General features: G+C 41.5%; 2 protein-coding genes and 1 long non-coding RNA gene across 7 annotated transcripts; 1 reads left to right on the forward strand and 2 right to left on the reverse strand.

Annotated features, from left to right (window-relative positions):
* Positions 1 to 42,430: 42,430 nt before the first annotated feature.
* Positions 42,431 to 53,415, reverse strand: MMGT1 (membrane magnesium transporter 1). Its single transcript, XM_017349949.4, has 4 exons — positions 52,997 to 53,415; positions 50,645 to 50,697; positions 47,382 to 47,485; positions 42,431 to 45,496 (listed from the first exon to the last, which is right to left on the reverse strand). The coding sequence occupies exons 1-4, from the start codon at positions 53,073 to 53,075 to the stop codon at positions 45,337 to 45,339; spliced, it is 396 nt and encodes a 131-aa protein (XP_017205438.1). The 5' UTR covers positions 53,076 to 53,415; the 3' UTR covers positions 42,431 to 45,336.
* Positions 53,416 to 62,436: 9,021 nt separating this feature from the next.
* On the forward strand, positions 62,437 to 121,968 carry SLC9A6 (solute carrier family 9 member A6). Of its 2 annotated transcripts, XM_089324166.1 has the most exons (17): positions 62,437 to 62,786; positions 73,204 to 73,403; positions 75,465 to 75,542; positions 76,128 to 76,204; positions 76,768 to 76,880; positions 79,798 to 79,903; positions 87,006 to 87,147; positions 88,967 to 89,072; positions 89,364 to 89,452; positions 91,824 to 91,937; positions 96,660 to 96,771; positions 97,759 to 97,912; positions 103,019 to 103,108; positions 104,935 to 104,965; positions 107,582 to 107,661; positions 115,534 to 115,639; positions 119,291 to 121,968. In XM_089324166.1, exons 1-17 carry the CDS (start codon positions 62,462 to 62,464, stop codon positions 119,561 to 119,563), a joined length of 2,196 nt encoding a protein of 731 aa, XP_089180292.1. In that variant the 5' UTR covers positions 62,437 to 62,461; the 3' UTR covers positions 119,564 to 121,968. The 2 variants fall into 2 exon arrangements, with proteins under 2 accessions (XP_089180292.1, XP_089180293.1); XM_089324167.1 differs by lacking the exon at positions 103,019 to 103,108.
* Positions 121,969 to 127,041: 5,073 nt separating this feature from the next.
* LOC138847632 (uncharacterized) lies at positions 127,042 to 187,107 on the reverse strand. 4 transcript variants are annotated; one of them, XR_016227916.1, is made up of 5 exons: positions 186,999 to 187,107; positions 186,711 to 186,788; positions 138,208 to 138,441; positions 128,448 to 128,528; positions 127,042 to 127,161 (listed from the first exon to the last, which is right to left on the reverse strand). It is a non-coding gene; the product is annotated as an uncharacterized LOC138847632 (long non-coding RNA). The 4 variants fall into 4 exon arrangements; XR_016227915.1 differs by lacking the exon at positions 186,999 to 187,107 and having other exon boundaries at positions 186,711 to 186,985; XR_016227914.1 differs by lacking the exons at positions 127,042 to 127,161; positions 128,448 to 128,528; positions 138,208 to 138,441 and adding an exon at positions 179,112 to 179,406.
* Positions 187,108 to 203,792: the final 16,685 nt, after the last annotated feature.

Here is a 203,792-nt window from a genome sequence, read left to right on the forward strand (position 1 = left end):
TTGGGCATTCCAGAAGAAAACATCAGAAGCAAGCTGCAAGCCACCAACATAACTGGACCCCCCACAAAGACTTAGTAAAATTTATACACTTTCCTTTTGCTTGATCCCAGGCACGCAGGTATTGTGCAGAAGCTAGAGCATTCTAGAGTAGAAAATCATAAGGCTTCACTCCTTTCTCAGGTTAGCTGTCTCCTCCTCAGAGAGGCCTTCTCTGGCTACCAAATTTAAAGGTCCACCGCTTATCTCCCATCTCTTCACCTGACTCCAGCTCTTTGTAGAAGGCTTATTATCTGATGGATGCTCTGCATGTTGAGTGTCTTTCTCTCTCAACTGTGCTAACACAACTCTCACTTTATGGAGAGGGTGTGGAAGCACAGATAGATTTGGTTGCTGGCCCCAGCATGGAAGCAGCATCTAAACATCTGATCTGTCTTGAACCCAAAGTATTTTCAACTGCTCCAATGCAGCTACACCAGACTGTCGATTCAGGCTCCCCTGGCCCATCCTCCCTATTGTTCCTATATGTCAGGGACCCTGGATCCAGAGCATTTGAACTGCTTCATTGATTCTTGCAGGGGAGAGAGGGCCCATGTTCGTGTGCTTCTGCTTACACAGCTGCCTCAACCTATCAGCCCTGAGGACTCCTGTGGAGCTGTTTCCCATCACACAGGGCCCAATTCCTCTCACTCAGTCAATCTTTTCTCTTTGTTGCCCAAAGAGATCACTGAATATCAACCAGTGACTTACCTTGGGCTTCCCTCTGCCCCAGAGTGGAAGCCTCTGCTAGGTCCTTGGCCACAATTCTTCCCCATGGTCATCGCCATCCTAGGGAGATCATCCCCTGAGCACTTACATATGCCACACATCAGTTGTGCCCTATTCCCTTCACGCTCACCCTCTACCTCCTCACAACGCTAACGCAGGAACTGAGATTGCACTGAACCCCAGAGGAAGCTCAGCCTTGCAGGGAGATGAGGTCATCTGCACCAGGTCAGACAACCAGCAGCTGAACCCAAATGTAAACTCTGGTGTCCTGCTCTCCATTGCCTGGGCTCTAACAACTCCCCAGCAGGGTGGCTGCACTAAAGGGAGATAAGAATCCGTACTAACCTGACAGCTAAAAATGAAAATGTGAGGATCTTTCTTGGCCAAATGAGTACATCCTTGGTAAGAACCATTCTCATCTGCAAGAGCAATGAAACCCTCTAGGAGGGTATTCCAATAAGTTGGCAAACAGAATTAAAAGATATGTTTATTTTGGTGCATAAAACCCAAAATGTATTCATAATTTTTTTCATAATCTGTAATTTCCATGAACTTTGGAAAGGTGCCTCTATATATGCAATTAAGATAAATTAGCAGCCGGCGCCACGGCTCACTAGGCTAATCCTCTGCTTGCGGTGCCGGTACTCTGGGTTCTAGTCCTGGTTGGGGCGCCGGTTCTGTCTCGGTTGCTCCTCTTCCAGTCCAGCTCTCTGCTGTGGCCCAGGAAGGCAGTGGAGGATGGCCCAGGTCCTTGGGCCCTGCACCCGCATGGGAGACCAGGAGGAAGCACCTGGCTCCTGGCTTCGGATCGGCGCAGCGCGCCGGCTCTAACAGTCATTTGGGGGGTGAACCAATGGAAGGAAGGCCTTTGTCTCTCTCTCTCACTGTCTAACTCTGCCTGTCAATAAATGAATAAATAAGCAAGCAAGGGAAAATGAGTTTAAACGTGAATGGCAGAAATTTTATAGTGTGGTTGAAGAACTGTGCATTATGCCACGTTACACAAGGGGACGTCAAAATCTTCATGGGAAATTGAATTAAAAGATAAGTTTATTTTGGTACAAAATAATGTGAACTCTGGATATATTTTTTGATAATGTGCATTTTCTATGACCTTCTAGAAGATCCCTCTAACTAGGTGAAGAGAACCACCAGTGAAGGCTAAGTGTCCCATGGCAGGTTCTTGCCATTTCTGCATCTTGGGCCTAGTCAAGAAGAAAGGAAATCCTCACTTCTGCAAACAGGCACCTGGAAGGACAGTCTCACCTCGGTGGGAGACACTGTGGAATGCAAGCACACTGGGCAGGGGAGATGCTGCCTCAAGCTAGACCCCAACATCTCACATCCAGGCTGTCACCCTGCCTGCAGAGCCCATGCTGGCCTTGTGCAACTGTGACCTGTGGCACAGCTTTGCACCTTGTGTGTTTCTCCCTGTGCATTTAGGGTCATCAGCACCTGCCTGCCCCTCCATGACACACAGCACTGAGGAGCTCAGGGCATCACTCATCTTCCCTCTCATCATTAAGCCACACGTTTTCTGAGCACCAACCATTGTGGGAGGCAGTCAGCAAAAAGTGTGTAGAAAATGCATAATAAGAAACAAGTGTGGGGCCAACGCTTTGGCATAGCAGGTTAAGCTGCCGCCTGCAGTGCCGGCATCCTGTATGAGCACCAGTTCTGGTCCCGGCGTCTCTACTTCCAATCCAGCTCCCTGCTAAGGCCTGGGAAAGCAGTAGAAGATGGCCCAAGTCCTTGGGCCCCTACACCCACGTAGGAGACCTGGAAGAAGCTCCTGGCTCCTGACTTCGGATCAGCTCAGCTGTGGCCATCACAGTCACTGGGGAGTGAATCAGAGGATGGAAGACCTCTCTCTCTCTCTCTCTCTCTCTCTCTCTGTCTCTCTCTGTCTCTCCTCTATGTGTGTAACTCTGACTTTTAAATAAATAAATAAATCTATCTTTTTTTTTCATTTTCGTTTCTCTTTATATACAGAAGATCAGTTTAGCATACATTAAGTAAAGATTTCAACAGTTTGCTCCCACACAGAAACATAAAGTGAAAAATACTGTTTGAGTACTAGTTATAGCATTAAATCTCAATGTACAGCACACTAAGGACAAAGATCCTACATGAGGAGTAAGTGCACAGTGACTCCTGTTGTTTACTTAACAAATTGACACTCTTGTTTATGGCCTCAGTAATCACCCTAGGCTCTTGTCATGAGCTGCCAAGGCTATGGAAGCCCCCTGAGTTCACTGACTCTGATCATATTTAGACAAGGCCATGGTCAAAGTGGAAGTTCTCTCCTCCCTTCAGAGAAAGGTACCTCCTTCTTTGATGACCCATTCTTTCCACTGGGATCTCACTCGCAGAGATCCTTCATTTAGTTGTTTTTTTTTTTTCCCCAGAGTGTCTTGGCTTTCCATGTCTGAAATACTCTCATGGGCATTTCAGCTGGATCCGCATGCCTTAAGGGCTGATTATGAGGCCAGAGTGCTGTTAGGACATTTGCCATTCTATGTGTCTGCTGTGTATCTCACTTCCCATGTTGGATCATTCTCTCCCTTTTTGATTCTATCAGCTAGTATTTGCAGACACTATTCTTGTTTATGTGCTCCCTTGGACTAAGATAGTCCTACCATTATGATGAATTGTGAACAGAAATTGATCACTGGGACTAGTGAGATGGCATTGGTACATGCCACCTCCATGGGATTGAATTCAAATCCCCTGGTATGTTTCTAACTCTACCGTTTGAGGTAAGTCAGCTTGAGCATGTCCCAAATTGCACATCTCTTCCCTCTCTTATTCCCACTCTTACATTTAACAGTGATCACTTTTCAGTTAAGTTCCAGCACTTAAGATGAATTGTGTATTGATTACAGTATTCAACCAAAAGTATTAAGTAGAACAAACAAAAAAATACTAAGAGGGATAACATATTAAGCTTAAATAAATAAATAAATAAATCTTGAGGGATAACATATTAAGCTTAAATAAATAAATAAATAAATCTTTCAAAAAAAGTGTGCATCGATTTTGAAAATTTCTTGTATTATAATAAACTTACTGTTTTTTTATTTCATTTACTTTCACTTTATTTGCAAGGTGGAGTGACAGAGACAGAGAGAGATCAGAGACAGACCTCCAGCCACTGATTCACTCCTCACATGCCCAAACTCTCAGGGCTGGGCCAGCACAAATCCAGGAGCACAGAGCTCAATGCAAGTCGCCCATGTGGGGCAGAGACGCAACCACTTCAGCCTTGGTTTGCTGCCTCTAGGGTGTGCGATCTCAGGAAGCTGGATCAGAATTGGAGACGGAACACCAACCCAGCCACTCCTATATGAGATGCTGGCATCCCTAGTGCTGTCTTAACCTCTACACAAACAGCTCTTCCCTAAACTGATCTCTTAATTCCTTGTTTCATGACATTTGTGCCATCCCTCCATGTGTCTCTGCACTGTACAGACACTTGGAGTGTCTAACTTCCTGAATTCCAACTGAGGATGGAGTGATATAGAGATTATAAACCCCTCTTTCCTGGTGAGAAAATCCAGACCAAGGGACATGAAGTGATGACAAGAGTCCCACTGTCAGTAAAGTGGCAAAGCCCATACTTAAAGGTTGGGGACACACAACCATACAGGGCCCCTGGAGGCAGCTAATATTTTAGGAGCTTTGATGAGGGGAATGAAATTAACCTGTGGCCTAAGCTCTCCTGCCCAGCTTTCATGCCAAACCTAACCCAGCCTGATGATTTTCAAAAGGGTTTGAATTCAAATGCACACCTTGCCCCCAAATCAGAACCCAGAGTTCCCGCGTCACTTTTCCCGCAGACGTGTGGCTGGTCTCTGCCCTGCCCTGGTGCTCTGCAAAAGCTTTCACAGTTGAGTTATGCAGTGTATATAAATGTGTTATTCCCAGAGCTGACTTAAGGAGTTTCTGAACAAGCAGCTACAGAACATGAAAGTGGAGATACAGGCTGGAGAGCGTCTCAGGTGCTGTGCCGGCTTTGTGAGACAAATCAGTGCAAGGGACTCCCAAAGAAACATACAAAGGGAAATAGGCATCCTCGCCTTCTACCAGTATCTACTCCATAGTGAACAGTGGGTTGCAGACATCTATGACTTGAACTTCTTCAAGCATCCCCTTTCCCCCAGCCCCTGAAGATCACCATTCTACTTTCTGTCTCTGAATTTCCTACACTAGACATAACTCAGGTAGCTGTTTCTGACTGGTTTATGTCACTTTTATAATGTCCTGAAAGTTTTTCTATGTGGAACATGTGTCAGAAATGTCTTCCTGTTTCTGTAAAGATTGATTCATTTGAAAGGCAAAATGATGGTGGGGCAGGTATGAGAGGGTGAGATAGAGATAGAGATAGGGACAGAAAGAGAGAGAGTGATATCTCCATCCACTGGTTCACTCCCCAAATGTCTACAACAGCCAGCGCTGGGTAAGCCCAAAGCCAGGAACCACTAAGTATATATGGATCTCCCACACGTGGGTGCAGGGGCCCAAGCACTTGGGCCTTCTTCTTCTGCCTTCTCAGGCACATTAGCAGGGAACAGAATTGGAAGCAGAGCAGCTGTGACTCCAACCAGTGCTCTGATGGCTGACACTTGTGTGGCAAATGGCACCTTAACCCACTATGCCTATTGAGCCACGGTGCCAGCTATTTTTAAAGATTTATTTATTTATTTGAAAGGCAGAGTTACTGAGAGGCAGAGGCAGAGAGAGAGAGAGAGAGAGAGAGAGAGAGGTCTTCCATCTGCTGGTTCACTCCCTATTTGGGCACAATGGCCGGAGCTGTGAGGATCTGAAGCCAAGAGCCAGGAGCTTCTTCTAGGTCTCCCATGTGGGTGCAGGGACCCAAGGACTTGGGCCATTTTCTACTGCTTTCCCAGGCCATAGCAGAGAGCTGGATTGGAAGTGGAGCAGGGCCGGTGCCGTGGCTCACTAGGCTAATCCTCCGCCTTGCGGCGCCGGCACACTGGGTTCTAGTCCCAGTCGGGGCGCCGGATTCTGTCCCGGTTGCCCCTCTTCCAGGCCAGCTCTCTGCTGTGGCCAGGGAGTGCAGTGGAGGATGGCCCAAGTGCTTGGGCCCTGCACCCCATGGGAGACCAGGAGAAGCACCTGGCTCCTGCCTTCGGATCGGCGCGGTGCACCGGCCGCAGCGCACCGGCTGTGGCGGCCATTGGAGGGTGAACCAACGACAAAGGAAGACCTTTCTCTCTGTCTCTCTCTCTCACTGTCCACTCTGCTTGTCAAAAAAAATAAATAAAAAATAAAAAAAAAAGGAAGTGGAGCAGCCAGGACTCGAACTGGCACCCATATAGGATGCTGACACTGCAGGCGTGGCTTTACCCACTACACCACAGTGCTGGATCCTTAAAAATTTTTTTGAAAAACATTTATTTATTTGAAAGGCAGAGTTACACCTCCCTCCCACCCACCCCCCACACACAGAAGGAGAGAGAGAGAGAGAGAGAGAGAGAGAGAGAGAGAATCTTCTATTCTTTGATTCATTCCCCAAATGACCACAACAGCCAGGGCTGAGCCATCTGGAAACCAGGAGCCTGAAACCCCATCCGGGTCTCCTCCATGGGTGGCAAGGGCCCAAGCACTTGGGCCACCACGTGCTGTTTTCCCAGGCACAATTGCAGGGAAGTGGATCAGAAGCAGAGCAACCAGGACTCAAACCAGTGCTCATATAGGATGATGCCCTGATGAAGAGAGATTGAAAACTTCAAAAGTAGTTTTGCAAAAACTTACAGCATTATTTTATTTATTTTACATATACCCCAACCAAAATTGATTATTATTGTACTTTATGGCATTAATGGATGCAAACTTGTCATATTTTCTAAATATACTTCTTCATCTATTTCATTTCATTTAGGAGAATTGCTATGTGTGGCAATTTTTCTTGACCTAGTTATGATCCGAAACGGATTTTTAAAATGTTTTCATCTTTTACTTGAAAAGCAGAGGGACAGACACAGAGAGAGATTCCATCTGCTGGTTCACTCCTCAAATGCTTGTAACAGCTGGCACTGAACCAGGACAAAACCAGGAGATCAGAACTCAATCTGGGTCTCTCAAGTGGGTAGCTGGGACCAAAGTTCTTGGGCTGTCGCCTGCCACCTCCCAAGGTGAGCACTAACAGGAAGCCAGGTGGGTGGTAGAGTTGCCCAGACTCGAAACAGGCACTTTGCTGTTTTTATTAAATGAACACTCTTCAGACTGTTATAAGACTTTCATTAATTTCAAGGGTTCAGAAAACATTTATTTTGGTTTATTTTATTTTATTTTTATTTATTTGAAAGTCAGAGTTACACAGAGAGAGATGAAAAGAGAGAGAGAGAGAGAGAGTGTGTCTTCCATCCGCTGGTTTACTTCCAAATAGCCACAACAACCGGAGCTGGGCCAATCTGGAACCAGGAACTTCTTCTGGGTCTCCCACATGTGTGCAGAGGCCCAAGGACTCGGGCCATCTTTTACTGCTTTCCCAGGCCATAGCAGAGAGATGGATCGGAAGTGGAGCAGACAGGTCTTGAACCGACACCCATATGGGATGCTGACGCTTCAGGCCAGGGCATTAACCTGCTGCGCCACAGCATCAGCCCCATGCAAAAATATTTTTTAAAGATCTATTTATTTATTTATCCCATATGGGATGCTGGCACTGCAGGCAGTGGCTTTACCCCTATGCCATAGCGCTGGCTCCCCACCCATTTCTTATTTATTATCTCACAGTTCTGTTTCCTGCTTAAGGACATCAAAGGTCAAAATCCAAATTTGGAACAAGCTGTTTCTCATCTAGAAAGTGTGGGGTGAAATGCACTTCCAAATTCATTCATATTCTTGGTAGAATCCAATTGCTTGCCAGGTGGGGTTGAAGTTGTTGATTTGTTGCTGGCTGTGAGCTGGAGCTCACGCTCAGCTCGTGGAGGCTGATACCTGGTTTTTCATGTGATTTCCTTTCCATTTTCAAGCCAGCAACTACAAATTGAGTTATTTTCATGCTGCATAGTTACTTTATCTTCCCATGCCATTAGCTGGGGAAAATACTCCCCTTTTATTTTTAATTAACTAATTAGAGGGGAGGAGAAATAGAAAGAGCTCCCATCCACTGGTTCACTCCCCAAATACCCACATTGCTTGAGTCTGGGCCATACTGGAGCCAGGGACTTAATTCAGGTCTCTCGTGTGGGTGATAGGAATCCAACTACTTGGGCAATCAGTGCTGCCTCCCAGGGTCTGCGTTAGCAGGTGCCGGAGTCAGGAGCTGGAGCTGGGTATTAAACCCAGGCACTCCAATGGGAGACATCGGCATCTTAACCAGTGGCTTCACCACTAGGCTAACGGCCCCATCAAACACTCTTTATTTAAAATTGCTCATATAGGGAGGTTAGGCCCACTTAGAAAATCCTCCTATATTTAATTTAAGAGACAAGTATCTTAATTATATCCCCAAATTGCTTCTGTCATATTATGTCATAATTAGGGAATAAATTTCACGGACACCATTTAGAATTCTGATAAGCATAGACAAGAGAGTGATGTGGTAGAAGATGGGTCCATGAACACTGTGACCACTTCTTCATGGACCTTACTTTTGACTTCAGCACTTGCTTTAGTCTCATCTTGTACATATCACTTTGGTCTGAAAATGGAGTACTTCTGTGAATGCACATTGCCATGAATTAATGGGTCAAAAAGCATACAGGTTAGAACAGGCAGCTTGGCTGGCATGGTAACATGGTATCCATGGCCAAATATAGAATATCAAAAAGGTAGGAGTACAAATCAAATGGTTTTTTTTTCTTTTTTTTTTTTCTTTTTGACAGGCAGAGTTAGACAGTAAGAGAGAGAGTCAGAGAGAAAGGTCTTCCTTCTTCCATTGGTTCACCCCGCAAAGGGCTGCTACGGCCGGCCGAAGCCAGGAGCCAGGTGCTTCCTCCTGGTCTCCCATGCGGGTATAGGGCCCAAAGACCTGGGCCATCTTCCACTGCACTCCTGGGCCACAGCAGAGAGCTGGACTGGAAGATGAGCAAACGGGACATTATCCGGCACCCCGACCAGGACTAGAACCTGGGATGCCAGTGCTGCAGGCAGAGGATTAGCCTACTGAGCCGGGGCGCCGGCCAAATCAAATGTTTTTCAAAAGGACCAAACTGAAATTTTGTCAACCAGGAAATTAGCGTCAGTTCGGAGCTGGGGTCCTGTAATCATTGAGTTATCTGATTGTTTCTCTTCCCTCCGGCACCTTCACCTTGAAAAAGGGCTATAGGCTTTCTTTCAGTAAGAATGGGACAGGGGCTGGCGCCGTGGCATAGCAGGTGAAGCCACCGCCTGCAGTGCCAGCATCCCATATATGGGCAACGATATGAGTCCTGGCTTCTCCACTTCTATCCAGCTCTCTGCTATGGCCTGGGATAGCAGTAGAAGATGGCCCAAGTTCTTGGGCCCCTGCACCCGCATGGGAGACCTGGAAGAAGCTCCTGGCTTCGGATCGGCACAGCTCTGGCCACTGAGGCCAATTGGGGAGTGAAACAGCAGATGGAAGACCCCTCTCTCTCGGCCTCTCCTCTCTCGGTGTAACTCTAACTTTCAAATAAATAAGTAAATCTCTTATAAAAAAATGGGACAAAACATAACAGTGTAAAAATTTTTCAGTGTAGCAAGGTTACTCTTCAAGTGACCTCCCCTTCATTCATGAAGTTTTATGTGCTTTTAAGTACTTTACTAGTTAAGTCCAAGGTTTGATTGAATTTAATGAGGAATATATCCGAGATACAGATCCTGTAGATTGCCTCTTAATACTCCCACAACTAGTGATTAAAGTCAATGGAAACTACAACAACTTAGTCCATTCAGTACAATAGCTGTGAACCTCAGGAATAAAGATTTGGGTCAGCCCACCAGGAAAAGAACCTTAACCAGGGAAGGTGCTTGCTGAGGACAAAAGCAGCAAGGAAAGGAATGTAGAGTGGAAGAAGTGACCACAGGCAGAAATGAAAATTAACTTTATTTTCAGTGTTTAAGATGCAAGATAGTAAAGGCTGGGCGTGAATACTAGGTAGAATTAAGGTATAAGAAAAATATAGGACTTTAGCGCCCTCTTTTGGAGAAAAGTTAGTATTGTCTCTGTGGGCAAATTGTATCACGTAGGGCATAAGTATAACTTTGTTATAGTCTGCATTTAGAATTTTTTTTTTTAATTCACAGGCTTTTATTGGGGTTCCACTCCCGGGCGAGGTTCCCCGGTCCCAACAGAGCAACAGAGCGGGGGCCGGGGAAGTCGCGCGTCAGAGATTTGGAGAGCTCCTTTTATAGATTCAGGGCATGGGGGTTAAAGGTTGAGGCGGGTCTGATCCTCATTGGTTGACCTTTAGGCACCCGCAGGGACCTTGACAAGGACTTTCTTCTCCGGAAGTAGGCCTCTCCATTTCCGGAAGTGTAGGCCTTCCCTCCTTGCTGCATTTAGAAATTAAGAATAATATAAAATGTGTGTGGATACCAAAGTGTTAAGAGTATCCCTTGTAATGTGTCATCTTGGCTAGGCCAAATTAGATTACCCACAGTTCTCTTTCTGGACCGTATCCAGTGTGCCACAGTGAGCTTCCTTGAAGGTTGTGGGTGGTGATTACAGGGAAGCCACATCCTGTAGCTCACATGCACATTGATGATCTCCTGATTTACTTTATTCACACGAGGCAGCAGTTGGACCTGCAATTTCTCTACTCTCCCTCTATATCATCCTTCAACTTCTCTATCTTGTGAGCCAGGTCTGATTGTTATACTCCGTGACAAATGGCTGCTACAGGATATCCTATGCTAACAAAGGCAGCAGTAAGAGGGACGGACGTGTACCTCAATCTGCCCTTAGAATGTTCAGATCCTGTTTGTGAGTTTCAGCCTGTTCAATACCTCCCTGTAGTTAGTTGATCTAACAACAAACTTAGAGACTGACTGCTTTATAGCCTTCCATAATCACATAGGGCCAATTCCTTTTTTTTTTTTTTTTTTTGGACAGGCAGAGTGGACAGTGAGAGAGAGACAAGCTATCTATCCTCTTTTACTAAGCTACATTGGATCACTTGCTTAGAGAGCTTATATAGTTCCCCCCTCCGTGCTGATAGCTTCTATATTCTGTCTTGAAATCTCTTTTAAGATTTTCTTGCTGTTAAGTTCCATATTTCCAAATCAAGCTTAAACAAATACCATTGTTGACAGTGAGTGACGTTTTGAAATCTAAATCATTATGTTCTTGCCTTAGTTTTCTTAAAGAAAATGGTACAATTTATGTTTATATGAAAGAACAAAAAAGTCACCAGAAAGGCAACTGAAACTTTCTCCAGCATTATGGCCAGCGCCACGGCTCACTAGGCTAATCCTCCACCTTGCGGCGCCGGCACACTGGGTTCTAGTCCCGGTTGGGGCTCTGGATTCTGTCCCGGTTGCCCCTCTTCCAGGCCAGCTCTCTGCTGTGGCCAGGGAGTGCAGTGGAGGATGGCCCAGGTGCTTGGGCCCTGCACCCCATGGGAGACCAGGATAAGAACCTGGCTCCTGCCATTGGATCAGCGCGGTGCGCTGGCCGCAGTGCGCCAGCCGTGGTGGCCATTGGAGGGTGAACCAAAGGCAAAGGAAGACCTTTCTCTCTGTCTCTCTCTCTCTCACTGTCCACTCTGCCTGTCAAAACAAACAAACTTTCTCCAGCATTACAGAATTCTTTTGCACACAAATATTTGTAAATTAATAAAAACATCACATAAATTCTGTGCAAATATTAAGGGAAAACTACACAAAATTTTGTTTTTATTTCAATGCTTTAAAAACACAGAATGTACAAATCATACCTGGAGACAAAAGGTATAACCAGGGTACTTCAAAAGGTTTGTGGAAAATGGAAACAAAAGATGTTTCTTTTGGTGCAAGAAGTTTTTTAGTGGTGGGCATCTGGCATAGTAGTGAAAATACTGCTTGGGACTTCTGTATCCATATTGGAGTGGGTTCAAGTCCTGACTCTGCTCTCAATTTCAGCTCCCTGCTAATGTGCACCCAGGGAGGCAGCCAATGACAGATCAAGTAGTTGTGTTCCTGTCATTTGTGAATAAGACTTGAATTGATTTTCCAGTTTCCAGGTTTGGCCTGGCCTAGACCTGGCTGTTGCAGGCATTTGGGGAGTGAGCCAGTGGATGGGAGACCTCTGTCTGTCTATTTCTTTCTCTCTCTGTCTCTCTGTGTTTCAAATAAATAAAATAAGTATAAAAATTTAAATTTATGCATTTTTCATAATACATGTTTTCCACCAACTTTTTGGAGGCCCCCCTCTTGTGCATAGATTTTATTTTTTGTATCAAAAGAAACTTATCTTTTAATTCAATTTTCCATGAACATTCTGAAGTACTCACATATATACTACTTCAGCAGCTCCAAATGATTGTACCAGACCAGGTCCATGCAACAACCACCATTATCTATCTATCTATCTATCTATCTTACATGCCCATACACACACACACACACACACACACACACACTTTCCTATTACCTCTGCTTCTCTGGCTGAAAGCTGACTGAAACAGATTCCAGTTTTGATTGATTACAAAGGAACACAAGGTTAATGACGCTCACCTTGAATTCATTCTGGGTTTTCTGGAATACATCCTTAACCTGAGTAGATTCAGAGGTTTAGTGATCCTATTTATAGTGGTGAAATGGGCACTGGTAGTCTATAGTAGGAAGTGTTAAAAGTCAAATTGCCACCTTTATACACTGTAATCAAGTACCTACAAAAGACAAGTTTCTGGATGACCCGAATCTATGATGCCTTAAAACATTCAGGCAGAACAAGGACTATTTGTTGTCCCTACATATGCTGCAAAACTTGAGAACTGGGGGCCGGCGCTGTGGCATAGCTGTTAAAGCCCTGGCTTGCAGCGTCAGCATCCCATATGGGCACCGGTTCTAGTCCAGGCTGCTCCACTTTTGATCCAGCTCTCTGCTATGGCCTGGAAAAGTAGTAGAAGATGGCCCAAGGGCTTGGTCTCCTGCACCTGCACAGGAGACCCAGAAGAAGCTCCTGGATCCTGCCTTCAGGCTAGCCCTGTCCCAGCTGAGTAGTGAATCACTGGATAGAAGATCTCTCTTGGCCGGCGCCACGGCTCACTAGGCTAAACCTCCACTTTGCGGCGCCAGCACACCGGGTTCTAGTCCCAGTCGGGGTGCCGGATTCTGTCCCGGTGGCCCCTCTTCCAGGCCAGCTCTCTGCTGTGGCCCGGGAAGGCAGTGGAAGATGGCCCAGGTCCTTGGGCCCTGCACCCCATGGGAGACCAGGATAAGTACCTGGCTCCTGCCATCGGATCAGCGCGGTGTGCAGGCCGCAGCACGCCGGCCACGGTGGCCATTGGAGGGTGAACCAACGGCAAAACAGGAAGACCTTTCTCTCTGTCTCTCTCTCTCACTGTCCACTCTGCCTGTCCAAAAAAAAAAAAAATGAGATCTCTCTTTCTCTTTCCGTCTCTCTGTCAAATAAATAATAATAATTATTATTTTAAAATTTTTATTTATAAAAAGGGAACAAATTTCACATCTTTCGTATATGCAGGTTTTTTTAAAGGTGGTTCTTTTTGCTTTAAAGGTTTATTTATTTGAAAGACGAAGTTTTTTTTTTAACTTTTATTCAGTAAATATAAATTTCCAAAGTACAGTTTATGGATTACAATGGCTTACCCCCCCATAACTTCCCTCCCACTCGCACCCCTCCCATCTCCCACTCCCTCTCTCATTCCATTCACATCAAGATTCATTTTCAATTATCTTTATATACAGAAGATCGATTTAGTATATATTAAGTAAAGATTTCATCAGTTTGCACCCACACAGAACATAAAGTGTAAAATACTGTTTCAGTACTAGTTATAGCATTACTTCACATTGGACAACAATTAGCAAATGACAATCCTGAGGAGCAGCTGTGATACTTAGCAAAAGAGCTGCACTATTTTCCCGATACACACACAGTAATCTGAGTTCAATGTGTGAGAACATTTCTTAAGGCTGCAGAAAGAGGGCAGAAGTGATATAATGTTGGATCTAGCTACAAATGTTTGTGTACAAATCTTTGAGTAGACATACACCATTATTTCTGTGGGCCATGTACCTAGAAGTGGAATTGCTGGGCCATTTGGGAATTTTATGAATATTTGATGAAAAGCTAGACTGTTTCCCAAGGATGGCACACCATTGATATTCCCCACCAGTAATGTTTGAGGGCTTCAAGCTCTTTTTTAAGGATTTATTTTATTTATTTGAAAGACAGAGTTACAGAGAAATTGGGGAGAAAGAGAGAGAGAGAGAGAGAGAGAGAGAGAGAGAGAGAGAGAGATCTTCCATCTGCTAATTCACTACCCAAATGGCCACAATGGCCAGGACGGGGCCAGGCTGAAGCCAGGAGGCGGCAGCTTCAACCAGGTCTCCTACGTGGGTGCAGGAGCACAAGCACTTGAACCATCCTCCAGAGCTTTACCAGGCACATTAGCAGGGAGCTGGATGGGAAGTGGAACAGCCAGGACTTGAACTGGTGACCATATGCGATGCCAGTATCATAGGCTGCAGCTTAACCTGCTATGCCACAATGCCAGCCCCACTGCACTCCCGGGCTACAGCAGAGAGCTGGACTGGAAGAGGAGCAACCAGGACAGAATCCAGCGCCCCGACCAGGACTAGAACCCGGTATGCCAGCGCCACAGGCGGAGGATTAGCCTAGTGAGCCGTGGCACTGGCCGAGGGTTCCAATTTCTTTACACCTTCAACATGTGTTAAACACAGCCATCCCAGTGATGCGAAGGACTATCTCAGTGTGATTTTGATTCCCATTTCCCTAATGGCTTGATGATGCTGAACATCTATTCACGTGTCTGTTGTAGAAATGAGGTCCTCAATTCCTGCTGGGTGTCTCCAAGGGGGCATTGTCAGCACCTAAGACTTTCTGCATTGCTTCTCATGTAGACCCTGCATATTCAAATTGTGCCAAATCCTTCTGGTCCTTTGAATATCTCAGTTCCTTTTCTGCTCTATAATAGAGAGAGCTGCCTGCCTGTAAAGGATTCACTTGAGTGCATCAGATCCATCCACAGGGATATCCTAGGGACAAGTGAAATAGAGAGATTATGTAGTCTACAAAAGAAAGAGCATCTCAGCTGGCAGTTGCCAGAGTGGGTGGAGGCTGTGTGGCTGAATCTGGGAGGATAAGAGTACAGGGGAGGCAGGACCACCAGAAACACAGGTAACCAACTGGGTGTGTGCAGTGGTGGCCAGTTGGGGCTCCTTCCAGGACTGTGGTGCAGAATGAAGGAGATTCAAGTGACACCGAATTGAGCTGTGGCTCATAGCCGTAGGGGAAGCTGTCCATACAGCAGCTGCCAGACAAGGATGTGATTGGGCGGCACAGGGCAGTTGAGAGCCTTGGGTTGCAGCACCACAGGGGACTCAGGACAAGTTAAAGTGAGGCCATCACTGTTTGCTAATGAAGTCAGCTCTGACTAAAGCAAGTGCAGGCAAGGGCTGGTGCTGGCGAGCGTGCTTTCAGCACTCAGTCCTATCCCAATAACTTCCCAAGCAGTGAGTCTAGACATGGCCTCAGAGACCTGGGAAAGACTGCAGCTTTGAAGATGGGGTGCATTAGAGCAGGCCAATCAAACAACATTTCTCATGAGAAAGAGTCAAAATACTTCTGGAGTAAGCCAGACTTAGATTTCTACTGGAGTAGCATCACTACTTAGCCCAGACTTTGACCATACCTTCCAAAAGGTGTGGCTGTCAGGGCAGCAAGAGTTCCCTGAGTCTGAAGTTCTCTCTCTAAAGACCTATACTGCGATCAGAGATTCAACCAGGAAGTGTGTAGAAACTCCATATATGCATGATCAGAAAAGATCCTCACCATGGCAGATTATAGTCAAACTTTCACATATAAAGCATGAGGAGAGTATCCTAAAATTTGCAAGAGAGAAACACCAGATCACCTTTAAAAGACCTCCAATCAGATTAACAGTAAATTCCTTAACCCCACAGGCTAGGAGAGAATTGAGAGACATAGTCCAAGTTCTAAAAGAAAAAGAAAAACTGCCAAACCAGAATCCTTTACCCAGTAAAGCTCCCATTCATAAATGGAGGTCAAATACAGACCTTCCAAGACAAGGAAAAATTGAAAAGAATTTATCACCATGTGGCCACCCTTACAAGGGATACTTAAGGATATACTACACACCAAAACAGAGAAAGACAATTAGCATCAAGAAATAATGTGAAGAGAAAAAACATTCTAGTAAAAGAATAAAGGAGATTTGAAACAAGCAACATGAATATCTATGAAAAAATGGCAAGACCAAGTCATTACTTATGAATAATAACCTTGAATATAAATTGACTAACTTTTCTAATTAAAAGATACAGACTGGCTGAATGGATTAAAACACAAGCCACATCTACATATGGCCTACAAGAAATACACTTCAGTAAAGATACACACAGACTAAAAGTGAAAGGAAGGGGGCTGGCGTTGCAGCGTAGCTGTGAAAGCTGCTGCCTGCAATGCTGGCATCCCATATGGGTGCCTGTCTGTGTCCCTTTATGCTCCAGCTTCCTGATAACGGCCTGGGAAAAGCAGCAGAAGATAACCCAAGTGATTGCTCCCTGCCACAACATGGGAGACCCAGATGAAGCTTCTGGTTCCTGGCCCAGCACTGGCCAATGCAGGCATTTTGGAAGTAAACCAGTGGATAGGGGGTCTCTCGGATAGATAGATAGACAGACAAATAGATAGATAGATAGATATAGAGATATATAAAATATTCCTCTCTTTCTCTGTAACTCTGAATTTCAAAGTCTTTTTAAAAAGAAAATGAAAGGATGGAAAAAAATATTTCATGCAAGTGGAAATCAAAGACAAGCAGGAGTAGCTATTATACTCATGTCAGACAAAAGGGACTTTAAAACAAAAAAACTCTTAAAAGAAACAAAATTTAAAAAGAAAGAAATCAGAAAAAACAAAAGCCAAAAGAAATAAATGCCTGTATATATAAATATTGCCGCAAATACAGTTTTGTCAAACTTTGTTTTTTGTCTTTGTAAAGCCAATGGTTAATAATAATATACAACTATAGTTTCAATGATCTGAGATTATTTTAAAATGAACTGTATATGGGTGAGATGGTAAAAAAAATTTAAAAAGAGACAAAGAAAGTCATTATCTAATGAGTAAGTTATCAATTCAACAAGAAGACATGAATACAGTAAGTGCATATGCACTAAATACTAGGATACCAGTTTTATAAAAAATGTTAATAGATCTACAGTGAGACATGTGCCCCAATACAATAATAATGGGTGATCTCAACCCCCAACTTTCACCAATGGAGAGATCAACCAGACCAAATAGAAATCCACAAAGAAAGAGCAGAGCTAATTGACACTATATACCAAATGGATCTAAGAGATATCTACAGAACATTTCATACAACAACTGCAGAATATACATCCTTTGAATCAGTACGTGGAACGTTTTCTAGGGTTTTCTAGGGTAGATCATCTACTAAACCATAAAAGAGTCCCAACGATTTTTTTTAATTGAAATCATAGAGGCCGGCGCTGTGGCGTAGCAGGCAAAGCTTTGACCTGATCCATCGGGGGCTTGGAAAAGTGATTTAGACTCAGATAATAACAACCAAAATACCTGTGAGGACAGCTTTAAATATGAATGCCAGGGCTTGAGAAACAAGGCAGGGCTTGTACCTACCAGATTGATGCTGCAGGGGGCAGCAATGCTTTTAAAAATTGCTTTTACACCTATCGTGCTGTTTCTGTTGATAGTAAATTCAGCATTTTTTAAACTTTTGTTGATCCTTGCACTTCTTCAAGAATATATATGTATTATTTCATCCACTGAAAATATTTTTACAACATGACTGTTTTTAAAATATGAGGGGGGATAGAGCTCAATGTTAGTGTACCCACCTCTGCAGTGATCATTGCTAGTGGGCCAGAGTTAGCATTTCAAACTCGTAAGTCAGACACTTGCACACAAAGGTTATGAAAATTAATAAAAGGAAAAATACATATTGGGTTTGTAAAGTCAAAGTAAAGAGAAGCCATCTAAATTATGGAAAATCCCAATTCTTTCACAGTGTATCTCAGAGTTTCTCTTGAGATATATATATATATATATATATATATATATATATATATGTTTCTCTTGATATATATACCTGATATATATATATATATGCTTGATAGTATACATATATACGTATATATGTATATATAAAGAAACTCTTTCAGAATAGGGACATGCTAATTTGTCTCTGTATAGTAACCGTTTTGCTACTTATATGTATACCACAACAGGATGTTACATATCTTAAACACACAATAATATTTTTAAAGATTCACTTATTTATTTGCCAGGCAATGCAACAGAGAGGAAGAGAGCTCCCATCCTCTGGCCTACTCTCCAAATGCCCACAACAGCCATTGCTAGGCCAGGTTGAAGCCAGCAGGCAGGAACTCCAACCAGGTCTCCCCCATGGGTGTCAGGGGCCCAAGTACTTGACCCATCATCTGTTGCCCTCCCAGGCGCATTAGCAAGGAGCTGGATCAGAAGTGGAGCAGCCAGGACTTGAACCATAGCTCCAATAATGGTTCAATCCACTGTGTCACAAAGCCAGCCCCAGCATTTATGGGATTTTTTTGTTTTGTTTTCTGTGGTTTTGTTTTAAGAATGTATCTCTAGTCCAGCATTGTGGTACAGTGGGTTAAGCCACCACTTGAGATGCTGAGCGGCAGCTCAAGTCTCTGTTGTTCTACTTCTGATCCTGCTAATGTGCCTGGGAAAGCAGCAAAGGATAACTAAAGTACTTGGGTCCCTGCCACCCACATGGGAGACCTGGATGGAGTTCCTGGCTCCTGGTTTTGGCCTGGGCTAGCCCTGGCTATTGAGCAATTTGAGGAGTGAACCAGTGAATGCAAGATATCTGTATCTCTCCCTCTCCCTTTCCCTCTGTCACTCCGCCTTTCAAATAAATAAATAAATATTTAATAAAACATTCAATTAAAAAGGTAGCTTGTATCTATTCTAAAATGGAGACTTCCCATACTGTTATTGATAGACATTCTTTCACTACTTAATCTAAAATTGTCATTTTCTTCATTAATCGATAGGTAGTGTCAGGACTGATATCCTCTGAACTTACTAGAATGTGTTTGTCATGGTCCCCAAAATGAACATTTCTGTGACTTTTGGGCCATCTGCAGAGAAATCCCTGGTAACAGTTGTGCTTCCAGTGCATTACCAGCAGGCATGTGCATCACCGCCTCTTTGCTAGGACAAGTGAGGTCATCCAATAGAGAACGCAGTGGGCCAGGTAGAAAACCATCTCCCACCACTCATCAGCGCTGGCAGAGCAGATCTTGAGAATGAGCCTGCAGTAGGGGTTCGACCATTTTCCATCTTCTCCTTTTGGACATCATGAGTAACAGCAGCATCCGGAAAACAAAAGAGGTTGAGATGTGAGGTGGGTGTCCCTCATCACCCTCGCAAGGACTTCACTGTTTCCAAGGAATTATTATTTTGCATAGCAAAAGGATGAACCAAACGGAATCCTCAGACCTGAGAAATTGAGCCCAGGAAAGATAACAAAGCCACCTCTTGAGTCCCAGGCACCACCAATACATGCAGAAACCAAGTAAGACTACACAACTACCAAGCATTTGTAGATCCCTGGAACTCCTCAATTAAAGTCGCTGTTTGCCTTTTTGCCTTTTACAAGTTGGTGGGTTGACAGTATCACTTGAAGTCATGACTTCTGACCTTTGCATGTCATCTACCATACTCTTCTGAGCTGGTAACCAGACAACATGAGTGCACCTCAACCACATACCTCTGAACCTCGAAATTTCTGACAAAGTACAGGTGGTCTGCTGTTAGATCTAAATACTCTTATCTTTATTCCATCACCCCCAATCCTTCTGTATAAGATCCTCATCGCCTTCCCTTGGGTACCAAAGAAGTGGGTTTCTTTTTTTCTTCAACTCAAATGTGTCTGTTTCCTTAGTTCCTCCTCTGTGCCACTCTCAAGTCCATCTGGGGATCAGCAGTGAAGAAGGACACATTCTTTCTTCACTCACATTCTCCTGGGGAGGTCAGATGGGAGGTGCTGAGTGAGCCATCCAAATAGCCACGGCCAGAGGAAGCAGGGATGTGAGGGAGAGCTGCAGAGCAGTCTCCAGGGCTGGCCAGATAGGGGAGACAGTTCCTGGGGAGGACTCAGCCTCTGACCTGAGCCTGAAGTAGGGTCACAGAAACCCGTGCAATGTAGAACAAGAGAGAGACAGTTTTGGGTTCTGGAGAAGGCCATGGTCCCAGGCGGGACTTGATGTGGCTGGGAGTAAGGGGAAGAGGCAGGGAGAGCCAGGAGGAGACTGACAGGACCTGTAGGAGCATGGGATGGCAGGGTCTGGCAGTTCAGAGCCTTGCAGATCAGTCAGGAGTTGAAGCTTTGTCATGAACACATGGCACTGCTCAGGACAGGGTTTGGGGGTGCACAGGCATGATACCCCTTATGTGCCAAACTGGTCTCTCTGCATAGTTTGAGAGTGAGGTTGAGAGAAGGCAAGAATGGGAAACGCAGAGATCAGAAAGGAAACCACTCCAGTAGCTTGGTGAGAAGAGGTTGCGTCAAAACGCAAGCAAGGCATCGGGAGAAATGTGCATTCAAGACACATATTGCACATGGAGTTGCCAGAGTTGCTAAGAGACTGGATGGGAGAGAGTAAGAGAGAAATCACAGTGATTGTAAGGTTTTGGCTTGAGCCACTGGGTAAATAGTAATATCAGGGTCTGTAGGAGCCAGCGCAACACTAGTAAAAGCAGCTTGTGTCCAATTCATTCTGAATTAGTGTCAGTAACTGTGTGTTGATAGCTTGAAATCAGCCAAGTCAGGTGTATTTCTACATTTTCACCACCTTCTCACTCCACACAACCTACTGACGGCTGGTTGCTACATACTTACCAGCACATCACTGGGTGCTTTCATGAACTGAGTTGGCACATGTTGGAGGAGGAGATTTGTTGGGGGAGGGAGTTCAAGAGCTCAGTGTAAATACCAGGAAAAGGTTGCATTTTCAATGTCTCACAAACATTGAGATACCATAAATATATTTCAATTTGAGTCTGGGAAAATGAAATTAGACCCTTGCCTCTCACCATATACAAAAATTAGCTCAAAATGAACTGAAGACTTAAACATAAGGCCTGAAACTACAGAATTTTTGAAGGAATCATAGAGAAAAATCCTTGCAATATTAATCTGGGCAATGACTTTTTGCATATGATCTCAAAAGCTTAGGCAACAAAAGCAAGTAGTTCTGATAACTAAAAACACTAACAAAACCAACTACCAACCAACCAACTAACCAACAAAACAAATAAAGCAGGGAAGTCATATAAAATACTTGATAAAGTTCATGGAAAGTTGAATTAAAAGATTGTTTATTGAGGCCGGCACTGTGGTGCAGCGGGTTAAAGCCCTGGCCCACAGTGCTGGCATCCCTTATGGGAGCCAGTTCAAGTCCCAGCTGCTCCACTTATGATCCAGCTCCCTGCTAATGTGCCTGGGAAAGCAGCGGAAGATGGCCCAAGTGCTTGGGCCCCTTCACCCATGTGGGAGACCCAAAAGAAGCTCCTGGCTCCTGGCTTCAGATTGACTCAGCTCTGGCAGTTGTGGCCATTTGGGGAGTGAACCAGTGGATGGAAGACCTCTCTCTCTCTCTGTACCACTCTCCTTCAAATAAATAATAAAATAAATCTTTTTATAAAGATTGCTTATTTTGTGACAAAAATTTTGAAATTCATGCATAGTTTTTCATAATATTAATTTTCATGCATTTTAAAAAGTTATTTATCATTTGTTTTTATTTGAAAGAGAAAGAGAGAGAAATATTCAATTACTAGTTCACTCTGCAAATGGCCACAACAGTCTGGAGTGGGACAGGCTGAAGCCAGGAGCCTGGAACTCCATCTGGGTCATCCACATGGCTGGTGGAGGCTCAAGCACTTGGACCATCTTCTGCTGCTTTCCCAGGCTCATTAGCAAGAAGCTGAATCTGAAGCAGAGCCATTGAGTCCTAAACTGGTACTCTGATATGGTATGTGGGCCAATGCAAGTGGCAGGTTAACCCACCGCACCACAATGCCTACCCCAGAATTTCCATGAACTTTTGAAAGACCCCCTCATACAATCACCCTTATCATGCAGAAACACATGTGAAATGCAACAGCTATATGCAAGGACAAAATGAAAAGCACTTGTTAAAAGCAAATCTACCAGAATTAACAGTGTACATTATTCCTAGTGGTTACAAATTAGAATTATTCTTTGTAAGATCAAGAACAATACAAGGATTCCCATTAACAACTTTTTATTTAACACTTCATTATAAGAATTCCTAGCTTCCACTCATATATTATATATATATATATACATACATACATACATGGAGTTTGTGTGTATATGTATATAATGAATTAACTAAATATTCACAAAACTGTATGCAGATAATTATAAAATTTTATGGAAATTCATCATAGAAGACTTAAAGAGAGAGCTGTACTTTGATGAGGAAGATCAATGTCTATTCTTCTCCAATTTAGTGTATAAGTTAAGGAAAATTACAATAAAACCCCCTACAGGCTTTTTTATGGAACTTGACAAGCTGATTCTCAAATATATATGGAAAGACAAATTCCCAAGAGTAGTCAAGACAAACATGAATAAGAAAAAATTAGGGGGATTTGACGTACTATTTTCAAGACATTTTTAAAAAAGAATTTATTTACTTGAAAGAGAGGAGGAGGTGCGGGAGAGAGAGAGAGAGAGAGACAGAGACAGAGACAGAGAGACAGAGAGAAAGAGAGAGAGAATCTTCTATTTGCTGGTTGGTTCACTTCCCCAGATGGCTGCAAAATCTAGGGCTGGGCCAGGCTAAAGCTGGAAGCCAGGAACACCAACCAGGGCTCCCACATAGGTGTCAGGGGCCCAAGAACTTGGGCCTTCTTCTACTGCTTTCCTAGGCGCCCTAGCAGGAATCAGAGTAGCCAGGACTGGAACTGGTCCTCTAATATGGAATGCTAGTGTCCCAAGCTGCAGCTTAATCCACTGCATCACAACACTAGCCCCAAGACTTGTTGTTAACCTTTAGTAATAAAGACAGTGTGACAATAATGCAGAAGTACAAAAATTGAATAACTAGATAAAATAGCAGAACCCAAGAAAGAGCCCCAAGCATATATGAAAAGTTGATGCATTTCAGAAGCTTCATTGCAGATCACTGGGGAAAGAGTGTGTTGTAAAATATTTGGCTCCGGGACAACTGAAAATCTATGTTAAAAAATGCAATTAGATTACTTCCTCCACCATATTTTATTTATTTTATTTTATTTTATTTAAGATTTATTTATTTGAAAGGGTTACAGAGAGAAAGAAGGAGAGGCAGACAGCCAGGAGCCAGGAGCTTCTTCCAGGTCTCCCACACAGGTGCAGGGGCCCAAGGACCTGGGTCATCTTCTACTGCTTTCCCAGGTCATAGCAGAGAGCTGGATCGGAAGTGGAGCAGCCGGGTCTTGAACTGGTGCCCATATGGGATGCCAGCACTGCAGGCAGCTGCTTTACCTACTACGCCACAGTGCTGCACACCCCCACACCATATTTTTAAAAAGCAACAAACTTAAGATGGTTTAAGAACTTGAATGTGAAATGGAACTTTAGAAGATATTATAGGAGAACTTCCTTAAGACTTCAAGATAGCGCTTTTCTGGTTGCCCACCCTTGTTGCTCCCTTGTTGCACTGCGCCTGCCTCTGGGCTGGAGGCCTTATGGCCTCTGCCCTGCCTCTGCTTTCCTGACTGCATGCTCGCTCCACATGGCACCCAGCCTGCTCTCTGCCTGCTCCTACAAAGAAACTGTAAAGCTGTATAGTTCTGGATACATCCCTATGGACTTACTTCTAAGGATACAATTTGAAAACTCGCCATGGGATCCCAAATCCCCTTGAGTTAGATGGTAAAAAATAACATCTTAAGTGTTAAAGTGATCATATAGACAGGATTAATTGTTAAAGTGATCATATGAATAGGATTAAGTGTCTGATAATAATAATGGAAAGGATTAAAGTGGAGTGAATGCTCCAACATGGAAAACAGTCCATACAGCAGACTCAGGATGGCAATTGCTATAAGTAATGCTCACTGACCTCAGAGTCAGCCCTGAAGGCATTCTGGCCTGGCTGAAAAGTCCATGAGAGCATTTCAGGCGTGGAAAGCCAGGACACTCATGCAAAAAGTGTCCCTACACAGAGAACCTCCTTGGGTGAGACCCCAGTGGAAAGAAGTGGTCATCAAATAAGGATGTACTTTTCTCTGAAGGAAGGAGAGAACTTCCACTTTCCTTATGGCCTTGTCTGAATACTGACAGAGTTTGTGGATCCAAAAGGCTTCCATAGCCAAGGCAGCTCATGTCAGGAGCCTCAGGTGGTCACTGACGTCATACATAAGAGTGTTAATTGTTAAATTAACAACAGGAGTCACTGTGCACTAACTTCTCATGCAGGACCTCTGTCCTCAAAGATTTACAGTATTAGAATTAATGATAAAACTTGTTCCCTAAGACTTACTTTGTTCTAGTGTGTTATATTCTTATGTATCATAAGTTCTAGTTATGTCTAAATGTCAAACTCCATTGCGTGTATTCTTAGGTGTTTCTTTAAAGTTAACTAAGTGTCTCAAACACACACTCTTGGATCCATATCTCCCTGTGTTATTCCTGTTTCGTATGTTTTAACACAAGGTCAAGTGGAGAGTACAGAATGGTTAAAGCCCTCAGGGCTACTAATGAGACAGTTGTTTCAATCCCTCTTATTATGTGCTAAGCCTTTGACTAAGGGATAATTTCTTCTGCATCCCACTAAACCTAGAATCTGGGAAAGCGAGGATAAAGAACTTCCCAACAAAGCTCAGGTTTCTAAATGAGAGGTGGATTACCTAGGATATGTTCTAACCCCAAGAGGAAGCTATTTTATATATATTTGTTTTATAATTATTTATTATATAAATATATATAATATATATATTTAAAGCAGCTAAGGAGATTTCTGGGAATGTCAGGATTCTGTGCAATACGGATTCCAGGATTTGGATTGCAAGCTTTTGTATAAAGTTTTAAAAGGCCCTGACAGCCGCCTGCACGCCCTTTGCCCTTGCTTCACTGCTCATGCTAAGCTGCTTGTGGCTCATAATCAAATGCTCACTGTATGTGGCTCTCAGCCTGCTCTCTGCTCGGTATGGACCTCAACTTAATTTTTTTTTTTTTTTTGACAGGCAGAGTGGACAGTGAGAGAGAGAGAGACAGAGAGAAAGGCCTTCCTTTTGCCGTTGGTTCACCCTCCAATGGCCGCCGTGGCCAGTGCGCTGCGGCCGGCACATTGCGCTGATCCGAAGCCAGGAGCCAGGTGCTTCTCCTGGTCTGCCATGGGGTGCAGGGCCCAAGGACCTGGGCCATCCTCCACTGCACTCCCTGGCCACAGCAGAGAGCTGGCCTGGAAGAGGGGCAACCGGGACAGAATCCGGCGCCCCAACCAGGACTAGAACCCGGTGTGCCAGTGCCGCAAGGCGGAGGATTAGCCTATTGAGCCACGGCGCCAGCGGACCCAACTTAATTTACGGACTTTTTCCTTCTCCCTTAAAGCCCCCCACTCTCCTATGCATTTCTCTCACTAAATAAAAAGCTTAAAAACTTTTTTAAAAAAAATTTTTAAAAGGCCCTAACAGACACACTGTGCTGGACAGGGGAGCTACAAAAGGTGTTCCAAAGAATTAAGGGGCTTTAACAGAAGCTCCAACATTGGGAATCCCTGATGGCAGGATTCTATGGAATATGGATTCCAGGATTCAGATTCCAAGCCTTTGTATGAGGCTTTAAAATGCCCTGACACAGACACACTGTGCTGGAGGACATGGGAGCTACAAAAGGTGTTCTAAAGAATTAAAGAGCTTTTAACCAAAGTTCTAACATAGGAATTCCTGAGCAAGTTATTCAGAGAAAGATCCTCTTTAGATCAGTTGCAACTTAAATGGATGGGATCTTACCAGGTGCTCCTGAACATGACTACTTCAGTAAAATTAGGATTAAACTTCTACCCCTTACGTCTTCCCAGGTGAACTCAAAAGACACGCCTGATTATTCCTGTAAGCCAATTGAAGACCTTAGATACCTGTTCAAAAAAAAAAAAAAAAAGATAAGTAAAGCTTTTGCTTTTGTCACATCAAGACTGCTGCACCTTAAGGCAGCCGTGCTGTACCTGCCTCCTCTTTTGATTCTCTCTGGGAACTGTTATTGACAATAAAACTGCTAATAGGTTCTTCTATTATAACCCTCTATGTTCAAGCTAAATGGGTTTATAATTTACATAAGAGTAGCCTATCACCATCCACTATCTGGAAGTCTCTAAGATACGTTCTTCCCATCTTAAGGTGCAGACCACTTTCAATTGGTTTTGCTCCAGTTTTGGTTATGCGAATTAGCAAAACTCAATGACTTCTGAGAGTAATAACTGGCCATGCAGGGGACAGAGCCATTGGTGGTGACTGAAAATTCTCCAGCTCATAAAACTAATTCATTAGATGAGATGGGCGGAGACTTCCAGACCCAGGACAGGCAGTGCCTGTGCCACACCCCTAAGAAGCAGGAAGCAGCTAAAGAAGATATGATGATTCTATGCCCTTCAGCATCCCTTAGGATTAAGGGAATGGAGTCCCTGAGCAGGGAATGATGCAGGCAGCCAGATAGGATAGAATCGATTAGATTTGTAAGCTGGAGACCATGCCTCCTGTGTGATCTCATGCCCCTACCTGGTCTCACCTGGACGCCCACCTGCCAATCAGATTACATAACCACTCCCCTTTGGGAGTAGATAAAAGGCCTGGAGCACGTGGGCCCCTCCTTTTTTTGGTTGTGCACCCTTGTTGCACCACACCTCCAGATGTGAGGCCTTATGGCCTCTGCCCTGCCTCTGCTTTCCTGCCTGCATGCTTGCTCCACATGGCACCCAACCTGCTCTCTGCCTGGTATGGACTCAATTTAGGTTCTAGGCTTCTTTCTCCCCTCATTTTCCTCTGCAATTCTCTAACTGAATAAAGTCCTTAAAGAACTTAAAAAAAAAACTTCAATATAGAAAAAATACTTTATTTAAAAAAATTGAACAGCTAAAAATTGTGTGTATTTATTGAGTACTATGCAATGATTTCTTAGATGTATACATGTGGAATATCCAGTTGGGGTAAATATGTTTATCCTTTCATACATTTAATATTTCTTTATAGTGAAAGCATCCAAAATCTTATCTTTAAGGTTTTTTTTAACAGATAAATATACAGTATATCAACATTATTTATAGTCACCCTACTGTGCAATAGAACTCCAGAAATTTTTACTACTATATAATTATAATCCAGTACACATTAACCAACCTTTTCCTACCCCTCCCACTCTTCCGTCCTCAGTCTCTGGTAACCACCACTGTTTTTAACTTCTATGAAATCACTTAATTTTTAGAGTTCACATATGAATGAGATTATGGAATATTTGTCTTTCCGTGCTTGGATTTATTCCATTTAATATAATGACCTCTAATTCCATCCGTTGAAAAATGACAACATTCTATCTTTTTTCAGGCCAAGTAGCATTCAATTGTGTGTATGCATCACAATTTGTTTATCTAGTCATCGGTTGGTGGACACCTAGATTGTTTTCATTTCTTGGAGACTTTGAATAGTGCAGCAATAAACATAAGATTGCACATGTCTCTATGACAGATGGATTTTACAACCCTTGGATATATACCCAGAAGCTGGATTTCAGGATCATATGGTAGTTCTATTTTTAGTTTTATTGTGGACCCTCCATACTGTTTTCCACAATGGCTGTACTAATTTACAATCCCACCAACAATGTGCAAATGTTCCCTTTTCTCCACATTGTCACCAACATTTAATATCTTTTGTCTTTTTGATAATAGCCAATCTTACTGAAGAGAAGTGATATCTCCCTGTGGTTTTGATTTACATTTACCTGATAATTCGTGATACTGAGCATCTCTTCATGTATATTTTCCTTATTTGTATGTTTTCCTTTGAGAAATGTCTGTTTAGGTCTACTGCCTGAGTTTTAATCGGATTATTTAGTTTTCTTGCTCTAGAGTTGTCTGAGTTTCTTTTATTGTGGATAGTAGCACGTTGTCAGATATATAGCTTACAAATATTTTCTCCCATTCTTCACTCCATTGATTTTTTCCTTTGCTGTGCAAAAGCTCTTTAGTTGGATGAAATCACATTTGCATATTTTTGCTTTTATTTCTTGGGCTTTTTGAAGTCTGATCTAAAAATCCTTGTCTATTCCACTGTCCTGATGTTTTTTACCCTATGCTTTTGTCTAATAGTTTCAGAGCTTCAGGTTTCACATATAGGTCCTTAATCCATTTTGAGTTGATTTTTGTATATGGTGAGAGATAGAGGTCTAGTTTCATATGTTTGCATGTGGCTATTAAATTTTCCCAGCATCATTTATTAAAAAGACTATCATTTTTCCAATGCATGTTCTTAGCACTTCTGTCAAAAATCAGTTGGCTCTAGGGGTCAGGGCTGTGGTGTAGCGGGTAAAGTTGATATCACAAATGGGCAACTGTTCAAGACCTAGCTACTCCACTTTCAATCCATCTCCCTGCTGATGCTCCTGGGAAAGCAGGAGAGGATGGCCCGAGTACTTGGGCCCCTGCACCCACATTGGAGACCCGGAAGAAGCTCCTGGCTCCTGGCTTCTGATAGGCCCAGCTCCAGCCATTGTGTCCATTTGGGGAATGAACCAGTGTGTGGAAGATCTCTCTCTGTCTCTCCCTTCCCCCATCCCTCTCTCTCTAACTCTGCCTTTCAAATAAATAAGTAAATTTTTTTTAAAGAAAATCAGTTGGCTCTAGATGTATGGGTTTACTTCTAGAGTTTCTATTCTGTTCCATTGGTCTATGGATATATTTTTATGCCAATACCATACTGTTTTAATTATGATAGCTTTGTAATATATTTTAAAGTCAGGTAGTACAATGCCTCCTTCTTTGGTTAATATATTTTGTCAGTCCATAGAAATTTTAGTAGTGTGTTTTCTAGTTTGGTAAAGTGTCATTGATAGAAGTTACAATAAATCTGTAAATCACTTTTGGTAGTATGCATATTTTAACAACATTGATTCTCCTAATCCATGAACACGGGATGCCTTTATATTTCTATGTGTACACTTCAATTTCTGTCATCAACGATTTTTAGTTTTCATTGTAGAGATCTTTCACGTCTTTGGTTAAACTTATTCCCAGGTATCTAATTTTTTTTTCTTCTTCAGAAGATTCACTATTTGTGTATAACAATGTTACTGATTTTTGTACATTACCTTTGTATCCTGCAATTTTTTTTTGACAGGCAGAGTGGACAGTGAGAGAGAGACAGAGAGAAAGGTCTTCCTTTTGCCATTGGTTCACCCTCCAATGGCCGCCACGGCCAGCGTGCTGCGGCCGGCGCACTGCACTGATCCGATGGTATCCTGCAATTTTGCTGAATTTGTTTACTAGTTCTAACGGATTTTGTGAGTCTTTTGAGTTTTCCCATATATATGATCATGTTATCTACAAACAGTGACAGTTTGACTTCATCTTTTCCAATTTGGCTGCCCTTTGTTTCCTTTTTTTAAGATTTATCTATTTATTTGAAAGGCAGGGTTACAGAGAGGCAGAGGCTGAGGGGAGTGGTCTTCCATCCGCTTGTTCACTCCCCTAAATGGCCACAACGGCCGGGGCTGCACTGATCTGAAGCCAGGAGCCAGGAGTTTCTTCCCGGTCTCCCATGCGGGTGCAGGGCCCAAGGACTTGGGCCATCCTCCACTGCCTTCCCAAGCCATGGCAGAGAGCTGGATTGGTAGTGGAGCAGCCAGCACTGGAACCGGCGCCCATACGGGATGCCGCAACTGCAGGCGGCGGCTTTACCCACTACACCACAGCGCCGGCCCCTGTCCTTTGTTTCTTTTTCCCAATTGCTCTAGCTAAGACTTCCAGTGACATGTTGAATAAAAGTATTTAAAAGTGGGCATCCTTGTCTTATTCCAGATCTTGGATGGAAAGCCTACAGCTTTTCCCCCTTCAACATGAGGCTAGGTGTTCGCTTGCTGTATGTGGTGTTTATCATGTTGAGGTATGTTTTTTCTATGACTAATTCAGCCAGAGTGTCTGTCAGGAAAGAAGGTTGGATTTTACCAAATGCTTTTTCTGCATCTATTGGGATTATCATCCAATTTAAAAAATTTATTCATTTGAAAGGCAGAGTGACATGGAGAAGAGAGAGAGAAGGTAGCAGGGGCTGAGTGGATTCTGTCTCCTGGTTCACTTCCTGTGTGGCTGCAACAGCCTGGGCTGGGCCACTCCAAAGGCAGGAGCCAGGAACTCCATCTTGGTCTCCCATGTTGGTGGCTGGGACTCTAGTACTCTAGTCATCATTCACTGCTTCCCAGGTACCTTAGCAGGAAGCTGGATCAGAAGCAGAGTGGCTGGGATGCAAACCAACACTCCAATATAGGTGTCCCAAGCAGTGGTTTAACCTGCTGTGCCACAGTGTCCACCCCAATCATAGGATTTTTGTCCTTCATTCTGTTGATGTAGTGTATCATGTTTATTGACTTGTATGTGTTGAACCTTGCATCCTTAAGATGAATACCACTTGATCATGGTGAATGATTTTATTAATGTATTATTATTTGATTTGATTTTCTATTTTTTTGTTTTTGTTGAAGATTTTTGCATCTATGTTCATCAAGGTTATTGGCCTGTACTTTCCTTTTTTTGTTGTGTCCTTTTCTGGTTTTGGGATCAAAGTAATGCTGTCCTCATAGAAGGGATTTGGAAGAATTCCCTCCTCTTTCATTTTTTTGAAATCATTTAAGAAGGATAGATCTTAGTTTTTCTTTAAAAGTTTTGTACAATTCAGCAGTGGATGTTTGCTTTACATACTTGGGTGCTCCAATGTTGGGTGAATATACATTTACAAGTGTAATTTCTTCTGGCTGGGTTGAGCCCTATATCATTATATAATGACCTTCTTGGACTCTTTTTACTTATTTTGATTTAAAATATATTTTATCTGATAGAAGTATGGTTACACCCACTTTCTTTTCAGTTCCATAAGCATGGAATATCTTTTATTTAAAAAGATTTATTTGGAAGGAAGAATGATAGAGAGGCAGAGAGAGGAAAGAAGAAACTTTCAGCTGCTCTCTTGCTCCCCAAATGGCTATAATAGCTAGAGCTGAAGCAGGCTGAAGTCCGCAGCCAGGCTCCATTTGGGTCTCCCATGTGGGTGGCAGGAACTCAGACACTTAAGCCATCATCTGCTGCCTCTCAGGATCCATCATTAGGGAGCTGGTTCAGAAGTGGAGGAACTGGGACTTGAACTAGCACTCTGATATGAGGTGTAGGCATCCCAAGTGGCTCAATGCCCACCCCTGCATAGGATATCTTGTTTCAGACTTTCATTTTCAGTCTGGTTGTGTCCTTAGAGGTGAAGTGAATTTCTTGTAGGCAGTTGGGTCCTGTTTTTCATGCATTCAGTGACTCTATGTCTTTCAACTGGAGAATTTCATCCATTGACAATTAAGATAATTATTGATAGGTAAGGTCTTATTACTGCCATTTTAATATTTATTTTGTACTTTTATCGTAGTCTCTCTCTCTCTCTTACACACACACACACATAGAAGCTTCATTTGTGAATGAGTGATTTTTCTCTAGTGGTTTACTTTGATTCCTTGCTAATTATTTTTGGTAAGTCAGTTATAGGTTCTTGCCTTTTGATTACCATGAGGCTTATAAAATCTTCTTTTAGCTATAACAAGTTATTATGAAATGGTATCAACTTAACATTGATTATCAAGATAGGGAGGCAAACCAAAAACAAAGAGATAATAAAACACTCTACATTTTTGCTCCATTCCTCCCCACATTTTGAATTTTTGATGTTATATTTGATCTCTTTCAATATTGCCTCTCAACATTTTGATGTAGTGATTATACTTTTTTAGTCTTCATAGTAAAGATATAAATGGTTTACACACCATGTTTTTATTAGAGTATTCTGAATTTGTATGTATAGTTACTCTTACCAGTGAGTTTTCTACTTTATAGTTCCTTCTCGTTAGCAACTCTTACTTTCAGTTTGAAGCACTTTGTTTAGCATTCCTTCTAAGACCGGTCTGGTGGTGATAAATTCTCTCAGCTTTAATGTTTTTGGTCTGGGAATATCTTTATCTCTCCTTCGTACCTGAAGGATAACTTTGATGATATAGTGTTCCTTTTGATTGGCAATTTTTTTCCTTCAATATTGTCTCTTCTCACTCCCTCCTGGCATGTACAATTTCTGTTGAAAAGTTTGCAGTCAGATGAATTGGGGCCCCTTGATGTATTATTTGCTCCTTGTTCTGGCAATTTTGATATTTCTCCATCTTTAGCTTTAGTAAGCTTCACTATAATATGTCTTGGGGGAGACTTTTTTGGGTTGAACCTGATTGGTACCCTTAGATCGTCCTTTACCTGGATAGTTGTATATTCCTCTGGGTTTTGGAAGTTTTATGTCATTATATATATTTTTAGAGATTTTATTTATTTGAGAGGTAGAGTTCCAGACAGTGAGAGGGAGAGACAGAGAGAAAGGTCTTCCTTCCGTTAGTTCACTCCCCAATTAGGTGCAATTGCTGGAGCTGCACTGATCCGAAGCCAGGAGTTTCTTCCTGGTCTTTCACGTGGGTACAGGGGCCAAAGGACTTGGACCATCTTCTACTGCTTTCCCAGTCCATAGCAGAGAGCTGGATTGGAAGTGGAGCAGCTGGGACTAGAACTGGTGCCCATATGAGATGCTGGCGCCGCAGGCAGAGGATTAAGCTGCTGCGCTATGGCACCGGCCCCTGTCATTATATTTTTGAACATTCTTTCCACCGCTATAGCATCTTCAGGTTCCTCTTGAATCACAACGATTCGACTATTTGCTCATTTCATACTATCTCATAAGCTTTTTTTAAATCCTTTTGATTCTTTTTCCTCCTCCATCTATTTTCAAGTAGCCTATCTTTGAACTCATTGATTCTTTATTCTGTTTGATCTATTTTTCTATTGATGTTTTCTATTATGTTTTAATATATTAGTGTACTTTTCAGCTGAAGGATTTCTGCTTGCTGTTATTTAACTACTTCAACCTATCAAATCTTGTAGAATATGGAATAGGTTTTCTGGGCTATTTGATTTCATTGAGTTTCCTTGAAACAGTTATTTCAAAATTTTCATCCAAGCATTTGGAAATTTCAATTCCTAGATGGTTGGCCTCTGATACCTTATGTTAAGCTTAGGTGAGGTCACTGTTTTCAGGAAGTTCTTGACACTGTTGGTGTACGATATCATCTGGACATTGAAGAATTGGTTGTGATAATCTGGCTTCTTTTGTGATTGTCCTAGAAATTCTAATCAGTCTACTTTCTCTGAGGCTATAGATATTTTTGTTATTTTAGCACTAGAGAGCACTCTAAGTTGCAGCATACCCCAGGTCTTCTATGTGATATAGTTTTGCTGATTCAGTCTTACAATACTCCCCAAACTTAAATTTGTCCCAAATTTGCAGTTGATGTGTTGTTCAGTATGGACAAGGGAAGTGCCTAAAAAGAGATACTCTATCCCTGTAAGCCTTTTCCTGCGTGTGTAGTAACCTCAGACTCCTTGTCCTATATCCATACATGCCAAGCCACTAGATCACATCCCAAGATGACCAGGACCAATGCCGCCCGGGCGTGTGACCAAAGCTCACCCTACTATGATCTGTCTCCTGCTGAGTTGTAGTCACTGCCTTATTCCATACCTATCAGCCACTGATGATGCTGGCTGGAGTGTAAGACTGCTCAACAGGAACCATGGATCTTTGCTGGGCACTGAGGCAGGTCCAGAGGCTGCCATTTAACAGCAGCCTAGGGACAGGGACCACTAATGTAGGGTTTTATCAGCCTAATCTGAGTTCCAAAACATATCTGTGATTACTTGCTGTCTGCCCAAGGTTGTATACGGGGTGATAAAAGCAGCCCCTCAGCAGGCCCTATGTGTGTCACATTTGGGCTCCACAGTCACCAGGCCCTGTGCAATCTTGGGGGTGCACATCAGGCCTGAAAGACCGGTGGTGATACATATCAAAACAGATCTGTCTCACCAGGGTGCAGGTCTCCACCTGATAGTCGGACAAGCTCAGAGACTGATCACAGGTCTCTGCCTTGGGACAGAAACCATTAGGATCTGCCCAGCACCGAGCTTTAGCAAACCAACTCTGAGTCCCAAGACACAGTGCCATGGACCCTTGCTATCTACTCAAGGTCAGAGGAGAGTGATAAAGGCGGTCCTCTGGCCACTCATACTGCTCCAGGCTGGTCACACCTGGGCCCCTGGGTTACAGGCCCTACCGAGTCCTGGAATGTCTACCAAGACACCAGAGGCTGGCAGAGATACCCACCAAAATGAGTCCAACCCCCACGAATGCAGATCTGAGGCCACACAAGTCTAGATGCTCTGTCTGTGAGCACTAGGTTGTAGAAGCCTTTGGGATTTATCAGATGATGGATCTCAGCATAGTAGGCCTGGTTCTGGGCTCCAAGGCATGAAGCTCCCTTTCCTGGGCTGTGTGAATAGCTGGCATTTGGCTTTCTGCCAGCAGTTGGAGAAAGGCTGCTTGGCTGAGGAGGTTCCAAAGAGTCACCACACAGGTATGGGCCTGGGGGCTCTGGGAGGGGGGTGTGGGTGCTCACCTTGACTGAATTTTTTTTTTTTGCACTGGGCTTGACATTGAGATTCAGTGCACTCTCCTTCTCCCAAGAGACTGAACTTTTTTTTTTTTTTTCTGATAGGCAGAGTGGACAGTGAGAGAGAGAGAGAGAGAGAAAGGTCTTCCTGTTTTGCCGTTGGTTCACTCTCCAATGGCCGCCGTGGCCGGCGCACCACGCTGATCCGAAGCCAGGTGCTTATCCTGGTCTCCCATGGGGTGCAGGGTCCAAGCACCTGGGCCATCTTCCACTGCACTCCCGGGCCACAGCAGAGAGTTGCCTGGAAGAGGGGCAACCGGGACAGAATGTGGCGCCCGGACCAGGACTAGAACCTGATGTGCTGGCGCCGCAGGCGGAGGATTAGCCTATTGAGCCGCGGTGCCGGCCCAAATGCAATTGTTCTTATAACAAGACAAGGCACTGTGGTCTCTCACCTGGCTTTCCATAGCTGGTGTGTATAGTATAGCTGTTCACATTGGGGTCTCTGTAAGGAGGTGGTCACCAGAAATTTTGCTCAGCTACCATCTTGGGCCATCCCATAGAAACACTTTTTAAAGAGGACACCAAAAGGGCTAATCATTACAGCATACTGTAATAGTATATGTATATACATCCCACATACTTTTAGATAGTAACCAAATATTATAACACATTTGACCATAAAAAGAAGGGCATATAAAATATGACAAAAATCCATATCTTTAATAACCATGGAAGGAATAATCCCAACCCTTAGAAGACTTCTACTCTTATTAGTGAACCTGTGGTTGAACAAAATTATAAAATCAGAACTAACATTAAAAGAAAATTTAAAACTCAAACATTATACCAAGCTGCTATTTTTAATGAGTACTTGCTTCATCTAGTGAATGCATAGATGATTCAACATTTGAAAATCCATTCTTATAATTCACCATTTTAATACATAAAAAGGAAAAAATATTATTCTCATTAGATACCAAAAGTGCATTTGACAAAATTCAAAATCCATTTCTGAATTTAAAAAAAATGACAAGAAATAATATATAAGGTTGGTATACAAAAGTTGATTTTCCTAAAATATCAACAATTGGAATTTGAATTTAAAAATAATATCACTCACAATAGCACCAAAATAATGAAATATATGTATATAATCAAACAAAATATGCACAGGATCTAAATGTGGAAAACTATGTGTACAAATGAAGAGATAGTACAAGTCCACAAATTGAAAGTTTAATATTAGGATGTTAGTCCTTCTCAGAATGATCTATAGATTCAGAGCAATCTCAATCACAAAATCAACAAGTTATTTTATAACTCTTGAAAACACTGATTATAAAGTTTATGGGGAAATATGAAAGTCCCTGAATAGACAATACTGAAAAATAAGAACAAAGTGGGAGGGCTCACATTATCCAATTTCAAGACATAACATAAAGCTTCAGTAATTAAGATGGTATGGTATTGGAAGAGCAGACACACTGATTACTGGAACAGAGTAGACCCAATAGACCCAAACACATATAGGGAATTGGATTTTGACAAAGTAGCAAAAGAAATTCAATGGAGAAAGCACAGTCTTTTCAATAAATGGTGTTGGAAAAACTAGATATCTATTTTTTTAAAGATTCAATTTATTTATTTGAAAGATAGAGTTACAGAGAGAGATAGAGACAGAGAGAGAGGTCTTCCATCCACTGGTTCACTCCCCATATGGCCGTAACGGCCAGAGCTGTGCTGATCTGAAGCAAGGAGCTTCTTCCGGGTCTCCCACGTGGGTGCAGGGGCCCAAGCACTTGGGCCATCTTCTACTGCTTTCTCAGGCCATAGCAGAGAGCTGGATCAGAAGAGGAGAAGCCGTGACTAGAACTGGCGTCCATATGGGATGCTGGCGCTTCAGGTGAGGGCTTTAACTCCCTGTGCCACAGCGCTGGCCCCTCCATATATTTTTTTTAAAGATCCTAGACAGAGATCTTATACCATGCACAAAACTTAACTCAAAATTTATTACAGTCTTAAATGTAAAATGAGACTATAAAACTATAAGGAAGCATAGGAGAAAATCTAGATGAACTCAAGTTTGGAAATGAGCTTTTAAAAGCATGCTCCATGAAAAAAAAAAAAAACTTGGTAAGTTGGACTTCACTAAAATTAAAAACTTCTTTGTGACAGATACCATTACAAAATGAAAATGAAAAGATAGGTACTGAAATGGGGCACTGCCGCTTGGGATGCCTGCATCCCTTTATCAGAGTGTCTGGGATCAAGTACTAACTCTGCTGATTCACGTTCCTACCAATGCACCTGGGAGGCAACGGATGATGGTCCAAGTACTTGGGTCCCTGCCACCCACATGGGAGACCCAGATGGAGTTTTCAGTTCCTGGCTTTGGCCTGGCCCAAATCTGGCTCTTGTGGCCATTTGAGGAGTGAGCTAGAGGATGGAAGATCTCTTTCTCAGTGTGTCTCTCCCTCTCTCTGTGTCACTTTGTATTTCAGATAAATAAAATCTTTTTTACAAAGTAAAAGATAGGGGGCCAGCGTTGTGGTGTAGCGAGTGAACCCAGCGCCTGCCACACTGGCATTTCATGTGGGGCTGGTTTTTGTCCAGGCTGCTCCACTTCCGATCCAGCTCTCTGCTATGGTCTGGGAAAGCAGCAGAAGATGGACCAAGCGCTTGGGCCCCTGCACCTATGTGGGAGACCCAGAAGAAGCTCCTAGCTCCTGGCTTCTGCCTGGCCCAGCTCTGGCCATTGTGATCTCTTGGGGAGTGAACCAGTGCATAAAAGATCTCTCTTTCTCCATCTCTCCCTCTCTTTGTATAACTCTGACTTTCAAATTAACAAACACATTTTACAAAAAGTAAAAGATAAACCACTGAGTAGGAGAAAATATTTGCAAAGTATACATCTGTAAGGCACTTAAATTCAAAATACACAAAGTCTTACAACTCAACAATAAGAAAACAAACAACCCACTTTGAAAATGGGTAAGAGACCTGAACAGATACTTCATCAAAAGAGAAATACAAATGGCACATAATCACATTAAAAGGGTTCAACATCACTTATCATTAGGGAATGAGAACTTAAAACAGAAAGATATCATTACACACCTATTAGAATAGCTAAAATTTAAAAACCTGACAATTTCTGGCAAGGATACAGAGTAACAGGAACTGGTAGGAATTCAAAATGGTACAACAACTTTCTTTCTTTCTTTTTTTTTTTTTAACAGGCAGAGTGGACAGTGAGAGAGAGAGACAGAGAGAAAGAGAAAGGTCTTCCTTTGCCGTTGGTTTACTCTCCAATGGCCGCCGCACCGCGCTGATCTGATGGCAGGAGCCAGGTACTTATCCTGGTCTCCCATGGGGTGCAGGGCCCAAACACTTGGGCCACCCTCCACTGCACTCCCTGGCCACAGCAGAGAGCTGGCCTGGAAGAGGGGCAACCGGGACAGAATCCGGCACCCCGACCGGGACTAGAACCCAGTGTGCCGGCGCCGCAAGGTGGAGGGTTAGCCTAGTGAGCCGCGGCGCCGGCCAGTACAACCACCTTTCAAAGACAGTTGGCAATGTCTTATAAAGTTGAACATAATCTTACCATATGATCTAGCAATTACCCAACTAATTAAAAAATTATGCCTGCACAAAATTCTGCATGTAAATGCTTGTAGCAGCTTCATAACCAGCAAAACTGAAAGCAACCAAGATGTTCTTTGATAGTTGAATGTATAAACAAACTTTGAGAACATCCATATGAAATATTATTATTCAGAAGTAAAAAGAAATGAGTTATCAAGCCACATATAGACACATGGAGGAACCCTGAATACATGTTACTATGTGAAAGAAGCCAGTCTCTAAAGGCTATATATGGTCTGAGTCCAACTATATGACATTCTGTGAAAGGCAAAACTACAGACAATAAAAGGATCAGAGGTTATCAGGGGCTCAGGGGAAGGAGATGGAGGGATGAAAAGACAAAACACTAAAGATTTTTAGGGCTATGAAACTATTCTATATGGGTAATGCAATTGTTGATACATAATATTATGGATTTGTCAAAACTCACTTCAGAGCAGAAAAAGTGAACTTTCTACAAATTCTTTAAGAATCATTTAGGAAGTCAGAGAGCTATCGAAATGGAATGCAGAATGTGACTAAACAATCTGTATTACAGATGGATGGCACAAACATAGTGACAATGGAGTGGGGGAGTGCTGACCTAAGTTCACTTTGGAAATGAGGGGAAGTCTGTAAAACTAATGGCAAATGAACAAACAGAAAAACTTACATAATCACTGCGGCCTAGTTGATAATGTTGTTCCCATGAGAGAACAGGTTAGCAATTCTGAAACCACTTTACATGGATACTGGAGTTAAACAAATCAAGTAAGTGGGTAACAGATGGTGGGAGTCAGGTTTCTCAGTTGGAGTGGCAGTTTAGAGATAAGCGAGGGGAAGGGAATAGAATGATCTATGTGGTACTGGATTAAACATTACCATGAATTTACATTTCACTCAATAAATAGATACATTTACACTTACATGATAGGAGTATGTAAAAGGGGCACGGGAGTCCACTAAAAGTTCTACCAATGACCAAAACTGGAAAAATTTTAACAACAAAATAAAGTAGTATCACATGGTAATTCAAAGCATAAAATAAATACCATGAGTCCCAACCTATATAACTAAATTAATAGATTAATAAGTGGGAAACAAAATATGTTTTATGCAGTGGAATTCCAAATAAGTTATGTAGATGCTCTATCCTCAAAGAGGTGGAGCAAAACTCCTTACTTGCTACGTGTGGGCTGTATATGACTTCCTTCCACAAAGCACAGTATAGAGGAGAAACCTGACAAACTCTACCTCAACCAGGTGATCAATATCCATAGTGACAATAAATATGTGCCCTTCATATGTTGTGATGAGAAAGGCACTTTACCTTGCTGGCCTCCCTCCCCCAAAACACACACAACCTCAGTCTCCTACCTGGGAAAACATCTGAGGAGTCCAGTAAAGGACTATTCTACAAAACACCTAACCAGTACCCCTCCAAACTGTCAAGCTCACAAATAAAAGGAAAGTCTAAGAAACTGTTCCAGCCAAGAAAAGCCAAGACCTGATGACTAAATGCAATGTGGTACCTTCAATGGGATCCTAGGGCACAACGACATCAGGTAAAACCTAAGGAAATCTGAATAAAGCATGGGCTTTGGTTAATAAAAATGTATTAACATTGGTTCATTGTATCAAATGCATCACACCACCCTGTTCACAATAAGGGAAATTTGGGGGTATATAGGAACGCTTAACTATCTTCCTATTTTTCTATAAATATAAAATAGCTTTGAAAAATAAAATTATTTTAGAAAATACCACTTCAGGAGCAGGGGTTTGGCACAGTGGTTGACTCTGCTTGGAACACCTACATCCCATATCTGAGTTTTGGGGTGGGAGGGGGAGGTCAAGTCCCAGCTCCACTTCCAATTCCAGTTTTTTGCTAATGTGCACCATGGGAGGCAGCAGGCGATGGCTCAAGTACTTGGGTCCCTGCCACCACATGGGAGACTGGGGTTGAGTTCCAGGCTCCTGGTTTTAGCATGACTAAGCCCTATCTGTTGCAAGCATTTTGGGAATGAACCAGCAGATCGAAGATCTCTGTCTCTTGAATAAAATGAAAATAACAATTTAAAACATAAGATGCCATTTTAATAAAGAGGTAGAGAGATTGTTGAAGATTGGAGAGATACACTAATGTAATTTGTGAATCTTGGAGGAACAGCCTGCAACTTACCTCAAATAATTCAGGAGGGGAAAAAGCCATTTGAAGAGAGCAAAAGAAACAGGGAAAGATGTTAGGAAGGGTGAGTCTAAGTGAAGGTTGTTCACCATTATTATTCTTTCACATCTTCTATAGGTTTGCAATTTTTCAAAATAAAATTTTAGGAAAAATATCAATATGATTCCAGGTTTGGACAAAATGATACTAAAGTATCTGGAAAACAAACACACAAGAACAACTAGAAAAAAAATCCCAGTAAAGAATAATTTATGGACTAGCAATGCCATATATGAAAATATATAACTGGAAATAATGAAAAGAGTGGTATTTTTTTTTGCAATGGACTGCAGAGCCAAGAAATGTGTGTGTATGTGTGTGAGAGAGAGATGGTTTTTCCAAACAGTATGGAAACAAGTCAATAAATGGAGTTGGGATACCCAGTTATTTGGAAGAGAAAAATATTTAATCCTTAGTTCATTGCTACTACCTAAATAAATTCCAAAGTAATCATAGATTTCAATGTTAAAAAAAAAAACTTAAAAGTACTGGAAAAATACATTTATTCATAAATGTAAAGTCCTTTCTAAGGAAAGAAGGCATAAAGACTGATAAGTGTAACTACATAAATCAATAATATACAGGAAAATGTTATTAAACATGTGACAATGGATCAATTTCCTTAGCTTACAAAAAGCTCATACAAATCAATAAACAAATCATCTAATAGGAAACAGAACATAATCATACAGTTCACAGAAAATATCAGTAATCAATAAACATGAAAATGTGTTCCATCTCCTCATTAAGATGCAAGATATCATTCATTTACTTTCACATGATCAAACATAAAAAGTAGTACCCACTATCAGCACCGGTATCATAAACAATCATTCTCACACTGTATGTAGAAGCACACTGGGCCAAGGTTTCCAGAGGACAATTTGGCAGTAGACCACTGCACTGAAAATGAAAACTACTCTTTGATCTAGCAATTCTATTGCTATAAATTAACTCTACTGATACAATCTCATTATATGTACAAGTATGTTCACTGCAATATAATTTAATAAAATATTGGAAACCTAAAAGCTCATTATTGTATACTGGGACACCATAGTTATTAAAAATCATTATTTCTGTACGGATAAAGATTTCATAAAACACAGCATAAGCAAGCAAGGTACAGAATATTATATAGTCTGATTCCTTAATACAAAATTTTTAAAATATATGTTCACAGGCAAATAAAAGGTTTTATTCCTATAAGAACAACAAGACTGTTGATGCTGGCTACCTTCGGGTGAAATAGTAGGGTAGGAAGGAAGAGAACAAAAGATTTATGCCTTTCTGTACTGTCTGATCCTTTTGTCATGTGTGCCTTTTTTTCTCCTTTTAAAATAACATTTGTTTAGCAGTTTATTTTGAGGTAGTCCTATGTAGGCTTGAATATTGGTGGTGTTTTCAAAATACTTTAGGTAAATGCCAAGTTTTACAAAGTAGAACTTTTTCCCCTTGCATTTTCTCATTCTCTTACGCTTTAAACACGATTTCCTGTTAGGTACAAAGTGACATTTTGTATGGGCTGTTTGCTTATAAGAAATTTGTGATGGAATGATTATAGACACTCTGCTCAAGGACTAATTCCTATACTTCAAAGAGCACTTACTGATTCATAAATATGAGCTTATACATTCTATTAAAGCTTAAAACTGCAATAGAATTTACATGTACAATTAAATAGAAAGTATCTATTGAATTTAGTAAAACAAAATCACACTGGAAAATATAGTCATAAAATTAGCTCTTACATTTTTCTGGGGACAGAGAAGCAGAAGAAATGAGATTAAAAATCAAAAACGCAAAACAAAATGAAACAAAAAAAAACCACTACCAAAAACAGGGTGAGACAATCATTTATTTATTGGACAGGGTAAGGTCATTTAAAGAGAGAGAACATATCCAAAAAATGTGTTTAGCTTGGTGTTACAGGCACTGATGCTCACAACAAACACTCAATACATCATGGAAACAGGCCACATACAACCAGGAAGATGCTGTTGTGCCACTCAAAGCTAAGCCACAGTGCTTAGGAAACCATCAGTAGGAAGTTAGAGAGCACAAGAGTTTCCAACGCAGAAGTCTGCACTTTTTGCCACTGGGCCATTTGGCTGGTTCCCTGGTTATTAAGAAGTGAGTCTTCCAGTATTCTTGAGAACTTTGATTGATACACACTTCTGAATGTCACTGAAATCACAGTCAACTGCAAACTGAGCTAGCTCACATATTTTTAAACTACCTTAGGCAGTAACAGACTGTCTCATAGTACTGTAAATCAAGTTCCATACTTAATACATTTAGCAGGGTTACAATGTACCCAAATCACCTTTAGTCCTATGGTACATACTTGGAAAAGTCAGCAGAAATTGACTGGAGTCAATTAAAAAAGAAATTTGGGGAGCTCAGCTAGCCCGAGGTATACAAGCTGCTAGCAAAGATGTACACACTGAAAATTACTATGTCAATTATTTGCCAAATTATTTGGCATCATTTTTAGCAGGTCTTTCCTAACTGGGCAGGCAAAGAGTTCAATATCCATTCTAGAAACTAGCCAAAATATAATAAGTAATACATTATGAATGCCTAAAAAAATCTATTACATCTGATCAACTGAGAAACCTGTTAAGTATCTGATCTTCTCTCCTTAAATATATTCAATTGGCGAATCATGTCCTTTCACAGCAATAATTAATCACAAGATAAGAACAACTTCTCACTCCATATAACAATCCTTTGGGAGAAGTCACTCATGGAAGACCAGATACTCTATGAATCCATTTATATTAAATGTCCAGAGAAGGTATATCTATACAGATAGAAAGTAGATTAGTAGTTCCCTAGGGTTGACAGGGGTTGGGGGGGTGGCATTGGGAGAAAATGAGGCAACCTTTAAAGTGCAGGGAGATTCTTTTTGGGACTGCAAAATGTTCTAAAAGTGATTGTGGTCGATATTTCACAATTTTGTGAATTCACTAAAAGTCACAGAATTGTACCCTCTGAATGGGTCAACTATAAGGCAGGCAAACTACATCTCAACAATGTTACAGAAACATATTAGGAAAGGAATTCAGCCCCAAAAGAGAAGAAAACAAGAAACTCTCCTAAATCAAGTTATACCTGAGGAAAGGTAGACAAGACTGATATAAGGAGCTTGCTTTTCACACACTATTTTGATTTAATTATCATCACTTTAACTCCCGACTCCACACTTTTAACATATTCCTAAATTATTTTAGGCTATCGGCAGATTCTAACTTTGTTCTCATTAGAGAGCAGAGTCAGTATTCCACAGACAGACTGGATTGGCAAAACAAAACAGAACAAAACAACACTAATAAAAATCCAATGACAAATTCATCTCATGCCATGGGGCTGTGCGTTACCAGGCAGAATAAAAGAAATGAGGTTCGTTTCTAATGGAAAAACGCCATCAAGAATAAGGGCATCTTATGACTCTTGCCTAAAGCATATTTCCTTTTCAAACCTGCATACAGTTATTCCCTTTACACCCATACAATTCAACAAAAGCAATGTGTTTACACCTGTACAATTAAAAAATGCATTATTCTTTATACCAAAATGGTGAGATTCCTGCAGCTTTCTAGATCAAAGAGCTAGCCAAATTTTTCCTAGAGTAAAATCACTGTTTCTAAAACAATTCAATTCTGTATCCTCATCCTCAAACTTCACCAACAGAGTGAAGATAGAAAACTCTAAACCTTCTATAAATCAAAACTACAAGACAATTTCTTAAGTGGCCTTGAAGTTTCTAAAAAAATATATTCATTCCAAATATTTAGAACATATTTGGCCCAATTCCTTTAAGTCTGCCTTTAGATTAATGGGAAGTTTCCTTTATTTTCATTTAGTTCACTAGTTTAGCATGGAATAAACTAACAGAGACTCTGAATAAGTTAAACTAATGACAAGTAATCCATTTTCCTCAACAATTATCATTCCTTTATATAGGCAGGATAATGAAATCACAAATGGTCATTTTTGGTCTATCTTCAACTATTCCTATACTACATAATCACTTCGAGCACATTTCTACACATAAATGAAGAGAACAAAAACAGTTTTACAACAAGTTGAACCTGTTAAATACTTCTGCTATGACAAGGAATTTCTAACACAAAAATTTCTCACTACACAGAATCTCAGAGAAGTAATTAAACAAGACAAGTCAATGCTAGAAAGTATACGGGAGTGGGATGGAGTAAGAAGTCATGGATAAATTAAAAACTGGCAAATATCTGCTGAAGCAGAGCCACTTTTTAGGGGATAAAAGAAGAGTGGAAAAGTCACCATTTTGGTCTCATTAGGGAAGTTCATTTATTAAGAACTGAAGACCATTTTACTATAACTCATGCTGCAAAATGCAGTAGTCACACAGTATTTCCAAAAGGATCCTAAAAACTGTAGTGCAAAAGAAAAGAAATTTAAGAAAATAAATAATCACAGAAACCATCAACATTTTTCAATGTGTTCAAAACAGTGACTTTACAAAATATGTTAATTTGTCTTAAATGAAAAAAATTCCTTATATGAAATTCAATCAAAGACTCATTTCATAGATAACCAATACTGCATTAAGGACTTGACTAACAGTGTACAAACAAGGGCCATAGATTTTTTTTTAAATTGGTCTGAGAGATCAATATAAATACTAATGCGGGGAGTGTTTTATGCCCCAAACTCCAATATTGAGCTCTGTGTCCTGTCCTATTATAATTTGTAAAAATATTAACGGCGCAGCGACTCAAGTTTTCGTAACTTCAATGATGTGTTAGAGGACAATGCGTCTTGATTTGAAGAATTTGTTGTATCTGAAGGCCGGAACAGTACTCGACCACGGTGGTTAAAGACATAAAAGGATGGGTGATTCCTTAATGTATCAAATGTCCTTAAAAGAAAAAGAAGGCATCAATTTTAGATAATCTTCACAAAAGCCTATCTGAAAATAGCAGGATTCTAGTGAATTATGCATTTCCTATTGCTTACATTTTTAACTAACTATAAGCTCATGAAATCAGTCTATAAATGATAACCATACTGTATCTCACTTTTCCTGCTCAAAGAGAATAACAAACCTGGAATGGCAGCATTAAACTGTTACCTTACTTATTTTTTCTTTTATTTGAGAGGCAGAGACACGAAGAGACAGAGAGTTCCCATCTGCTGGTTTGTTCCCCAGATGCCTGCAATGGCTGAAGTTGGACCAGAGCCAGAAGCCAGGACTGCAAACTAGGGCTGCCACACAGGTGGCAGAAACCCAATTACCTGAGTCATCACCATTGCCTCCTAGGGTCTGCCTTGGCAGGAAGCTGGAGGCAGGAGCCAGAGACAGGAATCAAACCCAGAAACTCCAATATAAGATGCAGGCATCTTAACTGCTAAGCTAAATGCTTGCTCCCAAGCCCTCAATTTTTTTTACTCAGCCATTCCGCTAAGAAGAACAATGTAAGTACTAGCTCAACTTTAATCACCCCTGTAAATCTAACAGTAACCCGTGCTAAATGGTCTTTTACAAAACCAGTACATAAATTACTCCTTGATTATTCTCATTTGGTGCTCACAATTCAAGCCATGATTACTTCACAGATTTGTTTTCCAAGAATCTTTTGGCCCTCTGTACCTGCTATTGTCCAAGCTCATATATTTTTGCTACCACCTACTTAACGCCATTCTGTTTCACTTCTTTCTTTCCTGGCTCCTTGCCTGTGATTCTTCATAGACTTTTTCTAAGTGTAGTGGTGGGAGTGGAGTTTCCTTTTTTTTTTCCCCAGTGAGATATATATGGTCTAAATGAGTTCACAAACACCTCAGTGTATGGCCTTTATTGTGTTTGTTTTTAATATTATTTTCCTGGAAAGAACAAGAGAATCCTTCCTTTGATTAAAAACTCAAATCTCAAAGTTACCCCACCTAAATATGCAAGTATCATCCTTTACAAAACAGGAGGCCTAATATGTAAGTATTTAAAATGTAAATAACAGTAAATGTAAATGGGAAGATGATTTCATTTCCTCTAACATATAATTATTTACTGTGAAGCCTTCCAAAAAATATTATAAAGGGTTTATCATTTCCAGATCAAAAAGGTGAGTAAAGTCCAAAGATGGAATTCAACAAAACCAGAGGATGTTAGGAAAGTAAAAATATGGAAAAGGAAAGCAAGCAAAGAAACAATAGCTTAGAAAATAGCTTAGAAGAAGTACAGAAGAGAAAAGCAAGTAGAATAACAAACATTCTTTAATCCAGGGATAGAAAAGGGCCTGAGAGCAGAGTTTATGTTAACATAAACTCAAGTGAGAGGAAACAGAAAACCCCTTACTCTTCCAAAGACTAATGTAGGACCAGAGGATGAAAAGAGGAAGAAAAGAGTAGAGGAAGAGTAGGAGGGAGAAAGGAAAGAGGGAATGAAAGGGGAAAGAAGGAAGGGAATAAGGGGGAAGGGTAGAAGGAGGAAGCTTGGTTAAAATTTCTGTGGGATTACTGTTCCATCTATCTATTGCCAACCAGCCAATCACTGATAATATTAAGCAACCAGTAAAACAACTTTGTATCTTATTCTAATGCCAAAAATCTGCCATTCAGCTTCCATTTGCCCTATCATTTCAAATACTGCCTCAATATATTTACCTCATTACTCACACAAATTGCATAATCAAAATGTAAAAACAAAATTAACTTTCACGTACCAGAAAACATAAATTTTAGCTTACAAGTAAAGCAAACCCTTATGCAATGAAAATGAACTTCAAGCCTATGAAAATGAAAAGACTTACTTATTCTTTAGTTCTGAAGTAGCATCCATGTCTTTAAACTCCCCTGCAATATGAACTATACCATAACAGGTAACTGCAAAGGCCAGAAGTGTCTGAAGCACTATCTGTGAGTATAAAGATTGAAATTACTACAAGAGCACACAAATATTATTAGAAGCATCTGCAATCTTCTCTCAGCCTCTAACAGGTAGTTCTCTCAATATCACTCATTAAGGAGTCAATTCTCACTTGAAATGATTTTGACTCAGGATAAAATCTTCTACAAATTCTGTGGCTCAGTGGGAAAAATACATCTGACGCCTTGATAAATTAACTTAGTGACATGCCCAAAGAAGCAAAATCACTGAGTACTGCCATGCTAGTGAGCCACTCAGAACTCAATTATCAAATATTACCTACTTTCAAGAGCAGCTAAGAATTTTTTACTGTATTATTCTTCAACATCACACAGATCATATAAAGCCTATGTGTACAGTGCAAAGAAAAGCAATAATATGCACCCACCACACAGATTAAGAAACAGAACATCACCATTATCTTTCAAGTCTCACATATCCCTGTCCAATTACATCCCAGACTCTCTCTCAACATTAACTATTGTAACTAGCTGTGTTTTAACCAATTCCTTGCTTTTCTTAAAAAAAAAAAACAACTTTACTTCTTTATTTGAAAGGCAGAATGAGACAAAGGGGAAGAGAGGGCTTCTATCTGCTGGTTCACTCCCCCAAATAGCAGTAATGGCCAGGGCTGGGCCAGACCAAAGCCAGGAACTCCATCCTGGTCTACATGGGTGGCAGCAACCCAAGCACTTGAGACATCTTCCACTTCGTTCCCAGATGCATTAGTAGGGAACTGGATTAGAAGTGGAGTAGCCAGGACTAAAACAAGGGCTCAAACATGATGCTGGTATTCCAGGTGATGACTTAACGTGCTGTACCACAACACCAGCCCCTCCTTGCTCTTCTTGATAATTTTACCAGCCATGTACATATTTCTAAAACATATATTGCTTACTTTTGCCCATTCTGAATTTTTAAAAATGTACTCTTTTTGGTCTAGTCCTTCTCGCTCAACATTGATAGTGAAATTTATCCCTGCTATACTAATGTAGCTGTAGTCTACTTTCACTGTGTTTTGTATTTCATTATATGAAGATAGCACAATTTGCCCATTACATGTTGCTAGATTGTTTCTTGTTTGTAACTTTTACAAAGCAATATGAATAATCTTGTATATATCTCCTGGAACACAGAAGTGGAAACACTGTTTAAAGTACTCTCACATAATATCAACTTGCTTTCAAAGAGGTTGTCCAAGCAAAAACCTTCAATTAGAAACTAACCAACATGGGATTATAGGCATATTTTCTTTATTTATTAATTTGAAAGGCAGAGAGACAGAGAGATAGAGAGATAGACAGAGATTTTCATCTGCTGGTTCACTTCCCAAATGGCTGCAACAGCCAGGGCTGGGCCAAGCTGAAGCGAGGAGCCAGGAACTCCATCCCGGTCACCCACATGTGTGGTGCAGGGGGCTATCACCTGCTGCCTTCCCAGGCACATTACCAGGAAGTTGGACTGGACATGTTGGCAGCCAGGGCTCAAACTGGCTCACCAATATTGGATGCAGTTGTTACAAGCTGTGGCTTAATCCGCTGCACAGTATATTTTCTGGTATATTTTCTTTATTTCAAACTTTCCAATTTGTAAACAGAACAAAGTTATTTTAAATATTCACAAATTAACCTCTGTGTGTGTGTGTGTGTGTGTGCAAGTGTATCCACCAAAAAGCAAAAGTGATAAGAGAATAACTTAATAGCCACATCTAAAATATCCTTAATTACAGATGACTACAGTCAAAATTAGCCACAAGGTATTATTCTGAGTTAAAATCTGATGTCATGTAATGTCAGTTTACATTCCCACCACCACTGTACCAAGAACACTTACTCTACACAATGCAAACAATGGCACTGTTAACAAGAATATTGTCAACCTGAGTTATCATGAAAATGTTTCAGATAAATTGTTGATAAAAAAGGCTAATTGTAAAACTATATATATATGCACATGTAACCATTTTTCTTTTAAAGAAAAAGACTTTGTTTTTGATTTGGCAAAACTACACATACACAAATAAAGACACTATTGTTTATGCATAGGAAGAAGTCTGAACTACTGACATACTCCAAACTGTTCAGAGAATTGCTGAGGAATGAGGTCTGTTTGTTGTTGTTTCAATTGTGTGGGGTCGGTTTTCAGTTTTACAGGTATTGATTCTGTTACAAAGAACTTACTACTCTTATAATTTCAAACACAGTAAACAGAAAAATTGTGAGTGAGGCATGAATATGTCATTTGAGCTTACAAATACTTATTTTTCAGTTTGACCACCTATATATATCCCTAAACAACATACTGTTTTACTTGCTTTAAAACTTTATATAAATAGGAACTTTTCTAAAAAGTAAAGCCAAGGGCCCAGCATTGGGGGCACAGTGACTTAAGCCATTGCTTGGAATACCAGCATCCCATATCCAAGCATTGGGTTGCAGTCTTGGCTGCTCTGCTCCCAACACAGCTCTCTTCCTGGGAAGGCAGTGAAAGATGGCCCAAGTACCTGGGTCCCTGCCACCCACATGGGAGACCCAGATGGAGTTCCTGGCTTCTCCTACCTGGCTGTTGCAGCCACTTGGGGAATGAACCAGCAGATGGAAGATCTCTCTCACTCACTCACTCACTCACTCTCATGCTCTGTCTTTCAAATAAATAAATAAATCTTTAAAAAAAAAATCCATCTCATACCATGAACAGAGAAACTTCTAGAAAGACTATTTCATCTATAATTTTAGAAACAAAATCTTTGCATTTTATAAAGAGTAGAGAACAGATGTTATTTCATGTCTGGAAATTGTTAAGAGAATAAAAATCAGTAAAAAACTATAACCTATGTGGTTAACTTTTTTTATTCTTTTTATTATTTAATAAATGTGAATTTACAAAGTGCAACTTTTGTATTGTTGTGGCTCCCCCCCCCAACCTCCTTCCCTCCTGCGGCCCTCCCCTCTCCCACTCCCTCTCCCATCCCACCCTTCATCGAGTTTCATTTTCAATTACCTTCATATACAGAAGATCAACTTAGTATACACTAAGCAAGGATTTCAACAGGCTGCACTCACACAACCACTCAAGGTATAGGGTATTGTTTGACTAGTGGTTAACTTTTTAAAATATATTTTAACAGAATATAAATGACCAACTTACATCTATTGGCAGTGATTCATCTTCCTTTTCTGTTAATCGCATATAAGAACGATCTATAAACCAGAAGCATACCATTAAGGAAAGTATAAATCATATTTCTTTTTTAAAATACAATCAAATCAATATACCAAATAAGCGGTGGACTTATATGCTATATAAAGTAATGCTAATACTAATTCTTCAAAAACTTCTATCTTCTAGGGTAGTCAGCCTTATCTTGAACTATTTTATTCTCATCATGACCTGCTTTGTCACCTTATAAAACAGGGTAAAAAATTATAGGTGAGCAAGTATCAGGCAGAAATACCTAAGCATAATTTTTCTTTCCATTACCACAAAAAGTAGAAGCCTCTGAAACTACTTATTGCATAAACTAGTCAAAGAAATTACAATAATAAAAAAATAGTAAATCTATAGAAAATCTCAACTCTGAAACAGCACCAACATCACATAGTATGGACAAAGTAACACTACTATGGAAACGTTTCTCCTAAGAGAGCACACTGGGGCAGTGGAAGAGGAATTTCAGGACATCAGTTTCTGCTTTTACTGCTATTTAATTATAATTGTGCAGCTGCTTTCACCTCAGAAGGCAGCAAGGGACAAAAGAATCAGATGTGGAAGTTGATAAACCTGGAGTAGAGTAATAGCTCTTCAATTAACTGTATCTCATTCAATTTAAGACACACTCAATGATTGTAACACATGTTTCAATTTCAGAGCCTTAAAATGTGGGAGCGGGAACGTTTCTTAGTATCAAAGGATCGCATTATCTTTTCATTGCCCAAGTTTCCCTAACAGCAAAATGGAAATAACATGGAGATTAAAAGAAATGTAGTATATGATCAGTGTGTTGCTATAATAGAGTTCATTATGGTAAAGATGAGCATGATGCAACACCATAGTGTACTATCTCCTGCTACAATCTAACATGACACAATCTCAAAGGTAAATATTAGCATCTTCCCAACATGAGCATTGTAAGGTCTCACTGCAGTGAAAAATCCACAAGGCATTCTCATAAACTGAAACACAAAATACAGAATCTTGATTCTAGATGAACCTAGAATAATCCCTATTTAATAATGTACTTTGAACTAAAATATTCAAATTGCTTTGAGTAAGCATGTATTGACTCTTTTTTAAAAAAAGCAATATACTTAGAGACATTTCTTAAGTTTCAATTTACTAGGTTTATCATAAGGACAGGTGTACAAGAAAAATCAAACCAATACCAAAAATAGATTTTGACTAACCTCCTACAGTCTGCTCAATTCCCAGCTAGCTTTTCTGTTTGCATGAAGCGTAATCTGAGTCTAACACTACCTTAGCCAGGCATTTCCTCATCTGTAAAACGAAGGGATTAGACTTCAGTAATCTCCCAGGGCCCTCCTTGTGCTATGGTTATACAATTTTACAGCTGAAGCTTGTTGTAGAAAATGACAGTACACCAGTGTAGCCTAATCTCCTCCAGGACAGTACTTCTCAAACCAATGTGCATACAAATCATCTGGGATCTTATTAAAACGCAGATTCTGTTTCAACAGATCTGGGGTGGAGCCTGGGTGTCTCTAACGAGCTCTTGGTGCTGGTCAATTGAGCACACTTTGTGCAGCAAGGCTCGAAGATACTTAATTCCCCAGCTCCACGCGTTCTTATATGCTTTAAGCACAGCATATATATCACTTTGTTGTGATCATTTCTCAATCCACTTGCTTTTCCACTAGATTTTGAACTCCCTCCGGGCATCACTGTACCCCTAGCACCTAAGCACAATGCAGTTTCAACCAATGACCAAAGACTGAATTTTACAACGCAGTGAAGCACATATCCTTTGCACAAGGTCACATACACTTATAGCAGTAAAGCAAATTTTTAACTAGTCCTTCAGACTTCCAGTCTAATGGTCTTTCCCCCGGGTCTCCCTAAGGCCATGCACGGGTCACTTTACTTCTCCGTCTGTATCTGGACAGCCCAGGAGTACCCAAAATGTTGTCCACCTGGCTGTCACGAGACCGAGAGCATCTGGACTCCTCTATTCCACATTGCCTGACCTGCCCCGTGCTGGATTTGACATCACTTGTCCTGGATTCTGGAATAGACTCCCGCTCTGAATCCTCTCCTAGACATTCCCTTCTAACCTTCCCGCAATATCTGATGCCTTATTCGCCTCGAACTCAAACTCCAAAGCTTCCACCCTGGACCCCGGCACTGCTCGTCTTAGTCACCCCAAACTGTAACGTCTCCAATGACCGTTCTTTGGACACTCGGTCTGACAGTCCCGCAGGGATGCACCTACACACCGCCCCCAGGGTCCCACATGGGAGCAGTCTCTGTCCCCCATGCACTTACGCTGAGCAGCGGAAAAGGCGGCGTGGGCTAGAGCAAAAAGGCCGATGCCTACCAGCCCCTTCCACAGCGATGGCGCCATGATAACTGAAGGAGCAGTAGCCCAACAAAGAGGCGAAGGGCGGCGGAGCTGTTCCCTTTTCCACCGGCGGGTGTCAGTGCGGCGCTGAGAGATGACGTCACTGAAGCCCGGAGCGCGAAGTGCCTCGGTGGTGGTGAAAAACCGATAGTAGTGTGAAAGCGGAAACAGGAATGCCGGGAAGAAGGGGTAAGGGACACGGAAAAAGGTCCAGGAGAGCAACGAGCCTGCGCTTTGTGACTTGTAGGACAGGGGCGGGGCTGAGCGAAGAGCGTAGAAGAAGAGGGGAAAGCAGGATCAATGAGGACGCGAAGTGAAAGGCGCCGGCAAATGAGCGCGAGCCGCGGGAGAAGGGGCGGGGGCTGTGGAGGTTCCGGGTGGGGCTGAGGGGCGGGAGTTGTAGGTGCCGGTAGGCGCTGGTGAAAGTCGGTTAAGGGCTAGGCTCAGGCTCCCGACGGTAGTTTTTAATTTTTTTTGGTTTTCCTTCAAGTTGTGTCCTTTGTTTTCTGGAGACCTTTCCTGCGCTTCCGCCTTCTAGGCCAAGCACTGCTGAAGGAGGCAAAGGTGTTAAACCGAGGAAGCAGCTGGAGTGTCAAGGGCAGCAGTCTGGGCTCTGGAGCCCTAAACAATTGGCCTGCGGGGGATGCTCAGTAAATGTTAGTTCCCTTCTTACCTTCCAAAGGGCTTGACGAAAGATTGCCACAAAAGAAGTGTAGCTTGGCGCCAAGTGTCTTGTGATGAGGACAGCTAACTTTAGGGAAGAAATGAAAGAGGGGAAATGAAAGGATGCAATCCTAGCGAGCGTGCTCGCTCTCTCGCGCTCTCTCTCTAAACCCAAGGACAAAATGTACTGTTCTTCCATTTTTCTTTGTATGCAATCCCTAAAATGGGCCTGTTTTTACTCTGCTCTCCCCTGATGCTCTCACCTGCGTAGATATGATCCTGATTCCAAATCAACGTTTCTGTTTCAAATAACTCATCATAACCCCAGATTCCCACTGTTGACTACCAGCTGGACGTTTGTTTCCATGTGAGTGGCCCATCCAGAATTCATCCTTTTTTCCAAACTCTGCATCAGTTCCTCCAGTATCCACTGGCTGAGTGGCACAGTTTTGGAAACTATATATTACAACGTAAATGCAAAATGTAATCACCATTTGTTCCCCTAACCTTAACAGAATTCTACCTTTTAGCTGCATCAATTTGCTCATCCTCGCTAGCTTAGAGGCCTATCTTGACCACCCTTTTTAAATTTAAATTTTAAATTCCCATTCTTCATCCTCTTAGCCTTCTGTATTTTTCATATCACCTTCTAGCATACTGTACAACTTACCTGTTTATTGTGTTGGTTATTATCGTTTGCTTTCTCTCCTCCAGCACAGAAACGTAAGCTCCAAGAGGACAGAGATTTCCCTGTGTCTAGAACACTGACTGTCACATCGTAGGCTTTCAATAAGTGTTTGTTGAATGAAGGATATGGGAAAGTATGATGGATGTATTTCTGTTTTAAAGACTCTTTACAGAGAGTCCTTCTATTTTGAATTGAGGTCACACCCTTGTGGACTTGCAGGCACTCTTAAATTTTGATAACTTTTTGATTATAAAAAGCTGAAAAAAGAAACTAGAAAATAAAAGATGTCCAGGATTCTTCATATTTCCTCAACTTTGCCTATATATTTTTGGTGCTGGATCTCGTTTTCCAAACCTTTAGTCACAGTCATTATTTTTCTCCAGCTTCTTCACCTCTTTGCCAAAATTTTTCACAGTATTTGATCAATATCAAATGCAGTATAATGTATTTATAAGTCTCACCATCAGGAATAATCAGGAGGTAATCTGGGTACTTGGCAAGAAAGTACTTGCTTCTCTACCCCCTGGGAGGTGGCAAGATGGAAAAGATAGTTAAAAAAAAAAAACTCCTAGAACTTTGTTTTAACTCAGACAATGGTCAAATTGAAATTAGGCTTTTCAAGTGCACTGCTGTTTTAACTCTTCTAATACCAGTGTATCTGACACAGAAAGTGATCAGGAATGTTCTGAAGGGATCTGAGATTTGTTTCCTTTCTTTTCAAAAGATGAAGTTATGGGGGAAAAAAAGAGGCCAGTACGGAATCTGCTATTTGTATAAGCTATCATTGCATTATCCTGTTCTTCAGGGAATTGACCTCGTCAGACATTGAGATTTTTTTTGTTTCCCCTTAAAATGCATTCCTCACTCTCTTCAACCTGTTACTCATATACTGAGTACAAAATAAGCTAGCCTAGTTTCACATTTTCCAATAATAAATGGTTAAATCGTGTGTTTGGAGTGGGATTTTAATTGTCTTATGTGTAGACTGCACCCTGAAGGGAAGCCAGAGTATTCATAGTCACAGTTACCAAGGACTGTATCCTTTGGAGAAATACCTTGAATCCCTTCAGACAGGGTTCTCTAGATTAGAGTTAATCTCCAAGGTGCAAGGTACAGCTAATGGCAGCACTGTTTTCATGAGATTTTAGAACAAAAGGCAAACCTCATGGGAAAGAATATTCAAATTCCCAAATGACCCTGGAAGTGCCTTAATTTTTCCTAAATGAAACAGCTGTTCTTCGTATGTCCTGTGTACAAATTATGTAAATGTTACAGAAGGTAAGAATAATGTCTAAAGAATTTCCTCCTGGGATGTTATTTGCAAAGACTTCATGTTTCCCAGGATAGTCCCTTGAATAGAGAAAGCACTGCTATCACAGAATTGTCTTCAAGTTCATTAACTGTTCTGTGCCACCCAACTACACAGATGTCTTCATATGCTACTCATCCATGTCTCCACTTCCCATGCAGATTCTCCCTGTCTACTACACGTTGTCTTTTCCTACCTAGATTTAAAAAAAAAAAAACCACTTTCCTTAGGAAATATGTTCCTGACTATTATAGGTATCTATAAGAAATATATATCTATTGCACATACTAAATTTTCTTCAAGTTTTTTGTATTTAGTACAACCTCTCTAGGTAACAAATTTTGGAAATTTAGTACCTGCTGAGTAAACTAGTATTTTCAATATCAAAATGGCATCCTCTTTACTTTTTTTCTTACAAAAGTGATGTACACTCATTGTAAGGAATTCAAGCAAAAAGTTGTATTTTCCTTAAAGCATTAAGTGATGCATTAGAAATTGCATTTTGAATCTCAGTAAACGAGACTGTGGTTACATGATTCTTATCTTAAAGATTTATTTGTTTACTAGGTAATTTATGCTACAGTGGTTAAAAACATAGGCCCTAGAGTGACATTGGGTTTGAATTCCGACATTTCATTTTCTACTGCTGGGATTTTGGAGAAGTTACTGAACTTCACTGTGCCTCAGTTTGCTTGTCTGTAAAATGAACACGATTGTGATGTTTTATCTGATAAGGCTGTCTTCAGCATTGAGACATATAAAGTGTTATAATAGTCTCACAGTTACTGACTCTCACAACTATTTTTCCAAGCTGAGGAAATTCTGTATCTCTTTACTCTTTCTGAAAATGTCAGATACTTCTCCCTTTTGATTATTTTAATTGTTCTTAACTGGGCCGTTTCCAGATCTATTAATATTTCTCTTAGAGTTCCTTTACCACATTTTAGGTTACTTGTATGAGGTTAATATGACTATTCATTCCAAATGTCCTTCCTAATGGCACTGAAAATCTTACTTGCTTTTTGTAGCACATTGGGTTGGTTTGTTCAGAAAGTAAACTGTGAAAATTCCAGCATTCTTACGCTGCATTCTGATGGCTGTGACCTTTTCTTTATTCTACTAGAACATAGGCTACTATTGCCCTGAGACTGAGGTCTCTTTTCACCTTCTCTTCTTTGGAGAATGCAATAGTTCCTACAGCTTCAACATTGCATATATGGCTGCCAAGTCGACTGCTGGTTCCGATCTCACCCCTGAACTGCAGGGTCAACTTTCTAAGTGCCTATTTTGATATTTGCACTAGGATGCCACACAAGTTCCTTCATTCCTTCATTCAGATAAGACCTTTTGACTCACATAACAATGCTACTCATAGACCTATGTTTTCCAGTTATCCAGGTTCCAAACCTTGGAATCATCTTTCAATTCCTCCTCAAGCACTTCCCACCCATGCACCTAATCATTGTGAAGACAGGTAATCCTACCTCTGCATTGTCTCCTGAATTCCTTATCCCATTTCCATTCCTACCATACCTGCTAAATTGAGGCCTCACTACTTTTCAACAAGACTGCTTTTCTAATCTCCTAACTGGCCTCCTGTTGTTCATCTCTCTGCACTTCATTTACCATCTTTCTGCTGCCAAATTGACATTGGGGAAGTTTTTGATCAGGGAAATGATTAAGTTAGAATTTGCATAGTATGGAGACCTTCCACAGTATGAATTCAGCCTAGCTTTCCAGCCTTTCCCTCAAGAAGTGAATTAGTTAATTCAGTGTTTAGCAAGCACCTCCAATGAATCAAGGACCGTGTAGACTAAACTTATCCACTTTACTCAGTTATCAGCTATTTACTTGGGCACTTACTATGTACCAAGTACTGCAAAGCCCTCTTTCAGTTTATCCTTGATTGAACCTGTATACATAGGGGGATTTAGTATTGTCTACAACCTGGAGATTTTCTCGGCACTGAATTATATTTAAGAAACATTTGCTGATGCACAGATATGAGGCTAGTTCAAACAGCTCATGAAAGTGGAATTAAAAGATTAGCTTATTTAGATGCAAAATATTTTAAAGATTTATTTATTTATTTGAAAGTAAGAGTTACAGAGAGGTGGAGCCAGAGAGAGAGAGATGAGAGAGAGCTTCCATCTGCTGGTTCATGCCCCAAAATAGCTGAAATGGCCGGAGTTGGGCCGCTCTGAAGCTAGGAGGCAGGAGCTTCTTCCGGGACTCTGACATGGGTGCAGGGGTCCAAGTGTTACTGATTTGTTTATTAATATATTAATATTAATAAGCCATGTGGGCTCTTGCCACACATTCAGAGAAGAATCCTGAATACTGGCACAAATAAACCAGGCAGCATGTTAAGTTTTAAGCTATTTATTCAGTGAGAAAAATGCATAGGAGAGTGAGGACTCTATCTAAAAGAGAAAGGGAAATCTGGATTCCTACGGAGCAGAGAGTAGGCTAAAAGCCAGCCCTGTGGAGGAGCATGCAGGCCAGGAAGCATGGAGCTGGTGGCCCAAAGGCCACACACCCTGAAGGCGTGGGGGCAGCAAGGGGATCAAGAACAGGGAAAGAAAAAGAAGGGCAAAGTGAAAAAATGGGAAAAGGGCCAGGCCCATCGTGTTTCAGGTCTTTACTTCCAAACGGGAGTGGTTAATAAGTCTGATCCACAGGTGGGTGCACAAGTGGGGTCAAATAGGGGCATGAGATCACACAGGGGGCATGATGAAAGCGTGGTCTTCCAGCTCACAAGCCTAATCAATTTTATGCTGTATGCTTGCCTACATCACAAGGACTTGGGCCATCTTCTACTGCTTTCCCAGGCCATAGGAGAGAGCTGGATTGGAAGTGGAGCAGCCGGGACTCGAATCAGCACCCATATGGGATGCCCACACTGCAAACGGCAGCTTTACATGCTATACCATAGTGCTGGCCCCAAAAAAGTATTTTTAAATCCCTGCATATGAAAAATCTTCAGAAAGCTCATGAAAAATATATATTGTGAAAAAAAGCCATGTGTGAATTTCAATTTTTGCACCCCAATAAGCTTATCCTTTAATTCCATTTTCCATAAACTTTTTGAAGTTCCTGTGTATGTTACACTGAGTACCTCTTTTGGTTAGGCCTTGTGCTAGGTGCTGTCAGTACAGAAATAAGTGACACCTAGTCTTTGCCCTCAAGGTGCTCATGACCTGAAATAACAAACTTAAAAATCTAACATGAAAATACACCCTGGAGGGTGGGCTAGAGACCTGCTCAGGGGGCTCATGGAGCCCTATTGGCTCCTAACTTAGCCTGACGGTATCCTGGAAAGTTTTGTGAGGCACATCCTGGAAGGCAGCAGGAAGCTAGAGGGGTGTCGGGTGTTTAAGTAGATTGCAAGGTAGCATTTTCCTAATGAAAAAGCTTCAAGTAGGATTTCCCCAGAATGCCTTGTGATTTTCCTAATGAAAAAGCTGCAGGGTAGGATTTTCCTGGTGAAAAAGGAGGCAAAACTGGAATTTGCTGGTGAGTTCTGTATATTAACATTGCATTTGCTCAGGATGATCTGATTGCAGGGCTGGGAGGGAGGGGGTAGTCTGGGAATCAGATGCATAAATAATCTGTGAATGTGTGGGCCACACTAGGAAATCAGTAAATGACAACAGCAAGGAGGGGAGAGAAGCTGTTAGGTCCTTAATGAAGGGGGGAGAAGTAATGGATTAGAACAATGGGGAGGGGCCAGTGCTATGGCTTAGTGGGTAAAGCCTTTGCCTGCAGTGGTGGCATCCCCTATAGGTGCCGGTTGGAGTCCCAGCTACTCCACTTCTGATCCAGCTCTCTGCTATGGCCTGGGAAAGCAGTAGAAGATGGCCCAAGTCCCTGGGCCCCTGCACCCACGTGGGAGACCCGGAAGGAGCCCCTGGCTGCTGGCTTTGGATCAGAACAGTTCCGGCTGTTACAGCCATCTGGAGGGTGAACCAGCAGATGGAAGACCTGTCTCTCTCTCTCTCTCTCTCTCTCTCTCTCTCTCTGCCTCTGCTTTTCAAATAAATAAAGAAATCTTTTTAAAAATGGGGAGTGAGCAAAGTGCCAACTCCTTCAGGCCATATGATACTGGGTGTGAATTGCACGTCTGTGTGTGTGGGAGTGAGGTTGGGATGAAATGAACAGCCTCCACATGAAACAGCTTCAGAAGATGTGAATCCTGGGAGACATTCAGGTTCCAGTAAAAGAAGGAGGTGGAGGGGCCATCAATTCCGGCAGCTGAGACTTGGGTGGTTTGCTTACAAAAGAGGGCATTCCAGGGGACATGTGCTCAAGAAGGGCATGGGTGAGAGGAGAAACAGGGAGGTGGGAGTCAGAAGTGTCCACAGAGAAGTACATTCTAGAAGGAGCTGAAAGCTTGCAGGATTGGCTGCCTGGTAGAGTGATTGCCATCTCAACATTCTTCCTGGAACTTTGATATAAAGAGATGGTTACCAGCGCAGACTAAGTTGCTGGGGCCACATTCTTGGCTTAAAGGTGCTCCTTTAACTGTGGTCAGAGAAGCAATCTAACAGTTTTGTTTCAAGTTCCATAGGCTGTGGGAGTGGAAAGTAGTTCTGTGTTGCTGAAACAGCCTTGGAATGAGTGATTACACTGCAAGAAAGGATTAAACTCATTAGGTAGGTCTTTTGGGGTGACCACAATATTCCGGGGAGAAGGGGACAGCAGGAAACCGGCAAAGGATGCTTAACTGGGTTTCTTGCCTTTAGAATGCCTACCCCTGTGTGAACAGGAAAAGTGTGGTTAGGCTAGGGTCAGGGTGTAGAGGGCAGGCATCCATGGATATTCTTGGAAAGACATGGATCCAGGTAGTAATAGGAGAGAATGAGCACACAGTGACAGTCCGTGGTCTAGGGCAGTTACTCACATGACAGGGACAGGACTGGGAGTTAAACACCATTTTAGAGCTTTTTTTTTTTTTTAATCCTACCACTGTTACAGAGTCTAAAGAGCTGGTTAGTTGGGAGGGGTATGAATCCATACTGCAGCAGCTTGAAGTGGCCTGGGCATTCTTGTTGTAAAAGGGAGCTTATATGACTATGAGATGAAAACATTTGAGAATCTTGAGTTCTAATCAGAATGACAGAAATGGGATTAGTAGTAGTACCTCTGATAGTACAAAGATTGAGAAAGTATATATAGAGAGAGAGAGAGAAAGAGAGAGAGAGAGAAAGTATATATATATATTTTAAGGGTGAAAGAAATTATATATTTAAGATTTATTTATTTATTATTTGAAAGGCAGAATTACAGAGAGGCAGAGAGGGAGAGGTCTTTCATCCGCTGGTTCACTCCTCAAATGGCTGTAATGGCCAGAGCTGAGCTGCTCCGTAGTCAGGAGCCAGGAGGTTCTTCTGGGTCTCCCACGCGAGTGCAGGGGCCCAAGGACTTGGACCATCCTCTACTGCTTCTCCAGGCCATAGCAGAGAGCTGGAATGGAAGTGGAGCAGCCAGGACCCGAACTGGCACCCATATGGGATGCTGGCACTGCAGGGAGCAGCTTAACCCACTATGCCACAGTGCAAGCCCCAGAAAGAATATGTGTGTGTGTGTGTATATATATATATATATATATACATATATATATATATAAAGTGTGAAAGAGCTATTTCAAAACATTTTTAGTTTTAGTAGGTGTCTGGGCAAGATACGATCAGTATCCAACAGGTAGAGACCTGCTGGGAGAGTGGCAGGCTAGGAGTTGACATTTGTAACTCATTCATGGAGAAATAAAGTCTAGAGAAAGCAAAGAGAGCCCACGCATACAAGGAGTGATTTTTAAAAGCATGGAAAAAAGAGGAATCCACTGTTCTCAAAGACAAAGCTAGAGTAAGGAGGTGAGAACTGTGAAAATTCTCATTGAGAAACAGATTGAGAACAAGAAAATATTCCTTGAGAAAGAGAGGGGTTAAGTGTGAAGTCTCCGCTGGGAACTTCTAAAGAGGAGTAGAAAGAATTTAGAGGGAAGTGAGAAACCCACCACACCACCAAAGACTGCTTCTTTGGGAGAGAGGGTGGAGTGTTTCTGAACTTCGGTAAACCTGGGCACAAAGCGATCGAATTTTTTTGCGAGGTTAATGAATTTATCTGTGTAGGTTCCTAGCTTGAGAGATTATTTATATCAACTTTTTGCATGTAAAGAAAACCGAATACACACACAGACACACACACTTTGAGTCAATTATTTTATGAGCTACCGTGTTGTTTTTTTTTCCAAGGAGAACAGAACAAGCAGAATACGATTTAAACTCCAGAGATGGAGATTGAAGCCATTCCCAAGGGGACAACTTCTTAACCTGTTAAGTGACACTGGGGGACAATATTCAGATGGGTTATAAAAGATCGATTCCCTCGAGAGCTCTAAGACTACGGTCAAAGTAGAACTCAGCCTGCCTCTGCTTGGTTACACTGAACCAATGTTTCCTTGGCCGAAAGGAGTGGGCTACAATTTGACAGCCTTCCAATTGCCGGCAGCACCGAGCGTGCTCGTCCGCAGGCAGAAGGGCAAAGGAATTGGAAACAGGGAGCTGGGGTGCCGCGGCGCCTTTAAGGGCGGCGGCCGCGGTAGCGGCGGTGGCGGCGCGCGCTCCGACGGCTTTCCCTCGGGCCCCGCCCCTTTCCCGTGAGCCCTCGGGGAGTGGTCCGACCGCGGGCGGTTGCCGGTGAGGAGTGGGGCGGGGGGCGGGGGGAGAGATGGCTGGACGCGGCTGGCGGCGGGCGCCCCTCCGTCGCGGCGTTGGCGGCGGTCTCAGGACTCGCCGGCTCATGCGGCCCCTCTGGTTGCTCCTCGCAGTGGGCGTCTTTGGCTGGGCCGGGGCTTCAGACGGCTCTGGCCGAGCGGCGAGAGCCATGGACGAGGAGATAGTGTCCGAGAAACAAGCTGAAGAGAGCCACCGGCAGGACAGCGCCAACCTACTCATCTTCATCCTGCTGCTCACCCTCACCATTCTCACAATCTGGCTCTTCAAGCACCGCCGGGCCCGCTTCCTGCACGAAACTGGCCTGGCTATGATTTATGGCAAGTGCCTTAACTCCTGTCCTTTCCCCCACCGTCCCCCCCACCCCGCCCCCCGACTGCCTCGCTTGTCTCCTCTCCTGGCCCTGCTCGGCCTGTATTCACCTTCCCTTATAATTCCTTCCATTTTCTGCCTCGACATCCCGCCCTCCCATCCATTTCTCTACCTCACTCCCTTTTTTCTGCTACGCCCCCCGTTTCTCTGCCTCACCCCCTTTCCTCTTAAGCCTCATTCACCATTTTCTCTGCCTCTCCACACCTTTTTCTCCTCCGACCCCACCCCCTTTCTCCTTAGCACCCTCCCCCCCTTTTCTCTGGCTACCGAGCTGGGGATACTGGCTGAGGATGGGAAGGGAGTGGGTGCGGTGTCTCTGGTTGGGCTGGGGGCTGGGGGAGGGGAAGGCATCGTTGGCATCTATTTCTCCCGGGTGGCAGTTTGTGGAAGGTTCAGGGAAGCTGCGGCGGTGTCTCTGCTGCCCAGGATCTGGCCTGGCCTTCTGTTGGAGCCAGAGTCGACCTTTCCTCATCACTTAGCTCTTGCTACGCCCTGTCCTTTCGAGGTTACAAACGAAAACCTTTCCGTTGTGGAGCCCAAGTGACAATCTGAGCGTGAAATAGGCTCTAGAAGGCTTAGGGCTTTATTTATAATGTCCTGGTTTCTCGTACTATGCCTGTAATATCTGTCACAGGGAGAATGGTTGACCCTTCCAATTCAGGCGTACAGAAGTGAGGGTGGGGAAGAGTTAAGGTTCTTCCAGCAGAGTGGTGTACTACATGATGATCAGGACAGTTCACCGAAGCAGCAATTACAAACACTACATACATGCAGTGTGGGTGACTTGTTGTTGACATGAGGTTATTGACCGATTGCCAAATAAATGGCTTTGGTTCTTATGTCTCAGTGTGCCTTCTTTTTGAGGTACGTATTTATTTTTGTTTTTTTTTGGCAACAAGGGGAGATGAGAAGAGGAAATCAAACGATTGGCTTGGAGGCGTTTTGAGTGCTGCTAGGGCGTCAAGGGAAAAAGAAGCTATATACTGCTGACCATTTGAATCTGGCTGTGAGGCTGCAACTGAAGAGATGACAGCAGACAATCCTGTCTGTGCAGTCCCAGGTGTTAAGATTATCTTTATTCAGAACAGTCTTAAACTGATGAGTGTGTTGAGATTTGGCCCTCAGATCTGCAGATAGGTACAGGAAGCTTGGCACAAAAGACATTGCTCCATGCAACACCCTCCCCTCCAACACTTTTCCAGTAAATCCAGACTTCTAGAGTATTCATCCCAAGGATAACACAGAAAGGTGGTTGTGTACCTCAGGAAAATGCACATACTTGGCCTTATTTCTTTGATTTCATTACTTTAATAGAATTCTAAGCCTGTATGTGAAATATTTGCTCACTGGGATTCTTTGTTTTTAAATATGTTAGGTGGTTTTTGTATTTCAGTTATTTTGCATTTCATTTGCAGGGCCCCTAATGGCAAACAGATAAGCATTTCTCTATATAACAGTATGTGATTTATTTGCTATCCTTAACAATTAGCCTAATGCACCAAAACTATAAAGAGGTATAAGACCCTTGCCTTCAATGAACTTGAAGAAATGTGTGTGTGTGTTTGTGTGTATACACATACAGAAAATAATGGCTTCTTATATTTAGATGAGTGTCAAGTGAGTATTTCAGTGTTAAACAAGGAACTGATCACTGATACCTCTTTCCAAATAGAGATATGACATGGTAGTTAAAGGTACGAAGCTTTAGACCACAAGTTGGTAATTTTTTTTTTGTAAACAGCTAGATAGTAAAGATTGTTGACTCTTCAGGTCACATAGATCTCTGTGTCTCTGTTGCATTTTCTTTTAACCTTTAGCATAATGAAATCCATTCTTAGCTCTTGGGCCATACAAAAACAGACCAAGGGGTATAGTTTGCAGAACCTTGCTTTAAATCAAGCTTGAATTCCTGTCCCACTGTGATTTTAAGTAATGTCCTTCCCCCTTTTAACCTCATCTGTATTCGTATATTGGGGATAATGATAGTAGGATTATGGTGAGAAAGCAATGTTTTTAGCCTAGTGCTTAATTCCAAAGTTCAATAAATGCTAGCTGTGTTGTTAATATTATTGCTATTGCTTTGTCTTGGTTTAATCTCAGGACAGTTCTTTTAATTGTTCAGTTTTATAAAGTAAAAGGCAAACGTGTTTTTAAAGACATTCATGTATTTGAAAGGCAGAGTGACAGAGACGGAGAGATAGAGGTCTTGGTTCACTCGCTCATTCCCCCAAATGCCTGCAGCAGCCAGGGCTAGCTAGGCTGAAGCCAGGAACTCCATGCAGTCTCCCACATGGGTGGCTGGAAACCAAGCCCTTGGGCTATCATCCTTTGCCTCCCAGGTGCATTAGTAGGAAGCTGGATTGGAAGCACAGAGTAGCTGGACTCTAACCAAACACTGATATGGGATGCTGTTGTCCCAAGCAGTTACTTAACTCCTTGTACAACACCTGCCCCAAGATAGTGTTATTTTAAAATATCAGATAGGTACTTTGAATTGCTCTGAAAATATTTGCTCTTGGGTAGCTGATACTGTTAACCTCATCTAAGTCTTGGGCTAAAGTGGAAAAGTAGGCTTACTGATTGTATTTCTGGAAGTTTCTAAGTTGATAAAAGTGATAGAGTGCCTTAGTATTAATATTTTCTGAAGGCAAAGCAAAAGTATCCAATATGGAATATATATAGTACAAGAGTGTTAATCTGAGAGTCAAATCTGGGATTAAGTTGACATTATTTAGCCTTCCCATTTTCTCTGTCTGGGCAATGTGGGTTAAACAGCCCCTTAAGTAACTCCCAAATGCAGTTCTAGGAGACTAAATAGGATTGGGCCGAAGTATTTTAAATACTAAAGAAGTTGAAGCTTTCTAACCCTAATTACTCTCATTTACCTTTTCTAATGACTCTTGCACCATCATAGCTATTGTGTTACTACATTTCTTAGATTTATTTATTTATTTGAAATGCAGAGTTACAGAGAGAGAGGGAGAGACAGAGAGATCTTCCATCTGCTGGTTTACTCCCCAAATTACTGCAACAACCAGGGCTGGTAGAAGCTAGGAGCCAGAGACTTCTTCCGGGTCCCCCACGTGGGTGCAGGGGCCCAAGGACTTGGGCTATTTTCCGCTGCTTTCCCAAAGCACATCAACAGGGAGCTGGATCATTAGTGGAGCAGCCAGGACACAAACTGGCGCCCATAGGGGATGCCAGCATCACAAAAAGTGGCTTTACTCGCTGTGCCACAACGCCAGCCCCCACTATATTATTTTAAGATCTTTATTTTTCAGCTTGGCTTCTAGGTGTAAAGGGAATGCCTCCACCTCCAGCATTCAGCCCACAGGTGATCTTATTCCTGTGGTGTAGGCTTAGCTACTTAAATCCAAGGAAAATGCTATTTGAAACAAGCCTTTGCTTTATCATTTTGAGAAACAAGGGTAGGGGAAAAAAAAAACAGTTTAAATTGCCAGTGTGGTCAGTTTCTAGATTGTAATGTGGACTAATTGCTCTGGTTGCAAACACACAATCTCAAGGCGCCCACGTATTTTGTTCCTTGGTCTAGCTTTCTTAAGAAGCTTAAAAGTGAGTCACTGTTAGTAAAAATTGTCGAGGTAGTTAATTAAGCCTGAAAAGTGATCACTCACTGCAGTGTGATTACAGATAGTATAAAAGACGGAATATTTTTTTTGCCTTACACTTAAGGCATTCAAGGTCCTAGGCTTAACTCATGTGATTCATCAATAAACATTTATTTTGTGTAAGATCTGATGGAAAATACAGGTGTGAGCCATAGTCTTTGCTCACAAAGCATATATAATCTAGTGACTAGTGACTTAATATGTATTGAGCATTGTAATCTGTTAGACAAGGTGTTAGGCACACAGCCAATATCATTTCACTTAAACCTCTAAACAACCTTGGGAAGACAGGGACTATTATCTTTCTCATTTTACATATGAGGAAATTGAGGCTCACAGAGAATAAGTGACCTGCCTAAAGTCACTTATAAGTATTGAGCCAGGATTCAAACACAGTCATTCTGGCTCAAAAGGCCTGTTTTTTTTTTTTTTTTTTTTTTTTTTTTTTTTAGCCCCTTCAAGTACATTGCTTCCTGTTGAAGAGATAAAGCTTAACTATAAAGACAAAGTGAATTAATATTATCATCACTGCATATGAGGAAGCTGAAGTTCAGTGAGAGGTTAACTGCCCTAAGAGCACAAACTTGAACTTGGTGTAGGCAGAATTCATGCGTTTGTCTAACAACTTGTGCTTTTTCCCTCTGATACTGCGCTACACTCAACCTTGTAGTATCACATATATGAGGTAATAGTTATATCTTTGGGGGCGGGATTTAAAGGTGGCTTGGAAGGCTGTGAGAGAGTGGTGACCTAAGCCATGGTGGTTCTCCAGAGAACCACTGGAGAATGGTGAGGTGACAGTAAGGAGGTGATTAGAAATTTGTAGAGGTTTAGGAATTGGAAGATTTAAATTACAATTCTGGCTTTGTCACTTGATGAAAAATAGTGTGAGGCAAGTCCGTTATCCCCATTTTACAGATGAGGATGCAGGGACTGTGACAAGGATAAATATGTCAAGAGGTGATAAGGATCGAATAATCTATACAAACCAATCAGGATGGTAATTGGCTATGGTCCTGGTGAAGGGGTTCCTTTGGAAAGGAGGTTTCTCTTTCCTGAGAGGGAGGCTGAAGATAAAAGTTTGTATTGACATAGGCTTGGAGTGGACGTAGCTAATGTCAGTGGCTCTTCGCATCTCATAGAAGTAGGAAGTGGGACTGGGGACCTGAGAAGGAGAATAAAGGTTGGAAGAGCCACTGTTGAGAATGCGCTAAGATACAAAGAGATGCATAATTGCATGTAAAACTATCAGAGGTCAGCAAAAGCCTTGAGTTTCTTGGCTGTCTTAAGTTATGTTACCCACCCCCCCCCCCCGTTTTTTTAAGCAGAGTTACAGAGAGAGATATCTTCCATCTGCTAGTATACTCCCCAATGTTACTGCTTATTACTCCTGCAACTGCCAGAGCTGGGCCAGGCCAAAACCAGGAGCCAGGAGCTTCTTCCAGGTCTCCCACATGGGTGCAGGGGCCCAAGGACTAGGGCCACCTTCAACTGCTTTCCCAGACATATTAGCAGCGAACTGGATCGGAAGTGGAGCAGCCAGGACTCAAACCAGCAGCCGTATGGGATGCAGGCACCGCAGGTGGCAGCTTTATTTGCTGTGCCACAACACCTGCCCCTACATTAGGTTTTAACACAAAATCTATGGCACCTTTTTTCTTAGCAAGTAGTAAATATGTTTATACACACTCTTTTAATCTGTAGAATTCTTTTTTTTTTTTTTTTTTTTTTTTTTTACCAGTTTTGGCCATACTTGATTCGGCAGTGATTTCTTTTGACTGTCAGAGGTGTCAGGTGCTCTGGGCTTGAAGAATGGGCTAGAATCCATAAGAATACCAATTTCTCCTAACAGAGTCTTGCAATGGTGGGGCCTTGGGTGATTCTGAGTTTCATTCACTGGGAGGGTTTCCAGTACAAGTGGGTCAGGAATGTGTAGGAGGAGTAGGGCTTCTCTGTTTGAGTGAAAGATATCTCTTTGTGGTTGTGTTTCTTGTTGCCTGTTAGTGGTAATTTTAAATTTTATAATGTCAGTATTTTTTGTGCCTCTGTCTAGAAGTTTCTGCCTTATCTTAACAAAGACTTTTAACACACACTTTTTTGTGTGTGCTTTCTCTGTACTGAGAATCACTTTAACTCCATGATTAGAATTTGACCTTTTTTTTAAATGTATTTTTTAACTATCTTCTGAACAGCAGCTTTTTTCTTTCTTTTTGATTTATTTGTTTAATTGAAAGGCAGAGTTGGAGCAGGGGGAAGGGAGGTAGGGAGGAAGGGAGAGAGAGAGAGGTCTTCCATCCATTAGTTCATTCCCCAAATGGCCACAAAGGCTGGAGCTGGGCCTCTCTGAAGCCAGGAGCCTGGAGCTTCTTCTGGGTCTTCCACATGGGTGTAGGGGCTCAAGGACTTGGGGCGTCTTCCGCTGCTTTCCCAGACCATAGCAGAGAGCTGGATTGGAAGTGGAACAGTCAGGACTCGAAATGGTGCCCATATGGGATGCTAGCACTGTAGGCAGTGGCATTGCCCTCTATGCCACAGCACCATCCCCAGAATTTGACCTTTAAGGAACCCATATTAACTTGATCTGTCAACTTTTTTCAAACAAATTTAAATTTTTCACATGCCTATGGCCATCATAAAAGGATCTTGATTTTTTTTCCCCAGCCTCAGTAATTATCGCCCATACTGTTCTGTCTGCCAAAGGGTATGTTTCAAAGCTGACCAAGTGCTGATCCTCCTCAGGGCACCTGGTGATATTTTAGCATACGGTTGAGCATGCAGTAGAACCAGTGGATACGGTTCCTTGCACAGTTGTGCTTGGAGACATGAGAAGAATTTATGGCCGGGCACTGTGGCACAGAGATGCCAGAATCCCATATGAGCTCTGGTTTGGATCCTGGTTGATCAGCTTCCTAGCCAGCTCCCTGCTAACATGCCTAGGAAAGCAGTGCAAGATGGCCCAAGTGTTTGGGACCCTGCTACCCATGTGGGATACCTGGATAGAGTTCCACACTCTTGACTTTGGCCTGGCCCAGCCCTGGCTTTTGTGGCCATTTGGGGAGTGAACCAATAGATTGAAGCTCTTTCTCTCACTGTCTCTCCCTCGCTCTCTGTAACTCTGACTTTCAAATAAATAATCCTTCGAAAAATATGCTGCTGATGTTAGTATCTGTTGTAGCTTATCTGTGATATTTACATGCAAATATAAGGGGACAACTTCTGAGCTTCTTTAAAAAAAAAGATTATTTATTTGAAACAAATAAATAAACAAGGGTGAGAGAGAGATCAATCTTCTATCCACTGGCTAACTACCCAAATGACCACTACAGCCAAGTCTGGACCAGACCTGAAGCCAGGAGCTAAGAACTCCATCTGGGTCTCCCACATGAGTGGTGGAGTCCAAGTACTTGGGCCATCATCTGCTGGCTTCTTAGTTGCATTAGCAGTAGTAGCAGGAGCTGGATCAGAGGCAGAACAGTGGAGACTTGAACTGGTTCTCAGATATGGGATGACTGTGTTGCAAGTGGTGGCTTAACCTACTGCACCACAGTGTAGGCCCCATACTAAGCCGTATATGTGACTATGAGTTAACTAAAAGAACCCCTCATCCCTTCCTGCTCCCTCTTCCACTCCTGGCCAACTACTGCTCTTATACCCTGTGGTCTGGCTTCTATCCTTACTACTCCAATAAAACTGCCATTATCAAGGTCACTCATCACCTCCTTGTTTCCAAACCTGATGGATACTTCTAATATGTGCTTCACTTGACTTTGCTACAGTGTTTGATAGTTTTCATCATTTGCTCTTCATCAAAAGAAAATTTTCCCTTTATTCCTGAATTCTTTGCCACCAACTGGCTTCTCTTTTCTTCCTACTCCAGCAGCTTTCCCTTCTTGGTCTCCATTAGTCCCTCCCCCTCTAGCAGCCCCTTAATGTTGGCTATTAATGAATAAAATCCCAGGTCTGTATCTATAGTCGTCTTTCCATTTTCTTTGCTCCACAGGGGATCTCATCTGCACCTGACTTGCACTGTCTTATTACTGTAAAGTATATATCTCCAAAAGTATATATCTCTTCCAGCTTCAGATGTCACATACTCCAACTGTGCATGCATCACAGATACATTGAACTGAGCATGTCCAAAACTCAACTGAGCCTTTCCGCCTGTGAATCTGTTACTCTGCCTGTATCCCTTACTTCAATAAATGGTCCTGCTGTCCACCTAGGTGTTCAGGCCAACTTCTCCACTTGATTACCAAGTTGATTAAGACTCTGTCTTTGATCTCCCTAACCCCTATTCTATTCTGTGTCGTCAAATATTTCTGAAATTTAGTATCTTCTAAAAGTCCTTTTCTGTATTCTCTTTATGTCACTTTTGTTGTAGATTAAATCCTAAACTCTTATTTCTTGAACTCCTGTGCTGGCCATCTAGCTGGCCTCTTAGACTGTCTCTAGTCTAGACTACTTTTTTGAAAATAGAAATCTGATGTAAAGCTGCTGCTTAGAACACTTTAATGATTCCCTTTTGCTTTTGGGATAAAGTTAAAACTCCCTTCCACAACATGTAAAGTCTTTTTATGATTCAGCTCTTGCCTATCTTCCTAACATCAACTTTTGCGGTTTAGAAGCCTGCCATACTAAACTACTTTTGACTCCCTGGATGGGCTGTGTGCTCTCCTGCTTCGTTAACTGGATATGTGCTGCTATTCCCCTAACTGAAATAGAACCTTTCTTCTCTTTTGCTTACCTGTTCAGTTGACACCTCTGGAAAAATTCCCCTTTGGCCTCACTACCTCAGGCTTGGTTAGGTATTTCTTCTCTGTTTTTCTAATGCCTTCTATACAAATATGCTGTAATATGATTTTTTATGTGGTCTATTTTTGCTGACTGGATTGGAAACTCCTTGCAGGAGAGACCTTGTTTTTGTCCTGAACCCTGGGGGCCTACCTAGCATAGTTCTCTAGTCACATATTAAAAGAATGGCTGGCTAGTCAGAATGAAAGGCAATAGGAAGATAAAATGTTGCTAGTAATATGATGTGCATCTTGGAGTTAAGGAAAGTTCCAGAAATTTGGCTTCAATTTGCTGTTGAGATGTATCCATACGAAGGCATATTATTTGCCCATAAAAATGAGATTCTGATATATACAACAACATGGATCAACCTTGGAAACATTGTACTAAGTGCAAGGAGTCAGACACAAAAGGCAGCATATTACGGGATTCCATTTATATATAATGTCCAGAATAGGAAAATCCATAGAGAAAGAAAGCAGACTGGTTGTTGCTGGGGGTACAGGACTGAGAGGTTGGAGAATGGACTGTTAGGTTTGCACCTTCTTTTTGTAGCAATTAAAATATCCTGAAATTAAGATAGTAATGATTGATATACAACTTTGGGAACATACCGAAGACCGTGGTGTTGTACAATTTAAAAAAGGTGAAGTTTATGATATGTGAATTTTCTCAAGCTGTTATTAAAAAATTGTGATTGATCAATACAGCTTTATTGTGCATTGAACATTGTGCATATTTGAATATCAATAGGATGATCCAGGTAAAATCCTAGGTATATAGTGATCTCATAGCCCCAGATTCAGGACTGCTATTCTGTGTTTTGATTTTGAAGCCGATATTTTAAAAGCAATATCTGGCCTTTCAGTAATGGAAGAACTCAGTCAATCTACAAATATTGACTTTCCAATTGTCAAGTGTGTGTTATTTGGCCAGCCATGTTGTTTGGGAATAAGCTTGGGCAGTGTATGTGTTTAAGTTTTGTGAATTGATGGATTTAGGTAGAAAAACACAATTCTAACATGGCTGAACTGTCAGGTTGAGACACCTTAGAGCAGGGGTGGTGGTGGGGAAACTTTTTTCTGCCAAAGGCCATTTGGATATTATAACATCATTTGCAGGCTATATAATATTATCAACTTAAAAATTACCCTGCTATAAATTCATTGGATTTCAAGTGCCACCTGTGGATGCCATGGCAGGACTAGACCAAATGATTTTGTGAGCCTTATATGACATGAGCCAGATGCTCCCCACCCCTGCCTTAGAGCATATTCTTTGTACAGATAATTTGAAGATATTTGTTCTTTTTAAAAAAAGATTGATTTATTCATTTGAAAGGCAGAGTTAGAGAGAGAGATGGATATATATATATATATATATATTGATTTTCCATTCACTGGTTTACTTCTCAAATGGCCACAATGGCTGGGGCTGGGCTGGGCCAAAGCAGAGAGCCAGGAGCTTCTTTGGGTCTTCCATGTGGGTGGCAGGGCCCTAAATACTTGGGCTATCTCCTGCTGCTTTCCCAGGTGCATTAGCTGGAAGCTGGATTAGAAGTGAAGCAGCTGGGACTTGAACTGGCACCCATATGGGATGCTGGCATCACAGGTAACAGCCTAACCCTCTGTGCCACGATGTCAGCCCCAAAGGCATTTTGTCACTTCCCTTATCATTTGTATTGATCTAGAGATGCAGTGATCTGTGTCGTTACCCTAAGGAATGTTTTTTTCTTCCTATTGTACTTGATTATATGAAGTGGGCTCTTGTATATGTGAATTTAGTAATACTTTAAACTGTAACTGTGTTTGGTTTAAAAATTGATTTGAGGCCACAGGAGACTACCATCAGAGATTTTCTGTTATGAATCCAGAGGGGTGATGGGGGATACAAAAGAAGTGATCTCTGTTCCCAAGAAGAGCTTATGTTGTTTTTTTATTTCCAGGTCTTTTGGTGGGCCTTGTGCTTCGGTACGGCATTCATGTTCCAAGCGATGTAAATAATGTTACCCTGAGCTGTGAAGTGCAGTCAAGTCCAACTACCTTGTTGGTAAACGTTAGTGGAAAATTTTATGAGTATACACTGAAAGGAGAGATTAGTTCCCATGAACTTAATAATGTTCAAGATAATGAGATGCTTAGAAAGGTAAGTTTTATATATTAAAGGGAATCTTTGGATTTTTTTTCAAGTATGTTAACTGGTAGCAAGTGATTCAAAAGAACAACAAATAAATGATATTTTAAATAATTAGTCTTTTTAAATGGAGTTAAACCTCGGTTAACAAATGTAATAATGTAAGGAAATGTGTATGTCTGGACATTTCATTTTCTCCTTGAGGATAAGTGCTGTAACCCTTTTGGTTTCACTCTGTATCACTTACATTTGTAATAAATGGTGACCAGAATTGAGTTAAGCAGAATTTATATACATTTGAATGTGCAGATGGTCCTTATAGTACTTTAGCACATTTAGTTTATTTGGTAATATCTGAAACATTCCATACATTTTTTATTTCTTTGAGTTCTTTCTTGCCTTAATTATATTCATTTTTAAGATTCATTTATTTATTTGAAAGCTAGAGTTAGAGAGAGGTAGAGACAGAGAGAAAGATATCTTCCATCCACTTGTTGACTCTCCAAATGACTGCAGTGGCCAGAACTGGGCCGATCCAAAGCCAGGAGCCAGGAGCTTCTTCCAGGTCTCCCATTTGGGTACAGGGGATCAAGCACTTGAATATCTTCCACTGCTTTTCCAGGCACATTAGCAGGGAGCTGGATTAGAAGTGGAGCAACCAGGACTCATAAACTGGTGCCCATATGGGATACCAGCTCCATAGGCCGAGACTTAACCTGCTAAGCCACAGTGCTGGCCCCTATATTCATTTTTTTTAAAGTTTTATTTATTTGAAAGGCAGAGTTACAGAGAGGGAGAGGCAGAGGCAGAGGCAGAAAAAGAGCTTTCATTCATTGGTTCATGGCCAAGGCTGGGCCATGCTGAAGCTAGGAGCCAGGACCTTCATTCAGGTCTCCAAGGGCCCAAGTACCTAGGGCATCTTCTACTGATTTCCCAGGTCCATTATCTAGGAGCTGGATTGGAAGTGGAGCAGCTGGGACTTGAACTAGTGCCCTTATGGGATGCTGGCACTGTAGGCGGCCGCTTAACCCGCTATGCCACAATGCTGGCCCCAGGACTTGACTTTTATAGTTACTAAATTGTGTTGCTGACCATCTTTAATGCTTTTAAAATATCATATGACCTTAACATTTACTTGCAAGAGCTCTCTCCACTTGTGGAAAATTCCAGTTTCTTAAAAATGCTAAATAACTACATGTTAGCATGTGTAATTGTGGCATCTTTGTGTTTATGTAAAATCCTACTGCAGCCTTATGAGCAGAAGGGGGCATCTGCATTATTATAGCAAATAAGTCTTAAAATGAGTTGGGCTTTCAGGATTAGAAATCTGGTTTTATAGAATTTTTTTAACTCCATATTATACAGGTTGAGTATCCTTTATCTGAAATTCTTGGGACCAGAAGCATTTTGGATTTTGGAATATTTATATAGACATTATAAGGTATCCTGGAACTCAAGTCTAAACATAAAATTCATGTATGTTTCATGTATACCTTATACACAAAGCCTGGTGCTCATTTTATATCATATTTTAAATAATTTTATGCGTGAAACAAAGTTTCCTGGGGTGGAATTTTCTACCTGTGCCATCATGTTGGCACTCAAAAAGTATTGAATTTTGGAACATTTCAGATTTGGGAATTTCAAATTAGAGATGTTCAACACTTTAGAGATATCACTGATATAACAAATCTATTTCCTCTTGCCAATGATAATGCCATGCTTCTAAATTTTAGAATCACCAGTTTTGGCTCTCTTTTGTTTAAAGCAAAGATATGTTCATGGTTTCTCCTATTTTATAGATTTTTATTAAATATTTTAATGTACTTTCCACAGATATGACTTAATTGATTGTTCCAATACTATCTCTGTTATGTGGTTGAAAAGTATTTCATAATTTATTGTTATTGAGATTATCAGAACAACAGTTATCCTATATGAAACATTGTTACCATACTAATATTCTTGCCTTTGACCAGTGTAACATTTCATCTTTTTTCTTTATTATAATTTGATAATGTAATATGAGGCCTTCTAAGGGGATTCATCTAAAATAACTCTTTGTTTTAACAGGTTACTTTTGATCCGGAAGTATTTTTCAACATACTACTTCCTCCTATCATATTTTATGCAGGTTATAGTCTCAAAAGGGTAAGTGCTTTTGTATTTCATTTCCTTTGAACTCATGGAGTTTTATTTATTTATTTGAAAGTGAGAGTTAGAGCGAGATGGATCTTGCATCCACTGGTTCACTCCCCAGATGGCTGCAATGGCTAGGAGTGGGCCATGCTGAAGTTGGAATCTAGAAGCTTCTTCCATGTCTCCCACGTTGGGTGGCAGGGTCCCAAACACTTGTACCATCTTCCATTTATTTTTCCAGGCCATTAGCAGGAAGCTGGATTGGAAGTGGAATAGCTGGGACTTGAATTGGCACCCATATGGAACGCTGGAGTTGCAGGTGACAGCTTTACCAGCTACACCAAAACACCAGCCCCAAACTCATGGGTTTTAAGGAATATTAAACATTTCAGAAAAAGGCCGTTGTTTCCAGAGTCTCCTCGCTTACCCTCTCCTTATCCTTTTTAGATGCTGAAATTTATGCCTGTGTAAGAATTCTCTTGTTTCTTCTAGTGAATAATACATATAGTATTAGCATGACACACTAAAATGGAAAACCTTTTACAAGAAATTGGTGAATATTCTAACATAGGGTAACTTTTTTTTTGTTTTTGTCAGAGACATTTCTTTCGAAACCTTGGATCTATTCTGGCATATGCCTTTCTTGGAACAGCAATTTCTTGTTTTGTTATTGGGTAAGTATTTGAAGCTCAAAATACATTTTAAACTTCAAAATGTAATTTTGAAATAATGCATTTTTGATCTATTAAATGTCATATTTCTGAATGTGTCTAAGGGTTTTTGCAGTAAATTTTCCTTAAGGCCAGGGTGTTACCACATTTATTTATTTGTTTTTTAATTGCCTTTTTTGGTGATACCATACTTAAATGACATGAATTAAATTTGAGATTAGTCAGAAAGTATATACTACAGTAGACCTATCTTTTTATTCTTCTTGTAAAAATTATTTTTTATTTTTTATTTGAAATGCAGAGAAAAAGAGACAGAAAGAGGGTGTTTCTGTCCATGGTTCACTCCCTGCATGGCCACAGCATCCAGGGAGGGTATGACAGGAACCTAATTATTTGGGTTATCCCTATTGCCTCCCAGCCAGGAATCTGATTTAGGCACTCCTCTGTGAGACATGGGCATTTTAACTACTTAGCTAAGCACCCTCCTTGCATCTTCTTAATTCTTATTCTAACTTCTTTAACCCAGTTAATTTTTTTCTAAAGTCAAGAGTATGTTTATTGAACAGGTCAATAATGTATGGCTGTGTGACACTGATGAAAGTGACTGGACAACTTGCAGGAGATTTTTACTTTACAGATTGCCTACTCTTTGGTGCAATCGTATCGGCGACTGATCCAGGTATGTTTTCCATGAATGGAGCTTTAGCACTTCAGATACAGTGTTTTCCAGTCAAAGCACATGTGGGTATTTATTTTGTTGGGGTGTAGAATTCATGATTGGTACTATACTTTCCAATTGCAGAGGAAGAAACAAAATTCATGATTCTTTTTGACTTATGCACAGATTTTTGTATTTTTTTAACTTTTTATTTACATTTGCCTATTACCAGTCCACAAATTGTTTATTTAAGGGCTATAAGATTTTCTTTTCAGAAATTCAGGTTGGTTTCTTTTCTTTTTAAAGATTTATTTATTTGAAAGGCAGTGTTAAAGAGACCTCATTCATTGGTTTACTTTCCATGTGATTGCAAGAGCCAGGGTTGAGCCAGGCTGAAGCCAGGAGCCAGGAACTTCATCAGGGTCTCCCACATGCATGGCAAGGATGCAAGCACTTCTGCTGTCTTCCCAAATGCATCAGCAGGGAGCTGGATGGGAAGCGGAGTAGTCAGGACTTGAACTGGCACTCTGGTATGGTTGCAGACTTCCCAGGCATCAGTTTAATCCACTGCACCAGAACACCCACCACATAGACTGGTTTCTGTCCCTAGTGATTGCGTATAGGAGCAGATGAACTTGATTATAAATTAGTTTAAATGGGTAATAATTATATACGTCCTTCCAAATGTGTTGAAAACCAGTTCCCTAAAAATCTTCCATTTATACTCAGCTATCTGCATTTAACAGTAAGAAAACAAAGTTTTAAAATGATTGTTAGGCAACTGTGCTAACACGGCTATGATTTTGGGTCCTTTGTCACCTTTAATAAATACTGAGGAATTGTTTTTATAATATTGGCCTCATGGTTATAAAATTATTTTTATATTAACACAGCTTGTTCCCCTGTCCTTTTAGTGTCAGATCTTCTGGAAAGTTGTGTTATAGAATGAATTTACTTGTACTGAATTAGGTTTTAATTTTCCTAATAGTTCTGGTAAAGTTAACAACCACATTCAAATTAGAATGTGAGGAAAATGTAGGATGAAAATACTGAGATAGGAACATAGACTGAAGTTTCTGAACTAAGGATGGAAGTTTTCTTTTATTATACCTTGAGGCATTGGTAGAAGTTTGTTCTGTTTTACCTTTGACCTTGTAAGTTAATCATCTTCTTTAGTTATCATTCCAGCACAATTAAAGGAAGGATCATAAGGTTATCTCTGAATTCCTGTGTTAATGCTGATAACACATGACATTATGAGGAAGGAGAAAAATGTGTTCTATACTCATAAGAGAGGATTTTTTTAGAGATTTATTTTATTTATTTGAAAGACAGTTATAGCGGTTAGAAGCAGAGAGAGAGAAGTCTTCCATCTGCTGGTTCACTCCCCAAATGAGCCGATCTGAAGTCAGGAGCTTCTTCCGTGTTTCCCATGTGGGTACAGGGGCCCAAGGACTTGGGCCATCTTCTGCTGTTTGCCCAGGCATGTTAGCAGGGAGCTGGATTGGAAGTGGAACAGCCGGGACACGAACCAGCACCCAAATGGGATGCCGACATTGCAGGCGGGGACTTTAACCTATTGCGCCACAGTGTCAACTCCATAAGAGAGGATTTTAAAGATTAGTCAGAGGACTGTTTTAGAGATATTTGTGTAGTTTGGCATTTTTAAAGATAGAAATCAAAATGCTTCCTTAAAGATAACCAAGGTTGTCACCTTTTGGTTTGTACTACTCCCTTTATCGGTATGCAGGTAGGAATTTTTTTTTTTTTTTTTTTTGCAAAGAGCCGGTTGTCTCCAGTTTCTGTGTCCACATGCTAGCAGCAACCTCTTCTACTTTTCAAGAGCCTATGAAAAACTTAAGTTGGTTGACTTCTTATATTAATATATAGTATTGCCCAAATGATTAAAGCAAAAATATTTTGCATATATAAAGTTGAACAGTTATTTTTTTCTGAAGTATGTAGGTACTTGTCCCAATTCTGTTATTTTGCAATTGTCATCTTGCTAGAAGGGTGAGTGATAGGTTCTCTTTACAAAAGAGCAACACTGCTTCACCCTTCCTCTCTCTTTCTCTTGGAAAGATTTGGTATCAGTATATCCCACTTGCAATGCCTTGCAGTAGAAATTATATCTTTAAAATGCAGGTTTCCTGTTTTTATAGCTGACATTGGAAAAGGCTCCCTATCTTTACTTATATTAATGTTTCATGACTACTTGGGTTTATTTATTGAGTGAGCTGTATGTGACTCAGCAGTTACAGTTATAATGCAACTTTTCAATCTCATCTGATTTTCTAAGAATTCTCATGTAATTGCTTTCCTAAGAGAAAGATTTGTTGTTTTCGTTTTTTTCCTTCAGAGGCGGTAATATCCTGATAGTTGGCTTCTTTTTAAATCAAATATAGCAGCTATAATTCTGGTCATAAATTCCATCCCAACTAAAAACTAAACTTGTGTTTTCATTTCCTACTGTCTTTGCCAAACTGGTGTACTTTCAGTTTGCCAGTCAAATAGAAGTGAGCTGTAAAGATGCAAGGCAAAAATAATGTTTGTAGCAGGAGATGCTTTTCATAATATTCTTCTTAATTAAAAATTCATGATCACCTGGTCTATAAGAAATTTTGAATTTATTCTTTATGGAAAGGAAATGCACAAATGGGAATATTAACATTTGCATGAAAAATGTAGGCCAATTCAGCCCTGCTAGGTTATTTTCAGCTGTTTTTAAGAGAGAGAAAGGAGATGTTCCATGTATACACTTAGGGAAGAGCAAAATATTGACATGAAATCACTGAATCTTTAATATGGTGTAAGAGAATGTTTTGGGGGATTGAATTCAAAGATGAAGAAATGCATTTGTAAATAACTCTTATAATCGTCTGGTGAGGGGAATATGTGTTATTTGTAATGTCTGAATATTTCTATTTCTACTTGCTAGTGACTGTTCTTGCCATATTCCATGAGCTTCAAGTAGATGTTGAACTCTATGCACTTCTGTTTGGTGAAAGTGTCCTCAATGATGCTGTGGCCATAGTGCTGTCCTCGTAAGTGTTTCTTTTCTTATTATTTTTTAAATGTTCAAAGTGTGTTTACTAGGAATGGGAAGGCTCTTATTGAATAAAGTGCATTATGAATGGAAACATTTGCATCAATGAGGCATTTTTTGTCTCTTGAAGAAAGACATACTTTATAGATAACTTGGAAAATGAAGGGAAGGAAAAGGAAGAGAAAATGTTATATATTACTCTTGTGCATGATCTTTTTACAAGATTATGATTGTACTCTCTATATAATTTTGTATTTTAATATTTTTGTGTATATTGTTTTAAACATTTTTATTGTAAGGAGAACAGATTTTATGTATTTCATAGGCACAATTCCAAGAAGACAACCACCATTTTATTTTTTAATTGGATTTAATTTTTTGAGCAGATAATATATTCACATGTTCACAAGTCAATTTTACTTCTGTACCTCTCCACTTGTTCGCAGACCCTTAAGATAACCATTTCATTAGTTTCTTGTGTATCCTAATATTTTTTATTCAAATTTAAGCAGAAATATACATAACTGTACTTACTTGCCTCTCATTTCTTATTTTTAAAGTAGCCTACTATATATGTTCTCTCACATAAGTATATTCTGAGGATCTTTCATATTAAAAACGAGTTTTATTTTTTGTGTGCAGCTACATAGAATTTTACGTGTGAACTGTACTATAGTTTATTTGCTCAGTCTCTCCTTGCTGCATATTTGAAGGATTTTCAACTCTATGCTGACCCAATTAACACTGCAGTGATTAATCTTGAACTTTTTTCATTTTGTACATGCATAAGTATGAGGGTAGGATAAACTCCCAGAAGTGAGATTGGTGGGTTGAGGGATAAATATATTTGGAATTTTATTAAACATTGCTAAATTGCCTATAAAATAATAATACCACTTTGCACTTTACCCACTGAATTAAGGGAGTGTCTGTTTCCTTATAGCTTCACCAGAGAGTTTGTTAAGTTTTTATATTTTTGCCAACTTGATAATTGAGAAGTATCTCATTGTACCTTAATTTGTGTTTCTTTTATTTAAAATAATCATTTCAGAAAGATTTTTAATCTTTGGAAGTGTTGATATATTTTTATTGAAGACATTTATTGAATGAGTAGTATCTTTTGTCTAATTATAGAAATTACTGTACAAGTTATTACAAGGTGTTTGCACGTGGAAGAACAGGTTTGAAGCTCTGAGAAACTCAGTCCTGCCTACCCACTCTTACTAAGCAAATATTACCCACTATAGATAGTTGTCTTCCCTTCATACCAGAAATTTCTGTGAGAAGAGCCCTTCACATCGTCTCTTTATATGTTTCTCCTTCATTTTTTAAATATTTATTTTTTATTTATTTGAAAGGCAGAGTTAGAGAAAAAGAGAGAGAGAGATCTTCCATCCACTGTTTCACTTCCCAAATGGCTGCTAGAGCTGGACTAGGCCAAAGCTAGGAACCTGGAGTTCTTCCAGGTCTTCCACATGGGTGCAGGGGCCCAAGCATTTGGGACATCTTCTGCTGCTTTCCCAGGTCCATTAACAAGGAGCAGGATTGCAAATGGAGCAGACGGTTCTCAAACTGGCTTGCAGGAGGTGACTTACCTGCTACACCACAACACTGGCCCCTCTCCTTAATTTCTACCTTGTTAATAGCTAAAAGAGAATAGTAAGTCACTCTGCTTTGCATAGCCTGGTTGCCTTCATTGCCTGACTGCTAAGTGGGGAATTACCGTTTCTGAGATGTTACACTAATCCTTTAAATGATATGTATGAAATATATAAAACAGATACAGTCTTTTTTTGGGAATGCAACTTATATAAATGTCACACCGTCCCTGCCATATTTATTGCTGGATTGTTTTGCAACTGTCTGCAACTACTGTAAGTTTATTTTAAGAAATAAAATCTAAAGGCTGTAGCTCCTATTGATACTGAACATAAGCACTGAGTGATGGATGATATGTACAAAATGAAAATTGTATATTATTTGAAGGGAGGAAGAAATGGATACTGTAGTTGTAAATTAAGTGTTATAAAAATGAAGCTATAAAGATGGTTAATCTTCTAGTACTTAGATACATGTGAGGTTATCAGTGCTGCTGAATGAAAACAATATGGTATAGGAAGTTACTTTTAGCATCAGTTCTCCTGCTTAATCATCTTATTAAGGAAATGTTCCTTTCTCATTGTCCTGATGGATTAAGAGTCAGCCAATCTCTGCTCTGGTCCTGTCTTGAAGTGATGTGCCCTGTGCCTTGGTTTTTGGTTTCTTATTTCCTGCAACTCTAGGAGTGGTTGAATATTGTTGGGGGAAGCAAGAAAACCTTATTGAAAGATTTTGAGCTTGGAGCAGGAGAGAGGGGGATCCATTGTTCTGTGTGAATCATACATAAAGAGAAGCCCTTTCCATATAGCACTTAGCATAAAGGGTTGTGCTGGTCCTTCAGTTGCAGCCTTTTGCAAATGGTGTTCTGTGAGAGAATGAAGCCGAATGGAAAACCATTTGTGTGATTCTTTCTCAGTTCTCCTAAGGATGGCACGTAGCTAGTACCATTCTAGGTTGATGAGATAAGTTAACTCATTACATTCTATGCTGGAACTCTCATGAAAGAGGACTCTGTCTAGATAGTGTCAGAGCAGGAACATTGTCAGTTGTGTGAGTATCTTAATGAGTTCTTGTCCAAGAGCTGAAGGGAAAATAGTTGTGTTGCTGACTCTGGGAGGTTACTGGCTGGAGTGCTTGGAAATGTGTTGATTATCATCTTTTATCTGCCTTTGATGTGATTTAAAATACATAAGATGCAAATATTCCACTCTGTGGTGTATGGTCTTAGTTTGATGATAATCTGCCATGTATGAAGGGGCTTCAAAAATGGGATTAAAAGATAATAGGTTTCCTCCTCATATATTTTAAATAGCTTTGCATCAAAGGGGAGGGAGCCTCTTTCTGAAAGAGTTCTGTTTGCCAATTAACATGTTAATCAACCCTTCTTGAAATTTATATTTGAAGTTGTTTTTTAATTAATTATTTATATTTGAAAGAAAATGAGAGAGAGAGAGCGATCATATATCTAATAGTTCACTCTCCAAGTGCCTGCAACAGCCAGCAATGGACTAAGCTGAAGCCAGGAGTCACCAGCTTCATCTGGGTCTCCCACATGGCTCCTGAAACAAAATGAGAGAGACCAGACTTTTTTCATTAGGATATTTATATACATTTATATACAAATACATTAATAATTTTAAACATAGGCCTGGTACTATATCTAATTTTATGTAACTTGAATTTTTCACTTGCACATGGTACTGTATTAACACCTCTATTATCCTATTATATGGATGCACTACAAATTAACCTTTCCAATCCCCTATTGATTAATATTTGATGTTTTCTAATATTACGTTACCATGACTAGCTTTGCAATAAGGATATTTATGTGTAAATTTTTGCGAGTTATTGAGAATGTTTCTGTTGGATCATTTTTATTTTTTTTAAATTTATTCAAAAGGCAGAATAAACAGAGAGAGGAGAGACAGAGAGAGCTCTTACATCTGCTGGTTCACTCTCAAAATGGCAGAACAACCAAGGCTGTGCCAGACCCAACCCAGGGGCCAAGGAATCCATCTCTCTCTCCCACATGGGTGGCAGGGGCCCAAGGACTTGGGTCATCTTCCGTTGCTTTCCCAGGTGCAGCAGCAGGGAGCTGGATTGGAAATTGAGCAGCTGGGATTCAAACCAGCTCTACAATGAGATGCTAGTTTTGTTAAGCCATAGTTTAGCCTACTGTGCCACATTGCTGGACCAGAGAACTTTTTAAAAAAATGATTTTTTATTTGAAAAGCAGAGTTAGAGAGAGAGGGAGAGATCTCTCATCTTCTGGTTCATTCCTCAGATGGCTACAATGGCCAGGGGTGGGCCAGGCCCAAGCCAAGAGCCAGGAGCTTCATCCAGGTCTCCCATGTGGGCGGCAGGAGCCCAAGGACTTGAGCCATCTTCTACTGTTTTCCCAGGCACATTAGCAGGAAGCTGGGTTGAAAGTGCAGCAGCTGGGACTTGACTTAACCTGCCGCATCATGACACTACTCCCACCTGCCCCCCACCCCTACACTAAGAACATTTTGAAAGTAGTTGAGCAACATGTGAAACTAGCCATAAGTAAGATGGTAGTCCATGTTTAGAAATGTAGTGCAAGTGGGCCGGCGCTGCGGTATAGTGGTTAAAGCCACTGCCCGCAGCACCGGAATCCCATATGGGTGCCAGTTCGAGTTCCCACTGCTCCACTTCCGATCCAGCTCTCGTTATGGCTTGGAAAGCAGTAGAAGATGCCCGAGTCCTTGGGCCCCTACACCCACATGGGAGTCCTGGTGGAAGCTCCAGCCATTGCAGCCAACTAGGGAGTGAACCAGCAGATGGAAGATCTCTCTCCCTCCCTCTCTCTCTTTCTCTCTCTTTCTCCCTCTTTCTCCCTCTCTCCCCCTCTCCTCTCCTCTCTCTCCCCCTCTCCTTCTCTCTCTATGTAACTCTGATTTTCAAATAAATAAATCTTTAAAAAAAAAAGAAATGTAGTACAAGGAAATAGTTCAAAATATGTAAAAAAGCACAAAGATGTTAATCCACATTGTCATTTATAGTAGCAGAAATATTAGAATCAGCCTTTAAATGTCTAACCCTGGGGAAATGGTTTAATGATGCTTTATCCAGTTGGATTACTTTGAAATGTTAACATGTTTATAGAGACTGTAATAAGAAGTAGAATTTGAAGCTGTGAGTTCATTAGGACTACAATTGAGGATGAAACAGAATGCATGTAACAAAAAAGAGAGGGAGGAAACCCAGAAAGAAAATAAGGTCTGTAGGGGTAGTGAAATGATAGAGTGGTATTTTCCCTCTAAAGAGTACGTTGTGTTACTTTCAGGATTTGTAAATCATAAAAATATTGCTGCCTAAAGATAAAATGTCCGCTGTGGAAAAAATTAGTTCAGATTTCAATGCAGAGGCAAGCATTGGCCTAAAATAGAAGAAAACAAACCTCTCTCATCTCTTCTTAGCCCAAATTATTTTTAATGTTTCATACATACTTTAGTGATTAAAGAATAAATAATGATTAGTGTGAATCTTGAATTTACATGAACTGATCCAGGGGAATCAACCTCAGGAGGCATGGCATAGATATTTTTTTCACTCAGCATTTTGAAAAATGTTGCCAGGGAGAAGGAAGGTTGTTTTAACAACAAAAAGCATAGTATTAAAAGCTTCTTCCTATTTATCAAAACAGTATCAAATGGCTGGTCCAAAAAAGGATTTAGTTATTTTGAACATTTAAACACAAATATTTAAAACTTTCAATTCAGATGGAGTCTCAGAAATTTCTAGGTGTCATTACCAGGTATTAATGTCAGTGTTATACTTCAATTAAATAGATACACATTAGGAAATTTTAGTTTGCTTTTAGATTTTTTTAATTTAATCTTGGAGGCATGAAAAAAACTTGTACATGATATAGCAAGCAGATTTTTTTCAGTCCCTGAACTAGAGAAACATTGTAGAAACCACAGGGAGAATTAATTATTTTTTTTTAAAGATTTACTTATTTATTTGACAGAGTTACAGACAGAGAGAGGGAGAGACAGAGAGAGAGGTCTTCCATCTGCTGATTCACTCCCCAAATGACTGCAATGGCTGGAACTGTGCTGATCTGAAGTCAGGAACTTCTTCTGGGTTTCCAATGTGGGTTCAAGAACCCAAGCACTTGGGCCATTTTCTGTTGCTTTCCCAGGCCATCAGCAGGGAGCTGGATGGAAAGTGGAGCAGCTGGGATTGAACTGGTGCCCATATGGGATGCTGGCACCACAGGCGGAGGCCTCACCTACTATGCCACAACGTCAACCCCCATTATATTTTTTAAGAATATGTTTTTCCTCTTCCTTTTCTTTGACTCAACTTGTATGATGTCTTGGAGTCTGGACTTTTTATAATGTTGGTATCTCAGTTAACTGAGATGAGAACTGATTTCATAATGATAAGCACTGTTGGCAGAGACCTGCTGGCAGCAGTGATTTTCTCAGCTATTTCTATTTCCTAGGCTGACCATTATAAAGAAGCTTTTTCAGACCACGTTTGGACTGTGAGTTCAAGATGGAGAGTGTCTTCTATAATTGCCTTTCATAGCCTGGTTCAGAGTGACTTACTGTCCCAAGTTTGGGGTAGAGGATCCATCTGTGTTCAAAGTACTGTTAAGGAGATTCTAATTCTTTGTATGGCCTTTTGAATCCTTTCTCCTGAAAAATTCCATTTGAGGGGCCATCGTTGTGGCATAGCACTAGCATCCCATATGGGTGCCTGTTTGAGTCCTGGCTGCTCCACTTCCAATCAGGCTCCCTGCTAATGGCCTGGGAAGGCAGTTGATTATGGCCCAAGTCCTTGGGCCCCTGCACCCTTGCGGGAGACCCGGAGGAAGATCCTGGCTTCTGGCTTTGGATTGACCCAGCTTTGGCCATTGTGTCCATTTGGGGGAGTGAACCAGCGAATGGTGGATCTGTCTCTGCCTCTCTGTCTGTAACTCTGCCTCTCAAATAAATAAATCTTTAAAAAAAGAAAAGTCCATTTGAGTGAGTGAATAGATATTAGCACATGGCTCATTCTGATATTCTGAAAGTTGGAAAGAAAGGGTCTTTCAGTAATCTTTTTTCCCATATAGGAAAACCAAAAGGTGATCAAGTTGAGTATTGAACAATCAATAATCTTTGTATCTGTACCTCTGCTGGAAACAAGTAGAATTTTTAATTAGTTCTTTCCCATTAGTATGTTAGGGTGTTCAGGCACTCAACACTAACATTTATTAAACAGAATCACAAAAGAATAGTGTGGTACAGTATATTGAGGTTGGAGGGAAAATCTTGGTTCTGCTTACAAGGAGAGGAATTTAAAAGGTTCACCTCCTAAAATGTCATTTAATGAAAAACCACCTTTTGACAATGTTTTGGCAATTGAAACCCATAGATTTTGGAGATTTTTTTCTTCCTCTGATTTCTTCTTTTAATCTCTATACTGCTAATGTTTTAAAGTAAAAGTTCCTTCTAGAAGTAAGAATGTTCTCTCTTTTGTAGCTCAATAGTGGCATACCAGCCAGCTGGAGACAACAGTCACACTTTTGATGTCACAGCCATGTTCAAGTCTATTGGGATTTTCCTTGGGATCTTCAGTGGATCTTTCGCCATGGGTGCTGCTACTGGAGTGGTGACAGCTTTAATATCCTGCTATTATGTTAATCTTTTCTTTAATTGAGTAGTTGAATGCTGTATTCTGTGGTTTCTCCCAGTTCCCTGATGGATATTGCATTGTAATTATTAACCTTATAACCAAGTGCTTGGTTTGAAAATATTAAGCAATAATGTTTACCAGTAAATAAATTAGAGGACTTCATTGCTTTGCATAGAGCTCAGTGCCCTAAAGCATTCAATATGAGTTGGTAAGATTAGTGTAAACTTTTTGTAGTGTTGAGAAGTTGCAGTGTACTCCTTTAAATGTGTTCAAATATTATGTTAATCTAAAACTTAAATTTAAAAAATAATCTAATTAGACATAGTATCCCCTTGAGGGTGAATTTTAAGGCTGTAAATTAAATCGATGTAGCAGCAGATATATTCCAAAAAGCCTTTGGGTGTTGTGTGCTGCTGGTCAGCCTGGCCATCTTCTGTTCTTTTTTTTTAATAGGACAAGTATGAAATGTACAACCATGCCACCAAATGAACAACATGTGGTTCCAGGTTAGGATATATCAGAGGACATCTCAGCTTTCCCAGTGTTAACCTTTATGCTCTAAAGCTTCAGGTTGGGAACGCCAAGAATCTGGGCTATAGTCCTGGTACTGCCACTAATGACCTATGAGAAATATTGGGCAAGCAATTCTTGTATTCATTCAGAAGGCATTTATTCATTGCCTGTTACATGCTAGATACTGTACTGTGGACTGTGGTTATCAAAGATAAGCAAGACAAATGTGGCTTCTGCTTCCCTGGAGCTTCTGTTATAGGGACAGATGCAAACATGATAGAAACTGACACTTCACCTCTTTGGCTCTCAAGTATAGGAAAGTGGAGGGCAGGGATGACAGAAAGATGAGTGTCACTAGATAGTATCTAGTTTCCAGCTCTAAAACTTGTAAAGATACATTTTTGTAAAACAAATAACATGTTATTTGTTTTTTTAAAACAAATTTTTTTTGTTTTTTATTTGTTTTCTTATACAACAAATATGTTTTAATATAAAAATACCTTTTTTAATATTTCTGTTTTCTCTTTGGTTAGTATACTGCTTCTTTGTGCTGGAAGAGACTTTTTTATGACCTTTTCATGATGAACTGAGACATAAAGGGGAAGTGAAAGAGTTATGAAGAAGGAGACAGAACAGATAATATCTCTTCCTTATTGCAGATTCCTTGAGGATAGGAACTACAGGTATATCTTATTTATCATTTTGTTGCAACATGTAGTTGTCGAGGTGGTTCTAGATTCTGGTCTGAGATTTGTCACTCTTTGGCATAGGCCCCTTCCACTGTTGTCTATAGATACTTTTTAGAGTAGTGTAAGTGAATGAAGTGCCTTAGTTTCTTCTTCATCATGGAATGAGTGCTCTACATCACAGGAGGTGATAGAAGATCAAATAAATGTCAAATCTCATGCAAATTACATGTTTTAATAAATTTAAATTGCTAAAATTGCAGAAGTCTTCGTTTGAGTCATAAATTAATAGAATTGGCATGTTGTGGGCCTGATTGTTCCTGGCTCTCTGTCCTTGCTGCATGGTTTCTGGCAAGGTCTCTGACAGTGACACCCTTAAAGCAATAGGCGTGGCTAAACTGTAGGACTTCCTCACTAAAGGGAAGGCTGAAAACTGCAGGAAGATGTTCACTTTAGAAATTTTTTATACTTTGGTGCCTCCTTGTTCTCTGACTTTTGTGTTAGGCCAGAGAACCTTTCTTTTGCCTCTATGATTGCCTCATTTAGACTATTTTGTCTGCTCACACTGTCATATTACAAGATCTTGTTACCAACCTTAACAGTCTTACGTAACAAAGTTTACCAAATTACGGGAGTTCCAGTTATTGGAGACAGGCTTGTTCTTCTTGATGTCCTGGAGTACCTTCCTCTTGGCTGAAGCATGGGGCTTCACAGGTAGGTTACTTTCTCCTTCTGATCATAAACCCTAATGAGGAGTGACTTTGCAAGTCACTTCTTCTACAAATGGATCAACTTCTTTAGTATTTTGAACATATTATGCTTGGGATATAGGCTACCACTTTAGAATGTAAAAAATATTTTCAATGAAATGTGCTTCTTCTCAACAGGAAGTCACAAATGAAACTTTTGATCCTAAGCATATAATTTGTGTCTGTAAAATAAAGCCTCAGTGTAAAAGTTGGGAATCATCCTTTTACATAAACTTGGAACTCATTATATTTATAGGTGTGGTTGCAGTATTGTTTTGTGGCATCACACAAGCACATTATACCTACAATAACTTGTCTACGGAGTCTCAGCACAGAACTAAACAGGTGAGAAAATTGTAGTTGACAATAAACTTCCTTCTTTCAAAACAGAGAGGCTTTCTTTTTTACTCAGAATTAATCATTGATCTATTTAAGACTCTTCTTTTGACTCTAGAAATAAATGGAACTGATAGATTGAAGGTTGACAACTTTTAGAATGGACATAGGTCAGCAGAATATGTAGTACCTATTATTATTGTGGCTCCAATAACCAGTCAGATAACTTCCTTTTCGCATACTGTTTTCCTAATCTAATAACTTCTAAGAGGAATGTTTTGGAAGTTCACTTTAGTTTTGGTTAGAACGATTGTATGTTGTACAGATTGATTAACTTCTGGTGTGACTCAGTTTTCTGCTGAGTGATACAGAGATGATTAACTTTCTTCAGTCTCCATTCAAGCAATGCAAAGCTGTTTTGGTTCTGGAACATCAGGAGACTACAACAGTGGTTGGGCTTTAGATGGTGCTGAGTGATTCGATGTGTAGGGTACTTGGAGGGAATTGTAAAGGAAATAGCCTTCAAGGAATAAAAGCAGATAAATACCTGCTTATGGTTAGAGTGAGAACTGTGAAGCTTTAAGTTTTGCCAGATAATTAGAACATAGTGAAATTAGCGTAGAGAGGACCAATGCTAAAGCAGGAACAATGGTACCTTTGCTTTATTTATTTCTTCTTGAGCCACAAACATAGTGAATGACCTTTGCTTTCCCAACACCTCAAAAGAAAGTAGGCTTTTCCCCCCTTAAGCACATAATTTGGGTTACAAATCCTTCTTACCAGTAAATTCAGTGCATTATGTGTAGAGAAGAAAACCAGCTGAATGATTCATTATTTTCCTACGTAGTATGGGTGGGGAATAAAAACCAACAGAATAAAAGTTTCCAATCTTGTTAGTGGTAGAAAACTTGTAGATACAAGATGCCTACAACTCATAAGAACTTAAGATGGTGTGCTTCAGATTGTATGCCATAGAAGACATCAGAAAAGTTGAGGACCTGTCGTAGAGAAGGTGGTGTGCCTAGACGGTTGAGAAGGACTTGGAAAGGTCTAGGGCGAATTAATACACTTAGATGGCTGTAGGAAGTGGAGCAGGGCTTGGGAAATTTGAACCTCCTGGGCCAAATCCAGCCCTCACCATTCTGAGAACTGAGAATGGTTTTTATGTTTTAAACCGTTGGGAAAATATCAAAAAATATTTTGTGACCTATGAAAGTTAAAGGAAATTCACATTCCAGTGTCTACTGATAAGGTTTCCTTGGCACACAGCCACACTGATTTTTAAAAAATATATGGTCTATAGCTGCTTTTGTGCTATACTAGCAGAATTGTAACAGAGACCTTGTGGCCTGCAGAACCCCAAATATTTTGCTCTCTGGTCCCTCACAGGAAAAATTTGCCAACCCCTGTGGTGTTAATTAAACCTGGGACTCTGAAGTAAATATATTATTTCAAATCTTGACTCTACCCATTGCTGGGTGTGTAACCAGAAGCAAGTTATATAACTGTGTTTCAGTTATACCACTTTAAAATTAAGAGTTGTCATGAAGCTCTCTATGCCAGGATAATAGAAATTGAATTAGATTTATAGCTAGTAAAGAGGGAGGTACCTGGCCAGTGCCGCGGATCACTTGGCTAATCTCCACCTGTGGCACCAGCAACCCGGGTTCTAGTCCCAGATTGGGCGCCGGTTTTGTCCCGGTTGCCCCTCTTCCAGTCCAGCTCTCTGCTGTGGCCCTGAAAGGCAGTGGAGGATGGCCCAAGTGCTTGGGCCCTGCACCCGCATGGGAGACCAGGAGAAACACCTGGCTCCTGGCTTCGGATTGGCACAGCGCGCCGGCTGTAGCGGCCATTTGGGGGGTGAACCAACGGAAGGAAGACCTTTCTCTCTGTCTCTCTCTCACTGTCTAACTCTGCCTGTCAAAAAAAAAAAAAAAAAGAGGGAGGTACCTTAAACTGCTATTTTTAGGGATGCATTGGATGGGCAGGGTGGAAGATGGTGGGTGGCAGGATACCAGTTAGGGTTGTTTGGCAGCATTCTAGGGGAAGTGATGAAGGCTAGACTAGGCCAGTGGCAGGGACACAAGGAACATTCCAATAGAAAAGTCGTCAGGGTTTGGAGGAGGAAGAGAAGAAGGACTGAAGATGGGAGTTTGGAGAAGAGAAGCTGATTGGGGCAGGGGGTGATAACATTCCAGGCTTTTTCTATGGGACTGGAAATGCCATCTATATTTGCTTCCTTCCGAATTACATATTTTTTGGTGTATGCATGAACATCTTGTATTTGAAATGTGTGTTTCATTATCTTAATAATACTCATGCTTTAAAATTGTATGATGGAATTTATTTACTGGACTAATCTTTTAAAATTTCATTTCAGTTGTTTGAGCTTCTCAATTTCTTGGCAGAGAATTTCATCTTCTCCTACATGGGACTGACACTGTTCACCTTCCAGAACCATGTCTTTAACCCAACATTTGTAGTAGGAGCATTTGTATCCTTTATCATGTGTTCTATTTTCAAACTATTTTTAATTGAGATATTCATGTAGTCTGGGGTGGGTATTGTTGATAAGAACACACTGAAATGTATAAAATTTCCTTTGAGAAAGGCAGATAAGGATTGCAACCTTTTTTTAAAAGATTTATTTATTTGAAAGAGTTACACAGATAAAGGAGAGGCAGAGAGAGAGAGAGAGGGAGAGGGAGAGAGGGAGAGGTCCTCCATCCACTGGTTCACTCTCCAGTTGGCCACAACAGCCAGAGCTGTGCCGATCCGAAGCCAGGAGCCAGAAGCTTCTTCCAGAACTCCCACACAGGTGTAGGGGCCCTAGGACTTGGGCCATCTTGTACTGCATTCCCAGGCCATAACAGAGAGCTGGATCAGAAGTGGAGCAGCGAGGACTCGAACTGGCGCCCATATGGGATACCGGCACTGCATGCAGCCGCGGCCTTAACTGCTACGCCACAGCTTTGGCCCTAAGATTGCAACTTTTTTTTAAAAAAAAAAAAGATTTATTTATTTATTTGAAAGTCAGAATTAGAGGGAGGGAGGCGGAGAGAGAGAGACAGAAATTTTCTGTCTGTTGGTTCACCTACCCAGATGGCCACTATGGCCAGGGCTGGGTCAGGCTGGAGTCAGGAACCAGGAACTTCTTTTGGATCTCTCACATGGGTAGCAGGGGGCCAAGCACTTGCAGGATATTCTGCTGCATTTTCCAGGTGCATTTTCAGGGAGCTGGATCAGAAGTGGGGCAACTGGGACATGAACCGGTGCCCGTAAGGGATGCTGGCATCACAGGCAGTAGCTTTACCTGCTGTGCCACAACACTGGCCCCACAACTTTTTTTCTGTTCTATATTTATTTATTTTTTATTTTTATTTTTTATGGGATGTTTTTTAAAAAATTATTTATTTATTTGAAGGTCAGAGTTACACAGAGAGAGAAGGAGAGGCAGAGAGAGAGAGAGGTCTTCCATCCACTGGTTAACTCCCCAATTGGCTGCAACAGCTGGAGCTGAGCCAATCCGAAGCCAGGAGCCAAGAGCCAGGAGCTTCTTCCAGGTCTCCCACATGGGTGCAGAGGCCCAAGGACTTGGGCCATCTCTGCTTTCCCAGGCCACAGCAGAGAGCTGGATAGGAAGCGGAGCAGCCGGGACTTGAAATGGTGCCCAAATGGGATGCCGGCACTGCAGGCAGCGGTTTAACCTGTTAAGCCACAGTGCTGGCCCCATCTATATTTATTTTTTAAGAAGATTTATTTTATTTATTTGAAAGTTACAGGGAGAGCAAGAGCGAGAGTGAGAGCGAGGGAGGGAGGGAGGGAGGGTGGGAGGGAGAAAGAGGAGGGAGAGAGAGGTCTTCCATCCACCGGTTCACTCTCCAAATGACTGCAATAGCTAGAGCTGACCTGATCCAAAGTCAGGAGTCAGGAGTTTCTTCTGGATCTCCCTTGTGGGTGCTTGGGTCATCCTCTGCTGATTTCCCCAGGCACATTAGCAGTGAGTTGGATTGGAAGTGGAGCAGCTGGAACTTGAACCAGTGCCCATATGGGATGCTGGCACTAAAGGCCAGGCTCTAACCTCCTGTGCCAGAGCACCAGCCCCTATTTTTATTTTTGTTTATTGCACAAGTATTGTTGACAGATTGAAATATCATAAAAGTCAAGAGACTCTGCCAAGTCCAAAAGATACAATTGTCCTGTTCTACTAAAGAGAAGGAAATGATAGATTCTGGGGAACAGTTAGCAGATCATGCCACAGGAAAGTAGGTACAAGATGAGAAAAGGTTGAATTAAGATGTGTGCTTGGGGGCCGGCGCTGTGGCGTAGCAGCTAAGGCCACGGCTGCCTGCAGTGCCGGCATCTCATTTGGGTGCCAGTTTGAGTCCCCGCTACTCCACTTCCAATCCAGCTCTTTGCTATGGCCTGGGAAAGCAGTAGAAGATGGCCCAAGTTCTTGGGTCCCTACACCTGTGTGGGAGTTCTGGAAGAAGCTCCTGGCTCCTGGCTTCAGATCAGTGCAGCTCCAGCTGTTGCAGCTAACTGGGGAGTGAACCAGTGGATGGAAGACCTCTCTTTTTCTCTGTCTCTCCTTTCCTCTGTAACTCTGACTTCAAAATAAATAAATAAATAAATATTTTTTTTAAAAAAGAAAAAGATGTATGCTTGTGCTTGCTCTCTCATTCCCTCCTTCTTTCCCTTCACTAACTCATATGAGCAAATTGAGTCTTTAAAACCAATTTAAAGAAAGAAGCTGCGTATGTGTAAGTGAGAAGTCAGTAGCATAAGCTTCAAGAGAAGGCAGGAGATACAGCCCAAAGTATATGGAGAGGAGTTGCCCTTCACTAAGAGGAGGGCTGGCTCTTTCACTGTGACAAGAGAGAATAGGTTATGTAGAGATGCCAGGCATGTATTAGATGGAGCTCCTACTGGAGGGGGCCTATTTTATCTGTGAAGTAGTAGGTGAGATCATCTGCTGAGAGTGACATAAGGAAGTGTATCATTTATTTTGTAACAAATTACCCTAAAACTTAGCTGCTTAAGACATCAAAGGTGCATTATCTCACACAGTTTCTAAGGGTCAGGAATCCTGAAGCAGCCTCTCTGGGTGATTCTGTCTCTAGGATCTATCTCTACAAGGTTGCAGTTAAACTGTTGGCAGCGGCTTCTCTTCAGCCTTGACTGGGGCTGAATCAACTCACTGGCTTAGCTGATGGATGGAGGCTCCCACGTGGGCCTTTCCATGGAGCAGCTCATAGCATGGCTTCTGCCAGAATGAATGAGCTGAGAGTGTACCAAGGTGGAAGCCAAAGTGCCCTCTTGGCAGACAGAGCAAGGAAATACATATGTATATACTAACTAAATCTGTATGGATGTACTAACTCATAGATGTGCATACATCTATCAGTGTTTTCTGTGTAACCATCTGTATCACTATTAAGCTAAACATGAGTTCATATCACTGTCTACACAGCCTCTTCCCTTGATTGATCTGTAAACTCCCATTTCAACAGCAAGAAACCTGGCTCCTGCCATTTGCCATACCTTTACTTAGTTGTTCAGTTCCAATAGACTTGGATAACAGTATCAGAATTGTGAACCAGCACTCCCACAGGAAGCAACTTTATGGACGAGCATACAATGCTTTGTGGCAGTTCCTGTCACCTTTCAGCTTACAGACCCTACCCTTTTCCCAAATTCCTTAGGCCAGCACTATTTCCTCAACCTTGTTTTGTTTTTAATGACATTTTCCTTTATGTTCCTTTCAGGAAATGGGGTGGAAACTGTGTTATGAACCCTAAAATTAAAGATGTAGTTGTAAAACAAGATTATCTATAGCTAGCAACTGGAGGAAAGGTTTCTAGTTAAAACCAATCTGAGTGCACATTAAACCTTTCCTTTGGAGCAGGTTGGAAGTGTAGACTTACTGGGACATATTAGGGCTAGCAGGAATTTCAGTGTTATGATGTGGTCAATGTGCTCCTTTTCTTTGTTCTGAGGGAGGAAGGGGAAGTTTAGCTAGTCTTTTTCCTCATTCTGTCAACACTGACAATGACCTTGAATTAACCTATTATAGTCAATCTTCAAAACATGGTAAAGATAGGTCAGCGTTGTGGCTCAGCAGGTTAAGCTGCCCCTTGTGACACCAACATCTCATATATATCAGAATGCCAGTTGCAGTCCCGGCTACTCTACTTCTACTCCAGCTTCCTACTAATGCTCCTGAATAGGCAGTGGAATACTGCCCAGGTCCTTGGGCTCATGCCACCCATGTGGGAGACCAGGATGGAGTTCCTGGCTTTGGCCTGGCCCAGATCTGGCTTTTGTGGCCATTCAGTGAGTGAACCAGTATATGGACGAGGTCACTGTTTCTTTCTGTCTCCATCTCTCTCTGTTGCTCTGTCTTTCAAATGAGTGTATGAATGAATGAGTCTTTTAAAAATATGGTAAAGAAGCTCTGCTTAAACATGTTTCTCTTCCTCTAATGAATTTTCCATGTTAGAACTGTGTTGTCTAAGTTGGTAGCAACTAGCCACATATGATTATTTGCTATAAATTAATTACAATGAAAAGATATTAAAATTGCTGGCGCCGCGGCTCACTAGGCTAATCCTCCGCCTAGCGGCGCCGGCACACCGGGTTCTAGTCCCGGTCGGGGCGCCGGATTCTGTCCTGGTTGCCCCTCTTCCAGGCCAGCTCTCTGCTGTGGCCGGGAGTGCAGTGGAGGATGGCCCAGGTGCTTGGGCCCTGCACCCCATGGGAGACCAGGAAAAGCACCTGGCTCCTGGCTCCTGCCATCGGATCAGCGCGGTGCGCTGGCCGCAGTGTGCCGGCCGTGGCGGCCATTGGAGGGTGAACCAACGGCAAAGGAAGACCTTTCTCTCTGTCTCTCTCTCTCACTGTCCACTCTGCCTGTCAAAAAATAAATAAATAAATAAATAAAATCTTTAAAAAAAAAAAAAAGAAAAGATATTAAAACTTCAGTTCCTCCTTCACACTGGCTACATTTCAGGTGCTCGCCATATTGGACAGTGCAGATATAGAAAATTTCTACTGTAGAAGGTTCTGTGGGACAGTCCTCTGTTAGACAATGGAACCAAGCAACTGTTTGGTAAAAACTGGGCTCCCTAAAATAGTCTTTTACCATCTTGAATTTAGAGTCTGAGAGATATTAATGGTAAAAAAAACATGATCCTTAACCTATTAATAATTTTAGATTGCTATTTTCTTGGGAAGAGCTGCCAATATTTACCCCTTGTCCCTCTTACTTAATTTGGGTAGAAGAAGTAAGATTGGATCAAATTTTCAGCATATGATGATGTTTGCTGGTAAGTTATAATTTTTGTCTCTTCCCCACCCCAAGAAGCCCTTCACAATTCATATGCGAGCTTGATTTCAAGCTGAAATGTTATGCTGGTAGCATAAGAGTCCTTAAAGCATTGAAATTGCATCCTGAAATAGAAAGTTCTTTTTATAGTGTCTCATTCCTATGGGAATTTTTTCATATGCTGGATCTATATCTTTGGTTTAGAAATATGTCACATAAAGTGAGGAAAATAAAGATGAATGTTTTTTCACACAAAACCTTGTAAGTCAATGTTTATAGCAATTCTGTTCATAATTGCCAAAACCTGGATACAACTCACTTGACCATGCCATGGAATACCATTCATTCTGAGAACAAACTATTGATACACACAACATAGCTGAGTCTCAGAGGTACTGTGCTGAGTGAAAGATGCCAGTGCCCAAAGGTTACATAATATATGATTCCTTTTTTATGACAGTCTCAAAGAGACAAAATCATAGCAGTAGAGAACAGATCTGTGATCTGTGATCTGCCAGAGCTTTGAGAGGGGAGGTGATGAAGCTGTTGAACTCAAAATGGATAGCACAGAGGAATTTGGCGTGGGGGTCTTGATAATGATCAGGGTCACACATCTCAATGCATTTGTCAAAACTCATAGAGATGTAATAAAAAGCAAATTTATGTTAATTTAAAAATAAAATTTAAAGATTTGTTAAAATGATGCCACTATCATATATTAAATCCTTTGTATATGCATTCAAGCATGTTAATACAAGAGGTCTTCAAAAAGTTCATAAAAGATTCATATTATGAAAAAACTATGTGTGGATTTTAAAGATAAGATGATATAGTTCCATTTCCATAAAGTTTTTGAAGTACTCTGTTATTTATTATGTATTTGTTCTCATGCTTCTAAGATTTTAGAATGTAATTTATTACTCTGAATTTATAAAGCCTGCATTGGTAATGAGTTACTAGAAAAAAAACTTCTTCCATTCCATTGTAGGCCTCCGTGGGGCAATGGCATTTGCTCTGGCCATTCGTGATACTGCCACTTATGCTCGCCAAATGATGTTCAGCACCACACTTCTGATAGTGTTTTTTACTGTGTGGGTATTTGGTGGCGGCACTACTGCAATGCTGTCGTGCTTGCATATCAGGTAAGTGGTAACTGTGGACCTCACTGTAGTATTAACTTTGCATTTGGTTTATTTTTCTTTTAGTCATGAGGAGCTTTTTCAGCTTTGGCTTTCTGAAGCTTTGGAATCTGCAAATTATTTTTTCTTTTAAAAAGTGTGTGACATGTAGTTCAAAAAATGAAAAATTCAAAAGAAAAATAAAAACCGTTGTTAACAGTTTGAGGGGTATCTTTCCAGACCACTTGCTATGCATTGTATTATTTTTCACAAAAATGGGCAGCACTAAAGGTTCTGTTGTGGACTGATTTTTAAATGTGATATATGATGGACATTTTCATTAGTAAATATTTTTACATCTTTTTCTTGATTTAGTTAAACAGATCCCTGTTGTTGAACTTTCATATTGTTTCTAGGATTTTGCTATTACCAGTATCATCTGAGGACTTTGCTGCTGCCGCTACCATTAGCAATGTGAACATTCTTAAATGTACATACTACTGTGTCCTTGTTTGATTGTTTCCCTAAGGAGCATTCCTAGAAGTGCAATTACTTGGTCTGAAGGATATATCTATATTTAAGGCTTTTGATCCATATCATCAGGTTGGATGAAAATTTTTTTCCTCTATCTATAGCATATAAGGCAATCCAATTTTCTCCAACCTTAATCAACATTAGATGCTATCACATTCTTTCTCATTTTTATGATCAGCACTGTTTCTAACCTAAAAATACAAGGCCATGATCCTGAGGTCTTAGTCTTAGATGTGTACTAGTTAATGTATTCAATTTGAAAGCTCTGTTGTATCTCAAGAGTTCTGCATTTGTTTCCATGGATACAGCAGCCGATGTTGCTAAAGCCTTTGTAGCTTTTAGTTCTGTGTTTGGCTGAAACTTTGTAGATGTGAAAAGCTACCCAGCTTCCAGAATACATCAGGTTCATTAGAGAAAACAGATTACACATTTTGTAGAATCTGTCCTCCATTTTTTCCCATTCTATTATGCCTTTCTTTTAATGTTCTAAAGCCCAGCTAGCTCCAAATCATACTTTGGATGTTGTTGTTACTATCTTTCTCTTTCTTTACTAATGAAATCCCTTTCTTATAACTTATGTGCTGTTGTTGTATAATAGAAAAACCTGATCAAAAATTATGTTCTGATAACCCTAATATTACTTCAAGAAGGACCTGGCATTTGTTGAACACCTATTATGTGCTGGGCATTGTGCTAAGTGCTTTTTACTTATTTATCTAATCACAGTAAACTCCATTTTGCAAGTGAAAAAATAGACTTAGAAAGATTCTTAGTTGTTCAAGTTATATAAATAATTACTTGGTGGACAAAGGGACCTCCACTTTTCACTGGATTTCTTCTACACTGAGTTGCATCAAGAAATAAGTGTGGTCAGTTTTAGAAGGACTGAGCCCTTTTCTTTTCCCAACAGTCTAGAAATGAAGATTCTTCCTTACTTTACTAAGGAGAACAAAATTAAAGATAATTAAGGAAAAGTAATAGTCTTCAATGGAGTCTTCTGTGTTTAAGTAGAAGCATTTCTCTTCCCAAACTGCCCTCCACAAATACCAAACAAAATACCCATATTCACCCTGACCCTCCTCCAAAAGAACAACACAAGATAAGGCTCTAATTACTCACATACATAATCTGTATCAGAAGCTTTGAAAGCTCTTTGGCCTGTCTTGCCTGTCCTATAACATTGTTGGCGCTTAATTATATACATTGCTTTACAGTCTTAGATAACTTCTTGAGTTTTAGTGTTTTATTGGAGTTCAGGGGCCCTTTGCAAACAGAGGCTGTGTTTTAAGATTCCCTTCTCTCCCCTAAAGTTTGTCTAGTACAATTTTGAGGATTATGATAAGGCCTGAAGGCTTATGATTCATGTAGACAGATTTTGCTTTGAGTTCTTACTCCTTCACTTGCTGTGACCTTTAACCTTTTAAAGCCTCAGTTTCCCCATCTGTAATATGTGTTTCTTAGCACCTACTTCCTATAGTTGTTGTAAGGATTCAGTGAACTAATGTCTGTAAAGTACAGCATCTCGACTGTACTTTGTATTTGTTCATTTGACAACAATTTATACCAGCCATGTACTGGATACTGTTCTAGGTTCCAACTCAGATTAGGATAGTTGTTTTCCCCGCAGGGGACATTGGTAGTTGTCTGGAGACATTTTTCATTGTCATAACTGGGAGCAGGGCCTGCTACTGGTATCTAGTGGTTAGAGGCCCAGGCCATGGATGCTATTAAACATTCTGTAGTACACAGGACATTCCCCACCTGCCCATAAAGAATTATCGGGCCCAAATGTCAGTAATGCTAAGGTTAAGAAACTGAGCTCTAGAAAAAGGCAGTGGTAGTAGTAAGAGAAAAGGTTCCTGTTCTCCTAGACTGTACTTTAGTGGAAAATGACAGTAAGCCAGTAAACAAATGAAAGAACATGACAGCTTTTGATAAAATGAATAGATAATATTGATTGCTGTGATGGCAGTCAGATAAGGAACTTTAATAGTGACTGGCAATAGTGGTGTATTTTACATGAGGAGGCAAGGAAAGTGTCTCTGAGAGGTTACATTTGAGCTCAGTCTGTGCAAGTGACACAGTATTGCCAGGTAAACGATGAGAAAGAACAGTATTCCAGGCATAGGGAAAGTAAGTGCAGAGGCCCTAAGGCAAGAACAAACTTGGCCCCTTTAATACACATAGTTCACATGGCTGGAGTAATACAGTGATTGAAAGATAGGTAGAAAATGAGGTGGGGAAGACCACAGGGTCTACAAACTTTTCCTGTAAAGGGATTGATAGTGAATCTTTCAGGCATTGCAGGCCATAGACTCTCTGTCTTAACTACTCAGCTCTAGTATGAAAGCAACCATAGGCAGTACATAAACCAGCTAATGTGACTGTGTCCCAACAAAACCCTATTTTACCAAAACAGGAGGGGTACCAAATGTGCTCATGGGGTATCGTTTGTGGAACCCTTACCATAGGGTTCAGAAAGGTATGATAAGGAGTTTGGATTTGAAAATATAATTGGAAATCTTGGAAGATTTTAAAACAAGGGAGTGACAAGATTAAATTACAGTGTGAGAGGATCATTCTCATTGTTGTGTGGCCAGTGGCTCCTCAGTGGATTAGAACCAGCCACCTGTTCCTGCATCCTTTTTTTTCTTTAAGATTTATTTATTTATTTGAAAGTCAGAGTTACACAGAGAAGAGACAGAGAGAGCAAGAGGTCTTCCATCTGCTGGTTCACTCCCCAGTTGGCCCCAGTGGCCAGAGCTGTGCTGATCTGAAGCCAGGAGCTTCTGTCTCCACGTGGGTACAGGGGCCCAAGGACTTGGGCCATCTTCTACTGCATTCCCAGGCCATAGCAGAGAGCTGGATTGGAAGTGGAGCAGCCAGGACCCGAACTGGTGCCCATATGGGTTGCTGGCAGTGCAGGCAATGGCTTTACCCGCTACACCACAGCTCCGGCTCTCCTGCATCCTCTCACATAATTTGTGACAGTCACATTTGGCTTCCTGTCATTTAGCATGTAGTCTTTGCATTTATCTGTCTTCAAGCCTTTGTTCCTATTTTCCCGTGGCCTAGAAGATGCCATGGCTAAGTGCTGCCTCCTCTTCCTCCCCCTCCTCCTTTTTTTTTAAACATTGATTTACTTTGATTTTATTTGAAAGGCAGAAAGAGAGGGGGAGACAGACAGAGACAGATAGAGATCTTCTACCTACTGGTTCACTCCAAATGCCCACAGTAGCTTGATCTGGGCTAGACCAAAGTGAGGATCCTGGAATTCAATCCAAATCTCCCATGTGGGTGACAGAGACCCAACTGCTCTGACACATCACCTGCTGCCTCTGGGGGCTCACATTAGAAGGAAGCTAGAATTAGAAGCAGAGCCAGGATTCTAACCAGTGCACTCTTAGGGATGCAGATGTACCAAGCAACATCTTAACCACTGTGTTGCCCAATTATTTTCTTTCAGAACCGCTTTACTGTTTATGTGACATTGGGTCTATTATAGCACTGATCTCATTCAGCCTTGTAATAATAGTGTTTTAAGAGCTTCTACTTAGAGTTCATTAATAATGTATCAGACATCCTTAAAATTTTTTAAAAGATTATTTATTTGAAAGGTAGAGTTACAGAGAGGCAGAGGCAGAGGCAGAGAGAGAGGAGAGGTCTTCCATCTACTGGTTCACTCCCCAGATGACTGCAACAACTGGAGCTGGGCTGACCTGAAGCCAGGAACCAGGAGCTTCTTCTAGGTCCCCCATGTGGGAGCAGGGGCTCAAGGACTTGGGCCATCTTCTGCTTTCCCAGGCCATAGCAGAGAGCTGGATTGGAAGTGGAACAGCCGGGACTGGAACCAGCACCCATGTGGGATGCTGACATTGAAGGTGGCAGCTTTACCTGCTACACCACAACGCCGGCCCCCTACAATATTTTAATACCTTTTCTCATTTAGTCCTTGTAGCAACTCTGGTGGATATTAGCCCCGTTTTCTAGGTGATGGGATTGCAATTCATAGGGCTGCATAACTTGGCTGAGTTCTCACAGCCAAAGCCAGTTGAGTCCAGATTTGAACACAGTACTCTCTGATAGCGAGTCCTTAGGGATTATGCTGTAGTTCTGTCCGTTTCCCTCACTGGTCTCTGAGCTCCTGGAGTACAGGGGCCATGTTTAATTCATGTCTATGCCCTGTGCCTAGTACAGTGCCTGGCAAATAATAAGTGCTCTATAAATGTTATTCAATTGCACTGGCTTCTGATAATGTTCCATCTAAGTATTACAAGTGTGCTTTCTGCAAGACCACTAGATGTCACTTGAGATGCATAGATGATGTTAGCATTTGATGTGACTAAGAAGATATTAAACAGCTTCTTGGCCATTTTAACAAAGAAAAAAATGAGCCTTTCTTTGGATTATGAATCTGGTCATGGCCTTCTGTTTCCAAATACCTGACTGTGATTCCCTTGTCTTCCAGTTTTCCCCCTGTGGTGTTAATTGTATTCTGGGATGCTACTGGTACAGCTTCTCATGCTGCTGTTTTTTCTGTGTTGTCTGCAGTACTTAACTTAATAGATAAACTTTTGAGCACCTATTGTGTGTCAGGTACTGTGCTAGACTCTGGGGATACAGAGATGAATTGAGACATGGCCTTTACCCTCAAGGAGCTCACAGTCTTTTTGGGGAGACTGACAGGTAAATAACTCTACTATACTAAGCATTTTAAGAAAGAACTCTAGGAAGTGCTGTGAAAGCACAGAGGACAAAATGATTCTGCTTGGTGGGACATAGAAATATTGGAACTTGAAAAACAAGTAGGACAGAAAATTGAAGGCAAGCTCATGTCAGCTGAGGGAATAGCAGCCCAAAGGCATGGAAGCTCAGGGGAGGACAGGTCTGAGGAGAGGGGTGGATGAATATGACTAGTATAAGGAATGTAGAGAGAATTTGGGGAAGTGAGTGTACCAAGGTGTGTTGCAGTGAGGAGGCTCTCGTTTTATACAGAGTCTTGAGTGCCACATAAAGACCTACAGATTTGGCCCTGTGGGATGTAAGCCACCCTCAGAGTGTTGTCAAAGGAGGAACCCAGTGAGTTCTGTGCTTTAGAAGCTAGCTCTTTGGAAGCCGGGCAGCTAGGAGAACCTTATGCAGCTGACTTTGTGAGTCAGAATGAGTCCCTGCCCTGGAGTGCCTGGGATGGCCAGGAGAGAAAACACCTGAGAAACAGAGGAAGAAAGAACAGTTGATAATTCCTGTGTTTAAGGGCTACAAAGGTGTCTAAGAGAACTTTTAATTATCTTTTTAAACATTTATTTTGTTTATTTGAAAGAGTGACAGAGAGAGGAAAGACAAAGAGTTCTTCCATTCACTGTTTCACTCCCCAAATGGCCACAGTGGCTAGGACTGGGAACTCTCAGTTCCAGGCTGATGCCAGGAGCCAGGAACTCCATCTGGGTCTCCCATATATGGATGATAGGCGCCCAACGTAGGGCCATCTTCTGCTGCTTTCCCAGGCGCATCAGCAGAGAGCTGGATTGGAAGCAGTGCAGCTGGGACTGGAACCAGCACTCTGATAGGGATGCTGACGCTGTATGTGGTGACTTAACCTGATGTGCCACACTACCCCCTCCCTTTTAAAAAGAGATTTGTTTGTTATTTGAAAGGCAGAACAACAGAGAAAGAGAGAGACAGAGAGAAAGAAATCTTCCATCTGCTTGTTCACTCCATTAATGGCCACAACAACTGGGGCTGGGCCAAGTCAAAGCCAGGAGCCTGGAACTCCATCCAGGTCTCTCATGTGAATGGCAGGGGCCCAAGTATTTGTGCCATCTTCTGCTGATTTCCCAGGCACATTTGCAAGGAGCTAGAGTGGAATCAGAGTTGCTGGGATTCAAACCAACACTGTAATATGGGATGCTGGCTTGTAGGTGGCAGCTTAACCTGCTTCACCACAATCACAGATCCAAAGAGAATTTCTTAATGAAATTCTTTCCTGGGCTATGGAAAACATATATTTTTAAATTATGAAGAACCAAGACTAATGTCTGTCTATTCAATGGGAAAATTGTAATTGGACCCTCTCTTCAGTCGTCATAACAGAATGTTGCCATGAGAGTGCCAAGGTCCGAAAACATGCAGCACCCTCCCAGAATTCCATTGTGGCAGCCTTGATTTTAGATCTACGTAGTCATTCTTATTCAGCAGTAGAGGCAGTGTTCTCCCTGAGTCTGCTTAAAGTAGACTTAAATTCAGGGAAGAAAATGTTGTTTTTCTGAAACCAGTAGTGAGATTTCAGCAAGAGGATCATTAGTATACTCTGCTTGCCTTAGAATCCAAGCTGTTGCTAAGGAAAGTAGCAGGAGCCAAAAATCTACATCGACAACAGCAGAGAAGCAAGAAGCTATTAACTGTTCTACATAGCTTCTGTGTTGGGAATGGTAGTTGCTGGCCAAGTATACTTTTGTAGATAGACCTTTTCATGGTTTCAAAATCTCATTTGCTCTTTGTGTTTTTTCCTTTAGGGTTGGTGTTGATTCAGACCAAGAACATTTGGTAAATATGCATTTGTGTTGTCCCTGGCATTTCTGTTGAATGTGTGGTCATTTGGAAAGAAAACATTCTACGGTAGACTTCACACTACTGTTTAGATCCTAAGCTGTTTGCCTCAGCTTTTAACTTACATCATTCCTGGCATTTGTCACTGCGCTATACAGACAGAACCAAATTTTAGGTGGCATGTGGATATCAAAGGTGATACCTTTCCTATCTGTGCACCATCCTGGCCTTTGCCCCAGAGGAGAGTAGTCTGTTAAGTGCTTCTGGGTTTTCAAGTGACTGCTCTGGCACGAGGAGCCTTTTTCCACTTTGGTGTGCGCATGAAGCCTTGTCTCTGATGTAAGCCTCACTCCAGCTGCTCTTCCTGTATAACTTTCAGTTTGGATGACCAGCAGCTGCCCTTGAGAACTGCCTAGGAGCTTGACCCAGTCTTCCCTGCTTGTACTAGGGGAACACACTTTCTTACTCTGTGCCTCAGTGTTGGCCACATTTCCTTGCTTCCTTCCTTCCACGTCTCTGTTTCTCAGTGAACCTGAGCCTGTTGGACTGACTGCAGTGTAACTGGCTGCCTCTCTGAACTGACAACCCTTTTCTGGTATTTTCCATCCCCCTTTTTTACTGACTTCTGAGCCCCACTGAATATGTGACTGTACTAGATGTTAGATGAGAACTCACACAAAGTAGCTTTTTGAAAATGGAAAGTGTCTCAAAACACTTTCAAAACACAATTCTTTGTCTTAACTGAAGCTAGCCCCAGTATATGTGTCTTTAGGGTATGTTTCAAAAAAATGTTTATCGGGTTCATTTCCTAAGCGCTAATTTTGTCAGCTGTTGAGTGATGAGTAAATTTGTGTGTATGTGATATAGTAAGTACATGCCTCTTTTGTGGTCAGAACCTTAAAGTAGAATTTCATGGGCTTGAAAGCTTGCACAAACCAGGCTGGGTAAGTTCTCGTTATGCCATGCTGCAGGAATAGAGTCCCAGGGGAACTGGTTCCTCAGTGCCTCCACTCCTGTACCAAAACAAGAATCAAATCACCACAGAGGTCACAAGACAAATGCTTGACCACTGTCTGTATAAAACTACCACCTCTGTCACCTCTGTCACCACAGGGGAGAAATGGAGCGACAGAGAGAGCGCCAGGTATATGGGTACCAGTTGTAACATACAGAAAAACATCAATTTTTGCTTGCCTTAAAAACTGTTTAAATGTGTTGGTTATTCTGTTTACTCAATAATTTTGCATGTCCACTAGGAAGCACAGAGGAACATTATAGTAAGTATGGAATGGGGGGTATGGGTATCAGGTGTTCATGTGGTGAGGCCACTGTGAGAGCTATTGATAAATTGATTTTCCAGCAGTGGAGACACACAAACTACGTCTAACGATGTGAAAAAGTAATCGACAATTCAGGTGGTTTTGGGCTCTTGTAAGCCTATACAGTGTGCTCAGATGTTTTTATGTTGCCTGTGTGTGGATACATGTTGGGGGTAAAGAGTCTTTTATTTTGAGGACTAGGAGGGACATCTAAACTCTGTGCTATTTGTGGAGCTATTCATTGTTAGTGAATATTGGTGTTAGGAACAGCCTTGAGAAGTCTCTAAACCTTAGATTTTATACCTGAAGAAGTTTGGGTCCAGAGAGGGAAAAGGATGTATATAAACTAATGTTAATGAGCTGAAACTGGAACCAAAACACAGAACTGCATTACTGACTACATCCTATTACAAATAGGGACATAGATTTACTTTTGGAAGCTATTTTAAAAGATGCCTGCTTACTATGTTCATTTTCCCTCCTAACCAGTCAGCCTTACTAAATTTCCCTACTTGTTTTCATTTTGCTAGTGTTCTAAGAACATTGTAGCAACTTTGAAAAAACTGGCTACTTTTGATACTCATGACAACTCTCAAGGATGTTGATGTGATGTTTCTTATTTAAAGTGCCTGGAAGAATGAACTCTTTCAGATTTAGGAGGTGAATTACTACACACAGATTTTTAAAAATGACAGTACAGTCACAAATTATCAAGCCACCTGAGTAATAGAGGTATTCAGAATAATATTTCAGTTTCTTATTCCAAAGCTGAAAAATACATGCTATTACATTTCTTTTTTAAGATTGATTGATTTATTTAAAAGACAGAGTTACAGACACACACCCACACCCACAGAGAGAGGGAGGGAGGGAGGGAGAGAGAGAGAGAGAGAGAGAGAGATCTTCCATCCACTGGTTCACTCCCCAAATGGCCACAGCAGTTGGAGCTGGGCCGATCTGAAGCTAGGAGCCAGGAGCTTCTTCAGGGTCTCCTGTGTGGGTACAGGAGCTCAAGTACTTGGGTCATCCTCTGCTGCTTTCCCAGGAGCGCCAGCAGGGACCTGTACCAGAAGTGGAGCAGCTGGGATTCAAACCTGTGCCCATATGGGATGCAAGTGCTGCAGGTGGCAGCTTAACCCGCTACACCACAGAGCTGGCACCATGCTACTAGATTTCTAATATTATCCACATTGGAACGAATTCTTATTCTGTTTCTGATAGTTTTAAATAAATGTGGTTGTATCTTTGTGTATATACTGATTTATATACTGATTTATATATTACCTGTCTGCAGGGTGTTCCTGAAAATGAAAGGAGAACTACCAAAGCAGAGAGTGCTTGGCTTTTCCGGATATGGTACAACTTTGATCATAAGTATCCTTTTTTTTTAATTTTTTTGCCAGGCAGAGTTAGACAGTGAGAGAAAGAGTTATAGACAGTGAGAAAGAGACAGAGAGAAAGGTCTTCCTTCCGTTGGTTTACTCCCCTAATGGCTACTACGGCCGGCGCTGTGCTGATCCAAAGCCAGGAGCCAGGTACTTCCTCCCGGTCTCCCATGTGGTTGCAGAGACCCAAGCACTTGGGCCATCCTCCACTGCCCTCCCGGGCCACAGCAGAGAGCTGGACTGGAAGAGGAGCAACCGGGACTAGTACCCACTGCCCCAACTGGGACTAGAACCTGGGGTGCTGGTGCCGCAGGCGGAGGATTAGCCAAATGAGCTATGGCACCAGCTGATCATAAGATCATTGAGAAAAAAATTATAGTATGAACATGAGTAACTTCAGTTTAGTAGGCAACTGTTTTGACCATTGCTTTCTTGAAGAATACAAAACCTACCTTCAGTCTCCTGGTTCTCCAACAGTATAGTGGAAAAAGAAACCCATACAAATAAATGTCTGTGCAAAGCCAGAAGGCCAGTAGGGACTGGTTAGTACAAAAGCTGCCTATGTGGAGGGAATCCAGAACCTGCATGACATGCTTTATTTGCTATATGGGTTTATTTATTGAGCAAATTTTAATATTTATTGGCCTTTGGTTAATGTACTGACGCCTGAAAAAGGTACTTGTTGGTTCTTCGTAGTGTACTTGATGGGGTGAAAGAGAAAAGACTCCAAAAGGGAAAAAACTTGAGAGTGAGATAAGAAAGCAGCAGTGTCAGATACTGCAATCTTCAAGAATATGCCTTTTACCCTCTGACATTCCAAAAACTGAAAGTCCCCCTCTTCATTCAGAATGCTATTGGTAGCTAATGTTTTTTTTTTTTTTGGTCACAAAATTTCCTTCTTGTCCTGTTGTGAGTCTTCCTCATAGCTATATATACTTTGAGTATTGTTATAGTCTATAACCTGCTTAAATAATGCCTTTTAAAAAGCATTTCAGCACAATTAAAATTAATTTCTTAAAAATTAAAATAGAAAACGGAGTTCTTTCAGGCTAAGATTTATGAGTAAATACATCAAAATTTCATGTAGATTCCATTGAAGCAAATTTGAGAGTCATGTAAAGATTTTTTTTCCTTCCAACTTTATGATCAAAGCCTTGAATATTTAAGAAAAGTGCACTTGACACTTAGGATTAGAAACTACTAGTTACTGTATTCTGTTTACCAGATTTTTGCGTTCACTTTTTGCAAGTACTTCAAAATTAAATTACTATATGGAAACAAAAAGTACAGTCATATCTGTGGTATTAAAGCTCCCTTTGGGAGAGAGCACCTGTCTTTTAAAAATTGTTTAAAAATTATGTCATCATTTTTGGCTCCACTGTGAGCATTTGGATATAAGTTACTCCTTTGTCTCCTGGGACTTTTTCATCTCTAACAAAAACTTGCAGTATTTACATACATAAAATGTTTTGCATATTTTCTACACATTATACAAAGCAAATGAATAATCCTCATGTAGAGAAAGAATAGAATGATAGCTTATTTTTCTATATATTCTTATAGAAGTAAGCATCAAGATTTGTTTGGCTCAGTACAACCCTATTAAGTAGTACTCAACAAAAATCTGATCATTTTAATACCTAGTGACCAGATAGAACTAACTATTCATCATTCTAGGTGTTAATGCCTTTGTGTAGCCAGATTGTGATAATTAAAGTATAACTTTAATACAATAAAGTACATGAATCTTAAGTGTACAGTCTAATGAATATTGACCTATGTCTACACTGGGTACCTATCAGCCATATCAAAATATGTATAAACATTTCCAACACCCCAGAAGGTACCTTGTGATTCCTTGCAGTCAGTAATGCCTTCCCTGTCCCCCAGCATGGATTTGTTTTACCTGTTTTGGATCTTCATGAATATGGAATCATATATATTCATTTTAAAGAAGATTTAATTATTTATTTGAAAGGCAGAGTGACAGAGGGAGAGGCAGAGAGAGAGAGAGAGAGAGAGAGAAAGAAAGAAGTTCCATCTGTTGGTTTATTTCCCAAATGCCTGCAACAGCCAGAGCTGGACATGTCTGAAGCTAAGATCCTGGAACTCCATCTGGGTCTCTTATATGGATGGCAGGGATTCCAGGCACATTAGCAAGGAGTTGGATTGGAAGCAGAACAGTCAGGACTCAAACCAGCACTCCAGTGTAGTATGGGATGTGAATGCCCCAAGTGGTGACTTAACCTACTGTACAATGCCTGTCCCTTATGCACTCTTTTATGCTTCTCTCATTCAACATCTTTTGTGTAGTTTATCCATAATGTGTGCATGCACACATTCACAAATACACACATGTGTCTTTTGGTGGACACAAGCACTCATGTCTTTTGAGTATGTACCAAGGAATGGAATTTAAGACAAGTGTATGTTTAGCTTTAATAGATATTGCCAAGCAGATTTCCAGGGTGATTGTAACCAGCTTCACTGTTTGCAGCCAATTTGGTGCATTCATTATCACCTGCACCAGCAAGTTAAAGGAGTTCTGGCTGTTCCATGTCTCCACCAAAAGTTGGTATTGGTTAGCCTTTTGAATTTAAGTTCAAGCGCCCTTTCATATGTCTTTTGACTTTTTGGATATCCAATTGTGAAGTGTCTCTGTTCAAGTCTGTTGTCCGTTATTAAACCGAGTTGTCTTTTTCTTTTTCTTATTGAGTTATGGTTATTTTTATACACATATCCCTGAATTAGGTTTTTTGTCAATTACATATATTATATCTTCCCTCAATCTGTATCTTGCCTTTTCATCTTAATCTTTACTTTTGAGGAATACAACTTCATTGTAATGAAGTCCATTTTGTTCATCTTTTCTTTTATTTAGTTTTTTCTGTGTCTTAAGAAATCTTGTATATCCCAAGGTTCAGAAGATATTTTCGTGTTTTTTCTTCTAGAAGTTTGATTATTTAGCTATCACATTTGATATTTTTGATCTGTTACAAATTAATTTTTATTTATATGAAATATGAGTCAGGATCTATATTTTAACATGGATATCCAATTCACCTAGTACCATTTATTGAAAATGCCATCCGTATGCCAACTGGATTGCAGTGGAGTGTTTGTTGTAAATCACTTGACTGAATAAGTGGGGGTCAATTTTTAGACTCTAGTTCTATTTTTATATCAGTACCACACTCTCTTTATTACTATACTGTGTTAAAAGTCTTGTTATCCAATAGTAGGGTAAATCTCTTAAGTTTGCTCTCCAATATTGTGTTGGCAACTTTAGTTTTTTACATTAATAAATTTTAGAAACAGCTTTTCAATTTATGTGTACACATGCACACAGACTACCAACAATTTTCTTGGTGTTGCATTAAATCCATACTGAATTTGGAGAGAAATGATATCTTAATATTGAGACTTTAAATCAATAAACATTTATTTAGATTTTTTTTAAAGATTTATTTATTTATTTGAAAATCAGAGTTACAGAGAGAGAGGAGAGGCAGAGAGAGAGAGAGAGAGAGGTCGTCCATCTGATGGTTCACTCCCCAGTTGGCTGCAGCAGCTGGAGCTGCGGTGATCTGAAGCCAGGAGCCAGAAGCTTCTTCCAGGTCTCCCACGTGGGTGCAGGGACCCAAGGACTTGGGCCATCTTCTACTGCTATCCCAGGCCATAGCAGGGAGCTGGATTGGAAGAGGAGCAGCCAGGACTAGAACCAGCGCCCACATGGGGTGCCGGCGCTTCAGGCCAGGGCGTTAACCCGCTGCACCACAGCACCGGCCCCTATTTAGATCTTTTATAATGTCTCTCATTAATGTCTTGTCCTTTTCACTCTACATGTACTGTACATGTTTCTTTAGATTTATCCATAAGTATTTGATTTTTTAAAGATTTGCTTATTTATTTATTTCAAAGACAGAGTGACAGAGAGAGAGAGGAAGAGACAGAGAGCAAGATTTTTCATCCATTGGTTTACTCCCCAAATGCCCATAAATGCTGGGGCCGGGCCAGACCAAAGCCACGAGCCTGGAACTCCATCTAGGTCTCCAATGTGGGTGGCAGGAATCCAAGTACTTGGGCCTTCATTTGCTGCTTTCCCAGGCCACTAGCAAGAAGCTGGATCAGTAGTAGAATAGCTGGGACTCGAACCCACATTCTGATATGGAGTGCAGGTGTCCCAAGCAGCAGCATAACCCAGTGCACTACAATGCTTACCCCAGTAATTGATATTTTTGATGGTGTTGCAAATGACATTTAATTTTCTACTTGTTTATTGTTATTGTTTTTATTTATTTTTATTTATTTGAAAGGCAGATAGGGGCCAGTGCTGTGGCACAGTAGGTTAAACCTCCAGCTGTGGTGCTGGCATCCCATACAGGCTCCAGTGCAATTCCTGATTGCTCTACTTCTGATTTACCTCCCTGTTAATGGCCTGGGAAAGTAGTGGAAGAGGATCTAAGCGCTTGGGCCTCTGTGCCCATGTGGGAGACCTGCAAGAAGCTCCTGGCTGCTGGCTTTGGATCAGCCCAGCTCCAGCCATTGCAGCCATATGGCGAGTGAACCAGTGGATGGACGATCAATCAATCTCTCTCTCTTTCCCTCTCTGTAACTCTGCCTCTCAAATAAATAAATAAATCTTAAAAAGAAGAAGAAGAAAGGCAAAGAGAAAGAGACAGGCACAGAGAGAGATCTTCCATCTACTGTTTCATTCCCCAGTGCCCACAACAACTTCAGCTGAGTCAGGCTGAAGCCAGCAGCCCAGAACTGAATCTGAGTCTCCTACATTGGTGACACGGATACAATTTCTTGCTGCCTGCTACCTGCCAGGGTATATATTATCAGGAAGCTGGCATCAGAAGCAGAGCCAGGACTTGAGCCCAGGCATTCTGATATGGAATGTAGGCGTCCCAAGTGGTGTCTTAACTACTACACCAAATATCCACCCCGTTTTGTTGTTAACATATAGATATGCAGTCAGTTTTTACAGTTTCAGCTTGTGTCCAATAATCTTACTAAGTTTGCTTGCTAGTTCTTTTTTTAAGGATTTATGTATTTTGTTTATTTATTTGAAAGCCAGAGTTCCAGAGGAAGAGACAGAGACAGAGATAGGGAGAGAGAGATCTTTATCACTGGTTCATTCCCCAAGTGGCCTCAACTGCAGAGCTGGGCCAGGCCAAAGATAGGAACCTGAAACTCTATCTGGGTCTCCCACATGTGTGGCAGAGGCCTAAGTACTTGGGCCATCTTCTGCTGTTTGCCTGGGTGTATTATCTGGGAGCTGGATTAGAAGTGGGGCAGCCTGGATTTGAACTGGTATTCATGTGGGATGCTGGTATTACAGGTGGCTTAACTCTGTGCCACAATGCTGACCCCCACTTGCTATTTCTAATAGTTTATAGATTCTTTCTAATTTTCTGTGTATATAATGAAGTGACGTATGGATAATGATGCTTTATTTTTTCCTTCTAATCTCTTATATTTCTTTTTCATTTCTTATTACACTGTCTGAACATCTCCAGTGTAACAGCTGAATGTGAGTCATGGTGCAGGACATTCTTCTTATTTGTAACCTCAGAGAAAATTTTCATTATTTCACCATTAAGTATGATGTTAAGCTTTAGGATTTTGGAGGTACCTGTAGTAAGTTAAGAATATTTCCTTTTATTTCTAGTATACTTTAGATTTTTATCATGAGCAGGCATAGAATATTATCAGATAATTTTATGCACCAATTGAGGTTTTATTTTTTTCTCCTTTAATCTGTTATGTCGATTTCACTGATTGTTTGTTAATCAAGTCTTGCATCGATAGAACAAATTTTACTTGGTCATGATGTGTTCTCCCTCGTGTCTGTCACTGGATTTAATTTGTTAATATTTTGTGTTTGATTTTTGCTTCTATTTTCATGAGAGATGTTAGCTTGCGATCTTTTTTTATAGTAATGTCTGTCAGATTTCTATAGCAAGGTTATGCTGGCCTTGTAAAGTGAGTAGGGAATTTTTCCCTCCTTTTCTGTTCTCTGAAGGAGTTTATATGACATTGATGTAATTTCTTTCTTAAGTGCTAGAAATATTTTCCCAATGAAGCATCTGGGCCTGGAGCTATATGTCTGGGAAGATTTTAAAATTTCTTTAATACATAGAGAACTATTGTTTCTTTTTTTCTTTTTATTATGATTTGGTAAGTTTTGCTTTTTGAGGAGTTTGTTTTTATACAAACACCTATTTAGTACCATAAGATCAGGACCTGGTCATTTCTGTACTTGATGCACTAGTAGAATTCATTATTCCAGTTTTTCAGTGGCTTTGAGTGGTCAGGTATTTTTTTTCCCAGAATCCTTTTATTTAAGGTACACAGACTTCATGCATTTCATAAATACAACTTTAGGCACATAGTGATTCTTCCTTCCCTACCCTCCCTCCCACCTGCACTCCCACCTTTCTTCCTCCTCCCTCTCCTATTCCCATTCTTATTTGTTACGAAGATCTATTTTAGATTAACTTTATACACATCAGCTTAACCCTACACTAAGTACAGCGTTCAGCAAATAGTATGGGGGAAAAAAACTGTTCCTCTGTAGTGGAGACAAGGGCTGTTCAAAATCATCGCATCTCAGAGTGTCAATTTCACTTCTATAGATAACCTTTTAGGCACTCTATTAATTAGAGTAGTCAGGTATTTTATGAAGTGTGTTTACATGGAGTGCCTTAATCTTTACTTAGAATTTATTACTATGGGAATGCATGAAATATTCTCTGACTTTCTCATTTTTAATTGCAAACAACCTTAGGTTCTCAGAAAGTGAAGAATATGGCATATGTGTCCTTCTTCCTTTCTCTCTCTCTTTTGGTGAGTCCCACTTTTCTCTCCTGATATCATGTTATCACATCTATTTTTATTTTTTGGAGAATAAGTAAATACTGAAATGAGGATCTATGGTAGAGAAACTGTTGATTCAGGCAGGTATTTTAAAGATTTATTATTTATTTGAAAGAGTGATGCAGAGGCAGAGAGAGAGAAGTCTTCCACCCACTGATTCACTCCCCAAATGGCCACAGTGGCCAGAGCTGGGCTGATCAGGAGCCAGGAGCTTCTTCCAGGTCTCCCACGCGGATGCAGGGGCCCAAAGACTTGGGCCATTTTCTACTGCTCTCCCAGGCCATAGCAAAAAGCTGGATCAGAAGTGTAGTAGCCGGGACTGGAAGCAGTCCCCTTATGGAATGCCAGCACTGCAGCTTTACCCACTGCGTCACAGCGCTGGCCCCCTCAGGCAGTTTTTTAAAATATCTTTTGAGAATTGACTTCCCTTTCCTCTTTGTAGCCTCATGGGAGAAGAATCAACCTGATACTGAGCTTTGATGCATAGCATTCAAGAGGCCACGTGAATCCACAATAAATGATTACAAACATTAATATTATTATATTCTACTAGACTATTCAACCTGGCTTCTGACCATTATCATTCTATTCATTCTGTCTTATCTCCCTCAGTGCTAGAGAATCCTAGATTGATATTGTGTTCTCTGTGATTTTAGTGAAATCAAAAAAGCAATATGATATACTAGCGGAAAGGGCACAAAATTTGAAATCAAACCAATCTGGGTTGGTGGCTTCAGCCCCATTTACTTAATGGTGTGACCTTAGGAAGATCCTTCACCTCTCTGAGCCTCAGTTTCCATGTCTGTGAAATAGAGATGACAAGGAAATCCCCCTTTGATGTCACTGCCATGACGTGATGATGAAATGAGATCATCATATGGCATATGGGAAAGCCTCTTGCTAGCCTCTGAAGTGGTTGGTACGCTGTGACAGTGATTGTTAACCAAAGAATACAGCCCTTCCTTAATCAGTGCAGCTATCTGAAGCCTCTGCTGACCCACAGTGGGCCTCCTCTCACCACTACACTCCCTGCCTGCTGCGGACCCATCGCCAGATGCTTGACCAGCCCCCAGGCTTACGAAGTAAGTTGCTTTTATCCACAAACTAAATTCCTCAGTAAGTTGTATGTCTGTGTTCTATGGATGGGCTGTTTTATTTCAGTTTGCCTTTGAGGTACAAGATCCATGATAGGGAATTTAAGCATATTTTGTCTACCCAAGCAGTACACTGAACCCTATGTATAGGGCACAGCCTCTGAGACATGAGTTGATAACAGATACGGGAGAGTACCTCATTATAGAGGATTATAATAAGTCATTGTGCTCCCATGCTGTCTTTCATTTATTTGTAGTATGTGGCCTGACCCCAGTACAAAATGTACATGTTTTCATCTACAAATTAGGGTCACCAGAGTTGCTGTAAGAAGATTACAAAAGAATGTTTGACACCTTTGAAATGCAACAGATTATTATTTCATACCTCCTAACTTTTAGATATTAGGGAAGATTTATCTGCCTCTCTTTCACATTGCTAGGAGGCACAAGTGTACATAGAGAATCTAGATACCATATTTTTTCCTTAGCTACCAACATATGATTAGTAATTCAGTAAATGTTGCAGCTAAGGAAAAAAAATGACAGATATGCTAACAGCCTTTGCTTTTAGCTGTAAACATTTTAATTTTTAAAATTTTTTAAAAAAATCCCTTTGATTCTAAACTGACCCTTTAGAGATGCTCTAGATGTGCAGTAGGCTCCACTATTAACAAAGCCCACCAGTTCTGACTTCTTGGATACAACACTCAGAACCTTCAATAGACAGAAGCATTACAGACATGCACCTGCCACTTCTTACAACCTCCTTTGGGGGACATTAGAGCAGACTCTGCAGGCAATGCATGAGAACCAGTAGGCAGAGTAGGGGTGGCATCTGGGCCAGAGAAAAGTACCTGACAGCTTTGTATTATGTTGAATCAGTATACATTTCTGACAGACTGTGCTGGTGGGATGTGAATATCCCATGTTGCCTGGTCTCTCCCACCCATCTTGTCCAGGTTCCTCTCCCAAGCATTGTCTCCATGTCTCTTGTGCTCTGTTAGCTCAAGTGACTGTTCTCAGAGAGTTCAGCCAGCTCTGTTAGTTCTGGTACTGAAGCTTGGCTTATAGATTCAGGAGAGACTGCTTGCCATCACAAAAAGCGAAAAAAGGTGCACAACAATTTTGTGTCTGTGCAATACAGCACGACATGACACACTGCTCTTTAAGTTTGCTAGCACTGATCTAACGAAGTATACATTGACCATCCCTAATCTGAAAATCCAAAATCTGAATTCCAAAAAACTTTCTGAGCACCAGTGGGATGCCAGAAGTAGAAAATTCCACACCTGACCTCATATAATATGTTACAGTCAAAACACAAGCACACTAAAAATATTATATAAAATTACCTTCAGAGCATGAGTATATGAAACATAAATTAATTTCATTTTTAGCCTTGGATTCTATCTCATTATATATATATGCCAGTATTCTAAGATTTGAAGACAATTCAAAATCTGAAACACCTTTGATGCCAGCCTGTGCCATGAAGTGAATGCCTTAAACAGCAGAAGATTTTTTTCACAGTTCTTAAGCCTGGGAAGTTCAAGGTCAAGTTCAAGGTCAAGGTGTCAGCAAGATTGGGTCCTTCTAGGACTGTAAGGGAGAATCTGCTCCAGGATTCTACCCTCGCTTCTGGAATTTTCTGGCCATCTTGGGCATTCCTTGACTTCCTGATGCAGCACCCAAATCTCTGCCTTCATCTTCACATAGTATTCTCCCTGGATGTGTGCCTATCTTTGTGTCCAGATTTCCCCTTTCCAGAAGGACAATAGTCATGCTAGCTGAGGGCCCACCTGATTTCCAAACAAGGTCACATTCACATTTCCTGGGGGTTAGGACTTCAACATCTAATGGTGGTGGGGGGTAATCTAACTCAAAACAGACATTAAACTTAATTTTACATTATTTTTGTTAACTGTGTTAGTTATAAAACTAACATATTCATGGCCAAATATTCTAGCAATATGGAATATACAAAGTGAAAAGTGAAAGTTGCCACCTTCTTGCCTACATTCCCCAGAGGCAGTGTTTTTTGAAGGTTTACAGTGAATACTTGCTGATATATTTTATCTATACAAACTTACATGTATATATTATTCTAAGGATAGACACTTTTTATTATTATCAACAGTACTTAGAGTTACTCTCCTTTTACGTATGAATTTACCCAAGCATATTAAAATGTGTAGAATTGCTGGGTCAAAAGGCATGTGGATCTTAAAATTTTGTAGATAATACCCCAAATTTCAAACTCAATAAAGGCATTAGAAGGTACTGACAAGCCTCTGCTGCCCTGTGAAAGAGCCACACGAGCTGTGTTGTGAAAGACAAAAGTTGGGCTTATTGTTATAACCACATTAGATAGGAAGGGATTTTGGCTGGTTGGTGACTCTGGGTGCTTGACTCCATTTTTTTGTTTCTGAGTATTTAGGGAAATTTCTAGCAATAGCAAACTAGTACAGAAACATGTCAAGAAGAAAATGAAACTCATTATCTTTTGAATATCCTTCCAGGTTTTTCTGCATACCCATACGTGTTCTATCTACCAAAATAGAACTAAACATTCTTTTTTTAAAAGATTTATTTTTTATTTATTTGAAAGGCAGAGTTAGAGAGGAGGAGAAATAAATAGAGACAGATACAGAGAGACAGAGAGATAACTTCCATCCTCTGGTTCACTCCCCAATGGCCACAATGTTTGGGGCTTGGCCAGGCAGAAGCCAGGAGCCAGGAGTTTCTTCTGGGTCTTCCATGTGGGTACAGGGGCACAAGCACTTGGGTCATATTCTGCTGCTTTCCCAGGTGCCTTAGCAGGGAACTGGATCAGTAGTGGAGCAGCCAGATCTCATTCCAGTGCCCATATGGGATGCCAGTGTTGCAGATAGTGGCTGTACCTGCTATGCCACAATGCTGGGCCCAGAACTATATATTCTTGACTTTTTTTTCCCTTTGTAGAACTTTATTAAGTATACCATGTTGGCCACATGGTTTTCTTTAGAACCAAAGCTTATGGAGCTAGAAGACATAATACAGTGAGGGGTCTGTATATTTTTCTATGCCCCAAATTCTGTTAGCTGGTTGGACCATGTAGCACTTACGTTTGTGTCATAACCACTTATGTCTTCATCTTCTCCTCCCAATCTCCCTCATAAGACTTAAGCCCCTTGAAGGCAAACCACGTAGAATAGTAAGCACTACTACAGGGAGAGGGCCAAGGCTGGGATGCCCCGAGAGCACATAGGAGGGACACTTGACCTAGACCTGGAAGCTCAAGGAAGACTTCTGGTAGAAAGTGATAAGCAGGTGCTAGTCATGTGAAGGGGGTAGAGAAGACAGCATGTAGAGCAGCCTGACGCCAAGGGAAAGCAGCAGAAATCTCGGCAGTTGTCACCACTTCAGTCTGCCCAGGACACAATGGGGCTTTTGGTGTGGGAGAGATTGTGGCAGAAGACAAAGTTGAAGGGGCCAGGTCTCACTGGGTCTTTTAAGCCAAGATAAGGACTTTGGATTTTATTCTGAGGGCAATTGGCTACTGCCGAAGGGTTTTAAATAGGAAATCTTCTAAAATTCTCCTGTTGGAAATTGTTTTTAAATTTGTTAACAATTCTCAAACCTTATTTCATTTATATTTAGAACCAGGAACAATTGAAAGATGACGATTCCGATCTCATTCTTAACGATGGCGATATCAGTTTGACATATGGGGATTCTACTGTGAACACTGAATCAGCAGCATCCAGTGCCCCTAGAAGATTCATGGGGAACAATTCTGAAGATGCCTTGGATCGAGAGCTTGCTTTTGGGGACCATGAACTGGTCATACGTGGGACACGCCTGGTTCTTCCTATGGATGACTCTGAACCCCCGTTAAATTTGTTAGATAATACAAGGCACGGCCCAGCCTAAGCTTATTAGTCCTCACTTAGTGATTTGTACAATTTGCACATGTGATTGTGAAGAAATTTGTACTACCTAAAAAGTCCCAGTGCATGTCTCTGAATGTGTCTGCTATATAAATGCTATTTATATGGCTTAGAACGAATATAAATATCCTGTACAAGGCAGATTGTGAACAGATCATTCTTTAGTTTTCCTGGCTGTACTGTGTAGGCTGGATCTGTTTTAGAAAGTTTCTTTCACAGTAATGTTGTGTGTTCTGTTATCTTTCTGTTCCAGTTAAATTACAAAACGTGACAGAGTTAACTCTTTGTTCCATTTACCTGACACTTAACCAGAGTACCAAGTTCCTGTGGTGTGAATTAATTTTCTGTGTGTGCAGTGGAGGAGGGAGAGGGAAGAGGGAGTGTTAGTTCCTAGGATACCAGGGACAGGAGAGGCTCCTTATTGGGAAACTTTTGTTGACTGTACTGCCTTTGTTGTGACCTTTTCCTTTCCCTTTCTCTGGTGCAAGGAGCTGATAGCATTATGATCTTGCCCCATTCGGGTTAGGGAGGGGAGTGTGGAAGCCCTCTCCTGCCTTGCTGTGAAAGAACAGATTTGCTGACTACAGTACACTGCTGTGCAGAAAGGAGGCTGCAGATGACTTCGAAGACCCTTATTTCTTTTCTTGCAGATGAAGAACATGGGAGTCAGCCAGCTGGCTTAGCCAAAGTACAGGCATATAGAGTTCAGGGCACTTGGCTGAGACTTGGAGGGACTGGGGCAGGCAGAGGGCAACGGGAATAAAGAGAATGGTGGTTTTAGAGATCTCTCTTCCCAAATGTGTAAATACTCTATACCAGATAAGTTTAAATAAGAAAGTTAATTGCTGCTTAATTTTTGATTATATACTTTATCTGTATAGCAAGCTTTGTTGTCAGAAGTTTTTATATCAGTTCAAATCGCTGCTCTTTAGCAGCCAAACAGGAGCAAAAATGTAAAATTTTTGAACTTACTGTGTCTAATTGTCATTTGTTAGTCTGTAGTTGATGTTAAAACTTAATTTATGAATCCATGATCGATCCACACTATGCCAAAGTCAGCCGTAAGGGGAATGTTAGCACTCTGGAGCATTGATTGTAAGGTGGCTCCTTTGTGTGTGACAGTGTAGTTGTCTTCCTCTTCATGTTATTTTTCATGTCAAATATCTAAGCTGCCATGTCTTTGTTTTCCTGACAGTTTTCAAGGAAGAGCACAGAAGCATTTCCTATTTCATATTCAGGGTGTGAGAGTAGATTCTAATTTGTAATGCTGAAAAGACTTGAAGGTGCAGTGAGAGCTTGGAAGGGGAATACTTTTTTTTTGATGCTGATTCTGACCTGTTAATGATTCAGAAGAAAGAAACTTTTGTGGATGTACCTCCTCAGGTCTGTGAAGCATTGCCTTAAATGTTATCCAGTCAGAAAATTGATTTATTTACATGATGTCCAAATTTTCCACAGAGAAATAATCTTTGCTAACAAAACGTGTCCCTATTCCCAAAGGTATCTGTGCTGTTGCAAGCACTCCTCGAGATTTTAAGGGAATTCTGTTGTACCCTTTAGTGGCAGCCTTGACTGTTGGCATAGCCATTTGTTATGTAGTGGTAGCGACTTTCCTGCCATGCAGGAATCCCTCCTGTGAAGTGTATGTTTTATATGATGTGTGCCTCTTCATGCAGTAAATAATTTCTTGTTAATATATATGCTTGAGGAACTTTGAATGTCAGTGTCATTTACCCATTATACTATCCAAGTTGTAAAAGGTTACATAATAATTTAACAACTACTTTTTTTTTGTTCTGTCAGGTTACTGAGCTCACTTTATGAAAATGGCTGTAAATACTTAGCATGACAAATTCAGTAACTCGTCTGTTTGAGCATGCGTAAGATTTTTCATTAGGGAAACTGATAAAGCTTGAGTCAACTAAACCTGCCTTTGTACTTTATCAAAGGGGAAGCAAGCCTGCTGTGCTTCCATCAGCATCTGGAAGATATTTCCTCTCCTCTAATCTATGTACACACATCTCCAAGCAAAGAAGAGAAAACCATCTCTGCTCAGACACATGCTGGGTTTAGACACCGGAATGGACCTTGATGAAGTACAGTCTGAGTTGCCATCATGCACAAGTAGAACTGCTCTTGGACCTGTTTTTCCGTTGTTTGTGGCACCTAAATGTTTGGATGACTTGAACGTTGCATACTTTAAAGTTATTTTTTAAGGTTTCTTGGCATTAATCCTGGTTGTCCGTGTTTGGCAGTGTGCTGTTAAAATAATAGACTTCTAATCTTTACGTATTTTTTTTTGTTTTCCCTTGGAGTACTTGGACAGATGTTATAGTGGTTTCCTTTAGGAAAAATCTGTCATTAAAAAAATTATAGCCTTGCAAATAACCACTCACTGTATTTGAGTCACGGTTTAATGTGATGTAAAGAGTGCTGACTTCATTTATTTTTTTACCTATAGACCTACTGGAAAAGGAGGAAGACTGAAAAAACAAACAGAAACCTTACAGAACTTAACTTATGGGGTGGCAAATTTTTGGTGCTTATGTATAAGGGTGGATGTATTTGTTTATGGTCATGACTGGACCACTTAAGAAATATGACTCAAAGCCCTCAAATTCCATTGCATTGATTTGTAGCCTGTTAGTTCAGTAATGGAGAGTGTCATGAAAATGCTTGTTCCATTATATGTTGAGAGTAAATTCTGTATCCAGTTGGGTAGAAGGGTGGATCCAAGTTTGGCTGACAGCATGATCATACACATAGCCCTTCCTCCTAGTTAAAGAAACATCTTTCTTTGTACCTGAGGATTTTTATGGGATAGAGTGTGCTGACAGCAACATGGTCTGGTCTGGCAATGGCAAGGTACTGTTGTGTTGCTGTCAACTCCAGCTTCCTTATGCATGGCCCCCGAGGGACACGAGTGGGGACCTACATGCAACAGATTATTTGCTTCAGCCAATCTGTATTTACAAATTCACCACAGTGGATTTGACAAAGTGCATTTGTTAACCTGACCCAGTGTAGGAGCCTAAGGCCATGACAGGACTGATGTTTTGATGTAATCAGGGAGTCCTTCACAGGACGTACACCCTACATGATGTAGGATGAGGCTTTGTTGAGCTCTTCTTAGGTATAGGCAGTGTGTACACAAGATATTTTTGGATCTACAGTGTAATTTTAATCATGCTGTGTGGGTACATTCTGTTATTAACCCCTTTTGACAAATGAGGAAACTGAGCTACAGAGAAATGGCAAGTAACTGACAGAGCCAGGACTCAAATCCAGTCTGACTCCAAAGGCAAGATTCTTAACCACTACTCTACTGGCTGTGTCTAATCCACCTTGAGTATAACCAGAAAGATTGATGGAGTTGTAGACTTTTTTTAAAAAAAATATTTATTTATTTGAAAGGCAGATTTACAGAGAGGAGAGGCAGAGGGAGCGAGCGAGCGAGTTTCCATCCTACAATGGCTGGAGCTGGGCCGATCCAAAGCCAGGAACAAGGAGCTTCCTCTGGATCTCCCATGCAGGCACAGGGGCCCAAAGACTTGGGCCTGCTTTCCCAGACCATAGCAGAGAGCTGGATCAGAAGTTGGGCAGCTGGGACTTGAACCGGCAGCCATATGGGATGCTGGGACTGCAGGCGTGACTTTTACCTGCTTTGCCACAGCGCTGGCCCCCAGTTGTAGACTTTTAACCAGCAGGCACCACCTGCCATTAGGCCAGGGTAGTGCATGAAATCTCAGCTGTCTCACCATTTACTACATTGTTGGCAGCTGCTGGGCATGAATTCCACTGATTGGGAAGGTTGTTGCATTGTTAGCAAAGGGCCATCCTGTGTCTCATCAAACCCGTGGGTAATGCAGCCTAGCTAGTAGCATTCCTTCATACTTAGCCTCCTGATATTTTCACCAAAGCATCTGTGTTTCATAGCAGAGTTTCTGGTCCTGAACACAATGGCTTCACGTCCACACAGTTTTGTGTAGTAGAAGAAGGTCAGGCTTTGAAGTTAGGCAGGCTGTGCTACTGGCTTAGTGCGCAGTGTTGACCACTTACTCAACCGTTCTGACCCTCCCATTTTCTTAGCTGTAAAGTTCATTCAAGAGAGATCTGAGCACCATGTTTGTGGCCACATGATGAAAATAGTCAACACCTAAGCAGCTCCAGTGCTCATGGAAAGTATTCTATAGGCGGTATTGACAGCTGTCTCCGGGAGTTAGGAATCATTCTTGCAAGAAAGGCTGATTGTCTTCTAGTAGAACAATGTCCATCTTAAGTAATCAACGACTTTAAATACAATCATTATAAATGCTATGAAGGAAAAGTATGGAGTATTATGTAGTCAGGTGGTGTGGAGACTTGGGAAGATGTTCCTTATAAAGTGATTTAAGCTTAGACCTCATGTCCAGGGTCAGCCAGGTGAAGGTGAGTGAGGACGAGGAGCAGGATGAAGAGCATTACAAGCAAAGTGAACAGTGGCCTGCAATTGATATTCCATACAGCTGCCAGCCAGCCAAATATCTATTGGGTGACAAATACACCATGCTCTGTGCTGTGTGTGTAGAGTGAGGATTAAAATCGATGTGAGAATACCCTCTTGGCATCTGTAATGGGGGAAAATAATAAGCCTCCAACAATTGTACAGGTACAAGCATAAGCAGCAGCACCTTGAACCTAAATCCACTCCCCCTCCTGCAGTTCGCTGCCATCCACCATCCTGATGGATCTCCTGGGCAAGTCCACTCCTCTGTTCTTTGTTACTGCCTGAAATTCAGGCATGTGAAAAGAGGAGCTGGATGTCTCCCCTGAATTCTGTCTCTGGGCCAAACAACCCCATCTCCTTCCTATTCTCTGGATAACCATAGAAGTCCGTTGTTCTCAAGGCTTTTCTGAATACGCCTGGACCACACTGGCTTGCAGCACACCCTCATCTCACAGTGGACTGACAGTCGAAGCCTTGGCTAGCACCTTGCCCTTGTGGAGCTTACGTTCCAGCTGGGCAAGATAGACCATAAAACACATCAGATAACTAAAGGTTGGATGAGTGACAAATAGGAAACGTGACAGAGGGTAATGGGTATGAGGAGGCCAGTTGTAGGTGGGAGGAGTAGTTAGGCTTTGCTTATGGGGTACCAGTAAAACCAAGACTTGGAAAGAACCAACCGGGCAGAAACTGGGAAGAGTGGTGCAAAGTTCTGGTATAGGGTAGATGCTCAACAAAGGAGCAAAATGCCCTGCCTGGCCTTTAATCAGTTGGATTGTGAAGGCCAGCACAATGGAATGGGAGAAGAAGCGAGCTAACAGTGAGGAGACCAGAGGCCTAGCCCTGTCTGCCACTGGGCATTTGCAGGCAACCGCTCAAACCTCTTCAAGCCTGTTTCTTCTCTTTTAAAATGATGACAATTCACAGATTCAGTAAACATTTATGGAGCTCCTACCATGTGCCAGGCACTGTGGTTGGTACTGGATTAGAAAGCTAGTCCCACATAGCTTTGCCAGGACTGTTAGGGGGATCAAATGCAATGCTGTACATTGAGACATTTTGACTGGAATTCAGAAAGCTTTTGAAACTGAAGTTAAGTCCTCTAAGGTTTTGCTGATGAGGTGCTATTCAATAAAATATGGAAAATTCTGTGCCGACCATGCAGCTAGTCTGGGCTGCTTTCCTTCAGAGTCTCCTGTTCAGCAAGTTGGAGATGTCCCAAGTAGTTGCCGTGGTGAGGACTGAAATCAGAACTGGCTTAGTCCAGGCTGTCACATGCTGAAGCCTGAACTTCATGAGACCTGACCATTTCTGGCCAAGTTTGCCAGATGAAGGGAACCTGTCTCTTACTAGGAACCCAAAATGCAATTTCAGCTTGGGGAGTCCTGTCTTCAAGGTCCCAGTCGGACACCAGTTCTGCTCATTTTCCATTCAGTGCTGTCTGTTGGGCACTAGGCCCCACTCAAGAGAGGCAGCTTAGTTGTGCAAATTATTTCTTTTGCAGTGATGGAAAAATGCATTGAAAGCTCTGTGAGAACTTCTTGGAAACAAGATTTAATTTCTCCAGATTTGTTGGAACTGAAGTGGTTCACTGTGTATTTAAATACTAATCCTACAAAAATTGCTTGAGAAGTATTCAATTTTTGGTTGCTTTGGGAGTCATGAGGCTTTTATTGCATGATTTTTTTGTTCACTTGAATTTCCTATACATTTGTGTTCCCATGTGGACTAGGCAAAAAGCATGTGAGCTGTTTTTTTTTTTTTTTTTTCATTTGAAAACCCTGGAAGACTTCTGTCAAATAGTGGAAGTGGCCTATTTTTTCAATCTCAGAGTTGGTTTAGGGTGAGAAAGCAAGGTAATGGCAATTGGACCCCTTGATTGTGCTACAAGATTGGTTTTTTAAACACTTTATTGAAACTCAACAGTTTCACTCCCTAAGGACAATCAGGAGGTTGATATTTAAACAATCTGGCCAACCAATATTTTCTTTACTAACTTCCAGTTAATACACACTGCGCACTTCATCCGACTGAGCTCTGAGCCAAGCACTTGGGGGCACAGAGGTGACCAAGAGTGCATCCTACTAGGTAACAGCATTGCGATTGTGTGAGAAGCATCATAGTGGGGCTATTTCCTTCTGGATCACTTATGTAAGGATTCATGGAGCCCATTCAAGAAAAGAGAGGAATGGGAGAAAGGGACTATGAGCCCAAACAAGAAGGTTGGGAAAGGATGCAAGTTTGCAAGATGTTGAGTTTTGCAATCATTTCTCCCATCCTAACCTAGGAAGCTCTGGAGCTTTTTTGCTTTGGGTGGTGTCTGGGGGGAAATATTTGCTTTAACCAAGTACAATGGATGGAGGAAAAATCTATTATTTTACATCCTTGCAAAAATCAGATAGCTTCAGAAGTTCTCAGGGACCGATGGTTGGTGTTATTAGGAAACTTTTATAAGTGCGTCACTCTGGGTTTCAGTGTAGCCCCACTAGTCTGGCCAGAAAAAATGAAAATATATGTTGTGGGCTTTCTAAACTGCAGTTCTTAGCATTTTCCAGGAGGGTCAAGGGCCAGGAATGAATCCTGGATGTGGAAAGGAAGCCACGGCTAGTTGGCCAGACCCTTTCTGGTTCTGTGGAGGTTTATGTGCAAGAAGAGGGACTGCTTGGCTTCTTGCTTTTCCCCAAAGGCTATCGCAAGAGTTCGCTAGCAAATTCAATCTAGTGTCCAAAGCCCTCTGCTATGCTGTCCTCAAACACGGTGTGCCATTAGTTTGCTGAAAAAGGGGCCTCAGCTGCAGCCTCTGTGGGAGCCTGAGCCAAATAACAACTGTTGCAAGAGTTCATCGAATAGGCATGCACACCCACCGTGCAAAAATTGATTTTTGCCTCAATAGAAGCAAATCAGCCAGTGGGACAGTATAACTGAAAAAAAAAAGTGTAGAGGAGTATAATAAGATGAGGGAAACATCTGGGTTTTGTTTTCTCAACTTTTATTAATTCATCTGAGGTGTGAGTCACAAGCTCACCCAGCCAGTGTTTCCGAGATGAAGACTTCATTACCTCCAGAGAAGTTGGGAAACGTCATTTCAGAATTACCTTGAGGGAAAGATGATCCACAGAGATGTCATTTTTCAAAAATGCAGTGTTGGCCTCGATAGCTACTGCCTAAGATTGCTTCTGTGTTAAACAATGATTGCATTTCTTCCTTGGTGGGGTTTTATTTCTCTACATAGAAACGGTAGGACTAGATGTGCTGACCTAAAATATATATTAAGCCAAGAATCCCACGAAAGTGCCCTTCACCTATAAAGGCAACTTTGGTGGCTCACCTTGGTCTTTCCCAGGTGAGAGTGGGGTGTAGCCCCTAGGGACACTAAAGAAGGAAAAGCCACCCTTCTCTCTTCCCAAGGTTTTCTTGAACCAGCCCCAGCCCCCACTCCACAGAGGGAGCTCAGGTTTACACATCAGTGGGAGAAGGAAGCTTGCTTCCCGAGGCTAGACCCTACCACCACTGGGGCTAGTGATTCTGTGTTCTCAACTACTCCTCTTGATAGCCTGCATGGCATTCTCAAGATGGCTACTCAGGTTCCCCAGTTGGCCCTGGTTAGAGTCCAGGACAAAAGCTGCATAGTCCATGTAAAGCTAGCAATTTTGTTCTCATACTGGACTGTATCCAGCTAAACTCTGCTATTTTGGCCTGTTGTTGGGGTGTTGCTAGTGGGCTTCAAATTTAGACCTCTCACACGTGACCCATGGCTTGATTCTACTAATTCTATTCCCTCCCTCCCTTCCTTCCTTTCTTCTTCCTTTTTTTCCCTCCCTCCCTCATTCCTTCCTTCCTTTCTTCCTTCCTTCTTCCTTTTTTCCCTTCCTTCCTTCCTTCCTTCCTTCCTTCCTTCCTTCCTTCCTTCCTTCCTTCCTTCCTTCCTTCCTTCCTTTTTGTCCTTCCCTCCCTCCCTCCCTCCCTTACTTCCTTCTTTCCTTACACAACTTTGTTGGAGTGCCCACATACCCTATGTACTGGAGAGTCAGAAGCAAATAAGGAATTGTTCCTGCTCTCAAAAGGCTCACAGCCTGGCAGCACAGACAGACTTACAAGGCTATAAAATTGGATATATGGGTTTAGCACTCAGAGTTCCTAGTTTATAAATATAATAGAAGAAATGGCTTTATTATTTTCTGTCAAGAACTCTGCCATTTTTTCACCATACCCTTTACCAGGATTGGTAGCTTAGATATTTGGCATTTTTGGTATTTATAATTTGTCAACTGATTTTCTTTGAACCAGGAGCATCTGTATGTGCAGTCCCTGGGTCACGCATTTCAAATCACTTTTAAGGAGAAACAGAAGAGATTTCATAGTCAATTAAAGCCAAAATTACCTGGAATGCTTCTGCTCTCTGTATTGAGCCAGTGACCCACCTTCATTCCATGACAGTGATCTGCAGAACACTCTCTGTTCACTTGAGGAAGAAACAGAAGGGTGGCTTCCGTTACACTCCAACTATACAGCCTTTAGCATCAGTAGCTATGGACAATGATGTAATTCTGTCTTAATGCACACAACAGGTCTCAACTATTTAAATGACGTGACTGAATTTGAAAAAGTGTCTCTTGGGGCTGGCACTGTGTCATAGCAGGTAAAGCAGCCAGCTGCCATGCTGGCATCCCATATGGGTGCTGGTTCAAGTCCTGGCTGCTCCAGTTCTGATCCAGCTCCTTGCTAATGTGCCTAGAAAAGCAGCATAAGATGGCCCAAGTCCTTGGGCCCCTGCACCCATGTGGGAGACCTGGAAGAAGCTCTTGGCTCCTGGCTTAAGACCAGCCCAGTCCTAGTCATTGCAGCCATTTGGAGAGTGAAGCAGTGGATGGAAGACTCTCTCTCTCTCTCTCTCTCTCTCTCTCTCTCTCTCTCCTTCTCTCCCCCTCCCTCCTCCTTCTCTCTCCTCTCTCTCTCCCCTCCCTCTTTCTCTCTATAACTCTGCCTTTGAAATAAATAAGTAAATCTTTAAAAAAAAAAAGTCCCCCCTAGTAGTTCAGGACAGGAACCATGAGCTTCTAACTCATGTAATTTCTTACTGACAGATAGTCTTTATGTAATGTCCCTGGAAATAAATGAAAACCCCAATATTCGTGAACACCATCATGTCAGTGACACGCTCTTTCCTTTATTCCTCGTCAGATTGAATTTAGATATGATGCTGGCAAGAACAGCAGGGTAAATAACCAGCTTGTGATGTGTCTGCTCCAAGGGGGATGATTTTGACGGTCTGTTCTCACCATATAAGCAATGTTTCCAATAAAAAGTTTTACTAGGTGTTGTCACACATGTAAATGTTTCATAAAGATATCACTCAACTTGTAAATCATATACTTGAATTCATACTAAAGTCACCTCATTAAATACCAAGGAAAACTATGTCTTTCACATAAATCTTGGTCTCAAGTGACTTTAAATAAAGGAGCAAAGAACAAAAACAAAGCTCAAGCCCGCACTGGCTGAGGCTGAATTTTAAGATGCTGACAGGAATATGAAAACTTTCCTTACCTGTTTCTTTAATCTTCCTTACAAGACCAGACCCTCTGAAACCTTCAGGACTTTCACCAGATCCTCCAGAGAAGATAGAACTAGAAACATGAGCCAGAATAACTTTTCTTTATTTTTTAAAAAATATTTATATATTTATTTCAAAGGCAGAGGCAGAGAGAGGTAGAGACAGAGAGAGAGATCTTCCATCCGCTGGTTCACTCCCCAGTTGACCGCAACAGCTGGAGCTGTGCCAATATGAAGCCAGGAGCCAGGAACTTCTTCCGGGTCTCCCACGTGGGTGCAGGGGCCCAAGGACTTGGGCCATCTTCTACTGCTTTCCCAGGCCATAGCAGAGAGCTGGATGGGAAGTGGAGCAGCCAGGACTTGAACCAGCGCCCATACAGGATGCCGGCACTGCAGGCTGGGGCTTTACCTGCTAGTGCTGTCCCGCAGCCTAACTTTCCTTTTCTTTTTTCTCTCTTCTCTTCTCTTCTCTTCTCTTCTCTTCTCTTCTCTTCTCTTCTCTTCTCTTCTCTTCTCTTCTCCTCTCCTCTCCTCTCCTCTCCTCTCCTCTCCTCTCCTCTCCTCTCCTCTCCTCTCCTCTCCTCTCCTCTCCTCTCCTCTCCTCTCCTCTCCTCTCCTCTCCTCTCCTCTCCTCTCCTCTCCTCTCCTCTCCTCTTTCTTTCTTTCTTTCTTTCTTTCTTTCTGACAGGCAGAGTGGACAGTGAGAGAGAGACAGAGAGAAAGGTTTTCCTTTTCCGTTGGTTCACCCCCCCCAGTGGCCGCTCTGGCAGCGCGCTGCGGCCAGTGCACCACACCGATCCGAAGCCAGGAGCCAGGTGCTTCTCCTGGTCTCCCATGGGGTGCAGGGCCCAAGCACTTGGGCCATCCTCCACTACCTTCCCGGGCCACAGCAGAGAGCTGGCCTGGAAGAGGGGCAACCGGGACGGAATCCGGTGCCCTGATCGGGACTAGAACCCGGTATGCCGGTGCCACAGGCGGAGGATTAGCCTAGTGAGCCGCGGCACCAGCCAACCCAGCCTAACTTTTCAAAACAAATTCTGGCTTACTGAAGTATGATTGTCATATTCTAAAACTTATCCCTTTATTTTACAGTTCTGTGAGTTTTGAGAAAGAAAACCTGCTGACATGTGACTATTACCATAATCAAGACACAGAACAGCCTCACCTTTCCCAAAGCTCCCGTTTTGCCCCTTTGTCCTTAACCCATTGTCTCATCCCAGGCTTCTGGCAACCACTGCGCTCACTCTCTCTCTCCCTCTCTTTCTCTCTCTTTATTTATTTGAAAGTCAGAGTTATAATAAGAGGTAGAGACAGAGAGAGATCTTCCATCCACTGGTTCACTCCTCAAGTAACCACAAAGGGCAGGGCTGGCCTAGGCCAAAGCCAGGAGCCAGGAGCTTCTTCCAGGTCTCCCACGTGGGTGCAGGGACCCAAGGACTTGGGCCATCTTCTACTGCTATCCCAGGCCAAAGCAGAGAGCTGGGTCAGAATTGGATCAGCTGGGACATGAACTTGGGCCCATATTGGATGCTGGTGTGGCCGGGCGCGGCAGGCGGCAGCTTTACCTGCTATGCCACAACACCACCTGCCCCCTCATGCCCTCCCACTGATCTCTTTTCTGTCCCTGTAGTTTTGCCTTTTCCAGAATGTCACAGAAACAGAATCACACAGCACTTTCTTTTCAAAGTAGTAACAATGCTTTTTTAGATTATACAGTGCCTGTGCATTATGTAAAAAATATTTAACTGAGACATACGAAGATGTAAAATGCTTCCCTGCACTACAAATGAGAGTGCAGAGATGTTTTTCCTCAGACATTGATATCATTTCCTTTGAATATGTACCCAGAGGTGGATTGCTGGATCGTGTTGTATACAGCTCTATTTTTAGGCTTCTGAGGAATCTCTATCCACAGTGAGTGTACTGATTTACTTTGCCACCAACCATGTCGAGGGCTCCCTTTTCTCTAGATCCTTACCATGATAGAGAGAAAAGAGGACCCTGAGTATGTCACCATGAGGAAACAACTGTTTGACGTGATGGATGTGCTAATTACTCTGACTGGACCATTACACAAGTTACTCGTGCACAGAAACTTCCAATTCAACCACATAAATCAGTACAATCATCATGTGTCCATTTTAAAATTATTTTAAATAAAAAGGCTTCCCAAAGATAAACATTGCTAACATTTTGATGTATTTTCTTTTTGTCTTTTAACTGTATAAATACTTAGTTACACAAATAAAACTTAGAAAGTTGAAATCCCATATACAGGATTTTATATTTTTATTTTATACTTTGTAACAACATCAGGAGTACTTTGTGTTTTTTAAATTTTTAAAAATTTATTTGGGGGGGGGAGAGAGAGAGAGAGAGAGATCCATCTACTGGTTCACTTCCCAAATTTCCACAACAGTCAGGACACAGGTCAAAGCCAGGAGCTGGAAACTCAATCCAGGTCTCTCAGGGACCCAACTATTTGAGCAATTACCTGCTGCATCCCAGGATCTGTATGAGCAGGAAGCTGAAGCCAGGAGTCTAAGCCAAGCACTTCAGTATGTGGTGCAGGTGTCTTAACCACTAGAGTAAATGCCCACCCTGTGTGCATTTCCTTGAGGACCAAGTCTTTCTTAAGGGTTAGAGGCAGGAGCCTACCTTATCAACAGGCACAATGATGGACAAGGAGCAGAGACCCAGGGAACCCCATCACAAACTGCCTTTGGAGGTTCCACACCCTTTGCATTTGGTCTCCAGGACTCCTGACTCCACTTGTTTTAATCCAAGGTCATCTCTATTGTTTTTTTCTTTTTGCTATTGGCTTTTTTTTCTCAGACTAAAACTCCCAGGTTGAGTTGGGTGCCCATTCCTCTGGTTGGTGACTTTGCCCTGTGCTCCTCTCTGGCAGGGGGCTTTTCTCACTGTTAAAATTTGTTTTTCTCTTTTGTCCACGTCCCCTACTAAACAGTGAGCCCCATAGGCACAGACACTCCTGTCTCATTTGTCCCTTTTTTTTTTTTTTTTGCATTACTTGGCATATTACTCAGCAAAGAGTAGCTACAACGTCCCTTATCTCTGTGGGGGATGGTTCAAGCATCCTCACATCTGCATATGCTTAGATCCCTTCTGTAAAATGCTGTATGATTTTCATATAACCTAGACACATCTTGCATACTTTGATTCATCTCTAGGTTACTTATAATGCCTAAGACAGTGTAAATGCTATATGATGTGCTGATAGACTGTACTGTTTAAGAGATAATGACAAAGAATAAAAAGTCTGTACCTGTTAAGTACACAGTTAGCAAACATTTTCAGTCTGAGGTTGGTTGAATCTGAGACTGCAGAATCCATGAATACAGAAAGATGATTGTACCCCCAGGGGCAGCCTCCTTCCTTTACAATATTAATTATTTTGATCTTTGAATTTGGGACATCTTTCCATTCTGGTGGTTCTCTATAATTTCTTTCCTTGGTGTTCTATAATTTCATTGTAGAGATCTTTCTCTTCCTTGGTTAAATTTATTCCTTAATTTTTTCATAACTATTTTAAATGGGATGCTTTATTGATTTCTCTTTCAGTAAGTTTCTTACTGGTGTGTAAAAATGCTATTGTTTTATGCTGATTTAGTATCTGGCCATTTTGCTGAGTTTGTTTGCCAGTTCTTTTTTTTATTTTTTAGAAAGCTTTTATTTAATAAATATAAATGTCATAGGTACAGCTTTTAGAATATAGCAATTCTTCCCCCTGTACCTGCCCTCCCACCCCCACTCCCATCCCACCTCCTACTCCCTCTCCCATCCCACTCTACATTAAGATTTATTTTTAATTGTCTTATATATAGAAAATCAACTCTATACTAAGTAAAGATTTCAACAGTTTACACCCACACAGACACACAAAGTATAAAGTACTGTTTGAAAATAAATTTTACCATTGTTTGCCAGTTCTAACACCTTTTTGATGGCATCTTTAGGTTTTTCTATATCTGCAAACATGGATAATTAGACTTTCTGCTTTCCAGTGTGGATGCCCTTTCTTTCTTTCGTATGATTGCCCTGGCTAGGACTTCAGTATTATGCTGAATAAGAGTGGTAAGGGTGGGGGCCGGGGCCGTGGCTTACTTGGTTAATCCTCCGTCTGTGGCGCTGGCATCCCATATGGGTGCCGGGTTCTATTCCCGTTTGCTCCTCTTCCAGTTCAGCTCTCTGCTGTGGCCCGGGAAGGCAGTGGAGGATGGCCCAAGCCCCCTGCACCCACATGGGAGACCAGGAAGAAACACCTGGCTCCTGGCTTTGGATTGGCGCAGCGCAGGCTGTGGTGGCCATTTGGAGAGTGAACCTATGAAAGGAAGACCTTTCTCTTTGTCTCTCACTGTCTATAACTCTGTCAAATAAATAATTAAAAAAAGAGTGGTAAGGGTGGCCCTTGTTGTCTCGTGTGTTTCCCTTTTGCTTATTGCCTATCTTCCCCAGCAGGAAGATACACTCGACAGACAAGATACACTTGTCTGATTTTGCCCACATTATAACATGGCATCTAAAGCTTGGCCCAAGATGAATGTTGGATGCACACATGTTGGATAGGTTGCATGAATGGACTAATGAATGACGAATCAATGAATGAATCAAGCAAAGATAGGTGTGGAAGATAGCAGCAGTCCTCAAGTGGAAGCCATAAACCATGTGAGAACTTGGAATCTTCAGCTGGGACCCATGATGTGTCATCAGTGGCTCCCTAAGGACCTTGACCTTCATTCTCCCAGCATGAATCGCCCTTGTCACTCATAAAGGGAGATCTTTGGAGGGCAATCGCCAAAAAATGTTCCTAAATAGAGCGGACCCTTCACACGGGAAGAAGAACAAATAGCGTCCCCCTGCCAAGTGACGGGCTGAAAGGAGGGGCCAGCAAAGGATGGCTCCTCAGAACTTTTGGTGGATGCTAAAGAACTGTTTAATTAGTGACAGGTTAGGCCTAGGACACAGATGTCACATGGATACTCATGAAAGCCAGCATACCACTAGGGTAGGACTGAGCTGTCTGGATGGCTCTTTTGAGCATGCTCAGCTCTTTTGGAGGGAAGAGAAGCTTCTAGCAGTCTTTGACTCTCACCTCCCCACTCGCCACACCCACACTACCAACAACAAGAACAGAGAAGCACGTTTGTGCTTGCAGAAGCTCTGCCCACAAGAAGGAGCCAGCCTATCCAACAGAGCTCCACACCCCTATGAATTAAGAAGTGAACCTGAATGGAGCCCAGGCGAGGACAGCTTCTCTCTCTTTCAGCATCACAACTGGGGCTGTGAGCTTTCCAACAAACATTGCTGAAGCCACCTCTCTTCCTTTTTGAAAGCTGTCAACTAAAGCGCTCTCTAGCAAAGTGCCCCTCCCCCTCCCTCTGGTGGCAATCCATGCCAACTTGGATATCTCCCAAGGACCAGTGATGCCAGGCTTTTGATAAACAAAGCACAAGTTCCTTCAGATGCTGCCAGATTGATGGAAGTCCTGGGGGACTGGACCTTTGAAAGATTTGCACACAGAAGACACTTAACATTAAGTATTACCAACATAAACACCAAGCTCAAAATATAAAACAAATTCTCCCAAGTCCCACTTGCTTGGTATTTGCCATATTGTCATAGACAATTAAGCATGTTATGTGCCCTCTGGTCCAAGAGGGCACATAATCTCTGTGTGGTGCTGTACAAACAATACAAGACATTCTATGTGTGGAGGGGCCCAGTGGGGTAGGTCATAATGTACAGAAAAGACACATGTTAATAAGAGGTGTGCAGTGCAGATGAATATGGCATGGTCAGCGTCCTCCCCCTGCACCAGCTCTGCTGAGTGCGTTGAAGCTCTTGGGTTTTGTTTGGCCACCAGAACACAAAGACCTGGCTCAGTAACATCAGGACCAGGTCCCACTTTCTCAAGTTTAAATTCTGACCCCTGGAGCAAAATATATATATATATATATATATATATATATATATATGAAACCAAAAGAGCCTTCTGACGCAGACTACCCCCTCATGAATTCCAGGCTGAGGGTGGGGTGCAAATCCAGGGGCTCTGGGAAAGGATTCCCACTCGTGGCTCCAGCCCTAATCCTCCTTTCCCCTTAGCAATGCACTTGATTGCCCCCAATCACCCAAGCACAATTGATTTAGTGGGACGTGTGTACACAGACACAAATCTGAGCAACTCTCCCCTGGAGTCCTGTGGCTGAGACAGTGGCAATGAAGCAACTGTGGATTTATGAAAGTTAGACATTTTTGGGGGGAGGCAGTGGCTCTGGATGGAAAGAAGAGAAAGGAACAAGAAAATACAAAAAGCAACTTGCTTAACTGGTTATCTTTTCGCTTCAGGACTGGCCACACACTTACTCCACTGCAATGTAAGATTAAGGAAAATGAGAAAGCAGAAATGTGGAGCAATAAGTACCCGGTTCATGGTTTGCCACAACCACCACAGCAGACCAGAGCACATAGTGGTCCATGAGACAAGAAAGACCACCAGATGCTGACATGCCCAGTGCCTTCACTCTCTCTTAACCCTGCCAGGCCACCCACAACATACCACATTCCAGTTCCTGGGAGACCCTATCCCATCCACACTTGACTGAGAGAAATGGAACTGAGCAAAGGGTTTCCCCACCCTTTAGCCCATCTCAATCCATCTCAGTTTTAGCTAAATGGGTGCAATGCACCAAACCACCACAAAGCCCACTGACAGCAGCTGCAGAGATGGGAAATACAGGACCAGTGGCAAAGTCATTTGAAGCACTGAAGCAGTTTCTAAGTAGGGAGGTGAGCCATTTGCTGAGCACTTCTTTTTGTGAGAAATAACATTGCCCAACTGCTGAAAACATGCACTCAAAGCCCCAAAGCAGAACAATTGATCCCTTTGGGTGAAGCTCCCCTGCCTAAAGACATCGTAGGTTGAGCCCCCTTCAGAACCTGCCGCCTGTTCCGAGGAAAATCTTTACTGCTTCATTGGATTTTTTTTTTTTTATAAATGGGCCAACATTGATCCATGGCAACTAGGCAGCTGTGCCAACAAGGCTAGACTACTTTGGATCCAAAAGCCAAGATGAAGTGGCCTTTCGCAGGTGTCATATAGCTTGGCTCTGAAGAGCAGCGCCAGCAGTGTCCAGCACGCTGGCAGCGGCAGTGGAATGAGTGTGCAATCTCCCGAGGGAACTTCCTGGAAGGCCAATGCTCCTTTAACAAATGTTTAAGTTCTGATGTCATCGGACAAACATGAAAGCTCTGATATGCTTGTTAAAAATCAATCTCCACTTTGTTATTGTACCATGTGTTTGGGGTAGAGGGGAACGGAATGGGTGTTGGTATTCGGAATCGTGGGATGTCATTAAATTCACATGCCCTCTTCCTAGGGGTGAGCAGAGAGGCCTTCAGTGCAGGGTTCAGCAAACAGTTTTTTTTAAGGGCTAGATAGTGAACGTTTCCAGCTTACTGGACCACATGGGCTCTGTCACATTAACTCAAAGCTGCTGTTGCACAGGTAGTGCAAAAACAGCTGTAGATAGTACTCAAATGAACATGGCTGGGTGCCAATAAAACTTTATTTGCAAATCAGCTGGGATGCATCTGCTGTGTGGGTCAGATTTTGTTCAGTGCCTCCAGCTTGCCAACCTCTGCCCTAGTGCCAAGTGGACATTCATTTGCAGACTTCTTGTTCAGCCTCGCCAAACAACTGCTGGAAGGTAAAGGGCCAAGCAGAGGTCTCTGGGCTCCCATAATCACTTCTCTGCAACCATTCTCAGTATAATCCCATGATGTCATTCTGAAATGCAGTGGGTCATTGACAGGGTCACATTACTCAGAGAAAAACAGGATGTTTGACACCTAAAATATTCAGAACGAGCCCAGAGCTCATCTCTGCAAAAATGCTCTTATATAATGGGAAGCAGAGAGAAAAGGAAGGAAGCAACAGGAGGCCGAGAAGCCACAGCTAGTCATGGCGAAGGCGCTCTGGACATCTCTGCTTGCAGCTGTCACTTCAGGGGACAGATGACTTCATTTCAGACCCCTCCTCCAATAAAGGGGCTATAATGGCTCACTTGGGAGAAATACCATATGGTAAATGCTTTGAAAAGTTGTAAGAAAAGTAAAAAGTACTTAGGGAGAAAAAGCAACTTCCAAAAGCATGAAATCTGTCTGGAAAAGGATCAGGCAGTTTCTTTGAAACCCCATAGCTTCCTAGAAAATTGAGTCTAAACCAGTAGGATTAGGTAACAAGAGAGGCAAGTTAACAGGGAGATCTGTTTTCCCATGTTTACATACCTTTAGTGTGGTTCAAATTAGCAACACTGATTCCCAAAGCTCTCCTGTGGCTGCTCCCTGCTCAAATCTCAATGTCTACCCCTTTCTACCTTACACTTCAGGCTCAAAAATACACAGTCTTCTAATTTCCCATGCCCCTGGACCTTTGGGCATAGGCGTTTCTTCTGGAAGGCCATTCTAGCCCTTCAAAAATCCTTCCTGGGCTTTCCAAATGCATTTAGCACCCTCTCTTTTGGGCTACTTTGGGCTCTTGTACATATTTCATCTGCTGTACTCACCACATTGTCGAATCGCTTATTTGATTATGCGACTTATTTCCACCACTAGACCATGAGTTTCTGCTGTCTCGTTGTCTCTGGATCCACAAAATCTAGACAGCATTAGGCTTGTGGAAGAAGCTCCATAAACACTTGTGGAATTGAATGTCCAGTAGTGGGTGCTCTGTTGTTCTCCTTTAGACCAGAGGAGATTGTCTGGGGGCCAATCTAGGCTAGAATTCCAGTTTGAAGTCTCTAGAACAAAAAACATTTACAGTGTTAGATTTTTCAACATGGAGCTCTCTGGTCAATGAGTTACTGGCATGAATCTTTCATTAACTCTCTTAACTAGACTCTCATACACCAAGATTTCCAGTTTAGTTACTGAAAGTCTCCCAGAAAGCTCCTTCTTTTTTTTCAATTTAAGTATTTTTACATACAGTGTATAATGTGATAATTCAATACATGTGTACAATATGTAATGATCACACCATAGTAATGAGCATTTCCAGCTTCTTAAACATTTACCATTTCTTTGTGTTGGGGAACTTTGAACTCTCTTCCAATTCTTTGTAAAAAATACTAGCTGTGGTTTATAGTCACCCTACTGTACTAGAGAACAATAGAACTTACTCCTCTTATCTAATTATATCCTGGTGGCTGTTATCTGATGTGCCCCGTCTTCCTCTCCTGAACTCTAGTGACCAACCTTCTACTCTCTACTTTTATGAGACCAATTCTTTTAGCTTCCACATATGATTGAGAGCATCCATTCCTTGTGTTTCTGTGGCCAAAACAGGATTTCCTTCTTGTTTAAGGCTGAACAACCTTTCAGATGGACATTCAGCTTGATACCATATCTTGGCTGTTGTTAATGATGGTGCAATGAACATGGAAATTCAGCTGCCAGCCAGCTCCTTCTTATCCCCCAGGTCTGAAGAGTCTCCTCATCTGAGAGACCCTTTCTGACTGCCTAGACTCAGCTGGTCTCCTCATTACTTTGTTCTTATGCCACTTATCACAATCTGGAATGATCTTTAATTTTTCTTCAGTTGTCTATTGTCTGCTTCTCCCCCCATATTAGCTTCATCAAGACAAGGACTGTGTTTGTCACATTCATTGTTGCAGTCTTGGTCTACCGCAGATCTGGCATTTAGCAGGCATTCACTAAATATCTGTTGAATAAGTGAGTGAAGGCATGCTATGAACTGTTAGTAAGCTAACACTCTATGAGCATACACTAGATGTTTTCTGAATTGACATCTCTTCAAACACACTAATACCAGGATACAAATAGACTAATGAAGTGACAGTTCCCCCACTCCAGCCCTTACAAGAATGCTTCTTCCACCTCCACACAAACGCAAGGGAAGATACATGCCAAAAGGAAGGCAATTGTCATCTTAGATGTACAAACAAGACATGTGCAAGACATGTTCTCTTCCAGGGCAGCAGAAGCTAAGCTCGCTCCCTACAGCTTGAGACTGCTCACACATAACCTTAAAAGCAAATCTGACCACACGTGTTTAGCTAGATTTAGCCATTGCACGATGTTTATATACTTCCAAACATCATATTGGACATGATAAACACATACAATTTTATCTGTCAATTTAAGAATAAATAAATGGATAAAAAAAGTGGATCTGGCCATGCTGCAGAGCAATGCAAGCCTGGGCTAGGAGATTATGCCCATATAAGGCCCCCCAGGCAGCTCCCAGTGGAGCCTGAGATAATTTGGCACCTCTCAGCAAAGACCAACAAGATCACTTTTCAGAGCTTTGTTCACAAACAACTCCAAGTCTGCCGTCTACATTTTCTTTTAAACATTTGATGCAAAACTTAATACCACCCTGAGCATCTCAGGCATCAGAGACTCTTCTTGAAAGTAGTGCTGAAAACAACTCAAAGGCAGCCATCCTCTGAAATGCTCACTTGCGGCTCCCTGGAGATCTCCCCAGGTTGCTGAGATGGGGTACTGGGCTCTGGAGGTCACATGAACTCAGAGATGGGTGAAATTTTCTTCCTTTTCTGCCATTGACCTGCTAGGCCAGGGTCAGCAAACCCTCACTGTCAAGGTTTATACAGTAAGTATTTTTGACTCTTCAGGTTACATAATCTCTGCCACAACCACTCATCTCTGCCATTGCAGTGGAAAAGGCTTAGACAAGGCACAAATGAACAGTTGTGACAGCGTTCCAATAAAACTTAATGGATGGACATTGAAGTGTGATTTTTGTATAATTTCCATGTGTCACAAAATAGTCTTTGATTTGTAGTCAACCATTTGAATATATAGAAAGCATTCTTAGCTCTCAGTGCAAAACAGACAGTGGGCCAGCTTTGATCTGCAGGCTGCAGCTGGCAAACCCCCACAATAGGCAATAAATCACAGGAAGTCACAGTAATGCGTAAAGAACGTGACCTCAGGCATTTGGACTCAACTGGGTTTTCCAAGTTTTTCCACTGCCATGTTTTGGCTGTGTGACCTTGAGCAAGTTAGGAAAATCTCTGAGTCTCAGTTTCCCCCTCTATGTGGGCCTCCTTGGCAGCCTGGAGAGAGCAATCAAAGACACAGATATGGAAAACATTCAGCATGTCAGTGCTCAGCAAATGTTAGCTACTGTTATCTGAAAGTACCTCTGATTGCAGTGAGGCTACTCCCTGTGGGCACCCTAGCACTTGTTGTTCAGGAGTTGTTGCGTGAATGAATGAATGAATGGACGCAAGAATGAAGGAGTGAAAGTCCATTGGAACTCAGCAACGTTCACTCACACTCACTAGCTGCCCAAGCTGCCCAGTTTTCACTTCCCTCACTTCCAAACTTCTAGATTTGGCCCAGTGATCACAATGGGTCATCACTGGGGTCAAGTGGTTGGGGCTGAACTTAGTGAAATTCCACACGTGCACATAGCAGGGCCTCAATAATGGCTTGATGAATGATATACTGGAGGCAGGAGCAGCTATTGTCCATGCCACGCAATAAGTTGAGTGCTGATGACCTGAGACTTAATTAATGCCAGTGCTGAAGGGTACCTTTACCATTCTGTCTCTCACTTTCAGTACCACAATCATTAAGTTACATGAGAGAGTCAGCATTTTATCATAGACTAGGCTTTATGTCGGATGATTTGGCCAACTGAAGGCTAACGGAAGTGTTCTGAGCACGTTTAAGGTAAGCTAAGCTGAGCTGTGATGTACGCTAGGTTAGATGGATCAAACGCATTTTCAACTCACAATATTTTCACCTTACAGGAACACGACCACATTGTAAGTCAGGGAGCATGTGTATTTGGAGTCCAGCAAAAGAGCTCCTTCCTCTGAGGATTCATGTTGGGTGGGGTGAAGATGAGGACTTCTCTCTGGGGAGAAGGGGAGGGAGGAGGACTGTAACTGTGCCGCACTACCTGTCTTCTTTTCCTGCCTTCTAGGCCCCCAGGGCATGCCGACCTCCCCACTGCCTGCCTCTGCAGGCAACACAGCTCTCATACAAACTGCAGATTTTCAGAGCCAAGTTTCTATCTGTATCCGTGTCCCATGCACAGGGCTGCTGCTCCAGCTGCGAAGGTAAATGAGGGGTTAGCCAGCGATTCAGCCCCTGTGCTCCATGGGGGAAGCCATTGATTTTTTCTATAAACAGCATATGGTGCTCATCTACCCCATCCCAAGAAGGCTGTGGGGATTCCTGGCATGTGGGTAATTTTAAGTTTGAAAACTTCTGCAGGGTCCTGGAAAGAAAAACCGCAGGCAACATGGGCAGGGAAAGCATCTTGAGCTGGACACAGCAGCCCCCGAACCGCAAGGAGCATCGGGGCAGATCAGAGGCCTTGGCCCAGCTCTCCTTGCAAAAAGGCGCCTGCCAGCCCAAGCCAGGACGATAGGGTGTGGGTTTCCCACCCAGGGGATCAATGAGCGCACTGTGCTCAGCCAGATCACTGCCGGGAAGCCTCGGCCTGGGGCGACGCGGTGCACACGGCTGTGGGCTACGTGAGCGCTGACAAGACCCTTAAAGGCTTCCAGCTTTCCTCCAGAGGAAGGCTTTGACTTGGCTCCCATTACAGATCCCATCAACCACATCAGAGCTGTTTCACAAAAGTGCTCAGAAAATGGAAAACGCTAAGGACATTTGTGGGAACCAAGGAGCCAAACACAGACCCAGCCATCACTTTCCCCACCACCCAAGGAGCCTCCTTCCCAAGTCTTGAGGAAGCAGCAGGGGAAGGTGGGCTCCCCATGGCCCGTTGAGCAGGCCCCCGAAACTCTAGAAGGCCTTGGGGGTGTGCACCTCAGAGCCTGCTTGGGGTCTTGGAGCCTGTACTCGGCTTGGAGCCAGCGATGGCCTCAGGTATTTCCCATGATTCGTATGAGTAGTAGCAACCCTAACAGCTAACATCGATAGTGGGTCCATGGGAGTCCAGCCACTGCACTGAGCTGCTGTGTGATCTTGGGGAGTCACTGAACGTCTCTGAGCCTCACTTTCTTCCTTATCAATAAAGAGAAGAAATGATAATAGTGCTTGGTTCAGAGGGTCGTTGTGAGGATACACTTGAGAGGCCTCACCCTGTGCCTGGCCTAGATGAGGTGCTTCAGCAAATGACACCAGGCCAGCCTTGTGGTACTGCAGGTTAACCTGCTGTTGGCAGTACCAGTATCCCCTATCCCCAGTATCCCAGCTGGGCCGCTTCTTATCCAGCTTCTTTCTAATGTGCTGGCAGGAAGCAGATGATGGCCCAACTGCTTGGGCCCTTACTGTCCACGTGAGAGACCTGAATGGAATTCCAGGCTCCTAGCTTTGGCCTGGGCCAGATTTGGCTGTTGCAGCTATTCATGGATTGAACCAGCAACTGGAAGATCTCTCTCTCTGTCTCTGTCTCTCTCTCTCTATCACTCTACCTTTAAAATAAATACATCTTTTTTTAAAATGACAACTATCATTGTCATTACTTTTGAGAAATAGAGACTATGACCAAAGAGGAAAATTAAAAGGGCCTTATCTATTTTACTTTTCTCTCCTTCATCTATAACTAGCTCATCCTACCCTAGTTCTTTTTTAAATAAGATTTATATACTTATTTAAAAGGCAGGGTGATGGAGATCAATCGACCAATGAACTGATTGATCGATTGATCAGTCTGCCGTCCACTAGTTCAGTCCCTAAATGGTTGCAATAGCCAGGGCTGGCACAGGCAAAGGCCAGGAGTGAGAAACTTCTTCATGTGGGTGGCAGGGACCTAAGTACTAGAGTCATGTTCCGTGGAAGTGGAGCCCCCAGAGACTTGAACTGGCACTCTGATAGGAGATGCCAGCTTTGTCAGTTTAACCCGTTGTGTACACTACAATGGTGGCCCCTAGCATAGTTCCTAAATACACACCCTTTCAATGATTTCCCAGGCCCCAGGAAGAGTAGATACGGCAAGTGCTCACAAGGCAGAGATTGAGAAGCCCACACTAACCACTCACAGGGCTCTGTGCTCCTCAACGGCAACTCAGCCAATGTGTCTTTCTCATCCCTGCCAGTTCCATGTTCTACACTGTGCATCTCCTTGATGTTACAACATTGGCTAGCTGCAGAGGGTGATGTATGAGGCATGCTGCAGGGATGGGAAGAGACGCTCATGGGCTAGCTTGCCAGGCTGTGTCACTGTGAGTCAGAAATACCCAGCCAGCTGAAAGCAAAAGTCTCCCTTTCTGGGATGGCTACCAGAAATAACTATCAAAAAGATATTCTTTTTTAAAAAATTAATTTTACTTATTTGAAAGGCAGAGATAGATAAGGAGAGAGAGAGAGAGAGCGCCTCCATCCATTGGTTCACTCCCCAAATACCTGCAATTGCCAGGGCTAGATCTGGCCAAAGCCAGGAGCCTGGAACTCCATCCAGGTCTCCTGCATGGGTGGCAGGAGCCCAAGTACTTTAACTATCACTGCTGCCTCCTAGCATTTGCACTGATGGGAAGCTGGAGTCTGGAAACAGTGTTGGGATGTAGACTCAAAATGGGATGAGGGCATTGCAAGCTGCATCTGAACTGCTGTGCCACAGCTCTAACTCTAGTGTTCTCCCGAGCGTAAGGCAGAAGAGAATAAAATGAGTCACAGGAAGCAGCCCCGTAAAGAAGATGTTTGATCTGGGTTTGTTCAGCTGCTCATTCATTACATTCTTAGTAATGACATTGAGCCCTCTGCACCTCTGGGCTTGGCATCCTCAGATTCAACCAACTGTGGATCAAAAATATTTGGAACAAAACTGTAGCTGTATCAGACTTATACAGTGCGTTTTGGTGTCATTATTCTCTAAACAATGCACTGCGACAACCACTTCCATGGCATTTGCATGGCATTCAGCGTTATACGTCATCTAGAGATGATTTGAAGTGTAGAGGAGGCTGAGTGTAGCTTATATGCACATGCTACATCATCTGATGCAAGGGACTTAAACGTCTGCAGACTTTGTTACCCACGGGATGTTCTGGAGCCAGTCCACTGTAGATAGTGAGGGATGGTTGTAGGAAACTGGCTGAGGGTACAGGAGGCCAGCTGAGGAGCCCTATTTTGGACCTGTTGAGTTTGAGATGTCTGTGAAGTAGATGGAAACGTGGGAGTCTAGATTCTAGAGGGGAGTTCAGGCTGAGGAAGAGCTATGCATGGGAGAGAGTCATGGCAGTCAAGGCCATGGAGGTGGACAGGCAACGCCACGGGAAACAGAAAGAGAGAAAACAGAAGACCAGAGGTGACCAAGGACTGCTCTGAGGCCCCTGGTTGCCACATTTAGAAGTTAGCAGAGGTTGGCTGGTGCCGCAGATCACTAGGCTAATCCTCCGCCTGTGGCACCGGCACACCAAGTTCTAGTCCCAGTCAGAGCGCCAGATTCTGTCCCAGTTGTCCCTCTTCCAGTCCAGCTTCCTGTTGTGGCCCAGGAGTGCAGTGAAGGATGGCCCAGGTCCTTGGGCCCTGCACCCCATGGGAGACCAGGAGAAGCACCTGGCTCCTGGCTTCGGATCAGCGCGGTGCACCAGCCGCAGCAGCCATTGGAAGGTGAGCCAACGGAAAAAGGAAGACCTTTCTCTCTGTCTCTCTCACTGTCCACTCTGCCTGTCCAAAAAAAAAAAAAAAAAAAAAAAAAAAAGAAGTTAGCAGAGGAGGAGGCATGCAGCCAGTGAGATGGGGGTGGGGCCCAGATGCTGTTTCTTTGAAGGAGTGTGTCTGCTGGGCACTGCGATGGAGATGGTGGAAGGACTGTTGAGCTGAGTACAGTGAGGTCATTAGTGTCCTTGACTAGAACCATTTCAGGAGAGGCGAGGGGCCTGGAAGTCTGATTGGAGCCAGTAGAGATGAAAGTGGGGTGTGAAAAGGTGGGGCAGCAGCATTTTGTGGCTTGGGGTGCAGCCCAAGTTTGCGTATACCTCCACTGTTAAGGCTTTTTTTGGTTGCTGACCAAGATTAAATCCTCAGTGGTCTGGGCAGGGGAAGTCACACAGGTGAATTCCTTATTCATGCAACATGCAATCCCTAATGCTCTCCTGAATAATAATAATAAAAAAAAACAATGGCCACTCTTTACAGAATGCATCAGTCCTGCACACTTCCCCAATCTCCCTTCACAGAGCTGCTCACCCCCATCTGACACAGACAGAGTCTGTTCTCTCAACTTTACAAAGCTCGCAAAAAAGAGTCCCCGTATTAGTCCATTTTCTGTAGCCAGTGACACAATATCGCAGACTGGGTAAGTTAGAAAGAAAAGTTTATTTTGACTTACAGTTCTGGTCCAAGTTCAAGTGGCCACAACCGGCAATATGGCCTTTTGCTAGACAAGTCCTAAGATGGCACAGGACATAACATGGTGAGAGACAGGAAGCACATGAGACACCTAGAGGAGACACTAGAACTAGCAACCCCACTCCGGAGATAACTCATTAACCTATTAATTGCACACATGGCTTAACCCATTCATGAAGGCAGAGTCTTAATCACCTCCTAAAAGTCCCTCCTGGACCAACCTCTTAATATCTCATCATGGCAATTAGATTTTGGCATAAGTTTCGAAGAGAACAAATCATGTTCAACCCACAGCAGTCGTTTTGTATGATCAGGGTGCAGCACACTCATGATAAAACTCATTCATTCTTATTTTCCACCTTTTTTTAAAGATTTATTTTATTTGTTTGAAAGACAGAGTTACAGAGAGAGGTAGAGACAGAGAGAGAGGTCTTCCATTCACTGATTCACTCCCCAGATGGCCACAACGGCCGGAGCTGTGCCGATCCAAAACCAGGAGCCAGGAGCTTCTTCCAGTCTCCCACATGGGTGCAGGGGCTCAAGCACCTGGGCCATCTTCTACTGCTTTCCTAGGGCACAGCAGAGAGCTGGATGGGAAGAGGAGCAGCCAGGACTCAAACTGACCCCCATATGGGATGCTGGAACTTCAGGTGGAGGCTTTACCCTGTATGCCACAATGCTGGCCCCTCTTAGTCCATTGTCTGTTGGCATAATAAAATGCCTGAGATCACTTGTTCAGAACAGAAGTTTATCTGGCTCCCAATTCTGGAGGCTGGGAAGTCCAAAATTATGGACCAGGCATCTCACTGCATTGGAACATGGCAGAGGGCACCACATGCCGAAGCAGAGCAAGCATGCTAGCTCCTAGCTCCAGCTGCTCCTCCAGTCACTTATGCCAGCTTGTGGACCCCACCCTTATGACTTTATGTATTCCTAAGTGCACACCAAAGGCCTCTCCTCTAGGAACCATTAATGCATGAATTTGAGGATTAACTTTCCAACAAATGACTTGGACAAACACATAGCACCTGATCGTTCCATTCCATGATCTCCTCACCTCCAGTGGTTCTGTCCATGCCCGGCCCCACTTCAGCTATCCATTGCCATGATCATACCCTAGACCTGGGCTACCAGATTTTCTCCCCAATCTTTCAATGTCTCTTTGCAAGAGTAGAATCTCTTTCCTGTCCAACTCTCTCCCACCAGTGACTCCAACTGTCTTTGGAGTGCATGGAACATCTAGACCATTGATCCTACTAGTTTTTCACTGTCCTTCCTCTCCTTGATGTCCTCTCTCTCCCCACAGCACTGAGCAAAATTCCACGCACCAATCATTGTGATGACTCCCTGGTATACAATCCAAATCCTTGAACTTCTCACATTGTCCTACTCATTTGGCAAAGTTCCAATCCTAGTTAAATTCAACTCTCTTCTCACTCTGCACCTGCAGCTGAAATACAGCCAAAGGAAAATACAAAACCACAGAAACTGATGACTGATTTCACTTTAAATTGATGACCATAAACCACAAGTGAGTCCTTAGAGCTTCCTGGCAACCAGACTACTTCCATAGATATTCATTCTCCAACTCGCCTTTCAGACTACATCACAGCTATTCCTCTCTCGACAAACATCCAATACTCCCCCTCCCATTGTCACTCTCACAATTGTGATTTAATCTCCTATTTTACGGAAAACATAGAAACAATCAGAAGGTAGAAAGAACACCCCAAAGTTCCTACATGCTTCAATGGAAGAAATTTCTATCTCCTATCTAAGGTGTCTTTTCCACTTGTTCAGTAGATTCCCACACCCCTCTTAACTGTTCAAGAATATGGCTATTACAATTAGCTCATCTCTTTTGAAATCATTAATTTTTCCTGCTTTACTAGATAATTACCATCAGTGAAAACATGCATCTCTTGACCCAATTCCCTTTCTAGAAACTGCTTCATTTTTGTCTTTCCTTGTACACTATAGCCCTTTCAAGGAGTTATCTATTCTCGTTGTCTCTAAATTCTCTACTCCTGTTCATATTCTCTCCCTCCCCCCTCTTTCTTTCTCTCTCTCTCCCTCCCTCTCTCCCTCTCTTTCTCTCTCACTCTCTCCCTCCCACATTCCCTCCTTTCCCCATAATCTATTATACATATAAGGAAACGATGCAGAATGATGGTTCGCAAGGAATGCAGAGTTCTAGAGGGCAGTGAAAATGAAAACTTTAAACAAACTTAAGACCAAAAGAGTACTTCCTTGAACATTGAATCAGTTCTAGTGTCCCAGAGGGATAGAAAAAACATGGAACAAGACATCTGACCTTGAGAATTTCTTAGAAACACAATTCCACGAAAATTATGAAGCTTCCTAACATCTACAAAAAGAATCCCAGTTTCACCAGCAAAATTTTTAGACACCATAATTTCAGAAAAGGATAAGACAATACAATTAAGATTCTTCTATTGCATTTTAAAATTCATGGTCATTGGGATTTGTGAGGAATTGTAAAAATATAGAAAACTATGCAGAATGTTATAACAAATACTTATATTCCAATTATCCTTTTGGGGAGTGAAACAGCATTAGAAGAGCTCTCTCTTCTGTCTCTCCCTCTCTCTCTATCAAACTGCTTTTTAAATAAATAAATCTTAAGATTCTTTTGGTATATGTGCATTACACAAATTTTTACTATGGAGAATTTAAAAATATATATATGTAGAATGTGTAGTATAATATAACATAGAAAAATAGTACAATTAACCCTCATATACTCATCAACCAGCTTCAAAAATCATTGACAACTAGCATTTTTTAAATCTGTCACCCAATTCTTTCCCAAATTATTTTAAATCAAAACCCATACATTGTATAATTTTGACTGTATCGTAATTCAGCTTATACCTATATAATTTTAACTACTCTATACTTCATTGTATACAAATATGTAAAGTGTGTCAGTATTCAAGTTTACAATAGTCTCACAATGGACAAACTTTTCTTAAAAAAAGTTTGTTTAAATTACAATCCAAATAGGGTCCATGCATTGTAAGTAATTGATATATCTCTCTTACATTTAATTCCTCTCTCCCTTTTTTCCCTTAAAACTTATTTTTTTTTTGAGAAAACTGTTTATCTTACAGAATTTCCCACAGTTTGGAGTATACTGACTGCATTGCTGTGATGTCATTTAATGTGCTCTTCTGTCTCCTATATTTCCTGGACGTTGCTAGTTGCATCTAGAAGCCTAATCAGTGTGGGGTTGATTTTGGGGGGGGGGGGCAATGCCACTTTGTCAGTGGTGTTGTGTGCTTCTTTTAGGAGGCAAGGGCGGGGGGGGGCAAGTTGTGATAAGGTCTGTGTGTGTGATGTTAGCAGCTATTGCTGCTCCACTGGGGATTGCAAAGTGGTGAAAGAATTCTATCATCCCATCCTCATTTGGTAATTGTCTGGAATATCTCTATAAAAAGAAATGTCCTCTCATCTCCTATATGGTCTTATAGTAGTATGCTTCTATAAAAAGACAGGAGAGACATGCTTGATTCTTTCCCGTTATTTACCAGTTTTCAAAACAATGAGATGCCTTCCCAGCATCCTCCAAGTGTGACCATGAGTTTTTCTTTCTCATCTCACTCCAGTCAGGTTTTCATCTCCACCATTCCAGCTAAATGGCTCTCATCAAGGTCATCTATGATCCTCATGATGCAAAATGCAATGAAATAGCCTCTGTACTCAACTTAGGTGAAGTTTCAGCACCATTAGTCACATTCCTATTGAAACATTCTTTTTTTTTTTTCACTTTCCTTCTGGGTAATCCACTCATAATTTTCTTCCCACTACCCTGACCACTCCTTATCAATCTCCTCTCTCTATTCCTCCTCTTCTCCATGATTTCTTTGAGATAAAATTCACATGCCATAAAATTTACTCTTTTATAGTGTACAATTAAGTGGTTTTTCATATACGCACATTGTGCAGCCATCACCATGAATTGCATAACATTGTCCAACACACCCAAAAAGTAACCCCCTACCTATTTGCAGCCACACCCCATGTCCACTCCCACTTGCTGAAAGATTGTATCTACTCTGTATCCCTATAGATTTTCCTATTCTTCTCCCTGACTTCTTAACATTGCAGTGAATCACGATTCAGTCCCTTTTCCTCTTCATCTGCTCTTACTCCTTAGTGACCTCATCTAGTTCAAATGGTTTTATATACAGTTCCCACACTGATAAGGCCAGCATGGACCTCTCCCTTGAACTTTAGACTTTTGTATCCAACTGCCTACTTCCTCTGTCCACACAGATGTATAACAGACATCTCTTAACTTTACATGTTTCACAAGTAGCTGCTGACTGCCTAGAATCTGCTCCACCCATATAGTCTGCATCCAAGGGTGTGACAATTTCATCTTTCCAGTTGCTCAGGCACCAGAACTGTCACTCCCCCTCTTCGTGGAGGAACGACACTAAACCCTGCCTAGGTTTCTTATCTGAGTCACGGCCCCATTATGTCGCTCCCCCTCTTCACAGAGGAACGACATAGGACCCTGCGCTGTTCTTTTGTCTGCTTGGCCCTCCCCGGGTTTGCTGCTGGTTCTTCCCGGGTTGGCTACCGTCCCTTCCACCTCCGTGGAAGGGCGGTTCCCCCTGCCACTTTCCCCACTTCTGCAGGGGAGCGGCACACCACCGGCCGGCTCTCTCGGGGGCTGCTCAGGTGTTCCCCTTAGATGTTCCTGGTGCATGTTGTCTCTCTCCTCCTTTATAGTCCTCTTCCACCAATCCCAACTCTGCTACCCACACGCCGAGTACGCTGCTCTCCTCCAATCAGGAGCAGGATCAGCTCCTGCAGCTTATCAGTCAAGTTGGCGAGAGGCAGCTGCGTAGAAGTTGTTACTCCCTTCTCAGCGCCATATTGTGGGAGAGCAGATGCATAGAATAAGTCTTAATTCCAGTAACAGTCTAGTCAGAGTTGCTCCCCACACAGAACTTTTGAGTCGTTGGTACTCCTCTTTCACTCATACCTCACAGCTACTAAATCAGGAAACCCTGTTGGATCTAACTGCAAAATATATCTAGAATCTGACCATGTCTTACAAGCTCTACTGCCATTACTCTTATTCAAGCCACCATCATCTCTCATGTGCTTATTGCTACCACCCTTGTTCCTTCTATAGTTTATTTTTAAATCCAACAAAGGGTGAGTCTTTTAATATTTAGGTCATGATAATGATGGTCTTACAGTAATAACCATTACATGTGACTATATAGCACTTGCAACATGCCAGGCACTACAAGGCATTACCTGACCTAGTCTCCATTACTTCTATGACCTCATTTCCTGCTAATCTGCTTATCATTAGGACCACTCCATTGTGGCCTCCCTGGTGTTCTGAACTATGTCCTCCCCAGCATACTGCTACTTTGATATCCTTGAGTTGCTATTTTTTCTGCCTGGAATACTTCCCCCAGATATTTTCATGGCTCATAGCCTACTCACTCACTTCTTTCCAGTCTCTGCTCACATGTCACCATCTTAGGTGACCACCCCCTCCAAAACCAGCACCCAACTCCCAATCCCAGCATTCCATATTCTCCTTCCATGCTACATTGTTCTCCATAGAAACTGTCATCTGCTGATAAATTACCGTGTATTATTTATTTATTACATTTATTGTTTGCTTTCCCCTCAGTATATCTAAGATCAGTTAGTGAAAGGATTTTGTTTACTTTACTCACTGTTGTATTTCTAGCAATGTTAGCCAAGTACTAGCTAGGTAGGTACTCAATAAATATTTGTTCAATGATTGATCGTACTTAGGTGCCAATTTACAGACACAAATTGTTTGGCTAGACACTTCATTTTTTTCAGAGGGAGGGATGGAAATAGGGAAGGGATTGGGGGATTTGCACAATAGTCAGGACTGGACTGAGCCAAAGTCAGGAGCCAGAGACTCAATCTGGGTCTCCCATATGTATTTCAGGGACCCAACTACTTGACCCATCACCACTGCCTTTCAGGGTGTGCATTAACAGGGAGATAAATTCAGAGGCCATGCCAGGCATTGAGCCCAATTGCTCTGATGTGGGATGTGGACATTTCACCTGGCATCTTAACCACCAGGCCAAATGCCCACCATGGCTAAACACTTTATTGTCATAATTTCACTTAGTTTTCATAGCAACTCTAGGCATGGATATTATTATTCTTCTTTTCCAGATGAGGAAACTGAAAGGTTAAATTCATTCCACAAATTCACACATCTAGTAAGTGCTAGAACACCACAGCAAGCTTCTATATAGTTACAGTATGGCTGTTTTTTCCTCCTCTCAAGGTGCCTTGCCTCAAAATGTGATTATTCTAGGAGCATCTCCTAACTCTCAATGCAAACATGAACATGAGACCAAACAATGATATTGACATTTAAGAAGTTACCCAGAAGCCAGTGGTACTTTGTGGCTTCATTCTTCCATGGTGATTTTGCATATTTGGAGGAACAGCCACAAAGGACAAACGTGGTCCTGCACAGAGATAATGGAAATAATGCATGAACCAGTGTGAAGGAACAATGAGATGGGAGTAGGTGATGAATTATTTTCTGGAGTGAAAGTTGTGCACAGCAGAGGCAATTTATCATGTCATATCATCACTGAAATTATCTCCCTGCTGCCTGCCAGCCCATTAGAAGCTTTGCTTCAGTACCATTCTTAGTGTTATTTTAGCAAATGAAATACGCTTGCTCCTAGCTTTGTTTATGTAATTTATCAGTGCTGCTATAGTAGGAGAATGTATTTTAACAACCTTATGCATGCAATAGTCATAGATATTTGTAACAGTATTTTTGCAGCAACAAAATAAAATAAGCATTGCATTCTGGACTGTGTCAGATTGACCAACATGTGCTGGCATAATCTATTCTATTTGATTTCAACTCCAATAAATTAGAAACAGTTAAAGCAAAAATATTTTATTATGAACAGAAAGATTTGATGGGTTTTCCACTTAACTGGGCTGCAGTTTTGTAGGGACAAGGAGAGTATATCAAAGAACATGTTTTTAAAGGGATCCTCATAAGGCTTTTGCTGTGTTCCTGGACAGGGGCAAGCTTTTGAAAAGAGTGTCTATAGAGAGAGTCTTTACAGCATTTAAAATTTGTCTCTTACTTCTAGAAATGTAATGTTGGTAGTTGGTATTGGCTTCATTATAAAAAGATACATCAGGGCAGATGAAACAACTTTACCCTCTATTTCTGGTCCATTTCCAGTTAGAAATGTTTGCAGGCATCCCCATCGACTTCTTATTTATTTATTTATTTATTTTTATTTAGTAAATATATATTTTCAAAGTACAGTTAATGGATTACAATGGCTCCCCCCCCATAATTTCGCTCCCACTCACAGCCCTCCCATCTCCCGCTCCCTCTCCCATTCCATTCACATCAAGATTCATTTTCAATTATCTTTATATACAGAAGATCAATTCAGTATATATTAAGTAAAGATTTCATCAGTTTGCACCCACACAGAAGCACAAAGTGTAAAATACTGTTTCAGTACTAGTTATAGCATTACTTCACATTGGACAACACACTAAGGACAGATCCCACATGAGAAGTAAGTACACAGTGATTTCTGTTGTTGACTTAACAATTTGACACTCCTGTTTATGGCGTCAGTAATCTCCCTAGGCTCTAGTCATGAGTTGCCAAGGGTATGGAAGCCTTTTGAGTTCACCGACTCCAATCTTATTCCGACAGGGTCATAGTCAAAGTGGAAGTTCACTCCTCCCTTCAGAGAAAGGTACCTCCTTCTTTGATGGCCCCGTTCTTTCCACTGGGTTCTCACTCGCTGAGATCTTCCATTTAGGTCTTCTTCTTTAATTTTTCCAGGGTGTCTTGGCTTTCCATGCCTGAAATACTCTCATGGGCTCTTCAGCCATATCCGAATGCCTTAAGGGCTGATTCTGAGGCCAGAGTGCTATTTAGGACATCTGCCATTCTATGAGTCTACTGTGTTTCCCGCTTCCCATGATGGATCGTTCTCTCCATTTTTGATTCTATCAGCTAGTGTTAGCAGACACTAGTCTTGTTTGTGTGATCCCTTTGACTCTTAGACCTATCAGTGTGATCAATTGTGAACTGAAATTGATCTCTTGGACTAGTGAGATGGCATTGGTACATGCCACCTTGATGGGATTGTATTGGGATCCCCTGGTGTGATTCTAACTCCACCATTTGGGGCAAGTCCGATTGAGCATGTCCCAAATTGTACATCTCCTCCCTCTCTTATTCCAGTTAGAATGGCTCACATTCAGAAATCTACCAACAACAGATGCTGGAGAGGATGTGGGGAAAAAGGGACACTAACCCACTGTTGGTGGGAATGCAAATTGGTTAAGCCACTATGGAAGTCAGTTTGGAGATTCCTCAGAAACCTGAATATAACCCTACCATTCAACCCAGCCATCCCACTCCTTGGAATTTACCCAAAGGAAATGAAATTGGCAAACAAACAAGCTGTCTGCACATTAATGTTTATTGCAGCTCCATTCACAATAGCTAAGACCTGGAACCAACCCAAATGCCCATCAACAGTAGACTGGATAAAGAAATTATGGGACATGTACTCTATAGAATACTATACAGCAGTCAAAAACAATGAAACCCGGTCATTTGCAACAAGATGGAGGAATCTGGAAAACATCATGCTGAGTGAATTAAGCCACTCCCAAAGGGACAAATATCATATGTTCTCCCTGATCAGCGACAACTAACTGAGCACCAAAGGGGAAACTTGTTGTAGTGAAATGGACACTATGAGAAACAGTGACTTGATCAGCTCTTGTCCTGACTGTTGATGTACAATGTAATTCTTTATCCATTTTAGTATTTTCTCTTTGTTTTGTTCTAGTACTATTGGTTGAACTCTGTGGTTAACACACAATTATTCTTAGGTGTTTAAATTTTAACTGAAAAGTGATCCCATCGACTTCTTTTAAGAGATTGTAGATAACCAGTATTGATTGAACATGGGTCATAAAATATTTCCTTCTCATTATCTTTGAGAATCTACCTTCTCTGGCCTTTGGCATTATTCTTTGCTTCTTCACCTCTAGAAAGGGGCAGCATCCAGCGAGAATCCTTGCAACACTAGCTAGCCTATGGCCACTAGGCAACTATCTAAATGTTTCCCATGAGGATCAGCTAGATCTCTTTCTTTTGCAAGACGTCCTTTCTTTCTTTTTCACACACACACACACACACACACAGCGCACTTCCACCTGCTAGTTCAGTCTCCAAATGCCTGCAATGGCCTGGAACTCAATGCAGGTCTTTCATGTACATAGAATTAAATCAATTAGGAGAGCCATTACTGATGTCTCCCGGCTGAAGCATTGATGGAAAGCTGGAGTCAGGAGCCAGAGCTGGAAATTGAACCCTGAGCTATGGTATTTAGGTGCCCTAACAAGTGTCTTAATTGCTATGTTAACTCCCACCTTCGGAGTTTCCTTCTTCATACAAATCCCAAGTTGGCTTCACGATCACACCTACATATAGGTTTAGCTCTGTCATACAGAGTGAATAGATATCTCGTTTCCTATATGCCAGCCATTTCAATATTCACAATGAGTACAACTTTCCATGTCTCTCAGCTTTTGTCTCAAGCTCCTCTATATATGAGAGAGTTAACTTTCTCACCATCTTCATGCTAGGCCTGTAGATCCTCTTAAATCTTTTAAAGTTGGAGCCAGGGGCCAGTGCCGTGGTGCAGTGAGTTGATCCTCAGCCAGTGGCATCAGCATCCCATATGGGCGCCGGTTCTGGTCCTGGCTGTTCCTTTTCCTATCTGGCTCTCTGCTATGGCCTGGGAAAGCAGTGGAGGATGGCCCAAGTCCTTGGGCCCCTGCACCCGTGTGGGTGACTGGGAGGAGGCACCTGGCTCCTGGCTTCAGATCAGCGCAGCTCTGTCTGTTGCAGCCAATTGGGGAGTGAACCAGTGGATGGAAGACCTTTCTCTCTGTCTCTCCCTCTTGCTGTCTGTAACTCTACTTCTAAAATAAAATAAAATAAAATAAAATAAAATAAAATAAAATAAAATAAAAAAGTTTGGGGCCAACATTGTGGCACAATGATGTGATGTCAGCATCCCATATGTGCACCAGTTCGAGTCCCGGCTGCTCCACTTCTGATCAAGCCCCCTGCTAAAGAGCCTGGGAAAGTGCAGAAGCTGGTCCCTGCCACCATCCACATGGGAGACCTAGATGGAGTTCCAGGCTTCTGGCTTCAGCATAGCCCCAGCTGTTGCAGCCATTTGGGGAATGAATCTGTGGATGGAAGACCTCTCTCTCTCCCCCCCTCCCCCACTTTCAAATAAATAATAATAAATCTTAAAGTTGCCAACAGCTTTTGAGAGTATTACGTGTGGCCTCTAAACCTACATGCAGTTATACAAAAAAAGTCATCAGACTTTTACTCAACATTAAAAATTATTGCATTTATTAAGAAAGATAGTTCCAAGGCAATACTTTATTTTCCTAGTTAAGAATTCTTTCTACAATCCTGTTCTATCCTACATGACAGAATTATGATTCAAAGAGATTTGAAAATGAAGGGTTGGAACCAACAAGCTGACATACAACAGAGACTTTTGCCTCTGCTAAGGCAGCTTAAATTACATGAAGTTTTAAAACTGCCACGTCATGTGGCTGACTCTCATAGAAATTGTGGTCAACTAAAGCTCTCAAGTCTCTCTCCAAGCTGCCAAATTGGGTCTTCCTCATGCTCTACTTTAAAATTGTTAGACATTAAGGATTATTTTGTTGGTTTCAACTCATTCTTCTTGCCTGTCTGGATCTTTAAAAAAAATTATTAAAGTATAACTTATGAAAAGTGTATAGGTCTTTTCTTCTAAAGATTTATTTATTTATTTGAAAGTCAGAGTTACACAGAGAGGGAAGGAAAGGCAGAGAAAGAGAGTTCTTCCATCCACTGGTTCATTCCCCAATTGGTCACAACGGCCGGAACTTCACCGATCCGAAGCCAGGAGCCAGGAACCAGGAGCTTCTTCCGGGTCTCCCAAGTGGGTGCAGGAGCCCAAGGACTTGAGCCATCTTCTACTGCTTGTCCAGGCCATAGCAGAGAGCTGGATTGGAAGTGGAGCTGCCGAGACTCGAACTGGTGCACGTATGGAATGCTGACACTGCAGACAGCAGCTTTATCTGCTTCGCCACAGTTCCAGCCCCAAGTATGTGGGTCTTAAGCATACATACCGATATGGAGGAATTTCAAATGGTTCATGGAAAAATCTTTAAAAGATAAATTTAGAGGTGGGTATGCAGCACCACTTGGGATGCCCACATAGTATATTGGAATGCCTGAATTCTAGTGCAAGATCTACTCTCCATTCCAGCTTCCTGCTAATGTGTAACCAGGGAGGCAACAGGTTATGGCTCAAGTACTTGGGTTGCTACTACCCATGTGGGAGATCAAGGTTAAGTTCTTGTCTTCTGGGGCAGATGCTGTGGCATAGCTGGTTAAAGCCATGGCCTGCAGCACTGGCATCCCATATGAAAGCTAGTTCGAGTACCGGCTTCTCCTGTTCTGATCCAGCTTCCTGCTAATGCTCCTGGGAAAGCAGTAGAGAATGGCCCAAATGTTTGGGCCCCTGCACACATGTAGGAGACCTGGCAGAAACTCCAGGCTCCTGGCTTTGGCCTGGCTCAGCCCCTGTTGTTGCAGCCATTTGGGAGAGTGAACCAGTGAATGGAAGATCTCTCTCTCTCTCTCTCTCTCTTTCTCTGTATTTCTCCTTCTCTCTCTCTGTAACTCTGCTTTTCAAACAAATAAATAAATCCTTATATAAAAAAGTTCTTGGCTCCTCGTTTTGGCCTGGCAGAGCGAGTCAGAACATAGAAGGTCTCTCTCTCTCTCTCTCTCTCTCTCTCTCTGCCTTTCAAATAAAATTAAATAAAACCTCTTTAAAATATAAGTTTATTTTGGTGCAAAGATTTTTTTTTATTTTTTGCCAGACAGAGTTAGACAGTGAGAGAGACAGACAGAGTTATAGACAGTGAGAGAGAGACAGAAAGGTCTTCCTTCCGTTGGTTCACTCCCCTAATGGCCCCTATGGCCGGTGCTGTGCCGATCCGAAGCCAGGAGCTGGGTACTTCCTCCCCGTCCCCCATGCAGGTGCAGGGCCCAAGCACTTGGGCCATCCTCCTCTGCCCTCCCGGGCAACAGCAGAGAGCTGGACTGGAAGAGGAGCAATCGGGACTAGTACCCAGCGCCCCAGCTGGGACTAGAACCTGGGGTGCCGGCGCCGCAGGCGGAGGATTAGCCAAGTGAGCCATGGTGCCGGCCGGTGCAAAGATTTTTGAAATCCATGCATTTTTCCCCATAATACACATTTCCAATAACCATTTTGAAGAGCCCTCACATGTATACATACATGTATTTGTAACCATCCCTTATATAGAGAAATGAAACATGACCAGTATCCAGAGGTTTCCTATTGTTTCATTGAAGCCATTAATTCTCACACCAAAGTAGCTACTTTTTTATTTCTCACACCATTGATTAGTTTTACACACTTTTGAAATTTATATAACTGCAATCATACAGGAAGTATGTATTTGTGAACGAGTCATTTTTTGTATCTGTGAGATCCATCCATACCATTGCACATAGCAGAAGATTTTGCTTTTTCATTACTAAGTAGTAGTCCTTTGAGTCATATCTAGTAGAATTTGCTTTCCATTTTCCTGTCAATGGAAGTTTTGATTGTTCCAATTTCAGACTAATACAAATAAGGCCTTTTAAAGTGAACATTCTTGTGCGTAACTTTTGGAAATAGAGGCATATAACTTAGGTACTAACCTAGAAGGACACCTGCTAGATCCAAGTGTATATGTGTGATTAGCTTTAATGCATACTGCAAAACATTTAAAAAGAGTTGTGGGAGCAAGCATTTGGCACAGAGGTTAGGATGCTGCTTGAATGCTCACATCACTTAGCAGAGTGCCTGTGTTCCTGTCTCAGCTCTGCTCCTGACGGCAGTTTCCTGCTAATGCACACTCTGGGAAGCAACAATTTATGGGCTCTAGTAAATGGGTTCCTGTCACTCACGTTGGAGATCCAAATTGGGTTCCTGGGTCCTGGCTTTGTCCTGGCCCAGCCCCAGGTGTCATGGGCATTTGGGGAGTGAACCAACAGATGGAAGGTTTCTATCTTTCTTTCCCTCTGTCTGCCTTTCAAATAAAAGAAAAGTAAACAAATGTTAAAAATTTTAAATGTGATTTTGGCAATTAACATTTTGTGATGGCCAGTTTTATGTGTCCTTAGCTCAGTTACTCAATCAAACACTCATCTCAGTGTTACTGTGAAGGTGTTGTACAGATGTGATGAAAGTCCACAGTCAGCTGACTTTAAACAAGTTTGATTCGGCAGATAATGTGGGTGGGCCTGCTTGCAGATACAAGATTCTGCTCACACCAGAGAGTTCCTGACTGTTCTTCCCATCAGTCTACACTGTGGATTTCGTGACCTTTTTTTTTGACATACAAACTGTGATACTGTCTCATTTCATTCCCTCCTCCCCTACCATCAAAATGTTGGCATTATTCAACACTGCCATTTAACTACAGAGATACTTGAGGAAATGTGGCCGAAAGGGCACAGATTTTGCAGTCAGAGACCCACATCCTAGTCCTCCTGTACTAGCTACTAGCTGACTGACCTTTGGCAAATCATTTAATCTCAGTTCCTTCACATGTATAATCAAGTTAAGAAACACTTCCCTTGTGGAGTTATTGTGGGTGTTAGGATTATGAGCACATGGAAGGTGTGTAATAAACTACAGCTCTTAAATTTTACTAGATGGTAGGTGTTGCACGGAAAAGAAGCAGTCTTTCTTCCTCAAGCAGTTTTTCTTTCCTATGCTAAGATTGTTACAGTTGAAGGTGGTTCTCTTCCATGCCTCAGCAGGGCCTCCCAACACTTTTCCCTTGCTCATGCTTTTCCCGCCATTCTGGCTTCCTCAAAAATGTCCACCATCCTCTGTTTTAATGACCTTCACACTTGCTATTCCCTCTGTCCAGCACAATTCCAGATGTATGCATGGTTTGCTCCCTTACTTCATTCAGATCTCTGCCCAAATGTGTCATCTTACCTTGGAGACCTTTCTTCATCCTAAACAGCACACCTCCCCAACCTTCTCTTGATTTTCCTCTATTTTTATTATCTCCATCTGACATATTTATTTGTGTATTATAGGTCTCTTTCCATCATAAGGTAAGCTCCAAGAGGGCAGTAGTGGGATTTTTTCTCCCTTGGGAACTGCTGTATTCCTGATGCCTAGAATAGTAGATGATCAATAAATATTTGTTGAATGAATACACAATCTATCTGAGTAGAGAAGTAAATATTCAGTTACAATGTACTGTGATCAGTGCTGTAACAGGATTATACAGGGTGTTGAGGGGGAACCCTAGTATGGTTGAGAACTATGGAATAACCATGGAAACCATTACAATTCAGGTTGATACAAATTGGAAGTAGAAATTATCTGCACGGCCGGCGCCGCAGCTCACTAGACTAATCCTCCGCCTGCGGCGCCGGCATTCCAGGTTCTAGTCCTGGTTGGGGCACCGGATTCTGTCCTGGTTGCTCCTCTTCCAGTCCAGCTCTCTGCTGTGGCCCGGGAGTGCAGTGGAGGATGGCCCAAGTCCTTGGGCCCTGCACCTGCATGGGAGACCAGGAAGAAGCACCTGGCTCCAGGCTTCGGATTGGCACAGTGCGCCGGCCGTAGCGGCCATTTGGGGGGTGAACCAAATGAAGGAAGACCTTTTCTCTGTCTCTCTCTCTCTCACTGTCTTACTCTGCCTGTCAAAAAAAAAAAAAAAAAAAAAAAGAAAAGAAAAAGAAAGAAATTATCTGCAGGCTGCAGTGGGAATACACAGGGAAGAGGTCTTCCCTCTGTGAAGGGGGCAGGACCTGTGGAGGGAATGAGAATGCTTCCCAGAGAGTACTTAAAGCCCAACTGGTTCACCAGGCAGAGGGGAATAGGCCCAAGCAACATATACATGGACACACAGCTGTGAGAAAGCAATGGATGGGGGTGGCAGGCCAAAGTGTGGACTGCATAGAGAGCAGAGTGGTTTGGGAACTTCTAGTTTAGCAACATTGGGAGCCACTGGTGGATTTGGAGAGGACAGCAGTGAAGGATATGTTCCAGATTCACCATTAGCTTCTAAACCAACCATTTCTATCTTCTCATTGAACAATAAATTGAAAATTAGGTGAAGCTGGAGGCGGAGTGATGAATTAGAAAGCTACCAGGTAAGAGATGTGATGGTGGCCGTAGATTTTGGCTATGCAAAGTGTGGTCCAAGGCCAGCAGTATGTGCATCATTTGGGTGCTTGTTAAACATGCATATATTTATGCTTCAAGGCTCCACTTCATATCCAGAGAATGAGAATCTGCATTTTAGCAAGATTCCCAAGTGACTGGTTCCCTTATTAGTTTGGGAAGTATTGGCCAAGGCTAAATGGAGATGGAGAAAGATGGGACTGGACAGCATTGAGGCTTTGATGTATTGATCCTTTGAAAAATCACTTTATTTCTCCAGTTGTTGACTCCATTTTTTACCAAGTAGAGCTCCAAAGTGACCCTACACTCTCTCAGGTTGGGCTCATAGCACAGCTGAGGAGTTGACCTCCTCTTTGCATCTGGAGCTGTCTGTGGACATAAAGTTGGTTTCTTTTCAGGAGCCCCAGCAGATGGCCCCTTACGCAGCTCCAAATCCATAAAATGTAAAATAAAACAGAGTAGGATAATTCCGCATATTTTTTGTTTTAGCCAAAGCAGATTGAGACTCCAGCTGTTGCAATAATTTCCTTAAATCTCTTCAAAGACAACGGTTGACTTTCATTTAAAAGCACTGGAGGGGAGGGTAGAATTGAATTACTTTGAAAAGTTTTGAATAGTGAAATGCAAGCTCTTTATTCTAGTCGCAAAGGACAAAAGGTACCCTTTCATTCATTATGGATACACATCTTAAAACTGGGAGATCATGGGTTTCTATAACTGCTGTTTCAAATATGGGGAATGGTGGGTGGGTTAATGTCGAGCATCATTAAATATCAGCACATCCAGAAAAGAATCCCTTCCCATGAATAATAATTCCCATATGCAATTTTTAGGAGGAAACTGACTTCACCCTTGCGTCAGTAAGTTTATTCCTGTTGGATTGGAATGACAGTGACTTCAACTGCTGACCTCTTGTTTCTTTGCCCTTTGAAAACTCCAAGAAAAACTGTCAATTAACAAAAGAGAGTACTTGCCATTAGACCACAGCTGCCATGGTGGAAGTGCACAGCACTTCTTACTGAGTAATTTCAAGTTGGGAAAAAAGAGGTCAGATTCTTATTCAGCAGATATTTGTGGCATGCCTACTAAATTCAAGGCATTGTACTAACAGGTTCCTTAATTGTAGTCAGAAGAAACCAACTCTGGTTAATCTAGAGAGAAAAAACATCACTGGTAAGATTTTAGGTGGCAAACAGAATTGACTGGAAGACTGGTGAACCAGACTTGGAAAACAGTCTGAAACTAGGGGAAGCTCCGGGATCAGAGTCTGAGTCAAGTTCACACCATAGGAACAGCATGGTTACATGCTACTGCCATTGCCACTGGACATGGTCATGGATACCATGATCATACCCACTCCCAGTGACCATTGGATACTCCAGTGGCTACTACCGTCATCAGAATGAATTCAAATATATTCCTTGCTCCTCTGCAACAGTGGTTTTTGATACTAGAGTACAATGATGTCTCCCAAATTTCTATCTCTTGCCAAACATCTTTACTGAGCTCCAGACTCTTTTGTCTATAAGCCTACATGACATCCCCATTTGGTCATCCAATTGACATCTTGAAGTTTTCATGGCTGATAGAAAAGTCTTTATTTCCCCCATCTCTGCTCCTACAAACTTGTATGTTTCTCAAACTTTCTGCCTCAGTGAATAGCATCACCAATCACTTGAATCCAAATCCTAGAGATTGCCCTCCATTTCTCTCTTTCCCTCATATTCCACATCCAATCTGTAAGGACATTCTATGGTTTCTAACTCCAAAATATATCTCAAATCTGACCCTTTTTCTTGCCACCTCCAACACTGCAACCATAATCAAAGCCATCATCATCTTTTTGCCTGAAACAGCCACTGTGCCGTTCAAGGCACCAGCAGGAAACAAATGGTACATTCCAAAGAGATTAGCCAGAGAGAGTTTAATAATGCAACTATCAAGTAAGGTGCAGACAAGTTAACAAAACAACCAGGAGGTGATGAAGCACCAACAAGAAGCAATAGAAGTAATAGTTGTTACAACACAGCCACAGCCAAGGCCTGGTTGAGGAAAGAGGTGAATGGGATTACAGGCAAGTGGGAGTGAATATCCTGAACTTTCTTCTCTTGCCTTTGAGCTCCTTTTAGTGCTTCCATTGGCTAAAATAAACCAGAACCCCATCAGAAAAGGAGCCCTGGAGGTGCTGTCTCTGGAGTTCAACCTTTAGCATCAGGAAAGGGCAGAGTGTAATGGGAGAAATTAAAGGCATTAAAAAGGAATAATCGGGGCTGGTGCTGTGGTGCAGCGGGTTAACGCCCTGGCATGAAGCGCCAGCATCCCATATGGGCACCGGTTCTAGTCCTGGCTACTCCACTTCCCATCCAGCTCTCTGCTATGGCCTGGGAAAGCAGTAGAAGATGGCCCAAGTGCTTGGGCCCCTGCACCCACGTGGGAAACCTGGAAGAAGCTCCTGGCTCCTAGCTTCAGATCAGCACAGCTCCGGCCATTGTGGCCATCTGGGGAGTGAACCAGTGGAGGGAAGACCTCTCTCTGTGTCTCTACCTTGCTCTGTAACTCTGTATTCCAAATAAATAAAATAAATTTAAAAAGGGATAATCAACGCATCCTCTGACTTCCCACTCTGCTTTCACTCTTCCCCATCCTCCAAATCCCAAATCTGCTCTCCAGAGAGCAGTCCCAGTGATTCTTATAATGTAATCAAACCATGTCACGTGCTGCTTCAGCCTCTGCATTGGCTTCTTAGCACACTCAGAGTAAGATCAAAGCTCCTCACCATGGACTATATGGCCCTGCATGAATCATCTCCCACTACATTTCCTTTGCTTGCTAAGTTCTAGGCATGTGCCAAGGTCATTCCTATCTTAGACTTTACATTTACTTTCCCTCTGCTTGGAATATTCTTCCCTTGGCTCACTGCATGACTTATTAATCACCCTATCTAAATTACTCCTGCACTCGATCACCGGCTATCACATGACCTTATTTTCTTTCCTTCACAGTGTTAAAGAATTATTTTTTTGAAGATTTATTTTATTTATTTGAAAGACAGAGTTAGACAGTGGTAGATCCATAGAGAGAGAGAGAGAGAGGTCTTCCATTCAGCTGGTTCACTCCCCAAATGGCTGCAACAGCCAGAGCTGAGCCGATCCAAAGCCAGGAGCCAGGAGCCAAGAGCCAGGAGCTTCTTCCAGGTCTCCCACATGGGTGCAGGGGCCCAAGGACTTGGGCCATCTTCTACTGCTTTCCCAGGTCAGAGCAGAGAGCTGGATGGGAAATGGAGCAGCCAGGACTAGAACCGGTGCCCATATGGGATGCTGGCATTGCAGGCTGGGGCTTTAATCCGCTGCACCACAGGGCCAGCCCTATCAAAGGATTTTGAGACCACCACTCAATACTAGAGTTCCTTTCAAGATGCTTATTTAATCATCCAAGTAGTGATGCAAAATAAACAGTTGGAAGTCATTTTATTGCTGTTTTATGTTTGGAGACTTTATTTTTTTAAATTGGTTTAATTTATACTCAATAAAAATTCATAAATCTTAAGTATTCAGTTCAATGCGTTTAAGTCATTATATATCTCTTGTAACCAACTTTCCAATCAAACTATAAAACATTTTCATAACTGCAGAAGTTTCTTCCATCCTTCTTTGTAGACAGTCACACCCTTCTCCCATACAGTGATCTGATTTCTATCATAAAGACTAGTTATTTTCCAGTTCTTGAATTTCTTATAAATGGAATCATACATTAGACATTCTTATGCCTATTTCTTTTGTTCAACATAATGATTTTGAGATTTATCCATGTTGTCACATATATCAGTAGTTGGCTTGACTAGTGAGTAATATTCCTTTGTATTAACTTATTGTGGATTTGTTTTTGTTTTTTTTTTTTCTGCTGCTGATGCATGCGTGTTTTGATTCCCCCACTCCTTGGCTTTGACTGTAAGAATAAGGCTGCCATGAGCATCATTATATGTGACTTTGTGTGGACATAAGCTTGCATTTATCCTGAATAAATACTTCAGAGTGGAATTGTTAGTTGAGTATGCTAGACAATTTTTCAAAGTGGTTTACTATTTTATACCTCCACCAGCAGTGTGAGATGTCAACTTGTTTCACATCCTTGCTAATATTTTATAATGACTGTCTTTTAGATTTTAGCCACTCTAGAGGGTGTGAAATGACATTTAATTACAGTTGTATTTTGCACTTCACTGGTGATTAATAATGTTGAGAACCCTTCCTTTGTAAGGTGTCAATTCAAGTCTTTTACCTATTTTTCTATTGGGATTTGTCTTTTGTCTTTGTCCATTATACGTATTGTGATTATTTCCCCTAATCTGTCATTTCTGTTCATGTTCTTTCTTTTTATTCCTAAAAAAAAAGATTTATTTATTACTTGAAAGTCAGAGTTACAGAGAGAAAGGGAAAAACAGAAATCTTCCATCCACTGGTTCACTCCCCAAATAGCCGCAATGGCCAGGGCTGGGCCAAGCTAAAGCCAGGAGCCAGGAACTTCATCTGGGTCTCCCATGTGGGTAGCAAGGACCCAAACACTTAGGCTATCTTCTCTGCTTTTCCCAGGTGCATTAGCAGGGACCTGGATGGGAAATGGAGTGGACAGGATATGATCCAGTGCCCATATGTGATGCCAGGGTCGCAGGTGGTGACTTTACTGGCTATGCCACAATGCTGGCCCCTGGTTGTTCATTTTCTTAACAGTGTTGTTTGATGAGGAGAAACTTTTGATTTTGATTCAGTTTCATTTATCAGTTTTTTCTTTTATAGTCAGTGCTTTCTGTGTCTTGTCTAAGAAATGATTACCTATCCCTAAGCCATAAAGATAATCACCTACATATTCGTCAACAAACTTATAACTGTACCTTTTGCATTTAGCTATATATGCAACTCAAATTAATTTTAAGTAAGCAGTGAGGTAGAGATCATGATTCATTTGTATTGTGACAAAGATATCATATTAATACAAGATGTCAATAGTAGGGGAAAATGGGTGTTGGTTATATGGGAACTGTTTGCACTATTTGACAATTTTTGTTTTGCGAATTTAAAACTATTCTGAAATACAGTTAGAAAAAAGAATACATAGATGTTCCTAGTTCCATTTGATGAAAAGACTATCTTTTCCCTACTAAATTGCCTTTGCTGGTATGGGCATTTGGCTTAGTAGTTAAGAGGCCACCTTGGGTGTCCACATCTCACAACAGAGTATCTGGGTTCAAGTCCCAGATCTGCTCCCAATTCCAGCTTCCTGCTAATGCAGATCCTGGGAGGCAGCAGAGATGACTCAAGTGGTTATATCCCTGATACCCATGTGGGAGATGTGGAATGAGTTCCTGGTTCCTGGCCTCGGCCTGGCCCAATCTCAGCCCTAGCTGTTGTGGGCACTTGAGGAGTGAGTCAGCAAATGGTTGCTCTCTGTCTGTTTCTCCAAATAAATAAATAAATATTAAATTGCCTTTGTACATTTGTTGCATTTGTTGAAAATTAATTGGCAACATATGGATGTGGTTAGTTCTGGACTACAACCTGTTCCATTGATCTATTTTTCTGTCTTTATGCCAGTACCACATAGTAGTTTCAGACTAAATATTGAATTAAGATAGTATGAGCCATGGAAAGCTTTTCTTCATTAAGATTGATTTGTCGAGGTTCTTTGCATTTGCATATAGATTTTAGAATCATCTTGTCAATTTCTACAAACAAAATGTACTGGGATTATAAATGGAACTGCATTAAATAGAACAGTTTGAGGAATTTGATATTCTTACAATATTGATTCTTTCAATCTGTTAACATGATATATCTCTCCATTTGTATAGGTCTTCTTTAATTTGTTTCAGCAATGTGGTCCATTTATTATTCTAGAGATCCTGAACACCTTTCATTATACTTTTTTATTTATAGGTTTTTTAATACTATCATAAATAACAATGTGTTTCAAATGCTCATTCCCCAATTTTTCATTGCTTAGTTTTCTTATTAGCTTTGCTAGGTGTTTTTAGACTCCTTAGATCTGTTTCCACCCACAATAATGTTATCTAGATAAAATGTTTTACTTCTTCCTTTCCAATTTTTGTATCTTTTATTCTTTTTCTTGCTTTATTGCACTGCCCAGGACCTTCAGTATGATGTTATATAAAAGTAATGAGAATTGATATCTTTGCCATATTACCAATCTCAGGGGAAGAGTACTTAATATTTCACCAATAAGTATAAAGTTATATGAGTTTCAAAAATAATTCTCTGGCTGCTGAGTGAAAAAAGTAAAACTTAAAGATAGAAATTTGTGATTGATAATTACATAGGTGGTATTTAAAACATGAGTCTTGATGATTAGAAATACAGAGTTTGGGTAATACTTAAAATAAGAACAAACTGACATCAGTACTAGAAATATGAAAAAGATCCCACCAGGAGACCAGAAATAATTATATATAATATTTATCTAGTGTCTACTATTTACCATGACCTTGTCTAAGCACTTTTCAGGTATTATCTTATTTACTCTTTGCATGAGTAGAAGAAGAAGGAAATCCAGCAATAGATGTGGAAGGAGAAGTTTGAGGATGTGGGATGTCATAGAACCCCCCCCAAATAATAATAATAATAATAATAATAAGCTGTCCTAAGAATGAGAGAAAGAATGGGTTTTGGGTGTTGCTGAGAATTTAAGTTATATAAGGGTAGAAGAGTGATCCTTTGATCTGTCAAAACTGAAACAAGAGCAGTTTCAACAAAGTGGAGAATCTGGAAGACAGATCAGAGTGCCTGGGGAATGGCTGGGAGGTAAGGAGGAAGAGACAGTGTAAGTAGATGATTCTTTGGAGCAGTTTGGCTTTGAAAGATACAGGAAGCATATCAGATGGAGAGTGCTTTGGATTCAATAGGTGAATGTTTTACCCCAGTGTTCCTGACACACTAATCTCTTCACAGTGTTCCAAAATATCTTCTTCTCTGTGAAGACTTCACTAACATTCAAGGAAAAGTGAGCCACTTCCTTCCTCATGCGTGTGTATTCCAGCACTCAGCACAAGGATTATACTCTAATTGTTTTATTGGTCATCCTTTTCCCCTACTGGGTCATATCCTCCCCAACTCCCCCGGCAGAGAGCAGGTCTTACACATTTTTCCTTATTCTCTTGTTAAAAATCCTTAGTGGAAATGGGTTACTGGCAGCACAGATTTGGTCAGATGGGTGTTGAAAGACAATCTGTTTCCTTATCCAATTGTCTTCAGGTGAAAATTCAATTACTGAGCACCTGGTGTATTTGCAGACAGCGCTAGGTTCTTAGATGATCCAAACAAACACTTTTTGGCTGCCTTGTCCTTCTCCAGCTCTTAGTCTGTGTTGGTAAGAGTCTGGAGAGATTAGGAACACGTCCTTCCCCAGGGCCATGGGCTCCAGCAGAATGCTCAGGTCCTTGCTTGACTAGAGGATACTTTATGAGGAACTCAAAAATGCTAGATAAACAAAGAGGATGAATTTACAAACCTTTTGGATCTCATGTTATTCTTCTGCTAATATACTTATGGAAAATAGCAAGATCTTTTACAACAGTATCTCCATATTTCACATTCTGTTTCTTAGCTATTATCTATACATTTTGGTCAGGCCACATGCCATCAACCTACAATCTGCAAAGTTTGGAGGAACTCATTTCTGGAGGAATGCGATGAAATGTTCTATCTACTTTTTAAAATATTTGAAATAATTTTTTCATATGTTTATCCAAAAATAAAAAGCAAACATCTTCTTTCTTTATTTATAGCATTGGAGTGTATTACTTACACTTAATCTGTGTTTAGCAATCTGAAAGAGGGCCTTTAGAATGTCTCAATTCCTGGACCCCTTTCACATTTCTGGACTTCAATTAGGTGAGATGAACACACCACATAAGTAGCAATCTGTAAACAGGGAAAATCAAGCCATATTAAGCAACTGGAATCAGATTATGGCTTGTGTAACATTCCACTTTGGAAGTCTAGCCCTGGCAAAATGTCTGATCTCAGTTAAATTGCTCAATTTCCCTGATCATTAGGCTATCCATCTTGTAAACTGGAACTAACACTATAAGCTTTAAGATTAGCAATTAGAAGGAATATGCTAACAATTATAGAGTTTTTTTTTTTTAACCAGGATTAGGTATGATTATCCATGAGTCACTTCATCTGATGGGCAAATAACTCTGTCCTCCAATTATAAAAACTCCTTAGATGTTCTCATGTGGAAGTCTTTAAAAAGACATATGGACTGGTGCACTTAAAAATGGATGGATTTTATAGTGCATGAATGTACTAATATAAAGCTACTTTTGAAAAAAAGACACTTGAACATAATGTCCCCAATCCAACAGAACCCATGAGAACAATTATCTCCAGCTCCTATGCCAGGAAAAGCTGCACCTCTCTTGAGAAACACTACGGTTTATCTTACAGATAATATAAACTTGAGGAAAACTTGAGCAGATCTTCCATACAATATGAACTCGGTCTTGCTTCCTTCTTTCCTTTGTCCATCAGGAAGCCCAGAGCCAGGATTATGATCCACATGTGACATTTCGGCAACCTCTTTTTTACTTTTGAATTTCATTTTGTTTTCCTACTGTGTTAGTCTGTTCTTTGTTGCTATAACAGAATACTTGAGCCTGAGTAATTTATAAAGGAAAGAAGTTTGTCTAGCGCATGATTCTGGAGGCTGAAGTTCAAGATTGACTGCATCTGGCAAGGAACTCCTACTACATCATAGCATGGCAGAAAAGCAGAGGGTAAATAGAGGCTTTCTAACAACACACTCTTAAGATAACTAATGCACTCTGGAAAGAAATAACACAATACTGCAAAAAAGGCATTGATTCTCTTAAAGAGCTCATCACCTCTTAAAGGTCCCACCAGCTTTCAACTCCATTATGTCAGCAATTAAATTTCAACATGAGTTTCAGAGGAGACAAGCCATATTGAAACAATAGCACCTGCCCATATTTTGCTTTGGTCATGAGATTTATCTAATGACTATTATTTTTATCCTGCTATATCACATAGGTTTATACGACCCACTTCACATCCTCTTTAAAAAGTGTCAGTCTGGGGCCGGCACTATGGTGTAGCAGGTAAAGCCACTGCCTGCACTGCCAGCATTCCATATGGGCACTGGTTTGAGTCCCAGCTGCTCCACTTCCGATCCAGCTTTCTGCTATGGCCTGGGAAAGCAGTAGAAGATGGCCCAAGCCCTTGGGCCCTTGCATCTGCATGGGAGACCTGGAGGAAGCTCCTGGCTCCTGGCTTCGGATTGGCGGATTGGCGTGGCTCCAGCCATTGTGTGGAGATTGAACCAGTGGAAGGAAGACCTCTCTCTCTCTCTCTGCCTCTGCCTCTCTCTAACTCTGCCTTTCAAATAAATAATCTTTTTTTTTCTTAAAAAAAAAGTGGCAGTCATGCAAGAACCAAACCACTACCTTAGTTACTTATTAACTAACAGAGAAAGGCAGTATGAACACATACCACATGGTGCAGGAAACACCATTCTTGTTAACTATTTTAAACTTAAAAAATTATTGATGTTTGTTTTACTTGAAAGGCAAAATGAGATTGTGTGTGTCTGTCTGTAGTTGTGTGTGTGTGTGTGAGAGAGAGAGAGAGAGAGAGAGAGAATGAAGGAGGGAGGGAAGGAAGGAAGGAAGGAAGGAAGGAAGGAAGGAAGGAAGGAAGGAAGGAAGAAATCTTCTACCCACTGGTTTACTCCCCAAATAGCTGTAACAGCCAGAGCTGTGCCAGACTGAAATCAGGAGTGCAGAACTCCATCCAGGTCTCTTATGGGTGGCAGGGGCTCAAGTATTTGATTCATCTTGTGCTGCTTTCTGTGGTGTGCATAAACCGGAAGTTGGATTCAGGATTTGCACCCAGGCACTCTAATATGGAATACAGGTGTTCCAAGCAACTTTACCATTGTGCCAAATTCCCACCCCCATTAATTGTTTAAGAAAGAGTGATGGGGGAACCAACTCAGATTCCTCTTGACTTACTAGGTTACTTGGAAATGACGGTCTACAAGAATAGGTCTGCACATAATTAATGTACTCAAATATCCAGTTATATAGCTTTGAAATGTTAAAAGCCAAGCTTATTTTGCTTTCAGATATTTCTCATTTCTCACTGGCACCCTGTACCCATCTGTCTATTGAAAGTTTACAGAGAAAGAACCACTCTGGAACAGAAAACCATGGGACAAGAGAGTGTAGGAAACTTTTCATTTTCTCTGTGCATGAGAAATAATAATCCCACTCCTAATATGGCTGGAAACTGACCCTTGTTGTTCTCTCCAACCCGTTTCCTTCTCTTTCCTCTTCTTCTGTAGGCCATGTTTGCCTCTTGTCTGGAAATGTCTGGATTTTTTCCCCATCTTAGAGACTTTAGATTTTTGTTCCCACTACTTGGAATGTTCTTTTTCCCAGTTCTAACTTGGCTGATCCTTTCTCACCTATGAGGTCTCAGCTAAAATAGCACCTCCTGGGAAAGGCCTTCTATGACCACCCTTTCTTGCTTTGTTTCTTTTAGAATAACCCATTGGCAGGGACTCCAGGGGCCCCTGGAAAGGAAAGAAAAAACATAGGTAAGAAAAAAAAACCACTGGATGTAACTCTCCCAAGAGTCCTGAGGGAGGGCCAGACAGGAGAGGAGGAAATACATACAATGTAATCTTCACCTGTTATTTAGTCTGCCTAACAGAATTGATACAGAACTCTACACACTTCTGAGCATAACAGACTATTCAAATATTAGTTTCCTGATTGGTTCACCCAGCATACCTCATTAGCATACACATTGACCAATCAGGGAGAATTTCCTGCTTTAGAATTGCATAAAAGTCTGAGTGAAGGGGCCGGCACTGTGGGGTAGCAGGTGAAGCTGCCGCCTGCAGTTCCAGCATCTAATGTGGGTGCCAGTTCAAATCCCAGCTGCTCCACTTCCCATCCAGCTCTCTGCTATGGCCTGGGAAAGCAGTAGAAGATGGCCCAAGTCCTCAGGTCCCTGCATCTGCGTGGGAGACCTGGAGGAAGCAGGCCCCCTTGGCTGCCAAAATAGCAACCCAGAAGACAGCATGGAGGTGCCAGGGAAGAGCAGCTATAATGCAAAAGCTGTGCTGCTCTTAATGAATCCATAAAGAAGAATCTGCCATGTCTCTCTGAGACAAGACACAGACCTGAGTGCCCAGGACTGCAAACTCCTGTGGCAATGACATTGGAACTCCCACAACATATTTGGGGGCTCACTTCCAGATGACTGGAGGGGTCAATGAAAGCAGACTATACATAGTTACTAATCCATGCCTCCTGATTGGTTGATATTCTGATCTCCTGATTGGAGGTTATTCTGGCCTGTTGATTGGTTAAATTCCTACTCTTCAGCAAGGGGCCAATCAGAAAGAGCCACTTTATGTATAAAACAGCCAACACTTGCAGGCTGCCCAGGCAACTCCTCCCTTGGAATCCCCCTCCTCACTGTTGCAGCAGGTTTTCTCATTTGCAATAAACTTCACTTATGCTGTTCCTGTCCATATGGAAAATCTTCGACGTGAGGCAAGAACCTAGATTGCCTTCATTTTCATGCAACACCATCTTTGGTTTATTTTCTTGTCCACTTGTTTTTAGTCTGTCTTCTGGAAACTTCTCAGGGCAAGGCTGTCTCATTTACATGAAAAAGGTTTGATCCCCATAGTAGTGCCCACCTGTTACTGACCCCAGGTTCTTTGGCTCACTTACAAGTAGAAATTGACAAGAGGCTGACATGCAACCCACACAAGCTTTTTTGAGGTCTGGCTGATGCTCTAGCACAAGGGAGATAGAACAGCAGGAAGAAATTACATTGACTGAGAGGAGTTGGGCAGGAGTTTGGGTGGGGAAGTGTGGTGGTGCGTGGCAACACATGACACTTGGGTCTGTACTGGCCTGGAGCTCTGCCTCCTCCCTCTTGGCACATGACACTTTGGTTTGCACCTGTTCAGTGTTCTGTGAAGGCACTGTTTTATTTTTTGTTTTTCTGCACATGACAGGCTTAAAACAGGCTTATTGCTCACTATCACTGTAGCAGGACTGGAAACTGATTTTTAATTGCTCAGGTCTATGTCTTATTCCCAAGAAATGGTGATTTTGCTTGCTACCCACTGAATTAGAAATATCAAAGCTGTTAGTATTACACCTCTTTTGTGTTGCAGCTGTTAGTGTTATAACTCTTTTGTCCTGTCAGGTTCTTTGTCTCACAACCATGAAGAATGAGGCACATGGACAAGGAAGAATGAGCAAAGCTAAGGAAGTTTATTAAGAGAAAACTCTCAGGGGCCGGCGCTGTGGCATAGTGGGTAAAGCTGCCTCCTGCAGTGCCAGCATCCCATATAGGCACCAGTTCGAGACCCAGCTGCTCCACTTCCGATCCAGCTCTCTGCTGTGGCCTGGGAAGGCAGTGGAAGATGCCCCAAGTCCTTAGGTCCCTGCACCCTCGCGGCAGATCCGGAAGAAGCTCCTTGCTCCTGGCTTTGGATTGGCGCAGCTCTGGCCAATGTGGCCATCTGGGGAGTGAACCAGCGGATGGAAGACCTCTCTCTCTCTCTCTCTCTCTCTCTTTCTGCCTCTCCTTCTCCGTCTGTGTAACTCTGACTTTCAAGTAAATAAATAAATCTTTATAAAGAGAGAGAGAGAAAACTCCCAGCAGTCAGGAGGCGTTTCTGAAGGAGGAGCCAGCCAATGAAGGGCTGTGTCTAGGGGCTTTTATGTGTTTCTAAATGAGTTTTTCTGATATGTCAAGGTATATGCTAATGAAGTATTCAACATGAGCCAATCAGGGGACTGACATTAGAGTAGCCTCTTTAGCATAGAAGTTAGCAGAATGCTCAATCAGGTCTGAGATGGGCAAGCCATTCAGAAGAGACAAGGACATCTGAAAATTACGTTATATGTAATTCTCCTCTCTCTCAAGAGCTCCTGGAGGGTTATGTCATGTATGTTTCTTCTTTTCCTTTCCAGGGGCCCCTGGAGTCCTTATCACCACCATCCCAGGAAGTTAGAAAACTGGTCATATTCTGGGCACCAGTGCAGATTGGGGGAATCCGTAACAGAGTGGTCGGGGGTCTTTGTCATTAGGGTCTGGGTGCTCCTTTCTCTTGTTCAGTTTGTAGCTGAAGATGAATACATAGTCAGGTCAGGAAATGGACAAATTTCAGGGTGGGAGGGGCTTAACTGAGAGATTTCTGCTTCCATTCTTTCTTCCTCCCAGTGGCTCTTGCCATCCTACCCTGCTTATTTTCAACCGAGCTCTGATAACAACCTATAATGCTCTTTCTCTGTGTTCTGGCTTATGGTTGGGTTCTACCTAGTGCTGTGAGCTCTGTGAGAGCTCTTAGTACCTGGTACAGGCCCTGGCATGGGATGAATGACAGGGATTTAGCTTTTATGTTTGATACAAGATATTATGGTCATCTCTTCCTGAATTTTAACTGTTTTTTCTAAATTGTGATGGTTTTGGTAGCTGATTCTAAAGAAATATGAATGAACAATAAATGAGTTTTTCTATTCTTCTTGTTCACCTAAACTGTGGAGAATTTAAGAACAACTTTTCAATAGTATATAGGAATGCAGAACTGTATAAGCAAATGCTTATGAGCCTATAAAACTATTTGTGTTACTCAACAGCTGCAATGTTGAGAAACATATTTTAGGCCTTGTGTGCACTGTGAAAATACAAATGGCCTCTCATTCTTGAGCATTCTCTCAGCTCTTAATTTTAAAATTGCTTTTAATATCATAAAAGTAGTAATGAAATCAAACCATATAATGCACGTCCTGGGTGGCACCATGTTATGGCTCAAGTACTTGGGTCCCTGTCTCCTATGTGGAAAACCTGGATAGAGTTCTCTGTTCCAGCTTCAGCCTAGCCAGCCCAGCACTGGCTGTTGGAAGCATTTGGGGAGTATAATAGTAGATAAAAAAAATCTTTCTCTGCTTGTCTCTGTCTTTTTTTTTTTTTTTTTTTTTTTGACAGGCAGAGTGGATAGTGAGAGAGAGAGACAGAGAGAAAGGTCTTCCTTTTGCCGTTGGTTCACCCTCCAATGGCCGCCGTGGCTGGCACGCTGCGGCCGGCGCACCGCGCTGATCCGAAGGCAGGAGCCAGGTGCTTCTCCTGGTCTCCCATGGGGTGCAGGGCCCAAGCACTTGGGCCATCCTCCACTGCCTTCCCGGGCCACAGCAGAGAGCTGGCCTGGAAGAGGGGCAACTGGGAAAGAATCCGGTGCCCCAACCAGGACTAGAACCCGGGGTGCGGGCGCCGTAGGTGGAGGATTAGCCTATTGAGCCGCGGCGCCGGCCGTCTCTGTCTTTCAAATAAAATGGAAATACTTAAATTATTTTTTAAAGTTCAATCTTCAAAGTTCCAAGCTAACTCAGCCAGCATGCCTGAAAATTAAACAGATGTTCAGTTGTTTTCAGCTAGACGGTAACAAACATCTATTTCTTATTTTTCTAATATAATAGTACAGAACTCCTTTGACACTGTTTATAAACAGTTGTATTGTCACAATATTTCTCCTTTAAACCTATCATTTTCTCAAATTCAAACTAGGCCTAAAATGATTATATACCAAATTCTGTCAAAACACCTGTTTGAAAATATTCAGATGGTGGCTTTTCAATTATGCATTTGGTCAGGATCTGTTTGATAAAGAGTAAGATAATCCAGTATTGAGGACCATATACTCATAGATCTGAATAATGCAAGCCTTATCCACTATCTTCTTTAACTATTTACCTGGGAATATATATATATATATACACACATATATATGTATATGTATATATTCAGCATTACAGAGCTTATCTGTGCTCCTGAAGCAAATACCACCCTGCTTTCCAGAAGATTAGGTGGCTCTCCCTGCTTTTCTGTCTTTTTTTTTGGGGAGGGGGGGAGTGGGGGTGAGCGGAGACAAGGGTGGTATGGCTATTATTTGTTGGCACACAAAAAAGCACCTGTTTATAAACAAGTATTACTTTAGACATCAGAAAGAATGCAATTTTGTCTTGCAGAAATGTTTCAGGATGTATTTATCCATTCACTCAACAAATACTTATCAAGCTTCTATAGGTGCCAGACACTATGCTAGATGTTGATGATATGGCAGTGAACAAAATAGACCAGGGCTCAGTTATGAAGATTACAATTTAATAGGATTTGTAACAGCAAAAGGTCTTCATGGATATGAATTGGATAAATCTGGTTGAATATCTGTTTGCCTAGCCAGCTTCATTCAGACTCTATTATCTCTGCCCAGGACTATGACATTATCTTTTTAATTAAGTTTCTTCCCTCTACAGGTCAACATTCACAGTTCATCCTGTGTTAGATTTCTTTTTATATAATTGCATAATTTAAAATATATTACTAGGACATATTACTTTTATTAAAAAACAAATAATTTCAAATCAACTGTCATATAATGAAAGCCACAGTCCACTTACCGCCCCCCCCTTACCAACCCTAGCTCTGCTCCTTAGCAGCAACCATTAAATACTTCCAGCTGTTTCTCCTGCTCATTATGATCACATTTCTTCACCGTATGATTTTATTTGTATTTCTCGATCATCAGTTTCAATCATCTATTGACTTCTTGTTAAGCTAGATGCGCACTAGAGAGATGAATGTTTAACAACCTTTTACTTTATGGTCGTATTGTATTTTAATTATATTTTTAAATAAAACAAGTTCTTATGCTATTACAAACATGTTAATGTCATTTATTTTGGAGTCAAATAATACACTATGATTATTTTTCTTTTCTTGTAATATATTTTCCTGGAATTTCTAATTATCTTGAGTTTCTTAGCTTATCTATCATACACATATTTCAGATTTTTATATCTTCTCCACAATGTTGTTCATTCTGTCAAATTCTCTTCCTTTTTCCTTCCCATGCATCAACTTCCAAGGACCTACCTTCCTGCTCCACAGGCCCATTGCATACTTCTCATCCTGAGCCTTCCCCATGCCATTCTCCCAGGTTGGAGCCAGCTTCCTGAATTTCATTTCTTTTCCAGCCATGTCTTATTCCCTCATTGTGCTAGAGTATATCTTCCAGTAAGGATCTATCTTTCAAGATAAACATGCTCTGTCTCCTTTTCTCTATCAAAGAAGTGTGTATGATTGACTCCATTCCTCACCATGGTGTCTCACAAGACTTTAAGGATCAAGTGAGTCTTGGCCAAGAAACAAAGCGAAACCATACCATTTCCCAGTGGATATGGAATCAATCAATGGTAATGGAATCAAGCACAACTCTAAGAGGAGACACTGGAGAAGAACCAAGCTGTGTTTATAAGGAGTTGCACACGAGATGGCACACATATTTATGTTGTATCAAGGTCATTATCATCATATCAGCCAAAAATGTCATCATTGTCTGAACAGTTGGATATGTTTTAATGGGAAAATGATTTTTCTTTGTTTTTGTGCTCTACACTAGGAGGTTGGTCCATTGAAAATATGTAAGTTTTTTTTTTTTAAAGGAAGATGCAAGAGAAAGTTTATTTCTTTCATTTATTTTAAAAATGTATTTATTTACTTATTTAAAGGTGTGTGTGTGGAAAGAGAGAGAGAGAGAGAGAGATTGCTTGTTCACTGGTTCACTCTCTAAATGCTGATGTGAGTTGCAGTGATCCAAGTACTTGAGCCTGCTGCATCCCAGAGTGCACATTAGTAGGGAGCAAGAATGGACAGCAGAAGCAGGATTCAAACATTCAAACTCAGGCACTCATATGGGATGTGGGCCTTGCTGGTGGCATCTTAACTATGGTATCAAATATCTACTTCCATCTCTTGCATTTTTGAAAGGATGATTAAGCCCACATTTGATTAGTTCTGTAGGTGGGAATAGAATCCTGGGTTGAATATTATTTTCCTTCATCTTTTAATGGCATCATTCAATTAACTTTTACCATCTAGTATTCCTCTTGAGAAACCTGATGCTGCTCAGATTTAACTTAATATCCCATTAAATTAACTTCAGGAGTTTTAAGGCCTTCTGTTCATCCTTGTCGTACTGACATTTCAGCCTCTTCTCTGTCTAGTTTCTTCAAGTCCTCTGCCTCTTGAGTTCAGCTGCTCAGGTATCTCTCTTGAGAAGATGTGTAGTGGCACTGTGTGATCCAGGCTGAGTGTGGCAGTGGGGGTAGAGTTGGGAGTAAAGCTATCTTCTACAGCACAGCTCCAATCATGCAACTTCCCTGCTCAAATGGTTTCATATTTCCCATTGGCCCAGTGTAACTCTTTAGCATGGCATTAAATGCTCTCCTGGACATAGCCTAACCCACCTGTGCTGCCTTAGGGATTCACTACACCCCAGTTCTTACCTCTAGGCCAACTGGGTACTAGACATTTTTTTTTAAACACAACAGATGTTTCTTGCTTCCACTTTTCTGTGCATTGCTACTCCCATCTTACCTTCACCTCCCCCACACAGCTAGAAGGCCTTTGTCACTGAAATATACCTGCCAAAATCTAACTACCCTCCAAGGCCCCAGATGGCACCATCTCCATTAAGAGATGTTCTCATCCTCATCGTAATGTTGGGTGCTTTCTTTCTTCAATGCATTGTAGTCATTGATGCACAAGTACTGAACTATGAATTCTGAGACAGTAGTAATATAAAATTTAAATTTTTGCCTCCAGCAGCACCTAGCACAGTGCATGCCATGTAGTAGGTACTCCATCAATATCTGTGAAACAACTCTTCAGTTTATGTTTTTCTAAGGTTTATTTATTTGAAAAGAAGGGAGGGAGGGAGGGAGGGAGAGAGAGAGAGAGAGAGAGAGAGAGAGAGAGAGAGAGAGTCTTCCATTCATTGCCTCAGTCCTCAAATGTCCATAACAACTGGGCCTGGGTCAGGCCAAAGCCAGGAGCTAGGAACTTCATATGAGTCTCCAAGGTGCATAGCAGGAACCCAAGGACTTGAGCCGTTATCTGCTGCCTTCCAGGTACATTAGTTGGAAGCTATACTGGAAGCAAAGGTGGGATTCAATCCCAGGCACTCCTATAAAGGAAACATGAAATCCAAGCAGCCACTTAACCCTCTGTGCTACAATGCATGCCCCATCACTTCAATTTCTGTAAGTGTGAAAGAATACTATCACAATTTAACAGCTTTATTGAGATGTAATTAATATACCAAACAATTCACTCATGGCTTTTAGCAAATCTATAGAGTTGTACAACCACCACCACTATCAATTAGAACCTTCCTTTACCCAATTTAAGACACCCTGTATTAAATTTTAACTGAAAAGTGATCCCTGTTAGGAATTTGGAAAACATTATGCTGAGTGAAATAAGCCAATCCCAAAGGGACAAATACCACTTGTTCTCCTTGATAGGTGACAACTAACTAAGCACCAAAGAGGAAACCTGTTAAAGTGAAATGAACACTATGAGAAATGGTGACTTGATCAGCCCTCACCCTGACTGTTGATGAGCAGCTTAATATGTTAACCCTCTTAGTATTTTTTTTGTTTGTTCTACTTAATACTTTTGGTTGAATACTGTAATCAATACACAATTCCTCTTAAGTGCTGAAACTTAATTGAAAAGTGATCGCTGTTAAATATAAGAGTGGGAATAAGAGAGGGAGGAGATGTGCAATTCGGGACATGCTCAAGCTGACTTACCTCAAACAGTAGACTTAGAAACATACCAGGGGATTCGAATTCAATCCCATTGAGGTGGCATGTACCAATGCCATCTCACTAGTCCCAGGGATCAATTTCTGTTCACAATTGATCATAATGATAGGACTAAGAACCAAAGGGATCACATAAACAAGAATAGTGTCTGCAAATACTAGCTGATAGAATCAAAAAGGGAGAAAATGATCCAACATGGGAAGTGAGATACACAGCAGACACATAGAATGGCAAATGTCCTAACAGCACTCTGGCCTCAGTATCAGCCCTTAAGGCATGCGGATCTGGCTGAAATGCCCATGAGAGTATTTCAGGCGTGGAAAGCCAAGACACTCTGGGGGAAAAAAAAACCTAGATGAAAGATCTCCACGAGTGAGATCCCAGTGGAAAGAATGGGTCATGAAAGAAGGAGGTACCTTTCTCTGAAGGGAGGAGAGAACTTCCACTTTGACCATGGCCTTGTCTAAATATGATCAGAGTCAGTGAACTCAGGGGGCTTCCATAGCCTTGGCAGCTCATGACAAGAGCCTAGGTTGATTACTGATGCCATAAACAAGAGTGTCAATTTGTTAAGTCAACAACAGGAGTCACTGTGCACTTACTCCTCATGTAGGATCTTTGTCCTTAGTGTGCTATACATTGAGATTTAATGCTATAACTAGTACTCAAACAGTATTTTTCACTTTATGTTTCTGTGAGGGAGCAAACTGTCGAAATCTTTACTTAATGTATGCTAAACTGATCTTCTGTATATAAAGAGAAACGAAAATGAATCTTGATATGAATGGAAGGGGAGAGGGAGTGGATAAGGGGAGGGTTGCGGGTTGGAGGGACGTTATGGGTGGGAAGCCATTGTAATCAATATTCTGTACTTTGGAAATTTATATTCATTAAATAAAAGTTAAAAAACAAAAAGACACCCTGTAGCCATGACTAGACACACCCATTCCTCCCTCCCCCCAGTCCCTGACAAGTACTCATCTACTTTCTGTCTCTACAGATCTATTCTGGACATTGCATTGGAACCATAAATGTGCAGACCTTTTGTGACTGGTTTCTTTCACTTACATGATGTTTTCAAAGTTTATCTGTTGCATAGCATGTATCAGTACTTCATTCCTTTTTATTGCCAAATGATATCCTAATTGTGTAAACTTGCCACATTTTATTTAACCATTTATCAATTGGTTGACATTTGGGTTCTTTCTACTTTTTTTGTTATCATGAATAATGGTGGTTAAATGTTACTGTGAACATTATTTTTCGACATACGTTTTTGTTTTTTTGGGTATATACCAAGAGATAGAATTGCTGGAACAAATGGTAACTCCGCGGTTAACGTTTTTGGGGAAACATCAAACTATTTTCCAAAGCATTTATACAATTTTACAATTCCACAAATAATGTACAGCGGTTCCAATTTCCCTACATTCTTGCCAACACTTGTTGTCCTCTGTCTTTTCTATTACACTCATCCTGGTAGTGTAAAGTAGTATTTCATGGTTTTTATTTATACTTCTCTAATGACTAATGATGATGATCATCTTTTCATGTGCTTATTGGCCACTTCTACATCTTGTTTGGAGAAATATCTCTTCATCTCTTTTGTGAATTAAAAAGAATATTTCTAATTATAGTAAAATGCACCTAACACAAAGATTATCATATTAACAATTTCAAGCGTTCAATTCAATGACATGAAGTACATTTCCTCACTGTGCAACCATCATCACCATATAGCTCCAGGACTCTTTTCATCTCATAATACTGTAACACTGTTCTCATTAAACAATAAATCTTGTATCAGCTCCTGGCAACCATAAGTCTACTTTCTGTTCCTCAGAATTTGGTTATCCCAGGTATCTCATGTAAGTGGAATAATGTGGTATTGGTCGTTTTCTAACTGTTCTATTGCACTTAGCACAATGTCCTCATGTTTCACTCATTTTGTAGCCTGTGTCAAGATCCTCTTCCTTTATAAGGCTAAATAATATTCCACTTTGAGTGTGTGACACATTGTTTCTAATCATTCATCCTTCTATGACACTTGGGTTGCTCTCCCCTTGCCTGTTGTGAATAATGCTGCTATAAATATGAGTATACAAATATTTCCCTGAGACCCTGCTTTCAATTTTTTGGATATATTCCCAGAAGTGAAATTGCTAGATAATATGTAATTCTATTTTTAATTATTTGAGCAACCACAAATGACTATAGTTTTGCATTCCAACCAACAACATACAACGGTTTCAATTTCTTTACTTCTTCATCAACACTTGTTATGTTATTTTGTGTATTTAAAAAAATGTTATAGTAGCCATTTTAATAGACATGAGGTAGCATCTCATTGAGATTTTGATATGCATTTCTTTAACACGAGTGATGTTGACCATCTTTTCATACAGTTATTGGACATTTGTATATCTTTAGAGAAATGTCTATTCAAGTCTTTTGCTTATTTTTAATTGGTTATTTTCTTTTTTTATTATTGAGTTGTAAGTCTTCTCTGTGTACAAATACCTTACAGCATAAGTGATTTGCAAATGTTTTCTCATATTCTATGGTTGTTTTTTCACTTTCTTGAAGATGTCTGTTGAAGCACGCAAAAGTTGTTAGTGTTGATAAAGTCTATTTTGTTTATTTCTTTTCTTTCTTGTGTCTGTTAAGAATGTTTTGTCTTACCCAACATCACTAAAATTCACTCCTATATTTTCTTCTAAGAGTTTTATACTTTAGCTCTTAATCCTAGGTCTTTAGTTCATTTTGAGTTAATTTTTGCATATGATGCGAGATGGGGTATAACTTCATAATTTTTGCATATGGATATACAGTTATCCTAGCACCATTTTGTTGAAGACACTATTCTTTCTCCCATTGAATGCATTAGGTATCCATATTGAAAATGAATATTGATTATAGATGTATGGGTTCATTTCTTGACTCTCAATTCTGTTCCATTGGTTTATATGTCTATCCTTATGTCTGTACTGTTTTGATTACTGTAGCTTTGTAGTAAGTCTGAGTCCTCTAAATTTTCATTTTTTGTTTTTCAATATATTTTGGCTACATAGGGTCCCATGTAATTCCATGTGAATTTAAGGATTGGTTTGCTATTTCCAGAAAAAACGGTTATTGGAATGTTGGTCAGGGTTACATTGAATTGTAGATCAATTCAGGAAGTTTTGCCATCTTAACATTATTAATATTCTGCTCCATGAACATGTAATGTCCTTATATTTATTCAGGTCTTCTTTAATTTCTTTGAACAATGCTTTGTACTACTAACAGTACAATATTCCACCTCTTTTGTTAAATTTCTTCCTTAGAGAGCAATTGTTTACCCTAGTGGTTAAGACATCTGGGTCCCACATCAGAGTGTCCGAGTTTGACTCCTGGTTCCATCTCTTGACTCCAGATTCTGGCTAATGCAGACCCTGGGAAGAGTGGTGATGACTCACGTAATAGGGTTTCTGCCATCCAGGAAGATGTGGATAGAATTCCAGACTTTCAGCTTTGACCCTGACCAGGGACTCTCAAGGGCATTTGGGGAGTGAACCAGCAGACCAGCAGATGGAAGATCTCTTTCCTTCTCTCTCTTTCTTTCTCTCTCCCCTATTCTCCCTCTTTCTCCATCTCTCTGCATCTCCAGTAAATAAATTTAAAAATAGATTTATTTCAAAGAATAATTTAAAAGAACAAGTATTTTATACTTTTTGGTGCTTTGTGAATGGAATTATTTTCTTAATTTTAAAAATATGTATATATTTATTCATTTATTTATTTTCTAAAGCCAGAGTTAGAGAGAGAGAGATAGAGATTGATTTTCCATGTGCTGTTTCACTCCCCAAATGGCCTCAATGGCTGGAGCTGTGCCAGGCCAAAGCCAGGAGCCAAGAGCTTCATCCAGGTCTCCCACGTGGATGTAGGGGCCCAAGAAGTTGGGCCATCGTCTGCTGCTTTCCCAGGCTCTTTATCAGAAAGCTGGATTGGAAATGTAGCAGCCAGGGTTTGAACTGGCACCGTCTGCTGGTATTGCAGATGGTGGTTTAACCTGGTATGCCACAGTGCTAGCCCATGTTTTCTTTATTTTATTTTCAGATAATTACTGTAACATTTTGAATAAAAGGTAAAAAATTCACGTGATCAATCTTTAAGTTTAAAATCAAAAGTTGTTAATATTTTTGGGTTGCTGCTTTCAGGGATTCCAACATTTTACAATAGCTTGCACAGTAATAAAGCTTAAGAAAATTATCCCATTAGTATGTTTTTGTAATGTGGAAACGATTGACTTCTCTAATGAATTTAACATTATCATTAAAATTCCAAGCCAACCTCATCCTATCTGAGCAAAGTTAATGTGCAACTGCTTGTTTTGGTTGTTCCAGACACTTGTCTGCTAATAGTTAAAGTATTTAATGTGCTTCTTGGGTGAGTGGATATTTCTATAATTATAGTTCTTTTCTAAAGGACACGGAAAATTCCTGGGTTCTAGTATTAATCTCCCTCTTTCTTTAATTAACTGAAAATCAGATCCAATGAGATTACAATTTTCTCAAGGACCAACATCGGGACTCTGTTGTTAATGCTATGGATGAGTTTTATTTTGTGCACTAGATAAATTCACACCAACCCCTCACTAGAGAAGCCACTCCTTCCATTTCTTATCCATCTTGACCTTAAGACATCACAGCTGGCATACTCCCCTCTCTTTGAATTGTTGGCTTTTTTGCTTTATGTTTACTTAAGCAGTGAAAAACTTTATTAAAACATATAGCATAGTGGTTCACACTTAAGTATACAGCGTATATCAAGGTCTTTTACTTAAAACAGTGTTTTCTCTTGATCTTAAAAAGTTTCTATGCTAATCAAAGTTTTAAATGTTTACTTGGATTTGGTGCCAACTTTTAAAAAAGAAAATTCATAGACTGAAGGCATTTGAGAAGTTGAAAAAAGAGAGGGCAGGGGTCTGTGAGCCAAGTTCAGTCTGTAGACATGTTTTATTTGGCCTCTGTGGTATTTGAAAACTATTTAAATTAGTTGCCAATGTTTAAAAATGAAGCAGTTCTCATAAAAATCTGGATTTCTGCCTTTTCTTGAAAAAAATGAGTGAACATCTGAAGCCCACGATTCAGCACAGCACATACTGGGGATACATGGGCTTCAGTTTTGACACTGAGGTTTGTAGAAATCATTACTGCCCAAAGTTGATCAATAGCGAATTATTTTATCTATTTCTCCATAATGGGTTTGACTCAGATGCCAAGAGTGTTATTTATAAAACAGATGAAGTTAGAGGAGGAGTAATTATTCTAAATTTGCATAGTATTTTCTTGCTTCAAAGGCCACCCATTGATATATTTAAACTTTTAATTTTTTAAATATGTTTAAGATATTTATTTATTTATTTTAGTTGAAAGGCAGAGTTAGAGAGAGAAATCTTCCATTTGCTGGCTCACTCCCCAAGTGGTCACAATGGCCAGGGCTCAGTCAAGCCAAAGCCAGGAGCCAGGAGCTTTTTCCAGGTTTCTCATGTGAGTGGCAGGGGCCCAAACACTTGGACCATCTTCCACTGCTTTCCCAGGCACATTATCAGGGACCTGGACTGGAAATGGAGCACTGGGGACTTAAACTGCACTCACATGGGATGCTGGCACCTCAGATGGCAGCTTAATCCTCTGTGCCACAACATCAAAACTACCCACCTTTTCCCCCCAGAAACTTTTTATTTAATGTATACAAACTTCATGCATTTCATAAATACAACTTAAGGGACACAGTGATTCTTCCCATACCGCCTTTTTTGTTTTAAAGAGTCCATACACATCTTTAATTTCTTCTCCCCTGAGCTGTTCTTTTTATTTTCTAAAAATATATTTACCTATCTGAAAGGCAGAGTGACAGAGAGAGAAGAAGAGACAGAGATCTTCCATCTCCTTTTTCACTCCCCAAATGGCCACAATGGCAGGGGCTGGGCTAGGCCAAAGCCAGGCACCTGGAATCCCATCCAAGCCTGCCACCTGGGTGGCAGGGAACTAAGCACTTGGACCATCTTCCACTGCTTTACAAGGCACATTAGTAGAGGCTTAGATAGGAAGTGGAGCGTCCAGGACTTGAACTGGCACTCATATGGGATTCCAGCATTGCAGGTGGCAGCTTAACCTGCTGAGCCAAAACATTAGCCCTTGGGGCCGGCGTTGTGGCACAATGGGTTAAGCCACCACCTGCATTTCGGCATCACATATGGGCACTGGTTCTAGTACTAGCTTCTATCCAACCAACAGATGGAAGATCTCTCTCTCTCTCTCCCCCTCTCTCCCTCTCTCCCTCTCTCTCTCCCCCTCTGTAACTCTATCTTTCAAATGAAAATAAAATAAATTAAAAGAAACACACCAGCCCTCATTTAAGCTTTTTACATAGAGTTCACTGACAGAGGATCTAAAGGAGCCACAATAAATCGAAAATCAATTACATCTAAGGTAAGGAATCACCATTGTTCTAATTTGTTTGCCAATTTTCATCTGGCTTTCTCTTTAAAATTTTCTTTCTTTTATTGCTATTTTCTTTTTCCTGGCCCTTATAATTTACCTGGATATCTGGGTAACAGTGCGTTAGGGTTTAATCATCCATTCATTCAATAAATACTTATTTGAGTACTCACAAAATGCCAGGTGCTGCTTTAGGAAGTTGGGATGGCACAGCAAACAGAAGGGACAAAAATCCCTTGTGCAGCTCCATGCTAGTGGAAATAAGAGATAATAAGTAAACAAACAAGAGCAGTATTATGAAGCTGTCAAAAGAGGATAATGTCACAGCCAAGAGGTGTTGGGTGCTATTTAGAGAGGGTGCTGAAAGAAGATTGGAAAGCAAGGAAGCGACCCTATGAGGGTATTGGGAAAGAGTGACCTAGGCAGAGAGAAAGGGAGAACAAAGGCCCAGAAGTGGAAACCTGTTCAGGACATTCAGTGAAGTAACAGGCTGGAGTGGCTGAGCAAGGGGCGGAGTGGGAGACTGGTAGAGGAGTTGAGATGGGGGAGGGAGGGCGTGCTGTCTTCTACTCCATGGTTGTTTTCTTAGTAAGCTTTACAGAAAAGCACCTCTTAGTGATATCCAAATATAGGCCTAATCTCAACCCAAAATGGTCGTCACTCCTAAATCATTGCAGCCTAGAAAACAAGTGAAGAATTCATTTTCTTCCATTTTTGTTCAGTGTTTCCACAACCATTAATCAATGGACAAATAAATTATCTAACTCTTCAGAATGTAACTGCTGTTAATATTCAGCCAACTCTAAGAGCTGTTTAATCCCAGGCTAAGAGAAGCTGTGCACATTTGTAGCATAAGCATATATGGTAAAACTCTGCATGTGGCAATCCTGACTAAGAAAACAATGACATTAATGTGATTTAACCCAAACAGAACAAAGCTCCAAAGTCTAAGCTGACTCGTCCTTGCTGGGTTTCTCTGGCCTCCCTCAATTCCCATAATTCTAAAAAAGGAAACGTTAGCCTAAGAAATTTGTGACCTCATTTTGAAAAAGAATTTTTTTTAACTTTTATTTAATGAATATAAATTTCCAAAGTACAGCTTACGGATTACAATGACTCCCCCCCCATAACTTCCCTCCCACCTGCAACCCTCCCCTCTCCCGCTCCCTCTCCCCTTCCATTCACATCAAGATTCATTTTCAATTCTCTTTATATACAGAAGATCAATTTAGCATTTATTAAGTAAAGCTTTCAACAGTTTGCACCCACACAGAAACACAAAGTTTTATACTTATCAGTGGCTTTCATTTTTGAAGTAACAGGAAAATGACTGAATAATAATTTAAATATTCTGAGTATATGTACTATTGTTTTGGTTGCTTTTTCTACAGAGATATTGTCTGTGCTTAAACAGGGAAGAACTGAACTATTAATGGCAGAAAAGTAATGTTTAATTGGCTTGCTTTTATCAAACACCATGTCTACTGCTCTAGTTGGCAACTGAACGAAGAGAAAGCTGTGGCAGAATTAGTCAGCATACCAGCCTGTTAAATATCAAAGAGCAGAGCAGGCCTTTTGTCTCAGCATTGAACCAGACACTGAAAATGCCTCTAATTTTAATATTTCCAGAGGAGGCTAAAAAGATGTGAAACACAAGAATCAGGAAAAATGTCACGCACAGCCTAAGTACACATTCGTCAGAGGAAAAATGCCAGGAGTGTGGCAGCATAAGTAAGAGATCTGCCCGGAAGCCAGAATTAATCATCACAAGTGAATTCTTTAGAATAATTCACCATCCAAAACCCAGCTCTTCCATACATGCAGGAAGAGGTCACAGGCAGTAATACGGAGTATTCAGTAGATGGCAGGGTTTTTTTTTTTTTTTTTTTTTTTTCTGGAAGTGATTTTGTGTGGTCTACTTCAGCATTTCAGGATATCATCAGTACAATTGAAGGAAAGGATTAAAGCAATGAAAGAAAAGCTTTATTTTGGGGGTGAATGTTTGTTTTCTAAAACTTTTATTTTGCGATTATACATCCAGGTATAGATGGGAAGGGAAAGCAGGCAATGTGGGAACCCCTTCACGATCCCCCAGCAATTCTAATCCATTTTAAAAATCTAACTATTATGAAGGTGAGTTGTACCGTCTTTTCTTAAAGTTTGTGTTTATTTAAGAAGCAGAGACAGGGTCGGCGCCGTGGCTCAATAGGCTAATCCTCCGCCTTGCGGCGCTGGCACACCGGGTTCTAGTCCCCATCGGGGCGCTGGATTCTGACCCAGTTGCTCCTCTTCCAGGCCAGCTCTCTGCTGTGGCCAGGGAAGGCAGTGGAGGATGGCCCAAGTCCTTGGGCCTTGCACCCCATGGGAGACCAGGCGAAACACCTGGCTCCTGCCTTCGGATCAGCGCGGTGTGCCGGCCGCAGCACACCGGCCGCGGCGGCCATTGGAGGGTGAACCAATGGCAAAAGGAAGACCTTTCTTTCTGTCTCTCTCTCTCACTGTCCACTCTGCCTGTCAAGAAGAAGAAGAAGAAGAAGAAGAAGAAGAAGAAGAAGAAGCAGCAGCAGCAGAGACAGAAAGAGTGAGAGAGAGGGAGAAGGGGAGGAATAGAAAGCATGAACTCCCATCCAGTGGTCTACTCCCTCAAGTGCCTACAACAATCTAGATGGGACCAGGCTGTGCTGAGGCTGGGAGCCAGAAATTCAATCTATATCTCCCATGTGGGTAGAAGGGACCCAACTACTTGAGCCATCACCTCTGCCTCCCAGGGTGTGCATTATCAGGAAGCTGGAGTCAGGAGCTGCAGCCAGGCATTGAACTTAGGCACTCTGATCTTGGATGCAGGAATCGCAACCAGCTTCTTTACTACCAGGCCAAATGCCTGTCCTGAATTGCATATTCTTACCAAAGTACAAAGAGAAGGATGCTTGAGCTGTGGTCAGCTGTGATAATTCCCTTAACTTATTTTGGTATCCCAGGAACCTGCAAGTAATGAGACTCAAACAGTATGGGATACTAGCACTGCAGGCCATGGCCTAACCCACTGCATCACAACATCAGCCCCCTGTAAGGTTTTAAAAAATACATTTAAAAATCAAAAAAAGGGCGGTGTTGTGGCATAGCAAGTAAAATCACTGCCTGTGAAGTCAGCATCTCATGTGGGAGCTGGTTCGAGTTCCAACTGCTCCACTTCTGATCCAGATCCCTGCTGGTGGCCTGGGAAAGCAGTGGAAGATAGCCCAAGTCCTTGGACCCCCATGTGGGCAAGTGGGATGAAGCTCTTGGCTCCTGACTTAGACCTGGCTTAACCCTGACTGTTGCTGCTATCTGGGGAATAAGCCAGCAGATGAAGACAATCTCTCTCTCTCTCTCTCTCTCTCTCTCTCTCCCTCTCCCTCTCCCTCTCCCTCTCCCTCCCTCCCTCCTTCCCTCCCTCCCTCCCTCTCTCTGACTTTCCCTGTCTCTCAGTGATTCTGCCTTTCAAATGAATAAAAATATTAAAAAAATACGTAACTATCAGATGTGGAAAAAATGGATTCAACTTGTCCAGTATATGTCAGGGACTGGAATCAGGATCCCAGGGTTGAGCCATGATCTCCTGCTTGTCTGAGGCAACAGCTGAGGCAGAAGTCTCCAGCTAGTACGAGGTCTTAACTAGTTTTGTGCCATATGAATACAGACACTAGATACAGACACTAGAAGCACTAAACCTTGCAGGAAGAAGCCCTGATCTGAGGTTTTGATATCTTCAGGGACCAAGACTGAGACATTTTCAGGAATTATCTCCATGGGGATGGGCATGCAGAAGAAAATACTCTAAGAATATTAGTTCTTGGGGCTGGCGCTGTGGTGCAGCGGGTTAAAGCCCTGGCATGAAGCGCCAGCATCCCATATGGGCGCTGGTTCTAGTCCTGGCTGCTCCTCTTCTAATCCAGCTCTCTGCTGTGGCCTGGGAAAGCAGTAGAAGATGGCCCAAGTGCTTGGGCCCCTGCACCCATGTGGGAGACCTGGAAGAAGCTCCTGGCTCCTGGCTTTGGATTGGCGCAACTCCGGCCATTGTGGCCATTTGGGGAATGAACCTGTGGATGGAAGACCTCTCTCTCTCTCTCTTTCTCTCTCTCTCTCTCTTTCTGTAACTCTATCTTTCAAATAAATAAAATGAATCTTTAAAAAAAGAAAAGAAAATTAGTTCTCAACAAAACTAGAAAATTCATGGGGGAAATTGGGCACTGAAAAGATACCAACAGACCTAATTTCTGTGGAAAACAAGAGAAAGAATGATCTAACAGGTACTTTCCCAGACAGCTATACTAATTCACGTTTCCACTAACAGTGTGCAGGGGTTCCTTGTTCTCTAGAGCCTTAGCAGCACTTGTTCTCTTTTGCCGTTCTGATAACGCCCATTCTAACCAGAGGGAAGTGACATCTCATTGTGGGTTTGACTTGCATCTTCCTGATGGTTAGCGATGTTTAGCATTTCTTTATATATCTCTGTGCCATCTGTATGTCTTCCTTTGAGAAATGTCTATTTTTTAAATTTCTTAAATGCACCATCTTGCCATTTATTTATTTTTCTTTTTTTATTCATATAAGCTGAACAAGTTTCATGTATTTCATGTATACATATTCAGGAACGTGGTGATACTTCCCACCCTACCCTCCCTCCTGCCCTCATTCCCACCCTTCCTCCTCCTTCCTCTCTTATTCCCTTTCTTAATTTTTACAAAGGTCTACTTTCAGTTTACTTTATACACATAAGACTAATCCTACACTAAGTAAAGAACTCAACAAATAGAAGGAAAAAAAAAAAAAGACTGTTCCTCAACAGTAGAGAAAAGGGCTCTAAACAATCATTGAATCACAAAATGTCAATTTCGGGAGCTGGTGTTGTTGGGTTGCAGGTGAGGCCACTGCCTGCAGTGCATGCATCCCATATGGGTGCTGCTTCTAGTCCTGGTTGCTCCACCTCTGGTCTAGCTCTCTTCTAGTGGGCTGAGAAGAGCAGCCGAGGATGGCTCAAGTGTTTGAGCCCCTGCTAATCATGTGAGAGACCTGGAGGAAACTCCTGACTCCTGGCTTCAGCCTGGCCCAGTCCTGGCCATTGTGGCCACCTGGGGTGTGAGCCAGAGGTTGGGAGACCTCTCTCTCTGTCTCTCCCTCTTTCTTTGTAACTCTTTCAAATAAAAAACTGTCAATTTGCTCATATGCATTATATTTTTATAGTCTACTAGTCGCCACAGATTAGGGAACAGATATGATATTTGTCTCTTTGGGACAGGTTTATTTCTTTTTCTTTTTTTTAAAGGGCATTTTTTTTATTTTACAGATAGAGTTAGTGAGAGAGAGAGAGACAGAGAGAAAGGTCTTCTTTCCATTGGTTCACCCCCCAAATGGCCACTATGGCCGGCGCTGCACCGATCCAAAGCCAAGAGCCAGGTGCTTCCTCCTAGTCTCCCACGTGGGTGCAGGGACCCAAGCACCTGGGCCATCCTCCACTGCCTTCCTGGGCCACAGCCGAGAGCTGGACTGGAAGAGGAGCAACCGGGACTAGAACCTGACGCCCATAAGGGATGCCGGCGCTGCAGGCGGAGGATTATCCAAGTGAGCCATGGCACCGGCCCTTGGGACAGGTTTATTTCATTCAATATAATGGTTTGCTCATTTCTAAACTGGATTGTTTTTGCTATTGAGTTGTTTGAGTTTCTAATATATTCTGGTTAGTAACCCCTTGACAGATGTGTGGTTTACAAATATTTTCTCCCATTCCATAAATTGTCTTTTTACTTAGTTTAATGTTTCTTTATGGTATAGAAGTTTTTAGCTTTATTAAATTCCATTTGCTGATTTTTGATTTTCTTTCCTGATTTATAAAAGAAATCCTTGCCCATTACAATGTCCTGAAACACTTCTCCTACATTTTTTCTATTGGTTTCATAGTTTCAGGTCTTACATTTAGGTTTTCAATCCATTTTTGAGTTCATTTTTATATATGGGGTGAGAGAGAGTCTAGTTTCATTTTTCTGCATATATATGTATATATCCAATTTTCTCAGCATTGTTTACTGAAAAGACTGTCCTTTCTCCAATGCATGTTTGTAGCACCTTTGTTGATGATCTGTTTGCTCTAGATGTGTGAGTTTACTTCTACAGTCTCTATTTTGTTCCTTTGGTCTGTTACAACAGCAATTGCAGAAAATAGTAAAATGCCCCCCCCCCCAACAAAAGAATATGAGACCAGCATTGTGGTGCCTCTGGTTAAGCCACCACTTGGGAAGCTGGCATCCCATATGGTTCAAGCTCTGGATGCTTTGCTTCCATTCTAGCTTCCTGCTAATGCACCTGGAAAGGCAGCGGATAATGATTCAGGTATTTGTGTCTCTCCCACCCCTGTGAAAAACCTGGATGGAGTTCCTGGTTCCTGTCTTTGACCTGGCCCAACTCTGGCTGTTGCAACCATTTTGGGGAGTGAACCAGTGGATAGAAAACCTTTCTCTCTCTCTCTCTCTCTCTCTCTCTCTCTCTCTCTCTTTATCTTTCTCTCTTGCTCTGCTGTTCAACTATATATATTTTAAGAAATTAAAAATAGAAATATTTTAGGACTTAGCAATCCCACTACTGGTTGTATATATTCAAAGGAAATGAAATCAGTCTTGAAAAGACTGTCATGCTTGCTGCAGCGCTATTAACAAAAGCCAAGAAATGGAAACAATCTGTGTGTCCATGAACGATAAAGAACATGAGCTGGAATATCTTACAAGGTGAGGAAGCAAGGGACGGGTGGATGGATGTAAAGAAACAACAGGAGCCAACCAAAAGTGGCCCCCACTTGACACATTTGGGAAAATCTGAGCATCAAAATGAATAAGGACAGGAATGGAGTATAACATATTGAAGAATAATAATTAAGTGATTTATTAATCTATATTGATACTAAATAAAAATTCAAAAAAGAAGGAAGAAAGGAAATCTCTTCTTTAAAGGATATTTTCATCTAATAAATGTATAAGAAGTGTCAAAAATAGAAAATCATCATTTTGTAACCACTGATAGTAATAACTGATACAGTAAAAAAAAATCTGAATACTGAAACTATCAGGTGAAATCATGTTAAGAAATAGTTAATTCAGTCTCAAAATATCACTTGAGAGACTACTTATTAATTATAAGTAATAATAAGTAATTATAAGGGGTAAGGGAACATTTATAATGAAAAAATCTGTTGGAAATTGCCTGAATTGAGGGATCAGAACTGGTATTAACAGTAATGGGACAAACTGACATCAAGTGCCTTCTGATGTGATGCACTAAGAACACAATGTCACTTCTGCTATAGTCTTGTCTCTGTTGCTCTGCCTCTCATATAAATAAATCTTTTTAAAAATAATCCATAGTTAATGGATTTTATTAAATAGCTAAAACTTGGAAGTTTTCCCTCCAAGACAGGGATGCCTATTCTTGCCATTTCTACTCAACATGGTATTGCAGGTTTTAGTCAATGTAATGAACTAAAACTGGAACTAAATAAAATAAATTTGTATTGGACATAAAGAAGTAATTTTCTGTATTTGCAGATGACATGACCTTAGACATGGAAGATCTTTCAGAACACACACACACACACACACACACACACCTCTTAGAACTAATAATGGAATTTGACATGATACAGGGTACAGGATCAATATGTAAAAATCAATTGTAATTCTACACATTAGCAGTGAACAATCTAATAATCGAATTAAGAAAGAAATTTCATTTATACAAGCATCAAACAAATAAAATACTTGATAAATTCAGCAAAAACTTTTATTCTGAAAACTAAAAATATTGTTTAAAGAAATCAAAGACCTAAACAAGTCAAAAAGCATTCCATGTTCATGGATTAGAAGATTCAATACTGTAAATATAATTATATTTCCAAGTTGATCTATAGATTCAGTGCAATCCCTATCAAAATTCTAGATGATTTTTTTACCAAAATAGATAAGCTGTTCTTCAAATTCATATGTGGATTCAAGGAACCCAAAATTGCCAATGTAATCTTAAAATGGAATAAAGTTGGAAGATTCACGCTTCCTAATTTTAAACCTTGATATAATACTGCAAAAAACAAGAGAATGTGTTGCTGTTATGAGAATAGACATAGATCAATGGAATAAAATAGCACAGATGTTAACCTTTGCATTTGCAGTAAATTGATTTTCCACAAGTGTGTCAAGACAAGTCAACTGGGAAAGAAGAGATTTTTCAACAAATCATGCTAGAATACTTGGATATTCACATATAAGAGAATAAAATGGACTCCTAGCTCAGAGCCCATGCATAAATTATCTATAAATGGATCAAAGACCTGTATGTAAGAGCTGAAACTATAAAACTTTTAGATGAAAATATAGGAGTAAATCTTGATGATCTTGGGTTAGGCAAGGCCTTCTTGGATATGATACCAAAGGTACAAACAACAAAAGAAAAGGTAGTTATATTTAAAAATAGTTCAAATTTGGGGCCAGTGCTAAGCCGCTGCTTATGATGCTGGAATCCATATCAGAGTGCTGATTGGATTCCTAGGGCTGCTATACTTGCAATCTAGCTCCCTGCTAATGTGCTTGGGAAGGCAGAGGAGTCTTCCACTCATGTGCAAGACTCAAATTGAGTTTGGGGCTCCTGGCTTCAAGCTGGGCCAGTCCCAGTTATCTGGGGAGTGAATCAGAGGATGGAAGATCTCTCTCTGTCTCTGTCTCTCTCTGTCACTCTGCCTTTCAAATAAATAAAATAAATATTTTAAAAACATAGTCAATGAGGCTGGCATTGTGGCACAGCAGGTTAAGCTACTGCTTGCACTGCCTGCCACCCATATGGGCACTGGTTCGAATCTCAGCTGCTCCACTTCTAATTCAGTTCCCTGTTAATGTGCCTGGGCAAGCAGCGAAGATGACCCAAATACTTCTTCCCCTGCACCCATGTGGGACACCAGGATGGAGTTCCAGGGTCCTGACTTCAGCTTGGTCCATCTCCAGCCATTGTAGCCATTTAAAGAGTGAACCAGCAGATGCAAGATCTTTCTCTGTCTCTCCCTGTAACTCTGCCTTTTAAATAAATAAATAAATAAATCTTTGAAAAACAAGCAAACAAACAAACTTAAGCAAAATGGTAAAGAACAAAAACAATGGAGTTGGGAGTGGAATGGGAGAAATTGCCTTGCTTTGGAGAAGGATGCAGGTGCTGATTACATTTGGATTGAATGATAGAAATAGAAATGCACAATTTCCAAAATGACTGAAAGAGAAGAATGATGAATAGAGCCACAATGTTGAGCACAACAGGCAAAAATAAGTTGCAGAATGGTATAAACTATTAGTACCTTAAAATCATAAAACAGAACCAACTTAGAATAGTGATTGACTCAAGCAGAGAGAAAGGGAAGCAGTGGCCAGTATTAAATATTTATCTATAACATTCAACTCTTTTATTTTACAAAAGAAATAGTTAAATATAAGCTGCTAACAGTAAATATAAATATAAGCTGTTAACAGTTAATTCTGGGTGGTGGGAGCACCCAGAATGTTTTTCACATTTATCCTCTGTTCTTGAAAAAATGTCTGCAAGTTAAACAAAGATACATGGGGGAACATATTGATTTGACTTTTATTGATTTCAGGTGTTATCTTCGCTGAGCCACATAACATTTTTAACGTGCTTTTTAAGCTGTACAATAATCTATTGTGCTTGTGAGAAAATAGGAATGTCAAGATTGAAAAATACAAGTGGACATTTAGCCTAGTGGTTAATATGCCCACATTCCATGTTAGAGTGCTAGGTTTGAGTTCCAACTTTTCCCTGGACTCCAGCTTCCTCCTAGTGTGCACCATGTGAGGTAGCAGTGATGGTTCTAAGACTTGGGCTCCTGCAGCCCATATGGAAAACCTGGATTGAGTTTCAGCTCCTGGTTTCTGCCCTGCTTTGCCCAGTCAGGTCCGGCCCAGACCTTTGCATGCAGCTGAAGAATTGAAGAATGAACCAGCAGCGATTCTCTCTCTCTCTCTCTCTCTCTCTCTCTCTCTCTCTCTCTCTTTCCCTCCCTCTCTCTCATCCCCTTCCTCCTTCTCTCTCTCTGTCACTCTGCCTTTCAAATAAAAATAAATTAATCTTTTTTAAAAAAGAAATTAATTTCTAGATTCTCAACTTACTAAAATTGATCGGCCTGAGAACCCTGTGTCTCCAGCTGGTGGATTCTCTTTTCCTACCTCCTCTTTCTCAAAAGCTCTTCTTCCATTTTACAAAAGAAAGACAATCCTCTTCCCTCAACACTAATCTGACTTTGAAGCATTGCTGTGGGGAAAAGAAACCTCTGAGCTCCAAACAAAAGAGCAAGCCAAAATCAGGGTGCTGGTGTGGAAAAAATGAATGACCCTAACCACTGTATAACAAGACCTTTTGCAACACATGTGGTTTCCAATTCTTTGCCTTCAACAAAATTGCTGAAGGATCTAATGGAATTGTCAGCTAATAAAACATTAAAATTAATGTTTGATTATAGAGCACAATGGGATTTTGGGTTTACAATTCAGAAAAATTTCAAAGGATTGTGTAAAAATGGTGTGAGAAAAACTCTTCATTTCCTTCTAGGTATTTTTGTGAACAATATTTTTTAGCACTTACAGTTTTTAAAAGTAAGTGTAAAAAAGAACTAAAATAAAATTGATATAGAACCCCTATTCTAAAAACAAGCAATATTTATCCATATGTGTTAACTAATTGAAAAAAAAAACTTCACCCATCTCTAAGAAATACTTTTTCAAAATAATTTCACCTTGTACATTTAAACAATTTTTCAAACTTTATAAAATATTTAAGTTCTTTTGATCAATTGTGTACTAAATATAACTCTGTTCTTAGCATGCAGAGCCCTATGGCAAGAGGAAATTGTTTTAAGAATGTATTTTATGAAGGTATTTTTTGTTGCAGAGAAACATATGAGTGATCAAAAGCAGACTCATACATAAAAATGTATTATATTAGGACAAAATTCTGTGGGAGAAATGCTGGGGATATGAATTTAAGGAGAAAAAAGGAGCAATGTGAAATTTCCAACTGTTGAGGAAGTTAATCATGTATATTTAAATATATATAATGGTGGGGATTAAGTGGCTATTGCAATTAGATTTAACTGGATGGACTAAGAAAGGGATACAGTAATTTTCTCCTAGAATGTAAATATTTACTATATATGAAAATTATGTTCCTTTTCAATGAGAAAGATCAGACTTCATAATTTGGAAGGGAATACACAGGTTTTCAAAATCATTTTAGAGATTATACAAACAAAAATATTTGAAGGCATCTGGGTTTATAATTTACTCTGGGTCACATAACCAACAGGAAGCTAAGCTCTAACTTAAAATTCTAAATCTGTCGATCCTTTAGCTATACCTGAGAGAGACAAAGTGGCACTGGTCAGTGAGGGCTACCAAGTACTCAGATCCTTCACTTGCTTCAAGGAAGAATTCAGGAGTGAATCAGAGAATAGTAAATAGTGAGCTGCAAGCAAGCATTTTATTGTAAAAGCAAACAAGCTACAGACAGAATGGGGCCTACTCCAAGGGGAGTGGCCGGTCTTTAAACTGTGGTTAACACTATATGGTCATTTAATGAAAGGAATGGTACATCCTAATAAATGGGAGGAATATTCGTGTTTTTTTCAGAAGTAGACCCAGAATCTAGCTACTGCTCTCTTTTGCTCCTTATATGTTTCCTCTCATGGTGTGTGTTATTGAGCATGCTAGTGTATTATAACAAGCATGAAATGAGTTCTAGGTCAGTTTTGGCTCCCTAAATTAGCATGGTCCTGGTCCAGGCAGGGGGTCTCTTTATCTTCAGAGTGAGGGGAACCAAACATACCCTGTAACTCTGGAGATAACAGGAACTTTTATCTCCAGGTGCCTCAACTGCTTCCTCCATCTCAAGGATTCTGTGAATGTTGTTCTTAATTATTAACTCCATTCAGTTTAGAAATAATGTATTTGGTTGTCTAATATGAGAAAGGCCCTGTGCTTGGTGCCAATAGGTACACAATATTAGGATATTTTACTTTCCTTTAAGGAGCTGAAAACCTGATAGGAGAGAGAAACTGTCCTCACAGAATCTTTGCTAGAACATTAAATGTAATAAGGGTAAGAAGCATTTATGAAAAATGCTATGTAAAAATGGAGAACCACGGCCAGCACTGTGGCTCAATAGGCTAATCCTCCGCCTTGCGTCGCCAGCACACCGGGTTCTAGTCCCGGTCGGGGTGCCGGATTTCTGTTCCGGTTGCCCCTCTTCCAGTCCAGCTCTCTGCTGTGGCCCAGGAGTGCAGTGGAGAATGCCCCAAGTGCCTGGGCCCTGCACCCGCATGGGAGACCAGGAGAAGCACCTGGCTCCTGGCTTCAGATCAGCGCGGTGTGCTGGCCGCAGCGTGCAAGCCGCAGAGGCCATTGGAGGGGGAACCAACGGTAAAGGAAGACCTTTCTCTCTGTCTCTCTCTCTCTCACTGTCCACTCTGCCTGTCAAAAAAAAAAAAAAAAAAAAAAAGGAGAGCCGCCACTTTCAACAGCTAGGCTATCAGAGAAGAGCTTGAATGAGTTCCGGCATCAGATAGATGGGTCTTTGTGAAATGGGTGGAATTTGGACTATGGAAGAAGTGGGTGAGAGAAAGCAGGTGTTGGAGGGCCAAAGGTCCTGGTTCTTGTCTCTGATACACAAAAGAATCCAAGGATAAGCTATAGAAAAAGGTTAGCAGAGGAATAAAATTTATTAGCAAAGTGAAAGTACACACTCAGAAGACACTGTGGGGACTGGCTTTCTGTCATAGTGGATAAATGTGCCACGCTGGTTTGTGTCCCACCGGCTCCACTTCCAGTCCATCTCCCTGCTAATTGTCTGGGAAAAGCAGTGGAAGATGACCCAAGTACTTGGGTCCCTGCCATCCACGTGGGAGACCTGGGAAGAATTTCCTGGCTCTTGGCTTTGGCCTGGCCCATCTGGGGAGTGAAACATTGCAGATGGAAGATCTCTCTTTCTGTCTCTCCCCTTCTCTCTGTAACTCTGACTTTAAAATAAATTTAAAACAACCCCTTTTTTCTAAAAAAGAGATAGTGTGGGGTTGCTCTAGAGCAAGCAAAAACTTATGAGGTTTGGGGTTATCCCTTTATATGATCTGGAGCATAGGGGGTAGTGTTTTGGGTGCAATTTTCCAGAAAAGGGTGGAGATTTCCAGGAATTTGGTGACTGCCCATGTTGTGGTCTTTTTCGGAAGTCTCAGAAGTATCATGGTGTCAGGTGCATGATAGGAATGGGTGTCAGCCATGGTAATTTTATTATAATGATATTATAATAAACAATCGGTCATCAAGGGGATATGGTGAGCAGCCATGTTGGATATTTTCAGCAGCATTGGTTCTGGGCGGCAGCTTGGCTACAATAGTGATTTAGTGTTGCCAGCCAGAGGTGGAGGTTTAGCAGCAACTCCAGGATAAGGGTGTGGTGATGTATTTCCTCCAGCTCTTTTATTGATCCCTGTCTCCTTATCTGTAAAATAGGAAGAATTCATTTATCCATCTATTCATTCATCCAAGAACCATTAATTACACTTATTAACCAAATCTAATAAATGAGCCTTTAAAGGTATTCTGGCTGGAATAAATGAACTGTAGAATAACTTGTGGGAGACATCTGGGGAATTTAAAAACCTGACTGGATGTTTGTTGGGATTAAGGAATTTTAGTTAACTACTATTAGGTGTGCTAATGATATTGTCCTTATGTTAAAAAAAAAAAAAAACTTGATCTTTTAGCAATATACCAAAATGCTTCTTGATGGAATGATACACCATCTTGCATTTGATTTAAAATAGTACTGTGTATGTGTGCATTGGATGGAATAAGTTGGGAGACTATAAATGAAACATAATCTATCATGGCTAATTGTTGAAGCTCAGTGTTGGATATATGGAAATTAGCTATACTATTTTTTCATTATGTATATGTTTATGTTTTCCCAAAATGGAACATACTTGTGAACAACTATTCATTTAACGCCTACCACATTCCCAGAAACTGGAAATGTAAACAGGAAGGATACATTGCCTGCTGTCAAGGAGCCTGTGACCTGGTAGGAGAAATAAATACATGAAATCACCAAGTATATCAAGATAACCTGCTGTGTTAGCAGTATGGACTAAATGCCATGGGCGTAACAATTCTGCCTGAATTGGTCAGGGCCAACTTAGAAGAGGAGGAGAGGTTTTGTTGTTTCAGAAGTAGAATTTACAGGACACAGTGACTTATTGGACACAAGGAAAACTTCAAAAGTAATAGAAGTTTTGGCTTTGGTACCTGGCGGCGGGGGGGTGGGGTGGGTGATATACCATTAATGGAGACAGAGAATACAAGCAGATATATAGGTTGGAATGGGAGTATTTGGCTTTGGATCTACTGAGGTTGAGCTTCCTGTGAAATGTAGAAATGTCCAGGGAGCCCTTGAAACTGTGTGCTAGGCAGAAGGAATCCCAGCGACAAAGGTTTCATGGGAAGAATGTATAGGGCGTGCATTAAGATTCTTCTAGATCCCAGACTGACAGCCCATAGGGTCTGAGTGGGAAGAAGTAAGAGGTAAGGCTGGCCTGCAAGGTAGATGTGCTTGCTGGGAATTGGATAGAACTCCATCAATGCCATGACTCATGATGATCATGAAGTAGACCAAGCGTATGTAGAATCAAAGTCCCTTGTAGAAGGGAGCACACTTAGGGAACAGCTTTCCTGTGCGTTGCATGGACAGGAAAAAGTCATATGGAGGACTCAGAACTACTTTAGAAAAAAAAATAACTTCCCTGAAAGAAGTAGCTATTTTGGATGACTGTAGCAAAAATGACGAACATGCTTTCTTGCTATTTTGGAAATACAAGTACAGGTTTGTATTGTGGGCTCTGCAGTTAACACTGCTTGATTTTCCATCCTGGCTCCAAAGTTGCTTAACTTTGAGCCTCCATCTCCTCATGTGTAAAGTAGGGCATAAGAGTTTTTAATGTGAGAGTGAGTGACATGTATCACAGTTATTTTCAATAACTTAGAATCATTAGTCCGAAAGGTACGTTTTGAAGAGAAGGCAAAGGACTAGATTACTTTATGTACTGATAAGTGCTCCATATTTTGTCCTAAAGATGCTTTAAATTCTGTTGAAGACTTTTCTCATGCTTATTTATCTAAACAGAAAGGAAGATCAGATCTGAATATACAGCATAATTTTAGTCTTTTTAATTTCTTTTTGCTTTTCAATGCTGAAAATATCGTCAAAATGTAGAAAACTTTATAATTTAGGCACTCTCTTTTATCTATTTTGCTTATCCAGCAACACAAACCCACAATATTTTGCATGCTTTAACTGGAAGTGTTCCCTTGACTCACAAAAGTTGAGTCAAAATCGAAGGACATGAAGTGTTAAGGGGCAGATAGGGCTGGTCTTGGGTGCAGACCAAGCCAGGGCAATGTGACAAATGGGGCAGCATGTCTTGTACACACTAGGAGCCTTAGGGATGTCTGCGGAAGGGAGGAAGGAAGTAGGGGAGGCTGGCAGACAGGAAGGAGTGGAGTGGAGGGTGGGGGTACAGAAGAACAAGGAAGAACAAAGGAATGGGGAGGAAGGAAGGGGTCTAGGAAAGAGTGAACAACAAGCAACACTCACTGAGTGCCAGAAGGTTCCCTGAAAGAAGGACCTTTTCCCAGTCTTCCATCTTGGGTGCCTGTTGACTATTTCTTTGGGACTATACACAGGGCTGGTACTCAAGGAGATGCTTGCAGCAGAGTTGGTTGTTCAGCGGATTCGGACATTTGCAGTTGAGGGCAGACTGGCTTCCTCTTTTCCTAGGCAGTGCATAGTGGGGACCTCTACTGCCTTCTAGGGAGACCTAACTTCTGTGCTTCTGATGGCTCCGAATGTGAAAAGAGAAGGTCGGGGCTCCTTTGCAAGGGCTTATGCCTTGGCTCAGTTTATGCACCATGGGAAAATAGGAGTCATCAGATTCTAATTGCTTTTGCCCACCACTGCTCCCCATCATCATCTACCTCCACGGTCCTCCTCACATCAGAGAATATCTTTTTTCATACTGAGGGCCAATCCAGCTCTCATTCCAGTTGCCTAGGCAGGGACCTGACTTCTGAAGATCCCCAAATACTTGGTTGCTTAAATACTTTATATAACATGAAGGTAGTGCTGCATTGAAAATAGTTGTTATACCATATTGTTCGGGGAATAATGATAAATTCAGAACAGATGCATTTTTTTTCCATGTGAGGATGGTTGAGTCCATGGATATGGCAGGCCAAGTGTACAAATAAAACTGGGGAAATCAATGCATTAGGACACAGTCCAAGATCTGGTCTCTGCCCACCTGCCCAGCCTTATACTGCAACTCTGCCTATCTCTCCTGACACCAAACACAATAATCACTGTTTAATTCCAAGACATCAAGATTTGCCCCCTCCTTGTGGCTTTCTTAGTCTGTTTCCTCTTTCTGGAAAGCTTCTCCTCGGCCCTTTATATGGTTGCTTCTTTCATATGTCTTGGGCTCACCTTAAATACTATTTCCTGCCTTTCTTAACCACAGTATCTGCAGCCCCTTTTTTGCTGCGCAGACTAAATTAGCTTTTTCTCACTTCTTTAGCGTCTCCCCCCCAACCCCCGCCCCAGGTTGGAAGCTCCCAAGGCAGAGGGATATCGACGCGACTTCGCTGTACATCCAGCGCCTGGCACAGGGCTTGGCACATGGCGAGAGCTCAGTAAACTGAATGAATGAATCGCCACCCGCCGCTCTGCCATCAGCTCTTTCCAGTGATGTAAAGCCTTCAGGAGCTTCTGGACCGCGCTCTTTCAGCTTCCTGAGGCTTGTTACTAAGGGGAGGGGTCTTCAAAACCACGGGGTTTTGCAGTTGCCGGCCGAGACGAAGGGCGCTCCGGACTCAACGCTGCTTCTCAGGGAGTGCGCAGGTTAGCGAGCCCTTCCGTGAGGCGACACGCCATCCTTAGCTCCACTGTCTTTGTTGCTCCCACCTCCCCTGCCCTGGCCGCGGTTGCCTGCAGTGACTCGTGACTCCCCGACGCCCTCGGCAGCCTGCAGCCCAGGGTAGGGAAGGGGGTGCCTAGGCACCCCCAGCTGCCCTCCTCCCCGCCTTCAGAGCCCAGCCGGTTCTGTCACCTCCTCTCCTCAGCCACCTTCCCCGCGA

This window comes from Oryctolagus cuniculus, chromosome X (assembly GCF_051225735.1).
Source record: "Oryctolagus cuniculus isolate XC-2025 breed Fujian yellow rabbit chromosome X, ASM5122573v1, whole genome shotgun sequence".
Classification (NCBI taxonomy): Eukaryota; Metazoa; Chordata; class Mammalia; order Lagomorpha; family Leporidae; genus Oryctolagus; species Oryctolagus cuniculus.

Bases quoted from the DNA above. Each gene is read 5' to 3' on its own strand.
- MMGT1 (XM_017349949.4), bottom strand. From the start codon at position 53,075: ATGGCGCCATCGCTGTGGAAGGGGCTGGTAGGCATCGGCCTTTTTGCT. The intron at 47,486-50,644 runs GTAAGTTGGTCA...TTATACTCACAG, and splicing joins ATGAATCACTGCCAATAGAT to ATAGTGCTTCAGACACTTCT. The intron at 45,497-47,381 runs GTAAGTCTTTTC...TTTTCTTTTAAG, and splicing joins ACTTCAGAACTAAAGAATAA to GACATTTGATACATTAAGGA.
- SLC9A6 (XM_089324166.1), top strand. From the start codon at position 62,462: ATGGCTGGACGCGGCTGGCGGCGGGCGCCCCTCCGTCGCGGCGTTGGC. The intron at 79,904-87,005 runs GTAAGTGTTTCT...TCTCTTTTGTAG, and splicing joins GTGGCCATAGTGCTGTCCTC to CTCAATAGTGGCATACCAGC. The intron at 96,772-97,758 runs GTAAGTTATAAT...ATTCCATTGTAG, and splicing joins GCATATGATGATGTTTGCTG to GCCTCCGTGGGGCAATGGCA.